Raw genomic sequence first — 288,358 nt, 5'->3', positions numbered from 1 at the left:
GGCAGCAGCATCCAGCCCAGAATTTTGGTTCCAAAGTTGCTATGGCTCCAACTCTCACATCCAGGGCTCCACTGTCCACATGTTGAACTGAAAAGGACAAGTGAAATTGACCCAAATCCCAAGCCTGTTTCTTGGGACCACAGAGCAGAAAGGGGAGCTAGTCCTTACCCCACATTCAATTTAGTCAGTGTAGACTTTTGCTCCTGGAGGGAGAGAGGAAAGGAGAGGGAGAGAGAGAGGGAGAGAGAGGAAGAGAAAGGGAGATAGAGAGGGAGAGAGAGGAGAGAGAGGGGAACAAAGAATGTCCCTTCGAGAGGTCTCTGGCATATCTTATATGGGTGCCTCAATTTTAGGTGATCTGGGCATGTACCAAAGCCAGGTTACACATACTTACACTAATATTTCAAGGATGTGGGTACACCCTCCACTAATATAAAAAGCAACCTCTTCACACATTTGCTTCATGAGTCACTGTGGCTAAAAACCATCACCTGGTGGCCAGCTCTCTTATGAATCTCTCTACATTTAGCTAGGCTAGTTCTCAGACAGATACACATATATTGGCCAGCCTCCTACTTGAAGTCATTTCAGCTTGGTAGAACTTAACTGAGTTGACATAACCTTGGGGCACCATGACCTAGATGAGGCATCAGGGCAGGATGCCTCAGTGGAGGAAGGCATTTATATACTATGAAAAATGAATCATAACAATGGATTTGGGTGTTCAGTTTTTTGTCATTGATCTTATTTCTTTTTGACACATTAGATCATTAGAACATGTCGCCATAATTCAATCAAAGCAGAGTGGAAACACTGATCTATATCATTCAGGAACATTCTTTCCCACTTTCAAATCTAGATAATTATCTCAACCACATAGGTAATGTTAAATATGTATGGGAAAGCCACTGTGATTCCCTACTACTGTAAAAATTGGGCTATAATGTGAGGCTCCCGGAAGCCAAACCTCCCTGGGTGGAGTCCATCCCTGTTCCATTATGACAGATGATACTATTGCTAGGCCCCAGGGTTTTTGTTAAGGTTAACATCAACCCTGCTAATGTCAATATTAGCTGGGTAATCTATTGGTCAAAAAAGTTAAGTGACTGTTAGATTTTTGAATTTTTCTTTCTAAAATGTAGTTTATGTGATTTGATGGGAAAAGCAGCTACTTAGCTATGAGAGAGGACATATATTTTCTTAAAGCTTTTAAATTATTTAGGTTGCAATTACATTGACTAGATTTCATATAGGTTAAGTGTTAGAAGAATCTGATATTTGTAGCACTTGGGGAAGGTATTGGTGTTGAGATTCCAATAGTGTGGGGAACTTGAGGTGTGGAAACTCCCTTAGCCAACTGGCAATTTCTCTTTAACTTGTCTTAGAGAATTGCATGGGATCACAGAGGTAACATGCCACTAACTAATGGATCAGAGACAAGAGCTAGGATGAGTCCTAAGTTCAACTAATGACACTATATCACATTAACCAGACTCGTCTACCACAAAATTCAATTAAAGTCAATAAGAATTTATTAATCACCACTGTGTGTCAGGCACTGTACTACTAGATGCTTTAATATGTCCCAGATTCATTAAAAAACAAAAAACAGAAAACATGTCTTAAAACACGATTCACACAATTCTTTACAAAGGGGCAGAATTCATCTCTTCATTTCACTCAGAGCTTAGATATATAATATAATAAAAATGCCTAGGTTTTTTCAAATATGACATTTAAACTACTATATTTTTATTTGAGATTTACAAATATTGCAGAAAAGTAAACTAGTACAATCCCTATGTGAGCCACATATGTCCTGGTATATGCTTTTAAAAAAAATTAATTTATGGAAGAAAACAAGCATTTCTATAATATAGTACAATAATAAGATGAATGCACATGAAGCTGCAAACCTACTATACATAACTTGCTCTTCCCTTCAAATATACAACAAAATTATCATATACATTTTTAAATCCTTTTTTCCTTGCCCACCCTGAGATGTCTACTATTAGACATAAATAGGTATGTATATGTGCTAACACATGATATACCCATATATATATAATTGTTCAATACATAAATATGTAACAACTGATTCTCTGAAAAAAGAAATATACATATGACACACTTTTAAGTTTAATATGTATTGTTACATTTTCTCTATCAATCTCAACAACCAATTAAACAATTCATCGAGTCCTAGTTTTAATATTATCCAATTTCTAAGGTGTAAATGCTCATACCACAAATTTAACAATCAACTCTAGCAAACTGATTAGAGCTGTCTCCAGGACACCAATTCAAGAAATATCATTAAAAGCTATGAAAAAAAGAAGAAAAAACACAAACAACTTCTACAAATATAAGGTAGACACGTGGCGTAATAAAAAAGATAAATGACTTACTGGACAGCTAGCTAGGTGGTGTGGTGGAGAACATGGTGGACCTGAAATCAGGAAGACAAGGTCAAATGCAGCTTCAGAAGCCTAATTCCTAGCTGTGTGAACCTGGGCAAACCACTTGTCTTTTCTCATCTGTGAAATGGAGATGATAATAACAGCACTTCCCTCTTAGGCTTCTAGTGAATGAGATAATATTTGTGAAATGTTTTACAGACCTTAAAGCGGTGTATACATGCTAGCTATTCTCCTTCTCCTCCTAAATATACTTACTTCTATAAACACAGTCTTTGGAGTAACACAATATTCCTTCCTGACTGCATCATTTCTTTAGTTTCACATATAAAGAAGGAAGACACAGAAATAAGCTCTGTGACAGAGTAGGAGTAAAGTTAGTGATGTTGCCCTTGGAGCTACCCTGTTTTGGTAATGGGTAGCTGACATTCAAGGACCCATAAATATCAAGGAGCTTCAGTGAGGTTTTGAAGGTATAATGGGTTTGACTTCATTTGTCTGGAGATGCCAAGATGGACACCTGGGAAATGTTGATTACAGGAACTGGTTTTCACTGACAAATCAGCAGCACATTTTCCTTCATAGTGACTTCACACCCAAAGGCTAACAGAAGACTGTTTTTTCAAAAGAGATATTCAGATACCTAATCACCCTGTCAGTAGTAGAAAACTGGTTCTGTCAATCAACGCAGTGCAACTTAATCTTGAAAATTATAAACAGCTGTGCACATTCTGCTCAAAAAGCCATTCCTTAAGTCTACACATTTTCTCATGGCATTATTTTGCAATGATCCCCCGTCTCACTAACTCATCAAATCTGCAGAGCTCCCTTGAGGTCAGCACAGGGGAAGTATGATGAGGTATCAGCTACACTTGCTTCATCCCTTAACAATAAAGCTACCTATGTGATCTCTAAAAATATCTGGGTTTTTTGGGGGGTGATTGTTGTTGTTGTTGTTGTTGTTTTAAAGCACAAGTCTTAGAGCTGGAAGGAGCCTTAAGAAATGCAAGTTCTGGCTTCTGCATGGTATAGTGGACAGAGTGATAGATTTGGAGTCAAGAAGACCTAGGTTCAAATCCTGCCACAGCTATATGACTCGGTTTCCTCATCTGTAAAAATGAGGAGGCTGAGTTAGATGGACCAAGGAGACTAGTTGTAAATCTATGACCCCATAATCCTATGAAGTAAAACCAATGTTCTTATGGCAGGACACTGTCTCTTGTATTTCTGAGTGAGTTGAATTCTTTCAACACTGTCATATTGGGGGAGATGTCATCATATGTAAATGTATACATAGAGAGATACTTGTAGTTTCTCAGGGATAGAGTTGCACTTGTCTGTATGTTTCTTTCTATGTGGTCTTGTGTATTTTATGAGATCATAAATTTAAGGCTAGCAGGAACCTCAGAGGCCAAATAATTCAGCCTCCTCATTTTACAAATGAAGAAATTTAGGCCCAGAGATTTTAAGAGACTTGTGCAAGGCCAGACAGTAAGAATCAGAGCTAGGATTCAAGACCATGTCTTGTGATTACAAATTGCACTTTTTGTGTTTGTCTTCCATCTCCATTACAGGGTTAGTTCCTTAGTTATAGAGCATTTTCTTTTTTTCTTTTAAATTTCTTGACAGCATCCAGGATAGGACTCTGCACATAATAAGCATTCAGCACTTGACAGACTGACTGATCTGCCTTAAAGAGAGTGCCACAACATAAAATAAATAATGGAACTTGCCATTTTGTTACTAAAACGTACCAATCACAGAAAAGACGGTGCCACTTACTAATTTAAGATCACAAGTTATCTCACTGCAGTTCTACATCAGAAATGAGGAGAAACTACCTTGTGGTTGAAAGTATAAGTAAAACTTAGCTGGGCAAAAAAATTTATTATAGTCCAATTTAGGCCCACAAACAGAAAGGTCAGAAAAGACCCCCTTCCATTTTGTTAATTCAGTAATATGTAGATCAGTCAAAGAAGATGGGCTTTTCTTTTCTGAGGTTACCCTGAATAGTCAGAAATGCTTGTATTCAATAGACACTGAAAATCCTAGCAGTGACTATATTCAGAAGCCCATTGGTTATATAATTCAGATGGCAAAAAGCCTCTAAGGGGTGAAAACAGAGCCTTGTAAGTCTTAATTATCCAAATTGACCAGCTCTGAAATGTACTTGATAATTGCTCAATTCTCCTCTTCAATTCTTCTCTTCAAATAGTCTAATTATGATTACAGATTATGCAAAAGTTAGTTCTTGTATTGGTACAAGGCCCTCAAGTGCTGAATTATATCCAAAGGGTGAGAACCATTATTTTCTCCTGAAATATAAGCCTTCTCTTGGAGGCTCTAGTCCCCAAGTGTTCTCGAGGGGGCTAAGCATGTATAAGTACTGACTAGAGTTTATCAGAATTGTTTTTATCTGTGGAAAAGATTGAATTTTACTTGTACTACAGAAAATGACCTAAAGAGTAAATGTTAACTGCTGGATTTGGGAAACAAATTCCATACATTGTATGTGTGTGCATTGTGTGTGTAATATATATGTATGTGTATGTGTGTGTGTATAACTTTTGCATAATGTCAGCATAATTAGTCTACATTGCTCAATTGAAGAGGGGAATTGAAATTATTATCCATAACAATGTATTCACAATTTCTCAATTTATACAGAAAATTTCTATATTATACATAATTTCTCATTCTCTTCTTTAATTGAGCAATGTAGACAAATTATGTCATATACATATATATGTTATTAAATGCTGAGGGTATTCCATAAGGTCTAACAATGAAATTCATTTCTAAGTTCTAGAATATGAGTTGATGCTAAATAAAAACTATTACATTCTAAGGAGGATAAGACCAAATGGTTGAATGTAATTAGGTATTTATAATTAGCCAATAATTAACAACTTTCCCCACTACCCTCAACAAAGGAGCTTTCTTCCAGGGAAATGATTTGAACAGAATTGCTATGCATGTAACAAAACAAAGAAAGGTCTGTACAGTTTTCCAGGACATTTGGGGTCACACATGTCCATTTCTTCCAGGCAATGGAGACCTAAATATAATAATGATGGTATTCCATATTGTCATCATTTTTAATATGTTTTACCAACTTATATTTTATTCTATGGCAATTTGTATCAAAAGTATATAAATGTAAGATAATAAACAGGAAAGGGCCAGAAGTGATAAACTGTCCTTAAGTCAACACACTGTTGGAAAGAAATCACAGGGTCATGGTATTAGCACGCTGATGATTTTCAATTATTTCTATGCACAAACAAAAGGGCAAATCAAATTGTTCTCCTGTAGAGCTATGAAAGATTGATAGACCTAGGTTGTGCATAAATAATATCAAATGGAGTGTTGCACAATTATCCAGTGATTCTTTGTGTCATATATTTCCAAGCTGGATGACCCATGACAAAGTCACTCCCCACCCCCCACTCCAGGAAGTTCAGGCACCTGATTTATCTAAGTCATCAGCTCATTCCTTTACTTATTGGGCAGAAAGGAAAAATGCAAGTACTGCCATTGTCTACTTTATGTTTCCCCAGTTGCTTTCCGTTCTTTTCATTTTTCTAGAGTGTTCTCCTTACACAATTCATTTTCCTCTGGCTTCACATGGAGAAAAAAAATTCTTTCTTATATTTGGTTCTGCATCACACATGAGGGCACATCACTAGTAGGGAGAAAACATGTCAAGTTCAGCTAACAGATGTTAGTCTAGCTTTCAAGACCTCTCTATATCTTCTGGCAGAATATTAATCCTGTCACCACATTATTATAAAGATAGCCTAGGAAAAGGCATTCCATATTTCTTTTGAATTTAAAGATACATATTTAAGATGTAAATATAAGTAGATTGAAGAAACCAGAAGTTTTAAACTCCTTTGGGAAACGATGAACAAAAGAAAACAGTATCTAGGAGGCTTGGTCCTGCCTTTTAACATTAGGATGGAAGAGGTCATAAAGGAGTTTGTTTCTGTAATCAAAAATAAAAAGTAAATTAAATCCTCAGCTTGAAAAATAGATGATAGAATCTTTAAGGACATCTTACCACTGGTTCATTGAACAGTGTGATGTATTTGTTCTCACTACTTAAACTTTGTTGAAAAGATAGCTTTGAACAATGGTTCTTGAAAGCAATGAAAAGCTTTTCATTCAGAAATGGGCTGGTTCAAAATCTATTTTTTCAGTTAGCCCTTGACAAACTCCTAAGAACTATGTACACTTCCTCACATGAGGCCCCCATTAAAACTACTTCAGGTTCAAAGTGCTATCTAGACCTGCATAATCAATGAATAAGCATTGTTAAGCACCTAGGTGCTAGGCACTGTGCTATGTGTTGAGATCACAGAGGTGACAAGGGCCTGCACCAGGGTGTTTCCAGTGTCAGAGGAGAGGAGGCATATATGAGAGATATTTTAGAGGGAGAATAGCGGGAAAAAGAGAAAGGGTAGGCATGACTGGACTTACCAACTTATTGGATACAGGGGGTGAGAGAAAAATAAGAAATAGAGAATGACACCTAGGTTATGAGCCTGGGTGACGAGAAGGTTGCTGCCATCCTTGACAGAAATAGGAGGGTAGTGGTGACTTCAACAGTAATAGTAAAATTGGGAAGAGGAGAGGTTGTAGAGAAGAAAGAAAATGGGTTCTGTTTTGAAGTCATTGTGAGTTTGAGGTGCCTATAAGTCATTCAATTTGAGATGTCCAAAAGGCAGTTGGTGATGACTGGGAGTCAGGAGAGAGAGATGAGGGTTTCACATCTACTTCTGAGAATCATCAGCACAGAGATAACAATTCATATCGTAGGAGCAGATGAGATAACAAAACATGACGGTATAGAGGGAAAGAGAAGAAAGCCAAGAGCAGACAGAGCCTTGGGAGGCTACCACAGCTAATGGTGTCACCTGGATGAAGAACTACCAAAGGGGACTAGAAGTGGTCAGAGTGATAGAAAAAACCAAGAGAGGGAAGGTATCATGAAAATCTAGAGAGAAGAGAGTATCAAGGAGAAGAGGGTGATTCACAGAGTCAAGGGCTTCAGAGAGGTCAGGAAGATGAGGAATGAGAAAAGGTCATTACATTGGGCAATTCAGAGACTACTAGTGATGTTGAAGGAAACTGTTTCAGTTGAGTATTGGTGTCAGAAGCCAGGGAGTGAAAAGAAAGGAAGTGGTGGCACTGATTGTATAGATAGCCTTCTGAAGGATGCTAGCCAAGAAGGGGAGGAAAAACGTACGATGACAGTTAGTGAGGAATGGTTGGATTAACTTAGGGTTTTTTAAGGATGATGTATAAACATAGGGAATATGTGTGATCAGGCCATTTGTGTAAAGGGGCAGCTCGAACTTCCAATGCAGTGAGCTGCTGGTATTCTTACTCTTTTCATTACTCTTTTCTCTCTTAGCCTTTCCCTGTTGGGCACTGTTGACTACTGGGCCAATGTGACTTTGATGTCACATTGTGTTTCTGTTGCTCCCCTACTGGATGTTGCATCATTGCTGCTCCCTGTTATCTAACACTCTCTGGAGTTTATCTGTTTTCTATATAACCCAAATCCCCAAACCCATTGTTTGTGGGATTTTCTCCAGGTTGGTGGAGATCAATTCTCTGCACCTGTGTGAGGGGCAGGCAAAGTTGATAAGTATGGGAGAGAGAAGAACACCACCCTCTTTGGATTTCCTTGTAGTTTCTTCAGGTCTTTTCAGGTTCTGTAGTTATTATAGGTGCTTCTGGCTTTTGTTTCCACCTTCAAGAGACGTGAATAATGTCAGCCTCATTTTAGGTTGTTGAAGAAAGAATAAAATTCTGGGAAGAAACTGACATGAGAGGAGCTGGTAATCTTTATCATGTCCCTACACCCATCTTGCTATATTAGAGACTTCAGGGAATTTTCTCTTTGGTGAGGTCTGGGTCTCTTGGTTGAGCTGTTACTTCACTCCCATTGAGAGAGCTTCTTCACTCCATATTGTCTGGTATATATTCTCATATGTATACTTTCTCTGATTTCTGTTTTGCCATTGGCTTGGATAAATGGATTTTTTTTTGATAATTGCCACGACATACTTCTCCACTCCATCTCAGCCACATACAAAGAGAGTCTCATCTTTCATCTATCACCCACACGTTTCACTTTCATGATCAAGTGCTCTCAACTTCATTTATCTGATCAAAATATCCTATCATTCCATCTCTCCCTATGCCTGGTTCTTCCTAAAGCTATTCTTTGCCCTCACTATGGCCTCCAATCTATCTGTCATTCAGTTCTTTCCCAAGCTCTTTCCCTTGTTCTAAATATACATATGTATATTTATATACTTTTCTTCTTTCCCAAGTTTTACCTTTTGGCGAACCAGTTTGTCTACATTTACCTTCTGTTCTTGAACTCAAATCCCTTGCTTCCTCATTCTATTATTACTTATGCTTTATGAAACCACAACTGTGGATTTCTGCCACTACGAACTCATGTGCTGAAAGAAGTCACACAATAATAATAACTGGGCCTGCTACAAATTTCCAGTCTCAACTGGGACCTCATAGCAGCACTGAAATCTTTGTATTTGATACTCTACCCTACTCATCACATCTGCTGTTAAATTCCTCAAGCCTTCCACACCTCCACCTTCTCAGAGAAGGAAATTGCCTCATACTTTTCAGAGAAGATCAAGGTCTTTTTCTGTGACCTTACCACTTCATCTAATAACCTTTCCACTATTTCTTCCTTGCTCCAGATTCTGATGGATGAGGAAGGCCTTCCCTAATCCCCTTCAAACTCTATACAGTCTAGCTGTACTGAACTGCTTGTTCCCCACAGGTGATGCTCCATCTTCTACCTGTATCTCTTTGCATAAGCTATTCCTCATGTTCAGAATGCTCTCCCCTGTAACCTCAGTATCCTGAAATTTTTGGTATCCTTCAAGAATTATCTAATCTACCTATTGATAGAGGTTTTTCCTGGACTCTAGAAACTGCTAGAGCCTTTCCCTCAAAGATTAATTTTTAGTTGATTTGTATGTCACATATATATGTATGTATATACAAATATACATACATGTACAAATACTATATGTATGTATATATATACACTTACCCACTATATATAGTAGATACTATACATGTAGATACATACATACACACACTATATATGCATATATACAGTGTGTGTGTGTATATCTACGTATATATTGTCTCTCATTAGAATGTAAGCTCTTTGAAGGCAGGAATTGTTTCACTTTTGTCTTTGGATTGCTGGTGCTTAGCACAGTAACATGCATACTAGGTGCTTTAAAAAACTTGTTGTTATTATTGGTTGTTGTTCAGTCATGTCCAATTCTTCATGACCCCATTTGGGGTTTCCTTGGCAAAGATATTGGAGTAGTTTGCTATTTCCTTCTCCAGCTCATTTTACACATGATGCAAACAGGGTTAAATACCTTGCTCATGTCAGGGTTAAGCGACTGGTCCATTGCCACTAAGTTTCTGAGATCAGATTTGAACTCAGGAAGATGAGTTTTCTGATTCCAGGACCCAAGCTCTATCCGCTGCAACACCTAGCTGCCAAATGCTTGTTCTGACTAATAATTATCTGACTTAGGAACAGAAATTACTAAGACCCTTCTCTGGCTTACCACACAAATTAATTTGAGGTGGTGAAAAAGTGTATGACTGGGGCAGCGAGGTGGCACAGTGGATGGAGCACCGGCCCTGGAGTCAGGAGTACCTGGGTTCAAATCCCGCCTCAGACACTTAACACTTACTAGCTGTGTGACCCTGGGCAAGTCACTTAACCCCAATTGCCTCACTAAAAAAAAAAAAAAGTTTATGACTTATGTTTCCACATTTTATTATACATTTTGGTCAGTAGCAAAACCCCTCAGCTTTGGTACCACATTTTGGCCATTGAAAAGTTTTGCCATCTTACCAAAGATATTCATTACATATAAATGGATTTGGAAGAGAAATATGAATTCATTATGAAGTTTTTCAAACCTCATGGCAATATTTTGGAGCAATGCTAGATATTCCCGGTCCCCAAAATATTAGTGAATCAAGATTTTCTTTGTGAAGATTAACAATATTTCTCCAAGTCTGGCTTTATAAGTGAGCAGATTCAGTGATTAGCTCAATGCATAATTTCAGTGATGACAGAAGGGTGACCTTTCCCCTCTAAATAACTCTCCTGCCAGTTTCCTGCTGCCTGGCTTTATTGGGATGTCAGACTGAAGCCCAAAGGCCAATTTTTATGTCAACCTTCTATCGTGGAAAGTTTGAATAGCTTATCCATTACTAGAATTGGACAACCCTGTCCAAGAAGTTTACTTTTTGGACTCCTATAAATATTTATATAAATATTATAATCACCCTGCAGTTTAAGAAAGCTTTTGTTTTTCTGATACAACCACAAAGACAAAACTCCCAATAAGGATATTAACTGACCTCTTCCCCAGTAAAATGACATGTGGGAAAATACTTTTGCAAAACCTTTGCTTCCTTGGTAATATTTCTTATGTTTCCTAAAAAGACCTATCTTACACAATAGATATGAAGTTTTGTCAAGGTCTTATAGGCCTTTGCTTTTTACCAAGAGACTATCCCACAAGCAAGGACATAACTAGTCAAAAGGTCGAAAAACTCCGAAGTGAAATTTCATTTCGTTTCATTTGTTTATTTAATTTATTAATTTTTTAGATGTTCAGTGACTTGGCTAGGGTCACATAATAAATGTCTGTGGTGGGATTTTAACCTAGCTCAGTATGATTTAATATTTTATTTACCCCCAATTACATGTAAAAACAATTTTTAACATTTGTTTTTTAAATTGAGTTGCAAATTATCTTTCTCCGTCTTCCCCCCACCCCTGCTTTATTGAGAAGGCAAGCAATTTGGTGTAGGTTAAACATGTGCACTCATATAAGACATATTTCCATGTTAGTCATGTTGTGAAAGAAAACACAAGCAAACAAAAAAACAAACAAAATAACTCCAAGAAAAATAAAGTAAAGAAAAAGTATTCTTCAATCTGCATTCAGACTCCATTAGTTCTTTCTCTGGAGATGGATAGCAGTTTTCATTGTAAGTCGTTCAGCTGGAAGGACTTTATCTCTAAAGAATGAAAGCTGAGCCTCATTTTGTCTTCTAAGACTAAGCCAGCTCTAGCTACACAACCAATAGAAAGAGGACAACTGAGAGTAGCATGGTGAGGCAGGACTGCAACAGATATGCGACCAATAGGAATGCCTAAGGATTTAGCACCTGGTTTCTCAAGCCTTCAGATTTGATGAACTACAATTACATTAATTCTATCATTGTGCCTGGGAGGGCTTGTCAATCTACACTTTTTTTTTTTTTTGCAGGGCAATGGGGGTTAAGTGACTTGCCCAGGGTCACACAACTAGTAAGTGTTAAGTGTCAGAGGTTGGATTTGAACTCAGGTCCTCCTGAATCCAGGACCCGTGCTTTACCCACTGCACCACCTAGCTGCTCCCAAGCTATACTTCTAAGGCTCCAGAGAGCATCACAGTAACTTTTCTGGACCAGAGTGTCCCTCCCTTGCCACCACTCCCCTAAGTGGTCTCTACCTGTTAGAATGGAAGCTTTCTGAGGGCAAGGAGTGTTAAGCCTTAACCCAGTGCATACAAGGTCTATGAATGGTAAACTCATTATCTCCCAAATACCGACATTCCATAATTAGATATTTATTTATTTGGCCTAAGTTTTTATTGGATCATTGTGTTGCTGGAATATCTAAGTTATTCACAGTTGATCATTGTACAATATTGCTGTTACTATGTACAATATTCTTCTCATTCTGCTCATTTCCAAAGTGAAATTTTAGAAGTGCAGAATGGAGATAGTTTCTTGTCTACTCACCAATTAAAGCACAGCAAAATCTAAAACAGAGAAGTGAAATTGAGAATTGTTCAGTCATTTCCAGTCAAGTCCGACTCTTTGTGACTCCATTTGGAATTTTCTTGGCACAGATATTGGAGTGGTTTGCCATTTCCTTCTCAAGCTAATTTTTACAGATGAGTAAACTGAAGCAAAGAGGGTTAAGTGACTTGCCCAGGGTTGGTTATACAGCCACTAAGTTTCTGAGTCCAGATTAAACTCATGAAGATGAGTCTTCCCAGTGTCACATAGCTAGTAAGTATCTAAGGTAAGAGTTGAACTCATGTCCTCTTGACTCCAGGGCCAGTGCTCTATCCACTGCGACACCTAGCTGCCCGTTCTCACCACACAACCAAAGGAGGCTGTTCTCACAATGTGCTAGTAAACCTAGAAGCAGAGCCCTGCCATTCCCATAAAGATGCCTCCATTTTGGGTGATTTGGACACACTAAGCAACGTCCCATTACATTCAAAACATTCAGGCTCTTTGGGGATGAGAAAAGAATTGCCATATTTGCTGACTCAATTGATCTTTAAAAGTAAGTGAGGGGCAGCTAGGTGGTGCAGTGGATAGAGCACTGGCCCTGGAGTCAGGAGGACCTGAGTTCAAATCCATCCTCAGACACTTGACACTTACTAGCTATGTGACCTTGGGCAAGTCACTTAACCCCAATTGACTCACCAAAAAAAAAAAAGTAAGTGACCTATCCTCAGTTACTGTCTTTTTTTGTAGGTAATCTCAGAACTATTTGGGTCTATCCCTGGCAATAAGGGAGGGGAACTAATGCCCTTTCCTCCAACCAGGGAGAAATGGCAAACTGTGAGTACAAGGTAATTAATGTACATGTATGGGCTTGGGATAGCCAAAATGTGGACAGCATGTGGCTGTTTCTTCAGTTTTATTTCCCTCCTGAACAGAGCTGACCGAACAGCTGTCCTGAGATGGACATGTCCAGCCTTTGAGGTAACCTTGTGAGTTTTAGAAGTCCAGACATCCTAGGTTTTGTGGTTATAACTAACTACAACATTATAGTTTTTGCACCATAGCTAATTGGACAGAGATGTGATAAAAAAAATTTAGTGGGTTGCAAGTCATCTTAATACCATGTGATCTGCAATATATACATATGTGTGTGTGTATTTGTGAGTGTAACATCCATTATGTGGGTGAGAATTGTAAACAGAGGTGGACTTAAATATTGTTTGAGAAGAAAGCTGCCTACTTTGTGTAATTTGAGGAATTCAACTCTAACAAGTAAACAAATATCTTGGCCCAAGGGAATGGGTCACTGTAGTCATTCCCTCTCCATTAATCTGTTCTGTAGGGCACTGGGTTCATTCTTGTGTCAACCAGACTTTTCCAGAACCAGCCTCTAACCTGTGAATGGTCAGAGCCAAATAGAAGAGGATAGAGACAGGTGAGTCAGGACTTAAGTTTTATTTTTGGAGTGAGGAAAAAGGCTTACAAGCAAGGAGGAGCTATAGACACATGTGCAGGGGCCCCACCCCTAGTGGGGGGTCCGAGGTAGCGTGGGGAGATCTCAATACTAATACTAGTGGCTTCCCAGTGAACTGTCACCCTGACAATGAGGGAGCAGCAAGCATGTGACAAGTTTGATTCATTGAGGGACGTTCCGACTTTGTCCAGTGCTTGTCTCTGATCAAAGAACACCTGGTGGATCAGAGATTGAGATAGATCATCCAGAGGGTGATCACAAAGGATTGTTGTCCTGCCAAGCACAGGGCACAGCTTGCTTGCTGGGCCTTAGCTATGGAAAACAAGGGATCTAAGTTGTCACTTGGAAGAATCTGACATCCTAAGGGAAGAGCCAGGGAAAATCTCTTGAAAGTTGTTTAGCTTATATCTAGAGTTTCCCCACAGGTATTCAAATGTACCATGTAACCCCTATGCCAAAGCCCATTGGTATGGGACTCTCTCCTTGTTGGTGGAGATGAAGACCCATGAATAAGGGGAGCAGTGGAGTTAGTAAGAGCTGAGACCTTCAGTTCTCAGTAGTTCTCCCTTTGGGACTCTAAGGGAGAATCTTCTTTGTAGCTAGAGGATGGCTTCCAGTTTCAAGAGAGAAGATGGAAGAGTCCCACCCCACTTCAAGTTTCTGAAGTAAAAGACATTGAGAAGACATGAGAGGAGCTGGCATCTTTACCATGTCTCTATTTCCAGCTTGCTACTCTAGAGACTTTGGGGAGTTTCCCCTTGGGTGAGATTCAGGACTCTCTCTCTTGGTTGAGGTAAGTTATCCTGCTTCCATGGGAAAGAGCCTTAATTCTTTATTATCTGGCACATATTATCCTTTGTATAACTTCTCTGATTTCTATTTCGCTGTGATTTGGATAAATGGGTTTTTTTGTTATTTGTTATGTGTATTGGGGCAGCTAGGTGGCACAGCGGATAAAGCATCAGCCTTGGATTCAGGAAGACCTGAGTTCAAATCCGGCCTCAGACACTTGACACTTACTAGCTGTGTGACCCTGGGCAAGTCACTTAATCCCCATTGCCCCACCAAAAAAAAAAAAAGAGAGAGAGAGAAAAGAAACAGTATTTGTTATGTGTATTCATTGTGGAACTGGTATTAGATGGAAAAGAGTTAAAATCCAGGATGTAGAGTTTGGGGTCTCCCTTTTCCTCAAATTATAAGGCAATCAGAAGTTGGATGAAACCCAATTAATTATATAACCTAGACAATAAATAGTTAAGGGAGTAGATAAATCTATCTCTATCCCAGTATCTTCTCTCTAAAGAGGGTAGAATAGTGGTTTCTGGCCCCAGAATCTCCCTCAGAGAAGAGTAGGGGAAGAAGAGGCTAGAGATATTCATTCTGCCTCCCTTTGAGTCACACAAAGACAAGCCCCTGACACACGTGGGCTTCACTACACATGAAGGACATTGCATATTTGCTTACAAAGGTAAATCAGGTATAGAACAAGTATTTATTTCTTACACAATAAAAAAGTTTAATACCAAAGGTTCTCACAAGCACCCATTGACAGAAAGAAAAAAAAAACACATCTTTTTTTTTTTAAAGCAGGAGTAATAAGTGTTTTATTGTCATACAGGAGGTTAAGACTTAAACATCAGAACATGAAGTGGTTTGTGTGACTACTAAATAGTCATGTTATATTTTCCTACACTCTGGACTGTCCCTACAGAGGCAAGCCAGGCTAGGGATTGGGCTCATCTTCCAACTGGACAGAGAAACTTTCTTGCCAACAGTCAGCCAATCAAGGAACCTAGGATCTCCAGAGCTTTCAAACTCACAAGGTTGCTTCAAAGCTGGAAAGGATAGCTGATTGGTCATCTATACCAAGGCCTCTTAAACTTTTTCCACTTACAACCCCTTCTTGACTGAGAAATTTTTGTATCACCCCAGGTATATAGGTATATAAACTAGGTACACAAATCAAACACTTACTGCCAAATTTTTCACAATCCCCACATTCAGTTATGGGACCCCCATATGGGGTCTCAACCCACAACTTAAGAAGCTTTGATCTATACTCAGGAAAGAAATACAACAGAATCAACCAGTCAATCAATAAATGTATTTAAATAAACAGATAAATTTATTAAGGGCCCATATATATACATATATATATATACACACATAAATATATATGTATGCACGCACACACACACACACACACACACACACACACATATATATATATATATATATATATATATATATATATATATATATATGTCAGGCACCATGTTAAGTGCCAGGGATACAAAAGTGCCGGAGAGGCAAAAGACAATCCTTGCTCACAGTCTAATGGGGAAGATAATATATGTCTTGTGTACAAACAAGGCACATACAGGATACGCTGGAAATAATCAGCAGAGAGAAAGGCAGTGGAATTAAGGGGGACAGCAAAAGGCTTCCTGTAGAAGGTGGGAATTCACCTAGGATTTGAAGGAAGCAGTAGCCAAGTGTTCAGATCCCACATTAAGATTGGTCAAAGTCTATACATATATCTTCTCTCTGAGTAGGGGGGAGAGCACTAGTTCTTTCTTTGCACTCTTTCAAGGAGAATCTCAAATAGTCTTGACATGATTTACAGATAACAAGAGAGCATGACTGAATGGTTAGCTGCTTTAAAAAAAATCAAATTTGTTTTATTTTCAGTTCCAAATTCTCTCCCTCCATATTCCATGACCTCTGTTACATAAAGAAAATGCTTCTCAAATATTTCCTCTACAAACCTCCATAAGGCCTAAAGTTAAAGATTCCTTAAATATTCCTTTAGTTTTTATTATCACACCCTGTTGGGGATACTGGGCAGAAAGTAGTTTTTAATCATTAGTATGACATTTCACTATGAATGATCATATTTACACATGCATACATGCACATGCATGGGTACATATATACATATAGCATATATACTGTGTGTAGATATACTGTATATATAGATACTGTTATTCTCTCTCTATATATGTATATATATATATACACACACTATACACATATACAGTTAACACTTCTACATCATGACTTTCCCCATCACAGTTTTGATATATTGTGGGCCAGCATAAGAAATTAAATGGGAGGGGGGCAGCTAGGTGGCGCAGTGGATAAAGCACTGGCCCTGGATTCAGAAGGTCCTGAGTTCAAATTTGACTTCAGACACTTGACACTTACTAGCTGTGTGACCTTGGGCAAGTCACTTAACCCTCATTACCCCACCAAAAAAGAAAGAAAGAAAGAAAGAAATTAAATGGGAATTTTTTGGGAATTTTGTGGAAGTTGCAGATTACAAGTAAAGGCCAGTAGATAGACACAGAAAAAGTTTAGAAACTCAGAGATGCATAAACTATATGTATAGTATTATATAATATCAACATATTTTCTTTTAATACCATAATAATTCAGACTTCACTAATATGAAGAGAAAGCCAAAAAATTTATGCGAATTTTCTAGAGTGGAGGTGCCATGCCTCTAACCCCCATGATGTGGAAGGGATAACTGAATATGAATACACCTGTGTATGGATGTAGATGTGTGTGTACATATATATATGTATATGTATATGTATATATATATATGTGTATGTGTATATGTATTCCACTGGGTACTGTAGTTCAATAATGATGTTTTTCCTTTTGAGTTCTTTAGTATATTGTGCCTTTTGATACCTCTATAGTGATTTTCTGTAGAAAAGTTGTAGTAAGAAAACAAAGCCCACTCATCTCTTGTTTGTTGCTGATTTCCTCCACAACAGTACCATCAAAAAGAGAGAGATGCTGAAAGGGTAAAGAGAGGGAGCTTAAGACAAAGCTCCCATTGGACAAAAGTGTCAAGAGCTAGCTCTGGCCATATTATTCAAATAGAGGAATGGGCTCATTCCTGACACTACTATACTTGAATCTCCTTCCTCTTCCTCATTAATTCTTATATTGCATTTCCTTCAAACCTCAATTTAGGATTTACTTCCTCCAAAATATCTTCCCGGTTTCTAACCCCATTTTGCACTGTTCATTTTTCTTTGAATTTCCTCTGTACTTAATTATGGTCTATGTCACACTGCTGCGCCCTTATGTGCATCTTAGTAACAGTTATATGGTTGTGTCATGCCTATTTGTCTTGTCTTCCCAGCTAGACTAGAGGCTCATTAAAGGTAAGGGCAGTGTCTTCTAATTCTTTAGGAATTCATACAGTTCATTAGTTCTTCATAAAATTTTCTGAAAATTTAAAAATGAGCAGCACAAAAGGAGGTTAGAAACACACTTTTTTAAAACTCTTTGTGATTACATTATGGGCTTTCAGGATGTTGGTCAAAGGTTAGCCCTTCAATCCCTGCCCCCACCACCCAAAGGAAGAACAACAAAAAAATAATTGTTCATGTAACTGTGAACTTTTGTTATACTTTACCTTCTTCTACCAAGAGTTCGGCATGTGCTTTTATAAAATCCATCAAAGTCATCTGCCAACTTTGCTTGAAAGTCAATAGTCTTGTGATACCTCATGCCAACATTAAGTACCTCTGGAGCCTGGAGGGCAATTTGCTGATGAACAGGGTATCTCAAAATATCAAGCTTCTTTCCTTGTTTCCTGTATTTCCCATCATCCTGACTGAAGGGTTGCACTCAGGATTTCAAGGTCTTTGCCATGCAGGCTCATAAACTTGTCCTTTCTAAGTATGTCCTCAGTTTTCTCTGATGCAGTGAAAAGTATAGGGAAGTGAGATGTAGATGGACGAAGTATATACAGCCAGGAAGTCTTATATAATTCCAGGGAAATTGATCACTGTTGGTGGCTACTGGGAAAGCCCTAGTGTCCTTTTTAGTTTGATTAACAGATGAAAATTTGGCCTCAAAACAACTATAATTGTAGCAGAATAATTAATGAGTATTATATATGTACATAATAAAATAATGTATAAAAAGATAAGTCTTTTCTCTAGGATACACCAAGGCTTCCCTTGATGGTGTCATGAAAGATTGAATGTTTCCATTAAGTGTATTTTAATCTAGTAGGAAAAAAGGAACATTGTAATTGTATGAATAAAACAACAGCTAATTTGCAGCCAAAATCAAATCTTCAAGGAACACTGGGATTTATTATTATGAGAAAAATTTGCCTTCTACAAAAATCAGGTAAAACTCCATAACCAAAGCGAAATAGAAGGCTAAGGCAATTATTTAGTTGTTTTAGCCTCCTCAGAAGCCATAGCTGCTGAAAAAATTGAACAGAAAGTTCTCAATCACCAGAGTCTTTGCCACAGTCAAATGGTTCAAGAAATAGGGTTTTATCAATGGAAATGATACTAAGAAAGATGTCTTGCTATCTGCCTTGACACTGAATCCTAAGGACCTTTGGGCCTTTCTATCTGACTTGGAACTGAAACCTTTCATATGTGTTGATTCTCTCTCTTTGAATGTGAACTCCTTGATAGAAGCATTGCCTTACTTTTCTGTTTGTACTGCCAGCACTTAGTGTTTTGTACATAGTAAATGCTTGATTCATTCAAACAAAATGAGAAACCTATCTACAACTATCTTTAAAGTAGCAAAGTACAACTTAAAATAATATCTAACAAAAAAGGAAAAATTATATGGAATTGTCTGTCCACGGGATTAAAAAAAATTGTAGTGATTAAAGCTTTTCACAGCTTTTCCTCAGTTCTTAAAGTGATTGCTATAACCAATAGCTTCAATCTAAATTCTTTATTCCATTTCAATCCATGCTGCTATGTTTAGTCTCTATTCATGGAATTCACACTACAAGATGCCTGCAGCAACTCAATCAATTTATACAGCTGACACCCCTCTTTGCTTTGTCTCCTCTTTCCGTCCCATCTCAGACCAACAAGTTCAAAAATTCCCAATTCAACCACAGTACATGCTCCCCACTTCAAAACTCATAATAGTGCCAATCTCTTCCAGGGTTAGGAGACAGACAATTCCATGTGATTAATCCTCACTATTTCTTTGATTTGTTTCTATTTATTGATATAGGTGCCAATAAAATATCTATGAACCATGGTAATTGCTTTGATCACTGTGTCTGTGTGTTAATTACATTATGGAGAGGGCAAACTGGAGAATGGCAGAGTCTAGTTGGAATATTAAGAATTTAACCTGCTCAAAGATCTAGATTTCTGTCCAAAATGTTTAAGTTTCTTAACAGGGAGCTCCGGAAAGGAAAGTGTGAGAGGCTCTTATGTGATGATCTTTTTGTTGGTATCTTTTATTTATAAACTCTTAGAGAGAGAGAAGCCCACATGGTTCAGTACCAATTCACCCCTTAGTTAAAGAGAGAACTATTGCAGTAACTAGAACAAGGCATCTTAGACCCTAGAGGCTTCACTTAAACCTCTGGCCTCCAAGTGAGGGGCAAGGGAGGGGTGAAAACCAAAGCTAAATTCATGTCTGTGGTCACTCAGTAGGAGGAGATAGGTGAAGTTTGGGAAAAAATGAGCTCCTTCCCTTTCTTGTTGAGAGGAAGAAAAACATTTTTAAAGAAAAACCCAAGGAAACTTTGCTCTACAGTGACATCTGCTGACTATATAACTATCTCAGAAACCAAAGTTTACATTTATAATTTTCTTATTGTAAATATCTTTTAAAATGGAGGGAAGAAGTCATTTCTGTTTATACTTTTTTTTTGCCTTGATCAGACTTGTAATTTCATTTGTATGAGGAAATTCCCTTTACCAATGTAGATCACTAATTATTTTGTACTTTAAAGTCTTACAGAGAAACCAAGGACACTGAGAAGTTAAATGACCCAGAACTGAGACTTTGAACCCAGATCTTCTTGACCCCAAGAAGTTCATTTTCATATATTCATAACACCAGGTTTCCTTTACTTTGATCTTCTATGACACATTCATTTGGGGAGCACAATCAAAGATCAAACTCAATTGTCTTGCCTCCCTAAAATGAGTGGGAAGGCTGACTCCTAACAAACAACAGAGACATTAGAGCAAATGTACACTGAATTTAGACCTTGTGCAACAACGATTTTTAAAATTCACATTTCTTCCCATTAAATAATAACAATGATTTTTCCTCATTACTGGGTTATTCAGAATGAACTATGCAGCTAATTACCCCCATTTTTCAACTTACTGTGTGGGGGCTGACAGCCATGAGGCAATATAAAGAAAGGAAAGGAAAGATAATAACTCAAAAATTTTGTACCTTTAGACAAGTGATGAACTATGACTGCCAAATATGGGGATTCTAAGTGCCCTGGTTATATTATAAAGTATAATTAGTTTGCCTCCTATTGGCTTGAATTTCTCAGTGGGTTGGATAATATTTATCTTTCTGCATTTCCTTCTCTAAATTATAGAGCATTTTTGCTCTCTGTGAAGAAAGAGCCTTATTCATTCCTGGACAAGGTTGCTTTTAGTAGTGGATAGACATTTCCTTGTGTTTAGTTGGAATCATGGCCCATTGGAGCAGGAAGGGACCTTAGAGATAATCTAATTCAACCTCCTCATCTTACAAAGGTGGAACTAAGACAGAGATGAAGTGATTTGCTCAAGGTCACATAGCTATTGGTAGTAATCAGAAACTAGTTTATTTGGTCTGTTTGTATGATTTGCCTATCCAAGGCTTCTTCTATTAATTGTTAAATTAGCATTTAAGTTAGCAAAACATTTTGGAGTTGAAAATACCATTATCATTTTTTTTTAAATTAGGAAGCTTAAATGGTTTCCAAAAAAGAAGGCAGTTGAACAAACAAAGCCAAAGCTAGCACCTGCAATTGCACATTTTCTAATGATTGCATTCAAATAATTCCATCCAAGGGGTGCCTATTTAACTTACTTTTTCACCTTCTTCCTTCAGCCCAGTTTGCAAGAGTAGCATTTCCCCATTTCTGAGAACAGCTTTATTCCATTTTCAATTTAGGGCTGCTGGAGACTTCTAGCCATCACTGCAAAATACACTTCTGATTAGAAAGTAAAAAAAAAATCAGGGAAATTTTGGGACATTTTATCTTTTCCAGGGAGGTTGCAGCCTTATTAGCTCCATTTTATAGAAGAGGAAAGTGAGGCTCAGACATGACATATCCAAGGGGATAGACATAGGGGCCCTCCTGGTTGTCTTAAATAAGGGAGAGAGTTGGTTCCTGACCAGTTGATTTCTCAGATGTAATCAGAAATAATAATGATAGCTAATTTATATAGCACTTACTACCAGGCAGGCACTCTGCTAAGTGCTTTACAGTTATTACCTCAATTTGATCCTCATAATAACCCTGGGAGGTAGGTGCTATTATTATCCCATTTTTCAGATGAAACCAAGACAAATAAAGGTTAAGTGACTTGCCCAAAGTCACATAGCTAAGTAAGTATATGAGGTCACATTTAAACTCAGATCTTCTTCTTTTTTTTGGTGAGGCAATGAGGGTTAAGTGACTTGCCCAGGGTTACACAGCTAGTAAGTGTCAAGTGTCTGAGGCTGGATTTGAACTCAGGTCCTCCTGAATCCAGGGCCAGTGCTTTATCCACTGTGCCACCTACTGCCCCTCAGATCTTCTTGATTCCAGGACCAGCCCTCCATGCACTGGACTACCTAGCTGCCCAATGAATATATTAAATGATAAAGTGAAAATACTGTTAATACCTTTACAAAATGTGAACCCCTTTTCCTGATGGAAGTAGAAGGGTTTCTGGAAGTCTTTAAATACCTAAACCTGACAAGTTAAGTGGTAAGTCAGCTTGAGAAGGTCCCGGCAGAAACCGCACTCGAGGAGGAACCTGGCTCCTGAGGAGAGGAATGGAAATAATATGGACCTGGAAAAGGGAAACTAGAAGAGAAGTATGGGGAAGTCAAAAGAGTGGAAGCGGGATTGAGGGCAACCACCACAGTGAGCCGGCCAGAACTCCAGGAATCAGGCTATGTTCCAGCTGGCATAAAATGCATAAGAACCAAGGCCGTGTTTCTGAAACCCCATCCCTCCTCCCCATATGGTAATTTAGTCTCTCCTTCCTCCCCCAGTTCTCTCTAGGGATCCTGAAGCCTTTTCCTCTGGAGGGGATGGGAGTGGGGGTGGGGGACGACTCTATTTACCTTTGTTTTAAACATTTACTTTGTATTTATAAACACTGTTAACCACAGGCATTTGCTAATCTGGATAAGGAAATTTTGGGGGGGGAATTGCATTTAGGAGGAGGCAATAGAGGAGGATCCATCCCTAGAAAAAGAGAATTTTATCATGGAAAGTCTGTTTGTTTTTGTTTTTAAAGCCAGGTCACTGTCTCTTAGAGGTAAGATAAGAGAATTATTGAGCTTTTTGTCACAAAAGCCTAGAACAGAGAGGGAATACATGGGAAAACCATGTATTTAATAAGTCAGCATTTAGGGGGCGGGGGATGGGATACAAATAGGAGACAATGAACAAACCTCTTCACTACCCCACCTCACTCACCTACTGCTCCACTTAAGAGAGAAGTATTAGCAAAGTATAAAGCTACACACAAAAGGAAGGGAGCCTGTGTAATTTTGTTGTTGTTGTTGTTGTTGTTGTTGTTGTTGTTGTTGTTGTTGGGGCAATTGGAGTTAAGTGACTTGCCCAGGGTCACACAGCTAGTAAGTGTCAAGTGTCTGAGTCTGGCTTTGAACTTGGGTCCTCCTGACTTCAAGGCTGGTGCTTTATCCACTGCGCCACCTAGCTGCCCCATAAAAGGTTTTTATAAGGATCACCTGGGCATGAATTTGAGCTTGGGTATAGTCTCATTAAAGACTGGGAGGCAGGGTAAAAATTTGCATCCAGATGCATAGCTTGACCTTTTCTCCAGGGCTTGTTTTTGTTTTTATTTTTTGTGGGTTTCACTGGAAGACAGACCACCAAATGACCATTCTACTTCATTGCTTCCAGATAGGCTAGGAATGGAGAGGTAAGATGCCTTCCATGTGGCTAGAAATAAAGAGGCTTCTTGGAGAGAGATTAGGTATTCTCACAGGAGCAGGGAAACCCACATGCTGCCTCCTCCTCCATCCTATCACCCCTCCCACCCTTAGTCCACTGATGTTGCCTGAGCTAGGTCACCATAGGAGGAGTTATGATAGATCCTAGAAGACTGGTGGAAATGCAGGGACTGAAACACCACTAGGCCAAGGCCAGGTGTTATGGTGGACACTGAACCAGAGTAAGATAGGATGGGACCGTGAAACCCCTGAGCCATGGTGAGATCAGTCGGATGTAGCTATTGCTTCCTGCTGGGCCCCACATTTTCTCTGAGTCCTTGCTGAGTTGATCTCAGTGAATTCCACACCTGCAACTTCTTCACCTGCACTTTGTCCCCATGCTCCAAGGAGTATGGGTAATCCATGGGAAGATCAGAGGGAGTCAGTTGGACAAAGTGTAACTTCGCAATTTTGCTGTTCAGAATTGTCTTTGAGAGTTGTCTTACTGGTTTTTTGTTTTTTGTTTTTTTTTTAGTGAGGCAATGGGGGTTAAGTGACTTGCCCAGGGTCACACAGCTAGTAAGTGTCAAGTGTCTGAGGCCGGATTTGAACTCAGGTACTCCTGAATCCAGGGCCGGCGCTTTAACCACTGCGCCATCTAGCTGCCCCTCTTACTGGGTTTTAATAAATTATGCAACCAGTAAAAAGTAAATTGAAGGCAGCTAGACGGTGCAATAGGTAGAGCGCCGAGCCTGCAGTCAGGAAGACCTGAGTTCAAATCCAGCCTCAGACACTTATTAGCTATGTGACCCTGCAGAACTCATTTAACTCTGTTTGTCTTAGTTTCCTTAACTGTAAACGATCTGGAGAAGGAAATAGCAAACCACTTCAGTGTCTTTGCCAAGACAACCCTACATGGAGTCACAAAGAGTCAGATGTGACTGAAAATGATTGAACAACAACAAAAAGTAAATTATCTAAGTCTTATGAATGTGGTTGGTTAGTTGAGAGCCTGAAGTTTCCCTAATGTGAGATGGGGAAACTCAGGGAAGAGATGAAAGATTTTCCTATTTTTAGTAGTTTTAAAACATATATTTGCCATAATATGCCTTTATTTATATGGATCATGGGGTCAGCTATACTCACAAGCCAAGCCAAGAAGAGAAGCCTGAGTGCTCTTAGGCAAGTGACTTCTGGTAAACAGTGAGGTTACTGTACTCTTTGGGAACACCTATGCATTTGTGTTCAATATGCTTTATGGTTGACACTATGATAGTGTCCTGAGGGCAGTTTTCTCTTGTAGACAAAAAAAGAAAAAAAATGAAAAAAAAAAGAAATTTATAGGATAATTTTGTTGTATATTTGAAAGGAATAACAAGTTGTGCATAGTAGATTTGCAGTTTCAGGTGCAATCATCTTTTTATTGTACTATGTTATGGAAATGCTTGTTTTATTTCATAAATTAAAAATAAAATAAAATTTAAAAATATACTATACTGCCTAGTCTTTTAATTAATTATTTTTCTCATAAATTGTAGTAGAAAGCAAGGATCTCCTTATTAGTAACTTTAGTGCCCTGGAGAAACTTCTCCTCTGGGGACCTGTTGTCCTGTTTGGTGACCATCTCTCCCAGAGACTACTATTTCAGGGAAGTCCTTATTGTGAAGGTATGATTCTTCCCCACTCCCCGATCCCTAGAGCCTGTGCCAATAAAATTTCCTATGCCATCATTCATCATCCCACAATTTTCTTTACCAAAATGACTCTAATTGGCTACCACTACCCTATGTGTTATCTTCCAGATCAGAAAGCAAGCTCCTTGAGGGCAGGAACTATCTTTAGTTTTTGTCTTTCTATCCCTGATGCTTAGCATACATAGTTCCTTCGACACAGTGAATGGTTAGTAAATACTTTTGCCAGATACTGTTGCCAAATGCAGGTGATACTAATAGAAGCAAACCAGATAGACCCTGCAATATGGTATGGAAATGGTTGGGAAATGATGTAGAAATCTGGTTGTAGGAAACATAAGGCAAAAATTTACCCATCGGACTCCAGAGTCCCAGGGGCAGTCAAGGATCTGGTAGGAGGATAATAATGAGGATGACCCCAGTGCAGGCAGCCTGTTATATTGTTCAGCAGTTCTGCCAGCTTCAAATCCCATCTCCCCTCTTTTTAATCCATTCTGCTCACAGCTAATAAACTAATATTGCTGAAGATTTTGTCTAATAATGCTTTTGTCTGATCCTGTTATTCGCTTCTCAAGAATTTGAAGGGTCTGCCTGAGATCTCTAGAAAAATATACAAACCGAAGTATCTGGTTCTACTGTATATGTGACCCATAAACAAGTTATATAACTTTTCTGAATCTCAATTTTTCTCAAATGTAAAATGGTAATAATAATATTTACATTATCTACTACACAGGGTAGTTGTGTGGAAAATGTTTAGCAAATTTTAAAGTGCTAGAATAAAATGTGGATTTGCCTGGTTTTATAGCTATTATTACTATTGTTACTCATCTTGTTTGAAATTTTCTCTGGAATTTAGATAGAAACAACCTCAGGATAAGGAGCTATCCTAACTTATTATTTTATGTTTAATATTCTATGAACTTAAAAATGGTATGTGGGCAGATATTATAAAATAACTGATTTTTGTAATCAATAAAAATATTGTGATAAAAACTCACCCTTGGTAGGCATGCTGAAAGTATCTTCAAGACAATTCCAATAGCAGAAAGGACAGCAGGATTATATATTATACTTTATCCTGGTCAACATGATTTTGTTTTCTTATGCTAGATCTTGGTATTTCAGAAAACTTCATTATACATAACTTAGAAATCATGACTCTTCTATAATAACATCTATTAAAATATTATATTATTTTGTGGATCAATATTATATTGAGGGCAACTGTGGGTAACAGTGATTATGGTTTGGTTCCCGACAGCTCATTGACTTACAGATACTTTGAGGTCTGTATTTATAGCATAAGAATTTGGTTTTGTTTTCGTGTTAATCTGGGGAAAATAGTAAGCTTCTGAGGCATAATTCTGGCCACAACTTCATGTCTTGCTGAGTATTTGATAGTGTTAAATTTCTGTACTTTGCAGTCAAGTGTTTTAGGTTTTAACATTTCCTCACATAACCTTCATTGCTTACTAAGTTGAGTCTCATTAAGGATAGCCCATTTATCATTTCTAGTGGAAATGACCTAGTATTGAATTGTCATCATAAATTCTTCCACTTTTATAAATAAATTTGCATGGCAGCCCCTTGTGGGATACTTCACTGTTGACATATAGATGCTTGAGGGGTTTTTTGGGGGGTGGGGTGAGGCAATGAGGGTTAAGTGACTTGCCCAGGGTCACACAACTAGTAAGTGTCAAGTGTCGGAGACCGGATTTGAACTTAGATCCTCCTGACTCCAGGGCCGGTGCTTTATCCACTGTGCCACCTAACTGTCCTGGATGTTTGAGTTTTTATGGATGTTTGCCAAGGTGGACCCTTAGATTCCATCCTTGAAATATTATAGGAGCCATCTGGACATAAACCACTTTCAGTGATACCTACTGTCAGTCTTTACTATTGCTTGGTGATGTGATCTCTGCTTGTCATAAAATTGTGTCTATGGGTTATTCAAAAAACATTTTTATTGACGTTTAAAAACAAAACAGAACATCACCAATGTTTTCTCCAGTATTCTTCCCCCTTTCCTCTTTTTAGAGAGCCATCCTATATAACAAATATTTTAAAGAAAAAAATAGAATAAATCAGCAAAACTGGTTTAATACATTGAAAAGCTCTGAAAATATGCACAATGTACCTCCATGGAGGTCTTACCTTTGCAAAGGTATTAAGTGTGGGAGGGTACCTAGTCACTCTTTGGAGCCATGACTGTTCTCCTAAATTCACATTTGCTTTTTATTGCTTTGTAGTTGTTGGCTCCATTTATATTGTTATAGTTATTGTGTATATTGTTTTCTGAGCCCTGTTTAATTCATTTTGCACCAGTTCTTCCCATGTTTCTCTGTATTGATTTGTATTGATCATTTCTTTCAATGCTGTAACATTCCTTTATAGTCAGGCATCATAATTTATTTAGCCATTTCCTAATTAATGGGGATCTACTTTGTTTCCTCTTATTTTCTAGTACAAAAAATGCTATTCTGGGGAAGCTAGGTGGCATAGTGGATAAAGCACCAGCCCTGGATCCAGGAGGACCTGAGTTCAAATCCAGCCTCAGACACTTGACACCTAATAGCTCTGTGACCCTGGGCAAGTCACTTAACCCTCATTGCCCCACCCCCCCAAAATGCTGGGGTTTTTTGTATCTACTGAAATAATCACATGGTTTTAGATGTTTTTGTTTTTAATGTGATTAATTATATTTAGGGACAGGTGGGTAACATATTGGATTGAGTGCCTGGCCTGGAGTCAGAAAGACTCATCTTCAAATTTGGCCTCAGACACTTACTAGCCATGTGACCCTGGACAAGTCACTTGACCCTGATTGCCTCAGTTTCCTCATCTGTAAAATGAGCTAGAGAAGGAAATATCAAACCACTCCAGTATCTTTGCCAAGAAAATCCCAAATGGGGTCACAGAGAATCAGACACAGCTGAAATGACTGAACAACAAAAATTTCTTAATTTCTTTCCAAATATCGAATTATCCTTACATTTCTGTTATAAATCTAATTTGGTCATAATGAATTATTTCTTGGATGAATCACATTCATCTGACAGCATTTTCTTTAAATTTTCTGAATCAATATTCATTAATGACCTTCTCTGTGCTTTATCCATCCCTGGTTTAAGTGTTATAACTATATTTGTCTCATTAAAGGAATGATTTCTTGATCTTTTTAAAAATAATGTCTCTAGTGTGAATTTTAATTGTGCTTTAAAAATTTGATGGAACTCTCTTGTGAATCTATCAAGACCAGGAGGTTATTTTTCCTTTCATAGTTACTTTATAGTCAATTCTATTTCTTTTTTTTATTGGAATATTTAAGATCTCTATTTGATCTTCTCTTTTGGCATTTTACATTTTTGAAGGTATTCTATTTCTTTTATGTTCTCAGTTTTCATATAACTGTACATGGTAGATTCTGATAATTCTTTTTATCCTGATTTTGTTGAGATTTTAAATTTTGTTCATTTTGTAATTTAGTTTTGATTTCCTGTTCTTTTTAATCAGATTGGCTAAAGGTTTATTAATATCATGTCTTTAAAAAGAATCTGCTTTTTCCTTTATTTATCATTTCTATATTTTTTGTTTCCAGTTTGTTTCCCCTCTAATATTCAATATCTCTTCATTAGTACTTATTTTAGGTTTATTTATTTATATTAGTGTTATCCTGGATTCCCCACTTTTCCTCACTTCATATAGATAATCAGTCATCAAATCTTGCTGTTTCAACCTCCACAACATTTCTCACATCTAACCCCTATTCTCTAGTCGCACACATACCAACTTAGTTTAGGCTCAAATAATTTCTCACCAAGATTCTTGCAATAGCATTTTACAAAAATCTCCTTACAATTATTGCTTCTACTTTTTCACTTCATTCTCACTTCTCAACCCCTTGTATTCTTGTTTTCAGTCTCAGTACTCACTGAAATGTTTTGTTTTGTTTTGTTTTTCAAAATAAGTAAGGGGGGGGCAGCTAGATGGCACAGTGGTAAAGCACCGGCCCTGGATTCAGGAGTACCTGAGTTCAAATCTGGCCTCAGACACTTGACACTAGCTGTGTGACCCTGGGCAAGTCACTTAACCCTCATTGCCCTGCAAAAAACAAACAAACAAACAAACAAACAAACAAACAAACAAACAAAAATAAGCAGGGGTTTGTTTTTTCACTGTTAACTACAACACCCTTTTCTTAGTCTTCAAACTTCAGGAAACTAGCTGCTATGGTGTATAGAGTGCTGGAAGAGTCAGGAAGACCTGAGTTCTAATCCTACCTCAGACACTTTGTAATTGGGCAACTTAATTTCTGTCTGTCTTATTTTCCTCATTTGTAAAATGGTAATGATAATAGCACCCACATCCCAGGAATTTTATGGGGATCAAATAAGATAATATTTGTAAAATATTTTGCAAACCTTAAAGTGTTATATAAATGAGAACTGCTGCTGCTGCTACAGCTGCTACTTACTACTAACTCTCCTTAGTGTTTGTTTATGTTAACCACCCTTTTTCTTGATACTCCTTCCTCCCTGCTTTTTTTGAGGGGGGAGGGTCACATATGGCTTTCTTCTCATTTTCTTCCTATTCTCTGATGGATCCTTCTGACTTTTCCTTTATAGTATCATGACCTATATCTTCCACATTAGGTATAAGTGTACTCCAGAGCAGTGTGGTGTTAAATTCAAATACAAATGGATCTCTGTGGACCACATATTAACTTATAAAACCACAAGTTAATATTTCCCACATTGTATTTTTATTTGTTAAACACTTCCCAATTACATTTTTTCCCCCCATGGGGCAATAGGGGTTAAGTGACTTGCCCAGGGTCACACAGCTAGTAAGTGTCAAGTGTCTTGAGGCTGGATTTGAACTCAGGTACTACTGAATTCAAGGCTTTATCCACTGCGCCATCAAGCTGACCCCCCCCCATTACATTTTAATCTTGTTCCAGCTGCACTGCAGTCTCATGGGCAATGAATTTGATACCTCTACTCCACAGGACTGTCCTGGGCTTTCCTCATTTTTTCCCCTCTACAATCTCCTCCAAACCTACTCTGTCTCCTGACTTTCTTGTTTCTGTTGATATTACAGCAATACTTCTTGTTACCCAGGTTTCCTGTCCCTTTCCCATCATCTATCATTTGCCAAATCTTGTCAGTTCTATCTTTTGCATTGTCCCCTTCTCTCCACTCAGTCCACCTTCCAGAAAGATGTCAAATCAATGTGCCTAAAGCACAGGTCTGACCGGGTCACTCCCCTTTTCAAAAAATGTTAGAGGCTCCCGGTTGCCTCTAGAATAGAATAGAATAGAATAGAAGCTCATTTGTTTGACTTGTAAAGTCCTTCCCAATTTGGCTTCAGTCTATTTTTCTAGGCTACTCCATATCATTTCTCCTCATGCACGTTACTTTTCATTCAAATTGGCCTACTGATTCTTCCCCACGTTTTGTCTCATACATTCATGTCTTTGCACAGATTGTCCCTCATCCTTGGAATTTTCTCCTTTCTTATCCCTACTTCTTGACAACTCTAGTTTTTTCTCTTCTCTTCTCTTCTCTTCTCTTCTCTTCTCTTCTCTTCTCTTCTCTTCTCTTCTCTTCTCTTCTCTTCTCTTCTCTTCTCTTCTCTTCTCTTCTCTTCTCTTCTCTTCTCTTCTTCTCCTTCCTTGCTTCCTTGCTTCCTTGCTTCCTTGCTTCCTTCCTTCCTTCCTTCCTTCCTTCCTTCCTTCCTTCCTTCCTTCCTTCCTTCCTTCCTTCCTTCCTTTCTTCTTTCCTTCCTTCCTTCCTTTCTTCCTTCCTTCCTTCCTTCTTTCCTTCCTTCCTTCCTAACCAAGGTCAAGTGACTTGCCCAGGTTCACAAAGCTAGTAAGTGTCTGAGGCCCAACTCTAGTTCTCTTAAAGTCTTAGCTCAAGTCTCACCTCCTACAAGAGGCCTCTGTTGATTTCCCCTGGTTGTTGGTGGCTCCCAAATGACATTGTATTTATTTGTATTCCCTTATCTGTGCTTATTTTGTATCTCCCCAGTAGAATGTGTACTCCTTTGGAGTAGGTTGTTTCCATTTTTGCTCATGTATCTTCAGCACCTAACCTAGAGCCTGTCACAATAGCGGGGGTTTAACAAATGCTTGCTGAATTTGCATCTACTCAAAAACCACAGCTCATCATGTTATGGGGAAGAATGCCCTAGTCCGATCCCTTTAATTCATACATAAGGAAAATGAGAACCAGGTAGAAGAAGTAACTTACTTAGTATTGCACAGATAGTAAAGGGATGGACTGGAATCCCCAGACCAGGAACAAAGGTCCTACCTACTACTGCTGCCTTAGGTTGGTCCTGGGGAGGAAATAAAATATCCAGGAAATTGACTTAATTTAATACTCTAAATATTCTGATAAATAGAAAGCAAGTTAGATGAGACCAGATGCCCTACCAAAAAACGGTCATATTGCTTTTTTGTTAGTACTCTCAAATGCCAAAACTTCATATTCTTTAGCTACAGGACCACAGCATTATAAGATTTCGAACTGTATGGCACTTTGGAGAACGTCCAGTTCAGTTTCACTTGAGGGCATGAACAATAACATATGCTTCTCATCCTAGGCGTCGGATCAATGTTTGTGAAACTGAATGGTCCAGATGAAGAGGCTTTCCTACAATAAAAAAAAAACCACTAAGATGAAGGCAGAAGCTAAGTACTCTTAAAGGGATGTCATTCCATCTGTCTAAAGCATAAAGTTTTTGGCACCTGCTGCTAAGCAAACAAATGATAGCCGATCATTAGCCACTTGGGAGGCTATTCCAGAGTTGATGGGCTGGGAGGAATTGCTATGAACCATAATTGATATAATTTGGGGAGCTTATATAGTCTACATAGCCAAATATACTGCCCCTGCTATGTTGCCAACATTGAAATGACCTCCAGTCAGGGCACTTTGGTTTAAATAATGGTGACAGAGGCATGGTTTTTCATCTGGTCATTACTAATATGCGAGTGACAGATGTAGAGGAGAAGGGACACTACTCTACTGTTCGTACATATTTGATCTTTGGAAAGCAGACTGTAAGGACTCTCAGGAGATAGAACCAAGGACAGGTATACTTTGATGATAGCGAGAATGCTATTCCCTAGGGAGGGAAATAGGAGAGAAGAATAATCACTAGGGACCCAAGAAAAGAATAGTGGGTATTGAAGACAATGTACCAATCTTGCCTTTTTGCCTGAGGTCTGACTTTCCTCTAGCACCTCTATTGGCTTTTTTAAATTCCGGAGGGTAATACTAGAAGAGGGGAAATTTTCCGAGGTCTCATGAAATGGTAAAATCCATGAAATCCATAATACAGCTCTCCATCATCTTTATCCTCATAGCAAACTGACTTTTTCTCATAGTGATCCTGAAAACATAGATGGGGTGTGGGGCAGAGCTATGAGTGTGATTGATGCCAATGAACTTTTCCAGGAACACTTATTTATTCTTTCTCAATTTGACAGTTTCCCCCTCTGCACTATCCCTACCCTCCAAGTCACTTTTCTTTTCTCCTTCTTTCTAATTCTATAAGTACCTTTGTTAAATTAAATTATAATAAAAATTGGGAATACAGTGGAAGCATTGAATTTGTAGTCAACAGAGAGAAAATACTTTTTTGAAATTGAAGGGTAGATGAATTGATTAATAGCCCAAATGGCTGTCCATGGGACGGACTACAAAATCTACAGTTATTTTCAATGTGATTAAAGTTTTCTAGTACCTTCCTCACTTGGTATCCTGAAGATTTCCATATGCCTACTCTGTAGTAGGTATAGGATTAATTTTCAGAGCAAGGACTAAAGTCTTTATAGCACACTTAATGTAATTAGAGTAGAATGGATTAAGGGGCAGGAGAAAAAAGTTTTAAAAGGTTGTGATGGAAGGAAATACATAATTGCCAGTCATAAGAATGGATGTGAATGGGATAAATTTGCCCACAAAAGAGAGGACTATGGCTATGGAAGTAGAATGGAATATGTTGTTTACAAGAAACACACTTGGAATTATAATTATTGACACAAAGTTAAAATGAGTAACTATGGAAAAATTTATTATGCTTTAGGCAAATTTTTAAAAATAGTGATCAGAATCTCAGAGAAAGTAACAGTAAAAATAGGTGTGGTTAAAAGAGATAAGCAGAAAAATTACATTATTCTTAAAGGTACCTCAGATAGTGAAATAATATCATTAGTTAGCATAAATATGCCAAATGGAGTATTATCTAATTACCTGAAAGAAAAGTTCATTGAATTACAGGAAGAAAAAGACAGCAAAACTATTCCAGTTGGAGAGCTCAATGTTAGTTTTTCAGTTTTAGGCAAATCTAACAAAAAGCTATTCAAAAAAGAAATTAATACATTAACTTAATTTTTCATAAAGTTTGATACAAGTGATCTCTAGTGATTACTGAATAGGAATAAAAAGGAATACATATTTCTCAGCTCTACAAGACAACTTTACAAAAACTGATCACTTGCTAGGGCATCAAAGTCTCATAGTCAATTTATGTAGAAAAGCATAAATATTAAACTCATCCATTATTGATCACCATGTGAAAGTATTATCAGTAAAAAGACATTTGAAGAGGTCATTCAAACTTAAATGGAGACTAATTTAGTTGTAAAGAATTGGTGGGTCAAAGAACATGTTATAGAAAAATAATTTCATTAAAGAAAATGACAATAAGACAACATACCAGACTTTTGAGGATGCAGCCAAATCAATCCTTATATGAAAAATTATATCACTAAAGACAGAAAGAACAGACTAATGATTTGGGCATGCAACTAAAAGATTAGAAAGTTAACAGCCACACATGAACATAGAAATTATGAAAATCAAAGAAGGGATAAAAAAACTGAAACAAAAATTCCACATTGAATTGATAGATACAACTTTTTTTTAAGGCAACAAAAGAGGTAAACAATTAGCTAATCTGATTAAAAAAGGAGGGCAATCAACTTGCCAAAGTAAATTTTTTAAAAAAGAAAATAAAATAAAGAGGTGATGAAGAAAATTATTTGAAACTATTTTTGTCCAATAATACGCCAATACACCAGTAATAGTTGTGTACATGTTGTTTTCTCTCAGTATTATGTAAGTTCCTTGAAGGCAAGAAACTGAAATATTACGTTTCAGTTTTTGTCTTTCTATTGCCAGGCAGGGCTTCTTAAACTTTTCCCACTCTGAATCCCTTTTTGTCTGAGAAATGTTTATGCAACCTCGGGAATAGAGGTAAATAAAATAGATATACATAAACTTTTACTGTTGCCAAATTTTTTGCAACCCCCATATTTAGTTACACGACCTGAAATGGGGTAGAGACCCACAGTTTAAGAAGTTTTGTTTTCAGGCATTATAGTGGCTTATCCGTAATAATAGATGATCTTTATACAATGCTAATGATTTGCATACATTATCTATCAAAGGAACCATTATTATTAGCATCTTCTTTACAGATGAAGAAACCAAAGCTAGCTGCTGCTTTGCTCAGGGTCACACACCTAGTAAGCATTTTAGATAGGATTTGAAACTAGATTCTCAGACTCCAATTTCAGTATTTGATCTACTGTAGCATACTACCCCCTACATAATAAATAGGTGCTAAAGAAGTACTTAAATCAAAAACACTACAAATACCTAAATAAAACATATGCCCATTGTCATTAAACTCAACGATTATCATCTACTTATCTACACTTGCCCCTATGTAGATACCTCAGCTAATTCTCCCAACCCCCACCAGTCCTCATCCTGGCCTGCTTACCTTCTGCAATGACCTATTTCAGATTTCTCCTCAATTAGGAAGTATTTAGGCTCTCTTTAATACCCTGCTATTTATCTTTGTAGTATTTTTATTTGTTAGAGAAACTTATCCCACAAGTTTGTACCTAGTCTATTTGTCTGAGGCCTTTCCTGTCCTGCAATGGTATTTTTCTGCTTTATGGCTAGCCATAGGATAATGTCTATGTATGTACAACCTGACTCCTCTCAATATAGCTGCCCTTTTGATTTATGGTTCATCTTCATTTTTCTTTTCTTTTAAATGAAAATTTTCTTAATTACATATAAAAACATTTTTAACATTAGGGTTGTTTTTTTGTTTTTTTTTTTTGCGGGGGCAATGGGGGTTAAGTGACTTGCCCAGAGTCACACAGCTAGTAAGTGTCAAGTGTCTGAGGCCGGATTTGAATTCAGGTCCTCCTGAATCTAGGGCTGGTGCTTTATCCACTGTGCCACCTAGCTGCCCCTAACATTAGGTTTTAAAATTTTTGAGGTCCAAATTCTTTCCCTCCTCTCCTTGAGAAGATAAGCAATTTGATATAGATTATATATGTGCAGTCATGCAAAACTTATTTCCATATTAGTCATGTTACAATAGAAAACACAGCTCTACCCCCCAGAAAACCCCAAGAAAAATAAAGTTAAAAATATGCTTCAATCTGCATTCATACTCCATTACTCTTTCTCTGGAGGTGGACAGTATTTTTCATCAGAAGATCTTTGGAATTGTCTTGGATCAGCTGATCATCACACAACATTGTTGTTACTGTGTACAATGTTCTACCGATTCTGCTCACTTCACTTTGCATCTATTAAGTCTTCCCAGGTTTTTCTGAAACCATCCTGCTCATCATTTCTTATAGCACCATAGTATTCCATTATAATCATATACCACAACTTGTTCAGCCTTTGCCCAGTTGATGGACATCCCCTCAATTTCCAATTCTTTGCCATGACATAAAGAGCTGCTATAAATATTTTTGTACCTATAGATTATATTCTTTTTTCTTTGATCTCTTTGGGATACAAACATAGTAGTGGCATTACTGGATCAAAGGGTATACACAATTTTATAGCCCTTTAGATATAGTTCCATTGCTCTCCAGAATGGTTGGACCAGTTCACAACTCCACCAATGGTGCATTAATGTCCCATTTTTTCAATGTCTCTTCCAATATTTATAATTTTCCTTTTCTGTCATATTAGCCAGTCTGAAAGGTGTGAGTAGTACCTTACTCTCACATTAGAGGAATTTGCATGTCTCTAATTAATTGTGATTTGGAGCATTTAATCTCCATTTTTCAACTTAAACTAGGTAATAGAAAATGCTTCTATATTAAAGGGGGTCATGTTTTCTCTAACCTTTTAAAAGCTAATGAAAAAAGGAGAACAGTTTTCCTTAAATGCACAATGACTTCACAGACTCTAGTGGTCCATCTCTCTTGCTCTATACTTTGACCTTTAAGCACTCAACATTTATCATGTGTCTAATGTGGGAGATTGCTTCATTTTACTATTTTGTTGTTTGTCCTTTGTTTTCAAAGAAAACCAGTAACATCACTGATGATGTTTTGACTTGTTTCCATTGAATGTAAGTGAGAGAGAATTGCACAAAGGTGTCAGCCTCACTCTCTTCCAGGGTCATCAAAGTTGTGAGAATTTATTGTGATTTGGGGACCCTGCCTTTGGGCTGAGATTAAAAAGCCTTAGGCCCTCAGGGTGTTTCTCTGTGTGAGAGGGGCTGGCACCCCTGGTGCCTCCCCTCCCTCTGCTTCAGCAGCCAAGCTGAGAAGCCCCTTGGGCCTTGGAGCCTTGGGGGGCTTGGCTGGGCTGGTAGGCTGTGAAAAGTCCCAGCTCCCTCCCTCCGTGCAGAGGCTCTGGATGCATGGGGGCGGGGCACAACCCCCTTGAGATTGGTCCCGGGGTTCCCAAGCAGAGAGGCCTTTTCTGTATGGGGGAAGTTAGATGGTCAGGGGGGACACTAGAAGAAGGTAGTTTGGTACAGAGGAGGCTTAAAACCAGTTGCTTCGGGCAGGTGGGGCTCCTCAGCCTTGGAAAGGAACTCACCTAGGGGAAGGAAAACCCTGATTTTAAACCTCTGCTGCCTTGTGGCTATACCCATATATGGGAAAGGCTTCCGGAGTTAACCCTGAGGAAAAATCAGGAGTTGGAGTCCCTTAGGCAGTTGGATGTTGGACATCACATCCCTCTGGCAACTCCTGCGGCAGCACTGGTGCCAAACTGTATTGGTTCTGCCTCTCCTTTGGATCCTCCAATGTCATGGAGAGGGAAAACCTGCTGCACGGGCAACAGCTTGTTTTCCATATTGATCTGCCCAGGCCAGCACCCTGGAGAGGACACTCCAGCTACTCCTCATGGAGTAGATACAACACAGGATGCGGCAGTTACCGGTTGCAGCAGGAGCTGTGGCTCCCAGATTGGACTGCACAGCCACATTGTGGCCTGTGGCTCTTCAAGGCGCTGATCCATGGTCGTCCTCGACTGGTGGAAGCCTACTACTAAAGAGATGCAAAGAGGACTAAGGAAATGGTAGGGAGAAGAGGAGGAAGCTAAGGAAACGCTCAGGCTTGCAGTTAGATGGTGGAGGAGGATGCTACAGAGACAATGAGAGGTCGTATTTTAATTTTGTTATCCTAGTTCTTTTGTTGCCTTTATCCCTAAGTTTATTCATCTAAATAAATCCTTGTGCTGTTATTTAAAAAGAGGTGTTTGAGGGCAGCTAGGTGGCACAGTGGATAAAGCACTGGCCTTGGATTCAGGAGGACCTGAGTTCAAATTCAGTCACAGATGCTTGACACTTACTAGCTGTGTGACCCTGGGCAAGTCACTTAACCCTCATTGCCCAACCAAAAAAAAAAAAAAAGAGGTGTTTGCTTATCAATTTGAGAGGAACAGTGTGGGATTTTATAAATGGCCCATACTAAATTAAAAGCAGTCAGATAGCCAGCCAAAAAGTTCACAGATTAGGACCCAGCTAGTTAAAATATTTTTACATTTGAATGGCGACCCAGATGGGACTTATGGCCCAGATGTAACTTTTCATATAGCTCACAGTTAGAAAATTTACAAATTAGGATAAATTATTATTTTTTTAATCAAAGTCCATAGGCAAGCAAAAGTCAAAATGCCTGGTGATGGCCCAGGATACAGTGACCTTGGCATCTTTGATGACTGACCAAGCTCTAAGTACTCTACAGGATTTGCTTCAGCCACCATTGGAACAAATTCATGACCACTGGAACAAATTATTCTGATCTGCTCCTTCTACCACGTGAAGTCTTCCCATGCTTGGGGTAGACATCCCCTAAGTTACTGACCACTGTTAGGACTGTCAGTAACCCTCAACCTTGTTTGGACCATCTTAGGCTCTATGATGCAAGATTCCTGAACTTAGAATAGATTCTCTAGTCCTTCCCTTATAGCAAATACTCACAGTTGGATTCTTCTCTCTTTCAGGAACAGGCTCTTGCTGCATCATTGAGCAATATGCTATGAGTCTGGCAAAAAGGATTGGAGATCATCATGACCCAATGGAACTTAAGCCTATTCCAGGACACCCTGGAGAAGTTCTTGGAAAAGCAGCACAGAGGCAACCAGCAGAGAACCTGCCAATCATCTGGTAGTCACTAAACCAAATTGAGAAGTGAAGGAAGCCAACTCTGTCAAGAGTTTGGGTAGGATTACAGTCTGTAACTGGAACAAACTACACCTGCCCTGCTTAAGTCTGTGCTTCCCCACTGCTGCAGGCACCCACAAAGCCAGGGAAATTTCTAAAGTCCTGTTTTTACTAAGGGAATATAGAGCTCTCAGTTATGTAGGAACTAAAATGTGAAGATAACAAACATGCATTTATTAAGTACCTACTATGTGCCAGGCATTGTGCTAAGCACTTTACAAATATCTCATTTGATCCTGAAAACAATCCTGAGAAGATGTTATTATCAATTCTCATTTTAAAGATGAGGAAACTGAGGCAAACAGAAGTTAAGTGACTCATCCAGGATCGTACAAATCTGACTTCATTTCTTCCTGACTCCAGGCCTAGTGCTCTAACCACTATGTCAATTAGTTGCTTTTCCCAAATGCAATAAAGCTTGATTTCCTCCTTTTGGTAGATTCTGGGCCCAGCTCATCATTCAATCTGTCATGCATCTGATGTGGTCCTGGGTTTATCTGAGTGGTTTTTCCCAGGAACTGACATTTTCCCAGGATACTTTGTACCTAGGGAATATGGACTCTAAATTATTATGCCTATAGTGTCAGAAAAGATACCACAAAGATGAAAAGGATCATAAAGTTGGAGAAGGAAGCATAGACTAATATAGCTGTGACCATGTTTGCCCAATCCTCAGTCCCCTCCCTGATGCCAAAATGGGCAAAAAGTACCTTCTCCCATACCTGTGAATAACTAGAATAACCAGACAGAATTTCATTTATGTCTGGTTGAGCCACAGCAATTAGCACAGTGGGCAGAACCAGTGTTCAGAGTGGCCAAGTGGTCTGACACCATTTGAGGCATGCAGAGTGATCAGGACCACACATAAACTGACACTGATATCTGAAGCCAATTCATAAGTGATCACGTAGTTTTTTCCCTTGTAGAATGTATATATTATAGGGAATAAGGACAGATATTAGGTTCCCTTCAGGATGGAGGGAGTGAAACAAGGAATGGAGGAGTGAAGAATAGAAAGTGGAGAGAGACTCTAGACTCCATCCAGCTTCAGAGACTGTCTTGGAGTATAGTTTCTTAAGGAAATTGTTGGTGTCAATGGGAAGGAAGAAAATATCATGACTTTACTATATCCAGATACATCCGCCATCCCTAGAGTGTATGTCGGTATTGATTGGAACCAATTCGAGACTGTTCAATATACTTGCAGGATATTGTATACAACAAGCTAGGATCCAATACATGCTTATTTGGACCTTCTTTCTGTGCAGCCTGAGCAAAGACTTAAAGGAGGAAGGAGTAAGTTTGGACAGTAAAGGTCATGAAAGTTCGGGATCCTAAAATTCAGAAGCAGAGCCTAAGACATTTGGCTTTGGTTCTTTTTCAGTACTAGAAAAATAGAAGAATTGGTAGTAGCAGAAGCTCAGTAAGAAGACAAGAGTATTCTCAATGCATGTGTGAGATGTACCCAAGTAGCAACTCAAAGAATTCCTGTTAATGACTCTTGACCATTCTAGAAATGTTCTAGAAAAATTCCTTTATCGGTGATAGAAGACCTTAGAAAACTGTCTGGTCAATTTTGTCTTCAAGGAGTCCAAACAATTCTTGTACATCACCTAAAGTAGTGGTCAGAGGAAGAATGAAAAGATACAAGTGCATATGAACTCCTGGACTTTGAAAGAGAGAACTAAAATAAACAATCCACTATGCCAATGCTTCAAGATACCTCACACCATCTGTTAGGCAGCCAGTGGTTCTCAATGTTGAATTTACATAGTTGGATACTGCCGGATGCACATGGTAGAGGAAGACAAAGAGAAGTCCCCCTTGATCTGCACAATTAGGTTTTATAAGTTTGAGCTTCTGTTCCAAAGCATCTCAGAGGCACTTACCATCTTCTAATACTGATAGAGAAAGTAGTCAGAGACTTAATTTACCTGACCTCAGTTTCTTTATCCATAAAATGAGGGCGTTGGATTAGATAGCCTCTTAATTTCCTACCAGCTCTAGGTCTGTAATCCAATGAGTTTCAACTGTTGGTGTACCTAGACAATCTCATTGTCTTGGGAAAGATACTAGAAGATGAGGAGAGATTGATAATATGTTAGATCATCTAGAGCAGGGGTTCTTAATTCTGTGGGTATGCCATGGACTCCTTTGGTAGTCTGTTGAAGTCTATGGCCCTCTTCTCAGAATAGGCTTTTTAATTCACAAAATAAACTACATAGAATTAAAAAGGAAACATTATATTGAAATACAATTATCATAACATCATTAACTTAAATACAAAATACTTATTTAATAATAAGGAAAATTGAAGAATGTAACAGTATATGAAAGACAAAACCAGAAACAATTATAAAATTCACTCATCAGTAAGCAAGAGCAGAAATAATCAAAATATAACAGTCCATTCATGATCTTGGGTCACATTCTTCTACCAATGCACACAATATACATGGGGGAGAGTAGTCACATATATACATAATCCTAGGGAGGTATTTGGGTATGGAAATCTGAGTCAACTCAATACTCTAGAAAGTAGGCCTTGAAATCCTGGTTCTCTGTACAGAACAGTCTGGAATATGGAGTACCTGCTGGAGAAAGCCATTTCTTTGTTACCTGATTCCCTTCTGGTCCTCATAGATTCCTGTTAGACAAAACCACGTCTTGGTTACCCTTGGTCTGCGGAAATAGTGACAAAATCTTTTTTTTTTTTTTTTTGGTGGGGCAATGGGGGTTAAGTGACTTGCCCAGGGTCACACAGCTAGTAAGTGTCAAGTGTCTGAGGCCAGATTTGAACTCAGGTCCTCCTGAATCCAGGGCCGATGCTTTATCCACTGCGCCACCTAGCTGCCCCCTTTCATCACCTTCTAAGCCTTCTGTCCCTGACTCTTATGCTTGGCTTTCTCCCCTTATTCTCCATTTCCAATTTTCTTTGGCTGACTTCTCTGAATACTAATATCTCAAATCATGCCTCCTTATAATCAGGGCCCCATCTTCAGTTATGATCTGAATCTCAACAATTCATCTTTTTTTTGTAGGGCATGAATCTCTACAGTCTTTATATATTCTTCTCATAGTCTTCACTTAGAAACTTTAAAACTCTGAAAATAGGCACAGGCACAAGAGCTGACAGATGGCAAAACCCTGTGACCATTATTATTACCTCAGTCATTGTTTTGCCTTTAAACAGACCCTCTCCCATTTATTGACCTCAGGGGCAGTTCTCAATCAGGTCCCTGACTAGTCATTTTTATCTGTTTCTTATCAAGTTGATTTTTATCCATTTTCCTTACACAAATGTTATTTTTCTGTCCCTTCCAGCTACCAAAATGTCCATATACAAAAAGGACAATGTCTTTCATATGTAAACATTGGTATACAGGTATACAAAACCACTTGAAAATAACTGAGAGATAATCTGGTGTGCTAGAATTTAAGGAGAGGGGGAGCTATTTCATGGATATAAAATCCCTATCCATTTTTTTTTTTGAGGCAATAGGGGTTAAGTGACTTGCCCAGGGTCACACAAGTAGGAATTGTCTGAGGCAAGATTTGAGCTCAGGTTCTCCTTCCTAACTCCAGGCAGGTGCTCTACCTGCTGTGCCACCTAGCTGCCTCCCTATCCAACTTTTAACATCTAGCTCAAATCCCGTTTCCTGTGTGAAACCCTTGCTTATCATCCAAGTGCAAAGGATTTTCCCACTCTTCATAAATCAAGTTCTCTATGCCATTTATTTGGCAAGAAAGCAAAAAGTGTTAGAATGGGAATCAGGAGATACATGTTCAACTCCTGGCTCCAACATGTATTAATTGTTAAAAATATATACACATCTGTCTATATATGTATATAAATGTACACATATACATACATATTTAATTTGAGGTTGGACCCTTGTAATGACAGTTGTGCCATTGTTGAATAGGCAGGCCCAGAACTACAAGGTGGAGGAGCTTGGTTGTTGTGAGGCAAAATTGTACATTCTGGGGAGGAATTGTGATTCTCTTCTTGGATGTTATCACACTGGAGCAAAGCACTATTTATCTCATGCTTATCAAGGCTTTTAGGTGTGACCATGGGCAAATCACTTCACTTTGAAGAGCCTCAGTTTCCTTATCTGTCAAATTGGAATGATGATACCTGTACTATCTACCTTACAGGGTTGTTTTAAGGAGAGTTCTTTGTACACCTTAAAAGGCTATTAAGGGGGCAGCTAGGTGGTGCAGTGGATTTAGGAAGACCTGAGTTCAAATCGGGCCTCAGTCACTTGACACTTACTAGCTGTGTGACCCTGGGCAAGTCACTTAACCCTCATTGCCTCACCAGAAAAAAAAAAGCGATTAAAATATATGCTATTTTTTTTTTACCATATTATAATGAGCAACCTCATTTGGGCTCTAGCATCATAGAACCTGTTATGCTATATGAATAAAGAGAAGGGACTCTAAAGAAAATAAGAATGGGAAGAACAGCTGAACTAGACTAACTAGAACTACTGGAGGGTTATGCTTGAGGCACATAATTTTGAGGAAACTGATTGGATTAGATGTCTAAAATGCCTTTCAACTCTTAAATCTATGGTCCTAATCCTGATGAACGGTTAAAGAACCTTTCTCAGTCTTCATTCTTTTTCCTTTCTTTTGGTCTCCATGACTCTTTAAGTCCTAGGACTTAACAGACCTCTTTAAGTGGGCACTCTTTCCTTTCACCATTCTTTGTCTCCTGCACCAATTCATCCCTTAATGCAGATACTCCCCAAAGCACTGTCTCTTCTACTTCCACGCTGTTCTCATATTGCCATCTTCAGCCTTATGGTTCAAAGGTATGATCGGTAACTTTACTGTTCAAAACTCTTTAAGAGTTTAACTTGTTTTAAAAAAATTTTTACAACTATTTCTATAATATATAATATATAGGTTTCCTTGGTAATCCTATGTATTTTTTTTTTGTAAGGCAATTGGGGTTAAGTGACTTGCCCAGGGTCACACAGCTACTAAGTGTCAAGTGTCTGAAGCTGGATTTGAACTCAGGTCCTCCTGAATCCAGGGCCGGTGCTCTATCCACTGCGCCACCTAGCTGCCCAATCCTATGTATTTTTACTTTATTCTTTTTAAAAATTATTCTTAGAAAAGGTTTATAAGCTTCACCAGAGCCCTAAAGGGGTCCATAATCGAAAAAGGGTTAAGAACCTCAGATTTAGTTCACTCCCCAATTCCTCCCCTGCCCTCCCGGCCAAAATTAGGAAACTGACCCAGAGAATGGAAGTAACTTCCCAGGGCCAAAATCTGGCCCTAAACTACTTTTCCAGTGTAATTATATAGTGGTACCCCATGCTAGATTCTACCTATTGCTCCTCTTACTTCAAAATATTGCAGACTTCCTGACCTTCAAACTTCCCTCCATTTCTTCCTGTTTACAACGATATACTCATTATTCAAGGCCTATTGCAAAAGTCACCTCCTCCATTTCTCCCAGCCTGACTCCTTCCTTATCTGTTCTCATATCCTTTGTCATTTTCCAATGTGAACTAAATTTAATTTTAAATATTATCTTCCCCGCTTCTACCTCCCCCCCCCTGGCCCCCCCCCCCCCATTAGACCGGGCTAGGGACTCAATTATATTCATGTTTGGTTACTGTTTTGGTTTACTGGAATTCTTCCAGTTTCTGGGATTCTGATCAATAAGTACTTATAGATGATGTATATTTCATAAAGTTATAAGAAAATAATAAAGGTGCTATATATTATAAAAGTGATAATCATTACTTTGCATCCTTTTCCCCAATCCCTACCCTAAATTGGTTACTGCTAGGTGTCTCCTCACAGCTTTGCTGATTCTGTTAGCAGAGTCTTGGAGCCTGAAAATCTTGGTTACTACAGGGGTCTGGACACAGCCAAGGCCATGTTCCCATTCTATCCCTTCCTGCATCTCGAGATAGCTTCCCTTCCCCATTTCAGACGACAGTGATACGATGCTCTAGGCAGGGGAGAGGGCGGCCACAACCTTTCCCGGCCTTCCCTCCTCTCTCTTGCCTCTACTTTCACTTTCACTCCCACTCGTAGAGGCCTAAACTGCAAAGGACGTGCATGGGACAGCGGGCTCCGGCCCCCAGAAACTCAGGTACAACACCACCCAGTCTGTATGGAAATGGAGGGTGGGGATGGACAGGGGGAAGCGAGAGAGAGAGAGAGAGAGAGAGAGAGAGAGAGAGAGAGAGAGAGAGAGAGAGAGAGAGAGAGAGAGAGAGAGAGAGAGAGAGAGAGAGAGAGGGGAGGACCCTAAAGGAGGTTAGGACTCCTGGTCTCCACCTGCCCCGTGGCTCCTCTCCCACCTGGGTAGGGGGGGAAGAGGCGTGAGTGTCTGGGCCAGGGGTCTGGATGTGGTGCCCTCCGCACGAGGCTGCAGCGTCAGGGGTGCAGCGGGGGGTCCGAGCCAGTCAGGAGCGCTGGGGACCATCTGGGCGGGCAGCGCCCCTGGGCGCCTCCAACAGCGGCCACAGTGCAGTGTGGAGCCGGAGATGGGCGCTACATGAGTCAGCGCCAGGAGTGGGGAAACACTGGTTTGCAAGCGCAGAGCAGATGGGTCCTGGGGGGACAGGGAATGAGCCGGAAGGGCGGCCACATTGTCGTCAGAGAGGGAGCCTGGACAGTGGCCAGCTCTGGCCTGGAATCAGCTCTCGGTGTGGAAAGCATGCCCCGCCTGTCCGCCTGGGTCCTCCTCCCGGCCTGGGAGCCTTCAGAAAGCATGCGCTTGGAAAGTCCCCTGGCGCTCCCCGCGGAGCCAACCTCTTCTTGCTACGGCCACAGCAGCTCTGGCCCCGGTAGCAGACCAAACCACATGTAGACCCACGTGCAGCTTCTCCTTGAGTGATTGTGTCCTTCTAAGATGCTGCTCCATCACCTAATGTCAGGCCTGGAGAGTTGGACAGATTAGTTTGGGGCTAGGTAGAGCCGGGGTTTGCTGCAGCCGCGGGGCCTCATGGGGATTGTAGTCTTCTGGTTCTTCATGAGAAATAAGATTAAGGAGTGCTCATTGTTAGTCTAGAGGGCATCTTCCTTTCCTCCTTCCCCTGTGTCTCCCAGAGACTGCAGAGTTCGATTTTCCCATTCCTTCCAGTACTACTTACCTTGGTTTTGTCCAGGTTTAAGTGCTTTGTAATTGTTTTCCAGTTTAGCTGTGGAATTAGGCAGGAGTCTTTATAACCCTGCCCAAAGATCACTTTCTTTTCCCAACAGCAATAAATTAGAGATTGTCTTTCCTTTCCAACGTTTCTCCCCTTGTCCCAACATGCCCCTTTGACTGGTGCTCCTCTTTTCTCTGTGATTTACAACGTTAATTCAGTACCATTTAAAGTCGCAATGGTAAAAGCAGAAAGCAACTTTTTCTTAATTTTTTTTTTGGCTTGCGAGTGGTCCTCATTTTGTATTTCCTAGGTGTTAAATTACATTGCTAGTGGTTCAGAGAAAAGCTTCAAGTAACAAGATTTGCACAAAACTAAAGCACAATTTATTCAGTCAGAGAAAACAAAAATGACATGTCTCAGATGGGGCTATGCTGGTACATGTTTAACAACCAGTTCATTGAAAAAACGATGCAGGTCACACTTTTAAATTTAATCTGCATTATTAACATTTTCTTCATCGCCTAAGTCTAAGCAATCAACAAAATAACAAATCAAGCCCTGATCTGTAGCATTTGTATGCTTACAAGGTGTATATGCTCACACTGAAAAAATGAACAATTGCTTATTGGGAGTCAGTTTGAACTGAACTCTCAGGCCAAAATAAAACAAACAACTGGCCCCAAAATAACCCCGAGAGCACTTTCCTTCTGAGGGCCTGGGGGGGGGGGGGGAAACAGAGGCCTGTAAATAAAAGCAGGAAGAGACATTTATGCAGCCTTAAGCAAGGTGTTAAAGGATTTAGAGATGGATGGAATCTTAGGGATTGGCTTGTTCAACACTCTCATTTATAGATGAATAAACAAATTAACTATAAAGAATATATCTGGGTCCAGAGAAAGAAGTGATGAATAGAAGTAGGTCTAGAATAGTTTATATATATATATATATATATATATATATATATATATATATATATACACACACACACACACACACACACACACACACACACACACACACACACACATATACATATACATAATTGTACCTAATTGTAGCTATCTTGGGGAGGGGAGAGGAAAAAACCTGAAATTTTCATGACAACTTTATTATATATTTTAAAGGAATAGCAAGTTATATATAATAGATTTGCAGTTTCATGTACAATAATTTATTGTGCCATGTTATGGAAATGCTTGTTTTATTCCATAAATTAAAAGTCAAAAAAATATAGATGAGGAAACTCAAGTCTGGAAGAGAAATGACTTGATCACAATGGTAGAGGCTTTGAGCCATCATCTTAGGACATGTTCCTTAATAGTACAAAATTATTCAGGCCATGAAAATAAACGTTTTTTTTTACATTAAATCCATACATTTATTAAAAGTTTCCTTCCCAGGGAGCTTCAATGAAGAGTTCTTTCTCACCCCTACTTCTGACCCATGTCTGTACAAAGATTTTCAGATCTTTGAAACTTACTCTCATTTTGCCTATGTTTCCAGAAAAGATTGCTTAGGAATTAAAAAGCTAATTCCAGTTAAACACAAACTATTAATAGTGTTTTCTTTTTTGTAACTTAAAGTTTAAAAAAATTTCTTTACACATTTTTAATTTTTATAATGAATTGAACAAATATGAACATTTGGTTAGTCAGAGAATAGAAAAAAAAGGATTGTATGTGAAGTGTGAACTTCTGTAATGTAGTTTTAAAAATAGATATTAAATTTAATATGAGAGTAATACAAATTCTCTGCTTTTCCATGTCCCATTCATTCTGTTGTCTTTTGCATGTTTTTTCTTTTTTGAAAATTCTGAATTTAACAAATGCTAAGTAAAATGGTAACTTCTGTGTATATAATATAACCAGAGAGGATTGTACATGAATTGTAAATCTCTATTATGCATATAGCCAAGCAAAACAAATCCGCACATTGTCCACATATGAAAATGTATATCTCATTCTGCAATTTGAGTACATTACCTCCCTGTCAAGAGGTGGGTAGCATGCTCCATTTTCAATCTTCTGGAATCATAGTTGGCTTCAATGAAAGATTTTTATCATTGTTTTAAGTAAGTGGCTTTTAGAATGTGGTCTGGAAACCCCTAAGAATCCCTGAGATTCCTTGCAAGGGGAGCCATGAGATCAAAATTATTTTTATAATACGGTCTGGAAACCCATAAGAATCCCTGAGACTCCTTGCAAGGGGAGCCATGAGATCAAAATTATTTTTATAATACTAAGATGCTTTTTTTTTTCTCACATAGTAAATATTGATAGATTTAACAAAAGCTCTATGAGGAGGGCTCCATAATTTTTAGGAGTGTAAAGGGATCCTGAGACCAAAAAGTATACGAACCACTGTTTATTTAAACAACTCAAAAGTTTAAAAAAGATGAGCAAAATTGTTCTAAAACAGTCACACAAAAGGGGACTCTATCTGGTCCCTTTTTTGCTCCACTTCTCAGCCCCACCCTGCCCTGGGGTGCTGTGGGGTCCCAGTGTAGGGAGGAAGAAACTTTTGACTCATTTTAAAGTCTCCTCTTTTCTTACTGAGACCTCAAAGGTATCTAGAATTGTTCTTGTTTGTGCAAGCAGCTGCCATAGATAGCCTGCTGCATTAATTAGCATTGACAAAGCTGACTGTGAAAGATGTTTTGAGATGATAGTATGTCACCACCAAATACATTAGAAGCTTTCTCTTTAAAAAAAAAATAATCAAATAGAATTCAACCATCATAATTCAACTAAATTCAAAACTCTTTTTTTTTTTTTTTTTTGCGGGGCAATGAAGATTAAGTGACTTGCCCAGGGTCACACAGCTAGTAAGTGTCGAGTATCTGAATCCGAATTTGAACTCAGGTCCTCCTGAATCCAGGGCCGGTCCTCTATCCACTGAGTCACCTAGCGGCCCCCCAAAACCATTTTTAAGTGCTTACTACATGCACGGTGTGGGATACAAAGATAAAGATCAGGCATCCTGTGCTCTAAATGTTTTACTAGGGAAAAAACAGAAAACAATCAATCAATCAATAAATAAATGAATAAATGAATGAATGAATAGATAGGTAGATAAAAAGATAGATAGATAGATAGATAGATAGATAGATAGATAGATAGATAGATAGATAGATAGATAGATAGATAGATAGATAGATAGATAGATAGATGATGGTGATGTTAATACAGAAAGAGCTTTACCAATGCAGAACCAGGGAAGGCTCTTGGAAGAGGTGGCAGTTGAGCTGAATTCTACAGGAAATAAGTAGATATTTCAGGCAATGAATGCACACCAATGGGAGATGGAGTATCCAGTTAAAAAACCAGTGTGGCGGGGACAGCTAGGTGGCACAGTGGGTAAAGCACCGGCCCTGAATTCAGGAGGACCTGAGTCCAATTCCGGCCTCAAACACTTGACACTTACTAGCTGTGTGACCCTGGGCAAGTCACTTAACTTTCATTGCCCCGCAAAACACACAAACAAACAAACAAAAACCAATCTGTTCTATGGTATAGATAGCCACATCTTCAATAGTTTAGATGCAGTTGAGGTTGTGGTTATAGGTGGCTGACTACCCAGTTGACAGCTAGCAGCTACTTTTCCCATACCTCCTTTGTCTCCTCTCTGTGGAGTTGTGCACTTGTGGAGAAGACATGTCCCAGACTCTGTGCTCTTCAGTGAGGCACAGTAAGACAAAGCTGCCTAGTAATCAGGGATGCATCTGGAACAGAGCGTCTGGTTTTGTAGAACATTGGAACTGAAGCTAGAAGACCTGAGTTCAAATCCTGTCTCAACTACTGGTAAACTGTAACACTTAACTTTTCTTGGCCTCATCTCTTTGTTGGACTAGATGGTCTCTAAAGTACTTTTTTTGGTATTTAAAAATATGATACTACAAAACTAAATGGCTTCCATAAAAGACTTTCTTTCTTTTTTGGGGGGGGGGGCAGAGAGGGTTAAGTGACTTGCCCAAGATCACACAGCTAGTAAGTGTCAAATGTCTGAGGTCAGATTTGAACTCAGGTCCTCCTGAATGCAGGGCCGGTGCTCTATCCACTGTGCCACCTAGCTGCCCCTTTTTCTTTCTTTCTTTCTTTCTTTCTTTCTTTCTTTCTTTCTTTCTTTCTTTCTTTCTTTCTTTCTTCCTTCCTTCCTTCCTTCCTTCCTTCCTTCCTTCCTTCCTTCCTTCCTTCCTTCCTTCCTTCCTTCCTTTCTTTCTTTCTTTTTTTGTGGGGGCAATGAGGGTTAAATGACTTGCCCAGGGTTACAAAGCTAGTAAGTGTCAAGTATCTGAGACCGAATTTGAACTCAGATCCTCCTGAATCCAGTGCCAGTGCTTTATCCACTGTGCTACCTAGCTGCCCCCATAGTGGACTTTCTAATCACCTCGAGGGAGCAACTAATTGGTGAAGTGGACAGAGCACTGGGCTTAGAATCAGGAAGACATTTTTCTGAGATCAAATCCAGCCTCAGACACCTACTAGCTGTGTGGCTTTGGGCAAGTCACTTAACCCTGTTTGCCTCAGTTTCATCATCTCTAAAAATGATCTGGAGAAAGAAATGGCAAACCATATCCAGGGAAATAATGAAAAAAAATTCACAAGAAGGTGGGTTAGCGGTACCAAACCTGGAGCTTTACTATAAAGCGGCAGTCATCAAAACTATCTGGTACTGGCTAAAAAATAGAGTGGTAGATCAATGGAATAGGCTAGGCTCAGGAAATGCAGTAGTAAATGACACTAGTAATGTAGTGTTTGATAAACCCAAAGACTCCAGCTTCTGGGATAGGAACTCGGTATTTGACAAAAACTGCTGGGAAAACTGGAAGATAGTATGGCAGAAATTAGGCATAGACCAACATCTTACACCTTATACTAAAATAAGGTCAAAATGGATACATGATTTAGACATAAGAGGTGATACCATAGGTAAATTAGGAGAGAAAGGAATAGTGTACCTATCAGATCTTTGGAAAGGAAAACAGTTTTTGACCAAACAAGAGATAGAGTATATTATAAAATGCAAAATGGATGATTTTGATTATATTAAATTAAAAAATTTTTGTACAAACAGAAGCAATGCATCCAAAATTGGAAGGGAGGCAGAAAGCTGGGAAACAATTTTTGAGGTCAGTGCTTCTGATAAAGGCCTCATCTCTAAAATATATAGGGAATTAAATCAAATTTATAAGAATCCAAGTCATTCCCCAATTGAGAAATGGTCAAAGGATATGAACAGGCAGTTTTCTGATGAAGAAACCAAAGCTATCTATTCCCATATGAAAAAAATGCTCTAAATCTCTAATGATTAGAGAGATGTAAATTAAAACAACTCTGAGGTACCACCTGACACCTATCAGATTGACTAAAATGACAAAAAAGGAAGATAATAAATGTTGGAGAGACTGTGGGAAAATTGGAACACTAATGCATTGTTGGTGGAGCTGTGAGCTGATCCAAACATTCTGGAGAGCAATTTGGAATTATGCCCAAAGGGCGATAAAGCTGTGCATACCCTTTGACCCAGCAATCCCACTTTTAGGTCTTTTGCCCAAAGAAATCATGGAAGGGGGAAAGGGACCCACATGTACAAAAATATTTATAGCTGCTCTTTACGTGGTAGCAAGGAATTGGAAGTTGAGGGGGTGCCCATCAATTGGGGAATGGCTGGACAAGTTGTGGTATATGAATACAATGGAATACTATTGTGCTGTAAGAAATGATGAGCAGGAAGAGTTCAGAGAAACCTGGAGGGTCTTGGATGGACTGATGATGAGTGAGATGAGCAGAACCAGAAGAACATTGTACACAGTATCATCAACATTGAGTGTTGACCTACTGTGATGGACTATATTCTTCTCACCAATGCAATGGTACAGAAGAGTTCCAGGGAACTCATGATAGAAGAGGATCTCAAATCCAAGAAAAAAAAAAGAAAGAAAGAACTGTGGAGTATAGATGCTGATTGAACCATATTATTTCTTTTGTTTTGGGTGCTGTTTTTTTTTTCTATTTTGAGGTTTTGCATCACTGCTCTGATTCTTTCTCTTGTAACAGGATTAATGCAGAAATAGGATTAATGTTATTATGTGTATATACATATGTGTGTGTGTATATATATATATATATATATATGTATATGTATATGTATAGAGATATATAGATATAATCTATATCAGATTACCTGCTGTCTAGGGGAGGGGGGAGGGAGGGGAGGGAGGGAGAAAAATCTGAAATTGTAAAGCATGTATAAACAAAAGTTGAGAACTATCTTTACATGTAACGGAAAAAATAAAATACCTCATACATTAAAAAAAAAAAAAGAAAGAAATGGCAAACCACTTCTGTATCTTTACCAAGAAAATCCCAAATGGAGTCACAAAGAGTCAAACATGGACTGAAATGACTGAATAAGTAATAACCACCTTCGGGGATTCCTAGATTCTTGAACTGGAGAAATACAATTGAAACTCCTTGCTGGTATCCTTAGGGTCAGTTATCAAAGCAAAACCAACCCCCAAACATCTTATTCCCTCATTTCATATTGTAAACTCACACTTGATTCTTCCATTTAAAAAAAAGGATAAATATTTATAGAAGAGAAATGCTAAATAGTACTTGGGGTTAAAACTATGCATGGTGTGTACTCTTTGCTATGCAAAGGAGAAATGAGGGAGTTCTGGATGTGAGGAAATTAAAAAGAGAAAAGAACCCAAATTTTGTGTTTTCATTAAGTTGGCCTCTTGGACTAAAAAGGAATTGCATTTTTTCTAGTGGCAGAGGCCATGTACTGTGAATGAGATGGTCCTTTGAGATATTTCACTGGAGTCTGCAGAACTTGGAGAGAAAATTATTAGCTGTGCAATCATAACCCATTAGGAAGTATGAGACTGACAGGAATTATGAAATACTTTATTTAAATGAAATGTTTATTTTTAGAAATGAACCAAGCCAAGAAGGTCAAAGTTTTTCTAATTACTCTGTGAAAGGCTGGAAGAAAGCTTGAACAAGATATCAAGTAATAATGCTGGATTTCTCCTGTTCTTAATGCCGTAGTATTCGAACAGTGTGGCAAAGAGAATGATAGTTTTTGAAGTACCATATTCATTCATTCATTCAACAAATTTTTATTTAATCCCTGTAGAATCAATGAATCTTAAAGTAGGAAGGGACCAAATAAGCAATTATCTGGCCATTTTTAATACTCCCAAGGATTAGGAACTCATTACTTCATGAGATCTTTTCTTTCATTTTTGGAAAGTTGAGCAGAAATTCAGAATTTTATTACTGAAAGGGATCTTAGAAATCATCTAATACAAACCCCCTATTTTACAGATGAAGAAACTGACACCTAGAAAGCTAAAGTAACTTGGTTACAGTCACTGAATTAATGCTATTTTTGAATAGCAATAGGATTTTTTTTTCTTGGAATTAAAGAGAATTGGTGAAGCATTATCCATTTAAATTTCCACATTTGGCAGCCAGTGCATCTCTAAATGGATAATTTTTGTGATAAATCAGCATAAAAGCTCATAAAGGAAAAGGCAGAGAGTCCATACACATCTCCAAATTAAATTTATTGAAAGATATTCTTTATAGCTATCTGAGGCCCCAGTGGGACTGGAGACAGGAGATGCTGAAAATCCAAGAGTTTGCCTTGAGTTCCGTTGGGATGCCAGTTCCAAAGCTGAACTCTCAGCCATCCCTCATTATATAGGAATAGCCTTACCTCTGACATGTGGCAGTGATTTTTAAAAACTGATTTTCCTTAAAATTCCCAGGGATTCTAGGGAAAATAAAGTGTATTTGTTTTCTGTGTGCCAATTGTTAAATTTTCAGTGTGAGCATTTATACCTCAGAAATTAGCAAATGTAAATCAGGTTTTGATTTTTTTGTTATATTGCTTTTCTAGACTTAAGAAAGTGATACAGAGAATATTAATAATTGACTGCTGGGGCGGCTAGGTGGCGCAGTGGATAGAGCACTGGCCCTGGAGTCAGGAGGACCTGACTTCAAATCTGGCCTCTGACACTTAACACTTACTAGCTGTGTGACCCTAGGAAAAAGTCACTTAACCCCAATTGCCCTACCAAAAAAAAAAAGAAAGAAAGAAAGAAAAGAAAAGAAAAATTGACTGCAAAGCTTGTTTGGGCCAGTTTGGGGAGGGGGGGCACAGCTCAACAAGGTCAGCCAGTAAACACCAACAAAGAAGTCTGGGAATGAGTAAGACATTGGCTCATTGCAGGTTCCCGATTGACTCCTTTCAGCAAACAGGCTTACTCTGTGTTCAGTGCATCTGCCTGGTAAGGTAACTCATATAAAACAGACATATTAATGTCAGGGACACTTTCAAACATTTATGCCTTTGTTCAAATTATTGATAAAAGTATTCAATGAATAGGAACAAGAGCAGATCCCTGTGCCGTTTCACTAGAGACTTTCCTCTAGCTTAAGATACATTAGCCAACCTTTGTTAGTTACCAGTCTTTCAGTACAATCTGTCAACCATCTAATTATTAAGAAGGTTATTTTGGTCCGTGGGTAGAGGATGGATTGGAGAGGGGTAGAAATGATGGGAACTTTGAGGTCAAGTAACCACTTCTAGTTTGTGATACCTAGAGAGCCATTCCTTATGAGAGAAATTTTAAAAAGAAAGAGGGAAAAAAGCAGTTCTTGGCCCAGGGGACATTATGCTGGACCTGGAGTCAGGAAGACCTCAACTCAAATTTGACCTCAACTACTTTGCTAGTGGTTTGACCCTGGGCAATTCATTTAACCTAATTCTTGCTCAGTTTCTTCATCTGTAAAATGGTGATAATAATCATACCCAATTTACAGGTTGTTGTGAGGATAAAATGAGATATTTGTAAAGTGGTTTGCAAAACTTAAAGTGCTCGCTGTCATTTTATATATCGATATATCTATATCTATATACACACACACATGTTAAATATAGCCATGTCTGACAGTATGTAATATCCCATAGCCACAATTCCTCACCTCTTTAAAGAGGGGGCAGAGGTAATTATTTTCAACTACTCTCCAGGGCCAAACTTGGTCATTATAATTATATAGCACTCAGCTTTATTTTAAAATTCATTTTGATTATGCTATTATAGTCATTGTATATATAATTTTCCTGGTTCTGCTTACTTCACATCAGTTCATGTCAACTCTCCCATGCTTTCATTTTTACCTTTGTTATCTCTAGAGGCTAATATAAAAGGGGGTGGTGTGATATAGTGGAGTGTATGGAAGATTTGCTTTCAAATTTAACTTGCATTCTTAACATTTTCTCCAGCACTTTCTTAGGTCTAGACAATCAACAGAACAGTAAATCAAGTTCTGATTTGTAGTACTTGCAGATTTCCTGGGTGTAAATGCTCATGTGGAAAATTTAATTAGTTCTTTTGGCCTGTTAGAGCTGACTCCAACACACCTCTGCACTTATACTACTTGATCACATAATAGCTGCCTAATAAATGCTTGTTGCTTGATTAAGAATCCTTTTTCTATCCATAGCTGTAGAAGCTATCTTATTGATCTTATTCTAATCTATTTTTTGATAGGGCCTTTTATATTCATGTCACATATCCATTTTGAATTTATTGTGGTACACAGTGTAAGATGTTGCTTACTTTAATCATTAAAGTAAATTGATCACTTTCAGTAGGTGTTAGAGTGATTATTACTGATGGAAAACCTTTCTTCCTGGATAACTTAAAAGGTACATGAAGGTAATTTGATTTTTCTGAGAGATAACTGATACTTGTAGAGCCAAGTGAGAAATAGTTATTGATCCTGAAAGGGCAGAGGAGGAGAAAGCTGTCTTTAGTTAAGTTTCCTTCATTATTTACATATGTCTGTGTTTTCTTTTGCTTTCAAGGGTCCGTGCCAATAGGCGATTTTTAGGAACAAGAACAAGATGGCTGATTTGCCACTTAAGTTGCCACTTGTGACTGCATCATCTCTTTTCCCTTCACTGTTGACTATCTTGGTAGCATTGGCTTCTATGAGGTGCCAGAGCATGGAAACAAACTCTCCAGTAGCTACTAACGGAGCTCCATTTCCTTGGAATAAGATGAGGCTTCCCGACTATGTCCTCCCTGTTCATTATAATCTTATGATCCATGCCAATCTCACCACTTTGACATTTGTGGGAGTCACTGAAGTAGAAATCATTGTCAGTCAGCCCACCAGTTTCATCATTCTGCACAGCCAACACCTGCAGATCACCACGGCCACCCTCCGAGAAAAAAGTCAAGATAATCGGGCAGAGCAGCAATTGACTGTTCTAGAGTATCTACCCTGGGAGCAAATTGCACTTCTAGCCGATAAACCTCTTCTGATTGGACGTCAGTACATAGTTACTATTGAATATGCTGCCCCTCTTTCTGAGACTTTCCATGGGTTTTATAAAAGTTCTTATAGAACTCAGAAGGGAGAAGTGAGGTAATTTTTTTCCCTAAAATTTCAATAAGATTTTCCTCTAAGTTTCCTTCTCTTTGTCTCTGCTGTTATTCTTTACTCATGAAATTGATCTTGTTGCTTATGGAGAGTGAGAGAGGGAGGAGGGAGGAGGCCTATATTGCTTTGACTCATAACCATAAATTCAATCTCTTTCCTTTTCATTTTACTTGATTTGATTACAGGATATTAGCATCCACACAATTTGAGCCAACTGCAGCTCGGATGGCCTTTCCCTGCTTCGATGAACCAGCCTTTAAAGCCACTTTCTCAATCAAGATTAGAAGAGAACCACGGCACCTTGCTATCTCTAACATGCCATTAGTAAGCTTGTATTCCTTCAGTTTTTACTTTAAGAATAAAATAGGAGAAATGGGCATAATCCTTCAGAAAGAAAGACCTATATCTTTATTCTTGTCTATTTAAAAAAAATCTTACCAACTTCTCTTTTATATCTCCATCAAATTGGTCTCTTTGCAGCTAGAGTCCACCTTGAAGTTAAAGATATATTTGTTTTCTTTCTGAAAATTGCTTTGCTATTTAAGGAGCGGTCTGGATGAGCATCTGTATCATTTCAAGTCATTGATGCAAAATTAGAAGAGGAGAATGCTTTAGAAAATTTGATTTACTTTTTAAAAATTTGATTTATGTTTAAAAGGAGATAATTTCCTAAATTATCTATAAAAATGAACATAATTAAAAATATTAATTTTTCTAAAAATGGAGCTATTTTGCTAGGTGATAGTTTGTATATTTTTCTACAGATATATTTTACAATAATCTGAGTGTTAGAGAAACAGAAATAGATGAGCAAAGATAATATTATTAGTGAGGTGTTGATGTAGTGTGAAAATGGGTAACAACATAGTTTTTCCTGAAAAAAGGAATATTTAAGTATGCTTAATTAATAATCAAAATAGATGTGACCAGTGGTTCTTCTAATTTTGTATTAAGGACATTAGTCAACCAATTAAAGGGACCTGAGAGGTTCCTTTAATCTATAACCCTTTTGGTATCATGGACTCCTTGGCAGTCTGATGAAGCCTATTGACTCCTTCTCAGAATAATGTTTTTAAATGCATGAAATAAAATGTATAGGATTACAAAGGAAGCCAATTATATTGAAGTACAGCTATTAAGATAATTTTAAAAGTTCATATACCTCATGTTAACAACTCCTGACTGGTCCAATCCCTTCTTTTGACAGATAAAGAAATTGAGTTTCAGAAGAGTTTAACTGACTTGCCTAAGGTTAAATCTCCCATGTCTTAATCCAAGTGTTAATTAAAAATTTTAAAAAGGACAGGACCAGATTCAAAGGGAACTCTGACTCAGTCATGGTTTTTTTCATTAATCTGTATTCTTTGGACGATGCATGTAAATCCACATATAGCTTAACTAGAATTTTCCTTGTAAAATGCTAAAATGCATATACTAGTGGAATGATAAAAGGATGTGGGAGTCACCCCAATGAGGATTTGGTAGTCAATGGAAGTTTGTTCAGTGTTTTCCTAACACCTAGTGCTGACACTAGCTGATCTCTTTGACTTCATTCAAGAACAATATATGTTTCATGAAGACAAGGATTGTTTCTTTTTATCTCTGTTTCTCCAACTGCGTGGTTGAGGACCTTGTACGTGCATAACACTTAAATGTTGAATTGAGTTGCACAAAGGAATGAGGTTCTTGATGAGGAGAGGAAGGAAAGATAGTTCAGGAGTTTTCATGGAGTACCATGGGGGCACTGGAGGGTTAGGGAATAAAGACACTAATATGTGATAAAAAGGCACAGTGAGAAATATGAGAGGGTAACAAAGACAAACCACCCATTACAACATTTTTGCCTAGGGCCAACTGCAGATATTTACCTTTTTTTTCCCTTAGCTTCCCTTTTTCCTTTTTCACTGGGGTGGGGGTGGTTAATTTTTAATAAAAAAAATTTTAAACTTAAATAAAATTGCAAAATAAATAAATAAATAGATATTATATGTTGAATTTTCCCATAAATTCTGCTGTTTTTGTCACAAATGCCTTTCAGTTTGTCAAATGTCCTCTTTTTTTCTATTCAGGATTATACTTAACTTTGCTTGGTAAGTGATCCTTGGTCATAACGCCCCTCTTTTGCTCTATGAAATATAGTATTCCAATACCTCTGGTCCTTCAATGTAGCAGTTGCTAGGACTTGAGCAATCCTTATTGTAACTCCAAAATATTTGAACTGTTTTTTTTCTTTTGTTTTCAATATTTCCTTCTTAACCTGAGGGCTTTGAAATTTGGTGTTCATCTTTTTTCTGAGACCACATGGGCTATCTTCAGAGGGGCCTCATAGAGCTTAAGGAACCTCATTGACTGGGGCAAGAGAGAGTTGAATTGGCTGAACCTTCTATTTAGAATTAGAAAGGATAACTATTAACAGGAAGAACTTCTTGACTGTTTCTGCTTAAGAAACTCCTCCCAATTCTCCATCCTTTTCCTTTCTTGGTGAGCTAGTTCCATGTTGAAAAGGAGAGGTTAGTTTAGCTTTCTATGCAGAACTAGGGAAAATGGGATGTGACATTTCTGGACTTTCTCTCAAACTGTTTCTATGAACAAGAAGTAAACCTCATTTTATCAGAATCAGGGCGCTCAATTTGTTTTTATCCTTCTACTTGTTTTCCTTAGATTTTGCACATTTGAATCAACTGTATAGTAATCTGGTTTACTAATTAGAAATGAATGGTTCTTCTATGCTGCTGTCTGTTTGTATATGTGTATCCTACCCTTAACGAGAAATATATAATATTGATATAATATAATATCAATTATAATATAATATATAACATATTGATGTTATATTATCAACATAATATTGATCCATCATTCAAGAAGTATTTATTAAATGTCTTCTATATGCCAGGCCCTCGGCTAGATGTTGTGGATACAGAGACAAAAGCAAAATCAATCTCTGCCCTTAAGGAGACTATATTCTATCAAACTTTTGATATAACATTTTAAACTGTCCTTTAAACTTGGTTGTGATGCTTTGAAAAGTTTAATGATTGAAGGTGTCCTGATTCTAGGTGAAATCTGTGAATATTGCTGAAGGACTAATAGAGGACCACTTTGATGTCACTGTGAAGATGAGCACTTACCTTGTTGCTTTTATTATTTCGGATTTTGAGTCTGTCAGCAAGATGACCAAAAGTGGAGTCAAGGTAAATCTACGGCTGTCAAAAATTTCTTTTTATACAGTAGTCTGAGTTTCCTATAGTAAGTACTCAGTTAATACTGTTGATTAACAGGCCTAACTGAGTACTGCAAGGCCAACCTATAAGTAGGTCTTTACTACTAGGTTTCAGAGTTCCTTCCAAATGGCATATTACTAAAGACTGGGTACCTCAAACAAGCCTAATTTAGTGCTAATTCTCCATTTAATTGTTCTTTCTCTGTGCCTACTGCTGCTGCTATGATGAAAATTCCCTCAAACAGAAGCAGTTGATCTTCTTTTCTTTCCTTATCCAACTAATTAAAAAGGGTTCTCTTTTTAAAATTCTGCAGCGTTGGGACCACAGGCTTACCTCCTTCCTTATTTCTATTCAGTAGCCATTTATTATACAAGCTATTTTAAGTGAATTATTATTATTATTATTACTTTTTGTTTCAGTGTGAATATTCTTGGACCATGTATACATTAAGAAAATTGTAGCGGTGGCTACACCGGCCCTGGAGTCAGGAGAACCTGAGTTCAAATCTGGCCTCAGACACTTAACACTTACTAGCTGTGTGACCCTGGGCAAGTCACTTAACCCCAATTGTCTCACCAAAAAAAAAAAAAGAAAAAAGAAAATTGTAGGTGAATGTGGTTGTATAGGTTTGTCAGTTTAACAGGTTAACTTGTTTTGTTTTTGTCCCTGAATTCCCACTTTTTATCCTTAGATCTGTCCTCTTGGTCTCTCCCTCCTCTTATCCTGAAAATAGAGCTTTCTGGCAGTAACTCTGGGTTCAGTTGGAAGTTGTTTCCCTAAAGCCTTGATTTACTCAAATGCCCTAAGTTTCTTATTTCCTTATTTTATATGTTATTTTCTTTACTTTTCATGTTTATTTTATGCCTCCAGACCATAATTACCCTAATCTGTCTCTTCAATCAATAAATAGATAAACATTTATTAAGTTCTTAGTTTGTGCCAAGCACTAGAAATATAAATTCAAGTCAGCAAAATAGACCCTGCCCTCAAGGATCTTACATTCTAGATTTTGTTGGTAACAAAGAAATGTTGATGATTTATGTGGGTTAATTTTATATTCTGCAACATTGCTAAAGTTGTTGATTGTTTCAATTAGTTTTTTAGCTGACTTAGATTCTTTATATAAGCCATCTTATCATCTGCAAAAAGCAATAATTTTGTTTCTGTTTTTCCTTTGCTTATTCCTTCAATTTCTTTTCTTATTTTATTACTAGAATTTCCAACACTATATTAAGTAGTAATGGTAATAAATGTCATCATTGTTTTACCCCTAATTGTAGTAGAAAGGCTTTTAGTCTATCCCTAGTGCAGATAATGTTGGCTCTTGGTGTTTAAATAGATAGTACTTATAATATTAAGGAAAGATCTGTTTATTCTTATGGTTCCTAGTGTTACTAAAATAGGAATGTGTATTATATCTTATCACAGGCTTTTTTTATCTGTCGATATAATCATATGCTTTTTGTTGGTCAGTTATGTTTATCTAATATTGAATCAGGCTTCTATTCCTAGTATGACAAACCTGGTCATAGTGCATAATTTTTGTGACATGTTGCTGAAGTCTCTCTCAGTAATGTTTTATTTAAAATTTTTATATAGCTATTTGTCATAATTGGTCTTAATGTAGTTCACTTGAGGTTTGGAGTTTCAGAGTATAGCACAAGGAAGGCCAGAGTATCCTAATACAGAACACAGCAAGCTAAAGGGATCAGCAAAGAGAAAGTTAAGTGAGCCAGATTTATTGAGGGGAGATACAATCAGAAGGGGAATCAGGTTGGAAATGGATTAGGTCTTTCATATATCCCTAGTAAAAAAAGGGGGTTCCATAACTGGTAAAGCCCAGTGGATTTCTATAAGGTTCTTATCTGAATCAAGTAGGACTAGGCATTTCAGGCCTGGGGGTGAGTGGAGGTGGGTTGTGGTAGCAGTAGGGAATAGAACCCCTAGACCTGGTGTGTAGGTAGGCCAAAGCTGAGAACTAGTGCAGATTCATACTGGGGGTAGGGGTGGGGAGTTGGAAATGGACATTCAGGGAATTGGTGACTGGTTGATATTCAGATTCCCAGCTGGCTGGAACTACAGGCTTTATTTTGTCAGAGTAACTCAGAGGAAGAGAGGAGGAGAGGCTATTGAAGCTCTTAAAGAGTAAAAACTTCAGTTAGTTTCTAAGCATTTATTCCCAGTTTAGAACATCATTTGCAATAAGGTTCCCATCTTCACTTCATTGGCAAAACTTCCTCTCTACCTTAGTCCCCCACCCAACTTGACATTGTTAGCTTAAAAAGAATCTCTGGTTTTCTATCTATCCACTAACCAATAAACATTTATAAAATGCCTCCTATGTACTAGTCTCAGTGTTGTGTTAGGTTCTGGGGATAAAACAAAGGATGAAACAATTTCTACACATAAGGAGCTGACTTTCATATCATATAATTTGCTTCATGCCCCATCTTTGCTTTTCTGTCTACACAGCAGCTAACCACTAGCCATTGCTAACTGTTCTTTGCACATTTGTTGTTTAAACTAAAGCAACTGATAGTCTTATATCATTCTGTCATACAGTACTTTTTGTAAGGGACTTGGGCTCTGTTATTCAGAAGATATGTACAAATCCAACTTTTCTTAAACCACCAGTATTCTTAGTTACTGCTGGTGCTGGCCACTTCCTCATTGTCCATTTGAATATTGGATGATCACTGCTGTCTCTGGATAGAGGTTCTGCTCCTCTTGCTGCTTACAACTGGAAGTGGCTGAATTATTTGATATATTCAAATGCCTGTTTTCCCAGGTTTCTGTGTATGCTGTACCAGAAAAGATAAATCAAACCGGCTATGCCCTGGATGCTGCAGTGACCCTTCTGGAGTTCTATGAGGATTATTTCAGCATTCCATATCCTTTACCCAAACAAGGTAAAACTTTTCATCAGAGGAATTACAAAACACATAGGAATGTACCCCAAAACTTCAGAGGTAGAATTAACTATGTAATCACTGGCTTATCTCCATCCCCAAAAATGAATCTGATGTGTGCACGGCATTCTGTACATCTCCACTCTTTTGTTCTCTGCACAAAATTCATGTTTACATGAAAAAGAGATACCTATGCAGTCCCTGAGACTCAGAATAAGGAGGCAGGCAATGAGGGTTAAGTGACTTGCCCAGGGTCACACAGCTAATAAGTGTCAAGTGTCCGAGGTCACATTTGAACTCAGGTCCTTCTGACTCCTGGGCCGTTGCTTTATCCACTGTGCTACCTAGCTGCCCTCCTGTTTCAACTTTAATAATATTTCATTTTCCCTCAATTACATGTAAAAACAATTCTTTTTTGTTTTTGTTTTTTTTTGCGGGGCAATGGGGGTTAAGTGACTTGCCCAGGGTCACACAGCTAGTAAGTGTCAAGTGTCTTAGGCCAGATTTGAACTCAGGTACTCCTGAATCCTGGGCCGGTGCTTTATCCACTGTGCCACCTAGCTGCCCCCAAAACAATTCTTAACATTAAAAAAAATTTTTTTGAGCTTCAAATTCTTTCCCTTCCTTTCCCTCCATAGTAAGCAATTTGACATTGGTTATGAATGTGCAATTATGCAAAACATATTTCCATGTTAGTCTGGATCCCTTCTTAGAATACTGTTTTTAAGCACATAAAGTAAAATACATTTACAAAGCATTACAAAGGAAGCCAGTTATATTGAAATAAGGTTTTCAATATCCTTTAAAAACAAATTTGTAGACCCTGGTTAAAAACCTGGTTAAGAACCCCCTAAGTTAGATGGCACTTAAGGTCCCTCTATCAGTTTTGCTTTAGTTTAGCTGTAGGCACTGAAGTTTTTGAAGGTTAGTGTGCTCTGAGCTTGTGACAGAGGAACACAAAGTGGTATGTTAAACTATTTTCTCTAGATCTTGCTGCCATCCCTGACTTTCAATCTGGTGCCATGGAAAACTGGGGATTGACAACATACCGAGAATCTGGACTGTTATATGATGCTGAAAAATCCTCTGTTTCCAGTAAACTTTGGATTACCATGGTAATAGCCCATGAACTGGCTCACCAGGTAATTAATGTGTCTTCCAGTTGTGAGAGAGGAAAGGGTGTTTGCAATAATTGCCTGGCAGATTTGGCAGCATTTTTCTAACATTTTTATATAGGTCTTTTTTTTTTTAAACTGTCTTCCTTGAAAGCAAAATGATCACCTTTGCAGGCAGCATGGTGTGGTGAAAAGTGTTGAACTTGGAGTCACCAGACCCGAGTTCACATCTCAGCCCTCTCAGTTAGTACCTTGGGTAAGTTACTTGCTCTTGGTTTGCTCATTTGTAAAATGAATACATGGATCGGATGACTTTTGAGGTCCCTTCTAGCTATTGAACTATGATCCATGAGGCATAGGACAAAATTTTTTCTTCCAAGCATCAGCTATTATGCCAGCTACTTTTAAAGGATACTGCTTATTTTTGATGAATAATTCATAAAATTCATTTTAATAAATAATTTATAAAAATGACTGTTAAGCTAGCTTTTTGTTGTTGTTCAGTCATTTTCAGTTGTGTCTGACTCTTTGTTTTTTTTGTTTGTTTTTTTGTTTTTTGTGGGACAATGGGGGTTAAGTGACTTGCCCAAGGTCACACAGCTAGTAAGTGTTAAGTGTCTGAGGCCAGATTTGAACTCAGGTACTCCTGAATCCAGGGCTGGTGCTTTATCCACTGTGCCACCTAGCCGCCCCTGTGTCTGACTCTTTGTGACCTCATTTGGGGTTTTCTTCACAAAGATACTGGAATGGTTTGCCATTTCTTTCTCCAGCTCATTTTACAAATGAGGAAATTGAGGCAAATAGAGTTAAGTGACTTGCCCAGGCTCACACAGCTAGTACATGTCTGAAATCAGATTTGAACTCAATAAGATGGATCTTTCTGACATTAGGCCCAGCATGCTATCCACTGAGCCACCTAACTGCCTATTTAGGTAGCAACATATGTTCAAATTAATACCAATATAAAGAAGTCTAAAATCTACTTCTTGATATAAAGTTTATTACCTATATAATGTTATACATGTGTGTCTGTCTGTCTCTGTCTACCAGTCTATCTATCTGTCTGTCTATGTATCTATCTGTCTCTATCTTTCTATCTCTTTATTCATAATTTGATCTCCTCATAAACATTTTGTAATGTGAGTAATGTATTTTGTTTTTCAGTGGTTTGGGAATCTTGTCACTATGCAATGGTGGAATGATCTTTGGCTAAATGAAGGATTTGCAAAATTTATGGAGTTTGTGTCTGTCAGTGTGACCCATCCAGATTTGAAAGTTGTAAGTAGCATTGTTTTTAAAATTACTTTCTCTATGGTAATTTGCAGTTTTGAAATATTCATATTGATATTTTATTGATCATCTGCTCTAAGAAGTCTTTTTTTCTAGGTAACTTAATTATTTTATTAATAACATCAGCATTTTAATAAAAGGATGGTCATTTGGCGCTCTCTTTCTCTCACACACTTTTCTCTCTCTCTTACTTTCTTAGAAGTCTTGAAGAGAGTATATTTGTTCTGCTGGTGAATCTGTTATGTGGATTGAGATTCATAAGTGCTTTCAAAATATATGTCAAAAAGCCTGACTCCATTCAAATCCTTGTTTCCAAAGGGGATATGAATTTATCATTGTCATTAGAGTGTCTTTTTATTTAAGACTCTTTTATTTAAGACAAAAGATAAAAATCTTTTGGAATATCTAATAATAAAAGATAATGAATGACTATTAATCTACCACATTTTTTCTCAACATGTCATGTTCCTTGTCTATCATAGAAGTTTCATTTGTATACCACCATGATCCCAGTAGAGACAACATTCTAAATCAAGTGTTTTTTTGTTGTTGTTGAGTGCAGATTTCATTTTCTGTGTCTTCTCAGGCAAATGCAATTCTTTGAAATCACTGCATGGATTTAATGCTTTATTTGCTTTGAAATAGTATTAACTAAAATACTAAGACTACTGTAAAGCCCTGTGAATTTTTAAATTGGAATGTGGACACTACTGGAAGTAGAGATGCTATTTGTATTAAGACTGTAGAGTGACACTTCTGTTTTTAGTTAAGAGCTTTTCTGCTATCTATAATTGATTTAGTACTGTGAACAAAATCCAAATGATTCTCCTAAATTCCATTTGCTGTCTTGTTTTTAGAAGAATTATAATCTATAAATAATGCATGATAGAAGCATAAAGACCCTGAATTTTGATGTGTGCACAAGTTCTAGATTGTACTTTCTATCTTCAGTTTTTATTTAGATGTTCCATAGCTAAACTCAGCCCTGCAGAAGAGAGCTGAGAAAATGTACCTCCCTCCCTGCTGTAGGTCAGCCCTGACTCGATTTAGCAGTTAGGGATTGGGTTTGGAAGGAGATGGGCTAGCTAGCAGTTAAACAAAAAGAAGTTTACTTAGCATAGTATGGAAAGGATACTCAGCAAGTAGACAGCATTCATCCAGTTGGATCGAGCTCTTCTGCCTCTGCATTTTCTGGGGCAGCTTGCTGCTGTTGTAAGGGGCTAAAATTCTAGCTAGTCTGCCTAAAATATCTAATGAGTGGTCGCCAATAAATTGTAAGCTTTAGCAAGAGTTAGACTTTTAAGCATTTATTAAGGAGAATAAGAATTTGTTAAAGAGAGAAAGGCCCAGATCCATCTATCTATTAAAGGGAAAGCGCATTTCTAGCTCCCTTCTCCACCGGAGTCCTGAGGAAAGAGAGAAAAGGCGTCAGCCTTGCCCCCTCTTCCTCCCACAAGCAAACATCACTTCCTGACACCAAAGAAAAGCTGCATGGCCTTGCCCTCAGAGGCCTTCTCCTCATGGTGGAGCTTTCCTACAGTAAGTCTCCAGCAGGTGGCGTCATTCCAATCGTTACACTGTCAAGGCTGAGGGAGGAGCTCTTGATTTCTAATCCCCAGGATTTCAGTAATCTATATCAGTGCCCAGAAATGTAGTTCCCTGGACCAGTTAAGTCTCAAAGCTTGTTTTGATACTTTATAAGGACAGACTAGTTTAGTCTGTGTGGGGTTAGGGTATGAGGAGATGCTAACCCAATTTGTGTGTCAGGAATCCTAGTAGATAATGTTCATACCACACTCGTCTTTTGGCATAGGTAGAAGTAGAATATTACATATGCTGCCAGACATGGTTGATGTGCTGGTTGGTTTTGAAGAACTACTTTTTTCCATCTTTATAATTGTTATACAGGATGACTCTTTGAGAAGGGATATATTTGGAAAAGAAGCTGATAAAAAAACAAAACAAAACACCACAAGACACTAATGAAGATAAGATTGAAAAATAGATGTGTACCACTGATGATGTTTTTTTTTTTACTTTCTCATTAGGAAGATTATTTCTTTGGAAAATGTTTTAATGCCATGGAGGTGGATGCATTAAATTCTTCTCATCCTGTGTCCACACCAGTGGAGAATCCTGCTGAGATCCGTGAAATGTTTGATGATGTTTCTTATGAAAAGGTACAAAATTATTCTTGCCTTGTGGCTTTGTATGGAGATGTTCATCATGAAAATGTGTGCAGCAGATGAAAGCTAAAGAAGAATTGTTCACTTTACCTCAAGAAGATCTAGCATATATCTAGTTCTATTCATAAAGCATTTAAGGGATAAGAGGGAGGTTTTTTTCATAACTGAATTAAATAGCATTTTCAGTGTTATTTTGGATATGTTGCCAGGTTTGAGTTGTAGTATATAAAATACATAGAAACCCCATATTTCATATTAATGTAATTATGATTTTTTGGTCATTTTACCATTGTAGTATTCCTATTCCTAAACCTCCACCCCCCAATAGCAGAATGTAAGTTTCTTGAGGGCAGGGGCTGTAATATTTTTATCTTTGTACCCCTAGAATCGAGCACAATGTCTTTCAGGTAGTAGATGCCTAAGAAATGTATTGATATTATCTGAATTGAGGCTTTTTTGAGGGTGGAGGGAGGGTGCAGTATCCCAAGGCTAGTCGTGGTTGGGCTAGAGTCCATTCATTCACATCAGGAATCAGGATTTTGTTGGTGAAGTTTCTCTCTTTTGCCCCACCAAGGGAAATTGGAATGAATAGTGGATTCCTAGAGATATCACTAAACTAAATCCCTAAAATAAATAATTTTCCTGGAAAAATATGTTTAACCCATTGAATGTAACTATTTAAGATTACATTAACATTTACAGTAGTGATTTTAAACACTTTTAAAAAAGACAACTATGGCATGGACTATTAAGATTAAACTGTGATGAGTTTTTTTTATTTTCTTGGCAGGGAGCTTGTATATTGAATATGCTACGGGACTATCTTAATGCAGATGTATTCAAAGCCGGCATTGTGCAATATCTCCAGAAATACAGTTATAAGAACACAAAAAATGAGGATCTGTGGAATAGTATGACGACCGTAAGTATCCCTGTCTAGAAGCAAGCCTGAGAATTGAAGAGCCTGTTACCACAAGCACCCCATTATGTTAATCATTGTAAAAAGAACCATATGTTCTACAGAAAGGACGATGATTTGTGTTTAAAATTTTTTTTTATCAGATTTGTCCCACAGGTGACACACAAAAGACAGATGGATTTTGCTCAAGAAACCAACCCACATCTTCACCTTCTGTAAGTGCTTATCACTGTCCTTATCTCTGTCTTTTCTTTTCTTTTTTTTTTTTTTTTTGCTCTCAGAAGAAAAAGACTATGTCAGGCTTCCTGAGCTCATTTCACCCACTGTTCTGTCTCTAGGCAAGAATGAATGTAAAACAGAACTGAGAGATAATTTTTAATCTTTTTTTTTTCTGCAAAGTTAAAATAAATTCCACAACTTCCCTTAGAAATATATTTCACTCATATGATTTTCTTACTTCAGTCTTTGCAAAGGGATGAATATCTGATAGTGTTAGTCCTTAGTGGGTCAGTACCATTCTCTCAGGTGGCACCATAGTGCATAGAGCACTGGGATTAGAGTCAGAAGATTCATCTTCCTGTGTTCAAATCTGGCCTCATACTCTAGCTGTGTGACCCTGGGCAAGTCACTTAACCCTGGTTGCCTCATTTTCCTCATCTGTAAAATGAGCTGGAGAAGGAAATGGCAAATTGCCCCAGTATCTGTCTTTGCCACAAAAAACCCCACATGTTATTGTGAAGAGTTAGACCTGACTGAAACAACTGTGTTGTGTTGTGTTGTTTGTCCTTTGTTCTTGAAGAAGACCAGTGACATCACAAGGTTGATGTCTTGACTTGCACATGAATTGGGTTTAAGTGAGGCAGAGCTGTGCACAGTCTTGAACAGCAACAACAACCACACTATACAGGTAAATGTAATCTACTTGGCCACCAAAATATACAGAAATCATAAATTTTTAAGAAATGCTCATATAATTGTATTCTCTGACTCTCTGAAGACTTAAAAGTCTAGATTAAGCACTGCCAAAAGATTCACTATTAGGAATTCCTGATTTTTCTCTTCCTTCCACTCTGTTTTCCTTTGTTCCCCCATTTCTTTAGTGTAGTCATTCAGTGATTATATTATCAATAATAATAATAATAATAATAATAATAGTAACTCACATTTAAGCAATTGAAGGTATCCTTCATCCATTCTCTCATTTGATATCCATGCCAGCCCTGATACAAGTATTATAAAAGTATTTTTAACTCCATCATTATATATGAGGTAATCAAGGCTCAAAGAATAACTTGTTCAAGGTCACATAGCTAGTAAGTGGCAGATCTCCTGTCTCTAGTTATAGGGCCCTTTCTACCAGCTTCCACCAGTTCTCGTTTGTGGGAACCTCTTTTCAGTTGTATGCTATCTACTGAATAAGTATTCTTTGAGAGCTTTGTTAGCATTAAGAGCATAACTCCTTATGAGCTTGTTATAATTTAGAAGTGTGTGTCTAACCCTAGCTCATATTAAAAAAAAAAAACCAACACATTTTTTTACTCTTGTTCCAAGAGAGTCTACAAATTGCAGATTCCATATTACCTTCCATGTATTGATTTTTAAAATTTTTTATTTTTATTTTTTTGCAGGGCAATGAGGGTTAAGTGATTTGCCCAGGGTCACCCAGCTAGTAAGTGTCAAGTGTCTGAGGCCAGATTTGAACTCAGGTCCTCCTGAATCCAGGGCTGGTGCTTTGTCCACTGTGCCACCTAGCTGCCCCACCCCTATTGATTTTAATAGAATTATGTAGGCCTTGCAGACCTGTTTTCTCTTCTTCTTCATTGACCATAGTCATCAGTCAATAGTCATCCCCTTTGAACATCATTTGGCCTTCACTGACCTTTCTTTAGAGCTGGTCTGAGAGAATGATTTGTCTGTTTATAATCAAATAGCACTGGAGTCAGGAGGTTGTTGATGTAAAAGCCATGATGAACACTTGGACATTACAGAAAGGGTTTCCACTGATCACTATCACCATGAGAGGAAAGAATGTCCACATAAAACAAGAACTCTACAGGAAGGGAACCAGTCACTCTTCAGAAACTGGGTAATGTTTATTAAAAATAATTTATTTCCTTGTTCATGTCATGTCCAGCTTGTATGCATGATTCTTCACTTGACTTGAAAAATGAAATTTCCTTCCCTCTGCTAATTTTTTAAGGTATAACTTTATGATTTCCATTATATTCTGTGTGCTTTTTGAACATCGGTAGCCTCAGTTAAAATAGTTAGTACTGACATCAAGTATTTGATAGGATGGAGGCAAAGACTGTTTTATTTCATCCTTGTATCTCCCAGAGCTTAGCACAGTGTCTTTCTCCTGCTAAATAAGCTTAATAAATGCTTGTTGAATTGAATTGGATTGAGGATAACTTGAAGCCACTCATATGAATTTAGTTTGGATCTGGGCAGTTGCCAGTGAATTATAATGGTCCATTTTGAGGAGATGAGAGCTCAAGAATGGGAAATTCACTTCTGAGCATTGACCCAGTTTAATTCCTGATCCTTTGTGGAATGCTAGTCAAATTAATGGGCAAACTAAAATGACAAACTAGCTCCGTCTGAAATCTTAATGAAAAAAAAGATATCACATTTTGATTGACATTAGATAGATCCTTCCCCTTCTCCTCCTCCTCCTCCTTCTTCCCTTTACCTTTCACTGTGTCTATCTCTTTTTCTCTATCTGTGTCTGTCTCTCAGCATGATAGCAAATGAATGACTTACTTGCTTTGAATATTCCCTTTAGGTCAAATTTTTGCTGGAAATGTTCAGCATTAATGGATAGAACTTTGTACCTCCAACATAAATGTCAGTCAAGTTTTAATTGTTTACCATGTGGCAGACAGTGTGCTAAGCTTTGGGGAGCTCTGCTAAATGCTAGAGAATGTTCCAATGACAATTTGGATTATTGCTCATAGTGGTTAACTATATCAATCCTTACTAAAGTAACCAACAGTACCCTCTTTCTTTTAGGTACTTGTGGCATGTTCCATTGTCATATATCACCAGCAAATCAGACAAGGTTGAAAGATTTTTGCTAAGAACTAAAACAGGTAATTTGTTGTTTAAGTGACCCATCTAAATTAATGAGAAGCCATTCACAAAATCTTTCTGAGGAGATAATTTTTCTTCCTTGAAATTAGTCTTCTTTTAATTGTTCTCATATAGTATTTTTTAAATATCCCTATCAATCAGGTCTCCAGCCTTCCATTTAAAGTGAGGAATTTAAGGGGCAGCTAGGTGGCGCAGTGGGTGAAGCACCGGCCCTGGATTCAGGAGTACCTGAGTTCAAATCCGGCCTCAGACACTTACTAGCTGTGTGACCCTGGGCAAGTCACTTAACCCCCATTGCCCTGCAAAAATTAAAACAAATTTAAAAAAATAAAATAAAGTGAGGAATTTGATGTTAAAAACCACATAGCTGAAAAAAAAAGTCAAGTTCCTGTCAGACGGCTGTGTAATATCTTTTTATTTATATGCTGAGAATGTATTTTCTTTATACATCTCCTAAGTCTTGGAACACAGTTGATTACAGTTAGTGCTAGGTAATTTCCATTAAGCTGTTTTTTCCTAGTTTCAAGAATAATGATCTTGCAATTTTGGCAGTGTCAAATCCATTCTGGATGTCTTATGTATTTTCCTGCATCAGTTAAGATTGATTCAATAGTGAAAGAAAATGTAGTTATAATTTATTTTGTTTATTGTAGATGTTCTCATCCTCCCAGAAGAGGTAGAATGGATCAAATTCAATGTGGGAATGTATGGCTATTATATTGTACATTATGAGGATGATGGATGGAAATCTTTGACTAGCCTTTTAAAAGAAAAGCACATGACGATCAGCAGCAATGATCGGGCAAGTCTCATTAACAATGCATTTCAGCTTGTCAGGTAAATAACACATGCAGTGCATGGCTATTTACTTCTGAAATCCAATGCTTTTTTAATACCTAGTGTGCTCAGGGAATGGTTCCTCCAGGCAAAGGGTACTTTGGGGGTACCATATCTGCTCAAAACCACAGTTTATAGCTTCCACCAATATATTTATCATTATTAATCAGCTAGATGACATAATTTGTTCAAAGTAAAAGTATTTAATTAACTAACATGGTAAAGAAAACTAACAGTAAAATATTTCTCCCATGAACCTGGAACATGAACACATTTTTGGTGGAGAGATGGGACATACAAAGAAACACCCAGAGAGGCACGTACTTAGGGAATTCATGTGGCCAGAGCACAAATGTGGAAGGTCAGCTCATGCCTCCAATACTGCATGGCCATTGATGCTTCTGGTGATGTCATCATTTTGCTACTGTAAGGGCCAAATTTAGTATGGGAAGAGTTAATTGGGGTAAGAAAAGAAACAGCCTCTTTCAAAAGCAAAACAGGTTTATTAATGGGACAATGAGAAAGAATTTAAATCTTTGCGGTAAAAAGGCCCCAGGCACCCCGAACCTGCTTCCAGCCCAGCTAGCTCCAAAGAGCTAGCTTTGCCTCAAAAACACAAACTTACCACCACCCGAAATCTGTAGCTCTAAGGAGAATTAGCTTGCAGTCTCTTCTGTTCTTGTCTGAAGGTCAAACACCAACAGCTCCTCCAACTGTCTACCTTCCTTCCCTGTTTCTCTCAGAAAACTCTCCTCAGAAAAACTCCCCTCTCCCTCTTCCTCTAACTGCCTCTAAATGTCTCCAACTGTCTCTCCCTCAGGAAGGGTGGGGTGGTTCTTAGTCATGCAGAGTCTCCAGTTGGTTCAGCACACCCACATGGGCTGTCCCCATTATAATCTGGCCAGGCCCATGTAGGTGTGGGGAAGCTATTAGGGGAGGCTTGGTTACTTAGTTTCAATAAATGTTCCCTGTGGTCAGAGTTCCTCTTGCTTGTTCAATTATCTCCCCAAGTATACACCCATCTTCTCTTAGACTTTTCAAGTTAACATTTTTTTTAGTCTGACCATAATGAAGCAAGGATAGGGTTATGAAAACCCCAAATCACAATTCATTCCTTACACTACTATTAGGCCTAAATCCTTCTGGTGTCTACAAAGTGTAGTTTCTGTCAAACACTTATCTGAAGGATGAATTGTTTCTGCTGAACACTGTCAGGTTCATTTCTACCATGTATGTGGTAGTGGTGGAACTCCTCTTGGCTTCTAGCTTTTAGCTTCAGCTTGAGTCCTTAGCCAAAGGGCCATCTCTTCTTCATGAGAAGAGTGGGCATTGCTATGCTTTTTTTAAGTCCCGAGACTTTCAAATCAGCAGCGTTTAACACCCAGCCATTAGACTAAGGGGGTATATTTTTTTCCTTAAAGATTGGTCTGTCCATTTCTCAGAGTCTTGACTTGAAGGGGCTTTTTATTTCTACAAGGTGATACTTTTTCTCCATGTACCAAGTTCTTTAGGATTTTGCCTCCAGGCTCATGTCTGTTTTTTCTTTTTTTTAATACTATTTCCTGGTCACTGGGTCTTTTCCTTGAACACTTCACTCTAACTTATTTTATATGCCCTTTTTCTCCCTCTATTTATCTTTGAGGACTTTTGTTGTTATTCAGTCATTCAGTCCTTTCTGACTCTTTGTGACTCTATAGCACGCCAGGCCTTTCTATCCTCCTTTATCTCTTGATGTTTGTCCAAGCTCGTGTTTATTGTTTCCATGACACTGTCTATCCATCTCATGCTTTGGCATTTCCTGCCCCTTTTGCCTTCACTTTTTTCCAACATCGGGGTCTTTTCCAATGAATCTGGTCTTTTATATTATGTGGCCAAAGCATTTATGCTTCAGCTTCAGTATTGGACCAGTGAATGGTCTAAATTTATTTAAGTATTGAATGACTTGATATTCTTGCTGGCTAAGGGATTATCAAAAGTCTTCTCCAGCACCACAGTTTGAAAGTGTCAATTCTGCAGCACTCAGCTTTCCTTAGAGTTTAACTCTCACAGATACCCATTACTATGGAAAAACCGTAACTTTGAGCATATGGATCTTTGTCGGCAAGGTATTGTTTCTGTTTTGTAGTATGTTGTCCAGATTTACTATAGTTTTCTTTCCAAGAAACAAACATCATTTAATTTTGTGGCTGCAGTCACTGTCCGCAATGATCTTTGAGCCGAAGAATGTAAAATCTGATAGTGCTTCCATTTCTTCTCCCTCGATTTGCCAGGAAGGGATGGAACTAGTTGTTGTGATCTTAGTTTTTGTTGTTGTTGTTGTTTGTTTTGTTTTGTTTGCAGGGCAATGAGGGTTAAGTGACTTTCCCAGGGTCACACAGCTAGTAAGTGTCAATTGTCTGAGGTTGGATTTGAACTCAGTTTCTCCTGAATCCAGGGCTGGTGCTTTATCTACTGTGCCACCTAGCTGCCCCCCTTAGTTTTTTTTTTTTAATGTTAAGCCTCAAGCCACCTTTTATCCTCTATTCTTTCATCTTCACCAAGAGACTTCTTTAAGGGCTATACCTAATCAGTCTCTTTTTTCTAGAGATTACTCTAATAACAAACTTTCAGGATATGGAGTTCCTCAGTTTCTCAAATCCTAAACCCCCTTTGCCCTTCCATATGAATGATGGGGAAGAACAATGTCAAAGTCAAGCCCAGAGGACCAGGTTATGTTATCTCTATCTCTGTCTCTGTCTCTATCTCTAGCTCTATCATCTCTCTCTACATACATACATATTATATAAAGTGTATGAAACATCCTAGAATATATTTATGTATTTTAACATATATAAACATACCCTATTTATTAAATATAAGTTTATAAACAAATAAAACAAACTATAATATATGAAATATGTTATGTATTTTAATTATATATTTATATAGATTTTAACCCATCTTTTTATATACAATTTAATATTTATATAAATATTTCTATTTATATAAATTTATAACACACAAACTAAAGCCTTTTTTCCACCTTTTGTCTCCCTTGCACTGTCTCTATTTGTGAGAATGCATGGTACAGAGAAGTACCCACACTTACTGTAAGCTAAATACAGGGTTTACTTAATGAATATACAAACCAAGTCTACATTCTTATCCAAGAAGAGTAGGTAAAAAGTAAGGGGGGAACCTTTATATAGCACACCTATTCTTTGCCAGGCACTGTGTTAAGTGCTTTATAATATCTCTTTACTCTTCACAACAACCCTGGGAGGTAGGTGCTATTATCATCCCCACTTTACATTTGAGGAAACTGAGGCAAACAGAGACTAAGTGAGTTGCCCAGAGTCACACAGCTAGGGAGTATCAGATCTGCATTCAGGCCTTCCTGACTGCTCTAGCCACTCTGCTCTTTGACTGCCCCAACTAGACAAATGCCCCACTTCTCTGCCGTTGCAATTAGGCCTTAGCCTGAATGGAGAGGAAATCAACTTAACTATTTCTTGGTGGTCTTTAGATGTTAATAGTGGTCTTTATTATTTTTTAATGAAGGTGGGATGTTCCAATTTAGACTGTGTGAACCCCAGGTACCTTTGAATACCCTAGTCATGAGTAGATGAGATTAGTCTAAATGAAGGGTTTGGAAGAACTTCGTTGGAGTCGGGGCTGTGGCACTCATGGATTTTCATGAGTCACTTGTAGTTTTTCTCTGGGTGTCTTTTCTTCCTTAGGTGAAGGGGCTGCATGACTATAATTCAAATGCCTCATGATCAAAGGAAGCAGCCTGATTGTTAATAAGTTGAAGTGTTTGTTTGTCTTTTCCTAGTTCTGATGACAGAGGTTGCTTGTGCTTAACTTGATGCCTATGAATACAAAGTAGTCCAGGTGAAATAATGCATATTTAAATCTTTCTTCTTTGCATCCAAAGGTCAGAATGAAATATTGTCCACCAAATGCAGAATGCCATGAGGTAAATTTAGAGTAGTGGATAGAGTGTTGGACTTAGGAGTCAGGAAAACCTGGGTTCAAATCTTGCCTCAAATACTAGATATTTGACCCTGGGCAAGTTACTTACTAATTCTGTCAGTTTCCTCATCTGTAAAATGAAGGGACTGGACCTGGAAGGTCCCTTCCAATTCCAAATCTATGATATGATATCCTGCTCAGTGGCACTTCACATTCCCACACTCTGATCCTCAATTTTGTTCTTTCTGGTCCCAATTTTTCAGCTTAGGTGTCACCCCCTAGTCCTAGGAAGCCAGGTCACTTTTAGAATCTCAGGGTTTGGTTTCCTTTTGTGGTCTTGGAAGCCTACCATCTGAATTACAACTACTAGAACTAGGCCAGAAGCAGATCATCTCTGGGTAAGGGACAAAGTGGAGTCTATTGATTGAATTATTTGCCTTGTTGCATTGTTCCACGTTGGTATCCAAGAATGAGGATTTTGTAAATTGATCCAATATCTTGAGGAGGAAGAGGAGGATCTACTTATGTCTAGGACACTTAGAAACCAGTTTTGGGGAGACCCAGGTCCGCATGATGCATTTACCCATTTCCTCTCTCTGGGCCAGAATAGTGATTAGTTTCCCTAAGGAATTTTTTGAAATTCTTGAGTTTCTAATTTCTAACCTAAATTTAATAGGCTAATAGGAGCTGACATGTGTTCATTTTGTTTTAACCATAAGCTAAAATTGAATTTATCGCAACTATAGAAATTTTCTTCAGACTGCCGGCATGCTGGACAGAAAAAATTTGGAAAATGAGTTACACAGAAGAGTGAGGCCACATAAAAGTGGATTAATTTTAATATTTACCCAAGATTCATAATTTTATGTATTATTCCCTGTTCTCCTTTATACATTGAAATGCTCATGTTTATTTTGTTGAATTCACAATTGAAGAAAACTTTTTTTTTTTATTTTAAAAAAGAAAATTCTGGGCTGAAAGTTGTTTTTTGAAGCAGCAAACTGAGTTTTCCTAGAATTTTTATCTGTAATCATATTCTCTTTTGTTCAGCATTGGAAAATTATCTATTGAAAATGCTCTGGACTTAACTCTGTACCTGAAACATGAGACTGAAATTATGCCTGTATTCCAAGGTTTGAATGAGCTGATTCCTATGTATAAGTTAATGGAGAAAAGAGATATGGATGATGTAGAAACTCAATTTAAGGTAATAACCTGAAATGGCCTTATGTCTACATGGCTATGGAATGCTTTTTTTTTTTTTTGGTGGGGTAATGAGGGTTAAATGACTTGCCCAGGGTCACACAGCTAGTAAGTGTCAAGTGTCTGAGGCTGGATTTGAACTCAGGTGCTCCTGAATCCAGGGCCACTGTTTTATCCACTGTGCCACCTAGCTGCCCCCTGGAATGGTTTTTTTTTCAGAGTTACAAAAGTATTCATTTTTACATAGTTCGGGAAGTGTTTTGTAAACCAGAAGGCACTCTCTAAATGTGAGCTACTATTATCACCAGTCATAATCCAATGTGAAGACTTTTGTGTCAAAATTAATTCAGTGTTTTATCTGCTCCTACTAGAATGTAAGTTCCATGAGAATATGCTTTTATATTTGTAATCCCAGTTCTTTGCATGGTGCTTTGCATATAGTAAGTGCTTAATAAAGCACATTAAAATTCATTCATTGATTGATAAAATCATTGATTTAACCTTTAGGATCACTATGCCATGTATTTATATTAACTGGTAGGTTTGATCCTGCTAGCACTTAATCTGATTCTCATGGGCACATTTTAAATATTTTATCCAATATCTTTAATTCACTTGCATTTGTTTTAGTCTGCATTAATTTTCTGGTTGCTCTAGAACTAAAGAACATGCACCAAGATTATCTCATCACAGAAATGATTTATGATTGATTCTTTTAAACTCTTATTAAAATATAAGATGCTATTTTTATAATTTTGTTAGTTATCTAATCCAGATAACAGTATCATCCTGATTTTTAGGACCTTTGGAGAAGATGAATATTGAAGTAATGTTATTTTTTCCACTGCTTTGTTAATTAATCAACAAAAGAAGTATGGGGCATTGAAAATTAGGGATGAATAAAACATGATAAAAAATCTACAGCAGAGGTCATTGAAATGGGGTTTGTGCTCTTTTTTTTTTTTTAGTGAGGCAATTGGGGTTAAGTGACTTGCCCAGGGTCACACAGCTAGTAAGTGTTACGTGTCTGAGGCCGGATTTGAACTCGGGTACTCCTGATTCCAGGGCTGGTGCTCTATTCACTGCGCCACCTAGCTGCCCCTGTGCTTATTTAAAAAAAAAAAAAGTTAACTATTTTGGTATATTTGGTTTCCCTTGTAATTCTACATATTTTATGCATTTAAAAATATTGTCATGATAAGGGGTCCATGACACAAAAGTGGTTGAGAACCCCTTATCTACAGGTTCATTTGGTAATAAGAAAAAAAGTAAGGTTCTTAGAGATAATAATGTTAATTCTTGGTGGCATAAATCACTTAAGCTTTCCCTCTCTGTGATTTTCCTAGGCTTTCCTCATTAGGTTGCTTAGGGACCTCATTGACAAACAGACATGGACAGATGATGGCTCAGTCTCACAGCGGATGCTGCGCAGCCAACTCCTTGTGTTTGCTTGTGTACGCCAGTATCAACCTTGTGTTCAGAAGGCAGAAGACTATTTCAAGAAATGGAAAGAATCCGATGGAAATTATAGGTCTTTTGTCATAGATTTAACTTATTGATTCATCTCCCTTCCCCCATTTTGCTGGGCAAAAAGCTTATTTAAAACACACACACATACATGCACACACAAACTCTGCACCTCAAACCTAGCCAAGCCTTCCGTTTTTCTTCAGATGGAAGGTTTTGCTTAGCTATCCTGTACTTCTTGAATTTCCCATGTATGGTAAGTGGGAGTATCTTTACGTATCAGTTAAACAGCTCACCCTTTGTCACTTGTAAAGGAGTTATTGACAAATTATTCTCTTCATGTAGACTCCTGGGAATCCTGAGAGGCAAGGAAATTTGCTTCTGGTTACATCAGCCAAGATTATAGCCCAGTCTCTTCTCTTAGTTTTGTTTTTGGACTGGACGTGTGATTTTATTGATATACGGAACCTCCCTAGAAAAGGCTCTCTCTACCAATGTTGCAGGTCAGCCAGCTCCTGCCCTCCAACTTGCAACTTACAGAGTTGCCTAGGGTCTCGAGCAGTTAAGGGGCATGCTCGAAATACCCCTCTAAGGTGGTGGTATCTAAAGTTTTTAGATTCCACACTGTTATTAGTAAAATTTTATTTTGGGACATGTGTCCCCAGTAGATGTATACTTACACATTACATATATGAACTACTAATAAAACTTAAACAAAAATAGAAATTTTAAAAAAAGATTAGATGAGGAAGTAATATTTGGTTCTAGAAGTCATAGTGAGCCATTGGTTTTTATTGAGTGGAAGTGACATGGTTAGATCAGTACTTTTGGGAATTTTCCTAAAATTTCTTAACATTTTCCTTTTGGCAGCTTTGTGGAGGGTGGACTTAAGTGATAAGAGATGTAAGGTAGGGAAACGAGATCATTGCAATAGTACAGGAAAAGTGATGAGTGTGTGACAAGGATCGTGGCTGTGAGTAGGGGGAAGAAGACTGACGCTAGAGATGTGGAGGTGGACCCGAAGAGATTTGGCAACTGATTGGCTATGGGAGGTCACTGGAAGGATGATACCCTGAACAGCAATAGGGCAGTTTAGAAGACAGGTGGTATTGGGAGGAAAGATAATGTATCTATATCTATATATCAATCCATGATATAGATCATAGTTCATACAAGCATATTTATCCTGTTATTATTCACTTTGAACAATCTGGGAAGTGTCTAGGGGACTATCTGGGAGCAGAGGGTAAAGGTGTAATCTTCTAAATGCCACCTGTGCAGTTGATACCATATATTCCCCAGAGCCTTGTAAGACTCTGATGACTCCTTGGAGCCTTGTGTGGGCTCTGAAGAGGGGAGGTGGGGAGTTAGCACATCAGAGGTGGGGAGCAGAGTGGGGTGATTTTGGGGAATTAAGGGGATAGATGTGGTTATTTTGGAGACAAACCCTCCAGGTGGCTATTGCAAGGATGTGACCCATCTTCCCACCCTCCAGGTGGTTTACCAAACAGTCCTTGGGGTCAGTCCATTGCCCTCCTCATAGGTAATACCATGGCTCTTACTTTGGATACCCCAGCTCTAAGGCACTGTTGTATTTTACTTGAGCGTTATATTGAGGTCTTAACCCATATTCTTACTTTTGTCTGAAACAATATAACCTATAGAACTCTATTTTTCCTCAATATCTTAATTACCCTGGGAAATTAGGGAGTCACACTGTCCCGATATGACTTCTGGTCATAGGATTATAGTATTTAGAAGGGCCTGAGAAGTGATCATTAAAACCATTTAAAATTCTTTGGCTTCCTTTGCAAACCATAAAATTGGCATACAACAAAAATTTTTTAGATTCATTCATTAAATATTTATTGGTCACCTAATCTGCAAGGCACAGTGGGCATGCATCTCTGCAACACACACTAGGAAAAAACAAAACAAAAAAAGCAATGGGAAAATTTTATCATTACATAATTTGTCACTATTACACATGTATTTATATAATTAAGCCTGATTAAATCTAATATTCTTACAAACCGTCTCTTTTTTTGCAGTTTACCAAATGATGTGACCTCTGCAGTGTTTGCTACTGGGGCCCAGACCACAGAGGGCTGGGATTTTCTCTATGAGAAGTATAAGTTGTCTCTGTCCAGTACTGAGAAAAACAAAATTGAATCTGCCCTCTCTACTAGCCAAAATAAAGAAAAGCTTCAATGGTGAGCAATTTCCCATTTTGGGAATGATAAAGGGAATTAAATTAGATATAGTTATATTGTCATAGCTTTGGTTTCCTTGGGTACTGCTTACTCATTTAGTAGTGAACAGCTATGCGCAAATTGTACTATTATGGAAAATTTTTATAGCATCAGATCCAAAATGAAATGGAAAATAGCATGAATAATTTCAGAGACACTAGATAGTAAGGTTTGATATGTGAGTTTATCTTTAAGCACCCTCAAAGAAACGAAACATTCTGATTCATCCATCTTTATTTTGGTCTCAAGTGTCTCCCTATTCTAGTCTATCCTCCACTCAGCCATCAAATTGATCTTCGTAAAGCACTTATCTGCCCATATTACCTCTACTCTCCCTATTCAGTCAACTGCAATGGCTCCCTACTGCCTCCATGACTAATGAGAAAATCTCTTTGGCTTATAAAACTCTCCAGTCTTCTTAAACCCCACATCCCCACATACTCATTGATCATGGGACATTGGCTTCTTTATTGTTCATTGAACATGACTCTCCATCTCTCATGTATAAGCATTTTCACTGGCTGTTCCCCTTGCCTGAAACACTCTCCCTCCTCATCTCTGCCTCCTGGTTTCCTTGAAGTTTCAGGTAAACACCTACCTTCTGTAAAAGGTCTTTTTCAATCTATCTTAATACTAGCACATTTTGCCTGTGAATTATCAGCAATTTAATTCTTTATGTATCTTGTTTGCACATTGTTGAATGTACTGTCTCCCCCACTAAGACTGTAAGCTCTGTGAAGGCAAGGACTGTCTTTTTGTCTATCTCCAGTGCTATTGGGCACATAGATGCTAGTTGACTAACTCATGTTACTGGATACATATCTTTCTCTTTTCTTTTTATATTTGATCACTAATGATACATTTGTAAAACTGGGCATCAGAACACAGACTTAATACCCACCTGTGTACCTTTTATGACTTGATAGTACTAGGTTTATTCTTATAACTGTTTAATGAATGTCAGCCATAGCTGTTTCATGGCTAAATTACCACTTACATTTATTCTCATTCTTTTTTAGGTTACTAGAACAGAGTTTTCAGGGGGATATAATAAAAACTCAGGAGTTTCCATATATTCTTGGTAGTGTTGGCAGAAACCCAAAGGGTTATCTCTTGGCTTGGCAATTTCTGAAGGAAAATTGGAATAGAATCATACAGAAGTAAGTAGCTCTGCCATAATTGGTAAATTTCTTAGCTTTACTCTATTTTCAGTCTCATAATCTCAAAATAACATCAATTTTAGGGAAATCTGGGTTGGAAAAAAGTAGAGAACTAAAATGACCATTAAAAACCTCTTGAAAATATGAAATTCTAATGAGATGCTCACTGCTGTGTATTTCAGTATTACCCTCTGCTTCTGCCCCCTCCATCCTAAACCCTGTAATTCCCTTCTACCTTTCCCAACCTATGTTAATTGAACTCATTGGTCAGTCCAATTCCAATGTCACAAGGCATCCACCAATCCCACACTAATATCTCCTTTTTCTGAGTTTTCCTAGCACACATTGTATATACCATTTCCTTTTATATTTAAACATAGACTGCCTGGTTTTGTTACTTGGCCACCTCATACACGTCTTGAGCCTTCCTCCTGAAGGCAGGAATCATATTTTATATTTCTTTTTAATCTTTTCCTAGGTTGAACATTGTGCTCTGCCTAAGCAAGCAATTTAACAAGTGTTTGGAAAATGAAAATCTCAAAGTATATCTTATTCTTTGGCATTTCTAGGTTTGAACTTGGCTCAAATTCTTTAGCCCACATGGTGATGGGAACCACAAATCAATACTCTACAAGAGAGCAACTTGAAGAGGTAATATTTTCCTAACTAAACTTCTAGTGTCATAAATTATCTACTAAAAATAAGGTAGATTAAAACCCCCAAGGAATTAACATGTGAGATTTGCAGATATGACAGTCACTTTGACATTGCCATACCAAGATGAACATAGAGGCATCCTAGACAACCATCCTTCTACCCATACCCATGACTGTAGATATGCATTCAGGAGTTGGAAGCTTTCAACTTTCTGGCAACTTCTAGTTCAATCCCTTCATCTTAAAGATCAGGAAATGGAGGCTCAGAGATGTTACGACTTAGTCATATAACTAGATAGTAGCTAGGCCAGGATCTAAGTGTCTTGACTTCCAGGCCAATGCTCTTCCTACCATAACATGCTACGCTCCCTATTCCCTAGGATGTTTCTATAATATGCATTTCTATGCCAACATGCAAAGCCTGTGGTTATATGAATGAAATATATTTGACAAAAAGTTTTTTTAAAAAACTAGGTGTGTGTGTGTGTGTGTGTGTGTGTGTGTGTGAGAGAGAGAGAGAGACAGACAGACAGACAGAGGGAAACAGAGAGAAAGAGAGAAAACTATATATCATTGTTCTGGTTAAGCCAGAACAATGAACTGGTAAATAGTGAATTTTCAACTGTGACTGAGCAAAAGCAGCCCACATAAGAAAAAAAAAGTGACCTCAAGAAACCTTCTCTATTTTGGGTAGTGTAAGTTCAAATCAAATGTATACAATTTCATCTATAGACATGGCTCTCATATGAAACTCTGGCTAACATTGGAGTTTTAGCTTATATAATTTCTTCTTTGGTGATCAGCTGGGCTTCAATAGCCTCATCTGTAAAAAAAAAGAGAATGCCTTGGACTAGATGATTTCTAAGGTTTCTTTTAGCTTTAAAAACATGAATTTATGTTTAATGTTTGACCAAAAAAAAAAAAAGGGAAAAAGACACTTTAAAATTTTTCCTCAAAAGGTGAAAGAATTCTTCAGCTCCCTGAAGGAAAATGGTTCCCAGCTTCGCTGTGTTCAGCAAACACTTGAAACGATTGAAGAAAATATACACTGGATGAATCGGAATTATGAGAAAATCAGAACGTGGTTAGAAAAAAGGACCAGCTCATTGTAACTTTTCATGTGTTGCTGGGTTCTTGTGATCTACTGTAATTACCAGATTTTGTGATGCAGGTGAACTTATTAAGAAAAAAAATGTTTTTTTTTTTTTTTTTTTTTTTGCCATGAGGTGGCTATATTTTTTAGCATCTAAAAAAGACAGGTTCTAGCTCCAACTCCAATCATTTTTCTATCCCCATTTCTCTCAGCTGGGTTATTGATATAGATATTTAAAGGTACCAATTCAGTATAAGTCATATACCAGAATGTAAAGGTTGTTTGGGTACTTTTCATCTAAATCCAGGACCTAATGCTACCTACTATGTGTTAAGACCAGTTTCCTCACCTATAAAATAAAGATAACTCTCATGCCACCTACCTCAGGGTTCTAAGAAAGATCTTTATAAACCTTACATCCCTAGACAAATCTGAATATATATGAAGCATGTCTATTATATATTTTTTTCTTCTCCAGGAAGGAAAAGTTAGAGAAATATCATGATGATTATCCTGAAACTAGTAGGGGCTAGAACAAGTATACTCCAAAACTAAAATATGAAGCTTATGGGTAAAAAAAAAATTAAAGTTCCTATTAAAGCTTGGCACAGGGATTCTTACCCTGGGAAAATCACATTTTTATTTCAATATAATTGGCTTCCTTTGTAATCCTTGTATATGTGCTGTTTATGGATTTAAAATCATCATTCTGGGGAGAGATCTGTGACACAGAAGGGGCTAAGAAGCAAAAATGTTTAGCTGAAATTGAGCTGGAGAGGTGTTGCTTGGTGATAAGGTGGTACAAAGGGAAAAGCATGAATTAATTAATTTGGTCTGACCATGAGTGCTGAAGAGTTACGAAATGTTAATGCCACTGAAGAACAAGTCAAAGGATATTAATTGTATTATTATTGGCACTAAAATGTTTTAAAATAATGCAAGATGATTGAAACTACTTAAACATACGAGTCTAACTGAGAACCGGCTGCTTTTGTAGTTTACATGATTTAAAAAAGACACCTAGGATTTTGTGTTAAAACATACTAGGTGGGGGCAGCTAGATGGTGCAGTGGTAAAGCACTGGCCCTGGATTCAGGAGTACCTGAGTTCAAATCCGGCTTCAGACACTTGACAATTACTAGCTGTGTGACCCTGGGCAAGTCACTTAACCCTCATTGCCCTGCAAAAAACAAACAAAAAACCACCCCATACTAGGCTACTTAATATATTGGAGTAATGATACTGCAGTGGAGAAAGTACTTGAGATATACTGACTTAAAACAAGAGTATCAGGGATACTCTTCTAGATCATGTTTTACAAAGTTGCATTCTCTATTATTTGAGAAATATAATTTAATGAACATCAGCCATACTTTTCAATTTTTCTTGTTAACAAAAACACAACCAAAACTAATGAAAGTTATTTTTAATGCAAAGTTTGTTGTTTTAAATAAAATGGGATCCATTTCTATATTTTAATGACTCATGGTGATTTTGTTATGTTGGTCACTAGTTTTTAAATCTATTTGTGGAAAAGTCCTTAGACTGATACACTATTCCCACATCAAATTACAACTACCTTTTTTTCATAAATGAATTGCCATCTCTGGGCTTCTTTGCCCCAGTGCAAAGAATAACAACAGCCTCCTCTCTCAATCAGCTAAGGGGTGTATTCAGAACCTATAACCTATTCAGCTTTGCTACCAGGATATACACAGACGCAGATGTGGTACCCATTCCATGGGGCTTATCCTCCACCACCAGCAGGGTTTGGTGGTTGGCATCTTTTGTTTTTAAAAGTTCCTCGATTTCTTCAAGGAAGTCAGTGTTACAAAAGTTTGTCTTTCTAGATGAAATTACTAAGTGTGATGTTTGGAGATATTATACTTTCTAAAAAATGTAGTCTATGTGCTATGAACCTAGCATCTCTTCCTATCATTCAGTATCAGAATTCAAAAGCTCATACGAAGCATCTGTTGTATGAACATTCAGTTGTATGTTCAATGTGATGTCCATAAACTCATTTGCCTTCAAAACATTTTATTAGCCACTCACTCATACCTTCAGAAGAGTGATTCTCAGACTTTTTTCCAATGGTACAATCCTAAACAAAACTTTGTAAGAACCCATGTAATAAAACCTTCTAAGATTATTTTTAATGCTCAATATCAACAGAAGGGTCATCAAACCCAAACCCAACCCAACCCTCCACCTCAGGATGCTTAACAGTTCCTTTGAGTTTCTCGCTTGAAAAAACACTGTCCTAAAACATCAGAGCTCGACTTAAATTGTTGTAGAGAGATAAAACACCAAGTTTCATGTGTTTTTTAAGCAGCAAAATTATTTTTGTCCTTATTTGGCAAACTTAATTTCCACAAAGTCTGTACAGTGCAAAGACTAACATTTTAATATTGCTTTAAAAAAACTATTTTCAAGTCTTATGTAAAGAACAGACACCTGCATTCATCTCCAACGACATGCAGAACTGAATATAAAAACAAAGGCAAATTATCAACAGCACATATGCATTTCAAAATCTTATTTCTATTTGTGCTTGGCTTCAGCTCTGAGTCTGTTCTTGCCATGGGGTGACAGGAACTGCCCACCCTCTGTTCTGGTAATGATCTTCTCATCCAAGCCTCAGTATGTTTCACTTTGTCATGCAAACCCAGGAAAGCCTGATTCTTTTGGGGATGGGGGGGGGAGAGAATTGAGGAGAAAAAAGTCACATGATACACTTTGCTCAGTGCTCTGTAGAAAGGTACTATCCAGGGTCTTTATTGTTCTTTTATTATCAGCAGCCATGGTGGAGATGTGTGCACCTTATACAATATTCCATATTTGACCTATGAATTCTTATTAGTCATTCACTCAAGGAAATGTCCAGTATTGCCCAACCAACAATGCTAACATTCCAGAACATTGAAAGCATTTTTCAAATGTTTTCAAAAATACTGAAAACCGGAAGAAATCTACTAAGATCAACAGGCACTGTGTGTTGAATATGTGCAAAAGTTTGCAGACTTTTTTTGGTTGCCAGAAGTAACTTTTTATGAAATATATTTCTTAAAAATATAAAGCATCCTTTACCTCCCAAATGAAGAAAATAAAAAAAAAAGTTTATCAATGCTTATTACAATAATACAGGGCAACCAAGACATATCCCAGTTATTTTCTTGAAAAGAACATGAAACTAAAATTTTCAGAATGTCAAAAGACTCCACAAATACCACTGTACAAAAGCCACCCTGAATAATTGCTTTCTGTTGCAAGATCCTTTGGTTTGTTTAATCACCATCCACCATTTGAATGAAGATTTTCTAGCATATAGCATATGCAGATAGCCTAAAAAAGTCAGAGAAAAGAAAATCAGTGAAACATTTGATCCCCCTCCAAAAGGTACCACAAATGTACTCTCTATCCAAGAGTAATGGATGGCACAGTAAGAAAAAACTGTCTAATAAATTCATATGCTGGGATAGACAATGAAAGGCAATCAAGAAACAAAGCACATCTCAAAAAACTGTAAAAAAACTAAGTAGTTTGACTAAAGTGTCTGACCCATAAAATTTTTATTTGGTTTGCAGGATTTTTAACAGCTCTGAACACAATACTAAATACCTTCCAACTATCATCTCTTTCAGTTACTCTTTACAGCATCAATAAATTAAGAAAACATAGCCACTCTGTCCGCATCCAATACTGTCTCCCACTCTGCCATCTCATTCCCCATTAATTATAAAAATAAGTTAAAAAAAGGGACCCAGAGAATCCAATAACTTGAAGGTTGGCTACCTAATTTTCTTTAGGCTCATCTTGATTTCTAACAGATGACAGGCACCTCGACAGGGATTGTATATGCATTTTAAGGGTTAGGATATAGATTTGTTCATCTGGGATAGTTTAGCTATCCTAAGAAAAGACCTTTACAAGATCTGAGATTCCTTCATGTCTTCTGATTCTAACCTAAGGTGACTGAAGATGTAGCTACCATGAGAACCCACTACTTTATTTTTCAAATCTTAAAGGTATTTTGTTCAGTCTTTCAGTCAATTCATCCGACCCTTTGTGACCTCATTTGGGGTTTTCTTGGCAAAGATAATGAAGTGGTTTGCCATTTCTTTTTCCAGTTCATTTTACAGATGAAGAAACTGAGGCAAACATGGTTAAGTGACTTGCTAGGGTCACAAAGCAAGTAAGTGTCTGAGGCCAGATTTGATTTCAGGGAGAGGAGTCTTCCTGACTCCAGGCCCAGCACTCTATTCACTGTACATAAACAGTATAAAAGTAGTCGAATCTTCCTGTTTCTCAAGTGTTCCTTTTCTTATTAACTCCCCATCCCTACTCTGTTGTATTTTGGCTTTTTTTTTTTTAGTTCAGACCTATGATTTCATCAGCTTACTCTCTCCACTAAAACAGACTGGTAATTCAACTGTAATTTAGGGATTTGTCTGAGGGGTTGAATAATATGTTTAGAGTAACAATCCAGTAAGTGGAAGGCTCTAAACTTGAAACCAGGTCTTTTTAACCCTGAGACTGGTTTACTATCCACTACTCTACAAGGCTTCTCTTTTTTCTCAAGATCTATACCATGGGATCATATCATTTTAAGCAGTGACATTCCATTTACTTCCCTGTTGCTTCTTTTTGGAATAATAGTCTTTCATTTAGTCATTAGCATTTAAGATTTTGAGAATTCAACCGTATCAAGTTTCTGCTTGTAGATTTAAGTTTTCTTTAATATCCTGGCATGAGATTTCAATGTATCTTACTTAAAAGATTAATGTATTTAAATTTTCTACAAACAGTTCTCAAATTATGAGGTGCTTTGTGGAAAGTGACTTATCAGGATGTAAATTACTGAATGTGTATTTCATGCAAGGGGTATCCAAAGATGAATTAAGTATGTCAGGTGTGGTTTTCAAATTCATCTAGAAAATATGACTTGTACTTGTTTACAGTTGTGTTCACTTAAAAGGAATTACCTTACCCAGTAGTCTGAACTTTTAACTTGTCTTTTCTCCATCAGCTTTTGATCTGGAAGATTTCTCTTTTGTCTGAAAGGAAAAGCAAAATTATCAATAAGAATTCTCCCTTTTCTGTATTAAAAATAACAAACTGAATCAAAGAAGGCTTGTAGAAGAATAGGTATCTTGGTAGTTCAAACTTGGGAAAATGGCTAAAAGTACTTTGTAATATATAACCCCCAGATTAATGTCTGTCTGTCTATCTTTCTATCTCTATATATTACTGCCATGTGTGCATGCATACCCTATAATTCCCTCATCAGATAGGATCATACCTTTAATTTTTTACAGGAAAGGTGTGATCACACTTTTTTGTTGCAACATATGATTTGAAAAATAGTGAGAAACTAAATGTTTAATCTGGCCAGGAAATAATTCATTTAGCTGTCCTCCATTTCTCTCATCTCTTGGGATACTTCATTGGCTATAAACAAATTACAAGTACAGGAAGGTGTCAGACTTATTTTAAAGCATTCTGATAGTTCTAGAATAGTTTTTTTTTTTTTTAGAAACCACATGCCACTATTTCTCAAACTGATAGCTTCTGTTTCATTATGGTATGTTGACTCAAGAAAACAGCCATTCTGAACTAAAGAAATGTCAGAGAACTTAGATTTCATCTGATACAACTTTCTTCCCCTTCCCTAAATGCTTTTGGTGACAGGCAGTTCATTATTCCTCCCATCTGTGGATAGCTCTAATTATCTTATTTTGAGTTGAAATGTTCTTCTCTTCCTAATTTCCATTCAATAGTCATTCTGTCCTTTGAGGCAACAGAACAAAGTCTACTTCTCTCATAAGAAAGCCTTTCAGGTTATTTGAAGACATGTCCACAAGAAAATCATGACCTACCTTGTTAAAGGTCTCACCAAATAAAAACAAACTCTCTGTGGTATTCTCTTAATCATCCTAATAATCCATATCAAAAACGGCTCCAAAAAGTTATTTTCAGGGATCCCATCATGAGATCCTAATACAAATAGGATCTTTTGGGCACTTCAGTTACTATCCCTTTTATACCTAAGTCCACTATCAAGCAAATTGTTGAAAAAAAACTTCAGTAAAAAGAAGTAATTTTCAAAAGGCAACTATTAAGGAGGGGATCAATTATAGCACTGAGTCAATTTTCTTTAGAAATTAACTTAAAAAAAATTTCCTGACAGGATGGAAATTTATCTACTATTAAGAAACAGACCATTAATCTTTTAAGTAGCAAAAAGTATAAGCAGCTACTTCAGGGCCTTAATTGTTAAGACTTGGCCTTGTGTTTATTTATTACCTTGGATTTTCCACCAGTCTTAGCAGGTTTAGTGCTGGAAACTTCCTTTTCATTTTTTTTCTAGAGGAAAAAGAAATATAAATAGTATTTAGTCATTATTATTGTCAGTCTAAGATTATTCTCTTCTGCAATGTGATAAATCTCACATTTTCGTTAAAAACAGGGGAATAATTTAGTATCTTTGTGTATCATTCTTTTAAACCTGATAAGGAGTTTCTTTATAAAGGACACTCAATTTAGGCAGAAAGTTTTGGGAAATGTTGTAAGGTGGGTCACAATGTTCAAAATCATGATTCATCTAGAACTAATGCTCCTCAAAACAGGACTTATATTTGGATTGATTTTTGTGTTAATATGGAGGGGACCACAGAGATTATGGTATTAAGAAAAAAATTATTTATAACAAGAAAAACAACCAGAGAACTAGGAGTGGTTCTAAAGAGATGAATACAATGTACAAGCATTCAAATGGGGAAAATAGCATTATTTAGGAGTTTCCTGGGGCAGCTAGATGGTGCAGTGGATAAAGCACTGGCCCTGGATTCAGGAGACCTGAATTCAAATCTGACCTCAGACACTTGACACTTACTAGCTGTGTGACCCTGGGCAAGTCACTTAACCCCCACTGCCCCGCAAAACAAAACAAAACAAAACAAGGAGTTTCCTGGGGTGAAGTGAACAGGATGCAGTAGCAGCAGCCAAGCAATTAAATCTACCATATTTAGGAGGGTTTAGAAGTTCTGTGACTGACAGCTGTGCTTAGTGATAGTTGGGTGGGGAGGGGGAGTGAGGAAGGTAATAAATTAAAATCTAGAGTATTCCTTCTGAGAACAAGGAAGAAAGGCACTTTTCCACCCTTCTCTTTTTACATGAAATGCCAAGTAGCAATGTGGCGGAGCATAGAAAGCACAGGTCTGGCAAGGAGGAGTCCTGTGTTTTAGTCAGAGCTCTGCTACTGACTTTTCTTTATATCACAACACTTAGTACAATTCCTATAACATAGTATGTGCTTAATAAATGTTTATTGACTAACAAAGTGGCTACTAGGTGGCGCAGTGGACTGAGAGCGCAGCCTAGAATCAGGAAGACATCTTCCTGAATTCAAATCCAACTTCAGACACTTACTAGTTATGTGACAACGGGCAAGTTGTTTAACCCTGTTTGCCTCAGTTTCCTCATCTGTAAAAAATGAGCTGGAGAAGGAAGTGACAAACTATTCCAGTATCTTTGCCAAGGCACAACTGAAAAGACTTAACAAAACAAAACAAAAACTGCCACTGACTAGCTCTATGCCTTTGGGTGTCACTTTAAAATGTTATGGATACCAATGCAACCCTTGTGCTACGTATTTTTTATTCCTCATTCTTACCACATGACATTCAGATGATGTGAGAATTAAGAGGAAAAAAATAACTCACCTTTGCCAATTTCTGTGGACCTTCTGGAGATGGAGTCTGGGAACAATTGTCAAATCCTTCTGAGAGGACATCAATGGGGTCCCCACCATCTGCAGAATTCTGAAATGGAAACTTCTATCAGTAAAGAAATATAAATTGTAAAGGTCACCTTCTAACCCCAATAAGAAATAATGAAATCCTTACAGCAAATCTGCTGTCATTCACCATGTTTTTTTAGATGTTTTTCTTAGTGAGAACGCTAAACTAGACATTAGCACATGACTGTCTTGGCCATCTTCTTTTCTTCTACATTTTATTTATTTGATATAAAAGTATTACATCTACTTGTAAGATGAAGTCCACCATCCCACAATCCCAGCCAGACTTAAGTTCAATAAAGAAATAAAGTACTATATTTACCTTGGTTTCCTTGGGTGGTGGCTTTTCTGGATTACCCTTAAAAACAAGACACACTGCCCATCAAACACATTCTCACAGATGTTCAAATGAGAAAAGAGTCAACAATTGAAGTATGTAAAAAATAAAATGAGAAAAGAACCAACAGTTTCAGAATGTAAAAACCCCCTACTACCCTGAACCAATAGTCCCTGAAACATACCCAGGTAACACAGAATCCAGATCAAAAACAATTCATTTCTCTACCTTCCACTCTGTCTGCCATCTTAGTTTAAATATGAAAATATTAAAGTAATTATCACCTTGATATACCTAAAGGAAATGTGAAAAATGTTCCTAGGCCTAGAAAATGAAATAATTTTTCTTATTTTGGCTCTTTTGGTAAATATGGGTGTTTTTTTTTTTTACAATTCTGCATGAAATATTCTGTAAGTCAGCTAAATAACAACAAAATAATAAAAAAAACAAAAAATCAAAATCAGAAACTTTAAAACCACATATTCATACAGACCGTGGGTCACTGTGGTAAGTAATAGATATGTTAAAAACTGTATACACAACAGTATCAACATTGAGTGTTGATCTACTGTGATGGACTATATTCTTCTCACCAATGCAATGGTACAGAAGAGTTCCAGGGAACTCATGATAGAAGAGGATCTCCAAATCCAAGAAAAAAAAAAAAGAACTGTGGAGTATAGATGCTGAATGAACCATACTATTTCTTTTGGTTTTGGTGCTGTTGTTTTTTCTATTTTGAGGTTTTTCATCATTGCTCTCATTTTTCTCTTATAACATGACTAATGCAGAAATAGGATTAATGTTATTATGTATATATATATATATATATATAACCTATATCAGATTACCTGCTATCTAGGGGAGGGGGGAGGGAGGAAGAAAAATCTGAAATTGGAAAGCTTGTATAAACAAAAGTTGAGCACTATCTTTACATGTAATGGAAAAATAAATAAATAAATTAATTAATTAATTTAAAAAACTGTATAATCAAGGTCATGGTTGCTTGGGAAGTGCATTAAATCATATTTGCCAAGACTACCAGCAATAAACACAGAGGGGCGTCAAAGAGCATGTTTTCCATCAATGCCTTGAGAAACACTGAGAACACATGATTGAATATTGCAAAGCCTGACAGGATACTCTGGCTCTGCCACCTGTTCTGTTTGTCTCATTGTCTTTCAGATGCATAGCAGGTAGGTGTAATTTTGCATTTACCCATCTCAATAATCTGCCTGGAAGAGGGCAGAGCAATTAAAAAAAAATAAATTCTTAAGTACGGACCATTCAGAGGTGGGGAGCTGAGCCAGACTGATCTGAATCAGGAAAGGCAGGTCAAAAACAGTCTATGTACACATCAAAAGACTGACCTCAAAAAAAAAAAAAAAAAGACTGACCTCTTTGCTTTCTCGATGTTTATGTATCTAGGTGAGAATTGAACAAGTCTTCAGATTTTGAATCCTATTTTACCTAACATTCTTCTAAGTTTGATTAATGGATCACAACGCCTATATTCTCCCCGACCCCATTAGACCTTTGACCTCTGGGTTTCTCCCTCCTTTCTTTACTCATTTACTACCCCCCTTCTTGAGACTGAAATTTTGATTTTATTGATGTAGTGAGTTCTTAATGAGGAAAGACCCCTGACCAATGCAGATCTGCAACTTCCACTTAATAGTCAAGGTCATTGAGAGGTTAAGGGACTTGCCCTGAATCAAACAGCCAGAACATGTCAAAAGCAGGACTTGAATTCAGGTTTTCCTGATCAAGAGGCTAATTCTCTGCCTACTCTTCATAATGTGTCTCACTGTCACATTACAACTTGACTAAGGCTGAATGATAGGCTAGTTAGTAGGGCAGATGTCTTTTTCAAGAACAGACCCAGAGAAGTCACACCTTTAATCTTTATATACATTTTTGAAAAAGCACCTCCCTTATACTTCACTTGAAGTTTGGATAAAAATATTAAAATTGTACACTAAATGTATTATCTTATATTCTATGGACCCAGAGCATCCACTTACCTTGTCATTGTTATCAAGAAGATGCCTGTATTCAGGAGGTATGGTGTCATCTCTTTCTCCCAACTTCTCTCTATGTTCAGCTTTAGCTTTTTCCTAGAAATATTGAGCAAAAAAGTCACAATCAATATTTGTTCCTTTTCTTTTCATGGAATGCAGCCTGAGTTTCCTAGGATCTATTTCATTTTGGTAAGATGGGGACAAATGACTTGTTTTTAATTCTTTTAAGCAACTGAAGACAATATTTTCACTCTAACATGGATAAAAACGTTAATCATTATGGATTTTCCATTTGAAAATGGTTATTAAACATCTACTACATGTAAAGCACTAAGCTTCAAGTCAGGGGTATTCTGTACCTGCAATTCACTTATAATTTCATAAAGGGGACAAGAAAAGGACACAAATGAATTTTCAAGAGAAATGAGTGATGAAACATGACCTTTTGCAATTATAATTGGAAGGGAAGCTCAAAGTTTTGAAAAGATCACTTCTCAAGCCAAAATTTGAGCTTTGTAACTCATTTGAATAATTATGACATCTGTCACTTTCATTAAGAACCAAGAGCTAACATTCTTGATAGATAATAAAAGAAAGATGTGATATCTTGGCTTTGTTCAGAGCATATAAAACAAAGCCTTTAATCTTTGATTCACCTTATCCAGTTAAGAAAATGATTATCTGTTGGACCCCGGATCATTCTCCCTTCCTCAAGGAGTCTCACAGTCTTGCTCTTTGTCTAAACTCCACATCTTATACATGGGGAACGTCAATACTCTGGTTTCCTCCCCAATCCGTCAACTTCCTCAACTCCCATGATTTATACCTTCACTCCATCTTAGCCACACAAACGGAATTACCCCAACTTATTCAATCCTTGACAATTAAAAACTTTGAAATTGTTCTCTCTGGCCATACCCTCCTATTCTATTTCTCTTTGTGCCTCACCCCTCCCACACCCAGGCCCTGTGGTTACTCTACCCTTCCTTATTCTCCCAAGTCTTCATCCCTGCTTTGGCCTCATTTCTTTTCCTTCCCAATCTTAATCCAATAATAAATTAGTTCAGCTATATATTGTACCCAACTCCTGAATCTCTTGTTACCTTGGTCTATTGCTATTCATATCTTGCTATTCCCCAACTTAGACTGCACATGCAATGAGCTTTACTCACATGCTACTGAATAATAGTGACTAGGCCCACATCAAGTTTTATATTATCTAATTTTAACTGGGCTCTTCCTGCTGCCCAGCACTCAGCTATCAATGTGATGTTCCTAAAAAAATAGGTCTAACCATGTCATCTTCCTACTCAATAAATTCCAGTGGCTATCTACCACTCCCAGGATTAAATATAGGATCTTTTTTAATATTCAAAGCTCTTTATAACCTGCCATCTACCTACCTTTCTAGTCTTCTTGCACCTTACATCTCCCATGTATTCTGAAATCCACTAACCTCTTTGCTGTTGCTCCTGGAACAAGATGCTCCATCTCCCAATTCTGAGCATTTTCTCTGGCTCTCCCCCATGGTCTCTGTCCTCATTTTCACCTTGTGGCTTCCCTGCCTTCCTTTAAGTCCCAGCTAAACTCCTACCTTCCACAGGAAGCCTTTCCGGATCCCCCTTAAATCTGGTGCCTTCTGTTGTTGATTATTTCCACCTTAGCCTGTATAAAGCTTGTTGATTAATAATTGCTTGCATTTGTTTCCCCAATTAGACTGTGAGCTCATTGAGAGTGGGGACTTTTCTGCCTTTCTTTGTATTCTCAGTTCTTGGCACAATGCCTGGCACACAGTAGGCACTTTGTATTGTTTGATTATTCTTACTTTTCTCCTTATTGTATTCCCTACAATAGCTTTCCAAACCTCTTGTTCATTCTTCAAGCTTCTTACATCTTCCTCCTGCCCTCAGGAAAACTTCTTTGTTCCAGTCTCAGAAATAAAGTGGGTCCTCTCTTTATTATAGCCAACCCTCTATCTGTGTTCCTAATTCTATCCCAGAATGTGTTATCGTTTTTGTGCTCATCCTTGTTTCTTCCCTCTCCCCCTTTCCCCTCTCCTCTTCAATCTCTCTATTGGTCCCTTAACATGCCTTCAACACCACCCAGGACTCCCTCATCCTTAAAAAGTTGGGAGGACCTGAGTTCAAATATGACCTCAGACACTTAATAGCTGTGTGACCCTAATCTCTCCACTTAACCCCAATTGCCTTAAAACATCCGGGCCTTCTCCAGTCATCCCGATACATATCTTGCCACTGGATCCAGATGACTCTGGAGGAGAAAGTGAGGTTGGTGACCTTGCACACCCCTGCCTCACTTAAATCCAATTCAGTGCAAGTCATGATGTCACTTGATGTCATGGTCCTCTTCGAGAACGAAGGACAGACAACAACAACAACAACAAGAAGCTTAAAACAAACCTTCATTTTGTCCCACGTGCAAACTCCTAGAAAAAACAGTCTATGCCTACTGCCTACATTTCCTGTCCTTCCTTTAGCATTATGGAATCACATTGATAGAGCTGGAAATGACATCGGCCGTCATCTAGTCTAACCCATACATGAAGCAATCCCCTCTATAACATGGTCAAACTGTGGTCAGTCAGCCTCTGCTTAAAGATTTCCAAAGAGGGGGAACCCATCACCTCTAGAGGCAGGGCATTCCTTTTGGAATACTTCTAATAGTAAGTTTTTCCTGACATCAAGCCTTAATTTTCCTCTTGCACCCATTGTTTCTGTTTCTGTACTCTGGGGCCCAGTCCTTTCTCCATGCACATCCCTTTAAATACTTGAACACAGGTATCCTCTCTCTCTCCACTCCTGGGTTAGGTTTTTCTCTGGGCTAAACAGCTCTAGTTCCTTTAACTAATTCTCCAATGTCATGAATTCAAAGGACAGTAGCAAAAAGATGAGGGGTAGATGTCATATCAAATTATAAGTATTTTTTAAAAAAATTTTGTTCTCTTACCTTTACTTTATCCTCCATCGGCTTCTTGTCATCAGGGTCTGGTTTTCTTTCCCCAAGGGATTTAGAGAGTTGATCATATGCATCATCAAGCCCCTCATCTTTTTGCTAAAGAGTAAAAACAAATAATCCACATTAACTATAGCTGTACCATAGGCAGGCAGCCCAACACAGGGGTGCTGGGCTTTTTTCCATAAGCAAATCTACTTATCTTCAGAGTAAACAGCTCAGTGGTTCTGTGGATAGAGCACTGGGCATGGAGTCAGGAAGACCTGAATTCAAATCCAGCCTCTAGACACTTAATAGCTGTGTTACCCTGAGCAAGTTATTTAACTTCTGTTAGCCTCAGTTTCCTCTATTGTAAAATAGGAATAATAACAGCATCTACCTCCCAGGGTTGTTATAAGGGCCAAATGAGATATTATTTGTAAAGCACATAGCATAGTGCCTGGTATATAGCAGGCACTTTATAAATGCTTATTCACCTCCTCCTCCCCCTTCCCCTAACCCAACCAGACACTTGGCCATAGTGGAACACAGAAACAGTGGAGCAAGGAGAGATATAAAACACTAAGTGCTTAAAATGGACAACAGCACCGCCCTGACCTCCGTTGGGGGAGGTCATTAAGGACTCATGCCAAAAAATCTTCCTTTCCAAAACAATCCTGAAGCATATCAGCAGAGGGTAACATCACAATCCATTAAATAAGGCTTCTGTAACATATAGTTGGGTAAATCCTGCTCGTTTTTTGCATAATTTAAAAGGCAATTATAAAGACAGATATGAAAATTCTTCAGTACTTTTTCGTCAAAATTCAATTTGACAAACATTTATCACATGTCTACAGGGCACTGTGCTAAGAGCTGGAGAAATGGACAAAACAAATATTTCCTGCTTTCAGGGAGCTTACAGTCCAGTAGGGGATATCACATGCAAATACATGTGTAAACACACAATTATTTTAAAAGGCAAAGGGCACTGATAACTAGGAAAAGGGGAGGAGGAAAGGGATGAGGAATTGGGAAGAACCCTAAGTAGGAAATGACACCAGAGTTGAGCCTTATAGGGAGCATTAACAGTTCTAAGAGGCAGAGGTCCAGAGGGAGAGCACTGTAGGCATAGAGAAACTGCCTATGCAAGGACATTAAGACTGAAGATGAAAGGCCAATTTGGTGAATTTGGCCAGGCTGGCTGAATACAGAGTACACAAAGGGGAGTAAATGAAATAAGGTTAGAAAGGTGTAGTTATGAGCTGAATCAACCATTCTGGAAATCCATTTGGAACTATGTCCAAAGGGCTATAAATCTGTGAATACCCTTTGACACAGCAATACCACTACTAGGTCTGGGTCCTAAAAAGATCAAAGGGAAAGGAAAAGGACCTATTTGTACAAAGATATTTATAGCAGTTCTTCTTGTGGTAGGAAAGAACTGGACATTGAGGGGAAGCTCATCAACTGGGAAATGGCTGAACAAGTTGTGGCATGTGATTATGATGGAATACTATATGTGCTATCAGAACTGATGGGCAGGATATTTTCAGAAAAAAGCTGGGAAGACTTACATGAATGATACAAAGTGAACAGAAACAAGAGAACACTGTACACAGTAACAGCAATATTGTACTGTGAAAAACTGTAAATGACAACTATATTCCCAGCAATAAAATGATCTAAGAACATTACAAAGGACTCCTGTAGAAAAATGTTATCCGTCTCCAGAGAAAAAACTGAGGGAGTCTGAATGCAGATTGAAGCATACTCTTTTCCACTTTCTATATATTTGTTGTTGTTTTGGTCTGAGTTTTCTTTCACAACTAATATGGAAATAGGGGAATAGGGATGTTCATGGAGGACCAGCACCTCTGGTGTAAGGGCTTGCTGATCTCTTTTCAGGGCTGCTCATCCACCTTTGATGTCTCTCTTCACCCAGCTCTCACCTGTGGCTCGAACAAGGTATAGCATGTGCATGACGTCAACCAGGTTGAGGGCAACAGAGAGGCCTCAAACCTGTCAGTGAGTTAGGGCGATATCTACCCCAATATGTGAAGACTTCTCTAAGTGGAATGATTTTAAAGGGCACAGTTCAATCAGTATGATATGAATGTTGTCTCCTCCATTAGACTATGAAATCCTGGAGAAAAAGGACTTTCTGCCTCCTTTATTTGTACAATCAATCCTCAACTTTTTGTGAGGGCAACATTCATAGAAAATGGGATAAAAGTAAAAAATGGAAACGTTGCTAAATTGAGCCTATGGGAAAGAGACGATTAAGTTCCCACGACCCCCCAAAAATGTAATCTTTTGTACAGAGTAATGAAAATACACTTTTCTGCATACAGTTCTTTATAAGAAAACCTTTAAAATGAGAGCGTTGTTCTCAGTGGCCTCTAAGTCCCTTTCTAGCTTTAAACTTATGATCCTATGAATTAAGAGCCCCCAAATACAGAAATATCACCTGTGCTTTGATGCAGCATCAAAAAGAAAAGGAAGAGAGTGACATTACATTTTCAAAATTACAGGAGAAGAAACAACCACCACAACTGGAACAAATGGGTAAAATGCATTATCTAGGAAAGGAAAGCAGATAGAAGTCCAAATGTTCTCTATGCACTATCCAAAACAGGAAATATAGGACATTTCTTATAGGATTCTGTTACAGCAGGTGCTCTCTGCCATCTTATTAAATAACCAGCCTTAGCAATCCAGAGTTGGTAGACAGGTGATCTTTAACACTTAACTGGCAGGCGTCTTCTCACCCTCCCTGGGAAGGATTTTTTTTTGAGAGAACAAATCAAAATACCTATTACTTACTGAGGTATCAGGTGGACTTGCAGAGCCTGTTGTAGGAGCTGGTGTGGGGTCAGCCATCACAGTGGCCTCAGTAGAATGTTTCTTGTCTTTGGATACCTAAAAGGGCCAAACATAGTCAAAAGGTTACTGCCAAAGGAACTTGGTTACAGGAAATCAAAAAGCTAATGGAGAAAGGTTTTCTTTTTTAAAATCAGATTTAAAAAATATTTTATTTTTCCCCAATTACATGTTAAAACAATTTTTAACATTTTAAAAAATTTTGAGTTCCAAATTCTATCCTCCTCTCTCTCCCTTTCCCTGTCCCCTGAGATGATAAGAATCCGATATAGATTATAAATGTGCAATCATGTAAAACATTACCACATTTATTTTGTACAAGAAGACTTGAATAACAACAAAAATGTGAAAAATAGTATTCTTCAGTCAATATTCAGACATCAGTTCTTTCACTAAAGGCAGATAGCATGTTGCATCATGAGTCCTTTGGGACTGTCTTGGATCATCATATTGCTGAGAATAACTAAGTCATTCATAGTTCTTCATTGTACAATATAGCTATTACTGTATACAATGTTCTCTTGGCTCTGCTCACTTTACTTTGCATCAATTCATGTAAGTCTTTCCAGGTTTTTCTGAAATCATCCTGTTTGTAGTTTCTTGTAGCACAATAATATTCCATCACGATCATATAACAAAAGCTTATTCAGCCATTCCCCAACTGATAGGGTATCCCCTTGATTTCCAGTCATTAGCCACCACAAAAAGAACTCTATAAATATTTTTTGTACAAATAGATACTTTTCCCTTTTCTTGGATGTCTTTGGGATATAGACCTATCAGTGGTATTGCTGGATCAAAGGGTATGCAGTTATATAGCCCTTTGGGCATAGTTCCAAATTACTCTCCAGTTTATATTTAGGAAGTTGTGAGAATTACTCCCTGGTTAGAAACTGTTGAGAGCCAGAAAGATACATGACAATGTTAACAAAAGTTATGTCATCATAACCTATAATATTCAAACTTGTCTTACCCAGTTTTGATAAAGACTGCATGCAAACTTGGAACAACCATTACTGAACTGGACAATGATTTCTCACCAGATGGCTACTTTACCTTTGCCAAGCTTCCCTGTAACAGAGTACTATATTTGTGTGCCACGTTACCAAGGGCTGGCTGATGGTGCAGTGCTGTCATAATTAATCAGCCATACACACACAAATACAGGAATATTCATTGGTAAATTAATTATTTTGGTATGATCTTCAGTAAAATGCAAATGTAAACTTCTCCCAATAATCTCAACATCCTCCATGACAAAATATTCACATTTATCTCAACAATTTAGAGAAGGTTTTCTTAAATTTTGTGTGGGTTGTAGACCCTTCTGGCCGTCGGTCCACTGAAACCTTTGGGCCCCATCTCAGAATGTTAAAAGTACATAAAATAAGAAATCTAAGGAAACTAATTATATTGAAATATAATTATCCCCATATCTGATTGTTTGATGCCTCAGGGATGGGGGAGAGGAGGAAGGGAAAGAGGGATAAAAATTGGAACCCAAAACTATAAATAAAAAATGTTTATTATAAAAAAAAGAAATATAGCTATCAAAATATTTTTAAAAAACAAGTTAAGAACTTGTGATTTAGAATAACAGATTATCACTGAGACTGGGTCAATATTTTATAGTACACATTTTTTAATGGATAATTTTATTCTTTTCCTCTTTCTTTGGCAAATCTCTGAGCCCAGGATTATTCCCTCTGACCCAAAGTTTCAAGAGGTATAGTTTGAAGGTCAAGTTCAAGGTCGCAGACCTCTCTACTAAGAGTAAAGAAGTAGAAAAGAAGTAAAAAAAATAACTCACTTGTGCTACAGATACTGCTGCTTGGGTTACAGGTGCTTGGGAACATGTAAAGCTCTCTGACAATTCATCTAGAAGGTCATCTTCACTCCTAGGCTGCATAAATCAGGAAATGAATCCAAAAAGGTCACAGGTCATTATGATGAACTTCCAAGCTAGTGTAATTATTTAGATGTGATTCAAAGTACAAAACAAAAGCTGTGTCAGCTCCTGTTATTACCAGGCTCATCCTGTTCTGACTCAGGCAAATTAGTTTACTTACTGCAATTTTTTCACTTTGTTTTTTGTCAAGCAGTTTTCTTTCTTCATCCTACAGTAAAAAACAAAACAAAACATTAAAGGGAGTCATTTTTGCATTTCAGGACTAGCATGAAGTTTCATAAGCATTCCAATAATTCCATACTGATAATAGTACTCATTAGAAAGCCAATAAACATTTATTAAACACCTATTATATGCCAAGCACTGTGCTAAGAGTTGGGTTACAAAAAGAGGCAAAAGACAGTCCCTACCTTCAAGTAGCTTACAATCTAACAGGTGAGACAATAGGCAAACAAAAATGCTCCAATATATACAAGATAAATAGGAAACGAGAGAAGAAAGTACTAGGATTAAGAAGAGTAGGAAAAGGCTTACTATAGAAGATGGGATTTTAGTTGGGATTTATAGGAAGCCAGGAAATCAGGAGGAAGACTTAAGAAGGGAGAGAATTCCAAGTACAGGAAGACAGCAAGAGAAAATGCTAGGAACTGAGAGATGGAGTGTCTTAGAGAAGAGCCACAAGGCCAGTGTTGCTGGATCAAATTTTACCCGGGGAGAAGTAAGATGTGTGTGTGTGTGACAGAGATAGAGATAGAGATAGAGATAGAGATAGAGATAGAGATAGAGATAGAGATAGAGATAGAGATAGAGATAGAGATAGAGATAGAGATAGAGAGATAGATAGAGAGAGAGAGAGAAAGAGAGAGAGAGAGAGAGAGAGAGAGAGAGAATGATCACAGGAGATAAGGGAGAATAGTGCAGTGGGAAGGAATCGGTTCTCTCTCCTTTAGTACCCTCAATTCTTAGTCTCACTTTAATTTTTCCTTAAAAGGAAATGGAAAAAAGGCAAAGGAGACTCATTCAGGGCCTCCTGCATACCCCAGTTCTAGTATGGCAACTCAAGAAGACAGGTTAAGTTGGCTTTAGGGCAACAGAATTACTCTTGGGATTTGACCAGCTAAAAGATGCAACTGCTGCATTATTTCCTGGCTGCCTGAACATATACAAAGGCAGAAGAAGGTTCAACCCTTCTTTAGTGCTTAGCTGGAGACTATGGTGGGCATATCATAGGCATGAGAGCTGAGTTCAATTGAATCAACTCAATGTCCTTAATGTGTGTATACAGAAACACACATATATTTATATATACATCTCTCTCACACACACTTTCTCTCTTTCTCTGTGTGTGTTTCTCTCTCCCTCTCTCCCCATATCTATTTGTCTATTTCCTTGCCCTCTACTAAAAATATCTTTTGTTAACTGCTGAATGACCTATGGGTATTCAGTTATATTCCAATATTGGAGCCTGAGAAAAGATATAACATAGGATAACCCCAACTTGTCTTAGAGTGTTAAAATCAAATTTGAAAATAATTTTGACGCTTATAAATCATAGACTACAGAGCAGTACATAATTATTTTAGCAAGTGTACCCGGTATGTGAAAGGGCAAAACACGCAAAGTATTTTGGGCTCTTTTGAGAAAGATTTATAAATCCTTCAGTTAAATGAAGTAATAAATTATACACAAGGTTAGAGCCAACTCTAACCAGAGCGGATTGTAAATTTTCAGTGTGAGCATTTATTCCTCAGAAACTCATAAAGATAGGCTACAGAATCAGGGCTTACTTTATTGCTTTGTTGATTGTCTTGAAAGTAATGGGAAAATTCAATAATGGAGATTAAATGCAAAAGTATATCCTGTGTGTAGTTTTGGTAGAGCTGGTTGTTAAACATTTACCACCATACCTCTGTATATAAATCACTTTTCAAACCTTAAAATGCTATATAAATGCTAGCCATCATCATCGTCGTCCACTTAGCTGTCTTCCAGGAAGAAATATGATAGGACCCCTGCCCTGAAAGTGTTTGCACCCTCAATGGAGATATCAACAGGTATTTATTAAGCACTTACTGTGTACCAGGCAAGATAAAACACTGAAAAGTTAAATGGGTATGTAATAGCGGGACAGAAGTTAAAGACAACAATAAAATATTTGGCACAAACCAGTAAACATGTCATTAATTGCTAAATAAGTAGTACAGAGAATAATTGCCGCAGAATCCCAGGGAATCTGGGAGGGGTGAGAGGAATCTAGTTGGGATGGCCAGGAAAGGCTAGTCAACTATTAAAAATAATCTCAAGTGGTTAAAAAAATTTAAGGCACACAAAGCAAGGCATTAACAGATTGTTGTTTGTTGTAATTATTGTGCATTATAGTTATTTGTATTCCTCTATGAGATGGTCAGGTCCAAGAGGAATAAATGTTTGTAGAAGTTCAAAGTCATTCAATTTAGCCTTGTTTTGGGGTTTGTTTGTTTTAGCTTTAATTTGTGACAGTGACTTCTGTAAACTGTAGAGACTTCACACCAATATATTCATGGTCCTGGATCTATGTCAGGGTCCCTGCCTGCCTTAGGGGTATGAATTACATACGATGTAGATATAGAATAAAAAAAAAACTCATTTACCTTGCTTACTTTTAATCTGTATTCAGGAGGGATTGTGTCGTCTTTTTCACCTACTTTTTCCCGCTTTTCTTCTTTGGATTTTTCCTGAAGGAAAGCTCTCTGTCATTACAATTGTATATTATCATATGTATGTAGGTTTTTTTGTATCTAAGTATGTACATTCATTTTCTATGAACCAAGTTGCTGAGATCTGGCTGGATGAGATTATATTTGATAATGTTATGAAATCATAGGATCAGTTTTAGCACTAGAAGGGGGTCAGTGGAATCCAACCCACGCAACTGAAAGAGGAAGAAGCTGAAGCAGAAGTTAATTACTGACACAGTTCATGGTGATACAACTCTTTAAATATCTGAGACAGGATTTGAAGTCCAGGTCTTCCTGACTCCAAGCCCAGAATGCAGTCCAATACACCATGTTGCCTCTCTCATATTCATCATTTATATACTTTGGAAATATATCCTGGGTAAGCACTAGGATCACCTCACTGCCACTAAGTGGCCACTGGGATGTGTCTGAAGGCAGCTAGCAACTGCTATTTCTTTTCTCTTTAGCCCTTTGTAAACATACAAGTAGTCCAAGGGGTTCCTGTAAGCATCAGTAAGTGAGTATCATCCATTTAAAATGTAGACCTTTGGGGCAGCTCGGTGGCGCAGTGGATAGAGCACCGGCCCTGGATTCAGGAAGACCTGAGTTCAAATCCGGCCTCAGACACTTAACACTTACTAGTTGTGTGACCCTGGGCAAGTCGCTTAACCCCAATTGCCTCACTAAAAATAAATAAATATAAAATAAAATAAAATAAAATAAAATGTAGACCTTTCACAGAATCAAAATGGTGAGCTTTTTTAAGGCCACTTTTTAAAGAGGGTGGACAAGTGGACAAGACTGGCACAGATTGATGGGATACAGTGTGTAGTGTTGGGGGAATGCTCACATGGATGATCCACTGATCTAAGTCCCAAATCAATTAAGCATCCAATAGTGCAAGTAAGTGTTTTAAGCAGAAACACAGGCATGCTTTATGAGCAATATAAAGGGCACTTTTTGGAGGGAAGGGGAAAGACAGAGATGAACCTGAATCCTCATTACCTTTACTTTATCCACTGCAGGTTTCTTTTCTTCTGGATCCACTTCTTTCTTTGCGAGACTGCCGACTAAGGCTTCCACAGCATCATCTGGCACTTCTCCCTTTTGAAAAGACACAGGAAGAAACACTGGCTTATCACTGCTTTAGAGATGTATTGATCTAAGAACATACAGAAAGATAACTTCATCTAAGTCATAATTCATCACATAATCTCAAGTGTGGAATGAAAAAAATCCATGTTTCAAAAGTAGAGGTTGAAATCATCAGAGGCTCTGCATATGACACCGCATTCAGAGTAATAGTTGAGCAACTGGTGGAATGTGTTAAAAAGTGTCTGGGCATTGTGATAAAAGTACACCACAGAAAAATGGGTAGACAGGAGCAGAAACTATTATTCTGAAATGAATCTTTTACTTGTACAAAATAGAATGTCGAAACATTCATAAAAGGCAGGAAGACCTATGTTCCTTATGCTGATACCAACCCTTAGAAAACCCCAGAGGAAAAGTACATTGAAATACTTGCTTCACCTCAGGCAGAAGAATACATAAAGGAAAGAAAGGGATAGGATAGCTAAGCCTGTCCCCACAAAGACTATTTCTAAAAAAAACATCCAAAAACCAAAAGTTTGTCTCCTAAACTATCAAAATAGAGACATCTCCTTTCTTCCAGAAAAAAAAAAAAAAAAGAATCTTCACCCTCTGTTCCGAAATGGAAAAACAGTATGGTACAGTGCAAAGAGAACTGGTTTTACTGTCAGGAAGGCCTGGGTTCAAATCCCAACTCAAACATATAATATTCTAGCTGTAGGAGACTAGTCAAATCCCTAAGCTTCTCTGGGCCTGTTTCCTTATCTGTACAATGAGGGATCTGGTCTTGATGACTTCTAGGTCTATCTGCTGTTACCAGCCTCCTCATGCCCTGGTTTCCCTTTCCCCTCCCCAAATAAATACCATATAATAATGATATGGTATATGTGGAAACATTAATTTTTCGTGATCTCAGACGCAAAAGAAACAGTGCAAACCTCATTGTTATTTAGTGGCCTGACAGTGCAAAGGACATTAAGAGGTTACCCAAATTACTGCCCCCATTAAGCAGTTTTTGACAACTCTCAGAATCACAAGTGCATCGATTTAGGGCTGTAACCTTAGAGATCATCTAGTCCAACCCCCTAATTTGGCAGATGATGAATTTGAGGCTCAGGGTATTTAATTGACTTGACCCAGGTCATAGGGGTAGCAAGCAGCAGAGACAGAATTTGACCCTGTCTTCTGACTAAAAATCCAACATTCCTTGTGCTATGTCAGATAATATAAATATACACAAGAATTATAAACTATAAATATTCACTGGCTTTTTACATAATTTCAGTTGCTATTTGTTTATTATACCATGCTCCTTCCTATCCCTAATTCCTGATGTTTTGGCCTTGTCCACAGCTCTGCCTGATGGTACTGTCGGCTTGAAACTTCTTGGCCTTGTGGAAACAGGGAGCTGGAGGTTGGGCTTCGAACAGGAACCTGCCTAAGAATGCTGGTGGGCTTCACACAGTCAGTACTGGGGCTAGAACTCAGGCCCCCTAACTTCTAAAATAACTTATTCTTTTTTTTATGCAAAGGGGGCAGATAAAATGTTCACAAAGTATGGCCCTGGTAATTTATCTGGTGTCCCAGTTTTTTCCCATTTTCTTTCTTTCTTTTAAAGTAAGAAACATTTTTATTTATAGTTTTGAGTTCCAAATTTTATCCCTTCCCAGAGGCAGTAAGCAATCAGATATGGGTTATACATGTATGATTATGTAAAATATTACCATATTAGTCATTTTGTACAAGAAAATTGAATGAAAGAAAAAAAAAACAAAGAAAGAGAAAATAGCATGCTTCAGTCTGTGTTCCATCAATATTAGTTCATTCTTTGGAGGTGGATAGTATGTTTCATTAATAGTCCTTTGGGACTGTCTTGGATCATTGTATTGTTGAGAATAGTCAAGTCATTCACAGTTCTTCATCAAACAATATTGCTGTCTCTGTGTACAATGATCTCTTGGTTCTGCTCACTTCACCATACATCAGTTCATGCAAGTCTTTCCAGGCCTTTTTTTTTTTTTAGGGCAATGGGGGTTAAGTGACTTGCCGCCTATGGTCACACAGCTAGTAAGTGTCAAGTGTCTGAGGTCGGATTTGAACTCAGGTACTCCTGAATCCAGGGCTGGTGCCCTATCTACTGCGCCACCTAGCTGCTCCCTCCAGGCCTTTTTGAGATCATCCTGCTCGTCATTTCTCACCGCACAATAATATTCCATCACCATGGCTTGTTTAGCCATTCCCCAATTGATGGGCATTCCTTTGATTTCCAATTCTTAGCCACCATAAAAAGAGCTGCTATAAATATTTTTGGAAAAATAGGTCTTTTTCTCTTTTAGGGGATATCTTTGGGATATAAACCTAGCAGTGGTTTTGCTCTTTTTCCCATTTTCTGTTCCTTGCCTTCCAACCTCTTGCCTCCAGGGTACAATACAATGTAAACAACACTAAAACTGGGATCAGAAAAAACATGGTTAAAATTTCAGCTCTGCCACTATGTGACTTTGGGCAAGTCATTGTCATATAAAATTTCTGGGTCTTAGTTTCCTCAATTACAAAATGAGGAGCTTGGATTAGATGAGACTAAGTAGGTTGTTTTATGTGTTTTTTTCCAGCTCTAAATCTTAGGATTCACTTGTCCTTACTCCCTAATTATTAATTAGTCAACTATCAATCAATGCATATTTACTAATGGCTTAATATGTACCAGGACCTGGATTTCCAAGTACAATGAATGAAATACACCTTACTTACAAGAAATTTTTTTGTTTCTAGTTCTCATAAGTCTATGTCTCAGAATTTTTTAACTTTTATAACAGTATAATTAATAACAACAACAACAATAATAATATATTTTATATTTCCCTAGTAATTTTGGGGGTCCTTACAACAATCCTGTGAGATATAAATATTAGCCAGTGTTAACAAAAGGACTACCAAAGGATTCAAAGGATGCCTAAGTCCTGCTTCTTTCACTAGCCATATTCACTGATGCACTCAGACTTCTCTGGTGTGGGCAACTGTTAGTTATGGCACATAGGGCTGCTGCTGCCATGTTGGCCCATGTCCTAGAAAGCAGAGCCTAAGTTTTCTGGGAAGTGCTTTTAAACCTCACTAAAACTGGTACTAACTTTGGTGACATAGAGATTTTCGAGTCAATTTCAGCAGCATAAAACTGATGGTAAAATGAATTAATATAAGGGAGGTTCTGTCAAGAGGCAGGTGGTCAGTTGAATATTAATAGGATATTTATTTCAACCCCACCAGAATAAAGATGAAATTAAAAAAAAAAACTGTTAATAGACTCTGGCAAGACAAGTAGATCAGATTCATGATCTAATGACCACAAATTGCATTTGCATTAGTAACTCTTTGGGATCTGCCTCTCTGAGTACGTTCTCTAATTCCTCTGAGTAAGAATTTCCTCAATGGTAAAATGGGCACAATAATATTTGTACCAAAACCTATCTCATGGGTTGCTGTGGACAAAGCGCTTTTGTTATTGTTTGGTCATTTTTTAGTCATATCTGACTCTTCATGACCCCATTGGGGGTTTTCTTGGCAAAGATACACAAGTGATTTGCCATTTCCTTCTCCAGCTCATTTTACAGATACGGAAACTGAAGCAAACAGGGTGCCAGGGTCACACAGCTAGCAAGTGTCTGAGGCTGGATTTGTACTCACGGAGATGTCTTCCTTACTCTAGACCTGGCACTCTATCCACTGTACCACTTAGCTGCCCCATCTCATGGGTTTGTTGGGAACAAAGGACTTTGTAAACCTCTAAATGTTATAAGGGGCAGCTAGGTGGTGCAGTGGATAAAGCACCAGCCTTGGATTCAGGAGGACCTGAGTTCAAATCCAGCCTCAGACACTTGACACTTACTAGCTGTGTGACCCTGGACAAGTCACTTAACCCTCATTGCCCTGGAAAAACAAAACAAAACAAAATAAATGTTATAGAAATGGGCAACTAGACTGTTGAGCCCCTTCACTCTGAAGCCTGCAGTGTGCTTTAAAGTCATTAAGGTAGGGCTAAATTTATAATTAATGAAAGGCATTCTGCATGTAGCAACAGGGGAAAAAGTAGAAAGGCACTTGTTTTAAATTGTTTCAGGTTACTTCCCCTTTGTGAAAAATGATTCTTACGATTTGACTGCCAGTTAATTTACAGCGAAATGTGCTTTGAAGCTACAGAGAAACGAGCACTATTTGGGGAACAACAAATAATGACAGAAAGAGGAAGACAGGGCCCGGATGAGGATAATTTGTCCCCAAAGTGCTAAGGAAACAAAAGTTTTCAAAGGTGGTCAAAATGATAGTCATTAGGAATTAAATAAAAGTAGCCTGAATCTCTTTGGTTGAAGCCCATCAAACAGTAAAATCATAGACTTAGGAAGGGCCTTATACATGATCTAATCCATCTCCTTCATTTTATAGGTAAGGAAACTGGAGGTGAGAGAGATTAATTTACTTGCCCAAGATCAAAAGGATCATAAATGGGAGAGCTAGGATTTGCACTCTGATTTTCTTACCTCCAAACCTCCTCTTTGCACTGTGCTTGCAATATAGCAGACTTGTAGGTATCTAAGATTTTCATTAACTTGCATTTAGTCAAGCATTTATTAAGTGCTCACTGTGTGTCCGGCACCATGCTAACCATTAAAAAATATATAAGTAGGGGCGGCTAGGTGGTGCAGTGGATAGAGCACCGGCCCTGGAGTCAGGAGTACCTGAGTTCAAATCCGGCCTCAGACACTTTACACTTACTAGCTGTGTGACCCTGGGCAAGTCACTTAACCCCAACTGCCTCACTAAAAAAACAAAAAAAATATATAAGTAAAAAGTAAAAGTCTAATGGGGAAGGTAATATGCAAATAACTATGTACCAACAAGATATGTACAGGACAAATTGGAGATATTCAACAGATGGAAGGCATTAAGATTAAAGAAGCCCAGGAAAGCCTTCTTGCAGAAGATGATATTTTAGCTGAGACTCGAAGAAGGAAAGAGGTAGAGATGAGGAAGGAGAGGTTCAGGCATGGGGGACATCCAGGGGAAATGCCCAGAGTTGGGGGATGGAGCATCTTATGAGAGGAAGAGGAAGGAGGCCAATGTCACTGAATCTCAGAGTATATGGCAAGGAGTAAGGTGTGAGACAACTGTAAAGGTAGGAAGAGGACAGGTTATAAAGGTAAACTTTAAAAGCCAAACCGAAGATTTTATATTTGACCCTGGAGGCAAAAGGGCCACCAGAGTTGACTGAAAAGGGGTGGGAGGATGACGTCATAGTCAGACTCAGTGCTAGAATGGGACGATACAGTTGTGAATGTTTATTAGGGAGCACTGCTGTATGAGTAGGTGAACAGATGTTCAGAGCGCCTCTTGGGAAAACAGGCAATACTCACGGGCTTTGCAGGAGGCTTTTGAGGCACTTCTTGTACAACACACATGGAGGTTTTTGAAACAACTTCTTTAACAGGAGCATGGGCTGGAGTCTCAGATTTCTAAAGGAAGAAACAAATATAAAAACAAAAATGAAAAGATATGGTTAGCAAGACAGCATGTGTGTGTACTAAAAATGCCTGCTACAAGCATTATAAACTACAGGAAGGAAATTAAGTGCCTGTGATTGCCCAATACTAAACTGGGCACATTCTAAACTTCTTCCGGCCACCATTCATAGCACATCTTACTTTATCTATGAAATGAAATTTTGAATTAATTATTTTAGTTGTAGGAACGTCACTGGAAGATAAAGGAAAAGAAGAAACATCCAGAAAAGGCCAAGACTGAAAAAAGTAAGGCAAAGCATGGCATAAGTAGGATGTTTGTTGATCATTTCAAGCTTAGCCTGTGTCTTATTACTATAGAAAGGAACACAGAAGCGCCTAAAACAAGAGGTTTAAAACCTCTCTGACTTACTTTTCTTTTGTCAGCTGGTTTAGGTTGTTTTCCTTGAGGTTCAGAACTTCCAAAATCTTTGGATAATTCATCAACAAGTTTGGATTCACTCATAGGCTACAATGCAAGAAGAAAGTTACATAATATAAAGTGACTGGTTTAACTAAGTGAACATGAATGGTTTTAACTAGAATTAGTTTTGTATTGGTTTTTTTTTTTCTGGCAATGCATTGCAATCCATTTGTGGTCTACAAACTCAAGTTTCCCAAATCAAGACAACATCAAATATCAAATCTCAAACTTGCTGTGCTCAGGAAAGCTGTCCTATTATAGTTTTTTTGTTGTTGTTATTCAATTGATTCAATTGTGTCTAACCTTGTGACCCCATTTGGGGTTTTGTTGGCAAAAATACTGGAGTGGTTTGCCATTTCTTTCTCCAGCTCATTTTACAGATGAAAAAACTGAGGCAAACAGGGTTAAGTGATTTGTCCAGGGTCACACAGCTAGTAAGTGTCTGAGGCCAGCTTTGAACTCAGGTCTTCCTAACTCCAGGCCCACTGTACCACCTAGATGCCCTCCTATCACAGTTACTAAATTTTCTTAAGACTTTTAAAAATGGGAACTTCACTATTTTATTGATATAAGATAAAGATATTATATAACAGCTCTTATATTAATACATTATTACACAAAATTCAGTGATTGATTTAATCAAATATTTTCTAGTTACTGAAGAATTTTTACCAAATAACAAATGTTTGTCTTTTTGAAGGCTTGAAGTTGCTTTTATTGTGTCAATATTTCTGCCCCCTAAAACATCCTTTTCACTATAAGAAAAATAAAAATTTATCATATAAAAATCAGAATTTTATGGAGCCTAAAAATTATATCCTAAAATTAACAATAAAAACTGGCTAAAACATATTCCTAGGGGCAACTACTTTCAGTCTAGACCCCATGTCAATTATACCTAGACTCATGTATAGATATAGCTGGGACAGTTCTAACTTCAAGGAAGGCTTTATTTTTTTAGAACTCCTCACATTTCAGTCCTTTGGTTGGTACCTTACACATTTATGAATTTTGTATTATACTTATTTACGTATGTATCATAGGCTCATACTGTGCCTGTAAGGTCCATGAGTAGAGATCAGGACTCATCCAAGCTTTTTTAAAATGTTTGCTTTTTAAGAAACTCAGTCCTTTAGATGATGTAAGACAAAATTGGTTTTGCCCTACTTAGACCATGAGAGTATAAGGGATATCAATTCCCCTTGAGGCCAGGTGCAGACCAATGGCTACAAAAGAGAGAGGAGGCCCTTACAGACAGATTCTGGGGTGTTGATCTTTCAGAGTAACCTAAAACCTCAGGTTTAGAGTTCACAGAAGTCAGCTGTTGACTTTTCTGCCTAGGTTTTTTTTTTCTTAGAAGACCTATTAGAATCAGACCATTAAATAGCTCTGTGACCTTAAGCAAGGAATCTTAACTCCTGTGGATCTCAGTTTTCTTATTTGTAAAAAAGAAAAACTGGGTCAGATGATTGATAACATCTCATCCATCTATGATCCAATCTGGTAGTAAAACAGAGTTTAAAGAAAAAGCAATCATACTCTTTGATCCGGTGATTCTGCTGCTGGGCTTGGTATTGAAAGGGGGGGAAAAAACCTATCTGTGCAAAAATATTCATATTCAAATTTCGAGTAATTAAAAGAACAACTGCAAACAACTTCCATGTCCAATGAATGGGGAATATTTGCACAAATTGTGATATGCTAGTCCAATAGCACAGGTCTGACTATGCCACCTCCCCACTTTCCTCCCCACTCCATAAACTCTAGTGGCTTCCAGTTGCCTCTAGAAACAAATTTGTTGTTGTTCAGTCAAGTTCGACTCTTTGTGACCCCACTTGGGATTTTCTTGGCCAAGATACTTGTCATTTCCTTCTCCGTTATTTTACAGATGAGGAAACTAATGTAAACAGCTTTAAGTGACTTGCCCAGGGTCACACAGGTAGTAAGTATATTAGGCTAGATTTGAACTCAGGAAGTTGAGTCTTCCTGACTCTAGGTCCAACACTCTAACCATAAATACATTTGTCCTAATTATTGTTATTCATAGACAACATTCCATATCCCAGCTCCATGCCTTAACATAGGCTTTCCCTGATGCCTGGAATGTACTCCTTGTCTCACCTCCATCTTTTAGGGTTTCTAGCTCCCTTCAAAACTCAGCACACGTGCCATTTCTCACATGAAGCCTTTCTATTCCCCCACCTTCCACCCCTGTCTAACCCATTACTCAATATTTGCCTGGTACATATTTTGTACTTCCTGATAGAGTATAAGATCCTTAAGAGTATGCAGGGGGGCAGCTGGGTGGCACAGTGGATAGAGCACTGGCCCTGGAGTCAGGAGTACCTGAGTTCAAATCCGGCCTCGGACACTTAACACTTACTAGCTGTGTGACCCTGGGTAAGTCACTTAACCCCAATTGCCTCACTTTAAAAAAAAAAAAGAGTATGCAGGGACTTTTGATTTTGTACCCCCCTGGCACCTGGCATGGTGGCTGGTGCATGGTTAGGGCTCAATAATTTGGCTGGCTGAATACAATTTTCACAAAATGACAAATATGAATACAAAGTAATATGGACATATCTGTGAAAGTGATGTCAAATGGGGTTAACCTAATCTGACCATATTGACTATAATTATGTAAACAAAAGGTAAATAAAACGTTATGAAACTCTGGGTAAAACGATATAACCAAGTTCTCTCAGATAGGTTTCCACTTTAAAGATGAGAAGAGAAACTGCAAATCCCTACCCCAATGCTGCCTTCACTGTTGTCACATTAATGTGACATCAATGTGACATGTCAAAGTATATAGGCGATACCTGGGGTATCAGGAATTCTCAACTTATACTCAACATTTCTTTTGGGAAAGAAGAAAATATCAGTTTGAAAGATTTCATTTCCTAACCTGAGGTTTTTCTTCAGGCTTTGGCAATAGAGGTTTCCCATCTTTATCCTGCAAATAAAATGGAAAATAGTTTTTGTTTTGTTATATTATCATACTGACAATCCCACCTCCCTTAGATAATTCAATGCTAGAAACAAGATTATAGATGGGAGTGGAAGCAGGTTTTATTGTACCACATGTAATTTGTATTTCAAATCGATCAGCATAAGGGGAAGCTATTAAAAAAGAGGACGTTTATGACTTTGCAACAAAATATAGCTTGTGTACAGGCTGGTGGTATCCTAAAGATACCATCAGTAGAGTTATCTGCAGAGAAGTTCCACCATTCCCCCAACCCCCCTTTAAAAAATTAAGCAGTGGCTCTATTTAAAAAGCTAGTATGGACGTTCAGCTATAATAGCAATTGAGTGGACAAGAGACAAGAGGATATGAAGAGGAAAGCAAATAGGATGGAGAAGGGCCTTGAATCTATGTCATATGTAGATTAGCTGAAGGAAATGGGAATGTTAAGCCTGGAGAAGAGAAGAATGGGAAGGCATGAGGAGAAAGGACTGAGGCCATTCAGTTTTATTGGTTTTATAAAACCAATATTGGCTTTAATTACTCTACCATAAAATGGGTGTGCCAACTTCACACAAAATGCAAGCAAATTCTTTAGCAAGTGTGTTTATCTTCCATATAATATCTATTTGTATTATTTCAAAGGGAAAATTTTAAATCAACTATGGGGAATTGCCTTTCCCCCTATGTCAAAAGCAGTGATTCTATCCTCTACCATAACAAGGTTGTGCAATGACCCAATGAACCTGATCTTCCAAAGAAGAAAAGGAACAATTCACAAATTTAGGACAGTACTTGATGCCCAGAATACTATCAAGCTGGCAAGGCTGGTGACATATTACCTTGAAGAGCAGTTGTTAATATTCCCTGAAAACCAACATATAGGGAATCTTTGTGAGACAAGGTGTTTGGTAGCACACAAATACTGGGGGCATGAATCTAATTGTGTATGGTACCCTATGCTATTACCATTGCTGGTTTTAACTGGTAGTCAGTTGGGAGGGTATCTTCACGTTCACCACACTTCTTCAGTCTTTCTTCTCTGGATTTTGTCTGATGAAAGAATAGAAACCAAACAGTACAATGACTTTAATATTACTCATTTAATCCTATTCTGTAAAAGAAAATTCTAAGCAAATGAAGCACTCAGCATGCATCAGTTGAATGAAGTTACATGCACTCCATGACTATTTCTATATTAGTACATAAAAGAAGAAAGAAAAACTATTCCACAGTGGTAGCAACTTTCATGAAACTAAGCCTCTAGTTCAGAATACCCAGTGCCTAGAGGAGGTGAGTGTCTGAGATGCACCTAAATTATCCAAAGGAGTATTGAATTTTTCAGAGAATTCCTATTGTTTAGTCTTTGCATCTAAGGAGAACATATTTTCAGAGGACTTTAACGTCTTTTGCATCCAGCCCCTTCTCTCCACTAATATAGCCATCAACCTCATTCGGCTCCAGGGATTCCAGGGATTCCAGGGACTCCAGGGACAAAGAGTGCTGATGAGGGGTGGGGGGACCTGGGCTTGAAAGCTCTATCAGATACTTACTATCCTGTTACCACAGGCAAGTAACTTAACCTCTTCCTGAATCCTCATTTCCCTCCTCCGAAAAATGAATGTAATAATACAACCACAGGACTGTTATGAGCAAAGAACTGTGAAAACCTTAAAGTGCTACAGAAATTCAAATGGATACTTCCCATGAAACTCATTTTCCTCATTTTAAAAGATGACCTGATGATGGCTAGGGCCCCTTCTAACTCTAAGTCCTATGGCCCTTAGAAGTGATTTTGGTGGGCATTTGTTTGTTATGTAGATTATATTTTTCCCCTCATGAGGACCAGTTAATAGAGAGGCTTTTGATTCTTTTCAATGATTCATGAAGCTCCATGAAAAGGCATTAGAGACAGGAGAACTTCTCTGATGTAACTTCCTGGCCCTAATCTGTTCTAATTCTTCCCTTAACACTTAGATTTAAAGAACACTTACCTCAGGCCAACCTTTTAAAACATTTTTTCCTCTCTATTGTCTCATTTATTCCACACAACCACTTGTGAAATGGACAAGAGTGAAAATAATATCCTCACTTTTACATATAAAAAATCTGATTAATGGTGAAATGAGTCCAGATTTAAATTTATAAGCCTCTGCATTACTAGACTGATTTATGGCCATTACAATCCATTATATCACACTGCTATTATTTACCTGGCTATTCTTGTGTAAGATGCACCAGTATTATTTTATGTTTCTCATCCTCTCCCAAAAGGTCAGATGATATCTTTTAGAATAGGGAACAATAGGCTTGTTGACTGACAGTTACTGACTACAGTGACAAGAAGTTTCTACTTTTCTTTTAATTGAACTCTCTCCATTAGGAAATGAAAGATAACATTACCAGCTCACTTTTAACCTTGGCCGAAAGAAAAGCTAAAGCAAGACTTCAGAGAAGCAAAACGATGCAAGATTGTCAAACAGTGACATGCACAATACCTCATCAACTTCTTTTAAGGAACTTGTATCTATCTCAGGCTCAGGTTCTGGGCTTCCAAGCATGTCAGAAAGATCATCTAGAGCTTGTGTGGAGGCTTTCTCTGAATAAGACTAGTTTGAGAAGAAGAAAAAAAAGAAGTCTTTAATTTATAAGCAAATGTTTACAAACCACTGTAGCATAGTGGAAAAAACACTGGGCTAGCTATCAGAGGAACCTATCTATGTTCTGCCATTTACTATATCTGTAATCTCAGGTAAGTCTTGTCACCTCTCTGAACCTCAATTTTTTTTCATTTTTGTGTAAAATGAGGGGGTTGTATGAAATGATGCCTAAGGACCTTCCCAGTTCTAAATCTATGACCCTATTTTCTGTAGAATGAACCTTAACATACTGTTTTGTGGGATAGGGGACATAGAGAAGGACATTCAAATGGACACTAAGCAAAACAATGAATGGTGTAAAGGCTTAGTGGACTGACTGTAACTGCTAAATGTAAGTCAGCAGTGTGATGTAGCAGAAAAAAAAAAAAAGATAATTCAATATTGGGCTGCAGGAAGGAGGACATAGCTTCCAGGAATTAGACAGTGATTGTCTCATAATCTACCTTGGTCAGACCACATCTGGGGTACTGTGTTCGTTTCTGGAGGCCACAATTCAAGAAAGACATTAATAAACCAGAGACTATCCAGAGAAATGTATCTAAAATGCTGAAGGGTCTGGAGTCCATGATATATGAGACTGGGTGGAGGAAATGGGGTCTGGAGAAGAAGGAACTTAGATATTTTCAATTATCTTAAGGCTGTCATGCCCCTCCTGACAGATCAAGAAACTATGGAGAGACATTACAAAAAGGTGACTAGGCTGGATGTCAAGAAAAACTTCCTATAACAAAGTAGAATGGGGTGACTCAGGAGGCAATGGGATCCTCCTCCTCCTCCTTGGAGGAGGCAGGATACCCATTTCTGGAGCAAGTTATAGTTTCAGTATGAAGTGCACTAAATGGCTAGTGAGCTCTCTTCCCTCCCAACTAAAATTCTATGATTCTGTAATGTGTGGAAAAACATGAAAAAGACATTAGAGATAGTAGTTATAATTGGCTTGTGCTAACAGTTGGTGATATTTCCTTTTCCCTTAGGAAGCTTGAAAATATTTTTCAATAATTATTATTTTCCATAACTTAAATTGTTTTGCCAACCTACAAATTCCAAGTTGTCACTGCTTACCAGCTATTTTGCTACACCTTTACAACACCTAACAACATTTCTCTGGGACACAGTTTTAATGTCTTCTGAAAAATTTCCTCACCTGCCCAAATAGCTTCCCCAGTTGAACAGAGCTATTTAGAAAGGCCAACTCATTTTCTGTTGGCAGCTTCATCCCAGTTGCTATTGGAACACTGCCTAGCAGGGGTGTGGTGTTCCATCACTGTCACACTAGCCATTCAGATTAAAAAAAAAACAAAACAAACTAACTTTCCTTTACAGGGGAACTTATGGGAAGTTGGACAAGAACACTGACAAATGACTCCAGGGCATCATGCTGCTGCCTGCTGCCACATGTGACACGCATGGTGTGCTCTTCAGGCACAAACAGGCTGTGAGAGAAGGAAGTGAATAGTCTTGTTGTTTTTAAGAGGGGAAGAAGGGCTCAACAGGACTGCAATGTCCCCTTGAGTCAAGCTGATTTAGGATTATGAAAAAGAAAGTGTTGCTGTTTGACTGACTGCCGATCTCTGAGGCTACTCCCAGCTTTTAACATAGTAAGATTTTCATATCTCCTGTTTCACAACAGTGAGGGGTTCCTAGGAGAATGGGCAAGCTCTCTCAGAACACCAAAAATGTGACTCATTGAACAAGCATTTATTAAATGTCCAGTATGTGCCAGGATCTCTGGTAGGCACTGGGGATAGAAAGGTAAAAAGCTTAAAATAGTTTCTTCCCTAAAAGACATTATTGGGGGAAGATAACAGGGGTGTGTGTGTGTGTGTGTATATACACAAACAAAATAGGTATAAATAAGGATAAACAAAATAAGTGCAAGATGATTTGGGGGAAGGCGATTACATATCATATTATAATACAAAATGAAGGGCAGGAAGAAGTAGTTCAACAGTCTTATTTTCACCTGCAATGTGACCCAAAATAAACAACAAGTTGACATAAGTCCTTCCTCTTATGCATGTGTAAAGCCTACTTGTGTGTGTGTAGGATTTAGATCTGGAAGAAACTTTAGAGAATATCTAAATCCAGTTTCATTTTACATATAGAGAAACTGAAGTATAGAGGAGCTAAGAGACTTTCCCAATTTTTAAGAACAATTTGTGTAGTATGGCTACAAATTATTATTTAAATGTTTGATGGAATCATGAATCCATCTTGTCTGGGTTAATTTTTTATTTTCTGAAACTGGATTATTAGAGATTTTTATTTCATATTCTGCTAATTTGGGTATTTTATGGTTTTGCAGATAATCCTTCATCTCTTTTTTACTTCTCATTTATGATAATTCTCTTTATTTTTTCTTTATTAAAATTTTACTTGGTTCATTTTTTTTTTGGTAATGAGATTTTCTTCCCTTTCAATTTTTAGTCTAATTAGCTAAAGTCTACTAATTTTGTAGTAAATGACATGACAAAGAACTATTCTACCTAAGAAAGCCTGGATTTGAACCCACATCCTGTGACTCAGACCTTGGGCTCTTTCTACTTTACTGTGCTGCTTCTTGCTGGATACAGACAGACATGGCTCCAACTGGTTTTAATCACCCAAACACACAAGTGGGAATAGACATGTCATACTTTATAGAATATTGTTCATATTAGTCTAGCTGAGGGAGGTTATGGGAAAGCTAATGATTATTCTCAGACAGAATTGGGTAGTTTCCTAAGGAAGAAGTATTGGTACCTCTTCTATCCGCCGTTTCTTCTCGTCTGGAGGAATAGCACTTTTGATGAGGTTTACTGATTCGGCTTTTAAAACCTCTCCTTCTGAAGCTTTCTGAAAGATAAAGACCAAAATCCAAACTTCCACATGCAGAACACTTTGAACATTAATATTGTTGACCGGAACTGCAAAGCATTAAATAAAAAGTCAAGTACCATGGAGAACAATACCTCTTTATCTGTTTCCTTCCCTGGAGCTGCAGATTTACAAGTGAAATCTGACGACAGGGAATCAAGGGCTTCATCCTCTCCCATTGGCTTCTAGATGAAAAGGCACTATGATTGGCATGCAGCATAAATGAAGCATTCAAGTTCAGTGACAGGTTATTTCACATAGAGCAAGGCGCTGATACTACAATGGATTAATGATGGAATCAATTTGATCCACTGGTGCAAAAATGCGACTAACCCATCATGCTCATATCCTACCATAAATTCTCCATGTGTATGTTCCTTCCCTCAAGTGCTGGAGCCTTCCCCTACTTTTTCACATATTCTGTAGGGCCAGAGTAGGCTATGCATCTGGACAGGTGGCTCCTCTAAATATCATATATACCTTAAGTATTAGAGATTGACAATGGCCTGGGCCCAGAACTGAATAAGAAGAGTAGAAATGGGTAGGTCTCATTTGGAAAATTACACTGTGCTCTTAATGAATCGAGCTGCTTGCTATCAAAAAAGCTCAGCTTTTCAACACCAATATTCTCCCAGTGTTCTTAAGAGGCTTATGAGGAACACCATAATCTCAGAATAATTAAAATTGTAAGTAGCAGGAGGGACAACGCAGTGTTGCTGCATGAAGGGTGGTAAGCAGACAACCACAGGTCACCAATGATGACCTGCCTTCAAGAAATAACAGAGGTATAGAGAAAACCCATGATCAGCAAAGGCTGGTCAAAAAAGTAAGTGGGCAATTACTATGACCCATAGTATTAAAGCACTGAATTATTCCTTTAGATTTCTCATCTTTCTAAAGAAGCTTTTCCTTCCAGACATCTGACTCACAATAACCTCAATAAGTTTTTATGCTGTTTTTCTTCCCATGGGAAATATACAGAAAATCAATGAACCACCTTCTCAGGGAGTAGAAAGGGTCAGATTCCTCAGAAGTTTGAGATTTTCTCCCTCCCTCCTTTCTTTCCTTCCTTCCTTCTTCTGTCACTCCCTCCCTCCCTCCCTCTCTCCCTTTCTGATTATTTACAAGGTGATCATCTAAATTTACCTCATAGTCTGATGGACTTGGGGCTGCTCCTTCATGACTCTGAAAAAAACCAAACATTAATTTGGGGACGATGAGAAGGCGATACCATTCCAAAATGGGACTGTTAATACTTAACAAAATACAGCACCTAATGGATTTACTGTTGAATAAAGATTTGTATTACATTTTTCAAACCATGCTTTCTAAATTAAAAAAAATAATTTAACATTAATGCCCACTAACTCCAGGAAATATGAAATACACCTCTGTGTTCACCCTACTTACTTCCAATAGCTTTCTGTATTTTGGTGGAATTGTGCTTTCCCTTTTGCCCAACTCCTCTATGTAAGTGGAATAAAGGGTTTCCTGAAATATTTAGAAAAACAGAGATATAATTTAATGAGTTGAAAACAATAAAGGAACCTACTGAAACTGAAGCCCTACATGTTATTAAGATGTGAAGTTACTGCAAGATTATCTACAATCTAGATAGAAAACAGACTTTAAATAATAATTATATTAAATTTGGACAAATCATAGGACATATGTAACCAGCTAAAAGTTATGAGGATCAAATAAGATTATATTAGTAAAATCCTTATTACACTGTCTGGCACATAACAGGTCCCTAATAAATGCCCGTTCTCCCCACCCCCTGAAATATTAATGAACATTTACATAAAATTGAGTCAATAAACATTAATTAAGCACTTACTATATGTTAGGCACTGTACCAAGTACTGAGAATACAACCTAATTCTTTAATAGAATATTCATGTAGTTAAATTATATGTGTGTATATATACATAAATGCATATAAATATGTGTTTTATAAATGTGAGGACCACAAATTCTATAATCCTGTGGTTCAGGAGAATATAAACTCTATGAAATTAGGAACTGTGTCGTTTTTGTCCTTGTATCCCCAGGTCCTATCAGAGTATGTTATATAGAAAGTGTTTAAATAAATGTGTTTTGCCTTGAATTCCAAAGTCTTAGAAAAATATAGTCAAGGCAAAAAGCATTTATTAAGCACCTACTATGTGCCTTATGTTCCTTCCAAGGTTCCAAACTGAAGTTTAGATAGTCAGTCAGTCTGGGCACTTGGACATACCCAAGCTCCTTCATCACACTATGTTCCTGTAAATGCTGTGACCTTGTTATTCCTTAGAAGAAAAACTCAGCTCACTGGCTGAAGTATAATCTTCCATGAAGGCTGTTTTTTTGGAGGGCAATGGGGGTTAAGTGACTTGCCCAGCGTCACATAGCTAGTAAGTGTCAAGTGTCTGAGGCCGGACCTGAACTCAGGTCCTCCTGAATCCAGGGCCGGTGCTTTATCTAGTGCGCCACCTAGCTGCTCCAGTGAAGGCTATTTTTAAGATGAGATACATAAAAGCATCATGTTTTTATAGTCAAAATACTATACTGTGCAGTAAATAAGATATAAAATCGCTATGTTCCTCCCTATCCTTAAAAAATATAAATTCTTATTTGGACTTTAATGCTATTTTAACATCATTACCATGAACATTTCAGAGTGAGCTGTATAGAAAATTAATTTGACAAAAGTATTTTCGTTCTTAGTAAATAAATGAAAAAAAAAATAAACCCCAAATCAGAGCAAGCACAGAGACTTTTAAAATAATGATTTACTTTGCAATCAACAAAACCATTATCCATGAATATGTTAATGGTCCCTCCTTGCTCCCTACTGAGTCAGGCTTTTGGTACTCTCTACTACAACCCAGGGCATGGAAGCCCAGGGATGAGTGAGGGAATGGGATTATGTCATGGTGGCACAGATTTACAGAAGACCATGAGCCACAGTGGTCTCACATCCACTGTGATGTTAGGAAGGATATCACAGTTCATCCTGTTCTAGTAAAGGATTATTCCAAACATCTGCTTTGTAAGCACTAAAGATACACATGACAAATATTTGTTTTGTCTTTTCATCCCTGGAACTTAACAGAATTCCTTCCATATAGTACAAATGCTTCTCCAACCAAATTATGCTTATCTGTGAGCACCAAGCAGTCTGGAAGGTAGATGGTACAGCAGATAGAGCACTGCCACTAGAGTCAGTAAGACCTGAATTCAAATCCAAGCTCAAATACTTAAAAGTTGTGTGACGCTGGGCAAGTCATGTCACCTCTATCTCCCTGTTTCCTTAACTCTAAAATGAAGATGGAAATAGCACTGTGAGATCAACTGAAATGATATTTGTGAAGGCCTTAGCAGTGCTTGGTTCACAGTAGGCACTATATAAATGCTCATGCCCTTTCCCTTCCCAGCATCTTGCATAGTTAAGGGGATCAATAAGGATATATTGAGTGGTTTTAATAGTAAGAGTAGAGTATTTTCCATTCCTTCATAATTACAAGTTGTTTTATTTGCTGACATCATTCTGCATAAAATCAAATAACCAATACCTATGTTCTTATCTGTGGCACAATAGAAGAAAAATTCTAGACTTGGAGTCAGAAAAATCCAATTAAAGTTCCAAGTAGCTAACAGCTAACACTTACATAAGGGAAGGAAAGGGGAAGGGAAAAAGTGAATGCTATGTAAATATAATACCTACTATATGCCAGGCATGTGCTAAGAGCTTTTTACAAATATGATCTCATTTGGTTTTCAAAACAATCCTGCGAGGTAGGTGCATTCATTATTCCCATTTATAGTTGAAGAAACTGAGGGAGACTGAGTTCAAGAGACTTGTCTAGGTCATATGCCTAGGCAATGTCTGAGGACACATTTGAACTTGGGTCTTCTGGACTCCAAGCCCAAAGCTCTACTCCACTTAACTGCCACATAACACTAAGGTTTGCAAAGCGCTCTGTGTATTGTATCTAATTTGATCCAATGGCAAGCCTATGATTTGAGGGCCATTATTTTCTCCATTATACAGATGAAGAAACTGAGGCTGAGAAAGCTTAAAATGACCTGTTTAGGGTCACAATCAGTGTCTGAGGCATGATTTAAAGTGTAGTTCTCTATTCCTTTACCGCTTACTGGGCTCCAAATGCTTTATTTACCTGATTCATTAGCTCTGTGACCTTTGGTATATCACTTTATCTCTGAGCCTCAGTATCCTATGGATAATATTATTTCTACCACTCACTTCATAAGCTGTTTTGAGAAAAGTGTACCATAAGCCTCAGTTTACACTTATATAATGTTTTATCATAACATTATATGGACCAGTTCTGTAATTTCATCAGTGTAGGGAACCCCCCGTATGACATCTCCATTTGCTGATGCAGACCAGACACTTGTCTGCAGTTTAGAGTTTCAGAGAGCTGCCCTGGACACCGAGAGGTTAAATGACCTGCCCATGGTCACAAAGAATAGAAGATACTGTACCGAAACAGGAGGTCCTGTATATTCTGGACCTTCAGGTTCTTTTGCTTCGAGTCCTCCTAATGTGTCTACCAAATCATCTAAAGCATCATCTAAGGAACTCTGAAAAAGAAGAAAATAATTCAGTAACCATCATTTGAGAGCAAATCGATGGATATCTGAATTTTGATCCACAACATAGGGAAACAATTGAGCGATGAGTGTTCCTTAACAATGCAACACTTCACAGTGGAACCATATACTTCAAGTCTCACTACTGAACACAGTACTGGAGGTGAGGAGTATAGTGGGACTGTCATGTTCTTCCCAGTAGGTATATCCTTCTTCATGCTGTCCAAGATGTCTCCAAGAGGAGAATCACAGAGATGGGCACACAGAATGATAGTGAAGGACCTTGAGTCCATGACATGTGAGGACTGACTGAGAGAATTAGACATATTTAACCTGAAAAAAAGAAGATCTGGAGGATGGGGGGGGCAGGTTTTCAAGTATCTGAAGGGATGTCATGGGGAAGAGGAATTAGAATAAAACAAGCATTTCCATAACATTATTTTACCCATTACATTATGCTATGCAAATGCTAGTTTTACTCCATAAATTTAAAATAAAATAAATAAAACTTTATAAAAAGAAGTTGCAAAGAGACGAAATTAAGTTTGATTTCAGGAAAAACTTTCTAACAGTAAGATTCATCCAAAAGTAGAATGGGCTACCTTGAGAGGGGTGAGCTCCCCCTCCCTCCTTGGAGGGATTCAAATAGAAGCTAGACAACTACTTATTGGGTATGTCATGGATTTTCATAGCCCTGAAGGTCCCAACCAAATTTTAAATTTGGTGATTGTTATACCGTTACTACTCCTACCACGATGGCTGCTATTAGCTGATGCTTACAGAGCACCTTACATTTACAGAGCTTTTACATGCATTATCTCCACATGATCCTCACAACATCCCTGTGAAGTGGGGAGTATAGCTGGCATCATCTTAGTTTTATAGGCAAGAAAGCTTGGCCTCAAATAAACTAAATGAGACTTGCCCATGGTCACCCAGTCAGTAAATGTAAGGCGTGGGATTGAAACTCTCTAGACTCCAAGTCCCATTCATCTCATGACTTCAGTAGGCTTGATTCTGAATGTGAAAAAAATGAAATATGACCCATGAAAAGTCTTACAGGAGTTAAGTTACAGAAGGGTTAAGTGACTTGCCCAGAGTTATAAACTGTGTGTATCAGAAGTGGGACATCAATCTTTAAAAGTCCATGTTTTGAAGCAGGTGCTAGTCCATACATTGGTAAAGGGACTTTCCATAGTAGGAGTTCCTTAGTCAGGTCAAAAAGCATCAACTTAAGCACCTCCTATGTGGCAGACACCTTGCTAAGTGTTGGGGAGACAAAGTAAGGCAAGAATCAGACCCAAGGAGCTCAGTCTAATGACAGGAGTGGGGGTGGGGGTTGGGAGACAACATGTTCATCTTGTTTAGCTTTATGAAAGAAAATTTTAATTTGATTTTAAGCTATTGGATGGGATAATAATATTTACTGTATATGTAGGTATATAGGCATATATAAATGTATATCTAGCTTTAACTTAATATATACATGTATGTATATATAATTGTTAAATATAAGTATAGCTCCAATTTATCATATCCATATATAGTATATGTATTAACTACATATGTACCTACTATACTTATTATATATGTATGTACCATGTATATGCATACATGGTAAATTGGAGCTATACCTACACTTAATGATTTACCAGTTCTCTATACCAATGAAACTATAGATCTAATAAAAAAATAAGAAGTGACTTTCAGATATGTTTATCATTTAAGAAAGAACACAAACAATTTCAGTTTACTAATATATTGGCCTGAAAGCAGTAATTTTGCTACAAAGATCTTTCCTTTAGTTAAATCCTTGGATGTTCTTAATTATGCCCCAAAGAGTATATTTACTTCTAGGACCTATAAAAAGAGATCATACCATCAGATTTGGGAATACACTATGGCAAATACAAATAAATGATTTATGTAAGAATCTACCATTGTCCTACCTTTTCAGAAGTTGTACTGGATTCAGCTTTTACTGGTGCAGATACAGGCAGGGATTTATTTTCTTTGTTCTAGAAAAATAAGGAAAACCATGGAAGCATGCTAAAATTAATAAATATCTTTATCTGTTCTAAGTGTTTTAAAATGCAACAGCCTCCTACAGTTATAAAGTGGTACAATTCTTCACATCACCCAAAGTATCTCATTTTAGCCTACTTTTCCCCCCTTTTAAACAACGTAAGAAATTGACTTGCCCTGAAGTTCTTTCATAAACTAAGGCAGGTAAGAATTCACAGCCTTTCCTCCCCTTCTTAATTAAGGTTTAATTTTCAGTGAACAACTTTGGCTTTCTTCAGGTTTACAATCTAATCTACTTAAACTTTGTAATCAATCCTAAGTGGGCTGCCCATCTATTATGGATATAAATGAATGGGTGGCATTTTCTTCATTTGGGGCCAAGTAGAGAACCACTCCCTCTCCCTCCTTCCCACCCTTCCCAAATCTCACCATCACAAACTTGTATGTTAATTGTCTATTTGGAACTTCAAGAAGTTCAAGTTCTTCCTCAGAATTTTGGAGATGGGTCAATTATCTCCAAACTCCACCTTTGCTCTGTATTGTTCTGTTTCCACAAATGGAACATCCATATTTTTACCTCTCACTGTATTAAAGGTTTAACTTGCAATGTAGTTCCTCAAATAATCTAGTGGGTAAATTGCCAAGCCATGGCTAAACATTAAATAGAGTTAATCCAAGATTAGGAGTCCAGCGTTTTCTTTTAGAACATTCTGTATTAACTATTTTAAATATGACAATTCATATAATCAAGAATCCATCTTGTACCTGCCTGCAAGCCCCCTCTATAACAGCCCCAATGAATGATTCAAGTGTCCACTTCAATACCTCTAATGAAGAGGAAGTCACTACTTCTGAAGTCAGTCAACTTCTGGATGGCTTAAATTGTTAGGAAATCTCTCCTTACACAAAGCAAAGCAAAGCAAAGCAAAACAAAACAAAACAAAACAAAAAAAGCCAAACCAAAATAAAACAAAAGAAACCCACAATCCTTGGCAGCTTCTACTGATTACTCTTAATTCTTCCCTTTAGAATCAAGTAGAACAAGTGTTCCTTTTTCAAATGAAGATGCCATAAATACTTGAAGACAGCTGTGTGAGTCCCTCTCTGCTTTAGAATGTTCTTATTCAGGCTAACAATCCTTAGTTTCTCCAACTTACTATTATATAGCATTTTCTCCAGTCTGGTAAAATCCTGTTCACACTTTTCTGGACATGGTCCAGCTCATCTATATCTTTCTGAATATGTGATACCTAGAACCTGAGAGGATTATGTTCAGATCTCATAGTTGCCACTGATCCCCCCCTCCCTTGGCCCCTGTCTCTGAAGATGGTCAACTCGAATAACAGGAAGACTCACTCAGGTGTTTTAGCATTGTTTTATAGCCATGTTAATTTTAGAGGGATAACAGGCTTAAAATTTATCACCGGCTGTGTTGAGAAATCAAAGAAATCAAATAAAGAATAGAAGAATACCCCATTGTGGGGACCCTGGGGTCAAGGGGATTCTGCTCTGAGAGGGAAAGATGTGTCACAAACCATCTGGTCTCAGCTTCATTATTACATCCTGTGCTTGTTTGCAAAAAAGTATAAAAATGGCTTGACTTATTGCTTTGGGGTGTCTCATGTCTTGATAGCATGGGCACCTTCTTTTGAAAGAATAAATGTGTTCTATATGCTTTGGCCTCCTTTCTTCCTGAGTCCCAAGTATTGAATTGGCGGGCGAATTCCCCGACCCACTCAGTTGGGGGCTCGTCCGGGATCTTTGCCCTACTCCAGCAGTCTGGGAACTCGGGAGAAAAGGAAGGGGCCCCCTGCCTCTTTTGGAAGGCAGCCTTTTCATTCCTGATTTTCCTGTAGCTTGTGAGCTGGCGGCTGGGATCCGGATTAAGGGACAGAGAGGAAGGACGCCAATGCTCGGGCCAGGTAAGATTCGGCTAAGACTTGGGTGGGCCACGTAAGTACTGTGTGTAGGGCCAGGTTGGAGGTGATCCTGGTTGGCCGACCACGTCCCAGAAAGGGGAGTTAACTTTTGGCAGCAGGGACCGGAGGGGAAAAAAAAACAAAATCTCTTGGTGAATGTGTGTGTGTGAGGGAAGGAATTTGAGTCTGGGGTCCGAACTCATATGGCTTTCCGGTTGGAATCCTGCCAGGGGCGCTATACCTGGATGACCTATTGCTAAGAGCGGGACCCCACTAAGGACTCTGCCTTCCGGAGTGAATCAGTCATTCCCCTCCAACGAGGGAGATGTGAGTTGAAAGCGGTACCAGGGAAGTAAGCAGTTCTCAATGTTGAATGTGTATGCGACAACTTGGGTCTGAAACCTTGGGAAGCGATTGAGATTTTTTTTTTTTTATTTGGTACTCCTGCCCAAAATCCCTTTTCCCTGACACATAAAGGGAAGAACCTCCAGGAGAGGTGTCAGGTCTTTGATCAGGTGAGGGGGCAGCCTCTGACCCGACGCGTGGAGCTCAGAACAAAAAGCTGACACCCCAAGATACTGGCAAGAGAGATGGGACAGGCAAAATCTAAATCTAAGGCCCGATTGCTGGTGGTACCCTGGGACAGTCCCTTAGGCAATAAATTGGAAAATTGGGATGACTTAATGGGACCAGAATTTGATAAAGAAAAGATGATAAGGTATTGTTGTCTGGTCTGGGCAGGACAAGCCATTCAGGGACCTGCTGTCATTTGGCCAGAGTTTGGATCTGAGGAAATGTGGATTTGCCAGGCGCTGAATATTTATGTGAATGGAAAAAAAGATTACAGTCAGGAAGAAAGCCTTTATGCTGCTTTGTGGCTGCCTAGAGGAACTAAGATTATGGTAGTTAAAAAGGGAGGAGAAACAGAAGTTCACAGGAAAGGGGAGGAAGCTCCGTCTGAAGGGTGGGACCCTCTTTCTTCCCTCCCTCCCCCTTATGTTCCCTCTCCCCTTCCCTCTGCGCTGATTGAAAAAGAAATTCATAAGAAAAACTCAGAGGAGACTCCAAGGCAAATTTATCCCGAAATTCCTGGGAAGGAGTGCAGCAGGGAAGTTCAGCAATTAATATAAGACCAGTTAAATCTCCCCTTTAAGCCAAAGCATTCTGGAGTTTATCCCCTTCGAGAAGTTCCTTTGGGGGGAGGGCAGAAAGGCTATGTAAATGCCCCCTTGAGTAGCTCTGAAATCAGGGCTTTCAAGAGAGATATGAAGAACTTATTAGAAGATCCTCCTGGTCTGGCAGAGCAGTTAGACCAATTTCTTGGCCCTAACATATATACCTGGTCTGAGTTAATGTCCATTCTTACTCACCTCTTTTCCCCCGAAGAGAGAGGCCAGATTAGGAGATCGGCTATGCGAGTTTGGGAAGATGCTCATCCCCCAGGGCCCAGAGGAGGGGTACCTGGAGACCAGAAGTTCCCCCTCCAGGACCCTGAGTGGAATCATAATAATGAGGAGCATTTACAGCACATGATAGATTTAAGAGATATTATTGTTCAGGGAATCAAGGTAGCAGTTTTCAGGAATCAGAATTTAAGTAAAGTTAGTACTACTAAACAATGGAAAGAGGAATCTCTGTCAGAATTTCTTGAGAGGCTAAAGGAACTGATGAGAAAATACAGAGACATAGATGACAATTCTCCTACCTATGAACATATACTTAAGAGTTGGTTCGTGGCAAATTCATGGCCAGATATCTCAAAGAAATTGCAAAAAGATGGGACTTGGGCTGAAAAAGGACTCCCTGACCTACTTCAGATCGCACAACAGGTTTTTGTGCGCCGGGGAGATGAGGCTGAAAAAACCTCCAGGAATAAGACCAAATTGATGGCTCAGATGGCTGAAATACAAGGGAAAATGGCTAAGGCTCAGGAAGAACAGAACAGGATTTCGAGGGTCTTGGTGCAAAGAGAAAGACAATGGAAAGGGGGAAAACCAGGATCTAGGACTGAAGGGACACTAAGAAGGAGGGGAGAGGGAAAGGAATCCCAACCCCCCTTTAATATGCTATGAGTGTGAAAAAGAAGGGCATATGAAGGACTGTTCCCACTTGAGGGAGGAATCTAGAGTTTATTCACTGATTGAGCTAGAAGATTAGGGGGGACAGGGGCTCACGAACCCCCACCCAGAGCCCTCGTTATCTATGGTGGTGGGGAATTCTGGGGACAGATACACTTTTTTGGTAGATACTGGGGCTGGTCATTCCTCTCTCACAAATCTACCAAGGGGAGGGAAACTTTCAAAACAAAAACTAACAATTTCAGGAGTTAAAGGGGAAAGATTTATGGTCCCCTTCTCTGAACCTTTGAAAATTGGACAGTTTGAACACCCTTTTCTAGTGGTTCCTGAAGCTGGTATCAACCTCTTGGGGAGGGATTTGATAACTAAATTAGGGGTAAATATCAGGATCCAGGGAGATCGAATATCGGCCAGTCTTTCGGAAAGTAGAATCCTTCTTCTAGGGAAAGAGGAAGAGGAGATGATCCGGGGGGATGTTTGGGCAGGACCATGGAACCGGGGAAGAATTCTTATAGAACCAGTAAAAGTACAACTTAGAGAACCCCAACAGGTGGCCCGGGTCAGGCAGTACCCTATAAGTCTAGAAGGTAGAAGAGGACTAAAGCCCATGATTCAGGGACTGGTTGAGGATGGGCTTCTAGAGCCTTGTTGATCGCCCTACAACACTCCTATACTGCCCGTTCCTAAGAGCGATGGGACTTATAGATTGGTACAGGACTTAAGACAAGTAAATAAGATTGTTCTGCCCTCTCATCTGTTAAGGGCTAAAATTCTAGCTAGTCTGTCTAAAATATCTAATGAGTGGTCGCCAATAAATTATAAGCTTTAGCAAGAGTTAGACTTTTAAGCATTTATTAAGGAGAATAAGAACTTGGTAAAGAGAGAGAAAGGCCTAGATTCCTATCTACTAAAGGGAGAGCACATTTCTAGCTCCGCTCTCCACCAGAGTCCCAAGGAAAGAGCGCGAGACTGAGCGCCAGTCTCTTCCTTCCTCCTCCCACTAGCCCGCGTCACTTCCTGACTCCTGGTCTTGCCCTCAAAGACCTTCCCTTCATGGGCAGAACTCTTCTACAGTAAGTATCCAGCAGGTGGCGTCATTCCAATCGTTACACATCCGTGGTGCCAGACCCCTATACCATCATGAGTAAGATCCCCTTGGGTGATAATTTTTTTTACAGTAATTGACTTAAAAGATGCTTTTGGGGCAGTTCCCCTCCACCCTGACAGCAGAGACATTTTTGCCTTTGAATGGGAAGACCCGGAAACTGGAAGGAAGCAACAGCTTCGCTGGTGTGTCCTCCCACAGGGATATACAGAATCCCCTAATCTTTTTGGACAAGTTTTGGAACAATTGTTAGAAAGTTATTCCAAGCCCAGAGGGGTCACCCTTCTCCAGTATGTAGATGACCTATTACTAAGTGGACCAAATAGAAAGGGCCTGGTAAATGCTTCCATCCGGCTACTGAACTTTTTGGGCTCTCAAGGATTGAGAGTGTCCAAAAAGAAACTGCAGTTTGCTGAACCAACTGTCAAGTACTTGGGACACCTCCTTAGCCAGGGGAAGAAAGAATTAGACCCGTCTAGAATCCAGGGGATCTTGCAGCTTGACCTTCCTCAGACTAAGAGAGAATTGAGAAAATTCCTAGGACTGGTCGGGTATTGTCGACTATGGATTTTGAACTATTCACAGTTAACCAAACCTTTGTATTAACATCTGTTGGACGAGGCACCAAACTGCCTCGAGTGGACTGCTGAGGACCAGGAGGCCTGGGAAACTCTGAGAAAAAGCCTTTATTCCCCACCAGCCCTGGCTCTCCCGTCATTAGAAAAGCCATTTCATCTGTTCGTCAGTGTGGAGTCAGGGGCTGCATTAGGTGTGTTGGCACAAGTGTGGGGAGGACAAAGGAGACTGGTGGCATTCCTATCTAAACTACTGGACCCAGTTGCTAGAGGCTGGCCAAATTGTGTACAAGCCGTGGCAGCAACTGCATTGTTGGTAGAGGAAGCCCGGAAACTGACATTAGGAGGAAGCCTGATAGTGAGCACCCCACATCAGGTCCGAACCATCCTCCAACAGAAAGCAGGCAGATGGATGACTGATTCTCGCATCTTAAAATATGAGGCCATCCTATTAGAGAAGGACGATCTTGTCTTGTCTTTAGACCACAACATTAACCCTGCTTTATTCCTCACTACTCCAGCCTCCACCCAAACTCAGGAACTCCCTCATACGTGCCTAGAATTTATAGATTATCAAACCAAGGCAAGAGAGGACCTGCATGAAACTCCCCTTAACACTGGATTAAAACTTTTCATCGATGGCTCTTCCCGAGTGGTTCAAGGTACTCGAAGGAACTCATATGCCATCATAGATGGAGACAGACAGGCAATCTTGGAAAAAGGCCGACTCCCAGGGAGTTGGTCAGCTCAGACCTGTGAACTTTTTGCTTTAAAGCAAGCCCTTTCTTTAGTGGGGAAAGGAATTGGGACCATATATACTGACTCTAAGTATGCCTGGGGTGTAGCCCACATTTTTGGGAAAATCTGGGAAGAGAGGGGAATGATAACCAGTAAAGGGGGAACTGTGGCTCATCCTGAGTTACTGGAACAGGTCTTACAAACTCTGTTGGTACCTGAGGAACTAGCAATAGTACATGCCCCAGGGCACCAGAGAGGGAGTTCCTTTGAGGCACAGGGAAATCGGCTTGCTGATGAGGCAGCAAAAGAGGCCGGACTGGAAGAACAGGTTTTGACTGAATCAGAGAGACTGCTCCCTCTTATTCCTACTATGCCCCCGGTACAGCCTAAACTGACCAAGGGAGAGGAGGAAGCAGCTAAACAATTGGGTGCCACTCCAAATCAAGAAGGAAGATGGATGTTGCCTGATGGCAGGGAAGTAGTATCAAAGGGGATAGCCAGGGAAATTATAATCTGTCTCCACCAAGGAAGCCACTGGGGGGTGCAGCATTTATGTGACTTGATTCTCCACAAGTACATTTGCCCTGGCCTGTATACTTTTGCCCAGCAAATGGTAGAAGGGTGTTTAGTGTGTAAAAAAGTAAATAAGCAAGCCCTCAGGAGTTCTCCAGTGGGGGGGAGGGCACCAGGCTACAGACCTTTTCAGAGCATCCAGATTGACTTCACTGAACTGCCCCCCATAGGTGGGCTGAAATACCTTTTGGTCATAGTTGACCATCTCACATCCTGGCTAGAAGCATATCTGCTCAAGAAGGCCACAGCTGCCGGGGTGGTTAAAGTCCTGCTGGAACATATAATTCCCAGATATGGACTAGTGGAAAGGATTGATTCTGATAACGGAACTCATTTCACAGCCTGTATTTTACAGGAGTTGGCCAGAGCCCTGGCCATCCAATGGGCCTTCCATACCCCCTGGCATCCACAATCCTCGGGGAAAGTGGAACGAATGAATTTGGAGATCAAGAAACAACTCACTAAATTAGGATTAGAGACCGGGCTTCCTTGGACGAAGTGCTTGCCTCTGGCCCTGCTGAGGATCCGTACCAAGCCCAGGCGGGACATTGGGCTTTCACCCTTTGAGCTACTCTTTGGACATCCCTACCTGGCTGTTCCACAGGACCATTCCAAACCTATAGATTGGAGCTCCAGGGATAAGTTTATCAGAGAATATGTAAGTTCCTTGCATTCTTGTCTTTTATCCTTACAGAAGAAAGGTCTGGTGGCTCAGGCTCCGCCCCTGGGATTCCTGGTGCATAAGACCCAGGTCGGAGAGTGGGTCCTGGTCAATTCCTGGAAAGGGGAGAAGTTGACCCCTGCTTGGGAGGGACCCTTCCAGGTCCTGCTGACCAGTGACACTGCAGTCCGCACCCAAGAACGAGGTTGGACTCATCATACTTGGGTAAAAAAATCATTTCCCCCGGAAGCGGATTGGAAGGTGGAACTTGGCCCGAACCCTCTCCAGATCCGGTTAAGAAAGCAAGCCGATGAGTAATGAACTGGGATTGATAATTTTTGTTCTAGCTCTGTTTTCTTTCTGCTGCTTTCTGATAGTTATTGTTACCTGTTGCTCACGTACCAACCGGCCCCAATATTCGAATTTGAACTTAGTCAACCACAGGTGGACCCCCTTTCGGTTTCTTCCCAGACCAGGACGAGAAGAAGCCGACGTCTGAAGTAGACAGCTTGTCCCAAGACGTAGGAACAAGATGACCTTGTATGAACTTTGGATAATTTTGGTGGTAGTCTCCTGGACATTAGGGCAAGGAGAAGAACTTTTCACTATTCAGATCCAAGAATCTAGTGACCCTGTAACTGTGACTTTCGATGCCTGTCAGGTGATAAACTGTGGTGGGCGGGACTCATATTACATGAGATCGGACAAATATTTGTGTTGGGAAGGATGGGGAGGAGGTAAAGGCAGTAGGAGGCCCTGTCCCACTTGGGATGCGGTATGGTGGACCACTTGGGCAGGGAGATGGACATCCTTGAAAGGGAAGTGCACAGTTCAGTTGCAAGATATGGTAAAATTCATCAAACTAGGGTCTCCCTCAGGTTGCACAAAGAATTGCAACCCGGTGGCCATCACCTTCTTAGAGGCAAATAGGTGCAAAGGAGATGGGGACTCTTGTCCAATTGAATCAATTTGCATTGAGGGTACTATGGGTTTGGAATAGATTTGAATGGGAAGGACCCAGTGGGAAGGTTTAAAGTGGTAGTAATCCCTTCCAACAGGACCCACCCAATTTTCCTCCCATCAGATCAGGAACCAACTAGTGTTCCTGATTCAAATCAATCCTACGAGGTATTTAAGGTCACAGACCTTAAGATAGCCATGGAAGTAGAACTAGGGTACGGAGAAGGGAATGTTTCGTTGGATTGGGTACAGTTCTCAGTAAAATCTTTGAATCGAACTGACTGTTATGCCTGTGCCCAGGGCAAAGCTAACCCGATAGTGGTCCCCTTCCCGTTCAACTTCACTACTTTCCCTGAAGAATTTACTTGCATTTTGGCACTATTCTGTAATAAGAGTCTATCCAGCAATTGTTCTGTGTGGAACACCCTGTACCCTCCTTTTCTACCACACGAAAGAGGAAGGCCTCGGGTAAATTGAGGTGTTCGGAGGCTAGACTGCCTTGGAACTGATACATCCTCTCCTCCGTCATGGTGTAGAAGCATGACCTGAATAGATCATTATACCTGCCCTCTTACCTGCCCCAGCTCAGACCTTTGGTGGATATGTGACCCTAAGAGCAACCGATTACTTCAGGTCCCAACTCCTCAAGCCACGTGTGCCCTAGTCCAACTGGCAATCCCTTTTACTATTTTAAGTGTAAAACCTAGTCCCAATATAGGTTTAGGACGCCAGAAAAGATCAGCTGGCTTACTTGAGCTTGATGATGGATTGCCCCCGGGAATCACCCTAGATAGTATTGGAGTTCCACGAGGAGTCCCTGATGAATTTAAGGCGAGAAATCAGATTGCTACTGGATTTGAGTCCTTGTTCTGGTGGGTTACTATAAATAAGAACGTGGACTGGATAAACTACATTTATTATAATCAACAAAGGTATATTAATTACACCAGGGGAGCATTACATAGAGTGGCAGAACAACTATCAGCAACTAGTCAAATGGCCATGGAAAATAGGATGGTCTTGGACATGCTACTGGCAGAAAAAAGGAGGAGCTTGTAAAATTATTGGAGACAGTCGTACTTTTATCCCTAACCATATGGCCCCCAATGGGGCCATAACCAAAGGTATAAGGGCATTAGACAAGCTTAGCAAAGAAATAGCTATCAACTCTGGGGTCAATGCTGCCCCTTGGACTAATTGGTGGGATAGTCTTTGGGATGGGGGGGTGGATGAAGTTCTTGAGCCCATTACTTGGACTCATACTACTATTATTATTATTACCTTGTTTAGTTCCATGTTTTATTATGCTTATTCACCGTACTGTATCTTGGATGTCCCTTGTGGCAACAACAAGTTGGGACCACCGGGGAGAAAAAGTCTTATTTCTAAAGAGGTTTTGAGTGAGATCTGAAACAGAGAGTGGACCAGTGAGTAGAATCTTGGTCCTTAAAAAGAGGAGGGACTGAGAGGATTATGTTCAGATCTCATAGTTGCCACTGATCCTCCCCTCCCTTGGCCCCTGTCTCTGAAGATGGTCAACTCGAATAACAGGAAGACTCACTCAGGTGTTTTAGCATTGTTTTATAGCCATGTTAATTTTAGAGGGATGACAGGCTTAAAATTTATCACCGGCTGTGTTGAGAAATCAAAGAAATCAAATAAAGAATAGAAGAATACCCCATTGTGGGGACCCTGGTGTCAAGGGGATTCTGCTCTGAGAGGGAAAGATGTGTCACAAACCATCTGGTCTCAGCTTCATTATTACATCCTGTGCTTGTTTGCAAAAAAGTATAAAAATGGCTTGACTTATTGCTTTGGGGTGTCTCATGTCTTGATAGCATGGGCACCTTCTTTTGAAAGAATAAATGTGTTCTATATGCTTTGGCCTCCTTTCTTCCTGAGTCCTGAGTATTGAATTGGTGGGCGAATTCCCCGACCCACTCAAACTGAACATAAAATTGTAGATGTGGCCTGACCAGGGCAGAATATGGTAGAGCTATTTCCTCCCTAGGACATTGTGTCCCTCAGGGTAACCTAGAATGTTGTCGTTTTTGGTTGCCGTGCCATATTGTTGATTCACATTGAGATTTCAGTCCAGGAAGACCCTTGAGTCTTTCTTCATAGAAATTGTGAAAAAGTTACCTATCGCCCACTCTGTATTTATAAAGTTGATTTTTTTTTTGTGGAGCAATGAGGGTTAACTGACTTGCCAAGGGTCACAGAGCTAGTAAGTGCCAAGTGTCTGAGGCCAGATTTGAACTCAGATGCTCCTGAATCCAGGTCTGGTGTTTTATCCAATGCACCATGTAGCTGCCCCCTACAAAGTTGATTTTTAAACTCAAGTGTAGAATTTCACATTTATCCCTGTTAAATTCCATCTTATTTGGTTCAATTCATTGTTCAAAACTGTTTAGATCTTTCTGGATCTTGACTTTTATCTGGAAAGTTCAATAACTATTAAAAACAGAACTAAAAGTTTTGCATTCATTTCTCAACTTTGCTTTCCAATAAAAAGGTACATTTAGGTGCATTGCATTGATGTGATATGAAAGTTCTATAAAGAAAAGTAAACATTCATTTCCATCATGCTTTAATGTTTACAAAATGCTTTCTGAGAACCTTGTCACCCGGGAACCATTTGTATAAGTCTTAACTTCTTTACTATAACTATGCTTATTGCAGATAGGAATGTTGTTCAGAACCTTTATATTCCTAGTGCCTGACACAGAGGTGACAAATAATAGATGCTTAATACATATGTGTTGAATTGAACCTCACCCATAGCCCCTGTCACTGTCACTGATATTATCAAATATTTAAAGTTTACATATATACATGGTGCTGGCACCAGGCACTTTACAGGATGCTCTCAGAGTCTTAGTTCAGTTTTAAGCTTTAGTACCTTGAAACTTAAGGTTTAGTCAAATTTTAGGCTACTAAACACTGAACTCAGACTTTGGGGACACCCAATACCAAGCAGATGAATAAACAAAGTCCCTACCTTGCAGGAGTTCCTAAGCAAAAAGTTATCTAATTGTTGTTTCTCCAGCTTTGTAAAGTTAGGACACTTTTTAAAAGTGCTCATATAATCTATCAGCCCATTTTCCTATTTCCTTTGCAGCAAGACTTAAAAGTCAGCATAGTATAGTAGTCACAGATTGGAAGTCAGGAATATCTGAATATCTAAATCCTAACATAGACCCTTATGAGCCGTGTGAGTCTGCTTCAGTTTCCTCATATGTAAAATGAGGTGGTTGGATTTGATGGTCTCTGAGGTTCTTTTGCTCTCTAAATCAAAGATCTCATGAATCTTTCTGATGTCTTTGCCTTGAAAACAGACCTGGATCTTGGGGTTAGAGGAAGAAGTAAGAGAGGAAAAGTATGTGTTGTTATTGTTCAGTCATGTCTGAACATGTATGGGGTTTTCTTGTCAAAGATACAGGAGTGGTCTGCCATTTCCTTCTTCATCAGATTAAGGCAAACAGAGGTTAAGTGACTTGTCCAGTCACACAGCTAGTGAGTGTCTGAGACTGGATTTGAACTCAGGTCTTCCTGATTCTAGGCCCAGTGTTTTATCCACTAAGCCACCTATCTGCCTCCAAACCAAACAGAAGTTAAGTGACTTGCTCAAGGCCACACAGCTAGTGAGTCCATGAGGCTAGAATTGAACTCCGGTCCTCTTGACTCCAGGCCCAGCACTCTTATCCAATTAGCCATCTAGCTGCCTCAAAGCATATATTTACTAGATTGTTACTATGAACCTGTTTAGATGTGTTCTCTCACATCTGCATCTGCTTCTACAATAAAGTCATCTTAGCCACTTCTCAGGAATAGGAAAAGCTTGGAGGAAGTACTCCGTGGCCTATTAGCTCTATACTCCCAGGCAGGACCTCTTGGAGGTACCAAGTTCTCCAACTAAGTCAGCTCAGGAAAGGGCAAAGCTACAGTACCAGTACCTGAGGGCTCACCATATTCAAAACACAGCAGATAAATTGACTGTGTGGATACAGGTTTGTTCTCTTTCCCAGACACACTTTAGAATTTTCTATCCAATTGGTTTTACCTGGGGGCTTTCTGCTGGTTTCCCTGGTGTTGGCTGGTCAGTGGACTTGAGGGTCTCTTTTCCATCAAGAGAATCTTTAGTTTCTGCGGCCAATGACTGCTTAGAGAGGCTTTTTTGCTATAAGCATAGAAACAGATCTATAATCAAGATCATACCTTTTAGTGAGGCAATTGGGGTTAAGTGACTTGCCCAGGGTCACACAGCTAGTAAGTGTTAAGTGTCTGAGGCCGGATTTGAACTCAGGTACTCCTGAATCCAGGGCCGGTGCTCTATCCACTGCGCCACCTAGCTGCCCCAAGATCATATCTTTTAAATGACAAGCTTGGTGGATTCTTCTAAGTAGAGGAAGGGAGCCATATGAGAGCAACACTAAATTGTGGGTACTTACCTTTTTGTCCTCTTTTTCCTTTTCTTCATGAGCATCTTTCACATGAGGTTCAGCAGCCTGCGATTTCAAGAGGTACAGAAAACATTTAACCGAAGCCCAAGGGCAATGAAACAACTGGTTCAGGCTATTGAGGTGGCAAGAGAACAAAGGGCTAGAACCAAGCAGTCAATTTGTCTTGGGAAAAGCATCACTTAAGTTTTCAGGTCCTACAGGGTAGCTTTAAAAAGGCAGCTGCATGTTCTAGGGTCAATACTTACTTCAAGCAATATGCCTAGAATGTAGCCTGTTTGTAGAATACCAAGGATCCAGATGAGAAGTAAAAAAATACATTTCTTTTTTTTTTTTTTTTTTTTGGCGGGGCAATGAGGGTTAAGTGACTTGCCCAGGGTCACACAGCTAGTAAATGTCAAGTGTCTGAGGCCGGCTTTGAACTCCGGTCTTCCTGAATCCAGGGCCGGTGTTTTATCCACTGCGCCACCTAGCTGCCCCCAAAAATACATTTCTAAACTGTCACATTAGTCAGCATGTTGTTCTTGTAAGCATCTAGCTCATGGTTTACTGTTCACTTTTCATTGGGATGTTCTGGCACTGCAGACACATCCAGGGGGTGGGGGTAGGGGGTGGGGTGACCTGATCTACTTGCAAGCCCATTGAAGTTTCTGAAACTTCAGGGAATGAAGCTAAAATCTCCTCCTCTCCTTCCTAGGTCTCATAATTGATAGATTACCTAATTGATAATTGGTTATACAACAAAAGAAAGTTTTATCCCTAGAGATGCACCTCCACTAACCAATCCAGATTAATCAGACTCCTATGCTGGAATATCCTCTCCTGCTTAAAGTAATACAGGTGCTTTACCCCAAAGAGTCAATTCATTCTTCACTTATATTCCTTTGATATTTGCTATTGCTCCCTTTCTGTCCCTTTCTTTATCCCTCTCACACTGTTCTCCTTTTAAAATTACTCACCCAAAGCCTAAAAGTTGGATTTGAATAAAATAAACTGCTTTTATGTTTAATTTTTCTCTAAGAACTACTGCATTTTCATTTTAGCAACAGTTACACATTAAAGAATAGGGAATGGACTTGTGATTCATTGACATAGGGAACCACAAGCAGAGGAGGCTCTGTCAACTATTTCAGGTTGGCATATTCTCTGAAATGGATAACCTTTTGGCAACTTTCAGTGAGAGTTGTCTAGACCACTGAAAGGTTAAGTGACTTGTCCAAGGTCACACAAACAATGTTTTAGTGCCAAGGCTTCAAGTGCTCCTCTACACGATAAATATGTACAAAACAGTAATATAGTGGCATTAATTACAGCATATTAGAGTTGCAAGGGACCTTAGAAATCATTTAGTCTAACTATCTCATTCTACAGATGAGGAAAGCCAGACCTAGAGAAATATACTTAATTGCCCAAGAATACACAGATAGTAAGTAGCAGAGATGAATTGAAAACCCTTAACCTTCTGATCTCTGGCTCCACACTCTTTCCACTACTGGTTATTCTGCTATCTCTGATTCTTTGTAATAGCAAGAAGCATGTGCCAATATAAAAAAAATCTCATACCTTGGTTGACTGTGATTTTTCTTCAGTTTCTTCTTTTTTAGCCTGATGTCAGAAATAAAAACAAACAAGTAATTTTAAGAGTTTATAATAACTGCCATATATATTTTTCCTCAGAGGATGGTACTTAAAAGAGCAAGAATATAGAAACACTGATATCACATCTAAAAATAATATTAAAGTTATAAGAACTATATTTAAAGCCCAATATTCTTCCTTCACTTTTGTAAGTGATATTATACAATTTACCTCTTTTTTTTACACATTTCAAGGAGTCTTCTTAAGAGTCCTTCAAATGTCTTGTGTCACATTATCACTGAGCTCATCATTATCAAATGTCACTGGTGGGTCATGAGTAAATAACCACTCAGGTCCCAACCTCCCAGGCAATGGGTGCTTCTATGTATTCTGCTGCCACTGAAGCAGAACTAATTTCTTGACCCGTAAACAACATACTTACCTTGAATTTTAGCTGATGGCTTAAAAGCATGAAATGCATGATAGGACAGAGAAAACAGAGAAGCTAACTTTAATGGCAGAACATGTCTGATGCCAAAGGGAATCTACCAGAGGAATTGCAGGCTAGTGCCTAGTTCTTTACTAAAAATGGTGATCTTAAAATATTAGCATGTGCTGAGCAGGAAAAGTGACCATTAGTAAAGTGTGCCTGTGGTGTCACAGACTCACGGAGATAGAGAAATATGATGAGCCACATGTCACCTGGGGACTTTTCCTTTTCTTGTCATGATAATGCAGTCCTTTGGTCTGTTTGATTGGAGTAGCCTGATATTACAATACATATTTTTCAGGGCTTCAGAAAAAAGGTTAAGTGAGATGAAACAGTCAAATGTTTTAAGTATAGAAAAGGGCAACAAAAATAATTGTATTATTAACTTTCATGGTTTTTTATATATATGTATAAATATATATGTATATATATACATACATATAAACCATGAAAGTTAGTATAAATATACTGTATATGTATATATAAAATATACATATTTGCACACACATGTAAATATGTATAAAGATATATGTGCATAAATCTACATACATATTCCAAAAGGAGAACTTAATTTAAAATCAAGTAACTCTAGTAAAAATTTAAGAAATCCACCTTACTCTTTACTAACTGCAAATTAGATTTCTTTACCAGATAAACAATCTCTACTGTTGTGTAGCTGCTTCTTGGTCATTGTTTATACCTAAGAATCCAAGAGTTTCTTATGTGGTTATCAACAGATCTATAGGGGCCACCTTCAATAGTGTTCCAAGTTTCTATCAACACAATCTTAATGTATTTTATTTTTAAAGCATATTTTCGAGTTCTCTCTACTAAAGCATATTGCAATGCACCAATAGTTAATATTTTTAAGGAGTTTCTAGAGGCTCGGAAAGGTTTAATTATTTGCCCATTTTTTTATTCAATCCTATCAGTCATGTCTGTCTGACTCTTTGTAACCCCATTTGGGGATTTCTTGGCAAAGTTCCTGGAGTGGTTTGCCAGCTCATTTTACAGATGAGGAAACTGAGGCAAAGAGGGTTAAGTGACTTGGCCAGGGTCACACAGCTAGTGTCCGAGGTCTGATTTGAACTCAGGTCTTCATGACTCCAAGCCTGGAACTCTATCTATTGTACCACCTAGCTGCCCTGGTCACTAGTTAATATGTGGCAAAGGCCATTACCTGCAGGTTTTCTTGACTCCAGTCGAGGATTCTCTCCACTATGCTATGTTGCTTCTAACTGAACAATCAGACCTAACGACATTCAACAATATTTATCAAGTGTCTACTACATACAGAGTAGTATAGTACTTCCATTATCCACCTGGCTGAATTCCTTTGATGTCTCCATCATGGCCCTAGGGACCTTATCAATGGGAAACCTCATTATATTGCAAGATCAAATCAGGCTTGGTGCTCACTCCTCATCAGTGCCCGCCCATTCCTCTGAATGAAGTGACAACCAATGAACTCTAAAACTAGAGGTATTTAAAGAGGGAGCCCAGGTCAGCCATCTCATCATTTCCCATCTGACTTCTCCATTATATCCGTGTGTGTGTGTGGGGGGGGCATGAGGTGGGGAGTGGGGAGAGGTCCCCTCTCCAACTCTTCTCAGCATCCTCTTGTGTGTTATCTTTCCCTATTATATTGCAAGCTCCTTGAGGTCAGGAACTGTTTTTTCTTTTTCATATGTATATAATCCCTGGAACATAGTAGGTATTTAATAAAAGTTTGAGTAGCCAGGTGGCACAGTGGATAGAGCACTGGACTCAAATCTCGCTTCATGTACTTACTAGCTGTGTGACCCTGGGCAAGTCACTTAATCCCATTTGCCTCAGTTTCCTTATCTATAAAATGAGCTGGAGAAGGAAATGGCAAACCACTTTGATATTTTTTTGTTTTGTTTTGTTTCTTTGTTTTTTGTGGGGCAATGGGGGTTAAGTGACTTGCCCAGGGTCACACAGCTAGTAAGTGTCAAGTGTCTGAGGCGGGATTTGAACCCAGGTACTTCTGAATCCAGGGCCGGTGCTTTATCCACTGTGCCTCCTAGCTGCCCCCCACTCTGATATTTTTTGTTTTGTTTTGTTTTGTTTTTGTTTTTTGTTTTTTCAGAGGAACGAGGGTTAAGTGACTTGTCCAGGGTCACACAGCTAATAAATGTCAATTGTCTGAGGTGGGATTTGAACTCAGGTTCTCCTGAATCCAGGGCCAGTGCTCTATCCACTGCGCCATTTAGCTGCCCCACCCCCCCGATATTTTTGCCAAGCAAACCCCTAAGAGGCACGACTGAAATGACTGAACAACAACAATGAAATAAATGTCTGTTGCTAGGCACTAAAGACTGAAAGTTTAGTCAAGATGTGTTTTCCACCCTCATGAAATTTACACTGTAGAAGATTAAATATTTTGGAGTTTATAACTGTCCTTCCCATATGTCCCCATTGCTGATTATATGCGTTTTGTTTTGAGAAGCCAGATGTTGAAATGTTCTACACTAAAGATCCACTTTTTATTTTTATTTTTATAGGTTATCCTCTACCTGGAATACAGTATAATAGAACATTTTGTCTGACACCATAATATCAAGAGACCCAATCACTTGCATGATGATGAGTCATTCAGCATACCAAAGCATTTGTACAAAGGGACTGTTTCTCCAAGGAAGGCAACAAAAACATTCTATGTTCAAGGGCACATTTTAAAGAAAACAAAAAAAGTCTGTACTTGTATCCATTCAAATAGACACTCAGTAATGATTTCTTTTTTCACACCACAGCCTTTATTTTGTTTTTTTTTTGCAAGCACAATTTATTGGTTTATCTGTTTAGAAATGAAATAAATCGGGGCAGCTAGGTGGTGCAGTGGATAGAGCACTAGCCCTGGATTCAGGAGGACTTGAGTTCAAATCCAGCCTCAGACACTTGACACTTACTAGCTGTGTGACCCTGGGCAAGTCACTTAACCCCAATTGCCTTACTGAAAAAATAAAAATTAAGAAAAAAAAAGAAATGAAATAAATCAAGTTTAACTCAGCATTTTAGTTCTTTGACAGCATCCATTTCAATTTATTCCACATTTATTGAGTACCCACTATATGTCAGGCATTGTGCACTGTAAGCATTAAAAATGCTTATTGTAAAGAATTTTATGTTAGCAAAATACTATAAATAGGTATCTAATTAATAGCCAATCAAATTTCTTTGCATGTAACAAACTGTGCCAACAAAAATTATGATTGCCCACTGATGCAGCCTTATACTTGTGAAATACACAGATTAATCTGCAATCATTATTTGACATTTATTAGCTATGTAACCTTTGGCAAAGTCACCTTTCTGGACTTTGGTTTCCTCATCTATAAAATAAAGAGACTGGATTAGATGACCTCTGTGGGAATTTATTTTGATTTAAGGACCCTGCCTTTGGGCTGAGATTAAAAAATCCTTGGGCCCTCAGGGTTCTTCTCTGTGTAAGAGGGGCTGGTGCCTCTCCCCCTCTGCTTCAGCCCAGCAGAGAAGCCCATGTAACATCAGCTGGGCAGACAGCTGGGGAAAACCCCAGTTCCCTCTGCCCTGAGGGGAGCTGCCCCAGAGATCCCAGGCTTGTCCTGCCAGGCCCTAGCACAGCCCATGTGGAGGTCCCAGGCACGCAGCAAGGGGCACGGGCCCCTTGAGCCCTGGGTGTTGTACGCTCGGCAGACTAGAGTCCCCACCCAGTGCATCCCTAGCACAGCCAGAGGATTAGGTTGGTGTCTGTGGGGCGCAGGGAGCCCGAGGTTTGAGGGGAGAGAAGGAAGATTATATACCGGGGTAGTTAGACAAGGAGGGGGAGATGGAGAAAAAGTTAAGAGCAAGGAGGCTGGAGGATGCTGGAGGACTAAGAGAATGCTGAGAGGTCAGTGAGAAAGGGACTCTAGAGGTGCTGAGGTGGGGCAGACTGACAGAGCAAGTAGAGAAGACAAAGTGAAGGGGGCTTGGAGTTAGAAGAGAGGAGTAGAGCAGTGAAAGTGCAGGGGAGCTGGCGTGAAGGAGAAAAAAAGCGAAAGTTGGAGAGAACCAAGAGGTGGCGACAACCCTTATTATATTAAAAGCAGACAGGTTGTATAATTTGCATTTCTTAATCCTTATCTCTTACATTTATTTTTGTAAATAAATTCTGCTTTGGTTATTTAATTAAGAGGCTTCTTAATTTTTTGCTTATCAATGTGGGAGCAAGCAGTGTGGAGAAATTTTTAAAAGGCCCTAACAGACTGGCTAAGGAAATTGGTAGCAGTCAGATAGCCAGCCAGTCAAACATCCACAGATTAGGCCCCCAGATAGATTAGGGCCAAGTCAGTTAAAATATCTTTACATTTAGGGGGGGTAGCTAGGTGGCGAAGTGGATAGAGCACTGGCCCTGGAGTCAGGAGGACCTGAGTTCAAATCCGTCCTCAGACACTTGACATTTACTAGCTGTGTGATCCTGGGCAAGTCACTTAATCCTCATTGCCCCGAAAAAAAACAAAAACAAAAACAAAAACAAAAACAAAAACAAAAACACCTTTACATTTGAATGGCAACCACGAAGGGATTTATGGCCCAATTATAATTTTTCTAAAGTTATAATTTTTCATATAATTATAAATTTTCATATAAGTACAGTTACATAATTTTTCAGATTAGATATAGTTAATTTTTTTTTTACACCTCTAAGGTCTCTTCTGGGGCAGCTAGGTAGTGAGGTGGATAGATCATTGGACCTGGAGTCATGAAGATTCACCTTTCTCAGTTCAAATTTGGCCTCTGACACTTACTAGCTGTGTGACCCTGGGCAAGTCATTTGCCTCAGTTCCTCATGTGTAAAATGAGGACACACTGGAGAAGAAAAGGGCAAACCTCTCCAGTACTTTGCTAAGAAAACCCCATAGATGAGGTGCTGACCCCATGGGGTTAGCAAAGAGTTGGGCATTACTGAGTGAGTAAACAACATCTCTTCCAGCCAGTGGTGTGCTGCTAAGTGTTTAGCAAGTGGCTCTCCAGGGAAGGAAAAACACTTCTGAATTTAATCTTAATTATTAACAATTTCTCCATCATTTTCTTAAGTCTAGACAATCAATAAAAAAATAACTCAAATCCTGATTTGTAGCTTGCTGATTTCCAAGGTATAAAGGCTCACATTGAAAATTTAACAATAGGTTCTTCAGAGCTAGTATGGATAAATTGACTCTAGCACCTCTGCTTCTAGCTCTAAATCTATGTTCCTATGATCATTATTTGATATGAGACATATACAAGCACTGTGTACATAAAACAAAGTCATAATAATAAAAAAGTAATATCTACAGTTATGATCTTAAGTGGGCTTTTTGTTGTTTAGTTGTTTTAGTCACATCTGACTCATCATGACCCTATTTGGGGTATTCTTGGCAAAGATACTGGGGCAGTTTGCCATTTCCTTCTCCAGTTCATTTTACAGATGAGTAATGGAAGCAAACAAGGTGAAGTGACTTGCCCAGGGTCACAAAGCTAGTAAATGTCTGAGGTCAGATTTGAACTCAGGAACATGAGTCTTCCTGACTCCAGGCCTGGCACCAGCTGCCCTTATATGAACTTACTGATACCATAAAAGTGTGCCTAAATAAAAATATAAGCTTTGGCATAACTTGACCCCACAAAGACTAGCTTTTTTTAGGAAAAAAGATAGTTTAGAGACCACATGGTCATCAATCCTTATGAAACTGCTCTGAGAAATCTGAGAGGAACCCAATAAACACGAAGAAGTGAATTAGTAATGTAACGATTGGAATGACGCCACCTGCTGGAGACTTACTGTAGAAGAGTTCCACCCATGAAGCGAAGGTCTTTGAGGTCAAGACCAGGAGTCTTTTCTTTGGCGTCAGGAAGTGACACGGGCTAGTGGGAGGAGGAAGGAAGAGACTAGCGCTCTGTCTGGCTCTCTTTCCTTTGGACTCTGGTGGAGAGCAGAGCTAGAAATGTGCTCTCCCTTTAATAGATAGAGGAATCTAGGCCTTTCTTCTCTCTTTACCAAATTCTTATTCTCCTTAATAAATGCTTAAAAGTCTAACTCTTGCTAAAGCTTATAATTTATTGGCGACCACTCATTAGATATTTTAGACAGACTAGCTAGAATTTTAGCCCTTAACAGTAATAAGGGTTTATATAATTTGAACTCTCTAGTAATGGTGGAGAACAATGACATGAGTGTCAATGATTAGGAATAAGTCGATTGTTGATGGTAGTCTGTCACACATACCTATTTTTCCCTCCCTTCTCTTTACTCTTTCTTTACTTTTTCTGATCCTCTCTTTTTCATCCAACGTCTATGTCTTAGGCTTGCCACTAGTGTCTGTGGCCTTTGCTTGAGCTATTTGGTGGCTAAGTGAAGCCTGACCCTGGCTCTTGAAGTTGGGTCACACGGGGGTTTGGAGGAGGAGGAAGGAGAAGTTATACAAGGCAATGTAAGACAAAATAGATAAAGCTTATAAAAAATGGGCAGCTACCTAAAAGAGAATGAGTATATAGCAAGAGAGATCAGCTCTCAATTCATTCTTCTTCCCACTTAGCATATGCTTTGTATTAATTTATTCATGTACATAGCTGTGGTGCATTCCTTCACAAAGAATAGAGATTCCCTGGAAGCAGGGGCTGTCAGGATTCTGCATCTTAAGTCCCCGGTTAGCACAGCTGCTTTCATATATAACCACTTTAGGCTTGCTGAATTGAACTAAAGCCTCCATCCAGTTTAAGGGAAAATCCACTATATGAAAGTACAAACCACAGCATTTGTAGAAATCTCAAATTTGGGGGAGGTACTTCCTTACCTCAAGACCACAGCTGCCCCTTTGCAAGTGCCACTCATTGTTCTTATTTCCTGATGTGGAACAATTCCCAGTCATCTTCCATGTAACAGCTCTTGGAGAAATCATGTTCTACCTAAGTGTTTTCTTTTCCTGGCTAAACAACCCTATTTCCTTCAACCCTCAATCAACCACGTCTTATATGGCAGGAACTCAAAGCCTTGCAGCTAAAAATTCTAAACTTTGGTTCTTAGAATAAAACAGAACACACACGTATATGCATATGCATATACATACATATATACACATGTATATGTGAAATAGATACATACTATACATATTTATGTATATAAAGAGAAGAGGGAGAAAGGAAGAGGAAGAAGGAGAGAGTGCTTTTCCAGAGGAAACTTCAGAAAGTAAAGATAAGCAATTACCTACTTGAATTTTATGCAGTTATCAGCATGAAATGTATATTTGGACACATGTATGGCTTACTTTAATTATGAATAATGAAATTCTGTATTCATGTCCTTTCCAATATACTAGCAGCTCATTAGAATGCTGGAGAAACCACAAAATAGGATTTCATTTGTTCATCTGCATCCTGAAACTACCTTAGGAGTTAGATAAGAAAATTTAAAACCAAGGTGCCATCATGGCTCAAAAACTTCCTTTTTCAGTAGAAATTTACAGAGGACTAGAGGACATAGGTGGCTTAGTGGACAGACATCTGGGCCTGGAGTCAGGAAGACCTGAGATCAAATCTGGCCTCATACATTTACTAGCTATATGACTGACCTTGGGCAAGTCACTAAACCTCTGTTTGCCTTAATCCACTGGAGAAGGAAATGGCAAACCACTCCAGTATCTTTGCCAAGAAAGCCCCACAGACAGTATGGTCCACAGGGTCATGAAGAGTCAGACATGACTGAATAACAACCAGAGAACTAGATCAATGCTGTCAAAGTTAAATAGAAACAGGGCAGCCATTTATCCACATATAAGGATCCCTGTGAACTATATATTGACTTAATTTTCACATGTAATGTTATCTATGTTTTATTGTATTTTCATTTATTTTGTTAAATATTTCCCAATTATTTTTAATCTGGTTCAGCCTCCACTCAGGAGTGTTCTGGGAGGTTAGGTATGTGGTGTTTGACATCCTGGATTTAGATAACTGATATTTCACTATTTGTTCTGGTATCAGAAAAAGCTGGATTTCCAAATGTGCCTGTGGATCATGAAGTGGCTTCTATAACTCAAGTTGACTAACTGCACAAAGGAATATAAAACCATTTGATAGCAATTATCATTCCATACTTTTCCAAACACATGCACAAAAAACAAGTATAAGCCAAGTTAAAATAGACTAATTCCCAAAGGCCCTCACATACCTTGGTTTCTGTGGGATTCATTCTGAGATTACTGGTTGAAGCAGGAAAGGAAGTAGGTGCCTGGAAAGAAAGAGAATAATATGACTGATGTTTTTTAAATTAAAACTCACATTTTCCCTCATTGCTTTCACAATCATATCCTATCTTTTCTTTCTAATTAGCTCATAGGATTTGGAGCATCTGTGCCCACATGAAGTCAGCAATTTAAAAAAATTCAAATATTTTATTTTTTCCCAATTATATATAAACATTTTAAACATTTTTTAAAAATGAGTTCCAAATGCTTTTCCTCCATTTCACCCCTCCCATCTCATTAAGAAGGCAAGACGTTTGATATAGGTTAGACATGTGTAGTCATATGTAACATATTTCTAAAATAGTCATGTGAAAGAAAACAGACAAAAAACCCAAGAAAAATAAGGTTGTTTTTTTTTTTTTTTAAAGTATACTTCAATTTGCATTCTGATTTAACCAGTTCTTTTGCTGGAGATGGATAGCATTTTCTTTATCATGAGTCCTTTGGAATTGTTTTGCATCACTGTATTGCTGAGAATAGCTAAGTAATTCACAGTTGATCATTGTACAGTATTGCTGTTACTGTATATGCTGTTCTCCTGGTTCTGCTTGCTTCACTTTGCATCAATTCATGTAAGTCTATCCAGGTTTTTTCTAAAAGCATCCTGCTCATCATTTCTTATAGCACAACAGTATTCCATCACAATCACATACACAACTTAATTCAACCATTCCCCAAATGATGGACATCCCTTCAGTTTCTGATTTTTCGCCAAGACAAAAAGAGCTCATATAAATAATTTTATACATATATGTCCTTTTTCTTTTCTTTTTCTTTTTCAAATCTAGTTTATGCCAAACTGCTTTTCAATTTTCCCAGTAGTTTTTGTCAAATGTCAAATGTCAAATGTTTTATCCCAAAAGCTTATATAGGCAAGCCCAAAAGCTTATATCTTTGCATTTATCAAACATTAGATTACTATGGTCATTTATTACTGTGTATTGTGCACCTAATTTATTCCACTGACCCACCACTCTAAGCCAGTACCACATTGTTTTCATGATTACCACTTTATGATACAATTTGAGATCTGGTACAGCTAGGCCACACCTTCCTTCACATTTTTTTCATTGATTACTTTTAACATTCATGAACTTTTGTTCTTCCAAATGAATTTTGTTATTTTTTTTTCTAGTCCTATAAAATATTTTTGGTTGTTTGGTATGGCACTGAATACATAAATTAATCTAGGTATAACTGTCATTTTTGTTACATTGGCTGATAGATCTCTTGAGCTCGGGAGTTCTGAACTGTAGTAGGCTATGCCAACCAGCGTCGTGCTAAGTTTGGCATTAATACATTGAGCTGGCAGGATTGGGACAGGGGGATCAGGTTGCTCATGGAGGATCCAACTGGCCCAGGCCAGAAAAGGAGCAGGTCAAGCTAATAATAGTCATGAAAATAATGATAGCTAAAACTTATATAGTGATTACTATGTGCCAGGACTGTGTTAAGTGCTTTACAATTATTATCTTATTGGATCCTCACAACAATCTTGGGAGGCAGGTGTTATTATGATTTCCATTTTACAAATGAAGAAACCGAGACTGAGGTTAAATGACTTGTCCAGGGTCATACACAACTATGAAGTGTGTGAGGTTGGATTTTAATTCAGATCTTCCTGATTCCAGGCCCAGAGCTACCTAGCTGCCTTAAGCTCTAGTGCCAATCAGTAATGGGATGAGCTCTATATATTTCCAGCCTAGACAATTTGGGGAAGCTCAGTTTAAAAAAAAACAACCTTACAAAGTACTTTTCTTACGACTCTTGCAAGGTCAGGAGCACAAGTCCTGTTATCTGCATTTTACAGATGAGTAAATTGAGACTCAAAGAAATTTAGTGATTTGTTCATGGTTGTAGAGAAAACAAATATAGGAGCCCATTCAAACCCAGGTTTTCTGACTCCAAGTTCCAGTTCCTTCTAGTCTTTTAGGGAACAGGAGTGGCCCTAAAAATCACCAGTGGATACCTGCATACATCTACCTGTCACCTTATGGGAAGACCAGAAATTGAGAGAGATTAACTGAAATACCTGTCTCTCCAGCCCCCTCACTAGAGGTCACTCAGGTGGTGCCTACATACCTCATATACATTTTGTATGTACTTACAGAGTACATGTGAGTAGCATAGTAGGAACTTAATAAATGTTTGTTGATTGACTAATTATTGTTATTACAGATACAAGCAAAGGATGTTCCTCTCCCAACCCTTAAAAATGAAAGGGACATTTCTAGGGATTAAAAGAAACAGACCCTACAAATTTATCCACTTAAAACAATGGGAAAATGCAGCCAGCCCCATTATTTATTCTAACAACAATAATAAAACAGAGTATCAATAATAAAAATAGCTGCCTATTATTTCATCCTCATTCAGGTAGCAGGCTCACCAAAGTCTCTTTTCAATCCCCTCATCTTTCTAAACCATTATGTAAATTGATTTCTGGTACTGGTTGTCCTTAAATTCTAAGCTGCCAGGAAATGGGAACTCTCATTGTTAGAGAAGGTCTAAAAGGTATCCTTTGATATTTATTTGCTTGGCCACTGGCCATTTGCAAAGCTCTGTCATTGGCCAAAGTGAAATAATTCCCCACCCCCATCTCTTCAAGGGGCATCACAGTCGGAGAGCAGCCTTTTACATCTTGTAGCCTAAGCAGAATTATTAAACAGGTAGAGAATTTCAGAACTGAAAGGCTTCTACAAGATTATGTACTCCATCACAATCACATTAGAGATAAAACTGAGTCCTTGATTGGTTAAGTAACCTGTCCAAGCATCCACAGCAGGCTTCATGGGAGAGATAATAATAGAACTTAAGTCTCCTGGCTCCTATCCAGGGCACTACACTCTACTTCTCATGCAGAGAGAGCTCAATGACACAGTAGACAGAGCATCAGACCTTGGGGTTAGGGTTCAAGTCTGGCCTCAGACATTTACTAGCTATATGACCCTGGGCAAGTCACTAGGTTCATCAACAATAATAATAGCTAGCATTTATATAGCATTTTAAGAATCACAAAGCTCTTTTACAAAAATTGTCTCATTGAATCCATAACAACCTTATGAGATAGGTGTAATTGTTATCCCCATTCTACAGTTGAGGAGACTGAGGCAAACACAGGTTTAATGACTTGTCCAGGAGCACACAGTCAGCAAGTGTGGAAAATGAGATTTGAGGTCACATTTTCTTGACTCCATGCCAAGTGCTCTATCCACTGTACCACCAGAAGACTTGCCCTGCTGCACATGATTATAGGATTTGTAACAGAGGCAGGATTTGAACATAGGTCTTCTCAGCTCTGGACAGCCCTCTATCCACTGGCTATATACTGCCTCTCATGATAAGATATGAACCACACTAGCAAAGGAGAAGAAGGGAAGGGAAAGGGGAAGAAGGAAGACCTGAATCAGTGGAGTCACTTATATTTAGGTGTCACTTCAATGTGTCAAGGATGTTCTGTCATCTCCATGGCTTTCCTCATGCTGTCTCTTATGCCTGGAATGCTTTGAAATTCTAGTCATCCTTCAAACTTAAATGTGGTCACCTCCTCCAGGAAGTCTTCCCTGATTCATCACTCCCACAAGTTATAAATGTTTTTTCTGTCCTCCTACCTCACCTAACCCTTTGTATTTGTCATATGCTCTTATTACATTGTGCATTCATTACTATAGAGCTATTTTGTATATTCTGCCTAGAATTGCAGATTTAAGTATCACATTCCATCCTGTTAGACTGCAAAGTGCCAAGCGGGCAGGAAAGAGGTCTAATTTCTCTCTCAGAATCTTGTTTCTCTCCCAGGATCTAGCACAATGCTTTGTACTCTGTAAATGCTCAATGAATGATTATTAATGAATTTAGATTAACCTCGCATAACCTAATGCAGTGACTTTTCAAAAGCAGGGATTTCTGAGTTCTTATTCTTGAATGCCTGTATAGAGGCACAGGATCACAGGGTTTAGGGAGATCCTCAGAGAACATGTAGTCCAACCCCTATATTTCACAGATAAACAAACTCATGAGACTCAGGAACTTGCCCAAGTTCAAACAGGTGAAACTTTGGGCACATGCTTTTAGCCTTCTTGGCCCTCAGTTTCCTTATCTATAAAATGAAAGCATTGGACAAAATGACTTTTAATGACCCTTTTCAGCTCTAAGTTTGGGATCCCTACTTCCTACAACATGGTCCAAGCACCCACAGCTACTCCCCAAAAGTCATTTTGTCTCCTAACTATATGATTCTCACCTTATAAATAGGAAGAAAGAGCTTATGGAAAAGATCAAAAAACCCTTACCCTTCCATGTTAAAATACATATTTAAAATAATGGATAGTTTACCTGTTCTTCATGCCTAACGCTTTCATGATTTAATTCTGAGGACTTAAAATGAGGGAAGATTGTATATTCTTATTTTTCTACAAATGGAGAATAGTATTAATATTATTAACAACTCACATTTATATAGCTCAAGGTTAAAAAAACATCTTTCTTTACAAACCTCTGAGGAATGTAAGGTTAAGTATTATGAACCCCCATTTTACTGATCATGAAATAGCATCTCTAAGAAGTGAAGTGACTTGCTGGTAAATTTTAGAGTCTCGTCCTAGGCCTGGTTTCCTAACTCCAAATCTAATGCTCTTTCCACTGAATCAGACTGCATCCTTATTCAAAAACAGAAAGCTCAACTTTGCTACAAAAGCAGCTCTCTTCCCATCATCTTCTCTTCCAGTCCTCTCTCCCTCCTCAAAACCCTCCTCACAAGCCAACCATCTTAATTACCTCCCAAACGTGAACCTCCCAAACTCTCTCAACACTTTGTTGGCATTGTTGTAAACAATTTTGAGGCTAGAAACTTATCCTGGTGTTTAACCACTCCACCCTAGAGTCTTTCCAAGGATCTCAGAAAAACTTCCTACACGAGTGTTCAACTTGATCCTTGTGACACACAATATCTTGTTGCTGAAATTCTTTGGGGATTGACAGGAAAACAACAACAAACATCTCTGTGCTTCTTTTCCCTTCAGATCTGTAAGAAATTTAAGCTTTCCCAAACATTTCTGGACCACTTATTTGATTTAATGGCCTTCATAATATATATGAATATATATATATATATTTTTTTTAGTGAGGCAATTGGGGTTAAGTGACTTGCCCAGGGTCACACAGCTAGTAAGTGTTAAGTGTCTGAGGCCGGCTTTGAACTCAGGTACTCCTGAATCCAGGGCTGGGGGCGCCATCTAGCTGCCCCCATAATATATTAAAGTCATAGAATGTCAGAGCTGGCTGGAACCACTGAGATCACATTGTCCAATCCCCTTATTTCAGAGATGAGAAAAAAGATCGCGCCCAAAATGTTTGGTAACTTGCCCAATGGTCACCCAATTAATCAGCTGGCAGAATCACAACTGCATTATCCTGATTTGCTGGACAGCATTCCTCCCACCATGCCACATTACTTGCCCCTTAAAATTCTAAGACAAGAAAATAGTTTTTCTTCCCAGAGAAAAGTGCAATGTTAATGGGGACTGGATCATTCAAGAAATGCCACAATCATCACTCTCGATTCCCCCAAACAATGGTGTCATTATCAGTCTGAAAGAAGTCAGCTTTTTAAAAGGATGATCTATTTGCTTTTCTATTGATATTAACTATATTGAGTATGCTCACTGGTGAATGTTAAATGGGGGTATAGATCATGCCTTGACATGATTAAAATAAATTCTACCTCTACTCCTACAGTATATAAACTGTCGCTGTGTGTATATATATACACACACACACATATATACATATATATACATATACACACACACAGAGTATATAGGCAGAGATCCAATTATATTTAACTATGGATTACCCTTAGCATCCAGCAAGCGCTTTGCACATAGCACTGGATAAATGTTTGCAGAATGAATGATATCATGCAACCAGTATCTATTTGAAATGGTCTTTTAAACATGTTTGAAAATATGTTTGAAATAGATTCTGATGGCAAATTAAAGTGTTATGGGGCAGTTGCTGTCAATGGTCTACTTGAAAATATGGAACATTTTTATATTGATATCACTTATCACCTCTCTTTACAATAAATGAGGAGATTCCTTAACCTCTTATAATCTCAATTTAATAGGAATTACAATAAAATAAAAAATCCAGATATATGGGATAAATGCATGATTTAAAGCCTTTGTAGGATATTTTCTTAGCACACAATGTCACCCTAATGTCACCAGTTTGGTCTAGGTCCCAATCACCTCCCACCTAGATTATTCCAGCAGTGTTCTAGCTGTTTTCCCCAACTGATCTCTCCTTCCTCTAACCTAGCTTATACAGAGCATATTATGTCAGACATAGCTTTAATACTATCATTTCTCTTTGATCATATTTATATATTTTATAGAGGTATAGTAGGTGGCAGACCTAGATTCAAATTCTACCTCAGATGCTACTGAGCTGTGTAACCCTGGGTAAATTACTGAACCTCTCTGGCTATCAGTTTCTTCAATCTTCAGCTCTAAATCTATAATCCTACAAATCAAATTTCTCCACTTTGTCTTTTAAAGCTCTCCAAAATCTGGCCCCAGCTTTACCTTCCAAATACTCTCTAATGCAAATTCTTATTCCAGTTCCTTTGAAGGCTTTCTTTTGCTGTTTCCAACCATCACCCGTACTACTTCCAATTTATCCTAGAGATCATCTCACCCCACCTCACCACAACTCAAACATTTATTAAGTGCCTACTACTGTGCGTGGATGGCACTTGCTCTGATCTCTGCTTTCTCTTAATTCATAGCCATACTTATAGAAATAACTCACATACTTGAAATTAGTTGTTCTCTAATTTTTTTTCAAGTGCATTATTTTGCTTTCCAACTAAATTGGTTCTGCTGAAGGCAAAATAGAAGGAATGGGTTAACCAGGATTAGGGTTCAATATTGGCCTTACTTATGAAAGTATGTGTGGAACTTTACTGCTTCTGGGATAAGTTTATTGGTGCAGTCAGGGTTATCTGTTGGTAATCTTTGCTGTAGGAATCCTACACTTTTCTCACTCCAAAAGCCTAAATTACCTGGTTAGAAGAGACCTTTTCAAGAGAGTTATTGGGGCTGGACAGAGCTCTGAAAAGGTTGGGCAGAAACATATGGGAACAAGTAGGACTCAGGGGGACCAGCAGCAGTTACAAAGGTTATTATCTCAAAAGAAAATTCATTTTGATTCTGTGAGCTAGTTATCTTCCTTATTTCCCTCTCATAATTTCCTTAAGAGTTCCTCTGCCCTGTGACTCAGAGGTAAATTGATGCTCCACCCCTGCACTCCCAGCCTTTTCTTCAGGACAACTCATGCTTCTCACTCCTACCTAGATCCTGAAAGTCTTCCAACATCCTACCACTTCCATCATCTATTTATATATCTATTTATATGTCTGGCTGTTACTTATTTTAAAAATAATTTAAAAAAAATTAATTGGCCAACAATATTATTGTAGAAATACAAAATGTTCTAAAAGAAGCTGTACCCTTATTTGTCCATTTTATAAGCCTTTTTGAAGGTAATTCCAAATCCAATGTGACTGCCTCACATAGAAGATTAAAGATCTATAGTTAGAGGGACTTCAGAAATCAACTCCTTCATTTTAGAGATGAAGAAAGAGAAACCCTGGAAAGTGACTTATTCAAGGTAAAAGCATCATTGACTAGATTTGAACCTGGGTCCTCTGACTCCAGAGATGGAGCTTTTGCCCACTTGGCCACACTATCTCTCTATTTTTAATGGATTCTCTGTAGCATTTGATACAGATTTATCTTTTTTTTGTTTGTTTTTGCAGGACAATGAGGGTTAAGTGACTTTCCCAGGGTCACACAGCTAGTAAGTGTCAAGTGTCTGAGGCCAGATTTGAACTCAGGTCCCCCTGAATTCAGGGCTGGTGCTTTATCCACTGCACCATCTAGGTCCCCCCATACAGATTTATCTTGGAAAGCTCCCATCTGTTGAGGTCTATGATGCTTCCTTCATTACCCTCCTCTGACTGCCATTCTCCTTTTACTCTGCTTCTCCAAAGTTTGATCCTTAAAGGCCTCCTATTCTCCTCTATATACAAAGTCTTCTTCCTCAGAAAGCTAACCCAACTTCATGACTTGTTGTTGTTGTTGTTGTTGTTCTTCAGTTGTGTCTGACTCTTCATGATCCCCATATGTGGTTTTCTTGGCAAAGATACTGGAATGGTTTGCCATTTCCTTCTCCAGCTCATTTTACAGAAGAGGAAACAAAGACAAACAGGGTTAAATGACTTGCTCAGGGTCACACAGCTTGTAAGTGTCTGAGCCTGAATTTGAACTCACAGAAAGGAGTCTTTCTGACTCCAGGTCTTATGCTCTTACCACTGTAACACTTAGCTATTCATAACTTTACTTGTCCATTTTCATGGAATAAGGCCAAGTTATTATCTCCATCCCTAGCCCTAGTTTGATTTATTTCCATTAAAAGATTGACTCTTAACTATGCCCTCCTGCTGTCAACAATCTAATCCAAGTCCTTATCACCTTGGATTATAATTGCCCCCTAACTACTCCCTCTCCAATCCTTCCTATATACTGTCACTAGATTAGTCTACTCAGTCTCACCTCACCTCACCCCTCTGCTCTAGGTGGATGTCCCCCACTGTCTTGGTGTATCGTGTTCATTCCAACCTCTGGGTTTTTGCTTTGGTTGCTCCTTTTCATAATCTCTTCTATGGTAATCTCACCTACTCAAAACCAACAAACTTCTGCTTAAGACACAAGGAAGGCATATAATTAATTGCTTCATGAATATCTGTCTTAACTTCCCAATAAGTCTAATATCTCATAGTGCTTAGCAACAGAGATACCTTTTTTTTTTTTTTTGGTAAATTGTTAATCTCATCTTTTTTACCCTTTTAAAATCACAATTAGTTTCATTTTTTTTGAGAGATAGGAACATTTAAAAACCTCAGTATCCATATATTTATAAACTCAAAAGAAAAGGCTAAATCACAGCCAAGCTAAAGTCTTGACCACCCCCTACTTACCAATTTTTAAATACTTTTTTTTGGGGGGGGGAGTGGGGCAATGAGGGTTAAGTGACTTGCCCAGGGTCACACAGCTAGAAGTATCAAGTATCTCAGGCTAGATTTGAACTCAGGTCCTCCTGAATCCGGGGCCAGTGCTCTATCCACTGCACCACCTAGCTGCCCCTACTTACCAATTTTTTAAAAAGGCATTTCCTTTTTCTTGGTTAATGAAAAAAAGAACACTTTGTAGAAACATTATCTTTTTTTTTTTTTAGTGAGGCAATTGGGGTTAAGTGACTTGCCCAGGGTCACACAGCCAGTAAGTGTCAAGTGTCTGAGGCCGGATTTGAACTCAGGTACTCCTGACTCCAGGGCCGGTGCTCAATCCTCTTTGCCACCTAGTTGCCCCAACATTATCTTTTAATAAACATTTTTAAATGTTTGAGTTCCAAATTCTATTCCTCCCTCTGTCTTTCTCTCCCCTCCCCTCCCTTCTTCCTAAGGCATTAAACAATCAGATATGTTATACAAAAACATTATCTTTTGATATTTAGTTGAAATATTTCTAGGACTGTTATTTAAATTTGTTTGTTTCATGGCATACTACTTAAATATATTCACATTAATCAAAGGAAAGCAACATATAGAATTTTAAAACATCAAAGGACTGTCACCATATGTCTAGAAGATAAAAAAGAAAATACGATAGGTCAAAAATCATATTTAGAATGCTGATGAAAAATAAGAGACAAAATCAGGTGCTAGGTGATCCAGTGGATAGGCCTGGAGTCTAGAAGACTCCTATTCCTGAGTTCAAATATGGCCTCAGGCACTTATTAGCTATTTAATCTTGGGCAAGTCACTTAACCCTTCTTGCCTCAGTTTCCTCATCTGTAAAATGAGCCAGAGAAGGAAATGGCAAACTACTTCACTACCCCCAAATAGGGTCACAAAGCGTTGGACATGACTAGAAACAACTGAGAACAGAAAGATGATTTAAGAAAACTAGCTGACATCATGTATTTACTTTACAATTAGAAAAATACTAGAGTGGGAAAATTTTCCCCACAAGTTACTAGTGACTAGTAACACAAGAATAGGAACAGATGAGGAATTATTTATTGATCTTTTGCTTTTACATCATCTCATTTCAAATATCTCTCCCCTCCCTATCCAGAAAGCCATCCTTTCTCATCAACATGAAAAGAGGAAAAAAGAAAAAAAGCAGTTCAGCCAAACTAACCAACTCATCAGCCACTAAATCTGACAGCATATTCAATATCCCTTACCCATAGTTCCCCGTCTTTTCAAAGATTTGAAGTAGGTATATGTTCTTTAGAGTAAAGCTTCTTAAACTGTGGGTCAGTGTTGCATAACTGAATGTGAGGGTCATGAAAAAATTTGGCCACAGTAAAAGGTTATATATACCTATTTTATATACCTAGATACTCAGGGTCATGCAAAAAATTTTCAGGTGAAAAGGGATTGTGAGTAGAAAAAGTTTAAGAAGCTCTGATTTAGAGTAAAAGAGAAGTGTCTCTAAGGGTATGAATAAAGTTATTTGGCAGCAATGGCAGCAGTAGCAGCAGCAGCAGCTCCACTCCTAGCAGTGTCCCTGCATATGGATTTAAAATTTCCTCTCCATAGCAATGTGCAAAGGAAACATTTACTTCATCTGCCTGTGTCATCAATCTGTCATCTATAATTGCCTTTCCTGGAAGCTTCTAATTCTTAAAAATAATGGTTATTTCTTTTCTTTCTTTCTTTCTTTTTTTTAAGTTAGGCAATTGGGGTTAAGTGACTTGCCCAAGGTCACACAGTTAGTAAGTGTTAAGTGTCTGAGGCTGGATTTGAACTCAGGTCCTCCTGACTCCAGGGCTGGTGCTCTATCCACTGTGCCACCTAGATGCCACGGTTATTTCTTAAAGAAGTGCTCAACACAGTCATGTAATAAATTTCTGCAGACAAAGGGCAAGGGAATGTAATTTGGAGGAATGATTAAAAAAACAAATTTTGTCACTGCAAATCATGGTGGGACAAAGCTATTTTCTCTCCAAAATGATAGTTCAAATCTAATCTGCACACAAACATAGAGGAAAACGGATCCTTTGAACCGAAAAATCATACGGCATCATATTATTAGTGGAAATAAAAACAACAGCAGATATGATAGAAGAAACTGTTTCACAGATTAGATAGATTTAAAAGTTCTATTTTTTTAAATTAGAAAGGACTGTTTCATTTTGAGTAAAACCACACAGATATTGGCCCTCTTTCAAACTCTGATGCTTTCTAGTAAAAAGGGGCAAAAACACAAGAAGAATCCAGGGACATTTTGTGGGTCGATTAAAGTTTCTGAAGAGTCTACTTTCTGGGTTGATTTATTAGGGTATAAATGGGCAGGTGTTATTTGACACGAAGCCCATGTGAAAGATATCAGGTCCAGAGCCGTGTGGTACAATGGAAAGAAAAATGGATTTGGAGTAAAAGGATAAAAGTTTAGATCTCATGTCCACATGCCCTATGTGATACTGGATAAGCTACAAAAATGTCCTCATCTGTAAATATGAGAGGACTGGGCTAGATGAATCCTAAGATTTCTTTTCAGCTCTAAATTTGTGATCCTAAGATGTTTTTAAGAGGACATAGGAAAAAAAGCAACTTATTTAATATATAGGAAGGTTAAAATGAGCTGTGGGGAGTGGGAGAGGACCAGGCCAGTGATTACATTGGTATAAAGAACACTAGGTGAGGAAACTTCTCCCCACAGATAGGCTGCAGTTTCTAGTGTTAGAAATTAGCTTGGGGAACCAAGAGGTTAAACAACTTGCTCTATAGTGCACAGTCAGTCCATCATCTAGCATTTAATAAGCACCTACCTATGTTCCAGGCACTGACCAAAGCATTAGGGATACAAAGAAAGGCAAAATACAGTTCCTGCCCTCAAGGAACTGACCAGGTAATAGGGGAGACAACACGGAAAACAACTACATACAAACAAGGTATGCATAGGACAAATTGTAGGTAGTCACAGAGGGAAGGCACTCAGATTAAGGAAGACTGGGAGAGTCTTCTTACAGAAGGCGGGACTTTAGCTGAGACTGAAGGATGCCTGAAGTGGGATCCTGGTCTTCCTGGGTCTAACCCATTTTCCAGCTATTGTGCTATGACAACTCTCAAAATGAGCTTTACCAAATAGAAAATCAAATAAGGTAAGTTCAGTCTGGTGTACGTGAGTAAAAAATTGAGATTCCTCTGTTATTCAATTAAAAAAAAAAAGAAAAGAAAATTAAGGATAAAGAAATGCTGTTGAAATGTATTAATTAACTACACAAACAGGGGCATATTCTTATACCCAAACAGTATAAGATACATTCAAGTGTTTCTAGGAAAGTTTTTGTTTTATTTTTTTAGTAAACTAGAAAGATAAAGAGTTTTGTGTTCCTTAAAGGGATAGTAATAAAATAAATGATGTTCATTATTTATAAACAGTGGCTTTGGTTTCTATGAAATACACAAAGAGCATGCTTGCTCAACTTTTCAGATGAAATGTTCTTTTTTAAAATAGTTTTCAGTCATGTCTGACTCTCCAGCTCATTTTGCAGATCAGGAAACTGAGGCAAACAGGATTAAGTGAGTTGCCCAGGGTCACAGAGCTAGTAAGTGTCTGAGGCCAGATATGAACTCAAAAAGACGACTCTTCCTGCCTCCAAGTCCAACACTGCACCACTTGGCTGCCCTTGTGAAATATGCTGTTTGTTGTTCAGTTGTTTCAGTCGCGTCCAACTCTCGGTGACCCCATTTGGGGTTTTCTTGGCAAAGAAACTGGAGTGGTTTGCCATGTCCTTCTCCAGCTCATTTTATTTGCTCCATAAGCGTTAATTCTAACAATAATTAGTCTGGTTTAAAAAAATATTAGTGGGGGCAGCTAGGTGGTGCAGTGGATAGAGCACCGGCCCTGGATTCAGGAGGACCTGAGTTCAAATCCGGCCTCAGACACTTAATACTTACTAGCTGTGTGACCCTGGGCAAGTCACTTAACCCCAACTGCCTCACCAAAAAAGAAAAAAAAATTAGTTTGTCCATTTGTATGCATTTACTTGTGTGATTAAGCTTTCCTCAAAACCATAAAGGCATTTCCTTCTCTGCAAATGTGTTCCTTTTTTTTTTTTTTTAAGGCAATGGGGGTTAAGTGACTTGCCCACAATCACACCGCTAGTAATTATCAAGTGTCTGAGTCCGAATTTGAACTCAGGTCCTCCTGAATCCAGGGCCAGTGCTTTATCCACTACGCCACCTAGCTGCCCCCCAAATGTGTTCTAATAGTTATACTCATGAGGTTTCATTATCTCTAGCGCCTAACTTGGCACACATAGTAGATACTTAATAAGTATTGGGCACATAGTAGGCATTTAATAATTACTTGACTGATTAGAACTAAGTCTTAGATTGATAACATTGTTCACAATACACCACAGGTATAGTCAATGTGTACTCATACAATTCAATCTAAAATAACATGTGCTTCCTACCTTCCGTCTATGGTGGCAGTAGAGAGCAGACAATGTTTTGCCCTGCAATGTGTAGACTCGGAAATAAATATTAAAATATTGCCTAGTAACTGATTCAGCCACAACTGATGCGTGATCTACATCCAAGTCAGAGAGAAGTGAAAAGGGCTTGACACACCCTGTGTGTGTTAGATTCATAAACTCTGACCCTGGATCATACCAAATACTGGGAAAAGCAGGGTAGGGCCTGGAGTCAGACCAAACAATTGATTCTTAGAACTTCCAGGATTTAAATTCTGCAGGGTTTTTAAAAAATTTCTTTCACTTAGCAAAACTCTTTCATTTTCTCTTTCAAATATTTGTTTTGTAGGGTAAGGGAATCACCAATGCGGTCCAGAGGTCTTATTTATTCACTGGGCCTCTTCCTGAGAGTGCAAATATTTTCAGGAATTCCTTTTAAACTTGCTTCATTAACAGATCTTCAATAACTCCCATCTCTGCCTCCCAGGACGGAGCAATGAGCATGCAAAGAATGCAGAGGTGACAATTAGGGCAGCCTGTCCTCCCTGGCCCTCTGCCAAACACATTGGGAGGAAGAGAGGTGGGCAGAAGAAATAGCAAACGAGTCTTCTTTAAGAGACAGGCATTAAAACAAAGCAAACCCGGTGAATGAAAAGAGACAGACAGAGTGGAGACGGAAGTCAGGAGAATGGTGTAACTATGGACCATTACTCACCCACTCCAGGAATCACCCTTCTCATCTCAATCAGCAAAATGGTCGTACTTTGAGCTTTAGGGCTCCTTTCATCTCAAAAATGCTGCTAAAGAAGAGTCGACCTAAGAATGCATCTAATGATTACATCTGTCTTCACATGCCCAGGGCAGCTAGGTGGCGCAATGGTGGGCCAGGTATCAGGAAGATTCATCTTCCTCAATTTAAATCTGGCCTCACACTTGTACTAGCTGTGTGACCCTAGGTGAGTCACTTCACCCTGTTTGCCTCAGTTTCCTCATCTGTAAAATGAGCTGGAGAAGGAAATGGCAAACCACTCTGGTGTCTTTGTTAAGAAAACCCCAAATGGGGTGAACAAAGACACTGACATGACTGAAATGAACAACAATAACAACACTCCTGCCAACTATCTTTACAGAAGGCCCCCAAATCACCCATAATAACTCAGCCACAATTTCTGCCACTTCCATAGGTCAACATCTTGTGAAAAGCGAGTATAAAGCAAAATTCTTTTGTGAAAAGATTTGTTTGAAAATAGGTTGTTTAATAAAGCACCAGCCCTGGATTCAGGAGTACCTGAGTTCAAATGTGTCCTCAGACACTTGACACTTAATAGCTGTGTGACCCTGGGCAAGTCACTTAACCCTCATTGCCATGTAAAAAAATAGGTTGTTTGTTGAAATCTCTTTTCTGAGAAAATATATTTTTTTGCACTAAACACTAAATAGCAGAAGAGGCCTTTGTAAGACACACCCAATTCCTGCAATGATAAGGAATTCCAAACCATACTGACTTGCCCCACCTGCAGGCTTTCAGCTGGGGTTACCACTTAAGCCCTCATTCAGTGCTTTGGTCTAAAGGGGTCAGAGCAATATTAGACATATGATACTCTTTCCTGTTCTAAAATAAAAGTGACAGTTCAGAGACGATATTCTCAAAATGCCTTGGACAGGAAATGAAGAAGCTGGGATGATGGGTGTCAATCATATGATTGCTGAAGTGGGAATTACCATATAAGGCAATGAAAGACTTGTAAGGTAATCATAAAATTAGAACTTAAATGAGAAGACCTGTCTCATACATTTACGAGGAATGAATGGTACAATCTGATTTTCAGATGACTAAAAGGAAAAATGCTCAGTGAAATGGATTTCACTCTGAAAACATGCAGAGCCTAGTGATTTGGGTTCAATTCCCAGCTGTATAGTTTTGAGCAAATGAATAACTTGGGCAGCTGGGTGGCACAGTGGAAAGAACACCGGTTTGGAAACTCGGGAAGACCTAAGTTCAAATCTGGCCTCAGACACTAGCTGTATGACCCTGGGCAAATTACTTAACTTCTGTCTACCTCAGTTTCTTCATCAACCTCCTAGAGATTAAGTTGAGGTTAAAATGAGATAATAATTTGGAAAGTTCTTTGCAAATCTTAAAAGCACTATATCAGCTAGTCTTAACCTTTCTGACCCTGTTTTTTTATCTTATAAAAGGAAAAATCTTACTTGCACCATAGCTCAAAGTGTTATTATTGTAAGGCTCAAATGAGAATAGATGACGAATCACAGATTAAAAATTGGAAGTTACCTTAGAGGTAAAAAGTGCTTTGAAACCATAGAGTATGATTTGTTATCTATATGACTATCATGCATATGGGTTATAATCAGTTGATGTGGAGACTTCCACCACCAGGGCCAGATCACATAATTACTTAATAAATTATACTTCTGATTTCCTCACTGGGGTCAGGAAGATCTGAATTCAAATTTGGCCTCAGATGCTCACTAGCTGTGGGACCCTAGGCAAGTCACTTAACTCCCATTTGCCTTAATTTACTTATCTGTAAAATGGGGACACATTGGAGAAGAAATGGCAAATCACTCCTGTATCTTTACCAAGAAAGCCCCATATGGGATCATAAAGAGCCTGGAATGACAGAACAACCCTCTGTGCACCATGGTGCCAACTAGCATCCTATTGTTCCTAGTTCTAGCTGTAGTTCATAACCCAGTGCCTGGTTCATAGCAGGCATTTGATAAATGCTTATTGGCTGACTGATTTCTGAGCCATTGGTACTTTCCTAAGACAATTGACTTCCCCATCATCACATACATCTTTTTTTTGTTTGTTTTTTGTTTTTTTTTGCGGGGCAATGGGGGCTAAGTAACTTGCCCAGGGTCACACAACTAGTAAGTGTTAAGTGTCTGAGGCCGGATTTGAACTCAGGTCCTCCTGAATCCAGCTCTGGTGCTCTATCCACTGTGCCACCTAGCTGCCCCTGATCACATCCATCTTTCCTGGTTCCTGGCTCCAAATCCAGAATTCTGTTTCCTATGCTACACGTGTTCTGGCATTGAACATATATATGTTCACTCCCTCTCATACATACACACAGATGTGTGTGTATAAATACATTTATATATATATATATATATATATATATATATATATATATATATATATATATATATATATATATATATATGCATTTATCTATTACTGCTAACATAGATATGATTAGTATTATTAGTTGGGGGAAAAACTCACCAAAAACATTAGTGACAAATCAAATATTCTCTCTGCAACTTCACCAACACTGTGATAGATAAAGGCAGCTAGAAGCAGATAGCTGGCCTTGGAATCAGGTAGATGTGTGCTCAAATTCTGCCTTAGACACTTACTTTGTGACCCTGGGCAAGTCATTTGACCTGTCTCAGTTTTCTCATTTGTAAAAAGGTATAATAATAACCCCTACTTCACTGAGCTACTGGAAGGATCAAATGAGATAAGATATGTAAAGCTTGTGGAGGTCATTGTGTCCCACCTCCAAATTTTACACATGAAAAATGGAGGCACAGAGAGGTAAGTAACTGGCATAGGGTCACACAGGTATTAAGACTCTAAGGAAGGGGGCAGCTAGGTGGCACAGTAGATAAAGCACTGGCCCTGCATTCGGGAGGACCTGAGTTCAAATCCAGCCTTAGACACTTGACACTTAACTAGCTGTGTGATCCTGGGCAAGTCACTCAACCCTCATTGCCCTGCCCCCCCCCCAAAAAAAAAGACTCTAAGGAAGCACTTGAACTCAGGTCTTCCCATCTTTCACACCATCTTTTTCAATACCTTACAATTACTGACCATGATCTCTAATCCCTCCATGGAGTTCTTTTCCAGGTCATCACATCTACACTGGCTACCCTCTCCTTCCTTCCCTATTTTTAATTAATTTAACTCTATTCTATCTTCTACTCTTGATTGCCTTACCCCTTGTCCTACTGCCAATTATGCTTTGCTAATCCCCAGCTCCCAACATCTGCCTCCTTTACTCTTATTCATGTGCTGAACAGAGCTGAGTCCTCTACAAATTTATGTTACATAATTTCAACTGTGCTCTGACTGCAGCAAAGCAACCCCCTTTACTTCTCTAATCAGGTCACTAGCTCACTCACCACCAGGGCTATTTCAAACTGTCTCATCCCTTCTCAAGTCTCCCATGGTACCTCTCTCCCAACTCTCTCACCTGGGGGGCATCATCTCATATTTTACTGGAAAATTTAGGGCCATTCAATGAGAAGCTGCCTCTTCTCTCCTCTTCCTCATCTCACATCACTAAGGCATCTTCTCCTAGTATCTCCCATAGTATTGCTTTATCTCTATCTCACATGAAGAGGTGCTCTTCGTCAAAGCATAACCCTCTATGTCCTTGATCCCATACTATATAATCCCTGTTGCTATTGTTCAGTAGTTTCAGTCCTGTCTGACTCTTTGTGACCCCGAATGTGTCTTCTTGGCAGTGATTTGTCATTTCCTTCTCCAGTTCTTTTTTTGGGGGGTGGGGAGGTGGGGCAATGAGGGTTAAGTGACTTGCCCAGGGTCACACAGCTACTAAGTGTCAAGTGTCTGAGGTCACATTTGAACTCAGGCCCTTCTGAATCCAAGGTCGATGCTTTATCCACTGCACCACCTAGCTGCCCCCTAAATCATTAATAGCAGGTTTGTTTGTTTTTTTGGTGAGGCAATGAGGGTTAAGTGGCTTGCCTAGGGTCACAAAGCTAGTAAGTGTCAAGTGTCTGAGGCCAGATTTGAACTCAGGTCCTCCTGAATCCAGGGCCAGTGCTCTATCCACTGTGCCACCTAGCTGCCACTCAGCTCATTTTACAGATGAGGAAACTGAGGCAAAGAGGGTTAAGTGACTTGCCCAGGATCGCATAGCTAAGAAATATCTGAGGTCACATTTGAACTCATGAAGAGGAGTCTTCCTGACTTATGTTTCCACTGCTCCACCTAGCTGTCTGGAGAGTCTTTTAGGGAACTAGCTAAAGTGACATGGGGAGCCATACCAGGGGTCTAGTACTTTGCTGTAGCTAAACTGTTGCTAACAGAGAAGTTAATCCAGAGCTAAAAGGCAACCTGTGGCCTCATACTGCATTGTGAAATAGGCATAATCTGAAGTGGAGAAAAAAAAATTGCATTGTAGAGCCAAGGCAAGAGTCAGCCAGCTGGGGACAAGGCACATCAAAGGAGTCGTCCAAGACATCTGAAAACTTAAAGACATATTTTGTATCTGGCCTTCTAAGCTTAGGGCTAACACTCTGCACTTATTCTCCTTGATTAGGTAGACCCCTCTTGGGGAGCTGCTGGCTCACCTTGTTTTTTTTTTTTTTTGGTGAGGCAATTGGGGTTAAGTGACTTGCCTAGGGTCACACAGCTGGTAAGTGTTAAGTGTTTGAGGTCGGATTTGAACTCAGGTCCTCCTGACTCCAGCTCTGGTGCTCTATCCACTGCGCCACCTAGCTGCCCCCTCACCTCCTCTTTCACAGAGGTGGCTATGGTAGTAGTAGTAGTGTTCTCCTTTCCTTCCAAAGAGGACCAGTAATATCATGGGGTGATGTTTTGACTCATTCCTGAACTGGATTTAAGTGAGGCAGAGTTGAACAAAGTCCTCAGTCTCACTCTCTCTTCTAGAGTCATCCAAGTCCAGTGGCGGGACAAAAGTCAATATGACTAGTGATGGTCCGGGATGAGGTGGGTGACCTTGGCTTCTTCCATGTCTGTGCAAGCTCTAAGCCCTCCACGGAGCCTGCTTTCATGGCCATTGGAACAAATTGTGTTCATCTACCCATTCCTCAGAGAGACTTCACATGCTTGGTGTAGACATGCGCCTAACTCACCAATGGGTTTGAGTTCTGTTGGTTACACTCAGTTTGGTTTAGCCCATCTGCCAAGATGGGTTTGCTGGTGTGCGGCTGCTGCACATGCTACAGCTTCCTGGAGCCACAGGCGAGAGAGTTGGGTGAAGGTGGACACCAAAGGTGGATGAGCAGCCCTGAAAAGGGCTCAGCAAGCCCTCACAGCAGAGGTGCTAATCCTCCCTGAGCACCTCATACCCCTGGTTATGGTAGAACCATTGAAAATGTAGTCACAGCCCAAGGTGAAATGCAAAACATACTCCTTGATCCTCTCTTTTAGGAGTTATCATCTAAGGTGAGCGGGAGAATCAGGCTACATGTTCTGTACTCCTAGCTAAGTTCAAAAGATAGAGAGCTGTAAGGGGCATTATTGTAGACAGCAAGTAGCACAACATAAATTCAAACTGAAATCTTGTGACTCCCAAACCAGTGTCCTTTCCATCACACCATTCTTCACTCCCTTTAAAATGACCATAAAAGGAGGAGCACACTTCTAGAGCCTGACGAACAGGCCATTCCTCACAAGCTCTGACCAATGATTCACTGGTCATATCTGGTGTATACAGGGGCTTGTGAACCTTGATTTCTGAGAAAAGTGATGAAAATAAAGAGTAAGGAACAGTATGGGCTGAGAGAGGGCAAAGATTTTAAGATGAGGGGTCAAAAATCCTGAGGCCCTGGGTCTTCCCTCTATGTAAAGCTGAGCAAGTCACTAAACCTCTGAGAGTCCTCGGTTTCTTCATTTATAAAATGAGGAGATTGGACTTGACCTCAAAGGTCCTCTCCAGTTCTACTCTGCTTACTTTTGAAATATATTTCAATATAAATAAATGCAAACATAGAACAAATTTCAATATTAAAATAGATTTCATTTAAATTTCAACATTTAAATTATATTCAAAGATGGTTAATTTTATAAATGTTGTTCTATGTCATTTCTATAAAATGAATCTCCTGATTCCACTTAATGTCAAATGACTTTCACTATGTATGAGATAAATACACAATCCTTACTCTTATTAAATAATTCCAGTAGCATTGATATACTTAGTATTACCAACTACCGAGCAATATTAGTTTCTATCATTAATTCTAATTAAATCATCCTTTCTCTTTATACTTCAGTCAATTTTCAGTAGTCAACTATCACCCACCTATGCACAGCAGCCAAGTTTTAAAGCCCAACTCAGTTTCCACCCCACATCCCCATCCCTCATCTCCTCCTGCAAGCATTGGGACTCTTTCATTCTGCTGTGAGAATGAAAGTATATATTCAGGGGTCACAGAATAAAATAATAAAGGCAAATTAAGTTACCCCAGATCATATAATACACATGCAAAGAACATTTATGTTAGCCATTATTCATGATTAGTCATTCCACCTGGTTTACTCAATCAATCAAAAGGTGCCCAGATAATTTGGGGTAAACTATATTCACCCCAAATCATGAGCATCTACAGTGTGACAACCCTGTGTTAAAGCGTGGGTAGGATGCGATGAATGAAACACAATTCCTGCCCTCAAGGAACTTATTTTTTAGGAGGGGAGAAGAGATTTACTCAAATACAGCATGAAGTTGAGGGAGCTAAACGTTTATAAGAGCTACAAGGAAAATGGGCTATGAGAGAAAGGACTTCTATCTCCAACTGGGCTGGGATGAGGGAAGCCTCATGGAAAAGGAAGCATTAAGCTAAGGTATGAAGGAGAACATATATGAATGGGAGGCAGCATGACATATGTGACCTCAGAGGCAATCAGGCTTCATAGACTGTCCTAGACCCAGCCCAAGGCCAGAGCCTCACATACCACCTCTTTGCTTCCGGGGCTCAGCTCAGCAGCTGGGCCTCTGATACCATCAAGCTCTCATCTCCAAGACCCAACCCATCCCCTGATATCAGACTCTAGGATCAGAGCCCCAGACACCCCACCTGCTGTGGTCCTCCAGGACCACAGATTCCAACAAATGGTTCCTCAAGGTCTCAGCCCAGGATCACACACTCAAGATACCAGACCTTCTGTTTCCATCTTTTTGTCAACAAAAGGAGCCAGTCAGACCAAGCCTGCTATCTCTGCTTTCCTGACAACTGATAGAAATCTGAGGTCCCCTCCGCCATTCATAAGACTCTTAACAGTTTGAACGCTGGTAAAAGATGCTACATCGGGGCAGCTAGCTGGCACAGTGAGTAAAGCACTGGCCCTGGATTCAGGAGGACCTAAGTGCAAATCCGGCCCCAGACACTTGACACTTACTAGCTGTGTGACCCTGGCCAAGTCACTTAACCCTCATTTCCCCACCAAAAACAAAAAGATGCTACATCACCAGCTTTTGGCTAGCAGAAATCACCCCATTTCCAGAGGCCGCTTTCTCTCATTCCCATTCCCCCACTACTCCCCCATCCAATCCAATGCTCCTTAACCCTTTTCTACTGTGTCTCTCTGAACTCCTGCTTCAGGTCTATCTTGAACAAATCTCCCTTCTTCTTAGATCTCTCTCTCCCGATTCTTGTCTTCTTTCAGCACTCATTGAGATCTGGCTCCCCAGGGACAATTGTACTCCTGGGCATACTTCAGATCCTGGATGCATCTTCTCCTGGGTCCCCTGACACACTTGTCCTGGAGGAGGAGTGAGCATTCTCCTTGTTTCCTGTGACAACGTCCACACACTCCCTGAGGCACCTTCACTACACAGTCCATATGGATCCAGCTGACAATTATCTACCAGCCCTCGTGTGTCCTTCTCATTCTTTTCTCAAGGATATCAGCACCTAGAGCTTAGTCTGTCCGCTCTGCCCCAATTCATGCCTAAATTCCAAGTGATTTCGACATCCATGTTGGGGTTTCCTCAAGCATCCCGACTTCCCTGTTCCTGCCGTGACCTATTCCTTCACTTTACCTCAGCCACACATAGGTATGATTACACCCTTAATCTCACCGTCACCCCAAATGTTCCATTTCTATAATGAAGAAATACCTGGAATTCCTCTATTCAGCCATAACCTCCTATCACTGCATCTCTCTACACCTCACTACTTCTAAAACCATTCCTTGTCCTCACTGTGACCTGAAGTCCCTCTGCCCCTCAATGCTACCCCAGACCACCATGCCTTCTCTGGCTTCTCTTCCCTCCCTTTCCCAATTTTCACCTAAGAGTTAACTTGTTCACCATTACACTGTTTTCTGGGTGGTACAGCATATAGAGAGCGGGTCCTGGGGCCAGGGAGACCTGAGTTTAAGTATGGCTTCAGACACTTCCTAGCGGTGTGACTCTGGGCAAGCCACTTAAGCTCTCTTTGCCTTAATCCACTGGAGAAGGAAATGTACCTACTATGTGCTGGGCACTGTGCTAAGTGCTTTACAAATATCATCTCATTCTTTCCTCACAACAATACTGGGAGTTAGGTGCTATCATTGTCCTCATTTTGCACATGAGGAACCTGAAGCAAAGAGACTTGTCTGGGGGCTTTGATTCAAGCACTCATGTAACTTACAGTCATTACAGAGGAGAAGAGTGCCTCCTCCCATCATATACTGGGGAAGATACTTGTTCAGTCCAGACCACCAAGAACTCCCTAATTTCTGAATTTCTCAGCTTCTGTAACAAGGCTTTAAGCATGAATTAATTACAAATCAGTTAAATATTTAATTTATTTCCAAATGACAGTTACTGGCCTTTTCCATAACATAATTCAGGCATCAGCATTTTAGGCAATAGAAAGTCAGCACGTAAAATAACCTATCAGCAAAAATTTATCAAGAGAATTGCAGAAACAAAGAACAATTTTTAAAAAATCTACTAAATAACAAAAGTATCCAGAATAAAAACGGAACGGTCTTTAAAGACTCAATAGAAAAAAAAAATAGAGGCAAGGACACTGCACTATAGATATTCATGAATAATCACAGTAAGAAGGGCTAGTATAAATGGTGGCAAAGAATTGAGTAAAACGCCACCTGATACCTTACTTGGGACAGTATCTACTCAGTGGGAGATGCCAAGTATGAAAAAAAAGGAACCAGAATGAGAGAAATATGTTGTTCGAGATAAGGAATGTTGACCTCAAAGCCAAACCATCCCAACAGTATTTTCTCAGAGGCCTGGGAGGTAACCTAGATTCTTTTTTCTTTTGTACTTTAAGAGGAAGGAGGAAAAAATGAAGTAGCAACAATAACAGCCTCTCAGCCTGACAGAATGGAGCTTTTTGCCCAGACTGATTAACACAACAAACTTGTCAGAGCTATTGGTCAGAACAGGATTTTCTGGTCTTCTTGAAATCTGAGTGCTTGATCTGAATGTAAGATGATGCCAATCAATCAACAAGCATTTATTAAGTGCCTACTGTGTGCAAGGACTAGGGATAAAAAGTCAAAAGTGAGACGAGACAGTCCTAGAAGGAAAGTCAGATGTGTTCTGTGGATACTCCTTAAAACAGTCCATTTAAAAAAGTGATAGGTTAAGTAAAGTGATGTTTTTAAGGGAAAATACAGCTAAGAAACATTACTTAACCTCTCTGTGACTCAGTTTCTTTATCTGTAAAATAAGAAAGTTGGATTCAGTGGCCTCTAGGCACTCTTGCTGCTTTAAATCTATCATCCATCTCCCTGGAAGGATAGACAAAGACAGAGCCAGATCAGTAGACTGGAAAGAGCAGATTGTTAAATTTTCAGTGTGAGCATTTACACCTCAGAAATTGGCAAAGGCTATAAATCAAGGCTTGGTTTAACATTCTGTTGATTTCTAGACTTGAGAAAGTGATGGAGAAAATATTAATAGTGCAGATTATACTTTTGCAGAGAGGCAGTTGTTAAATATTTACCAGCATACCATTGGAAGGGGAGTATCTGATAACAAAATTAAAAGATTAATAATAGAAGGCATAAAAATGAATGGCATCTAGAATAAAGTAAATGTAAGTTATGGGATGGCAGCTAGGTGGTTTGATGGAGAGAGTGCTGGGCTTAGAGTCAGGAAGACTTGAGTTAAAATCCACCCCCAGACACTTACCAGCTATGTGACTCTGAGTAAGTCATTTAACCCTGTTTGCCTCAGTTTTCTCATCTGTAAAATGAGCTGGAGAAGGAAATGGAAAACTACTCCAGTATCTTTGTCAAGAAAACCCCAAATGGGGTCATGAAGAGTCAGACACAACTGAAAAATGACTGAACAACAAGAAGTTATGAGATGGATCAGTTTTTAAATTACGTTTAGAAAAGAGTATGGTAATATGCATGAATTAGGGCACAGAGATAGAAGGTTTCAGGGAAGAAGCTTTGGTTCATTCATCCCCTCCATCACTAACTGGTAATGATTTATTTGACCCTTTAAGGGAATTAGTTAGCTTTTCTTTTTAACATGCTATTAATATGAGCTGTTGAAATACCACATACAATTTCTCTGGGTTAATGATTGAAAAATTTTCATTTGTGAAATAAGCTGATAAAATTGTACTCAGTTTTAAATTTCAGAATTTGAATTGTGGGACCAGAGGTTTGGAGACCTTAGGGATCATCTCATTCAACCTTCTTATCTTACAAATTAAGGTCCAGCAAGTTTAAATGACTCATCCAAGTTCACACAAGTAGGTCAACAATGATTTGAACCCAAGTCATCTGATTGTAAGTCTAGTATTTTTTTCATATTTTTAATTAATGGCTTAAATTTAAAACAGACTTTGAATTTCATCCGATTTAAAATACATTTTACTGATGGAGAGTGATATTTCAGGACGCAAAGTCAGGAAACCAAACACTGACCAGTTTTCAACTGAAGAAGAACAATTAGCAAATCCTTTGTTTTAAATAAGAATTCTCATTTTCATTAAATCATATAAATCATCTCTCCAGTGGTGTGGAGAATGATCTAGAAACCCTCAAACTGTGGAGTAATAACACTTGCTTCCTGGAGGCCTCTTTTGGGTTTGCTACTGAGCAGTTGCTTTGAATAAATTAAAGGAAGAAGGGGAAAGTGAAGGAGAAATGTAGGGTCAGTCTTTACTTTTTTCAACCAGTCAATATACATTTATTAATGAGAACCTATTATGTACCAGGCACTGTGCTAAGCCCTGGGCATATAAAAAGATTTTTTTTTCAGGGCAATGAGGGTTAAGTGACTTGCCCAGGGTCACACAGTTAGTAAGTGTCAAGTGTATGAGGCCAGATTTGGACTTAGGTCTTCCTGAATCCAGGGCCGGTGCTTTATCTACTGTGCCACCTAGGTGCTTCCCAAAAAGATATTAAAAGAGTATTTTACAAAGAACTCATACAAGACAAGTGCTCACACAGAGGTCAGAAAAAGTGATAGGGGGACACTCTCAAGGTCTCAAAAGAACTTTGGAATTGACTACATGACAAGGGAGGCACTGGCATGACCACACCAAAGCAAAACAGAACTGAAGTAACTCAAAAGAAACGTGAGATGCTCAAATTGAGAGAAATCTCCACTCCAAATGTTCATGTGGACTATGTGTGTCCGATCTGTGGCAGAGCCTTCCCAGCTCATATTGGTCTGATCAGCCACAGTCCAATATGTTGTACTTTGACTCCAACATGGTGATGTCATTTTGATTGTCTTTGAGAAGGAAGGACAACCATGGTTACCAGTGCACACCTTGTCTCCCCTGCTGGAATAAAAGTTTCTTGACAGTGGGACTATTATGTTTCATTTTTGTTTCCTAAGGCTCAGAAAAGTGCATCTAGCAGAGATTTAATAGCTGTTTGCTGAACGGATTTAAAATGAAGCACCTATTTTCAAAAAACTCTAAGATAAACAAATGATTCTGGATATCTCTGCTTATTATAGGAATTTTTAACAATAGAAAAACAAGATTATATCAGCTCCACAGTAAACAAATTTAAGAGACCAGGAATATCTCAAGTGTTCCTCAAAAGCCCTTCTAAAGGCTAAAGCAAAGAAACAACCTATAGTGGAAAAAAGCACTGAACCTCAGAGACTCAAGACCTGAGTTCTAACCCCACCTCTGCTGGTCACAGGGTGACCTTAGGTAAGTCACCTTCCCTTTGAGAGCCTGCTTCCTCATCTGTAAAATGACTGGATAACTGAGGGCTCCCTTCCAAGCCCAACATTCTAAGACCTCTAGGGCAATATTCTGTTTATTCAGTCAGGCAATAAGGAGCCAATAATAAGCAGTCAATAAGCAGGAAGTGCTTACCATGTGCCAGGCATTGTGCTAACACCCTCCTACCCCATAGGGAATACAAAGAAAGGCAAAAGACAGCCTCTGCCCTCAATGGAAGAAACAACATACAAACAATGATGAACAAGCCACGTACAGCATTGTAATGATTGGAGTGACGCCACCTGCTGGAGAGTTACTGTGGGAAAGCTCCGCCATGAGGAGAAGGCGTCTGAGGGTAAGCCATGCAGCTTTTCCTTGGCATCAGGAAGTGACATTTGCTCATGGGTACTATCTATCAAAGCTATTAGCTTGGAGCTGTGTGTGCATGTGGACGGGATGTTCCCAGTTTCACAGGAGGTTTATGGGACGAAGAAGGAAGTGTTGGTTCTTTTGGTTTCTGACCTTGCCATGGCAGGTTGGATGCTGGGGTTTCTTAGAAATAGTTAGATTTTCACCTTTCTCTCTGATCATTAGATCCTAATGCTCTTTAATAAATACTTAAATACTCTTATTAAAGATTCTAATTTATTGGTGACCACTCATTAGATATTTTAGACAGTGTAGCTAGAATTTTAGCCCCTTACAGCATAAATAGGAAGTCTTCAACAAGGGAAGGCACTAGAATGAAGAGGAATTGGGAAAGGCTTCCTATAGAAGGTGGGATTTTAGCTTGGACTTAAAGAAGCTGGGAGAAGTCAGTAGGCAGAGAGAAGGACACTTCCAGGCATGGGGGACAGCTGGTGAATGTGTCAAGAACTGAGAGCTGGAGTATAGAACAGCCAGGAGGCCAGTGTCACTGGATCGAAGAGTATGTGGTAAAAAGTAAGGTATAGCAAGACTGGAAAGGGAAGAAGGGGCTAAATTATGTATTTGATCCTAGAAGTAATAGAGAACCACTGAAGTTTATTGAGAAGGAGGAGGTGACATGGTTGGACTTGTACTTTACAAAAATCACCTTGGTGGGCAGATCAATCAGCAGAAGATTGTGACAGTCCAGGTGTAAGGAGACAAGGGCCTGCACCAGAGTGGTAGCAGAATCAGAGGAGAGAAGGGGGCAGGGCAGTGTATTAGAGAGCTGTTGCAAAGGTGAAATTGACAGCATATTGGATATAGGGGGCAACATATTGTATGTAGGAGGCAAGAGATACTGAGGAACTCATCAGGACATATGATACCTAGGTTGTGAACCTGGAAGACTGGGTAGATGGTTATGCCCTCAATAGTAATAAGGAGGGTGGGGGAAAAGATAATGAGTTCTGTGTTAGACATGTTGGATTTAAGATGTCTATGTGATATCCATTTCAAAATGTCTAACAGACAATTGGAGACATGAGACTAAAGGTCAGCAGAAAGGTTAGGACTGGGTAAGGAGATTTAAGAATGATCAGCATGGAGACAATTGAATCCATGGGACCTGATGGGATAACCAAGTGAAATTGTAGAGGGAGAAGAAAAGAGGGCCCAGGTCAGAGTCCTGTGGGACACACAGGGTTAGTGGGTGTGACTTGGATGAAGATGCAGCAAAAGAGACTGAAGAGAACCAGAGAGAGCCCATAAACCTAGAGAGAAGAAAGGATCAAGGAGAAGCAGGTAACTGTCGATGTTAAAGATTGCAGAGAGGTCAAGAAGGATGAATAGCAATTAAAAGCCATTGGATTTGGCAGTTAAGAGATCACTGGTAATTTTGGAGGGAGCTGGTTTGGTTGAATGATGAGGTTGGAAGCCTGGTTGGAGAGAGATTGAGACAAATAGTATATTCATTTCCTAGCAAATTTAAACTATATTTGGCTGCATTCTTATGTTATATGAACACTTTATAGTACAAGAGACAGACATGTGGTATAATGGATAAAGCACTGAGCCTAGAGTTGGGAAGAGTGGAGTTCAAGTCTGGATTTAGACTCTTTATAAGCTGTGTGATCCTGGGCAAATCACTTAACCTTTGCCTCAGTTTCCTCAATTGTAATATGGGGATAATAATAGTACTACCTCCCAGGGGAGTTGATGTGAGGATCAAGTGCAATAATATTTGTAAAGAGCTTAGCACAGGGCCTGGCACACTGTAGGCATTTAATAAATGCATGCTTCCTTTCTTCCTGCACTAGGATTAACCAAATTATATAGTTTAACCATATTTACCAATAGTATATACGCTCAGATTAACCAAACTATGTAATACATTGATGCTATCTTTGAGAAGACTTAATACATAATTTTATTCTTTTCAATTATTATAAATGTTTCTAGTTGTTATGTGTTTGACTTTATGACATACAATGTGTGAAATCAATTCAACCACAACTATTTATTTAGCATACTATTCACACAAGGCCATGTGACAGGTGTTGCTGAACACACAAAAATGAACAAAGATACATAGTCCCTGAAACCTCATAAAAGAGAAGAAAAGACACATACTTGAATAACTGTAGTTATACAAAACATTATAATACAAGATAGTATGATAAATATGCCATGTCAAAGGTGGTGTTGTGTGTCCTTCAGTCTCGAAGAGGACCACACTATTGGGGTGATGTCATGACTTGCTGTGAAGTGGATTTAAGTGAGGGGGAGCTGTGCAAGCTCACCAACCTTCCTCTCTCCTCCAGAGACATCTGGATCCAGTGGCAAGATATACATCAGGACAACTGGAGATGGCCCTGAATGTTTAAGGCAAGTGGAGTTAAGTGACTTGCCCAGAGTCACACAGCTACTAAGTGTCTGAGGTCATATTTGAACTCGGGTCCTCCCAATTTCAGGGCCAGTGCTCATCTACATTCAGGCACTACCTAGCTGCCCCCGTCAAAGGGGTAGAGGCGAAGGAAAAAGCTTATCTACTTAGAGTGTGGGGAGGGAGGTATTCAGGGAAGACTTCATGTAGAGATAGTATTAGATCTGGGACTTTAAGAGAAAGGCAGAATTTTAGAAGACAGAGATGGTGAAGCAAGAAGACTTTCTAGATCAGAGGTAGATAGGTGGCTGAGTGGATGGAGTGTCAGGCTTGAAATCAAATAGATCAGATTTCAAATCATGCTGCATATACTTACTAGCTATTAAGTGGCCCTGGGCAAGACACTTAACCTCTATTTGCCTCAGTTTCCTCATCTGTAAAATGGGGATAATAATAGCACCTACCTCCCAGGGTTGAAATGAGGATCGAATGAGATATTTACAAGGTGCTGAGCATAGCACTTGTGTAGCAAATGCTACATAAATGTTAGTTGTTGTTGTTGTTGATGATGATGATGACAATAATAATAATAATAATAATAATAACGTAGCCTTTTGGTATTATGGACCCCTTTGGCAGTCTGGTGAAGTCTCCTCAGAATCACGTTTTTAAATGCATAAAATGAAATGCATTAAGACTACAATGAAAACCAATGTTTAATGAATATAAAGACATAATTTTCTCCTCATCCAAGTTGGACCCCATGAAATCTCTTTGTAGACCCCTTGGTGGGGGAGGTCCCAGGCCTGTGCACCTCATTTTAAGAATTATTCTAAATGGAGGGAATATCACATGCAAATAAGCAGAAACAAGGAGCTGTGGAACATTGTGGGAGTAGTGAGTAGTTCAGTTAGACTGGAATAGAGAATACTACAGAGTATGTACAAGGGAGTGGTCCGAGATAAGGCTAGAGAAATAGGCTGGGCCCATATTCTGCAGGGTCTACTATGCTAGGCTAAGGAGTTTAGCCTTGATAGACTATAGAAGGCTTTTGAGCTGGGATAAGAGCTGTGCATGAGGAAGATTAATCTATCAGGGGAGTGTAGGAATGGGTTAGATGGAGAGGCCAGGAAGAAGACGAGTCCAGAAGCTACTGAAATAGGCCAGGCAAAAGTTAATGAAAGATGTACAAAAATATTTATAGCTGCTCTTTTTTGTGGTGGCAAAGAATTGGAAAATGAGGGGATGCCCATTAATTGGGGAATGGCTGAACAAGCTGTGGAATATGAATATAATGGAATACTGTTGTGCTATAAGAAATGATGAGCAGATGGATTTCAGAAAAACCTGGAAAGACTTAGATGAATTGATGCTGAATGAAATGAGCAGAACCAAGAGAACATTGTAGACAGTATCAACAACATTGTGTGATGATCAGCTGTTATAGACTTAACTCTTCTCAGCAATACAATAATCCAAGACAATGCCAAAAGACTTATGATGGAAAATGCTCTTCACATTCAGAAAAAGAACTATAGAGTCTGAATGAAAACTGAAGCATACTATTTTCACTTTTGTTGTTGCTTTTTTGTTATTGTTCTTGTTTATTCTTTCTTGCATTTGTTTCTTTTGTTCTGATTAATGTGGAAATATGTTTAACATAATTGTAATGGATAACCTATATCAAATTGCTTGTTGGCTTGGGATGGGGGAGGGAAGGGAGGGTGGGAGAAAAATTTGGAACTCAAAAATATGTTTACACGTAATTGAGAAAAATTAAAAATAAAAATAAGAAAAAAAGTTAATGAAAGAGCTTGAATGGGGGTGGTAGCTGTGGGAATGGACAGATGCAAGAGGCACTACAGATGCCAGATCTGGAGGATATAAAAAATTATTCTAAAGCTTCAAAGGCTAGGTAAATGTGTGCATATTAATGCCATTAGCAGAAATAGAAGCAGTGGGGCAGGGGGAGCACAGGGGCCCTGGGTTTGAATCCTGCATTTGTGATCTTGGACAGATAATTATACCTCTCTTTCTGAAAAGTGAGAGGACTAAATTAGATAATCCCCAAATCTATTTTGATCAAATAGGGAAATAACCCAGGGAGCTCTGGTAGAGACAACACCTATGGAAGGCTTCAGTTACAAGTCAGATGGAAAGGTCCCACAGGCCTCAAAAGCAGGGATTGTATACATTTCTATTTATATCCTCAGTATTTTTCACATAGTAAGCATTTATTCAAAATTTCATTATCCATCTAGCTAGCCTATCTATCTATCTATCTATCTATCATCTATCTATCTATCTATCTATCTATCTATCTATCTATCTATCTATCTATCTATCTATCTATCTATCTATCTATCTTATCTATTCATCCATCCATCCATTAAAAAGGCTCACAAATATAGAGCTGGAAGTGACCTCAAACATTGTCCATTCTAACTCTGTCATTTTAAAGATGACAAAACTGAGACCTATAGAGGGGAAATGACTTGTCCAAGATTACCCAGGTTGTAAGTGGCAACTCTAGAATACAGACCCAGGGCTTCTAGATTTGAACTCAGTGTTCTACAGTGAAGTGGAAAGAATACTACATAGGAGTCAGGAGATCCAGGTTTTAGTCCTGGTTTTGCTGCTAATAAGCTGCGTGATCTTGGGGATTCCATTCACCCCTCTGATCTCATTGTTCCATTCTGTAAAAGAGGGATTAGAATTTAAGGGGTAAAAAGAGTCACTGGAAAAAGGAAGTGAGACAAGGATGACATGCCTTGGGACAAGAAGGGAAGCCTATTCCCCCCTCCCCCTCCAAATTCCCACCTCCCTCAAAAAGGTGATGATCATTGAGATTGAATTGATGAAGGGCACTAAAGCTTGGTTACTGAAGTCCCCTAAAATTCCATCCCACAGTGGGGGCAGTGATTCATGGCTGCATCGATGAATCCCCTTTTCAAGATATTGTTAAGTAAACCTCCTTTTCTTAAATGTTAAGGCAGTCGATGAATATTTTCATTTCGTTTCAAGCCTGAAACTGACCTACCAGACCATTCTGAGTCAGGCCTAACCCCAAAACAAATATATTTTAAACTTTATTGATGCCTTGGAGACAGTGGTACTCAACGAATAGTTTCCTGAACCAATGAATTATACTGTTTACACTGGGAGCATGGGGTGTAATTTGACCCTCAGTAAAACCAGGTATATAAATCTGTGAGATGCTTGGCAATCGGGCTTTCCCTTGTGAATTTATACACTCTTAACTGGAACCTTTGGGGGGGCTATTTGTCTTATATTGTTAAATCAGAAGACAACCCAAAATTAACTACTCAGATGAGTGTGGGAACATATTACAGTTTTAAAATTTCAAAATACATTCATTTTTAAAACTTCAAATGCTTCAAACAATTATTCAATAGCCATTTAATAAGCTCTCACTATATGTCAAACACTGGGATAGGGGCTGGAGAATGAACAGTCTATGCTATCTAGGGCCTTATGTTCTGTTGGAGGGTGTGTGTGTGTGTGTGTGTGTGTGTGTGAGAGAGAGAGAGAGAGAGAGAGAGAGAGAGAGAGAGAGCACGAGAGAGAACGCGCTATGTGATTCCTTTCTCCTCCCTAAATAAATATATACAAAATATACATGTAATAAATACAAGGTGGTTTGTGTGGGGAGGGAATCAGGAAAGGTCTTGTGTATAGAGTGTAACTTAAGCTGGGTCTTAGACAAGACTAAGATGTAGAGGTGAGTAGGGAATGCATTCCCAGCATGGGGCACAACATGTACAAAAGCATGAAGAAAGGAAAGGGGATGCTTTGTATAAGGGACAGTAAGAAGGAAAGTTTGACTGGCTTGCTGAGAGTGTATAGGGGATTCATATATAATACGCCTGGACAAATAGGTCAGGGTTACATTCTAAAGAACTTTAAATATCAATGGAGTTTCATATTTGACTATAGAGGTAATCACTAGGCACTGGGCTTTATAGAGTAGGGACACGACATGGTAGGAAAGACCATTCTGTCAGCCTTGTGGATTGAATCAAAGTTGAGAAAACCCATAAGGAGGTTATAATAGTCCATTGAGAGGTGATGAAGGCCTAAACTGGAGTGGTGACTATGTGGGTGGAAAGAAGTGGAGAGATGCCAGAGATGTGGAGGGAGGTAGAAAGGACAAGATCTGGAAACTGATTGGATGTGTGGGGTGAGGAAGAGTCATGAACACAGGATGACTTGGAAATTGAGAACCTGGATGACTGGAAGGATGGTGGTGTTCTGGACAGAAATTAGGGTAAGTTCAATTAAATAACATGTTCTCCTCTGGACAAGACAAACAACTGGTAGAGTTCCAAAAAATCATTTAAAAGGCACTATACTTTGCCACAATAACTTTCTGGGAAACAGGATATAACAAAATGTTTTATAAGCTAAGACTTATTTAATGGAGAAAAACAAAAGAATTACTCTCACAGATCTGCTGAAGTCAAAACAATTTCTGGTACAACAGATTGTCAATAAAATACTATAAATAAATAAAATAAAATATGACTTTTCTGCTTTAAAAAAATCCACTATTTGATTATGAACTCATCTTTCTCCTACTCCTGCATCCTTATTTTGGCATTACCTAAATGCCGTCTTTCTATAGAAGGTTCTACAATTCTTCCAGCTACCTAGGCTTGAAGCTGTGCAATCATTTTGCTCTTCGTTTCCCCCCAATCCCAACATCCAGTTGACCGCCAGTTACACAGATCACCAGTCCCACACACTTTAGTTGATGATTTCATGAATTTCAGTAGCCAAGGAAATACCACCCAGCCTTCTAGGGATGAGCTTCTCTCTAAACTTAGCAAGACTGGGCTTTGGCTACGGACATAGAACCCATTGCTGGGCAGTACCTGAACTTTTTCTAGCTTGGGAGAATCTATGAGAGCTTTTGCTCTGCTCATGTAACCGTTGAGAACACAGAGTCACCTCCATACCATGACCAATCATCAGTAGGACTTTAGTGGAGGATTCAAAGAGTCATATAATGGATAAAGTTTTACTTATGAGCTCCTGTGCATTAGGACACTATGGTTGTCAGACCTTTTATACTCTACATAAAGGACTAATATACATATTATATGTAGAGGATAATATAAAGGACATAGAGAACATCAGGCCCAACCTTCATTTTACAAATGAGGAAACTTGGGCTCAAGAGAAATAAAATGACTTTGCTTATAAGTACACATGGGCACCTAAGTGGCACGGTGGATAGAGCCCCAGGCCTGGAGTCAGGAAGACTCATCTTCCTGAGTTCAAAACCAGCCTCTGACACTTCCTAGCTGTGTGACCCTGAGCAAGTCACGTAACCCTGTTTACCTCAGTTTCTTCATCTGTAAAATGAGCTAGAGAAGGAAATAGCAAAGTATTCTAGCATCGTTGCCAACCCCAAATAGGGTCACAGTCAGGCACAACTGAAACTAATGAACAACAACAGCAACAACAAGTAAGTGTCAGAGCCAGGATTTGAACCCAGGTCATTTAACTCTAATTATAAGGGGACCTAGTGGGTTTTTTGCAGGGGGAGGTGGTGGTGGTGGTGGTGAACTAACCAAACTTGTGAAAAAACACATATATATGGGTATACTCTGCCACAAGAGGTAGCATGGAATAGGACGTACAAAGCCTGAGTCAAGAAGACCTGGGTTCCAGCATTGCCTCTGTCACACAGGCAAGTCCTCCAACAACCCTTTAGTGCTCCAGGCAACTCTAAGATTATGAATGAGGAGTTCAGAAAGTGCTGACTCTATTGGTGGAGGGAGCTTCCTTATCAGGCATTCCCTCTCCCAGGTGAGTCATGGGTTCCATTCCAGGTGCACAGGAGAAGATAACTTGGACTTATAGACCCAGTGACAATGTAGTTATAGCAGATTTGGAATCAAAAAGTGAACAAACGCTAACAATTTGTAATGTCCCTTAAAGCAGTAACTTTTGAAAACCTATACTATGGTTACAACTTCTTAACACAGTGCTTGGCAGAGAATCAATGTTTTCTCATTGATATTCAGATACAACACTGAAAAGGACTTTTAAGAAAAGATCACAAGGTAAAATTTTATAAATGATTGATGCATGGAATTCAATGAAATAGCTGTATTATTATTATTATTACTACTACTACTACTACTATTATTTTTGCAGGACAATGAGGGTTAAGTGACTTGCTCAGGGTCACACAGCTAGTAAGTGTCAACTGTCTGAAGCTGGATTTGAACTCAGGTCCTCCTGAATCCAGGGCCAGTGCTTTATCCACTGAGCCACCTAGCTGCACCTATATTATTCTAAATAGTCATTTTTTGGCCTTCTCAATATTATTTTATTTTATTAACTATAACTTTTTACTGTGGAAAATGACATATAGTTAGTAGGTTGTATAGGATAAGCAAAGTAGGGCCCAAGCAACATAGTGGGTAACTTGGACTCAGGAAGTCCTGGGTTCTGGTCCTGCTTTTGACATATACTTGCTGGATGACAAGGAGTACACTATTTAACCTTTCCACCCTACAGATAACTCTCCAAGACTATATATTACAGGCAAGTAGTTCTGCAAGGGATAGCTAGAGGACTCGGTGGATAGAGCACAGGGCCTGTAGTCAGAAAGACCTAAGTTGTGGTTCATCTTTGTTTTCAAAGAGGACCAATAACATCAGGGGGTGATGTCTTGACTTGCATGTGAATTGGATTTAAGTAAGGCAGAGGTACACAAAGTTATCAGCCTTGTTCTCTCTTCCAGTCATTGAAGTCCAGCAACAAGACAAAAGTCAAGATGACTGCCAATGGCCTGGGATCAGCGGACTACCTTGGCATCTCAGATATCTAACCAAGCATTAAGTGCTCCACAAGGCCTGCCTCAGCCAACTTCATGGCCCTTGGGACAAATTATTCTCATCCGCCCATTCTTCCAGAGGTCGACGTCACCCTAACTCACCAACAGGTTTGAGGCCTGTTGGTTACCCATCTGCTGAGATGGGGTTTTACCTGGGTGTGGTTGCTGGGCATGCTATGGCTTCTTGGAGACACAGGTGAGAGTTGAGGGAAGGTGGACACAAAAGTTGAATGAGCAGTCTTGAAAAGGGCTGGGCAAGCCCTCACACCAGAGGTGCTAGTCCTCCCTGAACACCCTATATACCCTGGCACATCATAGATGGTACATAAATGTTAATTTCCTTCCCTCTCTTTGCTGCAGTGAGGACTCAGCTGAAATTAACTGAATTCAAATCAGGCCTCAGACATTTGCTAGCTGTGTGGCCCTGGGAAAGTCACTTAGCCTCTATATGCTTTAATCTACTAGAGAAGGAAATGGCAAACCACTCCAGTATCTTTGCCAAGAAAACCCTATGGTCAGTAAAGTTCATGGGGCCACAAAGAGTTGGATACTATTGAAAGACGACAAGTTGTCCTTCATCAGAGGAGACAGATTTTACACAGAGAGTTCCCTATAATATAAAATCAGAGGGCCAAACCAAAAAAAAGAAAAAAAAAGAAAAATTCCAGAAATCATTGTTTGGTCAAAATATGCTCTTCAACTATGTGAGCCTATTCAACTACAAAAGATATTTATGCCTATTAAATGCCACAAACTACATAACTCAATAGAGGGTTTACTAACAAGTTGGAAAGTGTTGCTACATTCATACTAATTCCTACTCCCATCTTGTCAGAGCATTTACTCCATCAATCTGGAGACAGAAAAACTTAATTTTTTCTTTAGGGATGCATGATTTTGCAAAGGGGGAAAACAGTTTCTCCCCTATATCAGTATGCCAAGCAAAACACTCCCTCCCATCCATCGCCATGCCTCCAGCCTTATAATGAGAAGATTCACCATTACAAATTCAATTGCTGTGTCTCCAAGCAAAATTTTAGGAATGACCATTTCCTTTTTGTTTACTACAAAATAAACAGCACTCTGTTGGCAAGAAGGGCCCCACTGCAATGCAGGGGTTGACTAAGCAGTAGAATTGGAGAAAACTCCATAAACCTACTGCTATGTATTTCTGTACACTGTTTCATTGGTATTGATAGGAAATCAGTATAAAGAGGCAGCATGGTAGGATATAGATAGTTCTGGATTGAGCAAATGATTGGTCCTCAGATTACCAAAACAAGGGACCCAGATTCCAATCCTTGAACAAGCCACTCTCTGGGCCTTAGTTTCCTCATGTGAAAAATGAGGTAGTGGGACTAGGTGGTCTCTAAATCTCATGACTCCATAATTTGGTGACTAAAGGAATGACTTGCTGGGCAGAGATTTGGTCTGTAGGTCTCTTTTTATTCCCTGAAGACCTGTGTGACCCTAGGCAAGTCACTCAAATACTCTGTGGCTCAGTTCCCATACCTGTCAAATGGGGATAAGCATACAATATATCTTACAATATTTCTGGTAATCTTACTTAACTAGAGTGGAAACACTGAGCTTTGGGAAGACTAGGACCTATCAAAACTTAATGTGGTACTCTTTCTACTGGAGTATCGAGGAGTATATGGCAACTGAGTATAGATGTCACAACAAAAGATTTCCTTTGAGGGATACCACACCCTGTCTATGCAATACTAGGTACATCATGATCAAAGAATGTTAGAGCTAAGAATAGGCCTCAGAGCTTATCGCATTTCACAGAAGAGGAAACTGAGGCAGAGAGAGGTGAAATGATGGCCAAGGTCACCCAGATGATCAGCAGCAAAGGCAAGACACAAACTGTGCATCTGAGGACAAACCCTGGGGTCTTTTCACTGTGCTCTCCCCTCTATGAAATTTTATGCTCATTTGTCCAAATTATGGTATTTAAAGTAAAGACAAATTCGATTTAACATAACAATAAAGTTCAAGGTAAATTCTACAGGACCACTATGTATTTCTTTCTTTCAGAATTTTGCTTAGGTCATACAGATGCCCTGCTGGGTAATCCTACCCCTTCTGTCTCGATCATCATCTGCATTCCCAACTGAAGAGCTAGCTTCACTAGTTAGAGGGGAGGAGGGGAGAAGGGGGAGAGGGGGAGAGGGGAGGAGGGGAGAGACCCTATTTAAACTTCCAAATCACCCACAGAGCAACCTTTCTACAGCTCAGTAGAAAGTCACATCTCTCAAGCAGTCAGGGAAGGCAGAGGCGAAGGGGGAAAGGCTGCCAGGGCCAAGTGACTCTAATTTGGAGATGGCATAGCAGGGAAAAAGGAAGCAGCCCCAAAGCCGTACTCACTTTCTGCAGGAAGCCTGAGCCACGCTGAATGTCAGCTCCCTGTATTTCAGAGAGCTTTATTTTCCGGACGTTTTCATTTTTTGCTTTCAGAGGAGCCTAGTCGTGGTTTCCGTTTTGACAGAGTCACTGCCCAACCCTTCTCCCTTTGATAGGACACAGCTGGTCCCGAGGGTACCTTACGTATGTGGTTCCGCCCTGCTGCCTCTAAGTGGCCCCACCTCCTTTTACCACGGAGTCCCACACACAAGTTTCTTTCTGGGAAGAGGAGTGCATGGATAGACTTGACTGATTTGTCATAAGAGTTGCTATAAATACTCAGTTACAAATTTTTATATTGTCATGCCTGTGGAAACATATCACCTAATGCAGATAATCTGGCTGCTTAGAGCAAAAGTAGGACATGCAGAGATGCCCTGGGAGGTTGGGAGTGGGCAGTGACTGATCCAAAGCAGCTCCGATTATATACAAGAAACCACAAGTAAACCCACAAGGTCCAGAGTAGGATGCAAATCTCACGGGCTGCAGGTTGCCTGTTGTTACATCTTTTTTAGGGGGCCGGAGGGGTAGGGAGAATGGGCACAGAAGAGCCATCTAGTCACATTTCCCCAGGCCCTATTAGGGATTACTCTGCCTTTACTCCACACCCTCCCTATTCCCTTCCTCCATGATCTACCTATGGTGGGGATAGGTATTTACAGACTCATTCATAAATAATGAACAATTAATCACTGGGAATTTTTTATTTTTTGTCAGAAGCTAGTCTGACTCTCCAATTCAATTTGGGGAAGGCAAAGGGAAGGAGGGGACAGGATAGTGAAGGATAATTTCTGTAGTCATACATTGTAGCTATTTGACAGAGAAAGAAACTGAGGGCTAGAGAGGTTAAGATTACACAGAGCTGGGGCAGCTAGGTGACGCAGTGGAGAGAGCACTGGCCCTGGATTCAGGAGGACCTGAGTTCAAATCCAGCCTCAGACACTTGACACTTACTAGCTGTGTGACCCTGGGCAAGTCACTTAACCCTCACTGCACTGCAAAAAAAAAGATTACGCAGAGCTATACAGCGCTAGAATCTGAACCCAGGTCCTGTGACTCCAAGCTCCATACTCCATAACCACATAAAATGTCTTTACAGACTGAACAAAGGAGGGTGGTCTCAAGTTTGTCAGGGGCAAAGCTAGTATAAGGAACAGCAACTGGCAATGTATGACTCAATATTTTCAAAATGTAACATTGTTTCTCCACTGGAGTGTTTGTTCTTATAATAACAACTAATGATGATGATAATCATGGCTAACATTTATATAGGACTTTAAGGCTTAATAACCTTATATAAAGGTTCACCCCAAACCTGTCAAGTAGGTGCCATTATTATCTCCACTTTGCCAATGAGGAAACAGAGCCTAAGAGAATTTAAGTGACTTTCTGGGGTCCCACAGCTAGTAATTGTGGAAAACAGGATTTGGACTCCGGTGTTTTGGACTCCACCCCTAAAACTCCATCCACTCTGCCACCTAGTGTTGTTTTTCTTTCTTCTCCACCTGTTTGAGGGATGTTCTCTCTTGAGTATCAAGGTCAGACTCTAGTTGAGTAATCTTGGGCCAGTGGATTTTCTCTTACAAATTAAAGAGCTGTTCTCCAGTGTGGTGTTGCCCCTGTTTTCCTTTTTCTGTATTAAGCTTTCTACACAAAAGGGGAGGGGAAAATTAGAGACAGCTCAATCCTAAAGAATAAAGATTTGGGAAATTCCAATCTCTACTTGGCCATTGAAATACAAATAATGTTTCATTTGGGATTTTTCCCAAATGTGAATGACTAACATTAATAAAGATACATTGTTAGTAAATTGAATTATTATGGAACAGACTTTCTCTTCCTCACTTTTTATGCTCGTTGAAATCCAGCTCTTATACCTATACTGCAGAAGTACCGAGGGTCTGGTATAATTAAAATAAACAAAAATAAAAACACCATACCCATTAATTATCTATTCATGCATTAAAAAAAGATCTTTGTTGGTAGAGGGCATGCCCACATTAATAAAATCACAAATCACCTGAAGTATCAAAAGTTTTTCAGAAACACTAAATCATATACTTTTAAATTCAGGCTATTTCTAAATGTAAGATCTTGCCTCATCTTGGCATATGACTTCTCAGACTTTAGCTAACAGATGGAACAATGGCCTCTGGGTCCACTACAAATTTGTTACATAACCTCAAATGAGCCCTCACTGCTGCCGGGCAATCCTTCTAGAACTCCCTTATCAACTCATTATCCCACTCTCCACAGACCTTTTCATACCTCTTCAAACCTCCCATGATTCCCCCCTCTCCCCACCCTCTCAGCTGAGAATCTTGCTTCATATTTACAGAAAAAAACTGAGGACATTTGCAAGCCCTCATCAACGTCACACCTCTATTGCCATAACCTGCTAGTGGGTCTTCTTGCCTCAACTCTTTCCCCACTTCAATCCATCCTCCACTCAGCCACTAAAGTGATCTTCCTGAAGCACAGGTCTAACCATGCCCCTCCCTTCCCCCACACATAATCAATAAACTCCAGTGGTTTCTGATCCGTTCAGTAGCAAATACAAAATGCTCTATTTGTCATTCAAAGTCCTTCATAACCTGGCTCCCTGCTACCTGTCCAGTCTTCTTATGCATTACTCCCCAGTATGTACTCTTCAGTCCAGTGACACTAGCCTTCTGGCTGTTCCCCAAACAAGACACTCCATCTTTTGGCTCTGGGTATTTTCTCTCATTGTCCCTCATATCTGGAAAGCTCTCTCTCTTCTACTCCGAATACCAATCTTCCCAGTTTCCTTTAAGTCCCAACTAATATCCTACCATATGTAGGAAGCCTTCCCCATCCCTTCTTAATTCTAGTACCTTCCCTCTGTTAATTATCTCCTATTTATCTTGTATATAGCTTGTCTGTACATTTTTGTTTGCATGTTGTCTTCCCCATTAGATTGTAAGCTCCCTTGAAGGCAGGGACTGTCTTTTGCCTCTTTGTGTATCCCAGCATTTATCAAAGTTTCTAACACATAGTGGTTGATAAATGTTTGTTGATTGATTAATGTTTATTGATGATCTCTCCAGATTATTGCTGCTTACCCACAGGATGAATAAAATTGATGGGGGGGGATATGTGGGAAAGCCGATTTCCCCCCAAAAAAACTATGATTACATCTGTAATTCTATACCAACTGATTATGTATATCTTCTGTTGTTTATTTAAATTAAAATCCTTCCTCCTCCCCATTTTCAATGTAAAGAATTGATCATTACCATCTTTGAGGGAATGCTGTGGAAGATTCCATAACTCCCAGGAGGGAGTTATGAAACCAACGTTTCATCTTTGTGTTTTATATCAGGCCTAAAAAAGGGGCAGCTAGGTGGCGCAGTGGATAAAGCACTGGCCCTAGATTCAGGAGGACCTGAGTTCAAATCTGACCTCAGATACTTGACACTTACAAGTTGTGTGACCCTGAGCAAGTCACTTAATCTTCATTGCCCCACCAAAAAACAAAAACAAAAGAAAAAGAAAAAGAAAAAGGAAGCAACTGTTAAAAAATAAAACAAAACCAAAACATTGGGCCTCAAAGAATTCTAGGCATATAAGAGTTACTCTATAAATTTTGACTGCATGAATGAAAATGCCAGTGCAATTTATAGAGAACTTTAAGGTTTTCAAGGGGCTGTACATAGATTATAACACCTGAGTCTCACAGTAATACCCCTAATAACTTTACATATGAGGAAACTGAGGCCCAGAGAGATTCATGAACATCATAAAATGACAGAATTTAAGGGTTGGAAGGGACCTCAGTGGCCATCCAGACCAACCCCAATATAAATGTACCCCAATATAAATATAAATATAAATCAATAAATTTATAAATATAAATATAAATATACCCCATTCAAATCAGCCCAACAAGTAGTCTCTTCATCCACCCCACATTACAAGGTAGGCCATTCCACTTTGAGATAGCTCTGATAATTAGGAAGTTTTTCCTGACGTCACATCTAAAATAACCTCTTCATAGGGGCAGCTGGGTGGCGTAGTGGATAGAGCACCAGCCCTGGATTCAGGAGTACCTGAGTTCAAATCCGGCCTCAGACACTTGACACTTACTAGCTGTGTGACCCTGGGCAAGTCACTTAACCCCCATTGCCCCGCAAAAAAAACCAAAAACAAAAAACCAAAAAACAAAAAAACCTTAAAATAACCTCTTCATAGCTTCTACTCATTACTCCTGCTTCTGGCCTCTGGGGCCACAGGACAGCCCTTCAAATGCTAGGAGACAGCAGTCATGCCCCAACCTGAGTCTTCTTTTCTCCAGGTAAAACATGGCTACTTCCTTTAACCAGTCCTCATACCTCATGGGCTCAAGAATCTTCACCTTCTTGCTTGTCCTTCTCTGGACACTTTTTAGTTTTTGATGTCCTTTTTTAACTGCAGTGCCCAGAACTGAACACAGCGGGACGGCCTAGTGGATGGTCTACCAGATGGCTGAGTTCTGTAGGTGGCACAATGCATAGACTGCTAGACATGCAGTCAGGAGTTTGAACCCTGCCGCAGACACTTACTAGCTGTGTGACTCTGGACAAGTCACTTAACCTCTCTAAGCCTCCACTTCCTCATCTGTAAAATGTGGATAATAATAACACCTACCCTGCATGGTTACTGTGATCAACTGGAATAATATGTATAAAGTACTGTCTAAACCTTAAAGCACTATGTAATGCTATTATTATGATGATGATTATGATGAGGGAAGATTATAGTGAAACTATCATTTCCTGGACCTGGGTTCAAATCCTCAATCTTACTATTTTGACATTAGTGAGCTATTTAACCTTCTAGACTTCATTGTCCTTTCTTATAAAATAAACAACTGAGGTGGCGCAGTGGATAGAGCACTGGCCCTGGATTCAGGAGGATCTTAGTTCAAATCCAGCCTCAGACACTTGACACTTACTAGCTGTGTGACCCTGGGCAAGTCATTCAACTCCAACTGCCTCACCAAAAAACAAAAATAAAATAAAATAAACAACTGAGAGTTGATGTAGTAATTAGATCTGTTGTTTTTAAAAACTGATGAATGCAAAAGGTCATTAGAGCATAGGAAACTCATTTTATAATAATTTTTTCTCCCGAAAGATTGTATATGAGCTTTCCTGAAGTAGGGTTAGCATTCGTATGGGCTTGGATACACTGGGAAATCTTAAGGCTGAAAGAGGGATTTTCTGTTGTTGTTGTTTTGTTTGTTTTTTTGCGGGGCCATGAAGGTTAAGTGACTTGCCCAGGGTCACATAGCTAGTAAGTTTCAAATGTCTGAGGCCAGATTTGAACTCAAGTCCTCCTGAATCCAGGGCCAGTGCTTTATCTACTGTACCACCTAGCTGCCCCATAGGGCATTTTTTTAATGTGATAAAACTTGAAAAAAATTGGGACCTGACCTCTGATTTTCCTAGGATAAGAAACTCCTAGTGAGTAATCTCTTTCTATCAATGTAGACAGGCACTTCTGCTGAAATATAATTTCTTGGAGAACTGCCTGGAGCACTGAGAGTTTAAGTGACTTGTCCAAGGCCATACGGTCTGTATATGTCAGAGTCATCATTTGAATCTAGATTTCCTTGACTCCAAAGCCTTCTCTGGGTTCTTTTGCATGACACTCTGTCTCCCACCTCCATGCCTTTGCACTGGCTCTCCTGTATATCTTCCTTCTATCTTATAGAATCTATCTCTTCCTTTAATAATGAAGCCTTTCCAAATCTCCCAAATGTCAGTGTCTTATTTCCCAAACTATCTTGTATTTAACTATTTTCTATTTATTCACTTCATATTTAAGTTGCATCTCCTTATAGATCTACTTGTCACCACTAATTTATGAGCTCCTTAGAAGCAGGGCCTGTTTCATTCTTTGAACTAGTATCTGCAGTGTCTGGCACAGTGCCTTGTCCAGAGTCTGTGCTTAAAAACTGTTTGTTGATTAATCACCTCTTGTATGTTAAGCTTATGTAATTAATTACCTGGTTTGACAATTAATATTTCAATGAAGACAAAATCATGTTTCAAATGTTTCTTATTTTGAGGATCTTCACATGGTACATGAGAAATTTTTATATGATAGATTACAAATGACACTGTGTCCTATAGTATTTATATAACTTTTGATCAAGTTAAAGCTTATAATTTGTTTCATAATGTTCCAAAACAAAAGATAAGCATCTTATATCCTCCCATACTAGGAGAAAGTTCCAGGTGAAGTATTCCTTTAATTTTTCTTATTCTTATTTTATACCAGCTAGGTGGCGCACTGAATAAAGCACCACCCCTGTATTCAGGAGGACCTGAATTCAAATCCAGCCTCAGACACTTGACACTTACTAGCTGTGTGACCCTGGGCAAGTCACTTAATCCTCATTGCCTGAAGAAAGAAAGAAAGAAAGAAAGAAAGAGAAAGAGGAACTCATAATTTTGATTGGGTCGTGGGGAAAAGGAAGGGAACAAATATTTATTAAATGCCTACCATGTGCCAGACACTGTGCTAATATTCTCACAAAACCCCTGGAAGATAGATTCTTTTATTACACTCATTTTACAAAGAAAGAAACTGAGGCAAACATACATTAAGTGACTTTCCCAGGGTCATAGAACTAGTAAGTATCTGAAGCCAGCCTTGAACTCCGGACTTCCTAACTCTTACCCTAACCCTAACCCCAAAGTCTGATGCTCTTTTTACTGTGTCATTGAGCTTTCTTTGTATGAGAAGTAGAGTGGTGGAGTAGAAGGAACTGACTCCAGGCTCAGCACTCTATCCACTGTTATCACCTACTTACCTATGTGAAGCCACCTATTGGCCTCAAAGCTGAAAAGCATCAAAAAGCTAGTCATACCATAAGATGTAAGCACTTTATGAAAAAAGGAGCTAACTAGATTTCTGTTCTGCTTGCATGTGCAGTAACCCAATGCTAACACCAGTATATGGGTACAGGCATTGCATAATAAATAGGTAGATTAAACCAACATCAAGAATCTTTTTTTTTAACTTTTCTAGAAACTTTTACCTCTTCCCCCATGACAGACATATGATATCATCTTTAGGATTTTCCAGGACACAATGACATATACAATAAAGAAATGGCACTTACCTTAGTAGGGGCTGTTCTACTTGTAGATATCCTGGAGGGATGACTGCTACTGTGACTTGCTGGTTTTTCCTTAAAACACATACAAAATTGCAACATTAGGGTGTGAAATATAGCAACAAAGAAGTCAAGACAAAATTTTCATTTCAATACAAATTTATTTTCAAGGGAAAAAAAAATTTTGTTTGTAACTAGCATACCCGATCGACAAATATCATACTTTGCCTGAACATCAAAGTTTTCTTGTTTTGTGTGATGGCCATCTAAATATTTAAAACAGGGATAGGAATAGGAGCTAGCATACTAGATTTGCAAACATCCATCTTTTTATATATTTTTCCTCTGAATATTAAAACAGAAAACATATAAAATGAGTTTAAATCCTGCTCCTGCATTCTTCAGTGATCTATCTGAGTTGTGAAAAGGTACCTCAGGACTGTGTCTGCTTTTGGCCCCTCCAGGGAAACCACATCCTAAAAGGAAGGGTGCTCTCTCTCTCTCTCTCTCTCTCTCTCTCTCTCTCTCTCTCTCTCTCTCTCTCTCTCTCTCTCCCTCTCTCTCTCTGCGGGGCAATGAGGGTTAAGTGACTTGCCCTGGGTCACACAGCTAGTAAGTGTCAAGTATCTGAGGCTGGATTTGCACTCAGGTCCTCCTGTATCCAAGGTTGGTGCTTTATCCACTGCGCCACCTAGCTGCCCCAAGGTATTTTCTCTTAAGAAAAATGCCGTGATTTGGGGCTGTGTTCCTGACTAATCACTATGTCTTCAAACAGACCACAGATATGGCCAACTATGGACAGAAGCACTGATGTGACTGGGATACCTCCATAATAACAAAAACAATAAAATTACACTCTAACACCTCCCTATAAAATGAGCTCCATTTATTCTACACACTGATCATGAAAAGGGGCCCTAATGTACTCTTTAGTGTACACATGGATCAAATAGGGCTCTAGTGTATCACAGATATGACTTAAATCTCATGTGGTTGCTATAATAAACATTAATTAAATATTTAACTTACACTGATTTTGTTTGCCTTCTTAGAATTTAGGAGGGCTTTTTTTCTTTTTGGAAGAGGAATTTCCTGAGAAGAAAGCCTTCTTTTTCAAAGAATCATAAAACCTTATGAAGGCTCATAGAGGTCAATTAGCCCAGCTTCTTGCCTGATGCGTAAATGCTCTCTACAACACTCTTGACAAACAGTCATGGTCAACTAGCTCATACTATATATGAGATAAGGGCAGCTAACTAGGGCAGTGGATAGAATGCTGGACCTGGAGTAAGGAAGACTCATCTTCCTGAGTTCAAATCTGGCCGCAGATACTTTCTAGTTGTGTGACCCTGGGCAAGTCACTTCATTTGGTTTGCCTTAGTTTCCTCATCTGTAAAATGAGCTGGAAAAGGAAATGGCAAACCACTGCAGTATCTTTGCCAAGAAAACCCCAAAATGAGGTCACGAGGAATCAGATGAAAATGAAAAATGACAACAACAGATGCAAGATAAGATAATAGATTTAGCTCTGGAAGGGACCTTAAAGATCATCTAGTCCAAACCTGTATTTCATATTATCATATTAGAAGAAATTGAGGGGGCAGCCAGGTGGCACAGTGGATAAAGCACCAGCCCTGGATTCAGGAGGACTTGAGTTCAAGTCCAGCCTCAAACACTTGACACTTACTAGCTGTGTGACCCTGAGCAAGTCACTTAACCCTCATTGCCCTGACAAAAAAAAAAAGAGAGAAAAAGAAACTGAGGTCCAGAGAAGTAAAGGTGACTTGCCCAATTGCAACCCATGAAGTTGACTCAACACCACCTGTAGCATCCTGTCTGGCTCTTGTCCATGTCCTCCCATAAGTCAGACACAGGGAGCTTCTCCCAATGTACTTGAGGCCTTCCCTTAATTCTCTTGACATAAGAATACCTATGCTATCTAGGAGTTATCCTTTTGCCCTCTCCAGATGACCAGCTATCTTTTGGGCTCATATGGGTTTATGAGGACATTCTTTGCTCAGACTGCTTCTGACCAACAGGGACTTTATATTTCCCATATTCAATGATTGGGAATTTTAAGTGGTGGTTCTTGACTTTGAGCCTTTATCTATTGTGAAAAAAAATGGTCTCTTGATTCAGATATAAGCTTGAGCCTTTAAAGTAACTTCATGATTTCCCAATGCCTATCTAACCACCCCCTTTCATAATATTCAATTCAGGACCCAGTTCTATGGGGAAATAGGGGAACTCTTTGATTTGTTCTATTTAGGACCATCGTATCAAATAGGCTATGTACTCCAGTTCCTTTCTATGGGACACGTGTCTTGGCAGCAAAGATAATTGGCAACTGAGTCAGGAAAAGCCGTCTACTCTGTGAGTTATGAGGAGAAACTGTTCCAACCTTTCTTTAGGGATACACAAAATACTTTCTCTATCTTGGACTTCCAAAAGGAGATGGGGAAGGATGACGGCAAAAAGTTCATGAAAGTGAGAACATATGCTTGACTAGATGAGCTTGAGGCCCTGGTCACCTTATTCTGCTTTCTGTTTTCTTCCCCGAGTCAGGCCAGTAACTAGCAATACTGATAAATGGACATTTCCAACCATGGTATTAACCTCATGAGTTTGGGAATTGTAAGATACCAAAGTTGGATGCCTGCTGATTGGCAGATAGTAATTTCTGAAACAATTTACTCCTCAGAGGAGAAGAGCACTTGGTAGGATCATCTTGAACCTGGAAGGACTACTAAGGGCCAGGTCCTGGATGTCCAGGACATCTGGAGCTTATGAGTTGTTTGGAAAATACAGGCCCACAGTGAATGGGAAAGAGAAATATCTGTCCTAACTGCCTTTACCTTTCAGGGAGAAAATAACTGTGGTATGTTGTGTTTTCTCTGCACTAACATGCATCTTTTTGGAATCTTTTGGTTGAATAGGGAAAACAACTGTGCTTTGCCTAATATGGCTGACTGAAAGCTAGAAAAAAAAACATGGATTGTGCATTTGGTTTTGTTTTCACCCTCTATTGGCATGGAAGCAACATTTATTACATCACTAATAGTTTAGAGAATTCTTCTCCTAAAAACTGGAAAAAGGTAGAAATGACTTATTACTTTTCCAACCCCTGGAATTTGCTCCTTGAAATAAGAACACCCATTATTGAAACCTCATTGACATCTTAGACTCTTCCTTATCCCTCATTTCTCATCTCTAGCACTTGCTAAGTCCTTATAATTCAAATTCCAGTCTCTCTCTTATGTTTGCCTTCTCTTATTTATTTCTTCAGTCATTATCATAATGTATAGACCCATATTACTATTTTTCTAGAATACTCTAGTGGCATCCCAACAGGTCTTCCCATCTCCACTATCTTCTCTCTCTAATCTATTCTTCACATGGATGCCAAATCAACTTTGCTTGAGCAAAGATCTGGTCATGTCATTCCTGTACTCAAAAATCTTTAGTTGTTCCCTATTGCCTACCAAGTGAAATTCAAACTTCTTCACTTTGTCATTCAGGGTCTTTCACAACCTCTCCTCAGTTCTCCTTTTCAAGCCTTATTTCACATGTACCATGTACTCTGGGCTTCCCTCAAATTGGCCTTCCAGTCTCTGAAATATACCCATTTCAATGCCTTTGCCCAGGTTGTTCCTTATAACTAGGATATCCTTTCTCACTCCTACTTCCTGCTAAAATCTTATCCATCCTTAAAAATTTGATTTATAGTAACCAAGCAAACTGTTGAGAACAGATTGACCCCTTCTCACTCTTTACTCAGGTAAGATGGAGATCTGTGCACTCAGTGTCACCTAACTTTTGGCTTCAGTTCTGTCTCTGAATTGGGACTATATAAGAAACTCTGGCCTCAGAGGATCTTCCTTAGTAATGTTCCTAGTTTGCATCTGCCTCTCCATATTCCTGCTATTCTGTGGATCACCTGGATTTTATGACTAGTCTATCCTTTCTCATGTGTGTAGTACCTATATAGATCATCAATACTTGCCCATATGCATTTGCCCATCCAGATCCCTGAGCTCTGCAGGAAGGATGACTATTTGACCCTGGCATCTATTCTGGCTTCTCTACTTACCCAATTCCCTCCCATGTTCTCAAAGGTTTGGCTCTGGGTTTATGGTGAATTTCAAAATGCCTTAGAGATCTGGAAGTTTATGGTGTCTAGCTATTAACAACTAGCTGACTGCAATGCAAGAAAAGCTAAAATTAGATCTTGAAGGAAGAGGCCTGACCCACCTTCTGCCCTATATTTTTTCTGGCTTAATCATTTGGTTGGTACATCCTTACATAGCTAGCAACTTGCCTTGACAGACTATGTGATAAAGTGGGTAGAGTATTGGACTCAGGAAGACCTGGATTCGAATCCTGCTTCAGACACATACTAGCTATGGGACTCTGGATAAGTCACTTGCCTCTGTTTCTTCATCTGTAAAATGAGGAGATTGGACTTCATGGCTTCTCAGGTCTCTTCTAGCTCTAAATCTATGATCCTCTACAGCATTATGTCTTTACTGCCAGGTTCCCTCAAACCCCAAGGGTCAGCACCAAGCTCATCTATCTGATGTCCCTTGGACTTTAATCTTCTGAAGCTGTCTCCTGAATTTCCTCAGTTAGAAAAGCCAGGAGCTCTTGGAACTTTGCCTTCGGTAATCAAAATTCTTTGAAGTACCTTCTCTTGTCCCTTCTAAGCGATGCAAATCAAGCGTCCCTGCCCAGCAACCAACAGGTGCTGCAGTATCTCCCCACCATCCACATCCTCAGGGTAACCAGAATTCTTATAGTTTCCACTTGTACAACAGGTGCCTGTCCTTGCTACTAAAATATCCCAAAACCCAGATTGTAGGTTTAGATCTGGAAGAAAAGGAAAAAGGAAAGGGGCCATCTACCTCAATCCCCATAGGGAAGCAAAGACAAAAATTAAACAGTCTCTTCCCTGTGGAACCTACATTTTATTGGAGGGAAACAATGTGACATGTTCAAGATTGTGCAGGCAGCAAGTGTCAGAGGTCTTACTATTTCCAAACCAACACTCCTTCTACTGTGCCACAAGTCTGGATAGCATCATTTTTGCGGAGCTCCATACACCATAAACTCCATAACCTTAATGACTGTCAGCAACAACAAAAAGATCAAATGACTATACAAAACAAAGAGCAATTTTTTATTTAAATTCCTAGCTTTTAATAAGGAAAAACAAACAACAAAAAAAAATAGAGGTATTGTTCTATGTCCCATTCTAGGTCTACCAGTTAGTTCTATCACTTTTGGTACTATACCTCCTAGATCTCACATAGCTGAAAAAGTTGGTGATGAGTGGCTGGTGGAGATGACATGAAGGGAGGGATATTGAAGGAAGCGTCTAAAAAGATCTCAATAAGCTAGGCTGATGAGTCAAATCTAATAGGATGAATTTTCGAAGGGACCAAATTTGTACTGGGAATTTCCAGTGTGGAAAATCCTTTTGCTAATGCAGATCAGCAACTACTCTGGACCTCATGGCCTGAAAGAGTTACCTGGGAGTATTAACAAGTTAAGCTACTTGACCAGGGTCACATAGCTAGCATGTTTCAGAGATGGTAATAAAATTAAATTTAATAGGTATAAATGTAAAATTCCTCAGAAAGTCCTATTCTGAGTTAAGTGTCAAGCGTCTGAGGCCGGATTTGAACTCATGTCCTCCTGAATCCAGGGCTGGTGCTCTATCCACTGCGCCACCTAGCTGCCCCAGACTTTATTCTTTTGAAAAGGCTTCAAGGGGGCAGCTAGGTGGTGCAGTAGATAAAACACCAGCCCTGGAATCAGGAGGACTTGAGTTAAAATCCAGCCTCAGACACTTGAAATTTACCAGCTATGTGACCCTGGGGAAGCCACTTAAACCTCATTGCCCCACCAAAAAAAAAAAAAAGAAAAGGCTTCAAGAAGAATTCTACTAATACAACATGTCAACCTTCCAAGAATTAACCTAGCTTAAGTAGAGAGAAGCTTACGACTAGTAGGCTGGCCATTTGAGGATTAAATTCTTTGGCCATGCACCCCATAAAACAAAGAGAAAGACAAAATGGCCCTCATTCTTGTGTGCCCTCTTCTAGTTTGGTAATGATGAGTATGAGAACCACACAGTTTTTAGATAATCTACAAACATTAAAACCTCATGGTTGATACTGGAGTGTGAGATACTTGTCAAATGACCATAAGAGGACACATACCCTTGTAGAACTTGATTGTATCAGTCTTGACACTCTTGCTTGAAATGAAACCAGAAGACAAAAGAAAGTTGTAGTGAACTGGAAAGATGGAGGATAGGTTTTTCCAGGCAAAAATAAAGTAGCTGGTGGAGTTGATTTTATCTTGTCTGAAAATTCAGACAAGAAAGGAGCAAGAAAGGATGTAGGCAGAATAAAGTATTTGAGCTTAGCCTTGAAGGGAGGTAGGTATTCTAAAAGACAGAAGTCAGGAAGGAATGTCTTGTAGACCTGAAAGATAGGCAACACAAAGGCATAGAGATAGAGTGTCCTGTGTGAGGAGCAGTCAGCAGGCTGGTCTGGCTGGAACATTGTGTGTGTGGTGGGATGTCATGAATAATAAGGCTGAAAGAACAGGGTGGGGCCAGGTTGTGAAAGGCTTTAAATAGGGGAGTGAAATCATCAGATCTGTTTTTGGAATAGCTCTATGGAGAACCAACTGGAGTGAGCAAAGAAGCCACTATTTCTTTTCACTATATTTACACTACATTACAATCATCCAGAGGAGAAAAAACGAGGATCTGAACGAGGGTGCTGACTGTGTGAGTGGAGAAAAGGGGATGGATATGAGAAGTGTGAAAGTATAAACAAAATGATCCAGCAATGAATTGAATATTAGGGTTGAATACAAATGAGGAGTCAACAATTAACATTGAAGTTATGAACCTACAAGACTGTTAGGATGGTGGTGTCTGATAGAAATTGGAAAGCTTGTGAGAGGGATTTTTTTTGGTGGGGGAGAGATAATGAGTTGTTCTACAGAGTTTGAGATGCCTATAATAAATGCAGTAAAAATATAAGAAATATACATGTGAAATTTATGAACCTACATCTGTTACAGAGAATATCTATGAAGGTTTTGGCAGGCCCTACAAATTTAATCAAGATATGCATTGATGCCTAAAAGGTGGGCAAAGGAAAGGATGGTAAAAAAAAAATTGCAAAATCCACATTTAGAGTAAGGAATAAGAGTACATAGCATTTTCACACTATACAATCATGAATACTTTCTTTGAGAATAGGGCAGAGAGATGGCAAAGTGGATAGAGTGCTGGGCTTGGAGTTGGTAAGACATCTTCCTGACTTCAGATCTGGCCTCAGACACTTACTACCTGGGTGACCTTGGGCAAGTCACTTCACCCTATTTGCCCCAATTTCCCCAACTGTAAAATAAACTGGAGAAGGAAATGGCAAAACACTCCTGTATCTTTGCCAAGTAAACCCCAAATTTGGTCCCAACTGAACAAGAACTATATTTTACTTTTCTTTCTATCCTCAGAGCTTAGCACAGTTTCTCCTACATAGCAGGTGATTAATAAATATTTATTAACTGAATGAATGAATTAGCTATGTGTATACGGTAACAGGCAACACATCTGGACTAGAAGTGGACTATAACATTAACCGTGGTAGGTGCTTATAGAAGTAAATGTTACTAAAGAAAATAAACATGGGAAGAATCCTGAAAAGATAAAGAAATGAGAGATGTCCTCAGGGCAATATCTCCCATACCCATATCAAAAGAAGCAAAGGCCAACAATAATAGAAATAGAAAGCAAGGGGAAAGAATAAAAATGAGAAAAATATATGGTATATGATTAAAACACTGGAATCTCTTCTATTTAAACCAGTTGTTGATGCTAAAAATGGGAACTGGTTTGAAGAAAGGATATTCACAGCTACTATGGAAGTTTCATATAGAAATTAAGCAATTTGTATCAATTCCCAGAGGAAGGAGGCCAAAAAGACCTTAAAAATTTGCCTTATCCAGCAAAGAATCAACTTACCAAGCTGAGGCAGCATTGCATCATTGGATAGGAACCTAGACCTGCAGTAAAGTCTTGAATCCTGACTCTGACATAACTGGATGCTTTACTCCTGGCAAGTCACTTAATCTTTGAGTGCCCCATGCAAATCTCAAAACATATAAATTGCAGAGAAAAGGTTGATCTGCATCAGAAAAGAAAGTTCTTCATGGAATTTCTTACACTGATAAAATACAGATTAGATTAAAGAAAAGAAAAGGGTGAAAATACTTGCAAAATAGATAGGACAAAAGCAACACCTTGCAAAGTTGCTTGTGACACCTTAAGATTGGTTAAAGATTATGAGCTCATAAAATAATGAGAGGCAATGGAAAGAAAAACTGGTTTAAAGAAAGCCTGGCAAAAGACCCAATTAAGAAAAGTCATCCTGTGGGCATTTAAAGATGAATAAAAGATGGAAAATTGCTGCACAGTGAGCAAGCATTTATTGTCTATTAAATTCTAGGCACTGTGTTAAGTGTTGGGGATACAAAAAATGGCAAAAACACTCCCTTCCCTCAAGGAGCTCACAACCTAATGGGGGAGACAACATGCAAACAACTATATATAAAAAAGATCTACCCAGAATAAATTGGAGATAGAAAGAAGCAAAATTAAGGAGGTATGGGAAAGGCTTCTCAAAGAAAGTGAGATTTTAGTTGAGAATCTAAGGAAGCCAGAAGGTGGAGAGGAGAAGAGAAAGCATTTCAGGCATAAGAGACAGCTAGTGAACATACCCAGAGTTGGATCTAACCATTCTGGAGAGCAATTTGGAACTATGCCCAAAGGGCTGTAAAACTGTGCATATTCTTTGACCCAGCAATACCACTACTAGGTCTACATCACAAAGAGATTTTTAATTTTTTTTTTTTTGGTGGGGCAATGAGGGTTAAGTGACTTGCCCAGGGTCATACAGCTACTAAGTGTCAAGTGTCTGAAGTTGGATTTGAACTCAGGTCCTCCTGAATCCAAGGCCAGTGCTTTATCCACTGTGCCACCTAGCTGCCCACAAAGAGATTTTTTAAAAAGGGGAAAGGACCTATTGGTACAAAAATATTTATACAAACTCTTTTTGTGGTGGCTAAGAATTGGAAATTGAGGGGATGCCTATCAAACTGGGGAATGACTGAACAAGCTGTGGTATATGATTGTAACAGAATATTACTGTGCTGTAAGAAATGACAAGCAGGATGATTTCAGAAAGGCCTGGAAAGACTTGTATGAACTGATGTATAGTGAAGAGAGCAGAACCAAGAGAACATTGTGCACAGAGATGGCAATATTGTTTGATAAAAAACTGAATGGCAACTATTCTCAACAATACTGATCCAACACAATCCCAAAAGACTACCAATGAAACATACTGTCCACCTCCAAAGAAAGAACTGATATCAATGGAACACAGACTGAAGCATGCTATTTTTCACTTTCTTAATTTTTTCTTTTATTCAAGTTTTCTTATACAAAATGACTAATATGGTAATGTTTTACATAATCGTATATGTATAACCCATATGTGATTGTTTACCAACTCAGGAAGGGGGGAAGGGAGGAAGGGAAGGAGGGATAAAAATTGGAACCCAAAATTATAAATAAAAATATTTATTACTTTAAAAAAATTTTAAAAAGAGAGATGACAAGTGGGATGATTTCAGAAAGGCCTGGACTTACATGAACTGATACAGAGTGAAATGAACAGAACCAAGAGAATATCGTACAGAGTAACAGCAATATTATACAATGAACAAGTGTGAATGATTCAGCTATTCTCAGCAATGCAATGATCCAAGACAATCTCAAAGGATTCATGACGAAAAATGCTATCTTCCTCCACAGAAAGAACTAATGGAGTCTGAATACAGACTGAAACATATTCTTTCTTTCTTTCTTTTTCTTCCTTCCTTCCCTCCCTCCTTCTTCCTTCCTCTTTCTTCCTTTTCTTTCCTCCTTCCTTTCTTCCTTCCATCTCTCTCTTTCTTCCACAAAATGACTAATATGGAAATATGTTCTACATGGTTGCAAATGCATAACGTATATCAGATTGCTTACTGTTGGTGGGGAGTGGATGGAGGGAAGGGAAGAAGAGATAGAATTTGGAACTCAGAACTTAAAAAAAGAATGCATTTTCATATATAATTAGGGAAATAATAAAATCTTATTAAAATAAAATGCCTAGAGTTGGGAGATGGAGTGTCTTGTGGAAAAAAAACATCCAGGAGGCCAGTGTCACTGGATTGCAGAGTTTGTGGTGTTGAGTAAGATATAAAAACATTGGACAAATGGGAAGGGTCTGGTGGAGTAGTTCAAAAGCTATACAGAGAATTTTATATTTGATTCTAGAGGCAATCAGGAGCCATTATAGTTTCTTGAAAAGGGAAGTGACATGGTCAGACCTGTGCTTTTGGGAAATCACTCTGATGGCTAAATGAAGGATGAACTAAAGTGGAGAAAGACTTGAGACAAAGAGGACTGGTATAAGATGATGGAGGCTAGCACCAGAGTGGTAAAAGTATCAGAAAAGAGAATTGGGCTTATTTGAGAGATGCTACCCTGAACGCCTACATTCATTTTTATTGAATATGCTTCCCTAAATTAAAGGTGTTCAACTTTAAGGGCTTTTCAGATTAGTAAATGCCATTTTAAACAAGCCTTGATTTCCTCCTTTACGGCAAAGGCTCTATTGATCCAGAGTCAGTCACCAAAGTGTTTAAAGCCTGTCTCATTTCATGACTAAAAGTAAAAAACCAAGGGTCAGGAAGGAAGTTTGGTATGAAATATGATATAAAATCAATTTTGGAGAATCCAGAACATATGGGGGGAAAAACAGGAATGATACAGTATTTACTTTTACCTTTGTAAATCAAAAGTCCCTAATAGTGGGCAGAATGTCACAGTGAATTCCACCTCCATTATACGTGTCAGAATGGTTCTCTTGGGTTTTTAGCACTGAGCCTTGATTGTTTAATTAAGGGTTTTAAATTTAGTTTCACAGACTCCCTCATTAATGCCTATCTGATGGGCATCACATAAAATAAGAAATTCCATAACACCTGCATAAACTAGGCTTATTTACAGGCTTACTAGTGGTGATCATGAAATCTTTTTTTAATGAGACACATTAGGTGAAGGCAACTGTGTTGGGATCAGAATAGAAAAAAGTCACATGTATGAGAAAAGGTGGAGGGCTGGGTGTTGTGTTGTTTTTTCTCTCTACATAGATATGCACGCCCATTTAGGCAAATAAAGTCTCCTGATTAAAAATGATCTTTAAACTCATAAGCCCCAGTCTCTTCCAAGAAAAATTATCTATTACTAATAATCCTCAAAGATTCGAAAATGAAAAAATTATTACATGGGTTCTGATATTGTGGATCAAAAAGGGGAAGCCTTAAATCACTAAGTTGTCATCAAGAAGAGTAAAAGAAGGGGCAGCTAGGTGGCGCAGTGGACAGAGCACCAGCCCTGTATTCAGAAGGATCTGAGTTCAAATCCAGACTCAGACACTTGACACTTGACAGCGGAGTGACCTGGGGCAAGTCACTGAACCCCTATTGCCCCAATTAAAAAAAAAAGTTAAAGAAGCAGCAACTAAGTAATTTAAATCTTACTTTGTACATTTTGGGAAAAGGGGAAAAAAGTATCAAATAGCTGGAGGAAGTAAATTCTTCCAGGGCTTTTACAGGAAAGGAACAGGCACCAAACATCCTTTCTCCTGAGGCACAATTTCCAGTCTTTTCTATCCACAAAACCATACCCCATCATTAAATTTAAAAAAAAATTAAGATCTGAGTATCTTTAAGGTCACGTACACCTTATGGTTATAAATTCCACCCCAAAGGAGCTCACTGAGTTGTATTTATAAAATGAGTGTATTCCCCCATGTGGCCACATGTGTCTGCCAAATTCTTCAATTAGATTTCATTGCAGGTTTGGAAAGGAATCTTCCTGCAAAAATATTTAGAGAGGTTGATGATACTGTTGAATGTTTTTATCTTTCCTATTTCCAATATCTTATAGTTTAGGATTCCGTGGCTAGTCTGTGTAATAACTGTTGAATCCACATTTCTATGATATTTCGAAGTGACTTGATGGTGATTGGTAAACTTCATTTCTTGTACAAAGACATTCTACTCTATCCTGCCTATCAGCATTGATCTGTACTGCTAGTCTAATATGAGACAGAGGACCAAAGTTTCAATTCTGGGCACTGTCACATTATTTTATTAGGAAGGCAGTGTGATATAATGGAAAGAACACTGGCCCTTGAGTTAGAGAACCTGAGTTCAAATCAGGCCTCTGATACTACTCTATAATCTTATGACACATGAGATCTTGGTAAAATAACTTCCCTTCTCTGGCTTATCTTTAAAAGGAGTTTAGTCTAGACAAATTTTAAGGTCCCTTCAGCTCCAGATCTATGAGCCTATGATTTATCATGAGTGACAATCCTTTATTTATCATAATTATTTCCCTAAGGCTGACCTTGGTGGGAAAGAGAAGAGGTCTTTGGCTCTACGAGTATAGCAACCCTAGGGCAGGTTTGCTTAGGGCAGGAGAAAGAATAGAGAAGTATTGGAATGTTACTTCTCATCTTGCCCCTTCGGTTGCAATACATTTTTTAGCCACTAGAGGGCAGGTTAGAGAAGCATTAATAAGTACAAGATTCTAATGGACCCAATTATTTATATTCAGAGGACACTGTGTTTATGAAAGCTCGCTCACTCTCTCTCTCTCTCTCTCTCTCTCTCTCTCTCTCTCTCTCTGTGTTTAGGAAAAGTTAGGTTACCTCTGGAGGCCAATGGTACTTCAGAACTTGAATTACAAAAACAAAACTTAAATTTTAAAAATTCATTTCTCTCTTGAGACCTATCTGTAATAAGAGGTAAGTGTGATGTTATCATTTGTGGGGGGGGGCAGGGCAATGAGGGTTAAGTGACTTGCCCAGGGTCACACAGCTAGTAAGTGTTGTATCTGAGGCTGGATTTGAACTCAGGTCCTCCCAAATCCAGGGCTGGTGCTCTATCCACTGCGCCACCTAGCTGTCCTAATGTTATCATTTTAAAGAAAGAATTGGCTTTAGAAGCCTGTTTCCCAGTAATGTTAAGAAGCAAAATAGTTTTCCAAAAGCCAAAATTAGCAAAGGCAGTGAGGGAGGCAGACGGCAAATCTAGCTTATATTTGTTTTTGAAAATTAATACATTTAACTTAGGATAGCACCCTTTTATTGTTTCTAAAAGTATGCAACATACAGTCCAGTATCTAAAGTCAGTAAAAGGGCTTCTGCCCTAGGTACTTTGTGCAGGAAGAACTTTTAGAAAAGATGGTATAAACAGCTTTAATCATCCCTCCAGCAGGTAGACATGAGAATTTTGCCAGTAATAAAAACCCCTCAATTCAAGGCTACATGAAATTTCTCCCTTGATTCAAACCCTAAATGTAGATCCAAGTGTAACTTCTACAGGAAACCTCCAATAACCCCTTTTAATGCTAGTGCTCTTATAATTATTTCCTATTTATCCTGTATATAGCTAGCTTTGCATATATTTGTTTTCATGTTGTCTCCCTGATTAGACTGTAAGCTCTTTGTAGGCAGGGGCTGTCTTTTGCCTTCTTTTGTATCCCAGTACTTTATACAGTGCTTGGTACATAACAGGCATTTAATAAATGTTTATTGATTGACTGACTGATTGATGTTCTACCCTCTGTCAGGTTCTATCAGCTTGGGGTAATAGCCCACTATGTTCAGATCTACATGTTATCAGAGGATGGCTAATGGCAAGATCTATAAATTTGCATTCCACTAGAAATTATAAAATAAGGCCATCCACTGGAGTCTTGGGTTACAAAGCATTGCTTTTTCCCATCATTGAAAGAGAAATAGTCAATTTTTAAAATGAAGCACACTCTGTCATATATATCTGCACATAAAGTTTTAATTCCTCTTGGTTCTGTTTACAATAAAGATCCTTATCAAAGTTTTAAAAATGATGCCAAACCTTTTACAAACACACTTTAGGTATTTAACATTAACAAACACCATAAGGAGACCAAAGATCATGCTACCACCCGCTTAAAACAATAAATGTCCAAATATATTCAAAGAATTTAAACTAAATTTGCTACAAGTTTGTTGTTGTACAGTTGTTTCAGTCATGTATGAGTCTTTGTGACCCCATTTGGGGTTTTCTTTCTTTCTTTTTTTTTTTTTGGGTGAGGCAATTGGGGTCAAGTGACTTGCCTAGGGTCACACAGCTAGTAAGTGTTAAGTGTCTGAGGCCGGATTTGAACTCAGGTCCTCCTGAATCCAGGGCCAGTGCTATATCCACTGCACCACCTAGCTGCCCCTGGGGTTTTCTTGATGAAGATACAGGAGTGGTTTGCCATTTCCTTCTCCAGCTCATTTTACAGATGAGGAAACTGAGGCAAACAGGATGGAGTGACTTGCCATGGTTCACACAGCTAGTAAGTGTCTGAGGCTGGATTTGAACTCATGAAGATGAGTCTTCCTGACTCCAGGCCCAGTACTCTATTCACTGTGCCACCTTGCTTCCCAAGTTTACTGAATTATCAAATTCTAGACAGTGTTATCAGATCTGAGCCTAGTGATCATGACTTTTCAATAGATCATACCCATTCCCTTTGTGGACAATTTTTTTAGCATATATATTTTAATTTTCATTCATGTTAAAAGGGAAGAAATAGCACAATTTATTATCCTGGAGAAAAGACAAATCCAGAATTTTTATTTCAAACCATGTTTGTAGTCTCCAAATCCAATAGACTGTTACATCTCTCTTTATTTAGGATAAATTTTTACATATCCTTCAACGAACAGGCTTTATGGCCTTTGGAATGTGAAGGTGACAATTTATTTTTTGTTCATTTAATAAATGTATGAGTTGAGATTCGAGATAAAATGAAGGCAAATTGAACATCTTTTTGAAAGATTGTAGGCCAAGGGTTCTTAGCCTGCCATTCTTGGATAGATTTCTGGTTGTTTGTGAAACTTGGAAGGGAAAAAAACGAATCTTAATTTTCACTAGCCTCTAACTAAAACTTAGGATTTGCTTCAATTATTTAAAAACATTATTCTGAGATAGGATCCATAGGTTTACCAGGCTGCTGAAAAAATATCATGATTTAAAAGAAAAAAAAAAAGGTTAAGAATCCCTTGTGTAGACCAACACATCATTTAGCTGATTGAAGACTTTTGGGGTTCAAATAATCCCATTTGGAAATAAAATTTTCTAAACTAGCATTTCTTTGAAAGATGTTTTTCTAAAAGAATATCTCCCTTTCTGTTGCTAACTTTAATCCTCAGTCTCCTCTGTGGCTTCGAATGAATTCTTTTGGAGAAAATCCAACATGTTGGCTTGTTTTTTCTCCCTCTTAAAGCACTTGGTTTTCCTTTAAGTCTATTGTCCTGACTGGCAAGTATTGCTAATTCTCCTTCACTGACTCCCATGGTGTGTGTGTGGGGGGGGGGAATGGTACTTTGATATATTTCTTGGGTCTTTCCTAGGAGTCTTTCCTTCCAATTTCTTTTTCAATGACTATCACTTACCCACTTTATTGTACCCACTACAGGTACCCACTTTAAGCTAAGTTACCTAAAAAGAGTGTATCTACTTTCCTGACTCATTTTTTTTCATGCAATATCCATCTCTCATGTCATTAAAAAGAATACACCAAACAGCAGTACTGACCTCAGCTGTTTCAGATTGTTTCTTCTCCCCTGCCTTGGAGGGGGTTCCACTGTTTTTTTCATAAACATGCTGTAAAAAAGAAAAGCATACAATTTAATTTCCTTACCTATCAAGTAAATAAATATTAAGAAACACAATACAATATGTTGTTATTCATTAATTCAATAATTGTTTAGGTATACTATTAGCTAAGTTCTATATTTAACACTGGGGATATAGAGCCCATACCAAAAAAAGTGTTTTTTTTCATCCCAAGAAGGTTTTATGGATGGCACATAGACCCCCACATAATAGCCATTCTAAATAATAATAATAATAATAATAATAATAATCTACAGCCACAAATTTGGGATCTAAAGACTCATGCTATAATTAGACAAATGCAGATTTGGCTGGATGGCCACTTAGGCATCCTGTCTCCAGCCAAGTGTGTCATGGAATTTTAAAGCCCAAATTGCCACTACCTGAGACATATGATGCATCCAAGAGATGGGATCTCCAAGGGCTGAATTTGTCCCACAGCTATACTGAGGCAACAATCAGTGCTGAATCAGAGGGCAGAATTTGTAACCACCTGACTCATAGTTCCCACTTCCTGTAGCACCTTGAACTCCCCTGGAGCTCTTCATCTAAGGGCTGGATCACAGAGTGAAGGCCACACCCTAGGGTGGCAAGGCTGTACATGTTATGCTGTAGGGATAAGGCCACTATATTCAAAGCCTGCATTAGTCAAACCTATAGCTCTCCTGAACTAGGACACTGGGAACAAATGTAAGTTTTTACATGGTAAAGAAATAGTTATTCAGTGCATTTGGCCATCGATGGTGATGCTACTAGCTTTAAATGTTATTTTTTAATATGCTGAGCAGCAGCGATGACTGGCACATTTAGAAACTTTATTTCATTTTAATAAAGGCAAATTTAAAAGTGTTCCTGCAGAGGAAAACCACTTGTTGCCTTATGTTTAGAATTTTCCAATGGCTGGTTGGTAGTGAGGATTCTGGGCCTGAGAAAATCCAATTCAAATCAATGACAAACACTTTTATTGTGTCAATGTCAAGCATTTGGGCACTGAGGCTACAAAAACAAACCAAAAAAATTAGTCATTTCTCTCAAAGAGTTTATATTTTCCTGACTAAGACCAAACATGGCACTGAATTCTCCTTTCTATTTGAAATAGAAACAAAGAAGTATCATTATGTGTCCTTTAGCCTCTGCTAAAGTCCAGCTCTTATACTCTGTCATTGTTTGGAGGCAGCAAATAGGATGACAAGAGACTACATGTTCTGACAAAGTCTAAATAACCCAGAAAAGCTTTTCATCTGGATCTAGTTATGGGTCTCTATGTCTGTTTTCTGAGGTTTGGTCTCACCAGGTTCAGAGAGGGTCATCACTAGGTAAGCCTCAGAGTGGTGAAAAACTCAACTATCTGTAACTAACTCTTGAAGACCAGGTGGGTCATAATCTGTACTGGTTAAGGGAACACTCATACAGATAAGATCACCAAGGCTTTGGGCACTGAAGTGTCTCCATACTACACGGCAACAGTTTGGGGAGAATTTTCTCTGAAGATCAATTTTATTCAGTAAGTGCAATGAATAGATGGGCATAGCATGTGAGAATTTTCTGTCAAATCAAGAGCTCTACTATTCAAATATGGCAGATCCCAGACTCTGCCTCAGAACATATCCTTAGTGATGTCCCTCAAGAAAAGTCAGCCAGCAATTCCTCTCATGAAAGAAAATTCTTCCCACAAAGAAAGAAAGTCATGAATTAATGGCTAGAACCCACAGAAACTTGGCTCTACTGCCTGAAGGCAGCAAAGGCTTGGTAAACCAAATGAATTACTATTCTTGTTTTTGAGATATTTTTGTAACATGCTATAAAAATATTTGTGTAAATGAGTGTATGTGTGTGGTCTATATTTCAGGGCAATCAATATGTAGTAATTTATAGAATTTTAAAAAATATGTATTTTTTCAAAATTAACAGGTAGAAATGGCTACAGATAGATTACTATACTCCAAGTAATTGCTTATTTCTAAATGAGGTGACCCTTCAACCCCTCTGCTTGTAAGTGATCCCATTCCCTCCTATCTTCTCCAGTACTTTGCCTCTTTAGTAATCTTCTTTCTCTAGTTTTCATCTTCGTACCCCCTAGCTTCTTCCTTATTTCTTACTCACTTCTCTATTCCCTTATAGTAGGACTCATGTCTCTATTGCTCTCTCTAAGATCACCAAGGATCTCTTTGTTCCTAAATCTCAGGGTCTTTACTCAGCTCTCATTCTTCTTGACATCGCTGAAGCATCTGGCACTATTAAGCACCAACTCCTTCTGGACAGTTTCTCCTCCCTGAATTCCTCTGTTGTGTTTCTTATCTGACATGTCTAACTGATGTTTCTCCATCCCCTTTACAGTATCATCTTCTATGTCCTACTCCCTATTTGTGGGTGGACCCTAAGGCTTTGTCCTGGGACCTCTCTTCTTAACTCTCCTCTCTTGCTGATATTATCAGTTCCCATGCATTCAACTACCATCTTTAGGCAGATAATTCTCAAATCTACATACCCAGCCCTATATATTTAACTGCTTGCTGTACAACTCCACTTGAATGTTCAATAGGCAGCTAAAACCAATGTGTTCGATGTCCCTTCTCCAAACCTCCACAGCTGCCTAAATGACATTCCTCCTAAGGCACAAATCTAATTATGCCATTTACTTGCTCAAGAAGGTTCATTTGTTTCCTGTTACCTTTTGTTTGGCATCCAGATTCATTTACAACCTGGTTTCAGCCCATCTTTCTAGAATGCTTATATATTAACTACTCTTTATACATTCTGTGCTCTAGCCAAATCAGCCTCCTTGCTGTCTCACATACATAACATTCCATTATTTTCTTCCATGACTTTGTACAAGGTGTGCCCAACACCTGGAACAAATTCCTTTTTGATACCCTAATTCCTTTCAAGGCCTGGCTGAAGTGTCACCTCCTTCAAGAAGGATTTTCTAATTCCCCAGTTAGTCTCTTCCCCTACTCCCATCACATGTGTATTCATTTCGTACATTTCTTGTATTTATGTATCTCTGAACATTTTGTCTCCTACTTCTCTAATATAAGTTCTTTGAGGGCAGGGACTTTCTTACTTCTGGATTCCTATTTCTAAAGTCTAGCACAGTGTCTGGAACATTGCAATCATTTAGTAAATGCTTATTGATTGATTCAGCATCTTAAGGTAATTTTTGAGGGAGACTGACAGAATTAGATAAATAGAAATTAAATTAATTTGTTCTCCAGTGTGAATAAATTTATAACCATGTCTACTAGCCCCAATTTTTTTCTAATTAAAAGTATTCCCAATAGCTTGGTTTGTTGAATCAACAATGGTCATTGAAATCACACACTGAACACAAATATTTTTCTTTAATCTAGAAAGTGTTTCCTCATAGATGTAGCCTAGCCAATGTTTCAACATAGATTCTATGTCTTCCCATCTTAAAAGGACAAAAATAGATCTACTTTAGATTAGTTGATAATATCAAGACTTAGAAAATCTTTCTAGAGTTTGTAAATTATTTCAACAGCTTGGGAGATGAATATATGATGAATATCAAAGATGGAAGGAATTCCAAATGTATATATGTCCTTAGGACATTTTTTTTAAATGGGATGGACACCAATTATCTTCTTCATATCTAGACTGCATTAAGTACAGTGTGTGTGTGTGTGTGTGTGTGTGTGTAAGGCTAATGATGAAAATTAATTGGCACTTTAAAAAAATAAACCCAAAGTACTATAAACATTTTCTGAATTCATAGGAATATTGAAATGGTTATTATAGCTCTTAGTGCTACCTCTCCTCCCCTGCCCCCAACTCCTAGCTTCAAAAGTCATTTGCACAAAGATTAGGAGTACTCTATCTTTGACAGAGAAGAGACTCTTGAGGACCAAGAGAACCTCTTCCCTGAATTAACTCTTACTTTTGAGAAAAACTGAAAAGACATTTCCTGAGAGAACGAACTCATGGTATAGAGCAGACATCCAAAAGAGATTTTTTGAGAAACTTTGCCATTCTGAGAGAGATGAATGGTAGAGCTGTGTTTCCATAGATGAGAAATCAGAAATTAATGATTAGAGATGACTCTGGTTATGATATTTTTACTGTGATACACTGTTGAAATATTTAAATATATCTTTATATTGTTTGTTACATTATTATTTCATGGTATGTCCAATAATGTCAATGTTTATTTAAGTCTGTGGGATTAGGGAGTTTAAGAAAAAGTTAATGGAAAAATAAGGTTTTTTTTCATTTTATTTTACAATTAAAATGGGAACTCTGTGCTAACTGATTAGTAAAATACATTGAATATTTCTATTAATTTATGAGAAAATACCATAGCATATCCATCAATTTTCTATGAACCCAGGATGAGAATGAATGAAGTAATGAGTTTAGAAGCAGACTGAAGGGAGAGGGTTTGGTGTAGCACTAACTAATACATAGTATGGGATACCCCATGCAAGCTACACATGTGGTTATTGTCTGTAGACCTGCTGAACTAGAATAATATGAGATATGAATAACATAATTAGACTGATTCTGTTCTAGTTCTAGAGAGTCCACTGTACCAAAAGTGCACTTGAAAAAAACTCATATTTGTAAAGTGATTAACACAGTGCCTGGCACATAGTAGGCACTGTATACTTATTCCTTTCCTCTTTCCCAAGACAACTCTGTACCTAGTCCATTGGTCTCAGGTTTGGTGTATATTATACAATATGATATTGGATCAGCCCCCACCTTATTTATGGGAATTCCTCTCCTTTGACTTAATACCTTCTGCTTCCCTACATGTATATTCCTAGTCGTACTTGTATATTGCTCTTTAATCATAGTATAAAAAACTAATAAAAGCAAATAATATCTGTATTGGTCCCCTAGACCAAAACTGTATACTAATCCTCCACTAGTATACCAGCCCTGGACCAAAACTAATCTCCCAAGGTTTAAAGTGTTACTCCCATAGTTATTTTTATTTGAGTAGAGGAATCCTGAAGAATAAAAGGTTTTCAAGATCCAAAAGAATGAATCTCCAGAGATAGCCATTAGCTGTGGGACCTTGGTCTTTTTGCTTCTTTCTGGGCAATTTCATTGGTAAAATGAGAGGGTAGGATTAAGTTATTTCTTTCTTTCTTTTCTTTTCTTTTCTTTTTTCTTTTTTGGTGAGGCAATTGGGGTTAAGTGACTTGCCCAGGGTCACACAGCTAGTAAGTGTCAAGGGTCTGAGGTCACATTTGAACCCAGGTCCTCCTGAATCCAGGGCTGGTGCTCTACCAACTGCGCCACCTAGCTGCCTGGGTTAAGTTATTTCTAAGCCAAAATTAGGTTTCTAATGGTAGTATTTCAATCCTCTTCACATGTAATAGGGGAAAGATTTTGGTTCCCTTCAAATCATAACATAAAGGGGATTATCTACTGTACTTGCTTGTCAGACCAGCCCTACTGATAGCTCCTTTTTTCAAGAATAGCTCATATTTATATAGCACTTTAAGCTACAGCCCAACCATCCTGTGGGATGGGTAGTGTAAGAAGTGCTATTCCCATTCTATTGTTAAGGAAACTGAGGCTCAGAGAGATTGTCAATACCAGGATTCAAACCTAGGTTTCCCCTGACTCCAAATCCAATGGACTCCTTTACAAGTTCATCAGCTATGTATTATTTCTAAATGTAGGCTACCCTTGCCCCCCTTCTTATCTCTTTATAATCTTTCTTGGCAATCTCATAATGTTCCATGGATTTAACTATGTAGACAACTCTCAAATCAATATATTCATTCCTTATCTCTTCTGAGCTATAGTTGGCTGCTTGCTGCACATCTCCACAACTATCTTAATGTTGCCACAATGTGCCACAACTATCTTAATTTCAACATGTCAAATTAGAAATTAATATCTTTCTCGCTAAAGAGACCCCTAATTTTCTTAAATATAAATAATTTTCTTAATTTTGTTGAAAGTACTACTATTTTTCTGGTCACCCAGGTTCACAATGTAGGTGTTATCTTTAACTCTTTACTCTCATTTAACCCCCACATAGAACCAGTTGTCAAGTCTCAATGCTATCAACTCAACATCTCCCATATCCATAGCTTTCTCTCTTCTCAGATCACAAACACCATTAACTGAGTCAGTCAATAGTGAATAAGCATTTATTCTAAGTACCTATTATATGCCATGAGTTGGGCTAAACCCTAGATGCAAGTGATTCAGGTCTTCATCACCAATTATCTAGATTATTATAGTAGCATCCTCATTGGTCTCCATGCTTAGAGTCTCTTCAGTCTCCAATTAATAATCCCTTATACAACGGCCAATCTGACATTCCTAAAGAGCCGTCGGACTGATTCACTCCTCAACTCAAGACACTCTCATGGTTTTCTCTCTCTTGCTTCTAGGTAAAAATACAGACTTCTCTGTTTTGCCTTTAAAGGCATTCACAACTTGGTTGCACTCTATCTTTCCAGGGTACATTGGCCCCATTCACAGGCTGGCCCTCTTGTTGTCTTGTATGCAATATTCTCCTTCTCACTTCTGTCCCTTTACAAAGCCTAGTCTCATGTCCTCACCTTCACCTCTTGCAATCTCTAACTCCCTTCAAGCCTCAGCTCAAATGCCAAATTCTGCAACAAGCCCTTTCTAATCCCTGTGCACCTTCCCCTCCGCACCTTGTTAGTGGCCACCTCCTCTAAATTATGATTTATTTCATATATATCCTGTGTTTGTCTGAGAGCTTGTATCCATCTAATAGAACATAAGCTCTCCAAGGACAGGAACAGTTGCCTTTTTTTTAGTTTTATCCCCAGTATCCATCACAATGCCTAGAATGTCAATAATTTTTAATAAACTGTTCTTTGATGAGTTAATAGCCGGTTGTCTATTTTTCAATTTTATTTTATTCTGAACTTAAGAAATAAAACAAGCATCTCCACAACATAGTAGAATAGACAAAAAGATGATTGCACGTGAAGCTGCAAATCTATTATGTAAAACTTGTTATTAATCATCATTTCGACATTCTGGAAAGCACACTGGACTTGGAGCCCAAAGATACTGGTTTCAGGCTTGTCTCTGTATGACCCTGCATGAGTGATCCAATTTTTCTGTTTCCTTGGTAAGGGACAGCACCACATAATAAAGAATTGGCCTCAGATTCAAGAAGACGTGGGTTCCTGAGAAAGTCATGTAACCTCCTGGTGCCCCAGGTAACTCTGTAAAGTTGAACATTTCAGAATAAATGCCCATGTAAATCAGTATAGGATGTTTTCTCCACAATTAAATCACAGGTCTTTTGTTGTTGTTGTTAATAACAAATCAGATTTCTTTCTTGTAAAATGGTGATGATAATCCTTGAACTACTTTTATGAGGTTATGGATCATATCTATGCAAAGAACTTTGTTGTAGAAGAAGTCTGGTGTAATGAATAGATTTCTGAGTTTCATGTCAGAAAGACATGGGTTCAGATCCTACCTCTGCCACTTACCAAATGTGGCATCCCTAGTAAGTCAATTATCAGGGTGTTCTGGCCACTGATGACATCACAGATCCGGCTCACATTTGTATAATGTGCTTTGCAACATAGCAATATGGATGCAAGCTATTATTAGTCTGTCTTGGTCTTTGCTTTTTGTCTGTACCACAAAGTAGCATTTACCTTATCTTCCTACTAATTGTTTCACTTATATCTTGGCTCCCCAACTAGACATAAACTTATGATTGGGTCCATGCCTTAAGTACCTATAGTCTATAGAACAGTGCCAGGGGCTCAAACACAACACCTCAGTTCACTGAATGATTAATGTTTCCACAAACTAAAGTAGGTTGTGTGTGGCACTATCTTCTCAGGTCAACACATTGGGTAAAGGAGAGGCAGGCTTTGAATAGCTGGGCTAAAAAAAAAAAAGACCTAATTTAATAAGGTTAGATAATAGTATTGTTGAATTTTCACATTGTCAAATCCCTTGAAAATCTATTATCATCTTTATTCTACTTAGCAGAAACCTGATGCTCACCCAATCCCAAATCACACAGCACATCAGTAAAAAGGGGGTAAAGTTGGGACATCTACTATTCTCACCATGAAATAACATCCTTTATTCTCTTATCATCTATCTGACTGATAATTTTAGGACTTAGAGCAAATGTGACAGTTAACCATAAGCTCTCAGAATGTATTTTCTAAATAGGCAGACATCTAATGGATTTCCATGGCTAGAATTCATCAAAGTGACCAACCCGCTGGTAATACAACTCCATGCTTAGCTGGTCTGGTTCTTAATATGAGTCAGGGTCCATACTCAAAGCCTTTCTCAAATCCTCAAAGAACCTGCTCAAGAACCAAAGGTCCCTTCTATATCACAATAAGAAGGGGATTTCTGTGGAGGATTTTGACCCTAAAGCATAATTGGTGATGAGTGCTGCCCTCCTTCCCACAGTCTAAGAAGCCAAGTAAGTTGAGTATTATGATTTAACACTTTATAATTATTAGTCCATTTAAAGTAGGCTTATTTCACCATCATGCCATTTTACAGATGAAGGAATCACGTGAAAGACACATTTCCCACAGAACATAATTAGTCTATTAGAATTCGTAATACCTAGATTTCTAAAGCAGCTTTTAAAATGCTGAGCCACAGTGTCTCCCATAAGCCCAAATTTCTAGGCATTTGAGTAACCTTTGGTAGAGGAAATTATGGAAAAACCCAATGGAGAAAGCTAAAGCACAAGGCAGTAAGATCAAAGAGGTAGTAAAACAACAACAAGAGCCCTACGACTATGGAGACTTTATAAACATCACAGCAAACATAATCTATTTAGGTCTCTCCATCTACAAAATAGGAATAAAACACTTATAAACCAAAGAGCATGAAGAACAAGAATTTCTGGAAATGCTTGAATGAAATAGGGCAAATATTAATTATTCAATATATTGATCAATACCTCTGTTAATTTGTACAATTCTTTGAGAAATCATAGACTTTTGCCTGGCTTTTGGTCCTCATGGTGCCACCAGTTTAACAGAGGGCTAGTGATTCTGCTTTTCCATTCTGCTTTTCCTCATCTGTAAAATTCTAATAATAATAGAATTCTACTATTCTAATGGTAGAATTTTAAGCACTGTGATGTAAAAGGGAGCAATTTTTAGATGGAGAGGAACTTCCTGATGACCCTCAAATCATATAATATAACTGCCTATTTCCCTAGCCCTATTAAGGACTTGCAAGACCCTCTGTCATATTAATGATCCTTCTTATTTATTGGTCAAGATATGGAGGACAAGAAAGTGTCCTGGTGGGGGCAGCTAGGTGGCACAGTGGAAGAAGCACTGGCCTTGGATTCAGGAAGACCTAAGTTCAAATCTGGCCTCAGACACTTGACACTTACTAGCTGTGTAACCCTGGGCAAGTCACTTAACCCTCATTGCCCCCCCCCCCTTCCAAAAAAAGTGTCCTGGATTGGTGGTAAAAGGACCTGAATTCAAGGCCTAGCTCTGGCATTTACTAGTTGGATGATCTTAGCTATTTAATCTCTCTGACTGTATGATTCCCTTTTTAAAGTTATTGAACTTAGGGTCACTGAACTCAAAGGGGAATTCTTGCTAAAAATCAATAGGAGTTCTGTTTTCAGGTTGAATGTGTTCCTGAATGGAATTTATATCACATCTTGCCATTTTTTTTAAAAAGAAAACTGAATAATAAACGAGGAAATTATGCTCACACCCTGGTTTGGGCTCAAATTTCTACTAAATCATGTGGAATCTCATAAGAACTCAAATAAAAAAATTTTAAAGGGAGGTAGATATAGGCAGAAGGGCCTGGCAACTAGGTTTTCTACCCTTATGAAGGAGTTGGGACTGTTTTTATATATTGTGTGTCTCTAGCATATAGGACAGTATCATGCACATAGCAGATGTCCAATAAATGTTACTTAATGTTGGTGAATGTTCACTTCTATAGTCCTTTACTTTCTCTTATTATTTTTATTTACTAGTTAGCTGAATGAAGTTCTAATGTTAAAAAATTTTTCAGAGAATTTCAGAAATCTTTTCACACTCCCTCAATGTTAATGATTTAGACATGCTTGAGGAAGCAATAAAGCAATAAACAAAGTTGGTCAGATTTTTAGATTAGAGAGCACTTCTTTATCATTTTAATAAGTATAATGCATTCATAATAAGTTTTCATTAGGAAGTCCATAAAATCCATGTAGAGTATGAAATTATAAATCATATTTGTTGAATTGTTGAATGAGGTAGACTACCTTAGAAGGCAACAACAATGTAGAACAGATGTAAAATCTCTAGTTATGTTTGGTACAAGAGTTGTCTTCCTTTGAGAAAAGCTATTGAGTATCAACATCTTTGGACAAAGGTAAAGATGTATACGATGCTCAGCCCAGGGCCAACCACTTTTTCTACCTAGAAGAACTACACTGGCCCTTTAAAAAGAACATGTATATGATAATTGACGTTGGATATGTGCAACCTAATTAAATTAATACTATAATAAAGATGCAACTTCTAGACAATTAAAAAAACAAACAATTCATCTGTGAATAGGGTTGCCCTGTATTCCTTAGTTACCAACTAAAATGGAAAACCTGTGTTCTGCCACTTCCTACTCTTTGGCATCCATCCCAAAGACTATGTGCTCCATTTGTTTACCCTAAATATCTGCAGACTCTGTAATTTTAAATTTCTTAATCCTCCAGATTTACTAAAGCCAGGCTGTGCTAGCATAGGGCTTGCGACACTCCTACCAGCCTGGCTGTCCAGTCCCAAATGACTGTGTGCTGATAATGCTGTCACTGGAGCCCATGTATCTAATTAGGTCCACAAAACACCTCTAATTAACTTACTATAATCAATGCAATTCATGACTTTGGAGGATGATTATAGGTATAAACTAAATTTAAACTATTCTATGTTTTATCACTACAAAGCAAATGTAATTTAATGTTAGCATTCCCAACAGCCCCCTTACCCCCCAAATTAGAGAGTCATTCAAAATGTAAGGTTAATATAATGTCTAATTTTGTTAATATTAACCATTGTAGTTAGTTGAAATTTGAGATCTAATATTTTATCTGAAACAGTTTCACTTTATTACATAGTCTATGATTTTATCTTATTTATTCTGATTTGTAAAGTTGGGCTACTCACATTCTTTCCCCAAACTTTATTAAACAATGTTCTCTTGCAAAAAGACTCTAGTAAAAGGGTTTGTTTGAAAGAATCTCTAATAAGTGTCAAGAGGGGAAAAATGAAAAGTTTTGCCTTTCCAGCAGAATACTCTAGCTACTACAGCAAATTCAGAGAGATTCCAAGTAGCATAAGGTATAAAGAACAGTCCCAAAATTGAATGCAATAATAGGATTTACAAAGAGATTAGACAAGTATTTTAGAGAGAATGTAAGCCAATTTCATCTTATTACTTTTGCATAATTTACCTGGGAAATCCTAACTCAGAAAAAAACCAAGTATGATATTAACTCTGGCTTTGCCATGGCTCAAATATGGTATTTTTATCTATAGACTCAACATTTCAAACAGAGCTTTAGAAAAAGAACTGATAAGCTTTATCTAAAGCAAATTTCTACTGAATATATTTAAGAGAATATTATACTGACAAAAATGTGGAATAGGAAGTATTCACCATGAAAATTCATAAGGTATACACACATAACCAGTTTCTTGAACTGCCTACCATGAAACAAGATGATATAGATCTTTTAAGGCTATCAACAAAACTTAAATTAAGCTGACCCGTTAGTGCCAACACTTTAAAAAACAAAACCCTCACAATATAGTATTAAATCATGGTTCCTGGTTCCACAACTTTGCATGCATCAACTTGATTACTTTGCTTATTAACTGGAAAGATATTCACGACGTATTAAAGAAATGGAGCACCTTTATCCCTTCCTGCACAAAAACCACTTCACCGAAGTGCTATTACCTGAAAGTCACCAGATTTGCTGGCTTAAAAAATAAAATAAAAAGAGGTGGTCCTGGATCTCTGAATGCCTTCTTTCACTTAAATCAAAGTATTCAGAGTGTTTTGTTTTTTGTTTTGTTTTGTTTTGTTTTAATTGTCCTATATCTGAGATCAGGTGAATCTTCACCTTGTCTCAAACCAGGAATTCCCAGGTTTATAGGGGGAAGTCTTCCAACTCTGCAGCCTGGTCCATTCAAACTGTCTGGAGTGCAGGAAGCAGTCACCCAAGCACGTATATACACACTCACATACACACAAGTACAAGCATACCACAAGTGGGTGAGTCTTTTCGGAAGCTTAACCTTAAGTCCTGAGGAGCAGTCGCACCCTCTCCCCACCCCTTCCTGGTCACCAAATGGCCAATGTCCCCCACCACAGGTTTGGGAGAGCAAAGGAAACACACTCGTCTTTCCAGTCTAAGACAAAAGCCCGCTGTGATATTTACCGTCTTGTACCACCAGCTTGCAAACGCCATGACGAACCCCAGTTAAGTCCCCTGAAGCAGGCGAAGGACAGGCTAAGTGAGGAGCTGCGTGTGCGTGGAGGTGCGCCGGATTAAAGTCTCCACCTGCGCCAGGCTTTAGCTGGCACTAAACTCCTGGCTATTCCAACACTAAACTCCTGACTATTCCAGCTCTAGACTCCAGGTTATTCCCCCAGAAGCCGGGTGGGAGGGCAAGGCACTGGGCGGGGCCCATCAGAACAGGTTCCACCCCCTTGGTCAACAGAGCCCCGCCCCGTGGGCCAGATTCGGCCTCACTTGAGAGAGTGGAGGCTGTGTTGTTCTCGGGACAGCCACGCCCTGAAGCTTGGGACGTTTTAGGGAGAATGGGAAATAGAGCAGTGCTGACTAGATGGGTTACAGTGTTCTTGACATCTCTAGGGAAGCCCATCTCGTCTTTATCCCGATTGCCCACGCTGCCCTTTTCTCTGTTGCTAACTATTTCAGCTGCTGCTGCTTCCTTCGCCAGCCACCCCCTCAGCTCCCCAGCCTGGCACGCGCCACGCCCAGCGGGCTCCCGCAGTCCCGTCGGGTCCCGGGAATCTCCTTCCAACTCCAACCACGCCCGGTCCCCATCCTCCTGCACCCCCACCTTTTGCCCAAGAGGGTGTTCTGGCCACAGCCGGGTGGGGCACGGCAGAAGGAGGAGTGCAGCGGCTTCTGGGCTGTAGCTGTCCCCCTCCTCACTCTCTACCACCTCCCTCACCCCTCCTGGGTGGGATGTCTAAGAAGTCACTTACCGCTTCGGCTGCCCGGGCAGCAGCAGCCCGCTTGGGCCGAGGGGAGGCTGCGGGCTTCTTGCCTTTGCCGGGCTGAGACATGGTGACAGCTGCAGATCTCAGAGAGGGTGCAGCGGTGACTGGAGGGGAAGAAGGGAGAGAAAGAAGGGAGGAAAGGGGCAGTACATACAACGGTGAAGCAGCTTTTCCGATCAAACCCCGGAGCCAAAGCTGGGGCCTCACCCCCGGCAAGTCCCTCCCCTTCCTGCACCCGCTAGTTTCTGAGGCTACCCCCTGCCACTCTTTCCTGAGGGGTCCGGTGCCGCCGATCCGCTCCCGTCTTCTGTCTTCACCCAACTGTCTCCCTCCCCCAAATCTCTTCTGCCCAGTGCTCTGTGTACTTTTGGAGAGGAGGGGCAGGCAGAAGGGCTGGAGGCCGCTTAGGGTTTCCTTCTTTAACTTGCCAAGACCTATCTCGTAACTGTTCAAAGAGCACGACCCGGGCGTGGCCCTCCTTTTCTCTAGTCTTCCTTAGGTAACTTAAGAATCAGCACCTTTCCTAGAATTCCACTTCAGACTGGCCTTCGGAAAGAGTTGTTATTTGGACTATGCTAACAGGTCAGAGCTACGAAGAAGAGTAAACGGATCGCAAAAGCAAACTGGACTGCGTGGATTTCTCCGTCTCTTCCCCGGGTTTGGGAGGCATGGGCGAATTGATGGATCAACAAAAGTGCGGTGACTTTTGAGGGGGAAAAAGCTGGTTCCAGTCAATTAAGAAGGTGCCTTAAACCTCAGTCTCAAACCTAATCTTGGTTCGTTCTGATTTTTTGTTGTTGATGTTTTCGGGTTTTGGGTTACCCCCCCCCCAAATTGCTTGGTCTGTTTGAGTGGTTTTAAACGGCACTTACTTCCTGGTTTGAGGGTTGAAAGTGAAAATAACAGGAACAGCAAGAAAAGTCTCTTTTGGAGATATTACCAGCCTGAGGTGGCCACTGTTTTGTGTTCAAGACCTGCTAGGCAGACCTGATGATTTTTGTCATATGTTCATTTTCAGAATCAGGGTCTCCCTGTCATTTTCTACATTTGTGGTCTGTGGGAGAGAGGAACACCTACCCCCCCCCCCACACCCCCATGGATGCCCAGTTAAAATTGAAGACTGCTTTCATGTTGAAGTTGGCCTGAACTTCTTTTACTTTAGTGATTCAGAAAATTCCTTGAGTCCTTCATTCCACTGTGCAGATATGGATTAGTATTCTCTGTGACGAATTAAAACAGGATAATTCAACATAAAACATCTCACTACTCTTGAACATAGCATACCCTAAAAGCCATAGCAGTAGTGTGTGCATCTCATCTTTGAACTGCAAAAACAGGGTTGTTGAGATTAAGGTGGAAAAGTCAGGAGAAGCTGAAGGGTGAAAACCGATTTAGGAAGTCAACAGCTGATGAAGAAAAGAAGATAACGTCTGAAAAGTGAGATTTGTCAAGTGGTGCAGAGAGGTTAAGGAGAATAGAGCTTGAGATGAGACCATTAGATATGGCAATTAAGAAATCAATAGTAATTTTTGAAAGAACAAGTGAATGAATGAATGAGGTTGGAAGCCAGGTTGTAGAGGGCTTAAATGAAAGTCAGAGGGGAGGAAGTGGAGGCACCAATTATAGATAGCTCTTTCAAGGATCTTAGAGATGAAGTAGAGAAGACATACAGGATGATAGCTAGAGGGGATGATCAGAGAAGCATAGGCACATATGTTTAGTTATCAGGGAAGGAGTGAGTAAATTGGGAGAGACTGAAGATTAGAGAGAGTGGTGATTGTGGTGGGAGCAATTTGTTGGAAAAGTTGGGAGGGGAGGGGATTAAGGACCTATGTGGAAGGATTTGTCTTTACAAGTTGAAAGGGCCACCTCTTGATCTGAAACCAGAATGAAGGAAGAGATAGTAGATACCTGAAGGAAATGAATAAGATAGGAGAAGGAGCAGCTCTCCTGAAATGATCTCAGCTTGGAGGATCTCACAGTTTGAGGTGTGGGGCCCTTGACTGAAAGGATGATGGGAGGGGTTGTGTTCATAGGCTTGAAGAGAGAAAAGGTTTGGAGCAGCTGCTATGGAGAGTAAGATAGCAAATCAGTTAGGAAGGACTAGAATGTTTTCCTTGCTAAAGTGTAGACTGTTGAGTATAGGTAACATAAATATGTAATGGGCCCAGTCAGCACAGTTTCATGCAAAGGTCTTCAATTTTTATTTTGTTTTTCTACCCAAGAAAAATCATCTTTGGATTGTAAAAGATAAAACACAAGTGAGTAATAGAGAGTAAATACCTAAGATAAAATAAGGACATGGTAAGAGGAGCACCTAGCTTCTCCTGATATATTCAAGTCACTTGGCAAAGCTGAACTACTGTATATACTTAGGTATTTTTATATATTTTGGGGGGGGGTGCGGGGCAATGAGGGTTAAGTGACTTTCCCAGGGTCACACAGCTAGTGTCAAGTGTCTGAGGCTGGATTTAAACTCAGGTCCTCCTGAATCCAGGGCTGGTGCTTTATCCACTGCGCCACCTAGCTGCCCCATATACTTAGGTATTTTTAATACCACTGGAAGTGATTGTGGAGCCACTGCCATTGATATTTAAAGCATCATGGACAATAGGAGAGGTACCATAGGATTGAAGAAGGGCAAATGTCCTAATTTTCTTTTAGTTTTTAATAGAAGAGACTAGAAGTCTTCTAAGTGCAAATCAGTGAGCTTGACTTCAATCCCTGGTGAAATTATAGAACATCTTTTTAAAGATATGTTTAGTGAACATCTAGAAAAGGAAGGCAAAGGAAGAGGATAAGCATTACATAGTGTCTACTATGTTCCAGGCACTTTGCTGACCTCTTTACAAAATATTATCTTATTTGATCTTCATTACAACCCTGGGAGATAGGTGCTATGATTATCCCTATTGGTAATCACAAAGAGTTGACATGTCTTTGTTAAGAACAAGTAATGCAAGACTAACATTATTACATTTAGTGACAGGTCTACTCACCTGGTAGTTACAGGGGAATGTGGTAGATATGTTTTACTTAGATTATAGCTAAGCATTTGATAAAGTGTCTCATGCAATTCTTGTGCAAATGATTGAAATATGTGGGCTAGATGGATCCAGAGCTGGTTGAATGGATAGACCTAAATGCCTTGATACTTACTTGGCAGGAGGGTTCCAGTGGAATGCCTCAGGAACCAGGCTTTATAATGTTTAATGTTTATATTGATGATTTACATAAAGACATAAATGGGTGGAGGGATTGTAGAGGGAAGAACACATGCTTATCAGATTTTCACACGACATGGATTTGAAGAAAAGAGAACCAACACACTGGGTGACCAGGAAACCAAAAGATATAAGCATTGGATTGAATATAAGAAGATGAAATTCAGTTGGGACAAGAGACTTATATTTGGCTTCAAAATTTCAAGATAAGGGACATAGTGAGTTTGTCTGAAAAAGACCTAGAAAGCTTTGGTGAACTATAAAATTAATATGAATCAAATATGAACCCCAAATGCTAATGCAATCATGAACTGTACTAAGAAAAGCATGATCTTCTAGGAACAAGGAGACCATGGTCCTGCTGTATACTTTACCATAATCAGACAACATCTAGAGTTTTGAGTTCAGTTCTAGATATTCTATTTTAGGAAGGATATTGATAAACTAGAAATTATCTAGAGCAGGACAACCAAGATTGTGAAGGGCTTGAAGTTCATGCTTTTTGAGGATGACTTGAAAAAATTGAGGATGCTTAGTTTTGAGAAGAGAAGACTCAGGGAGAAATGATAGCTTGTGTTCACATATTTGAAGGGTTGTTATATGGGAAAAGGGTTAGATTTATTTTGTTTGACCCCAAAGGCAATGGGAGGAAGTTGCTAAGAGGTGAATTTAGATTTCATGTCAAGAAAAATTTAACAATAAACTGTCCCGAATATGAATGGGCTCCATTTGGAGAGGACATTTCTGTCATGCTTCAGGTCTTGAAGACAAGGCTGGGCTTGTGGTATGTTGTAGAAAAGATTTATTTATTTATTTTTGGTATAGGGTGGACTATATAAACATTGAGATCCTTTCCAAATCTGAAATTCTGTAATTCTGTGAGATTGGTTTTCAGGAAAACTAGTTCCAAATCCCAGATCTATAACTCAGTAGCTTTGAGCAAATCAATTTATGTTATGGGCCTCAGCTTCCTTATCTGTATGAGAGAGTTGGGCTAGGCAGCTTCTAAAGTATATTCTGGTTTTGACAGTGTGTAAGGAACCTGACCCAGCTGGAGGACAAGGTTAAATTTAGGTATTACTTTTTAAAATTTAAAAAAAATTTATATTTTTTGTAGGGCAATGAGGGTTAAGTGACTTGCCCAGGGTCACACAGCTAGTAAGTGTCAAGTGTCTGAGGCCAGATTCGAATTCAGGTCCTCCTGACTCCAGGGCCGGTGCTCTATCCACTGCACCACCTAGCTGCCTATAAATGCACCTTGTTTTGTTTTTCGTTTTTCTCTATACTATTAACATTTAATATTTTTTAAAAAGAGTTAATTATAGAGATATACTTTCAGGTATATTATTTATAATTGTGAGAGTAATAATAATTAGCATAATATAGTAGAAAGAGTGCTGAATTTAGCTTCAGAAAAGACTTGGGTTGAAATTCCAGCTCCAATTCTCACTAACTCTGACCTGAGACAAGTCCTCAGAGTAAGATGGTAGCAATAACACCTGTGCTACCTACCTCACAGGGTTGATATGAAAAAATTATGTTGTAAAGCTTTAACTCCTTCATAAATCTCAGCTAATAGGCTTTTGGGAAAGGTAAGGAGTTCCCCTTCATCAGAACTATGCAAGCAGAGGCTTCAGGACTACTAATCGATACATTGTAGTGGGTTTTTTGCTTGTTGTTGTTTTGGTATGGGCTTGACTGAATGTCTGGGGAAGTCCTATCCTACTAAAATTCTATGGGTTTGGATTCTTATTTATTTATTACTATCTACCTAACATCTTTGATTTTGCATTGTGATTGATAAGAATAATGTCAGATAAGTCAGATGAAGCTAAATTCCAAAGAACTTTGAAAGCTAGGGTAAGGAGTATAGATTATTTTTTCCCTTCATTTAGGATAACATAAAGTGAACTATCTTTATATAAAAGCATGAGGTGAAATGAGGAAGTCCCTGACAGCAGAAATTTTAAAAATACATATATAAAAAAGCAGAAATTGTTGAACACAGGAATGTGTCATATAGGGCAGCAGTGGAATCTCCTTGGAGATGTTTTGAAATGAGAGACAGACAGACAGACAGATAGACAGACAGACAGAGACAGAGAGAGCCAGAAAGAGAGACAGAGATTTTCATCTGCCAGACATAGTTTAGGAACATTTTTTGCCTAAGGAAAGGAAGATGATCTCTCAAGATCCTTTTTGGCTCAAGGATCTTATAATTATTTGTATGGCTCTTCCACTCCCAGGACTTTCGATAGTTATAAGCAATCTTACTAATCATGCTTGATTGGTGTCTAACATTGGAGAACCACATTGGGGCCCACAGTGGTCTGGGGTACCATATCTACTCTTTCTACTATACTTAAGCATGTGATTTGGATAAAGTTTACTCCTGTAAAAGCCTTTTCTCTAATGAGAGAGATTATGCATCCTTTTCTCATATTGTTCATCTTGGTAAACCTTGACCCTGGAGCCCAAGGAACAAATTGATATAACTTAAACCAGTGGTGTCACACTGAAATAGAATTGGGGGCCACTAAAACATACTTAAGGATCTCTTTGGGCTGCAAATTGACCTGGAAAAGCACACATTTATATGTTTCTTTTTTATTAATATAGTTAATAGAATCAGATGAAAACTACATTTTAATCTGATTCAGGCCACTTGTAAGAATGTAGTGGGCTGCATGTGCCTCCCAAGCTATGTATTTGATGTCTGTGATTTAGACTAAAGCTCACATCTAAGGTATCCCACAAAAAAGGGGAGTAAAACATTACTCAGTGTACAGTATAAAACAGGTGTGGGACAGGTAATTTATTCCTACACACAAACACCAATGCTAAATGAAAGACTCATAGTATGCATTTGCAGAATAACTTAAAATAGGATTCTGTAAATTATAACTACTGTTACAATCTACTGAGAGACATACTTACTGATACTGATATTTAAGCCTCCAGCAAAACATAGCACTTGGAAGACTGCTTATCAGGAGTTTTGCATTTCACCTTGGTTCTGCACTGTCCAAACAACTACTGGCACATGTGTACTATCAAAACCGCCAACTTTGGACCAGCTAGTTCATTAATGGCTATCCTCACCAAGAAAACAAGGAATAGTTGTCAAGGTTTCCTTCCCTTGCTGACATTTAGGTCTAATCATTCGGGGCTTAGGGTCTCTAGACCTCTGGAACCCACACAGTCCCCCCCAAGCCTAGACATGTCCATCTTAGGACATATACTTTTTGCTTGAGATTAAAAAAAAATGATCACAAAATAAAACCAGAGTCACAGGTGCAAGCTTGCCTAGGGAAATCTTTGGAGTTATATGGTCCTACCTGGAATGTCAAAGTGAAAGAATACCACATGGAATCCGTCTCTTCTCTCAATGGTCACAGCATCTTGCTGCCCTATTGCTATCACCCTGTGAGTAAAGAATAAGAAATGCCTTATCACTCTAAAATACTAGTAGTCCTAGGTCTCCACATGGTTGGGAACAGGCCCTAAAGCTCTCATGTGGTTCCCTGGAACCAGGAAGGTCAGCTTAGAGCATGTTCCACAGAATGTCCTTTTAAGTGATATCTATAACCAGGAGCACATTGGACATACAATTCCAGTGCCATCTTCCCTTTGAAACACATCCTCCGATATTCCTTTTCTACCTATTCCAACCCATACTGTTTACTTCAGCCTTTTCATTCTACTCCTTTTTCTAGAAGTAGTTGAAAATAAAGTTGGACCACAGGGAAATTTCCTTATAAAGTGGAAACCCATGAAAAAGAGTTCCAGGTAGTCAAAATTCCCTTTAATAAAGAGGCAAATGCCAATTTGTCCATACAGAGCATTACAATGGTAAGGTTTGCTAAGTATTTTATAATTATGATTTTGTTTGAAATTCACAAAGATCTCATGAAGTGCTTATTGTTGTCTGCATCTTGCAGATGAGAAGATTAAGGCTTAAAGATGTTAAATCACTTCCTCAAGGCAATATAGCTGGGGTTAAATTTGAACAAAGTATGTACAGTGTGGTGTGGGTTGGGTGTGGTTGTAACAGCCTAGAATGAGTCATATTGATGACCAATCATGACATTTGTCTATAGTAAGAAATATGTTGTGCTTAAATGGATTGTTAGTATGTTACAGCACTTTAAACAATTTTTCTGAACAGCCTGCAAAAACATGTAAATTAATACTGGGCTAAGTTGATAGCCCAAGTTGTCAAAGTAAGTGAAGAACAGATGGAGGCCTGTCTCTTAAGTTGGGTAAGTTGTTCAATCATGTCCAACTCTTCAAGACTCCATTTTGGGGTTTTCTTGGCAAAGATACTTGAGTGGTTTACCTTTTCCTTCTCCAGTTCATTTTGCAGATGAGGAAACTGAGGCAAACAGGGTTAAGTGACTTGCCCAGGGTCACACAGCTAGTAAGTGTCAGAAGCCTGGTTTGAATTTAGGAAAATGAGGCTTCTTTATTTCAGGTCTGACACTCTATCTACTGCATCATTTAGTAGATCAGGATCTAACTAGTATGGTTAAAATATACATGTCTATTTCTAAGGTTAAACTTTAGTAACATTGAATAACCAGGGTTCTGGGAAATAGGGTTAAGAAAATGTAGGTGAAAATAAATCATCTTATTTACTGTAAAAAAACAGACCTTTAATTTTTTTTTGTAGTAATTTAAAAGCCAACCATTTTCTGATTGACACAATAGAACAAACAAATTAAAAATGATACTTGGTTAACAGGTTTCAACTGTTTGAGTAAGGTAGCTGGGAGAGAGAAAAATGTTATTGAACACCAATCAAGTTTAAGTACATGAAGGAATCTCTCCTGGAGATAGTGAGCATTTATTTATCCATTCTTTAGCTTCCACTTAGGGCAGAACAAGACCAAATGGATTTAGACTGCAAGGAAAGGGATTTATGTAAAATGCCTGGAGGAATTTCCTAAAGTCGTTTCAGGATTGGAATGAGTGATTGAGGAAAATTGTGGATTCTCATTTAATTCACTGTAACTTTTTTTTTAAAAGCTCTGCTTTTTATATTAAAGTTTTCTTTTTATTATGAACTTGATAAACACCAATAAGCACTAAAAAAACAAAAAAACAACAAAAAAAGAAGGATGAAAAAATAATTATGTCTAAAAATGTAAAAATCTATTATGTACAGCCTGTTTTCTATACAGATATAGATATATGGATATTTTCAGTCACACTGCCCTGTTTGTCTATGTTCCTTCTGAACTTCCTTTTCCTTTCTTCTGTTACTTTTTTTTTTTTGGTGGGACAATGAGGGTTAAGTGACTTGCCCAGGGTCACCCAGCTAGTAAGTGTCAAGTGTCTGAGGCCAGATTTGAATTCAGGTCCTCCTGAATCCAGGACCAGTGCTTTATCCACTGCACCACCTAGCTGCCCCCTCTTCTATTACATTTTAAACGTATTTAATTTGTCTTGTTTTCTCCCCCCGCCTTTTTGGGAGTATAACCATCATTATGACCCCCCAGCTCTCTCCAATAACAATTACTAACCTCCCCAAAGCTTTCCCTTATAACAAGTAAATATAGTCAAATAAAACAAATCTAAACAATGTCTGTATTCTAAAATGTATGCTTCATTCTGGACCTTTGGGCTATTGTCTTTCTGCCAAGAAGTGGAAACCATGATTCAACATTAGCCTGCTGAAGTTGTGATTTGACTAACAGTTCTTTTCTTTATAATATTGCAGTCAATACATAAAATGTTCTCTATATCACTATCCCTGCTTACTTCCTTGAATTCTGATCTCAAATTTCCAAGTGTTTTTTTTTTGACATGTCTTTTTGTTATTTCCTGCTCACCTCAAATTCCAAATTGGATTCATTATTTTCTCTTCATTATCTTTTCATTATTTCCTAGGCAGCTAAATGATCCGGTAGCATTTTTCATCAGAAGGCATTCAGAATTGTCTTAGATCATTGTATGGCTGAGAAGAACTAAAATCATTCAGTTGATCATTGTACAATATTACTGTTACTGTTTATAACGCTCTCCTGGTTCTGCTTAATTCACTTTGCATCAGTTCATGTAAATCTTTCCAGGTTTTTCTCCCATTTCTTTAAAGACTGGTGTTCAGGAAGACCTTAATTCAAATTTCACCACAGCTACAAGCTGGGTGACAAAACAACATATATAAGATTTTTTAAAAAATGCTGTGAAACTAATATCTCCTCTCCTCTCCTCTCCTCTTCTCTCTCTCTCTCTGACTCACTCTCTCTCTCTCTCTCACTCACACACACACACATACACCCTCTACACCCCATACATAAGCCGGTAGGTGGTACAGTGGATAGAACACTGGCCTTGGAGTCAAGAAGACCTTAGTTTACATCTGACTTCAGATACTTACTAGCTAGGTGATCTTGGCCAAGTCATTTAACCTCGATTTGTCACAATTTCTTCATCTGTAAAATGTGGACAATAATAATAGCAACTACCTTCCCAAGTTGCTGTGAGGATCAAATGAGATAATAATTGTAAAGCACTTAGCACAAACTAGTACATAGTAAGCACTATACAAATGTTAATTATTATTATTATTATTTAGTAAAAATGTTCTTTATTTTTCTTTTTGTCTGTTTTTTTACATGACTAATACGAAAATATGTTTTGCATGATTGCACATGTATAACATATCAAATTGCTTACCTTTTCAATGAGAGGGTGAGAGAGAGGAAGAGAATTTGGAACTCAGCATTTAAAAAAATGAATATTAAAAACTTTTACATGTAATTGTACAAAAAATAAATACTAAAAAATAAAGAAGTGGGAGGTTTCTTCTCATATCTTTTGGTTGTCAAATTTGGTGAATATACTTTCCCAGAATTATGTTTTAATTATTTTATCTTTTTTTTTTTTTACATTTCCATTGCTTTTGTAATTGTGTATATTGTTTTCCTGGGTCTATTTTGTTTTACTTCGCATCAGTTCACATCTTTCAGTGATTCTTTGTATTAATCATGTTCTTTGTTTCTTATGGCACATATTTCATATACCACAATCTGTTTAGCTATTCCCCAGTTAATAGGTATATACTTTCTTTCCAGTTCTTTGCTTAGACAGTGTGATATAGTGGAGAGAGGCTGTGTAGCCTGGTGGATAGAATGCTGCCCTTACAACCAGGAAGGCCTGGGCTCAGGTCCAGTTTCTGGCATGTAGTGGTTGTGTGAGAACCTTAGTGAATAACTTAAACTCTTGGTGCTCTAGGAACTTAGTGGGACTCTAAGTTACAGAGAAGGTACAGGCCTGAACTGGTAAAGTACGCTCACCTGTGAGCTCCCAATGCCAATGAAACCAAAGAAAATCCCAATTCTGGTCCCTAGTCCGTTCCCACCTTTCTTACCACAAAAGTGATGATGTATGTATATATGTATATATGTATATGTGTGTGTGTGTACACACATACACACAAATATATACATGTATGTATATATACTTTTCTTTTTGTCTTAATTTCCTTGGGATACATGATACATGCCTAGCAGTGAGATCTCTGGGTCAAAGGTTATGAATATTTTAGTCATGTTCTTTGTGTAATTCCAAACTGCTTTTCAGAATGGCTATACCAATTCACACTAATGCATTACTCTATATATTTTCCCACAACCTCTCCAACACTAATGTATCACAATTTTGTCATCCTGGCCAATTAACTGATTGTGAGTTGAATCCTAAGGGTTGATTTTGTTTTAATTTCTCTTAGTAGTAGTATTTATAATACTTTCATGTGATTATTAACAGTTTCATAGGAACAATTTTTTTTTCGTGGTAGCAAAGATGGCTCCAAGAAAAATAGCAAAATTTGGAAAAGGCAGGATGTAGAGAAAAAAATTAATTCTCTTTTTGACATGCTGAATTTGAGATTCAGATATACTAGTATCTATAGACTGGTATCTAGTATCCTATCATAGAATGGGAAGAACTCATAGAAGAAGTGACACCTGGTCTGGGCTTTTGAAGGAAGAGAAGGACTTTTGCAGGGAGAGATGTGGAAAGGGCCTGTTTCAGAGATGAGGGTTAGCAAGTGCTAATTCATAAAATGAGAAAGACAATACTGAATTGGGGGATAGCTAGCAGTTCAGTTTGAATTTGACTTAGAAATATATGAATAGGAATATGACAAAATATGATGGGAAATGCAGTTTGGGGACAGATATTGAACAGCCTCGAATACAAGGTTTCTATTTTTATGTGGCAAGTAATAGGGAAACGCTGAGGACTTTTTATCAGAAGAGTAACACAGTTTGACCAATTCTGTAGGAAGGTTATTTTGGAAGGTTATGTGAAAGATGGATTGGAAAGGGGAGAGAGAAAGAAATTAGGGCAGAGAAAGAATTTAGGAGGAGTACTAAAACATCTTAGAGGTAAAAAGCAGGAAGTGATAAAGAGGGAATCACTAAGCGAGTAATTGTAGAGGTAAAAAAAAAATCTTGAAATTGTATTAATTGTTATTTCCAGGTCATATGACCAACAAGATGACAGACTAGACATTTTCCTTAGTTCTCACTAACTCCCTCCCCATCCTCAACAAAACAAAGGAAAATAAAACAAAACAAAAAGCAAAGAGGAATTATATACTAGATGTAGAACATTTGTAGCTGAGTTCCCAGGACAAGAAATAGAGCCCCAATAAATAAAAGCATTGTGAAGTCACACTGAAGAATACTAATTCTTAAAAACACTCACTTGGTACTCCTCCATGAGTCAGGAATGTACAAACCAGGGGCAGCTAGGTGGTGCAGTGGATAAAGCACCAGCCCTGGATTCAGGAGGACCTGAGTTCAAATCCAGCCTCAAACTCTTGACACTTACTAGCTATATGACCCTGGGCAAATCACTTAACCCCATTACCCTGCCAAAAACAAACAAACAAAAAACCCACAAAAACAAGAATGTACAAACCAATTCACAGGCTTTTGCTTGGGGTTTGCACTGGGGTTCCCTTCCTGCTACAGTGGCCGCCAGTATAACTTACCCCCTTTATTGTTCCTAAACCCCCAAGACAATTACTGATTTTGTCCAGTGATATTGCATTGGGAAAGCATACTGACTTCTACCTAGCATCGAGGTTGGAAACAATCAAAGCTTCAGAGACTTAGTCCAAAACACTCTTTGTGCCCTCTCTCAGCTTTGGAAAAAAAAACAAAAACAAAACAGATGTTGATTCAACTTAGCCATAGCAGGAAAGGATAGAGAGCCAAGGGAGGTACTGGGGCAAGGGGTCAACATAAATGGCTGCATCTGGTCTGACAGAGAACTATGCTGAAACCCAGATGGAGCTAGTAACTATTCCTCTCCCACACCAGAGGCTATTTAAGGCAGAGAATAAGCCTGGTAAATCCCCCAAGTGGTATCAAGCTGAAACAGCTTTACAATCCAGTCCTTGAGTTGTACCCATGATGAAAGGAGAAGAAATTAGAAAATGAGAGACAGAAGAGTATAAGGATTAAAAAACCCCCAAAAATTTGAAGAGAAAAAATTCAAAACCTAAAGCACAAGCAGATAATTTATCAGAGAGGAACCCTAATGCTAGAAGAAAGGATGAGTATTAAACCCTCAAAGAGAGTGCATAACTTTCTTAAGAAATAGTACAAGACAAAGGCAAGTAAGTCAATGTCTGATGAAGTATAAAATATTATTGAATCCTGAGGGTATGGAACAGTAACAAGAAATTCCAAAATGGTTCAAAAGAGAAATCAAATCTATAAGAGAAGACATTAGGAATGAAAAAGTGTCAGAAAGTATAGCTTACCAAAGCAGAAATATTAACTCAACTGGCATACTAGGAAAAAAAATAAACCAGTGTGGCAAGTTTCTCAAAGGAAACAATGGAAAATAATGGATTTCCAATGATAATATACTGACATAAAAGACAATTTTGAAGTAGAGAAACAAAGGGCCACAATGAACACACAAAACAATGATCTCTATACAAGCAATGGCCATTGACCTCACAGACAGAAGAATGGAGACAACTTAAGTGTCTAGGTCTCCCAGATGAACATAACAAATAAAAAAATCTGAACCCTATGATTCAGGAAATAATGAAATGAAATATCCAGACCTTCTTAATATATAAAACAAAGCACTAATTGAAAGAAGTTACAGATCTCTTCCAGAAAAAAATAATAAATCATACTTCCAACTCCATGACACATAGTAGTTATACTGAATAATTTCAATGGTGAACAATAAATTCTTCAAGTAGCCAGGAGAAAAACATTCGATGTAAATGAAAGGAAATCAGAATAACAAAAGACTATTCTGTACCTACTAAAAAATACAGAAGGGACTGCAATAATATATTTTTTAAAAGCAAAGGCATTCAAGATTCAATCCAAAAATTACATACTCTGAAAACCCAATAAAAAGGCACTCCTGCAAAAAAAAATTACCAAATGCTTTGAAGTAATTAAGTTTTAGAAAAAGAAATTGAATTAGCTGTAAAGATAGCACCAACGGGGAAAAGTCCTGGTCCAGAGATATTTATAGGAGAATTCTAGCAAACTCTTAAAGAACAATTAATACATATGTTATAAAAATTGTTCTAAAAATTGAGAAATACTTTATAAAACTCTTTTTATAAGGCAAATATCACTCCAATACCTAAATCAGGGAAAGCTAAAGCAAAAAAAAAATAATTATAAACAAATATAATGAGTTAATATTAATTAAAGAGTATAAATAAAATCCTGATATAAAGATTACTGCCAATTTATTCTTTTTAAATCCTTCATTGTGATCAAGATGAATTTGTGACAGGGATGCAAGGACAGTTAACATTGCAAAAACAATTCAAATAATTAATCATATTAAAACAACATTACAAATCACTCGAGTATCTCAGTAGATGAAGAAATAGCCATTAATTAATGACATACATTTATTTATGCTAAAACCTTATAAAGTATAGACATAAAGAGATTTTTAAAATGATAAAATACATCTATTTAAAACCAAAAGTCGGCATTATATGTGATAAAGGAAGCACTAGAAACTTTCACAGTAAATAGAAAAATAAAGCAAGGCTATTCCTTTCTCTTTCACTATTTGACATAGTTCTGGAAATAGTAGCAATAACAATAAAACAAGAGAAAGAAATTCCAGATGTAAGTATAAGCAAAAAAGGAAACAGAGTACAAAATAAACCTACAAAGTGAAAAACATTTCTAAATAGTCATTACAAGCAGACAGTAATAGAAATGACTAGCCATTCACAAATTTACATTGCAAAAAATGTAGGTATCTGTCAGTCTTCCAAAGCACACTCAATAGCTGTATAGATACAATCGCAAAATTCTTCTTAAATAAGTAAAGAACTACTTAAATACCTGAAAGAATATTTCTTGCTTATGGCTAGGCCTTACTGACACAAAACAAATGACAATACTGTAAAAATTGGTGTATAAATTTAATGCTATCCCAGTCAGATTACCAAAGGGATATTTTTCAGAGCTAACTAAAATAACAATTCATTTCAAAAAGCAAAATATTTAGAATATAAAGGGAAATTATAAAAAAAGATTAGAATAAAGGAGAGATTGCATTTCTAGAAAGCAAACTGTATCATTATGGTGTCACATATTCTATATCATCTTATTTCATATCATCATATTATATTCTTTTTATATTATATTCTGTATGCTATATTGCATTATTTTATTATAAAGCAGCAACTGCAAAAATTATTTGGTGCTGGTTAAAAATATTAAAACATATTAGACAACGAAGAATCAGAAATAATTGAATTAAACAAACCAGTGATGATCTCCAAGATGTAAATTAACTGGAAAAGATCTCCCCATTTGACAAGAATCAGTGGGAAAACAGGAAAACCATTTGGCAAGAATGAGATTTAGATCAATTCCTTACACCATATTCTACAATAAATTAAAAATGAATAGATGACCTCAATATTAAAGATCATGTTATTAAAAAAATAGAAGAGAATCAAGGGGTATACCTTTCCCAGCTATGTGTTGGGGGTGAATTCTTAACCAAAAAAAGGATAGAAGCAATCAAAAAGGAGAAAATGGATCATCTTGATTAAATAAAATTGAAAGGCTTTTTGTAAGGAGGAAATTCATACAACTAAGATAAGAAAGCTGCTAATTGGGGAAAAAATCTTTAATATCTGACAAGGATATATCTAAGACACCTAGACCACTAGGAAAAACATATAAGATGAAAAAAGCATTTCTAAGTAGATAAATGATCAAAGGCTATCGATAGATAGTAGCATATAATATTTTATTTTAATACCCATTAATTATTCTGGTACCTTTGCAAGACACAATGTGAAGATGGAAGGATGAAAACAAGTATTTATTAAGTACCTACTATATGCTGGGCACTGTGCTAAACTCTTTACAAACATCTCATTTGATCCCCACAACAACCCTGGAAGGTAGGTGCTATTATTATTCTCTTTTACAGTTAAGGAAACTGAGGCAGAGGGCAACTGGCTTGCCCATGTCACATAGTGTGTGTGTATACACATACATATACACATACATATAGATATACATATACACACACACACACATATATATAGATAGATAGATGTATGTATGTATGTGTCCACATACTTATTTGTATCTAATGGCAGCCATTTTGGGGGGGGAGGGAAGAAAAACGGAAAATTTAGATGATAAATTTATTATTATACATTTAAAAGGAATAACAAATTGTACACAATAGATTTTCAGTTTCATGTACAATCAAATTTTTATTATACTATGTTATGGAAATACTTGTTTTATCTCATAAATTTATGATTAAATAAATAATTAATTTTTTGAAAAGAAGAAATGGGTGTACTGGATGACCTCTAAGGTTCCATCCAAATCTAAAGCTAGGATCTTCTGAGTTAATCTCATGTGCCTTGAGATTGTCTCCTTTGTGAATGACGCTCTACTATGCCCTGGATAATATTAGGTGTTCTATGAAAATGTAAATAAGGAAAATAGGGAATAGGTTTAGCCAGTATTTTTGTGAAAATATCTGAACTGATTTTTAAGGCTTTATCTGGAGGCCGGAAAATGTTAAAGAAGTTCCTATCACCCTCTAGTGGTATCAAAGATGCACTTATGACAGTCTCAGCCTTTTATTTTTCTCCCTCTTTCTTAACCACAACCATCCCCTGTGAAATCTGGAGGCTCCCTAGCTGGCTTGCACTGTAGTGCATAAAGCTAACAGTCAGTGTCACTAGTTTAAATATCTGATGGCCAAGGAAAGACCCCAGGAAAAGCACAAAATAGATTAACCATAGAGGTATGGCTTATATCACAGAGCATGCCAGCTCTTTTCAAGAGCTTCAATGGCTTTTCCCTAAAACCTTTCCTTCTTCCAAACTTTGCTATTTCTGTCAAGGGTACCACCATACTCCCAGTCACACAGGCTCACAATATAGGTGTCATCTTTGGTTCCTTACTCATACTTATCCCACATAACCAATTTGTTGTTGAATCTTCTTGTTTTGGCCTTCAAAACATATATTATTTACATCCCATTTTCTCCACTCACACAACTGCCATTCTACTGCAAACCCTCATCATGTCTTACCTAGATGATTAGAACAGCCTTCTAATTGGCCTGCTTGCCTCATGTCTTTCCCTACTCCAATTACTTGCCTATTTAACTGCCAAAGTGATCTCCTAAGGTGCAAGTTTGACATCTTCACTCCTCTACTCAATAACTTCAATGGATCCCTATTACTTCCAAGTAAATTAAAACCCCTCAATTTGGCAATTCAGACCTTTCACAACCTGACCCCTTTCCACCTTTCCAGCTTCTTCAATTTTACTTCCTTCCACATTGCTTGTCACTGGCCCTCCTGTCATTCCCTGAACGTGACATTCCATCTCCAGACTCCCTAGCTCTTCACTGACTGTCTTCCATTCTTGGAATGATGTCCCTACTCACCTCTGCTTCTTGTCTTCCAGGATTCCTTAAAGACAACTCAAATCCCACCTTAGTCAGGAGATCTTTCCAGGTTAACCTTCCACCCTCACCCCCTATTATAGCTTTGTCTCTGAAAGGATGAGAACAATTTGTTCTAATGGACTTGAAGGCGGCTGAAGCAGGCACTGTGGAGTGCTTAGAGCTTGGTCAGACATCAGAGATGCCAAGGTCTCCCACTGCATCCTGGGCCATTGCCAATCATCTTGACTTTTATCTTGCCACTGAACTTCAGTGACTCTGGAAGAGTGAGTGAGGCTGATGTGCAACTCTGCCTCACTTAAATCCAATTCATGCACAAATCAAGACATCACTTCCTGATATCATTAGTCCTCTTTGAAAATGAAGGACAAAGGGGCAGCTAGGTGGTACAGTGGATAAAGCACCAGCCAGCCCTGGAGTCAGGAGGACCTGAGTTCAAATCCAGCCTTGGACACTTGATACTTACTAGCTGTGTGGCCCTGGGCAAGTCACTTAACCCCAAGTGACTCACCAAAACAAAAACAAAAAACCCCCAACAACAACAACAAAAAGAAAATGAAGGACGAACAGCAACCAACCACCTCCCATTTACAGTGTATTATATATGTATATGTATGTATATGCATGTACATGTATACATATATACGCACGTGTGTATGTATACACACATACAAACACACATAAATACACCCATACTTATACTGTATACATATACAAGTGTATTGCATTTACATAGTGTTTTGCTTTCTAATCCCCAGCACATAGTAAGGTTCATGAGGAAGATCCTGGATCAGCATTCCCAAGATCCTGAAGAAGAATTAAAGCTCAGATGTGTCAGATTTTGAAAAAGAAGAGACTTTACTGGATGTCCAGGCCAACCTTTTCATTTTAAAAAGAATTTTTTTTAAAAAAGAGAGAATATTGAGGACCAACACTTGTTGGAGTTAGGTACTATCATGTTAGCAGATGCTGAGAACTAGACAAGGCATTCGCTAGTATCAACTCCAAAACCCCACACTGTACAGCTGGTGAGGAGGCTCAGAGAGAAGGGACTTGACTAAGGATTCAGGGGAAAGAGCTGGGATCCAATCCAGCTGAGGGATTTTTCCCCTCTACCATTGCCTACTATTCACAAAATATCTTGCCTAGGGCTTTGTCCTGGGATCCACTGAGGGCCATTTGGGGAGGGAGAGCCCAATAAAACCGTTCCTAGCAAAAAAAAAAATCTACTCACCCCTGCAACTGTGACCATGAGAATCACTGAAAGCTGCTTTTTTTATCTACACATTTTTATTTAAAGTTTTGAGATCCAAATTCTAACCCTCCTTCCCACTCTATCCCCCTTCCCTGAGGCAGTAAGCAGATAGAGGTTACACACGTGCAATTATGTAAAATATTTCCATATTTGTCATTTTGTAAAAAAAAAGACTTGAATAAAAGAAAAAATAAAGTGAAAAATAGCATGTTTCAGTTTGTACTCAGTCAATATCAATTGCTTCTGTGGAGGTGTATAGTATGCTTCATCATCAGTTATTTAGGATTGTCTTGAATCATTGTATTGCTGAGAATAGCTGTCATTCACAATTCTTCATAGAACAATATTGTTGTTACTGTGTATAATGTTCTCCTGGTTCTGTTCACTTCACTTTATATCATGTAAGTCTTCCAAGGTTTTTCTGGAATCATCCTGCTTGTCATTTCTTATAGCACAATAATATTCCATCACTATCATATACCACAGCTTGTTTAGCCATTCCCCTGTTGATAGGCATTCCTTTGATCTCCAGTTCTTAGTCACCACAAAAAGAGCTGCTATAAATCGCTCTCTGATCTCAGGGTGGAAAGCTATTGTGAGTTAACGGCTTCTGCTGTATTCCTCCTGCTTTAATAGGAGGTTTATTAAAGAAAGTTTATTATGAGATACTCAGTTGGCTCTCTCCTCCAATATTGGAACCAGAAGACTTAGAAGAGTGAAGCTGAACTCCATTTGAGAAAGAGTCTTGGCTTTTGGAGGATGAAACTATGAAATGCTAGGATGCTGTACTCTATGATACATTCACTTTGTTTTACTATGTTTTCATCTACTCTAATTAAATAGTTGCTTAACCAGTTTAACTGGGTTGGTGATGAAGGAAGTATGTGAATGACAAAAACAAAACTTAATCTGGAAGGATAGGAATGACTGGTAGGTGGGGACAGAGCTGAGTTTCCTTAATAATAAATAGGGATGGGGTGGCTAGGTGGCGCAGTGGATAAAGCACCAGCCCTGAAGTCAGGAGTAGTAATCCGGCCTCAGACACTTGACACTTACTAGCTGTGTGACCCTGGGCAAGTCACTTAACCCCCATTGCCTCACAAAAAAACAAAAACAAAACAAAAAAAAAACCAGTTGCTACAAATAATAAATAGGGATTAGACCTGTGATTTCATTTATATAGTCAAAACCCTCCTTCTTCCAATACAGCCCTAGTAAGTGACATGCCTAGAACCTACAAAGTGTCAGAGATGGGACTTGTACCCAAGGTTCTGGGATCAGCTTTCTATCCATTTTGTTATACTGCCTCTCAAATAATCATTAAGAAATGTTTATAGATTAAACAGACCAGAAACACATGACAGTTAGGGAATGAGGGCTATTGAGTAGTTGACAAACATTTGGTCCATCTTCCTGAAAGCTACAGTGAGACATTTACATGTAGCATTTTTTCTTTCTGAAGCATTTGGGACCTTAGGATCACAGGATTGAGAGTTGGACAGGATCTTAGAGGTCACCTAATTCAACCCTTCATTTTATAGTTAAAGGAACTGAGATAAGCAAAGAGACATTATTTGCCTTAGGTCATAGAAATAGTAATTAATAGAATCTGGATTGCTCTTCCCATTGGTATATATCCTACCTTACATTTTCTCCCTTTGTTCTCAGTCCTCTTTCCATTCTTTCCTCTACCTCTCTAAATTTTCCTTCTATCTCTTCTACTTTCTCTTCAAAGTCACTTTTGAGCACTTCCATAGCCTGAGATCAATTCATATTTTTCTTGTAAGCTTTGGATGTTGGAGCTTTGACTTTGTTATTATCTTCTTCTAAGGTTATATTCTGGTCTACCCCTCTCCCAAAGAAGCTGCTTATTGTCTGCTATTTTCTTTGCCTACTCATCTCAACCTAGAAGCAGATGTCTGACTGAAATCTGATTCTCTATGGTTGGAAGCTTGGGGTGCCTATGCCCCTCCCCCACTGGGCCACCACCACTCGATTTGGTCCACTGGTTCAGAACCAGGGCGCTTTGTCCCAACTCCAGCAGAGACTGCAGCCACTTCACCTTGGCCAACCACTGAACCCCCTCACCAGTCTGTGAGCCAAGCCCCAGAAGAAGCCACTGGCTGGAACTGAAGACTCCAAGATGCTGGAGGAGAGGTCTGTTCCTGGCTGGGTCTGGACTGAGAGCTAAGGTCCTCTCTTAGCCCAACCAGCAGGTAATTCCAATTGCCATCTTTGGCTGGAAAATAGTCTCACTCTGTTCTTATGTGAGTTGGGCTGCTTTGGGGTTTTTTTTATGGCATTATTTGGGAGTAAGTGGATGGGTTTATTGGGAGCTTGCAGAAGTTACAGCTTTTCCTCTGCCATTTTGGCTCCCCATTTTCTCCCTTAAAATTTTCTCTCAATACATCATTGTGGCAAGGAGGTGACCCTAGGTTGTCAGAAACAAGTGACTGAAGGCATTTTTTGAAATATTCTAAAATGGATAGGATTTGCATAGTGGTCTAATGATAGACTATGTATGTATTCAGAGTACTAGTTCAGCTAAATTTGGAAAAGTTTATCACCAAATAGTTGGATACTGGACAATACTATGAATCATAATCATTGTTGTTGTTACTGGTCACAATTCAAGAAGCTGTTGTTGTTTGCTTATTTCAGTTATGTCTGACTCTTCATGATCCCATTTGGGGTTTTCTTGGCAAAGACACTGAATTGGTTCATCTTTTCCTTCTCCAGCTCATTGTATAGATGAGAAAACTGAGGCAAACAGGATGAAATGACTTGCCCGGGATCATACAGCCAGTAAGTGTCTGAGGCCAGTTTTGAACTCAGGAAGACTTATCTTCCTGACTCTAAGCCTAGTGCTCAATCCACTGTGTCGCCTAGCTGCCCCAAGAATTCAGTTTAATTCAAGACTGTTAGAAGTATGAAAAAAGTTTTGACTTGGGCTGGTAGAGAGAGTATTCATTGTCAAAGAAAGGATGAATCTTTAACGTTTTAGAGTGCATTGCCTTTGCATAAGCTTTATTTCAAAAATAGTTTTCCATATCTTATTTCAAGTAGTATTACTCACTTACAGAGGTGAAACTTGAGGAATAGAGGTGCTAAGGAAATATCCCCCCAAAATTAGTGGCACACTCTAGAGCAGAGGAAACAACTGTCAAGTTCAAGTCATGATCAGGATGAAATACAATGAGGAAGTCTTGACTATCATTCAAATTAACTCATCACTTATTTATTAAGGACCCAACTAGCTAACTTTCTACTGAGGAGATGCAACATGCACATATATGTAAATCCCAATTACATAAAAGGTAATTAAGTGTCTTGTAGCCTACCCTCTATTAAGGAAAAGCAAAGGCTTACAGATAAGAACAAAATATGCTCAAAGAAGGAATTGGGGGAGGGTAATAATGAGTAGGGCAGCTAGGGGATGCAGTGGATAGACTGCCTGGCCTGAAGACTCCTCAAGTTCAAATCCAGCCTCAGACACTCACCAGCTGTGTGACCCTGGGCAAGTCACTTCACTCTGTTTGCATCAGTTTCCTCATTTGTAAAATGAGCTGGAGAAGGAAATGGCAAACCATTCCAGTATCTTTGCCAAGAAAACCCCAAATGGGGTAACAAAGAATTAGATATGACTGAAATGACTGAACAACAATGACCTCTTGAATTGTGAACAGTAACAACAATGATGACAGTGATATAATTGTAATATCCAGTGGCCAACTATTTTGTGATAAACTTAATCAAATTTAGCTGAACTAGTCCTCAGATGATAGATATATAGTCTATCTTCAAAGTAAGGGATTCAAAAAGCATCCACTGGGAGGGAGGGTATTGTAGGCAAGGGGATCAGCTTTTACAAAGTCTGTCAGCCAGTCAGCAAACATTTACTAAACTTAGGTGCCAGGCATGATGCTAAGCACTGAGAATATAAATACAAACAAAAAGAAACACAGCCTCTTCTTACCATCTAATGGGGAAGACAACATGTAAAATGAGGCTGAAATGGTGGGAAGGGGAAGGAAGAAGGTACCCAGTGCAGGGGAATTAGGGGGAAGTTTTGTCTGGAGTTCAGCCTGGTGAAAAATGAAGAGATAGCTGACCTGCGGGCCCTCCTGAAATGGAGGTACTTGGAAGAGCTATCCAGGCAGAGGGAGGTGCCCAAGAAGACAGGAGAGTACTTTTGAGGTGTGAGTTCCAGGGATGAAGTGATCTTCCAGGATGAAGTGGTTTCAGGGGCATGGTGGAGAAATATGGGGGAGCGCAGCTAGACAGGAAATGAAGAGGCACAGAAATGGAAGATAGAATTTTATATACTGGGAAAAGCAAGTAGGCCAATTCAGCTAGAATATAGAGTATGTGAGGGGAAGTAAGGTGTAATCAGCTTGGAAAGATGGGTTGGCACAATATTGTGAAGGACTTTACAAGCCAAACACAAAAGTATATTTTTTTCTAGAGGCAATAGGGATCCACTGAAGTAGGTGGGCAATTTAGCCACATGTGATTTAGGAACTTCACTTTGGCAACTGTATGGAAGATGATTTGGAGAGGAGAGAGGCTTGTTTAAAAAAAAAAAAAGTCTAGGCCAGAAGTGAGGATGGGCCTTAATTAGAAAGATTATCATGTGAATGGAAGAAACAGGACAAATGATTTGCAGAGACAGAACTGACCAGGCTTGACAATTTCTGCTTTGAGCTATGCAATTACTGTCCATGAAAACTTGCTAATTTCACCTCCCTCCCCCCCCCCCCAGTTTCCAGAGAGTTAAACAAGAAAGTGCAGAAATTGTTATTTGTTTCATAGTGAATGAAGCCTTTTGGCCACATTTTACAAAAATGGCATGTGGTTTTTCAAAATTAAGATCAGTGATGACTTTTGGCCTCAAATATTTTACAATCAAATGCAATTGCCTTGGGAATTGGCCTCAATAACTGGCAAGGCAGATGTGATTATCCAGAACTCACCATGGGATTAATATGGACAAAGGTTGCATACAGCAAGCACTAAGATTATATCAGTACCTCCCTTGACACATAGATTTCCATGGAAATGGCCTAATCAAAAGCAGTATCAAAATTTTCTCCCTGACTCACAACCTCAAAAAAAAAATCTTACCATGAATTAGGAACATAAAAAAGAGAAACTGCTCAATTCAAGTCATGAAGCATTTATTAAGTGCCTACTTGTATACAAGGTACTATACTAGGTGCTGGGAGTGCAGAGGTAAAAGTAAATTATTAGTCCATTTTCTCAAGGAGTTCACCTATTTTACTGTTGTTTTTGTTTTTGTTGTTGTTTTTAAAAATAAACCAACCGCGGGGCGGCTAGGTGGCGCAATGGATAGAGCACCGGCCCTGGATTCAGGAGGACCTGAGTTCAAATTGAGCCTCTGACACTTACTAGCTGTGTGACCCTGGGCAAGTCACTTAACCCTCACTGCCCCGCAAAAAAAATAAAATAAAATAAACCAACCATTTTATTTTCCTCTGATTAGTTCAGGAATTTTGATAGGCAGATAGCTCTTTACATGGGCTTTGGAGGGGGTCTGTCTGGGGGCAGCAGGAGTGGGGGTATCCAATCCTTTCGAGCTTCAAGAGACCGATTCCTCACTGCCTTGCTGTGGATCGCGCGGCTCACACAGTAATGCAGTTTCACATACAGTTTGGGCAGCACACTGACCTCGGAGACGTTCCTGATGGCCGCGGCTTCCACGATGTTGCGGATGACTAACTTCTTGATGGCCTTGTCCTTGGGCATGCAACGGGCACAGTTGGTGCAGCAGATGGGCTGCAGGTGGCCCCGGCCCTTCTTGGCGCGCTGGTTGTTCCTCCTCTTTTTGGTCATCTTGTAAATTAGAAGCTATAAAAGGATGCAGCCTTGCCGCCGACCCTCTTATATATCCACAGATCCGTGCGCCTATACATGCGCACAAAGTTTCGCTTCGGAGACAAACCAATCACCTATTTTATTTACTAGAGCAGGAGTTCCTAGCCTTTTTGTGCGTGTCATGAACCCCTTTGTCAGTCTGGTAAAGCCTATGCATCCCTTTTCAAAATAATATTTTTAAATACATTAAAAGAAAACTACATAGAATTACAAAATAAATCAAAAGTTAGTTAAAATAGAGATGTATTTTTTTTTCCTCTTCCACGGTCCTGGATCCCAGGTTAAGAACTACTGGAGTAGGGGATAGAGAAAAGCCATTACAAAATAATCTGAGGAAAGAGAGCACTAATAGCTGGGAATATAGGGAGATTTGAATTGAACCTTGAAGGAAATGAGGGATTCTAAAGGTTAGAAGTAAGGAGAAAGTGCATTTCAAGTAAAGGGGGATGACCCATGCTTAGGCTTAAAGGCAGGAATGCTCATTTTGAATTTAGAATGCTGTTTGAGCAATAGCTGGCAGTCCACTGTGTTTGGATTGTAGAAAGCATAAAAGAGGTGAGCCAGAGTTAGACTGTCATGTTTTAAATGCCAGGCCAGAGAGTTTGTATTTTATCCTAGAGATAAAAGAGAGGCCCTGGAACTTCTTGAACAAGGAAATGTGTGCTCAGAAGAGCTCCAGGAAGATTATTTTGCCGGTTGTGTGAAAGGTCAAGCATCTATTAAGTGCTTCTTATGTACAAGACACTTATGTACAAGGTTTCAGGGATACAAAGAATGAGCAAAAGAAAAGATCCTGCCTTCAAGGAACTTACATTTTAATTCTATTGTTGTTCAGTCATTTTAGCCTAGTCTGACTCTTCAGGACCCCATCTGGGGTTTTCTTGGCAAAGATAGTGGAGTGGTTTGCCATTTCCCTCTCCAGCTCATTTTACAGATGGGGAAACTGAGGCAAACAGGGTGAAGTTATTTTCCCAGGGTCACAATGGGAGTGTCTGAGGCTAGATTTGAATTTAGGTCTTACTGACTCCAGCCCTGGCATTCTAGCCACTGAGCTACCTAGCTGCCCCTGAAGATAACATGTGCATAATTAGGTTAATACAAGATATGTCTATTTATCAATCTTTTTTATACCTAACCTTGTGATATCATATACACACATACACACACAGATACACAATGTACATATGCACATACACATATAGACACGTGTATACATATAGGTATATGTATGTGCATGTGACATGTATATGTGGAATGTGTATATATATGTATATATGTATGGAGTAGATATAAGGTAACCATGGAGGAGAAAGTACTAGCAGTTAAAGGGACTTCTTGAAGAAGGTGGCTTTTAGGATGAGTCCTGAAGGAAGCCAGCTGAGTGGAGGATGGATTGGAGAGGGGAGAGAGTTGACACAGCAAGCCCACTTAGGAGACTTGCAATAGTACAGGTGAGAAGTGAGGAGGGCCTTAACTAGTGATAGTTATGTTATAGAGACATGTTTGGAGGTAGAAATGACAAGATTTGGCTAATGATTGGATATGTTGGGTGAGAAAGAGTGAAAAAATTGAATTTGGCACAAAAGTCTACTTGGTGACTATAAGATGGGTGATGTTGGGCAGCTAGGTGGCGCAATAGATAAAGCAGCAGCCCTGGATTCAGGAGGACCTGAGTTCAAATCCAGCTTCAGACACTTGATACTTACTAGCTGTATGACCCTGGGCAAGTCATTTAACCCTCATTCCCCCCCCCCAAAAAAAAAAACCAACAACAAAAATTTCAAGATATGGGTGATGCTTCTTAATAGTAGGGAAATTCAGAAGAAAAGTGGGTTTGGGAGTAGGATAAGATAATGAGTTCTCCTTTGGACATTTTGAGTTTAAGAACCCCAACAAACATTCAATTCAAAGGAGACATTAGGGAAGAGTAGAAAGATTGCCTTACTATATAGTGAGGACATAGTTGAGATTAGTATGGTTTGGAGAGTGGAGAGGTTAGAAGTAGAGATATCAGTCAAGGAATCTATTGTAGTAGTGCTGAGGGCTCTGACTTAGGGTGGTGGTAGAATAAGTGGAGAGAAGTAGGTCAGGAATGAGAAACATGGAAAAATACATTCAAGAATTGAATTAGTTATTAGGAGTAAGAAAGAGTGAAAAGTCAGGGATGATTGTGAAGTTGGAAACCTAGGTGACTAGAAGAGTGGTTGTGTCCACAGTCAAAACAGAGGTAGGGATTGTGTGTGTGTGTGTGTGTGTGTGTGTGAGAGAGAGAGAGAGAGAGAGAGAGAGAGAGAGAGAGAGAGAGAGAGAGAGAGAGAGAGAGAGAGAGAGAGAGAGAGAGAGAGAGACTAGAGGGAAAGATACAGTTTTGTCTTAGATGTGTTGAGACTGAGATGCAGCTGGAGAATTCAGACAGAGATGTTTAGTAAGCACTGGATGTTGCAAGGCTAGAGCTCAGGATCCAGAGGAGGTTTATATGAATGATTTTAGAAGTCATCTGCATAGAGATTATAAATATATCCATGACAACTGATGAGATCACTGAGAGAGTATATAGTGAGAAGAGACCAGGAGATAGATGATGATTCAGCAAAGAAGCTTGAGGAGTGGTCAGACAGGTACCAGGATAAGGCATTATCATGAAAGCAGAGGGAGGAGAGAGTGTTCAGGAAAAGAATGTGTTCAGCAATCAAAAGCAGCAGAGAGATTTTAAAAAGTCTGACAGCTAAGAAAAGGCCAGCCTTGGATGGGAGCAGTTTCTCTTTCTGAATAATAATACCAATGGATTCATTGGATAGTAAACTGTCTGGCTTTTTAGCTATTATTACTTGATCACTGTAACTTCTGCTTATGAGAAAATATCTATTGTGATGCAGAAGGTGGTGGGGAACCTTGAGGGGGGGGGGAGAAAGAATTCAGTCATGTACAAGTCTATACCAGACCTACTAGATTTACCAATGGTATGCTGTGAATGCCTGATACTTTGTATCTGTTCTTTTTTTCCCATTCACACTGATAGCATTTTCCCTACACTTCTAAAGCTTGTCAAATGCCAGCACCCAGCTATCTTAGTCTGTGGCCTCAAATTCCCTATTGTCTGACTAAAGGTTAGTTGTCTATTTCCCAAGGAAAGGCGTGCCTGAAAAAGCACAAACGTTCATCTTGTGGGTCCAAGCCTTTCCTCTGCTCTGATTGCTATCATTTCTTCAATGTACTCTTAAAGGTTTGTGTAAAGACCCAAAATTAGAGTGTTAAAATTAAAAGGTCATATTAGAATGCAGAAATAATTTACTGAGAATTTCAGGGGCTGCTTAGAGTTGAATTTCTGAGTCTTTTTTGGTCTAGGGGAGAATTCAAAAGAATCTGGCCTAGGTATAATAGAAGGATAGGTTAGAATGATATTATATGATTATGGATTTGGAAACAGAAGGTACCTCAGAAGCCACCTAGTCTAATTGTCTTAAACTGAGACTCATCCAAGGTCACACAAGTGGTATGAGAAGTGGGATTTGAATATGAAGCCTTGTCTGATTCCCTTATCTGCTAGTGACTTCCTCCTCCTAAACTCACCTGTATTTATTTTATATATACTTATTTCTGTGTATATTATTTCCTTTTATAGAGTATAAGCTCTTTGAGGGCAGGGACTGTTTCACTTTTGTCCTTGTATGCACAGCATCTAGCACAGTATCTTATAGTAGTCGCTTAAAAGCTTGTTAATTGATTGATTGAATCCAGGTCCTTAATACTAGAGCAAGTGCACTTTCCATTGTACTAATTAAAGTCATTGAAGCAGATTTATAAGAAGAAGCAACAGGAAAAAAATACCTCAATAACATAAATAATCTGACTTCTATTAATACTTTTTTTTAAAGATTGTATGACTCTTTATTTAGAATTGCTCCACCTTTATTCATTTTACATCGAAACTCATCAACTAGTCTACTTTCACCCAAAATGTAACATTCATACTATTTATCAAAGCCATCACATAACTGTTCTTCTGCTGTTCCTGCTGCAAATTGTTTACATAGTTTGGTCATTTCAATCCTTGGTGTGCCAGTGAGCTGAGTGTTCAGTGGATTTATCCAGATGCCTAGATCTTCATGTAGGAGAATGGAGTTGAGAAGAGGCAGGTGTGGAGAAGAATGGGAGGGACAGAGGAGGCCTGGTCATACTTTCCAAGATAAATCTAGGCACAGGTTCACATAATGCCAGAGGAAAATAGAATTTGGACATTGTGAAGAACACTCTCAAGAGTTCCTTGCTCAAACCCTACCCAAGAAACATTTGATTCATTTTTTCTGGTGTTATTTAGCTTGAAAGTGGAATTCTTAACTTTTTTTGCATGTTATAGACCCCTTTTGCCATGCAGTAAAGTTAATGGATCCCTTTGCAGAATAATATTTTTAAATGCAGAGAATGAAATACATAAGATTACAAGGGAATCCAATTGTATTTAAATAAACTACCAAAATGTTAGACCCCCCCCCCCAAAAAAAAAAAACCAAATTCATGGATCCCAGGTTAAGAAGACCTTCTCTCAGTACTTACAGAAAGTCAGAACTAGAAGGGGCTATAAAGATAATTTAGTCTTGCTACATTATTTTGCTGCTGATGATTCTGAGGCCTAGAAAGATTTCTTTACTTGTCTGTAGTGGAACTGGTTTGGCAGCTAGGTGGCACTGTAGATAGTGCACTGCACTGGGAACCAGGAAGATTCATCTTCCTGAGTTCAAATTGGGCCTCAGGCACCAGCTGGGTGACCCTGGTCAAATCACTTAACTCACTTTCCTCTTCTGTAAAATGAGTTGGAGAAAGAAATGGCAAACTGCTTCTAGTATCTTTTTCCAAGAAAACCCCCAATGGGGAGTCAGACCTGACTTGAAACAACAACAACAAAGTGGAACTTGTAAAAAAAAAAAAGTTATTCATCTCTGTTTAAGAACTAACACTAAAGCCATACAAACAAAAGAGGGTGGGGGACTGTGACAAAAAAGAAAAGAAGGTGAAATTGGCTATAACTTCTGAAGAGCTTAAATTGCTGCCAATAGGATCTGTGCCAAAAGCAGTTAGTCAGAACAGTGTTGCTGTGGAATGACAATCAGCCTGGTGCTGACTTCTTCCCTTCATTAAGCCTAATGCAGTTTTAGAGGCTGCTGTTGCCACCACAACATCTCCTCACAGGCCCAACAAAGCATGAGTCATCACGTGGCAATGTCTTTCACATACCAACTCCCTTTCCTCCCCTGTTGCGTGAAAAGCCTGTCAGATCTTACTTCTCAATTAAAAGTGCTTATGCAACAAGGACCCCTCTATCATCAGTTTCCTAAATATATACACCGTGCTACAGAACACAGATTTCTCTGGCCTCTCTTCCCAGCTGTCAGTGGATATTTCCATGGGGAAATTTTAATAATAGATCATATCGATCTTCTTATGTCCACACATAGATTTCACAGAGTGCTCATGCCTATTTTTAGCTGGAGGTCTGTTCTTTGTTAGTGGCCACCCCACTTTTGGGATAGGCTGAGTCTTCTTTTGCAAGAGAGGCATGCAAAACAGGGAAATGGACCTATATGTCCAGAACACAGGAATTGGGAGGGATACTGCTATCTGGACTTTAGTTCAACAATGTGACATAGGACCAAAAACTGTTGTGAGATTTTAAAGCAACTTTAGCTAAGTAATTTTTAATATAAGATTTCCCCACCAATTTTACCTCTGGGCAACTAGGAGGACACAAGACTTATACTTTTACCAGACAAGCTAGAAATTCCCCTTTAAGCATAGTTTTCTATCTGTAGGCAGCCAACAGTCTTTATGCACTCTAAGTTTTCTAAGGCCTATTAGTCATTCCATAATCCAGATGTGAGTCAGCCTCAACAAATGCTGGAAGAAAAATGTACTCTATTCTTAAGAGCTCCCAGTCAGCTTTTAAAAGCTAAATTCTTCTTAACTTCTTTAGGGAGTGGGGAATAACCTCGAAGCTACCATAAAAAAAAAAAAAGATCAACTGACAAGGACAAACCTTAAATCTCCAGAGTTAGGAAAAGAAAATATTATCTCAAACAAATGCTGGAAATGTCTGGAGGTGATTTTTGTTTTTGTTTTTGTTTTTGTTTTTAGCATTACAATTATATGATTCTCTGACCAGATGAGATGCAAAGGAGAAATCTTGTAAGGATCTCTGATTTCATCTAAATCATCTCATACAGATGAGAATTTTTCCTATTTTAAAAAGATTTTGAGAAATCTCACAACCTTCTCAAAACATGATTTCACTGACTAATCTTTTAATCTAGACCCTTCTTCTCAGTCAGTCAGTCACATCCAATTCTTTGTGACCTCATTTAGGATATTATTGGTGAAGATAATGGAGTGGTTTGCCATTTCCTTTTCCAGCTCATTTTACAGATGAGGAAATGGAGGCAAACAAGGTCAAGTGACTTGCACAGGATCCCATAGCTAGTAAGTATCTGAGGCCAGATTTGCACTCAGGAAGATGAGTTTTTTCTGATTCCATTACCCAAACTCTATCCACTGTGCTGCCGTTCTTAATTCAGTTTAAATCTGTTTATTTCTTGTCTTATAAAGGTATGTGCTAATTTGGATAAATCATCAGAATGGGATTAAAAAGGGGCGGCTAGGTGGCGCAGTGGATAAAGCACCGGCCCTGGATTCAGGAGTACCTCAGTTCAAATCCGGCCTCAGACACTTGACACTTACTAGCTGTGTGACCCTGGGCAAGTCACTTAACCCCCATTGCCCTGAAAAAAAAAAAAAGAATGGGATTAAAAAAATAGTTAAGGGGGGGAAGGTAAGGAGGAAAAAGATACAGAATTTGGGAGCATGATAGAGAAGTCTGGAGCACAGCCCAGTCAGAAATGAAGACATGGTTGGCCCCGTAGTCCTCCTGAAATGGAGATGCTGGGAGGAGCTATCCAACCAAAAGGAGGGGCCATGGGGGGGGAGGGGTCATCCCATTTTCAATTTCGAATAAGAACAGAACTCTGGAGTACTAGCCAAGAGATGGGGCATGGGGAGGGAGGGAAGTGGTTTGGAGTACTCTCGGGTAGGCCATGGGTTCTGCAGAACTTGCCTAAATTTGACTTCTTGGGATCAGAAGCTGGAGTCAGGGAAGTCTCAGACTGGAGTCTCCTTTCTCTCCTTTCTCTCACTTTGACTGTCTAGAATCAAAATCTACCCCCAGCCAGTTATCGGAGCAAGATTCATTCCCTGTATCATAGAAGAGCCAAAGAAATTAATTTTAATGACTGCCTCCGCAAAATCCACTTAAGGATAATACCTAGTGCCTGCTGGCTCAGAATGGACTGATTGACACGTCCCAGTGACTGCATGGAAACAATTTTAATGTCATTGTCAAAAAGAACTGAACATTTTTTTTCTTCTATACCAGATGACGCATTGAGACTCAGAAGACCAAGATTCAGAAGACCGAAGACTCCAAATTAAATAGGAATGACGTTTTTCTAGGTGGTTGTCCCCCCCCCCCCCCCCCCCCCCCCCCCCGCCAAAAAGAAAGACCAAATCTGAAAAGAAAAAAAAAAGCAGGAAAATGAAGTTACTTGGGTTGGAACTGTCTGGGATTAGGTAGGGATTCCTCTAATTGGAGTCTGGCAACAGACCTGATTCACCATTCTCCCCGACTGCTTGAAAATGTTTTCCTTTCCTCTATAGTTATTGAATCATTTCCTCTGGAAATGTTTTTTTCATCTCTTGCCAAACATTTCAAATCCTGTCTGCCTTTCTGTCTTTGGTTTCAAAACTTAACCCACTAAGATGAAAAAGCAAGTAATTGAAAACCCTGTTTTTTCTCCCTTCACTCTATTTTACAAAGCTTCCTCCTGCAAATTTTTGGAGGTACGGTGGTGGGCATGTGAGATTGTCAGAGGAAGACCCTGCAGATGGAACGGCGTGGCCTCTCTGAATCTCTCTTGTAGTTGGGATCACGAAGAGGCAGCATGAGTAATAAAAACATTGATGAATTTCCTCTAAAACAATCCAAACAACCAGGCATCTGCCAATGACAACAGCAAGAAGTCTTTCCAGAGTAAAGTGAAACTTGCTCTGAGGCAAAGCAATTGGCTTTTACTGCCACCTGGTGGATCTTTCCCACACTTCAATTATTTTAAAACAAAGGTCGATTTTTCTAGAAAACAATGCAGAACCCTAACACCATCAGGTCTCAATTATCTGCACAGAGAGGAGCAGTAATGGGGTTAAGTCCAACAGTGTTTTGCATGTGGATTTGAAATTCATTGTACAATTATATTTTCCTCTGAGCAATTTAGAACTATGCCCAAAGGTCTATAGAACTCTGCATACTCTCTTAATTTACTTTCCTATTTGTGTTTTCCTCTGGCCAATCCCTAATGTCCCTTACAGCTCTTAAAAAAATCCCCTAATTCTAGATAGAAATTGGTTTGTAGTTGCTGAGCAGCTGCAATCTAGTCCAGAAAACAACAGTGTACTATAAGAAGATAACCAGTGGCACAAGCGGATAGAGCACCGGCCCTGGAGTCAGGAGTACCTGAATTCAAATCCGGCCTCAGACACTTAATGCATACTAGCTGTGTGACCCTGGGCAAGTCACTTAACCCCAATTGCCTCACTTAAAAAAAAAAAGCTAACCAGTGAAAATATAAAATGATTTTTAGACAGATAACACTTAGGAGAAAAAATTGGTTTATAGTACACACACACACACACACACACACACACATATAGTTTATAGAGACAACTAGGTAGCTGAGTAGATAGAGTGCTGGGCTTGGAGTCAGGAAGACTTGAGTTCAAATGAAGCCTCAGACACTAGCTGGGCAAGTCCCAACCTCTGCCAGTCTCAGTTTCCTCAACTGTAAAAAATGGGGACAATAACAGAGCCGACCTCCCAGGGTTGTTGGGAGAATCACATGAGAAAATATTTGTAAAAATCTTGATATGGTGTCTGACACATAGCAGGCTTTTAGTAAATGTTTATTCCTTTCCCTTTCCCTAATGAAAATTCACATTTATGTAGCAGAGGTAGCAAGGCATGGCTGCACAGTCCCAGATTTAGAGTCAAGGCAACATGGATTCAAGTCCTGTCTCTGATGCTTACTAGCTATTTGATTCTGAGCAAATCGCTTCACCTATTTGCCATTTCAGATGTTTACAGACATGTCTGATTCTCTGTGACCTCATTTGGGGTTTTTGTGGCAAAGATATTGGAGTGGTTTGCCATTTCCTTCTCCAGCTCATTTTATGGTTGAGGAAGCTGAGGCAAACAGGGGTAAGTGACTTTTCCCAGAGTCCCACAACTGGTAAGTGTATGAGGCCAGATTTAAACTTGGGAAGATGAGTTTTTCTGATTCCAAGCCCAGTGATTTATTTACTGTACCACCTAGCTTCCCTAACTTCTGTATAATCTGAAGCAACTCTCTAGGGCCTATGGACTAAGACAAAGATAGGTTGCTGTCTTGTGAAAAGTTCCTTTTACATCTCAAATATCATCCATGTCATCCCCCATTTTCTCCTCCTTTGGACCAGGTTTGGAGCAAGAGGTGTCCCTTTTCCTTGTCAAGGCCAACTCTTCTACTAATATTCTTGATCTCATCATCTCCAATTATTTATCTCTCTGATCATCTCTGTTTTCTCTTTAATTTTAGATCTGTCTTTGTCTGGTGACTCCTTCCCTCTTGCCTGCAGTTACACCTAGATCTCAACCATTTTTTTTTTTTTGGCTGGGCAATGAGGGTTAAGTGACTTGCCCAGAGTCACACAGCTAGTAAGTGTCAAGTGTCTGAGACCAGATTTGAACTCATGTCCTCCTGAATCCAGGGCAGGTGCTTTATCCGTGATCTCAACTGTTCTTAAGAAAGCCTTACTCAAACCCACTATTCTTTCAAATTGCAGTCCTATATTCAGCTTCCTTTTCACAAGCAAACTCTTAAAAAAGGTCATCTATATTCCCTGATCTTACTTCTTCATCTTCTATTCACTTCTAAGCTTCTGAGATCTGGCTGCTGATTTCACCATTCAGTTAAAACTCCTTTCTCCAAGGATACCAATAATCATACAATTGCTAAATTAATTAGCCTTTTATCAATTCTCATCTTTCTTGTCTTCTCTGCAGTGTCTGGCATGGTTGACCACCCCCTACTTCATTCATGAAGACCTTTTGTCCCTGGAATTTCATGAGATTGCTCTTTCCTGTTTCTTCTCCTACCTGTCTGACCTCTCCTCAGTGTCATTATCTGGATTCCAGCTGCATTGTGTGGATGTGCCCCAGGGGTTACATCCTGAAATCTTGCTTCTCTCTCTATATTCTCCTCCTGAACTCAACTGCTATCACATATCATCTTTATGCAGATGAAAAATAGATCGCAAATGTATAAGCACAGTTGTACATTGGTTGGTCGATTATCACATTTACCAGTGTTCTTAAGTCTTTACAATGTTGTTATTGTATAAGTTGTCCTTCTAGCTCTGCTTACATCACTCTGTATTAGTTCAAAAAAAGTCTTTCAAACTTTATCTGAAATGGGGCCTTTCACAATTTCTTATAGTATAATAGCATGCATTATATTTATATATAATAATTTGTTCAGTCATTCCCCCAATTGATAAATAATACCTTTGTTGCCACGACAAAATGATCTATAAATATTTTTGTACAAATGGGTCTGTCTTTCTTTGTTTTCTTTGGGATATAGATCTAGCAGTGAAATCATAGTATAATAAATTATGGGGCATTGTTCCAAATTACTTTCCAGAATGGCTGGCCTAATTCATAGCTATACTAATGGTGTACCTAGTTTGTTTGTTTTTTTTTTGTTCTTTTTCTTTTGCCCACAGTAACTCAAACATTTTTCTTTTTCTTTTTTTGAGTCATTTTTGAGAATCTGATGAGTGTGAGGTAGAATCTCAGGTTTGTTTTAATTTACATTTTTCTAAGTATTAGTGATTTGGAGAAATTTTTTAATATGACTATTTATAGTTTGAATGTCTTCCTTAGAAAATCGATTATTCATGTTCTTTTTTTTTTTCAGGTCAATGAGGCTTAAGTGACTTGCCCAGGGTCACATAGCTAGTAAGTGTTTGAGGCTGTATTTGAATTCAGGTCCTCCTGAATCCAAGGCCAGTGCTTTATCCACTCTGCCACATAGCTGCCCCTGACTATTCATATTCTTTAACTATTGGTTGGGAAGTAGCACTTGTTCTTATATATTTGAATTAGTTCATTATATATCTTGGAAATGAAACTCTTATTAGAGAACCTTGTTGTAGAGCTTCTCCGTCCCTTCCCCCCCTCCCCCGCCAATTATTTGCTTTCTTTACTACTTCTGTGTTCCTCTAAAACCTTTGTTTTAACTCTAAAAGTTATTCTTGGTTGTAAACATATAACTTTTGCAATTTTGAATATTGTATTATAAACTCTCTCTTTAAAAAAAAATAGCGGTAGCTTCTAAGTCTTGAGGGATCCTAACTGAGGAAACTCAGTGCTTGAATTCTTTATTTCTAGATACTTATATTGTTTTGTTTTTTTAACTTGGATGCTTGGTTATCATATTCTTTTTTTTTTTTTTTTTTAGTGAGGCAATTGGGGTTAAATGACTTGCCTAGGGTCACACAGCTAGTAAGTGTTAAGTGTCTGAGGCTGGATTTGAACTCAGGTACTCCAGACTTCAGGGCCGGTACTCTATCCACTGCGCCACCTAGCTGCCCCAGTCAAATGATTCTTAAATCATCTCTCCTCAATCTGTTTTCCAGGTCACTCATTTAAAAATATATAATACCTTATATTTTCTTCTTTCTTAAAATATATTTTGGCTTTGTTTTAATATTTCTTGTTGTTTTATGGAGTCATTCATTTCTCTTTGGCTCATTCTAATTTGTAAGGATCCTGTTGGTTTTGTGCCTTTTTTACTTATTCTCTAAGGCTTTCCTCCAAGACCATCATTTCTTTTTCAATTCCATCCTATATTGCTCTCATTTCATTTATAAACTCACTGTTAACTCATTTTAAATTCTTGCTCTATTTCTTCTAAGAATTCTAGTTATATGTGCCCAAATTATTGCTTGTTTCTTTCTTTTTTTGGAGATGTAGATGACTTGGAAGTTATTCTCTTCTTCTGGGTTTGTGTTTTGGGCATCTTTGTCACCATGATATCTCTTTGTGGTGGGAGTCTTTTGCTGTTTACTCGTTCTTCCAAGCTTTCTTCCCAAATTAGGACTTTATGTCTACGGTCATGCTTTGTGCACTTCTAGAAGGAATCTTTGGGCCTTATTTGGGCCTGATTTTGTATTCTCTGGAGCCTACTGCTGCTTCCTCCGACACTGAATGCTGTTTAAATCAAAGATCTAAGGATATGACTCAGTTCAATGACCTACAAAATTTCAATACATGTTTAGGCACAGCGGATTTTCTACCCCTTCCCTGATAAACTACTAGAAAAAGCTTAGACATATTTGGAGGTTATCAGCTTAAGAAGGCTCTCCCAACCCTTTTCTATTACAGCTCAGGTTGCAAAAGGCATGGATATTTATGTAGCTATTCTAATATAGGCTTTCTACTTTGGAGTCATGACAGCAAATAACCATAGAACTCAAAAGGAATTAAAATATAATAAAAACACTAAAGTATCATAATCACAACATATACATATACACGCAATGCATGCACACACATACATGTACACTTATGATTTACATACATATGCACACACATTAGTATATGTGCATATATAAAACATTCTTTTATCAGCATTGAAAAACAACATTTAACAGAGGAATCCTCATGACCTTTGACTAAATGAATGGCTGCAGTTATTCTGCTCTAGGTATGGGCCAACGTGCCTTGGGATATACTGAAAGAAATTTCATGTCAAGCAAGTATAATATTAGAGCCTAGAATGGGTGTTATAGAATCATGCTAGATGGAAACTACTAGAAAATTTTAATCTCTTGACCCAGTCAGTGAAATATAACTTGAACTAGGAATGAATCTAAATAATTCTCCTGGTAGTGGATTGAAATGGAGCTATCTAGTTATAATAAATGTTTTAGCCTCTGTAGTTCTCCTGTTCTGTCGTTAAAGCATAATTGTATTCTCAGAATTTCTCTCAGAACTCAAATGGGAAATATGCTTGAATAGAACATAAAAATGAATCTAGTCAAAGGAGAAACTCCAGCTTTGAGAAAGAAAGACAGGTAGCTTGTATATAAGATAGAAACCTTCACTCTCCGAGATATGAAGATGCTGTGCCTTTGAAATAGTCTTATTTTAGTGTACATTAATTACATTTTTCTTACATATGTAACATAAATATTGGGTTTTTTGTTGTTTCTGTATCATACTCATTTCTGAATTTTCCCCTCCTCCTCTTCCCCTGCCCTCCATCCTCTATAGTGATGGTTTAAAACAAAGAAGAAAAAAAGGACTTCAGCAAAACTAACCATCACACTAACCTTTATCTGACATTATATACAATATTCCCTAACCCAAATGTCCAATCCCTACAATGAAGGTAGGGAGTTGAATACATCTTTTTCTTTCCTTTTTCCTTCAAAACTGAATCAGTAGGGAAAATGCAATCAATCATTTACTAAAACTAAAGTTACCCTAATTATATGTATGTATGTATGTGTATATGTGTGTATGTATGTATGATCTACATATGTGGTCTAAATTTTCATTGACTCAAGAATAGAAAAGTAATAGTTTCACTATCCCTAGTAATAAAATATGTTTTTAGAGTGTTGGACCTACTGTCAGGAAGCCTGAATTAAAATCCTGCCTCGGCCACTCTGGGCAAGTCACTCCTGTCTGCCTCAGTTTTCTCATCTGTAATATGGGGATAATAATGACACCTCCCAGGGTTGTTGTGAGGATAAAATGAGATGATATTTGTAAAATACTTTGCAAACTTCAAAGCATTGTATAAATGTAAGTTATTATTAATAAAGGGCTGCTTGGTGGTGTAGTGCCAGACTTGGAGTCTGGAAAACTCATCTTTATGAGTTCAAATTCAGCCTCAGACACTTATTAGCTGTGTAACCCAGGGCAAGTCACTTAGCCCTGTTTCTCTCAGTTTCTTCATCTTTAAAATGAACCGTGGAAAAATAGCAAACCATTTCAGTATCTTTGCCAAGGAAACCTCAAATGGGGTCACAGAGTCACACATGACTGAAATTACTGAATAACAAAAACAAAATTAGTATTAATAATAAAAGGAAACTTTTTTGTTGTTGAGGGTCACAGATATCCAGAAAAAAGTTAATCATGTCACATACAAATAAAAACTTTATTGGAACATTTTTATTTCCTTGGGGAGAGAAATAGAAATTATTCAACTCACATTTTTAGAACAGAGGAAAAGAAAAATATTTGTTAAATAAATACTACATTTTTGGGGGAGGTGATTGGGATTAAGTGACTTGCCCAGGGTCACGCAGCTAGTAAGTGTTAAGTGTCTGAGGCTGGATTTGAACTCAGGTCCTCCTGACTCAAGGGCTGGTGCTCTATCCACTGCGTCACCTAGCTGCCCCAATACTACATATTTTTTTTTAATATGCTTAGTTTTCATATTGTGGCCTCTTCAGAGGAAGAGAAAATAAATGAGAGCAGGTAGAAGAAAGAGGTACAATGCCCTATAGAGTATATCACCTAGACAGGTCTAGTGAGAAAGAGACAGATATGCAGAAGAGAATAGAATAGAGGAAGGAAAAAAAGACAGAGAAAGAAAAAAATAGTAGAAAGAGAAAAGAAACATATTTTTTAAAAGTTAGTCATTTTTGAGGCGTGTCAAGGGTAATATTCTTTTTTTCTCATGAGTTTTGGGTTTTAGAATGTAATTTACCAATGATAAATGTTGGAGAAGATGTGGGGAAATTGGAACACTAATGCATTGTTGGTGGAGCTGTGAACTGATTCAACCATTCTGGAGAGCAATTTGGAACTATGCCCAAAGGGCTATAAAACTGTGCATACCATTTGACTCAGCAATATCACAACTAGTCCTGTACCCCAAAGAGGTCAATGAAAAAGGAAAAGTACTTATATGATGTACTTTTTGTATTGGCAAAGAATCAGAAATTGAGGAGATGTCCATCAATTGGGGAATGACTGAACAAGTTGTGGTATATTAATGTAATGGAATACTATTATGCTATAAGAAATGATGAGCAAGCATATTTCAGAAAAACCTGGAAAGGCTTATATGAACTGATGCTGAGTGAAGTGAGCAGAACCAGGAGAACATTGTACATAGTAACAACAACATTGTATGATGATCAACTGTGATGGACTTGGCTCTTCTCAGAAATACAATGACCTAAGACAATTCCAAAAGACTCATGATGGAAAATGTTCTCCACATCCAGAAAAAGAACTATGGAGTCTGAATACAGATCGAAGCATACTATTTTTACTTTTGTTGTTGTTTCTTTTTTCATGTGATTTTTCCCTTTCATTCTGATTCTTTTCTCACAACATGACTATTGTGGAAATATATTTAACATGATTGTACTGTATAACCTATATCAGATTGCTTGCCATCTTGGGGAAGGGGGAGGGAAGGGAGGGAGGAAGAAAAATTTGGAACTAGAAATCTTGCAAAAATGAATGTTGAAAACTATCTTTACATGAAATTGGAAAAAATAAAATAAAATACTATTTTTAAAAAAAGAATGCAATTTATTTCCCTGATTTAATGATTAGTTATTATCACTGTTCTTTAACTGCTCTAATCCTCTCATGTCCTTCATAAGAGATCCTAGAATTATAATTCTTAAAACTTTGCAGACTTAGGGGGCAGCTAGGTGGTGCAGTGGATAAAGCACCAGCCCTGGATTCAGCAGGACCTGAGTTCAAATATGACTTCAGATACTTGACACTTACTAGCTGTGTGACCTTTGGCAAGTCATGCAACCCTCATTGTCCTGAAAAACAAAAAACTTTGCAGATTTCAAGATGAATGCACTATTTAGAAAGCCCTTCTGAAATTTTTTCTGGGCTTCCACAGCTATGACCACAATTACATTTTCCTAGGATTGGAGGAAATTTAGCTCCTAGGTAGATAGGTCCCCATCAAGATTTAAATTATATATAGATTAAACATAGCATCTACATAAATTAAGCAAATTAATTATAAATAGATTAATCAAATTACTTTACATGGAATGAGATCCTTTTCATTTTCATCAGACTGAGTTGATAGATAAAACAAGTGAAAATATTTTCTTTAAAAAATTATCTTTTTTCTTTGTATCATATTAATTTCCAAATATATCCCTCCTACTATCCCCCACCTAGTGATCTATCTCTTGTTATCAAAGAATAAAAAATCCAGGAGAAGATAAAAAGCAATTCAACAAAGACTCCTTCAAATAAGTCTTATGCAACATTTCATATCCATTGTCTTCCATCTATGAAAGCAAAGGAAGGGAGTACATTTTCTCATTTCTTCTCCAGGACCAGACTTCTTAGTTATTATAATTACAAAGTGTTCCATCTTATGTTTTGTTCTTTCCACTTATATTATAATTTTGTCTATTGTTTTCCTACTTCTGCTTATTTCACTCTGTTACAGTTCAAACAGGTCTCTGAATTTTTCATATTTATGGTTGTTGATGATACAGTAACATTCCACTATCTTAATGTACTACAATCAGTGTGTATCTACTTCATTCCCATTTCTTTGCTACCACAGAAAGTGCTGATATGAATATTTTTGTACATATGAGAACATTATTTCTGTCTTTGACCTCCTTGGGACATATGGCTAGCAGTGTGATCTCTGGGTCAAAAGTTATGGAAATTTTAGTTCCTTTAAACATATTACCAAATTATTTTTCAGAATATTTGAACTCATAGGGCTACCAATGCTATATTTATTTGCTTGTTTTTGCTCAGACCCTCTCCTCTAACAGTGATTATTTCCATCTTCTGTTATCTTTGACAATTTTCTTGTTGTGATATGAATGTTGGACTTGTTTTGATAAGCATTTGCCTTATTATTGGTTATTTGGAGCAGTATTTCAGATGATTGCTAATAGTTTTTAATTCTTTTGAAAGCAGTTTGCTCATATCCTTCTATCATTTATCCTTTGGGGAATAGCTCTTGGTATATATTTGTGTTTAGTTATCTGTATATCGTGGACATTAATCTGACCTTTACCAGAGATATTTGATGCAAAGATGTTTTGAAGTCCTATTTATTTTTGGCGGGATAGTGAGGGCTAAGTGACTTGCCCAGGGTCATACAGCTAGTAAGTGTCAAGTGTCTGAGGCTGGATTTGAACTTAGGTCCTCCTGAATCCAGGGCCAGTGCTTTATCCATTGTGCCACCTAGCTGCCCCTGAAGTCCTGTTTTCATTTAGGAAAGCTATCTCTATGTCTTAATATTTTGATTATTTGGAAGTTCTAAAACTTACACTATCATCTGCTGATGATTAACCTTATGATGCCTATAAGGCATAGATAGGTGCCAAAATGTTACCTAAAGTGATCTAACATTAGCAGAAAGCCAAGTGGTTGAGTTTTCATCTGATATATGGGGAGAGGAATAGTTGCATGGAAACTTCAGAAACTTATAGAATGTAAGATAAGGTGAGTCAAGGCAAAGGAATATATAAGAGTGATTGGGAAGATGCAGTATTGCTCCTGGTGGCATTGTTTAAAAGAGATAGACATATGTTCTAGGCTAGTAGTCTCCAAATATTTTTGGTTACGTTCCCCTATCAGTAAAAATATTTTGAGAATGGACCCTCTATAAACATATAATTATTTAGAAATTATATACATTACTACTGTTTGACTGACTCTAACCAAAACAAAAACAAAGTGGGGGAGACCTTATTCACTAGTCACTGTTCCAGAGCAGAGCTTACTCTCCAAGGAGCACCTGTGACAGTCGTGAATTGATCTGGGAGGAAAGGAATAGGTATGCTGGATGTAGGAATGAATTTTCTCAATGACAACTACACAACTGCTACTGTGGGTGCCTAGGTAACAGTTTATAACTGCCTTGAGGGACTGATGACAGGGGCAGAAAGGGAGAGGTGGTTCAGAGATTACACAGAAGAGGAATGGGGAGGAGTAGGGAGGAGTAATAGATGAAGGGTAGCTATGGTAATGTTGGAGAAAAGCCCGATGTTTGGCTGATGAAGAGAGGGTGGGAATCAGCCCCTTTTCCTACCTTCTGGTTAGTTTTCACACACCTGTAGGGTTCATACTACATCCATACCATAGATCTCTGCTCTAGATTAACTCAGTGCTAAGTATCTCAGCTCCCCATCACTTTGACCTAGGGATGTTAGTATTGGTGTGGTCCTTTCTACTTTGGACTAATTCCAGTTTGGATAATTATATTCTGATATTCTCAGCTCCCCAGATGCATGGTTTCTTTTCTGAATTCTTAAAAAGGTCCTTTTCAATGTTCTTTCTGTAATTGGAATTTTAAGTTAATATATACCAGTGAAAATCCTAATATACCATCTGGAATTTCTGCCTTATTTTGCTGATAGAAGAATAAATTCTTGTGCAAGTCATGTGGCAGAAAACCCTTGTGGAATTCATCAAAATGAAAATTGACCCAGGTGTCGCGGTAAATGGGAGTGAATGACATGACTTTTGTGTAACTAGTAAAAGTAAGGCTTCAGATTTATGAAAAGTAGTAGACTATATCATCATGGCAAACATCTGCAAAACGCCTCTTTATAAAACATCTTGAATGACATAAAACAAGATAAGCAGGTTGAGTTGCTGAACTTAGGAAAATAGAAGCTATAAGTAGTGTGACCTCTAGAAATTCTATAATAATTTAGTACCAAATAGGGGAAAATATATCCTGGGCTATTCATGATTCAATGCATTTCCCTTTGACATATACAATTACAGTAATTATAATGAATGCCATCATCTTTATAGTGAGAAAGGACAATCTCATAGACTTAAAACAATTTTAGAGCTGGAAAGAGCATCTGACACAAAGTAGAGAAGACTAGATCATTTTATTTCCTTATTTCCCAGTATTCCCTGACATGAGCTCATCCCTCTAGTTACCCTAGTTTTCTCATCACACTACCACTACCTCAAATGTTCTTCCTTCCCCATCATAAAAAGAGATATATCCACTCAAGCCACACTAACTCCCCCCCCATATATTGTTCATATTGTTCTCACTGACTGTACTGTCAGCTTATATCAATTTCATCCTCCAACCCTTCACTCTCTTTCCTGCCTCCTTTTATGTGCTGTCTTCCCCCATTATTATAAGCTCATTGAGGGTAGAGATTGCCTTTCTATTCACTGATTATATTACTAGTGCTTAGCACAGGATCCAGCACACAGCAGGTGCTTAATAAATATTTATTGGACTGAATTGGATCATCCATTCATCAAGGCTTACCCTCCTCAGGAACAGACTATCCTTTTTTCATATTGATCTGTCTTCTTTGTACTCCTTAGGCTTAAAAGTAGATACCACATAATGCAGCATTTATTAAATGTTGTTGTATGTTTTATACTCATGTTTCACTTGTGTCTGTTTTTTTTGCCTACCAAACAAAACAATAGATGATGGTTACTTGGTCAATTGAGTGATTGATTTTACTCCCCTGATGGTTTCTATTGAAACTATCCTGGCTCATTCTATCACATGGGTTATTAACCCTTCACCAAGCTAAATGTCACTTTAATAGTGGGATCCATTCTGGTACTTAGTTGGGGATAATATAAAGACAATCAGGTGCATAGCTAAAAGATCTCAAATTAAGTCCTATCTCATCCTGTATCTAGTTAAATGGGATTATAATAATCCCACAAGATTTTAGAGACTGAAGAGAATTTTGAAGTTATCTGGTCCAGCCCCTTCATTTTTCATATGAGGGAACTGGGGCCCAGAAAGGTAAAGTCACTCCCCTAATAGAAGGTGGTTGATGCTGGAAGGCACTGCTTGCTCTACTTTGTAGTTCCCTTTCCTGTAGTTCAGCTTCCAGAAACCATGTAGTTCTACCCTGCATAGTTAGGTCTATCAGTGGCTCTCACAGTTTTGGCCCTCTCTAGCGGATGATGTTCATCACTTTTCCCAGGGGACCATTTTTCAGGTCCTACAATCTCTTTCACACTCAGAAAAGCTTCCCTTTTTGCACTGCTGAGGCAAATCTGTTTTACAGTCCATGTGAGCTTATGGCGAGACAGTCCAATTATTGTCCTCTCTTCTCCAGTACCTAGGATGGCATTCCTTCAGCTTTACTCAGGATATCCCACTGAGATTTGAATTTCATGGGGCACCTTAACTCTCTTCATTTGTCTTTCTTTGTTTCTTTCTTTTTAATTTTCTCCCCATATGTCTTCAACGGGGACAGCTGATCTGGGTTATTCAAATTATTCTGGGGGCAGTTTTGAAAAAAAATCTCCAAAAAGAAGTGGGGAAGTGCAGACATGGCTGCTCTGGTACAAGGAACTATACTGGAAGGAAAGGAAATGTTTGTTCCTTACTAAAGATATGAGGTAGGGAATAATGGGGCAAAGGGAGAGATTCAGGCAGGTGAGCTGTCTAGAAAAATTTGAGGAAGTAGCACTAACAATTGTGAGGATCAGGGAAAAGGTGGCAACTGAAATGGCAACTGAACAATTTCTTGAGGGAAGAAAGGGGTTTCAGAGATGGGGAAGGAGTATATTCCAGGCATACACAAATGTGTAAAATGGTTGACTTTGACAAATAGGTAGCAGTCCAATTTTGCTAAAATGTAAAAATGCATTGAGTAATGTAAAGTCTGTTTGGAAAAGTAGGCTAGAATCAGATTGTAGAGAGCCTTAAACACCAGATAAAGGGGTTCATATTTTACTCTAAGGCCAATAAGGAGCCACCAGATTTGTAAGCAGGAGAGGAAGCATGACCAGAGCTGTGGAAGATCATTTTGGTAGCTGTGTGAAAGGTAGATTGGAAGAAGGAGGAGTCAGGGATATTAATTAGGAGGCTATTCTAGTAGTCAGAGCACCATTAATCTGAATGAAGATGTCCTTCCACAAGAGTGAGTGAAAAGAAGTGAGAGATGTCTTGGAGATACAACTGATGGGACTTAGCAATAGATTGGATATGGGAGTGATGGAGAGTGGAGATTCAAAGATCTGGAACCTAGGTGAGTAGGACAATGGTGGTATCCACAAGAGAAAAAGTTTGGAGAAAGGTCATGCTTACAGGGGGAAATAACGTATTCACATTTGGACAAGGTGTATTTGAGGTACCAGCAAGATATACAAGTGAAAATATCAAGCAGACATTTGGATGTATGGACCTGGGGTTCAGGGAATAGAGATATAGATATGATAGACTTCTGCATAGAAGTAAATCCATGAGAGCAGTTGATACCATTAAGGAACCCAAAATTGTGGGTCAGGAGATGGAGGAGGATCCAGGAAAAGAGACTGAAAAAGAGATTTCAAATAGGTAGGAAGACAATTAAAGGAGAGCAGTATCAGATAAGCATAGGAATTAGAGAGAATCCACAAGAAAATTGTTCGTCAAAAATGTAAAAATTTGCAGAAGATGAAAAAATAGGGGTGTTGATTTCATTAGAGGAAAAAATACTGATACAAGAAAGAGCTAATTGGAAGAAAGCAGAATGCTCTGTATTTTGAAGAGGTGACCAGGCTTTCTTGCCTTACTTTTTTTTTTGTTTTTTTGTGAGGCAATTGGGTTTAAGTGACTTGCCCAAGGTCACACAGCTAGTAAGTGTTAAGTGTCTGAGGCCGGATTTGAACTCAGGTACTCCTGACTCCAGGGCTGGTGCTCTATCCACTGTGCCACCTAGCTGCTCCTCTTGCCTTACTTTTTAGCAACATCTACAGCCATTTCCCAATTAACAAATGGCCAAAGGATATTAACAGACAGTTTTTAGATGAAGAAATCAAAGCTATCTATAGTCATATGAAAAAAAATGCTCTACATCACTAGATTACATTGCATTAGAGAAATGCAAATTAAAACAACTCTGATGTATCACCTCATACCTATCAGACTGGCTAATATGACAGAAAAGGGAAATGATAAATGTGGAGGGGATTGGGACAATTGGAACATTAATGCACTGTTGGTAGAGTTGCAAACTGATTCAACCATTCTGGAGAGCAATTTGGAACTATGCCAAAAGGACCATAAAATTGTGCATACCTTTTGATCCAGTAATACCACTACTAGATCTGTATCCCAAAGAGATATTTTAAAAGGGGGAAAGGACTATTTGTACAGAATATTTATAGTTACTCTTTTCGTAGTGGCAAAGAATTGAAAACTGAGGGAATGTGCATCAATTGGGCAATGACTGAACAAGTTGTGGTATGTGATTGTAATGGAACACTATCGTGCTTTAATGATGAGCAGGATGCTCTCAAAAATCCTGGAAAGACTTACATGAACCGATGCAAAGTAAATTGAGTCAAACCAGGAGAACATTGTATACAGTAACAACAATATTATATGATGATCAACTGTGAATGACTTAGCTGTTCTCAGCAATACAGTGATCCTAGACAATTCCTAAGGACCCATGATGAAAAATGCTATTTGCCTCTAGAGAAAGAACTGATGGAGTCTGAATGCAGCTTGGAACATACTATTTTTTACTTTGTTTTTTCATATCTGTTTGGTTTTTGTTTTTTCTTTTCTTTCATAACATTACTAATATGGAAATATATTTTTCATGATTGCATGTTTAACCTATACCAAATTGTTTATCATCTCAGACAAGGGGAAGGGAATGGAGGGAGAAATAGAATTTGAAACTTACAATTAAAAAACATAATGTTAAAATTGTTTTACATGCAATTGGAAAAAATAAAATATTACTTAAAAAAGAATTATTGGTGTCATCTTGGTTTTTGTATTTAAATGGGAAGCAGGAGCTATGGTTGTGAGTAGAAGACATATAACTCCCCTATATTGGGTTACCCCTAAGGATCCTAAGAGTGGGTTGTAGCCGCAGGTCCAGTCCTTCCTTTGGAGAACCACCATGATGTTCCAGAATGGGTAGAGATAGAATGATTGAGTCGATGTTAGTTCAGAGAAAGAGGGGAAGAGGTGGACAGGGGAAAAGTTGATGCCATGACTGAGGTCTACACAAAGTCTAGACAAAAACAGTTCCCTGTTTTTTTTCTTGTTGTTGTTTTTTATGGACAGTGTTTATTGTCTGGTAGCAGAATAAGACACAAACAAGTTATTATACTACATAAAAAGTTCTTATTCTAATTTTAGGAATTCTGGCACCAAAAGTTATTGGGGATAAAGCTGTAATTTTCTTTTCCCATTCAATTTCATAAACTCCCTGAAATATATCTATAAGCTATAGATAACCTATTCTTTTTTTGTTTTTGTTTTTGTTTTGTGGGGCAATGAGGGTTAAGTGACTTGCCCAGGGTCACACAGCCAGTGTCAAGTGTCTGAGGCTGGATTTGAACTCAGGTCCTCCTGAATCCAAGGCCAATGCTTTATCCACTGCACCACCTAGCTGCCCCTCTAGATAACCTATTCTTAACCTATTTCTATAAAAATTAAGAATATCTGGTTTAAAATGTAAAAACACATTTTAAAATTTATCATAAATTACCTTCTTATTTGACTATCCTTTACTGTTCTCACCTCCTTCCTAACTTTACTCATCATTGTAGATGTGACTATTTACTGTATGAAAATGGCATTTTAATAATAATAATGTCGAAACACCAAGCAGGTAGAAACTTAGTCATCTCCATTATCACCAGCTACTGATCCTGTTAAGAGTTGAATTCATAACTTCACTTTCACCAAGGGAACTTCTGCCTTCCCTTATACCCCAATCCCAAGTGACTAGCAACATTGATTTTTTCCCCTTACACCTTTGGCATCTAAAATTGGGTGATCCCAAATATCAGCAGGGCTTAGCATTTCAAAAAGCCTATTTAAATATCAATTAGTTGATTCATTATAAAAGTTTACTCAGAAGAAATATTCATGAGCTCAAACTCCCCCAAACATCTTTCTACTTAACTTTTATATACTAAGACACCAGAAGCAGTAATGAAAAACCCCTTTGTACTTCTGTTAAACAGAATGCTACAGTTCAGTTTGACGTATTCTTTTCTGACCAAAGCTGCCTTGACTTAATTCGTTTCACACCCACCATGTTAGAAATCTCTCACTTCCATGCTTGGTAACACTCTGGAATCTATTTATAGTTATACTTGACAGTTCATCTTGTAGGCAGCCCTTGTTCCAAGTACAAGGAACTACTAAATTTAGTTTCCTTGTAATCAAGAAAGACTGGAGGCCCTGTGTGAAGTAGAAGTTATATATGATTATGTAGCAAGACTTCTGGGTTAAGTTGAACCTATTCAAAAGAGAAATATGATTGTTTTGTAGGTGATTATATTCTGTTAGCCCTTGAGTAAGAGAAATTATTATGCTATTAAAAGGGACACTTGACCTTAAGAAAAGATTCTGACTTTCTTACTCCTACCTTCTTTATTTCTTCAAATTACACTTTGAAAATTCACATTGTGAATTTGATCATTGACTCTGTTCTTTGATCTGCTGATAAGCTACTTTACTGCCTGTAGTTGACTCTATATTCCCAAAAGACAAATGAGAATTCGTAAGAGAAAATGGGAATGCATAGGAAACTGGGTGGTCTAACAATTGTAACCACATTTCTTCTTCTATTAAAAATATTTCATAGAATTCTGAACTGAATTGACCACCCTCATTTTCTGTATGATGCATCTGAGGCCTAGAGAAGTCCTAGAGGTGGTTAATAACATAGCTTGGTTTCAAACCCAGGACTTTTGACTCAAAATCTCTTTCTACCTTATGACACTGCTCCTCACTAGTTTTTCTTCTCTTTCTATTATTATACTCTTTAGCATAGACAGGATAGATAGGATCTGATCACTTGCAAAAGAGCAGGCATATGGTATCTTAGTTTTAGAGCTGAAGGGACGTCAGAGGTCCACGCCCTTAGTTCTATGGATGAGAAAACTGAGGTCTGGAGAAATGAAGTTACTTTCCTCAGTCATACAGTAATTCATTGGCAAAGCTGAGGGAATTTGGTCTGTGATTCCAAATGCAGCATCATTTTTTTTTTTTGGTGGGACAATGCAGGTTAAGTGACTTGCCCAGGGTCACACAGCTAGTAAGTGTCAAGTGTCTGAGGCCAGATTTGAACTCAGGTCCTACTGAATTCATGGCCTGTGCTTTATCCACTGTGCCACCTAGCTGCCCCAGTATCATTCTACTATACCACAACTGTATTCAAATGCCATGAGAAGCCTTCAAATTCTAGGAAGTTTGCAAATCATCTTCTTTGTTCCTTTCTCAGCCCCCTAAAAAACTTAGCTCAAATTATTGGCTTTTATTCTCCCCAGACCTACATTCTTTAAAGAATCACATGAGATTTCTAATATTCAAACACTCAACATTCAAATGGTTTTGTGATTTTTACCAATTTCAATGTTCCCTCCAGTGTTGCAGGTAGCACTCAATCCTTCCTGTGAATATCTTTATCTATCTTATCAAGCCTTTTAAAAAAAAATCTCACATTTCTCTGATGACACTTTTTTATCTACTGTTCTTCAAAGTTCATCACTTGTTATGCATGGCATCCTACTCACATCAACCATATGCTTCTCCACTGTCCTCTGTATGATATTTTCTTTCAATTCTTCGGAGACTGTTGAATTTCATGTTTCACAGCCATACAAAAATACCCATAGGAATATTGGCATTTGATTTAGAAGTTGGGATTTTGTTTCTGGGAGAAATTTGAAGTCATTAAGCAATTTCTCGAAGGTAATCTCAGAAGCTTTCCTCTTCCTGTTTCATTATGGTCCCAGTCCAACTGTGTATCCATTTATACTACCTGTCTGAGGCATAAATACTGATTTACAAACTCTTGTTGTTGTGTTGTTGTGCATTTCAGGTTGTGTTCAACTCTTTGTGACTCCAAGTGGGGTTTTCTTTTTTTTATCATAAAGGTATTTTTATTATTTTCTACTTACACATAAAGATAGTTTTCAACATTTGTTTTCATAAGATTTTTAGTTCCAAATTTTTCTCCCTTCCTCCCTTCCCTCCCACTTCCCCAAGATGGAAAGCAATTTGATATGGGTTATATATGTACAATCACATTAAATGTATTTCTGCATTAGTCATGTTGTGAAAGAAGAATCAGAACACAAGGGAAAAACCTCAAAAAACAAAACAAAAAAAACAGCCAAAAAGTAGAAGCAGAATGTTTCAATAGGCATTCAGAACCCACAGTTCTTTTTTCTGGATATGGAGAACATTTTCTATCATGAGTCCTTTGGAGTTGTTTTGGATCATTGTATTGCTGAGAAGAGCCAAGTCTGTCACAATTGTTCATCACACAATGTTTCTGTTACTGTGAACAATGTCCTTCTGGTTCTGTTCACTTCACTCAGCATCAGTCTACTTAAGTCTTTCCAGGTTTTTCTGAAATCTTTACGTTCATCATTTCTTTTTTTTTTTTTTTTTAGTGAGGCAATTGGGGTTAAGTGACTTGCCCAGGGTCACACAGCTAGTAAGTGTTAAGTGTCTGAGACCGGATTTGAACTCAGGTCCTCCTGACTCCAGGGCCAGTGCTCTATCCACTGCGCCACCTAGCTGCCCCCGGTTCATCATTTCTTATAGCACAATAATATTCCGTTACATTCATATACCAAGTAGGGTTTTATTGACAAAGATACTGGACTGATTTGACATTTTTTTCTTCAGCTTATTTTACAGATGAGGAAACTGAGGCAAGAAGAGTTAAGTGACTTGCCCAGGGTCACACAGCTAGTAAATGTCAGAAGCCAGATTTTAAGTCAGGAAGATGAGTCTTCCTGAACCCTGAGCCAAAACTTAACAAACTGTATAGGTTGGTTGTCCAAGAGTATGTCATATTCTGGTCAACATCTACTTGGTCAGGCTAAATTCTTTTGAGTGTTTATATATCTTTTCCATGAGGTTCTGCAATGTGGGACTTTGTGTAACCAACACAATGTCACTCACAAACAGGATTATATAGAGGACCTCACCATCCATAAGGAATTTCTCTTGAATTTGATCTTTTTATGGTGTATCTGCTTCCTCACAGTGATGAACCCTCAGTGAGCACAAATAATTCCTTTTTAATGCCTAGACTGATATTTATTTATTTATTTATTTATTTTATTTTATTTTTTTTTTAGTGAGGCAATTGGGGTTAAGTGACTTGCCCAGGGCCACACAGCTAGTAAGTGTTAAGTGTCTGAGGCCGGATCCGAACTCAGGTACTCCTGAATCCAGGGCCGGTGCTTTGCCACTGCGCCACCTAGCTGCCCCTAGACTGATATTTATGATTAGAAAATCTGTGAACCAGATAATCTCCTATAAGGAACCTTTTATGATTTTGATATATGGTTTTGGGAGACACTTTTTGTAAGCAAGTGCCTAATGGAGAGTTTTGCTTTAACTAATCTGATTAGATTTCACGAGCAATAAACAATAAACACAGTAAGATTTTGTATTTTCTATATCTTTCAGGCAATTTATGATGGTAAAGGTGTGGTTCACTATGCAATATTGTTTATTCCTGTTCCTTACAAATACTCTAATACTTTTTTTTGCATCTACTACTTCCACCAAAGATCCACACCCCCTTCAAGATTTGTATAGATAGGAAAATAAGATGCAGGAGAAAGAAGGGAATAAGCTCACATAAGATTGAGCATGAAACAGCTACCTAGGTGGTGCAGTGAATAAAGTGGTGGACTTGGAATCAGGAAGATGAGTCTTCCCGAGTTCAAATATGGTCTCAGACACTATCTATATGATTCTGGCAAGTCACTTAACCCAGTTTGCCTCAGTTTCCTCATTTGTAAAATGAACCGGAGAAGGAAATGGTAAACCACTCCAGTTCCTTTGCCAAGAAAACCCCAAATAGGGTCACAAAGAGTCTGACATGATGGGAACAACAAGAGTGAGCAGACTTTAATATTTGAGAATCTGTGATTTTGATGGTATGGATCTTCTTACCACACACAAAATTTGCAACCCCCAATCCACTTCCAATGTCTTTTGTAGTCTGTAGCCATTCTTCTGGTGATAGTCTTCTTTGAACTTTGCTATTTTGGTGCTTGGTGGAAAGTCTACCATTGGTTTAGCACTTAAAGCCTTTCCAGCTGTGTTGGATCTTAGGCCACAGCTGGGTCCAAGCTTGGTTTCTGTTGGTATAACTTTGAAGAATGTAGGATCTCATCATGCCATGATGAAATATCTGATAAGAACAGCATGGAAGACTACTAGTAAAAGAAGTAGTCAATAGCTCTCTTTTCATGGCATTCATTTAGATACCATTACTCAGCAGTCTATTTTTAAAAAATAGTCTATCTTTAAGGAAAACAATTTTGAGTGCCTGGATCTCTCAGTTTAAAAAGCTTTCAAAGATCAAAGACTTGAAGGAGAGAAATTTGATAAATTAAAAAAGAAAGTGTTAGATGACTTCATGTTAGGTAATAATGAGTAATGGAACAAAGAAGGTGACTTGGCTTTTAGAGCTATAAATTAATTGCAAGGAGATTTTAATTTATATTTTGAATCAGTCTTTCTTACAGAAGTAGGAAAAACTAATAACTCAACACTTATATAACACTTTAAGGTTACAAAAACCTCTGCCTACATTATTTAATTTGTTCCTTTTGGCAACTCTATGAGGTAGGTAATGCAAATATTATTGTCTCCATTCCACAGATTTGAAAACTGAGGGTTTGAGAGGTTGAATAAAAAGACAATAAAGAAAATTCCATCTTATGAAATGCCACCATAAAACTTTGAGAAGCTTAGAAAGAATTTGATTTAGTAGTATGTTGTTTGTAATACTTGTGAAGGGAATTGACAACCAAGTCTTGCCATCTAACTTGGTACCACCTGAAGGTTCAGGGGAGCAGAGACTGTGGGGCTCATTTTGGGAAGCTCATAACTGATCAATTTAAAACCAAACTTTTCTTCACAGAAGACATAGTCTTCAATCTTTGAAAATCACTTCCACCTACCAGAGGTCACGGGGCCAGAAGACAACCCTGTGGTCTGGACTGCCTGTGCACAGCACCAGGTGTATCCCCACCTTCTGCTTAGTCATTTGCCTGTTATCACAGGACTTTGAGATAGGTAAAAATGGCAAAATGGTATGGGCAATATCTTTTGATTTGTGCATAAATTGGATTTAAATGAGGCAGAACCATGGGAAGTTGCTGGCCCCACTATCTCCTTCAGAGTCATAAAGTCTAGTGACAATACAAAGTCAAGAGAAATGCTGATAGCAAGGATGCCAGGAATGATTTTTAGCATCTTTGATGTCTAACCAAGGTCTAAATGCTCCACAGGGCCTACTTTAGCCACCATCATGGTCATTGGAACAAATTGTTCTCATCTTCCTCCACTGGGGGATGTCTTCACATGCTTGGGGTAGACACCCCCCAATTCACTGAAGGGTTTGAGACCCCTCAGTTCCTCTCAACCTATTTATCTCATCTTCTGGAAGGGTTTACCAGGGTTTGTGCATGCTACAGCTTCTTGGAGACACAGGTGAGAATTTAATGAATCAGGTGGACACCAAAAGTGGAAAGCAGCCCTGACAAGGGATCAGTAGTTCTCACATCCATGGTACTAGTCTTCCCTGAACACACCCTACACAATAATCATGGTAACTATCTATCATGGTAACTCTTAAGGCAATGGCTGGGACCAATTGTTTAGCAACAAACTCTCAGCCCTAGATTTCATATTGATCTTTTCAAGTATTGCCCCTATTCTTTTATTTGAAAAATTACTATTGATGCTCTTTTCAACCAGTATAAAATTTTTGAGAGTGGTGTAGGAGGCAGGGAACAATGGGAGAGAGGTATCTTGGTGATCTGGAAAGAGTGCTAGAGCTCAAGAGAGATTTGAGTTGGAATTCCTCCTCTGATATATACTGGAGCCTCATGGTCTTCTTCTATATAATAGGTATAATAATGTCACCTTATGTCACATGGTTGTTGTGAAGATCAAATGAGATATGCTACATAAAGTGCTTTGCAGAACTTAAAGAGCATCAAAAATAACAATAACAATAGTTAGCATTTATATAGCATCTATGTGCCAGATACTCTAAAGTGCTTTACAAATATCTCATTTTTATTATTTAAATATTGACTATAATGATTGCTTCTCCCCTACTTCATTTCTAAAGGGATGCATATGTGGTAAAAAATTATTTGTGGTAAAGATTAATATAAAAAATTTTAGCTGAATAATTTGGGAGGGGCCACACCCGGCCCATCCTGAGACTGTGCATGCAAAACAGCTTTTGAAGGACCTCCCCTTTTGGGGAGGAAAAATGCCAGACCTCCCCTTTTGTGGGAGGAAAACTCCATCAGAAGGGAGGCAACTTCAGGTGGGCCTAGAGAGCAGTCTCTGGCGGCGCTAGGCTCGTGGTGGCAGTTCAGAAGCATGTGTTTCGTGCTCGGTCTTGGGTGTGCTGGTTCTCAGCCTGGCGGGCAGTTTGGGATTGGTGAGTTTTATGAAGGAAAATCCTAAATTCCTTTGAACTAGCTTAATCTCTGGGATCGCATAGACTAAGCTTAGAGCTAAGACTATCCATCTGTTTTCTACTTCCTTATTTCCCTAATTGGTTTCACCTTTGTGGTCTAATTAATTCCCAAGCAACAAAACCTGATCCTTTATGAACTAAAGCTCAGAGGCTCCTCTTCTTATTGGCCTGGGAGGTATATGTAAAAGGGAAAGTTTAAAGGGGAGATTAATGCTCAGTATATCCTCACACATAGAACAGCCCTAGCTTTTTTTTTTTTTTGGATTAAGACAGAAGGCAGTTCTTCCTTGAGCAAAGAAATAAGAAAGAACTAAGCAATTGGATAGCAAGTGGTCTGAATTCCAAACTTGACCAAGGGACATAGTAACTATTCATTCAAGCTCTCATTCAATAAATATTTACCCCAGCACCTACTATCTGCAAAGAACTGTGGCAGGTCTTGTGTGAAATACAAAGATGATTGAGGACTGGTTCCCACATTCCTTAAAAGACTCATTAAGGGAACAAAAAAAATAGGATCATAGATTTAAAGCTAAAAAGAACCTTATATAATAATCATTTTTTAAAAAGAACCTTAGAAGCCATCTGAGGAGACTAAGAAAGAGAGCCATTTAAGTGACTTGTCCAAAGCAATACATCTAGTATATGTCTAATAATTTTTCTTTAAGTCTTCTTGCCTCTGAGTCCAGTAGCATACCCACTATGTGATTATGGGAAAAGCACTGTTTGGAATCAGATCTGGATTCTATCCTAGCTTTGTATGACCTTGGGTAATAGTCATTAATTCTCTCTGATCCTCAGTCTTCAAGCTAAACATTCATATTCAACAAAAGCAGCAGCCCCAAGGCAAGATGACTACCAGAAGATTTAATATCAAGAGTTTAGAGTGTTTCTCTAAGTGGAAACAATTCATTGCTAACTTGGAGGAAAAGCTGAGTCAACACATATTTGGCAACAGTGGAGCAAAAAGGAGTGGGCAGCTTTCAGAGACTTGTTGTACAGCCCTGCATTTACTCATCTGGGTCAGAACATTCACAAACATCAAAAGTGGTTTGATAAAACTGATTCAGAAATTCAGAAGCTTCTAAAGGAAAAATGAGAACTCCACAGAGTTTACTACCAGGATAGTTCATCTGTTTCTAAGAAGGCAACATTTAACTACATCAAAAGTAAAATGCAAGCAAAACTTGGAGACATGCAGGATGCTTGGCAGATGAAGAAGGCAGATGAAATTCAGTTTTATATTCATAGCAAAAATCATTGCACTTTTATAATGCCCTGAAGACTATTTATGGGCCAAAGACCTATGGTGCATCTCAACTACTCTGTGCTGATTTAGTTACATTGATTAGTGATAAGGACATGATCCTGGAGAGATGGGCTGAACACTTCCATAGTGTTCTCAACAGACCATCATCAATCAATGCTGAAGGTATTAACCACATACCTAAAGTTGAAGTCCGTCCTTTTCTAGCTGAATTTCCAACTGAAGAGGAGGTTTTGAATACCATTAGGCTCCTCTCATTTGGCAAAGCACCTGATGGCGATTCTATTCTGAGATTTATAAGGCATACAAAAACTGACTGAAATTTTCTGGGTTATATGGCAAGAGGACATTATCTCCAAAGAGTTCAAAGATGCCTTCATTGTCCATCTCTATAAAGGTAAAGGAAATAGATTGTCCTGTGACAATCACAGGGTATGTTGTGTGTGTCTCTATTTTAGTCATTGCTGGCAAGATTCTTGCCAAGGTCCTCCTTAATAGGCTTATCTGTCACCTGGAAGATGGTCATTTACTTGAGAGCTGGTGTGGTTTCAGAAAGAGCTGAGGGAAGATGGTGGAGAAAAGTCAGGTAGTGGCCTCAACTCTCCCAAATTCTCCTTGAAACAACTTTAAATCAAGCCTCAAAATGAGTTCTGGAGGTCCTAGATTGAGGAGGATCTGAGTTCAAATCTAGCCTCAGATACTTACTAGTTGTGTGACCCTGGGCAAGTAACTTAACCCTGATAACCTCCAAAAACAGAATTCTGGAGTGACAGAACCCACAAAGGGATGGGGTGAAACAATTTTCCATCCTAAGAAAACATAGGATTGCAGGAAAGATCTATATCACTTAGGTAAAAGGGGAGCATAGCTCATCACAGGGACTCTGGGCAACCCAGTTGGAGGACCCAAATCCCAGCACAGATCGAGACCCTGTGACCTCAGGCCTAGCAGGTTAGTGGCACAGGGAGCAAGTTTTGAGATCTCTGGCCCTGGTGTGACAGCCACACAGGATCTGGCACAGTGGATAGTTTTGAAACCAGAAAAGGAAGTTTTTAGTCATAAGATTTAAAGCTGGGAGGGAGTTTAAAGACCATTTAGTATAATCTCACCCCTCCTTCATTTTAAGAATGAGGACACAGAAGCTTAGAAGGTTAAATGAGTTTTACAAAGGTACAAAGGTAGTAGTAAATAGCAGAACTTGGATTTGAACCCAGGTTCTTTGACATCAGGTGTCATACTCTTTCCACAGCACCAAACAACAGAAACAAGGCTTTTCTATTTAGAAATCATTTTTACCACACACAATTCCTCCAGTATCTTTCACTTTCCCATCTATACAGAATTCTTTCTTTGCTATCCTCAACTGCCATCTACAAGGGTCATTTATTAATATAACTACACCAAAGCCAGGATCTCTGTAAAAAACAAACAAAAACCAAACAAACACAAAAACACCCACAACAAAAACACCAGAAACATTGTTGAAAAACCTTTGTGTCTAGGGGATTATTTCAATAGAATGAGAACAAACACTAAAAGATCAATATCAAAGGCACCTGGAAATTACTTCAGGGCCAAATCTCGACTCTGTAAGGGTATTTCTGGAGAACTATAATGGATAAAAAACTTGGTCCTTAGGCATTTGAGGTATAAGATTCAGTACCTCAGTACAGGAACATACAATATATGAAAGGTAGAGGTTATCTTCAGGTACTGATTCAACTGCCACAGCAATTATCTTCATTCCCCTTGGCTTTGTCCCTTGGGCCTCTGCATCACAGACTCTGCCCACCTCTGGCCTGCTCTCATCACTGGCCTCCAAATAGCACTGTTTCATCTCATCCCTCTTTGGTCCAGACTATTAATCTCTTATTTGGATCTGTTGTTTTTCCTTTTTCATGCTGTTGGTAAAAAGCTGAGAAGGTACTAAATAAAACAAAATGATATTTCCCTAAGCTCCTAGGAAACTTCTTGTTGGTCTGTGGGCATGTGCTAGGGAGAACACAAAGTCCAATTAAGGAGTATTAAAGGCTTGTGGCAAAGCATGACATATATCAGATGAATAAATAGGGTGAGTACTGGGGACTAGGGGTGTCAAGGGGTGAAGTAACATCACTGAGTGGAAAGACTAAATTTAGCAGGACAGGAATAGACTACCTCTGAATATTCTCTAGGGCTATAGGGGAGAAGCCTTTTAACCATCTGGATAATTAGCCATACCTATTCCCATTTTCTTATGGTAACATTCGATGCTGGGAAAATTACAAAAGATGCCAGTTTTCTATGTGTAATAGTGTAAAAAAAATTAACTATAACCAAAATTTATATAACTTTTCCTATATGAAAAATTATAAGTTTAGAAAAATTAAAATTTGGGCCGTAAGTTCTGCTGCAGTTGCCATTCATATGTCAGAATATTTTTAGCTAACTGACTAGGGGGGACTAATCTAATTGCAGGGCCTAATCTGTGGGCTTTTGACTGGCTGGCTATCTGAATGCTATTAATTTCCAAAGCCAATCTGTTAGGGCCTTTTAAAAATTCCTCCACACTGCTCAGCTCCAAATTGATAAGCAAAAGATTAAGAAACCTCTTAATTAAATAAAGCAGAATTTATTTATAAAAATCAATGTAAAAGATAAGGGTTAATAAATGCAAATTATACAACCTGTCTGCTTTTGATATAATAAGGGCCATTGCTGCCTCTTGCCTTGGGGTATGCTCCAGCTTTATCCAACTTTCACTCTTATTCTCCTTCACCCCAGCTCCCCTGTGCTTTCACTGCTCAGCTTCTTTCTTCTAACTCCAAGCCCCTTGCTTCACTCTTTAACTCCTCTCACTACTGTAGCCTCAGTCTCCTTAGTGTCCTTGTAGCAGCCTCCCTTCTAACTCACTAAAAAAAGCCCTTTCTCCATACCATTCTTTCTCTGTCTGCTCCGTCAGTCTACCCTCCAGCAACCTCTTTCTGTCCGTCCTCCTCGTGCTTAGCTTTTCTCCGTCTCCCCCTCCACTGTCTAACTCCCTGGTATATATCCTCCTTTTCTCCCCTCAAACCTCAGGCTCCCTGCACCCCCGCACATGCCAAGTTAATCCACCAGTAGGCAGGGGCTTGAGTGTCCCGTGCATACCACACCCAGGGCTCAAGGGGCCTGTGCCCCCTGCTGCACACCTGGGACCTCTGCACAGGCTATGCCAGAGCCTGGCCTGGATGAGCTTGGGATCTCTGGGATAGATCTCCTCAGGGCGGAGGGTGCTGGGGCTTTTCCCCCCAGACATCTGACCTGTCATCCAGTAAAGCACACGGGGCTTTTTGGCTCAGTTGAAGTGGAGGGGGAGGGGCACCAGGCCCTCTTACAAAGAAAAAACCCCTGAGGGCCTAAGGCTTTTTAATCTCAGCCCAGAGGCAGGGTCCCCAAATCAAAATAAATTTCCATAATAGAAATAACCCCATTGGAACATGTACTTTGGCCCCTTGAGACAAAGATTTCAGCAAATTGGTAAAGGACACATACAACCTCATGTGCCTGTATAACTCCTCCCACTTCCCTTCCTCAGCCATGGTTTACTGACTCAAAGAGGATTGTTCATTGAGTCAGGAAGAGTAGGCTAGTCAGGAGACCTTAAAAGGAATGACTCAACTCTTAAAGCTCTCTCTCTTCATATTGACCAAGCATGTGAGGACTCCTTGACCTCTCCTTTGGTCTTCTTGTAAGAGGTACATGACTCATCCCCCTTTTTCTGGCAGTTATCTTCAGCCAGTCAGCCAACAAGAGTTTATTAAAGCATTATGCTCAGCACTGAGAATACAAATACAGGCAAAAAGAATAATAGCCCTTACCCTCAAGAAGCTTACATTCTAATCAATCAATAAGCATTTATTAAGCACTTACTATGTGGATATGAAAGCACTTACTTCATGGATATAAAAAGAGGCAAAAGACAATTCTTGTCCTCAAGGAGCTTGCAGTCTAACAGGGAAGACAACACAAAAGAAGATGCTGGAAAGCAGAAGGGGAGGGGAGAAGGTGGATGGCCAAGGGACACGAGGGAGAAATTCAGAGGAGTTCAGCCTGGTGGGAAATGAAGATTATTTTATTGGATTAGTCTTCACATATGATATCTAGAATATGTGCTCCTTTAAGTCACCCTGAGACAAGATTTTTTGGGGGCTTATATGCAACCTGCATTTTGCTTTGAGGCTTTGCTTGATGTTTTCAAGTCATTGTCTTTTGAGTTTATCTTGAGCTTCCCTGTCACCATAGAAGGTTTTTGTTTTCAGGCTTTTTTTTGTTGTTGTTCTTATTGTTTTTTCATTTCCCCAGTCTATTCCTTGACTTTGGACTTTGTTAGAGTTGGGATTTACTTGCCTCTGGGTTGGGTGGGATGTCTTGTATGATTGTTTGATTTTTATGTCCTTTTGCTGCTCATTCTGGGAGTCTGAGTTTTTGATAATTCTAAAGTGGCATAATCACAGAAAAGGTCTGGCCACTGCTCTTTTGGTGTACATTCTGGTCCTCACTCATATAGGGCCCCTGCTCCATTATGACCATAACTGTTCCTCTCTGACCTAGAACAGATTAATGGTAACAGAGCTGCCAAATGGCACCCAATCCTGTGCCCAGTGCTAATAGAGGGGACCCCTGGGATCTCTTTTTGACTAGGTGTTTAGTTCCTGCTCCACAGCCCATAGCCCATAACCAGTGGCACAATCCACAGCTAGTGCCATATCCTCCACACTGCATTCCAGGCCAGCCCCCTCCCCAGTAGCTTCAGACCCCCTTTTTTGTCTTCATAAGCATCCCTAGGCTGGAAAATATTACTCACTGTGACTTTTCATTGGTTTCCTCCTACAGAATTTGGTTTATTGCATTTTTAAAGTTGTAACTGCTTTTAAGTTGCTGACTTCACTCTGCAATCTTTATGTTGTTTTCCTGAAGTATTGCTTTCTCATTGATATTATATGAATAGATTTGGAATAAGACCTTCATTCAAATTTTAGTTCTGTTACTTTAGTTACTCCCTTTGTAACTTTGAATAGGTCACATTTTTGCGTGAGAAAGAGGGATGTATTCGGAGAAGGGGAAAGGGAGAATGGAGAAAAATTTCTCACATGATAGAGCTATGCAAAAGAGAGCTTTCATAGTGGAGGGGAGAATAGGGTGGTAGTGGCAGGCAATGATTGAATTTCATTCATCAGAATTGGTTCAAAGAGGGAAGAATATATGTGTACATATATTCAATACACACACACAGACACACACACTCAGTTAAATATAGAAACCTATCTTACTGAATAGAGAAATAAGAGATATGGTGTATGTGTGGGGCAGATGATAAAAGGGAGGGCAGATTAAAGGAGGCAGCGATCAGAAGAAAAATAGATTTTTGAGGAGGGGCAGGACAAAAAGAGAGAGCAAAGGATAAATGAAAGAGAATAGGATGGAAGGGAATACACAGTAATCAAAACTGTGAGTGTGAATAGGATGAACTCACCCATAAAACAGAAACAGATAGCAAAATGTATTAGAAACCAGAATCCAACAATATATTGTTTACAAGAGACACACTTGAAACAGAAAGACACATCAAGTTAAAATAAAGGGCTGGAGCAGAATCTGTTATGGTTCAGATGAAGTAAAAAGGCAAGGGTAGCAATCATGATCTCAGACAAAGCAAAGGCAAAAATAGTCCTAATTAAAAGAAATAATTAGGGAAACTACATTTTGGAAAAAGATACCATAGACAGTGAAGTAATATTTTTTTTACAGGTAAGTTTCTCTGAAAAAACCTCATTTCTCAAATATATTGGGAATGGAGTCAAATTTATAAAAAACAAGAGGCATTACCCAACTGATAAATGGTTAAAGAATGTGATCAAACGGTTTTCAAGAGAAGAAGTGAAAGCTATCTATTGTCATATGAAAAAATGCTCTAAATCACTATTTATTAGAAAAATGCAAATTAAAACCTCACACCTGGGGCAGCTAGGTGGCACACTGGATAGAGCACCGGCCCTGAAGTCAGGAGTACATGAGTTCAAATCCGGCCTCAGACACTTAACACTTACTAGCTGTGTGACCCTGGGCAAGTCACTTAACCCCAATTGCCTCACTAAAAAAAAACAAAAACAAAAACAAAAAACTTCACACCTATCATAAGTGACAAATGTCGGAGGAGATGAGGGAAAATAGGTACACTAATGAATTGTTGGTGGAGTTATGAAGTGGTCCAGTCATTCTGGAGAACAACTTGAAATTATGCCCCAAAGGCTATAAAATTGTGCACACCTTTTGGCCCAGCAATATCACTACTAAGCCCATACTCCAAAGAGGTCAACCAAAAGGAAAACGACCTATATGTACAAAAATATTTATAGCAGCTCTTTTTGTGTTGGCAGAGAATTGGAAATAGAGGGGATGGTCATCAATTGGGTTATGGCTGAACAAGTTGTGGCATATGACTGTGATGGAGCATGATTGTGCTATCAGAAATGATGAGGGGAGCAGTTAAACAAAGTGGCAAGACCTATATGAACCGATGCAAAGTGAAGTGAGAAGAACCAGGAGATCATTGTGCCCAGTGACAGCAACATTGTAATGATGATCAACAGTGAAAAACTTGGCTATTATGATCAATTCTATGTTCCAAGACAATTCTTAAGGACTTATGATTTAAAAAAAATCCTATCCACCTCCAGAAAAATAACTGGTATACTCTGAGTGCAAATTGAAGAATAAGGTATTTTTGCTTTCTTTTTTTGTTTCCCCCCTCAATATGACTAATATGGAAATATATTTTGCATGAATTCACATGTATAATTAATTGATATCATTTTACTTGCCTTCTCAGTGGGTATAGGAAGTGTGGGTGAGTGGGAGACAATATAGGACTCAAAATTTAAAAAGAAAAGAATGTTAAAAATAAAATTAAAAAAATTAATAGTAAGGTTAAAAAAAGAAAGAACAGTGGGGAAGACAGTGTAACTAGGCTACATATTTGGGAAGGCAGCCAACAGTTCATAAAGAATTCATAATCCTTTCTAGCACAGTAGAGCTGTCTTTAGACAGGACACATAAACAGAGATATACAAGATTTCAACAATGGGTATTTAGAGAATGGTCCTCATAGCACTATAGTTATTGATAAAAAAAACAAACAAAAAAACCCAAAAAACAACAAACCAAAACGTTCCATTTCACCAGACTGAATCTTCCCCTAGGACATTGAAAAAACAAATAAGTAAAAACATGATAATAGAAACCTTGGTTTGGCAATGTATACATCACTTTGTCCTAGTTGTCTCCCACCCTTTTACTTTGAAGAAAGAA

The 288,358-nt window shown here is 38.7% G+C and overlaps 2 protein-coding genes across 5 annotated transcripts; one reads left to right on the top strand and one right to left on the bottom strand.

Moving 5' to 3' along the window:
• The first annotated feature begins 44,887 nt into the window (after window positions 1–44,887).
• On the top strand, window positions 44,888–85,336 carry ERAP1 (endoplasmic reticulum aminopeptidase 1). Its single transcript, XM_043988158.1, has 19 exons — window positions 44,888–45,036; window positions 55,925–56,490; window positions 56,691–56,829; window positions 59,565–59,699; window positions 62,518–62,638; window positions 63,626–63,780; window positions 64,918–65,031; window positions 67,092–67,223; window positions 68,020–68,151; window positions 68,292–68,363; window positions 70,080–70,234; window positions 71,161–71,240; window positions 71,895–72,078; window positions 77,083–77,239; window positions 78,582–78,766; window positions 80,754–80,915; window positions 81,974–82,114; window positions 82,684–82,765; window positions 83,730–85,336. The coding sequence occupies exons 2-19, from the start codon at window positions 55,964–55,966 to the stop codon at window positions 83,880–83,882; spliced, it is 2,826 nt and encodes a 941-aa protein (XP_043844093.1). The 5' UTR covers window positions 44,888–45,036; window positions 55,925–55,963; the 3' UTR covers window positions 83,883–85,336.
• Window positions 85,337–85,886: 550 nt separating this feature from the next.
• Window positions 85,887–225,285, bottom strand: CAST (calpastatin). Of its 4 annotated transcripts, none has more exons than XM_043988186.1 (30): window positions 224,791–225,285; window positions 211,492–211,560; window positions 195,730–195,798; window positions 149,985–150,044; window positions 141,289–141,330; window positions 139,717–139,773; window positions 139,329–139,445; window positions 126,581–126,649; window positions 124,524–124,622; window positions 121,443–121,523; window positions 121,179–121,217; window positions 120,128–120,217; window positions 119,919–120,011; window positions 117,015–117,125; window positions 115,486–115,569; window positions 114,457–114,504; window positions 111,498–111,593; window positions 110,981–111,079; window positions 105,489–105,587; window positions 104,397–104,480; window positions 101,927–101,974; window positions 101,668–101,760; window positions 99,801–99,896; window positions 96,990–97,094; window positions 94,026–94,118; window positions 91,987–92,022; window positions 91,588–91,686; window positions 90,170–90,229; window positions 88,854–88,920; window positions 85,887–87,208 (listed from the first exon to the last, which is right to left on the bottom strand). In XM_043988186.1, exons 1-29 carry the CDS (start codon window positions 224,869–224,871, stop codon window positions 88,870–88,872), a joined length of 2,268 nt encoding a protein of 755 aa, XP_043844121.1. In that variant the 5' UTR covers window positions 224,872–225,285; the 3' UTR covers window positions 85,887–87,208; window positions 88,854–88,869. The 4 variants fall into 4 exon arrangements, with proteins under 4 accessions (XP_043844121.1, XP_043844105.1, XP_043844112.1 ...); XM_043988170.1 differs by lacking the exon at window positions 224,791–225,285 and adding an exon at window positions 223,994–224,201; XM_043988177.1 differs by lacking the exon at window positions 139,329–139,445 and having other exon boundaries at window positions 224,791–225,269.
• Between the last annotated feature and the right edge of the window lie 63,073 nt (window positions 225,286–288,358).

The sequence above is a fragment of the Dromiciops gliroides genome, chromosome 1 (assembly GCF_019393635.1).
Source record: "Dromiciops gliroides isolate mDroGli1 chromosome 1, mDroGli1.pri, whole genome shotgun sequence".
Classification (NCBI taxonomy): Eukaryota; Metazoa; Chordata; class Mammalia; order Microbiotheria; family Microbiotheriidae; genus Dromiciops; species Dromiciops gliroides.
The sequence above is the reverse complement of the archived record's forward strand: the minus strand, read 5'-3'. Positions and strand labels throughout refer to the sequence as shown.

Bases quoted from the DNA above. Each gene is read 5' to 3' on its own strand.
- ERAP1 (XM_043988158.1), top strand. From the start codon at position 55,964: ATGGCTGATTTGCCACTTAAGTTGCCACTTGTGACTGCATCATCTCTT. The intron at 72,079-77,082 runs GTAAATAACACA...TCTTTTGTTCAG, and splicing joins AATGCATTTCAGCTTGTCAG to CATTGGAAAATTATCTATTG. The intron at 82,115-82,683 runs GTAAGTAGCTCT...TGGCATTTCTAG, and splicing joins TGGAATAGAATCATACAGAA to GTTTGAACTTGGCTCAAATT.
- CAST (XM_043988186.1), bottom strand. From the start codon at position 224,871: ATGTCTCAGCCCGGCAAAGGCAAGAAGCCCGCAGCCTCCCCTCGGCCC. The intron at 121,524-124,523 runs GTACAGTATCTT...TAAATATTTCAG, and splicing joins ATACAGGACCTCCTGTTTCG to GAAACCCTTTATTCCACTTA. The intron at 88,921-90,169 runs GTAATAAATAAA...TTTTCCTTTCAG, and splicing joins AGACTGGTGGAAAATCCAAG to ACAAAAGAGAAATCTTCCAG.